The sequence below is a fragment of the Macrotis lagotis genome, chromosome 8, assembly GCF_037893015.1.
Source record: "Macrotis lagotis isolate mMagLag1 chromosome 8, bilby.v1.9.chrom.fasta, whole genome shotgun sequence".
Lineage (NCBI taxonomy): Eukaryota > Metazoa > Chordata > Mammalia > Peramelemorphia > Peramelidae > Macrotis > Macrotis lagotis.
The window spans coordinates 28,024,644-28,292,127 of record NC_133665.1 but is presented as its reverse complement, the minus strand read 5'-3'; the positions used below and the strand labels follow the sequence as shown (position 1 = coordinate 28,292,127).

At 36.3% G+C, this 267,484-nt stretch overlaps 2 protein-coding genes and 2 pseudogenes across 5 annotated transcripts; 2 read left to right on the top strand and 2 right to left on the bottom strand.

The window, feature by feature from the left end:
- Nucleotides 1-54,930: 54,930 nt before the first annotated feature.
- NAA35 (N-alpha-acetyltransferase 35, NatC auxiliary subunit) lies at nt 54,931-128,620 on the top strand. Of its 4 annotated transcripts, none has more exons than XM_074196608.1 (23): nt 54,931-55,009; nt 56,273-56,407; nt 70,713-70,746; nt 72,249-72,363; nt 73,169-73,243; nt 78,853-79,020; nt 88,309-88,375; nt 88,465-88,508; nt 90,387-90,437; nt 91,133-91,216; nt 94,598-94,712; nt 105,687-105,865; nt 106,812-106,871; nt 107,429-107,535; nt 109,508-109,574; nt 112,156-112,254; nt 112,893-113,071; nt 115,204-115,340; nt 116,498-116,565; nt 120,109-120,249; nt 121,865-121,987; nt 126,737-126,817; nt 128,217-128,620. In XM_074196608.1, the coding sequence occupies exons 2-23, from the start codon at nt 56,278-56,280 to the stop codon at nt 128,274-128,276; spliced, it is 2,184 nt and encodes a 727-aa protein (XP_074052709.1). In that variant the 5' UTR covers nt 54,931-55,009; nt 56,273-56,277; the 3' UTR covers nt 128,277-128,620. The 4 variants fall into 4 exon arrangements, with proteins under 4 accessions (XP_074052709.1, XP_074052710.1, XP_074052707.1 ...); XM_074196609.1 differs by lacking the exon at nt 54,931-55,009 and adding an exon at nt 55,102-55,152; XM_074196606.1 differs by lacking the exon at nt 54,931-55,009 and adding an exon at nt 55,247-55,350.
- A 5,015-nt stretch (nt 128,621-133,635) lies between these two features.
- GOLM1 (golgi membrane protein 1) lies at nt 133,636-257,808 on the bottom strand. The gene is made up of 10 exons (XM_074196610.1): nt 257,611-257,808; nt 216,132-216,282; nt 208,993-209,172; nt 160,641-160,695; nt 158,141-158,243; nt 151,949-152,078; nt 149,352-149,502; nt 147,796-148,044; nt 142,001-142,111; nt 133,636-136,600 (listed from the first exon to the last, which is right to left on the bottom strand). The coding sequence occupies exons 2-10, from the start codon at nt 216,258-216,260 to the stop codon at nt 136,533-136,535; spliced, it is 1,176 nt and encodes a 391-aa protein (XP_074052711.1). The 5' UTR covers nt 216,261-216,282; nt 257,611-257,808; the 3' UTR covers nt 133,636-136,532.
- On the bottom strand, nt 185,672-208,044 carry LOC141495375 (mitochondrial carrier homolog 2-like; annotated as a pseudogene).
- Nucleotides 203,372-203,999, top strand: LOC141495376 (large ribosomal subunit protein eL20 pseudogene; annotated as a pseudogene).
- Nucleotides 257,809-267,484: the final 9,676 nt, after the last annotated feature.

Genomic DNA, 267,484 nt, shown 5'->3' with positions numbered 1-267,484 from the left:
CTGCAAAACCTATTGTGTAAACTTGCTATTCCTTGTAAATATATAATAAAGTTGTCATGTAATTTTTTTCTTTTTTTTCCTGTTTTTCTTCCTTTCCCCTATCCCACATTAGAGATAGCTACAATTAGACACAAATAGATGATGTGTGTGTGTGTGTGTGTGTGTGTGTGTGTGTGTATAAGATTATTCTATATATACTTCTATTTATCAGTCATTTTTCTGGATGCATATAGCATCTTTCTTCATATTTCTTTTATAGTTAATTTGGGAATGTATATAATAGCCAAAATGACTTATTTGCTTAAAGTCATTTTGTTTTTAAAGTCATTCTTAAAATAATATTATTGTTACTATATATAACATGTTCTCCTGGTTTTTATCATTTCACTCTTCATTATTCATGCAAGTCTTTCTATGTTTTTCTAAAGTCAACCTGCTCATCGTTTTTTATGGCACAGTAGCATTCCATCACAATCATATGCTACACATTCAGCCATTCCTTAACTGATGGGTATCCCTACAATTTCCAGTCCTTTGGCATTACAAAGAGAGTTGCCATAAGCACTCTAGAACACATAGGTTCTTTGACTTTTTCCCTAATCATTTTTGGAAACAGATCTAGCTGGTATTGCTGAGTCAAAGGCTTTAGGCAGTTTAATAACTTTGGGGGCATAATTCCAGACTGTTCTCCAAAATGACTTCATCAGTTTTTTCCACATTCCCTTTAACATTTTTTACTTTCCCCCTCAATCAAGTTAACCAATCTGCTATGTATAAAATGATATCCCAAGGTTGTTTTAATTTGCACTTCTCCAATCAATAATGATCTAAATATATGGATGCCATATTTTTTCAGGACTCTGGTCAAGCTCCAGGGGAGAAACCAAGAACAGCAAGTTCAAGAGAAAATAGTATTAGTCATTTAGTTCTGAATTAGATTGTATCATCATTATGGATATATAACTGCAAATTGAAAGAGCAGTTTTATAATGAGGAAGAGAACGTACTACTTTGAAGACTTAGAGTAGCTTTGATTGTTCTTAGAAAGAAATTTCAGACTCATGAGAACATCCACATCTATAATATGGCTATAGTCCCAGGATTCCTTGGAATTTTCCCCTGATATGGGTGTGTCTCCCAGCGGTGTTCTCTCTCATCCTTGGGAAGGCAATCAGGGGAACCATTTGTGTGTTTTCCCACCCTCCACTCTCCATGTTTGGTGTGCTCTGAATATACTTTATATTTTTTTAGTTGGCTGGGAAAAAGTCTTAGACAGCAAAGACTTCTCATCTGCAATAGGAATTTCCTGAGGCAACCGACAAAGGAAAGGAAAATTTTTTTTTTTTTTAAAATAAGCCTAGTTTTCAAGGAGCTTCCATTCTAATTCTTTGTGTCACATTTTATCGCATCCATTCGTTTTTTCCCCTTTGAAGGCTTTCTTCTATTCTTTCAAGGAATATTTAATTCTGCTTTATAACTTGGACACTAGAGAAGCATTTTTCCCTTCCTTTTATCTTCACTTCTAGGAAAGAAGTTAATCTGTATTTGTGCACAGTCAGTTATAGCAGATACAAAATATAGCATAATTTCTTCAGGTCACTGGAAATTTTCTCCTTATTTTTTAGACTTGGCACAGCGAACTGAGCCAGGAGTCAGGTCTCAGACCCTCACTAGCTGTGTGATCCTGGCAAGTCATTTAACTTTTTTGTTTCAGTTTCCTCGTGTTTAAAAAGAGGATAAAATAGCACATACTTCCCAGGACTGTTCTAAGGATCAAATGAGATAGTTGTAAAATATTTAGCACAATTCTGACTCATATGTTATCATTGTTATTACTTTTATTGTTGGCTTAGATGCTTAATTCTCTCTTTTCTTCTTGTTAGTTCTTATGACTATGTAACTTGGCAAATTTCTATTCACTGCAGCTTTTTGCCATACCAGGTCCTAAGTCTCTGGGGACTTCTAAGCCAGACTTTCTGTATAGCAGGATTTCCTTTCTTTCTCTAGGGCTTTAATGGCCTCTTATGTCTTTTCAGGTGCTTTTGATCCATAATTAGTAGATTCTTGCCAAAGCTTAGGTCTTATATAGAAATTCAGTTAAGCAAGGTCTTAAATAGAAATTCAATTTCCATGGAGAAATGTGGGGAAGTCAGGTCCAAATAAATATGGCAATACTACCTAAATTAATTATACTAAGATTACCTTATAGAGTTAGAAAAATAATGATACAATTCATCTGGAGGAACAAAATATCAGGAATCTCAAGGCAAATAATGAAAACAAATGGGAAGTCCAGAGGACCTAGCAGTACCAGACATCAAACTATAATAAAAAAAGTAATGATCACGAAAACAATTTGATATTGGATTAAAAATAGAGAAATCAGGTAGGAAAAACAGATTATCAACTAACAAAGATTGGAGGGAGCAGAACCAGAAAAATAGTTTGTACAATAATAAGATACTGTAAAGACAAACTCTAAAAAACTCAAGAACTATGATCAGTCTAATCATCTGTGATTCTAAAGGATTGATGACGAAACCTACTTCAGGGAAATATGGATGGGGAGATGTTGGTCTTAGAGTGAAAAATGAGACATATTTTTGGACAGTCATAAAGGAATTGGTTTTGCTTTAACTAATCATGTTTGTCAAAAGGATTTTTGAATTTTCATTTTTTCAGGTTTGGAAGGAATAGATGAAAGGGAAAGAAAAATAGTTTTTTTTGTTCTTTGAAACAATTTTGGAAAAATTGTTTTGGAAAAATTAACTTAATTTTAAAAATGAAACTTCAAAAAAGTCAACTTCTATCCATTTCATGCATATTTCTTTCTTTTTTCTTCTTCCTCTACTATTCAGACCTTAGACACCAACTATATATATCTTATATTATTACTATTATTGCTTTATATCCAAAACCAAACTTCTCTTATCCCTAAAATCTTTTTCTCTTTATTGCTTCATCATCTGTGCCAACAGTACTGCTCAGTGTTCCTGTTTACAACTTGGTATTATTTTGGACACTTTCTTTCCCCTTATCTTCCATATCCAATCCATTGCCAAATTCTCACTTTAATTTTAATTTTGTATTTGTTTATGCACAAATCACTATTCATGGGGTTTCAGCAATATCTCTCCCACCTGTCCTGTCCTCTCATTCTGAATTCTACTCCCCTAGCATAGACCAGAGATATCAGACACACCTGTCCTTCCTCTCCTTTTCCAATTAAAGGTAACAGACACCCTACTCATGTAACCCAACACCTGTATGCTGCAGGAACCAAATTAAAATGTAATCAAGAAATATTTAAGAATGGGGGAGTTGGGTGATAGCTAGGTGCCGCAGTGGATAGAGACCAGCCCTGAAGTCAGGAGGATCGGAGTTCAAATTTGACCTCAGACATTTAATAATTACCTAGCTGTGTGACCTCGGGCAAGTCACTTAACCCCATTGCCTTGAAAAAAACAAAAAAATATTTAACTAAATAAAAATGCAATTAAATATAGAAAATATTACATTTCAAAACTAAACCAATATGTGGCCTGCAGGGACCCTTATATATGATTTACTAGCCCAACTTTTTGCATTTGACACCACTGGTAGAGAAGATCATTATCCATCACCAAGTACCCTCACTATTGCAATCATCTTCCAACTAGTCCACTTTTACTTTTTCTTTTTCAACTTATTCTTCTAAGTGAATCTTCATAATAAACTTATCTAGTTATGTCACTTATTCATTCAAAACCTGCCAATGCCTTCTTCTCATCTTTGAAATAAAGTAAAAACTTTAGTTTTGCTTTTAAAATCCTCCTCAGTATGGTTCCACTAGACCTTTGTAGCCTTCTCTTTTGCTACTCTTCTCCATGTGCATTATACTAAGGATGTGCTTTCATAGCTACTACTTGCCATGTGCACACATCTGGAGGCTTTCCATTTCAGTACCCTTCCTCATTGTTTTCCCTATACTTGGAAAACTATGCTCTCTATCCTTCAAATATTAAAATGCTTATTCTTTAAAACCCAGTTTAAATGTCAACTCCTTCATGCAATATTCCCTCAGTGCCCAAAATGGCAGTGATGTTTTTTTCCCTTGGCAAGCATATCTCTCATGCACGTTAAAAAAAATTTTTTTACAAGACAATGGAGTGAAATGACTTGCCCGAGGTCACACAGCTAGGTTTTATTAAGTGTCTGAGTTCAGATTTGAACTCAGGTCCTCCTGACTCCAGGGCTGGTACTCTATCCACTGTTACACCTAACTGTCCCTCTCTCGTGCATTTTTAATGTATTATTGTGAATTATAGTTACATAGTATATATGTCAACCTGGCAAACATTTATTAAGTACCCGTTTTGTATAAGCACAACTAGGGCTAGAGATGCAAAGGGTAAAATGGAAAAAAAACCTCTGCCCTAAAGGAGCTTTCTCTCAGATCCTCCTACTAAGCTAAAAGTTTCACAAGATTAGGAATTGTGCATTGCCTAGAGTAAGTATTTAATAAATATTTGTTGAATTAAATATCATGTAGAAATAATAATAATAAAATTGCTGATTTGAGGAGACTTTGATTGGAAATCCACATGCTTTTTTATTTTTCCAATTCATTTTTTATATTAAAATTTATACTTTACTTTCTCTAAGTTATTCAAATCATGTATCATTTTCCAAGATCAACCAAATATTTCTGGGTATTTTTAACATGCTAACTGGCAAAAGGAAATCAAACTTCATTATTCATAAAATTATAAAAATAATGAATGTAGGTCTGTTGCTCTAACAACCAAACTTCTGATCCAAGGAGATTTAACCACAAATGTGAAATATTGATTTTTTAATGTAGAAGTAAAAAATGTGGAACACTTTTATTTATAGTCAGATAACAGCTGCTACTTGATTGGAGCTAACTTTAAAATAATTTAGAATATTAAAATCAATGTAATCTCCAAAGTCTTTTCCATCAATTATTTCTTAAATATAAAACTGAAAAAATTATAGTAGAGGAGATTATAACTTTAATAGAGCTCTGAAGAATGAAGGAAGGAAGGAATAAAAAAGAATTTATTAAGCAGTTTCATGTGTCAGACTGTTAATTTGTGCTCCAAATAAAAGCAGGACAGTCTTTGCCCTCAATGAGTTTAGATTCTAATGGAAGAAGACAACAAATATATATGCTTTCATTTATAAAACATAGGTAACTCATGGGGGGCAAGTTCTTCAAAGTCAGAACTAAAGAGATTATTAAACTTAATTATTATTCTATAACAAATCATAGGTTTAGCTTCTGTCCTTAAGTGAAAAATTGGAATGCAGCCAATGACTTTTTTCTTCTTATTAATAATTATAGCAAAGTTTTTTCTTATAGAGATATTGTACTGCTTATCCACATTATTTTAATCACTTCCTTCACTTGAATGACCTCTTAGAAAGATTCCTTTTTTCTTTTCTTCTTTTTTTAAAGAAAGATTTTATTTATTTTGAGTTTTACAATTTTCTCCCCTATTCTTGCTTCCCTCCCCCCCACCCCCCCACCCCACAGAAGGCTGTCTGTTAGTCTTTACATTGTTTCTATGGTATACAGTGATCTAAGTTGAATGTAATGAGAGAGAAATCAGATCCTTAAAGAAGAAAAATAAAGTATAAAAGATATCAAAATGACATAATAAGATAACTTTTCTCTTCTAAATTGAAGGTAATAGTCTTTGGTCTTTGTTCAAACTCCACAATTCTTTCTCCAGATACAAATGGTATTCTCCATTGCAGATACCCCAAAATTGTCCCTGATTGTTGCACTGATGGAATGAGCAATGTTGATCATCACCCCCATGTTGCTGTTAGGGTGTACAATGTTTTTCTGATTCTGCTCATCTCACTCAGCATCAGTTCATGCAAATCCTTCCATGCTTCCCTGAATTCTCATCCCTCCTGGTTTCTAGAAAGATTCCTTTTTTAAAGGAAATCATCTCCAAATATAGAGAGGAAATCAAGAAAGTGATATGTCAATAGAAGAAAAAAGAAGTTCCAGAAAAATATATCATTATAATAAGAAAGAGAGACTGGAGAGTGAGAAAGAAGTAATAGAAATCCTTGGGCAAGGATGGAATTTATTTTTTACACAACAAGGTCATTACCATTTTGTGCAAAGAATAAAATAAGACATAGTAATGTTACAAATATTACTATTATAATCGTACAATTCAATTCAATGAACATTTATTAAGGGCAGGGCACTGTGCTAGCCACTGAAGACATTGTCAAAAATGAAAAGTCCCTGCCCTCAAGGAGCTTATGTTCTGCTGGGATAAATGATGAGTATTCAGAAAAGGGCATTCTGTATAATTTGAGGATTGTAAATACCAACAATGAAACATTCAGAAAACTCTTCCCATGGAAACTGGCACCTGAACTGAACCTTGAAGGAAAACTAAGAATTCTAAGAGGTGGTGATAAGGAAAAAGGACTGTATCTGAAATGGAATGTTTGGGAAGGCAAGTGTTCTCTCAGTTGTTCTAGAAACCCAAAACTCTCAGTGCACTTTAAACAAAATAGACACAATTCAATTCAATTCAGTTCAACAAACATTTTATACTATTTACTTTGTGACAAATTGCATTAGACACCAGGAAAAATATGCATTCTGTGGAGCTTAGGAGGAAATATATAGAGAAACATATATAAAAATAACTATAATAGAATATGATACACATGTGACATTGATTTAATGTTCCTCCAATGTCATAGTTCTGGAAGCTTGCTTAGCCAGCAAGTCTGTGAGTTAGATCACAGCATTTCCCAGGTTTTTGTGGTCTTGTTCTGACAGTTAATGGCCTTCTTAGAAGCCAAGAAGACATTAGCAGAGAAGACAAATAAGCAAGGCTGATAGAAATGATAATTAAAATTGGAAGTAAGTAGATAGGAGCTGAGAATGGGGCTAGACCCAAGTTACTTAACAGACAGATGTTGGAAAGAGTAAGATACTAAATAACCTATAGGATCTGGAACCAACTGAAAACATGTTCCCCCCTCCCTTTTTTATGAACCAGATCTAAGAAGAATTAGAGGCAAGACAAGAAATTAAGGAAGGTCCTAGTGTAGTTGTGCACTTTTGCTAGTCTACTCCTTAGGAAGAAAGATAATTATCTCAAATGGCAGACTACAAATTAGAGTAAAGTTCAGGATTGGAGTTATAGATTTGGAAGTTATCTGCATATGATGTTGATGATCAAAACCCTGAGAATGATTTCAGTGGCAAAGGGAAGGGGAAGAAAGAGAAATGATAGGAGAGAAGAGGGGAGAAGAGAAAAAGATAGGGGAGGGAGGCTTCAGAGGAGATGGAATCTTAAAGAACACCTACATTAAGGGGTTAGAAAATGGACCAGTAACCAGAAAAAAGGACCAAAGTGTTCACTGAAATAGGAGGAAAGCCTGACAAGTGTGTGTGAGATCTCTGAAGCTAAGAAAGGAGAGAAGTATTCAGTAGGAGGTCAACAGTATCAAATTTGAGTAACCAAGAAGATGAAGACTAAAGATATCATTGTAGTTGGAAATTAGCAGGGCCTTGGTGACAATGAATGAATGAATGAATGAATAAATGAATAATTTATTAATAATTTATCATTAATAAATTCAGGGTTTTGCCATAAACATTAAGGATAACAAAAGCAAAAACAGTTTGCACTCTCAAGAACCTTATATTCTAATGGGGTAAGAACCATACAAGAGGAGTAGTGACCAGGAAGATGAGAAAAACCATAAACATGTAGCCTGACATAACGCATCCAAGTATAGCAGCAGAACCAAGACAACAGTTTCAATACAATGGTGGGCACAATAGCCATATTACAAAAGTTAACCCTGTTTGCCTCAATTTCCTCATCTATAAAATGATCAGGAGAAGGAAATAGCAAACCATTCCAGTATCTTTGAGAAGAAAACCCCAAATGGTGTCATGAAGAATCGAATTATGACCAAACAACAATTATCTGTGAGCTCAGATATTTCCCTTTCCTTCCTTCTCACCCAAGAGCAAGCTGATTTAAAATCACAATCAGCTTGAGGAAGTAAATATTTTAGCTGCTGCTAAGACATAGCCCCCATTACTATGATTTGAATAGGACCAGCCTAGTAAGTGTCTTGAGGCCAGTTTGAACTCAGGAAGATGAGTCTTCCTGACTCCAGACCTGGCCCTCTATGAACCACATCACTTAGCCTATTACCACAGCAGTTAGCAGTTATATTCGTAAGGGGCAGAAAAAAGGAAATAAGTGAAGATGGGTTAATTCAGATAAATAGAGTTAACGAATCTGAGCAGAGCTCTCATCAGCAGCCACAGAGAATGAGTCTATGGTTTCTTAACTTGGAAATTAGAAAAGCTGATTTTGGAAAACAAAATAACTATTACAATATAATTGACTTTCTTTATAATCCTATTATTTACATATATATTTAATTTTTAATTATTTATTTAATTAATTGATTGGTCTAATTAAAAACCTTATTCTGAATCATTTTGGAAAGGATTTTGTAATTATTCAAAAAAATAATTAAAATATGCATGCTCTTTGTGTGTAAGTGTCCCCCAAAATGCGGAGGTGTCGTCACTGAGTTTTGGCCTGTGGCAATAAATAAGTGTTAACCTTCTCGGAGTTTGTCCTAGTCAAGGACAAATATTACCAGAAGTCTTGACCTTAAAAAGAGCAAAACAGAATTAGTTTGATATTCACATATATTAATATTTCTCTAGTTGATAATTAGACAGGAGTGCATGGGTGGGGGGAGCAGTCTAGCTACAGAGGCAAAACCCAAAATGGAGGCCTATTGTCAACTTTAATTTATCTTTTTTTTTAAGGTTTTTGCAAGGCAGTAGGGTTAAGTGGCTTGCCCAAGGCCACACAGCTAGGTAATTATTAAGTGTCTGAGGTCGGATTTGAACTCAGGTACTCCTGACTCCAGGGCTGGTGCTCTATCTACTGCTCCACCTAGCCACCCCAACTTTAATTCATCTTGACCATCAGAAGGTATGATCTGAAATATCACCTCCAGTTTGTCCAGTCAAAAAAGGAACCATATTCTCCTAATCCAGGACAGGATGGAGGTGGGGAAGGGGGAAGGACTCAGGAAGGTAGGAAACTCCAGTTGAGGTGGGAGAAACTGACATCAAAATATTTTAGTAAAAGGAGTGCCTTATTCTAAAAGACCTTCAAAGCATGGAGATAGCCATGGGATTAAGAAGGCAAGCCTTTACTCTGTTTACAATTTAGGGAGTTCTCTCTAAGAACCTTTTAAATTGAATTTACCCAACTCTGCTCTTAAAAACCCAGAATAATAATTCAAATATATAGATACAGGCAAAATTGATTTCTTTGACCTAGTCATATATACCAAGGAGGTCACTGACAAAAAGAAAGATTCCTTTTATTACCAAGATATTTAAAGCAGCATTTTTTTTGTGGTGGCGGAGAACTGGAAACAAAATTGATATACATTAATTAGGAAATGACTAAATAGATTATAGCAGACAAATGTAGTGGAATGTTATTAATGTGATCTAAGAAATGACATTAAGCATGACTGCCAGCCAGGTCATTCCAGGACCAGCATTGACATACAGTGGTAATGAAACCTGCTTACAATTCTGTGAAGGGGAACACATCTTAAAACCTATTCTAAAGGTTCTTCCTCTCTACACAATAGAGAATCCCCACCTAAGGGAGTGAGCAGCATCTTACCATCAGGGGTGCTTACTCAGGACTTGGCCAAGATTTGGTGGAGGGGGATTGCTGTTAAGGAGCAATAAGAGATAGGATATTTCTTTCTGTGGAGGTAACACAGTCTTTGCTCCTATAAAATTCTCCATGTAAGCAAAGATTGATGGTGTTCACTTCATTTGTCCAACAGCTGGGTTAAGTATAAGAAATGGCCCAATGCAGCACAGCACTATTAAAGTGATGATCTCTACAAGATCATCATGGGTCAGAACAGTTTAAAGATTTCTATTCTAACTTCCAAAATCCACAGGGAAAGTTATCTTGAGTATTTACTAAATAGGCTTTGCTTCAACCTGCATTTTTTTAAACCCTTCTAAAAAGGATCAGAATCTGCAAGTCATTCCCCAATTGATAAATGGTCAAATGATATGAACAGGCAATTTTCAAATGAAGAAATTAAAACTATATATAATCATATGAAAAAATGCTCTAAATCATTAGTGATTAGAGAAATGCAAAGTAAAACAACTATGAGGTACCACTTCACAACTATCAGATTGGCTAAGATGACAAAAAGGGAAAACAATCAATGTTGGAGAGGATGTGGGAAAATTGGGACATTAATGCATTTTTGGTGGAGTTGTGAACTGATCCAACCATTCTAGACAGCAACATGGAACTATGCCCCAAGAGCAATAAAACTGATCATACCCTTTGACCAGCAACTCCAACACTAAGCCTATATCCAGAAATAATCATAAAAAAATGGGAAAAGTCCCCAATGTTCCAAAATATGCATAGCAATTCTTTTCGTAGTGGCAAAAAAAACTGGAAATTGAGGAGATGTTCATCAATTAGGGAATGACTGAATAAGTTATGATATATGAATGTTATGGAGTACTAGAAATATGGGACAAATTACAAAAATTGAGCAAAGGGAGCAGAACCAACACAACATTGTACAAATTTACAACAACATTGTGGATTTCAGTTCATTCAGAGAGCTAGGCCAACCCTGGGAAACCTGTTATGGACATTACTATCTACATCCAGATGAGGAAAAATAAAAACAAAAACAAACAAACAAACAAAAACAACAGAATATGAATAAACATTATGTTCACATTTTTTAAATTTCTTTTATGTTTTTCCTTCCTAATCTCATGGTTTTCTTTCTTTTCCCTTAGTCCTAATTATTCATACAAAAAAAATGACTAATCTGAAAGCATGTTGACCATACTGTTTGTGACTGAGGAGAGGGGACCGGAAAGGGAAGGTGGAAGGAAATTATGTAACTTAAAAATATGCATATGCATGTGAATGCTGAAAAACTTTCATAACATGTAATTGGAAAAATAAAATATTAATTTAAAAAAAAAGGATCAGAGTCATGTGGGAACACTTTTCCTAGAAGCACTTTCAATCTCTTGGAATCAGAGTAAAGCTTCTGGTCTGGGCCAGAGTATGTTCATTAGACTTATATTCCCAGTAACGAGATGTTGCAGGAGTTTGGGGATGGGGGCCAGATGTGTTTCATTAACTGGTGAGCTCCTAGGGAGCATGGAATATTTTTACCTTGCTTTGTCTCTCTCTCTCTAGAGCTTAGAATAGTATCTGATCCATAGTGTGTACTTAAATAAATGTTTGTTTTTTATTGTTGTTGCTGCTATTGCTTATAGCCAACATGCAACATGAATATGAAGTAATATAAAATCTGCTTCTAGATCTGTTTTGCAAATATGGATAATGCTACTTTGAAAAGCTTTGAACAGATAGATTTTTAAAGGGACTCTTTTTTGAGAATACTTTCAGCATATATATATTTTTTTAATTTTAATTTATTTTTTTAATTTTACAATTTTTCCCCTAATCTTGTTTCCCTCCCCCCACCCCCCACAGAAGGCAGTCTGTTAGTCTTTACATGGTTTCCATGCTATACATTGATCTAAATTGAATGTGTTGAGAGAGAGAAATCATATCTTTATGAAAAAATAAAATATACGAGATAGCAAAATTACATAATAAGATAATTTTTTTTAAATTACAGGCAATAGTCTTTGGTCTTTGGTCAAACTCCACAATTCTTTCTCCAGATTTTTTTTTAATTAAAGGCAATAGTCTTTGGTCTTTGTTCAAACTCCACAATTCTTTCTCCAGATACAGATGGTATTCTCCATTGCAGATACCCCAAAATTGTTCCTGATCGTTGCACTGATGGAATGAGCAAGTTCATTAAGATTGATCATCAACTGCATGTTGCTTTTATGGTGTACAATGTTCTTCTGATTCTGCTCATCTTGCTCAGCATCTTCATGCAAATCCTTCCGGGTTTCTCTGAAATCCCATCCCTCCTGGTTTCTAATAGAACAATAGTATTCCATAATGTTCATATACCACAATTTGTTCAGCCATTACCCAACTGATGGATTTCCAATTCTTTGCCACCACAGAGCAGCTATGAATATTTTTGCACAAGTGATGTTTTTATCATTTTTCATGATCTCCTCAGGGTCTAGACTCAGTAGTGGTATTGCTGGATCAAAGGCTATGCACATTTTTTGCCCTTTGGATGTTATTCCAAATTGCTGTCTAGAAATGTTGGATGAGTTCACAGCTCCACCAACAAAGTATGTACACCTTTCTTTGTATTTCTAATGCTAAGACATGTTACATAATAGATGCTTATTAGATGTTTACTGGTGGGTATATTCCCAACAATAGCATTACTGAGTCAATTGTACTTAGTATTTGGCAAAGCATTATTTTTGTAATGGCAAGTTTTGATGAAGACTTAATTACACCATTTTAAAGTTACAAATAAAAAAATGAAAAAATGGGGAAAGTCAAATGATTTAAATGAGGTCAAGACTAAGTTAATGGTAGCTCCAAAAGAAAGACTCCAAATCTAGGTCTCCAATCCCCTATTCAGCCACTGAATGCTATCCCCCAATACAACATTTAACTTTTTACTTTGTATATATGTTATTCATAATATAGATCATTCAGTATATATAAAGAGATAAAGATCAAAATGATAATATTCACATTTACTATTGAATGACTCTATATCCAGACTCTCCTTTCAATTCAATCAATCATTTATTAAATACCTGCTATGGTAAGTACTGGAAATACAAAAAAAAAAAGGCTAAAGCACCTCTGCCTTGAGGATCTCATAGACTAATGGCGAAGACAATTCACCAACAACTATATAAACTAAAAATAGGATAAATAAGAAGTAATCAATAAAGGGAAAAGCCCTAGAATTCAGAGGAATTGAGAAAGAATTCCTATAGAAGGTGGAATTTTAACTGGGACTTGAAGGAGGTCAGGAAAGGTAGAGATAGAGTCAAGGATGGAGAACATTCTAGGTAGGGATATAGTCATTGAAAATAGGTGGAGCTGGGGTAGTTAGGTGTCACAGCAGATAGAGCACCAACCCTGGAATCAGGAGTACCTGAGTTCAAATCTGATCCAGTCATTTGCAAATTACGTAGCTGTGTGACCTTGGGCAAGTCATTTAACCCATTGCTTTGCAAAAAAAAAAAATACCTAGAGTTGGAAAATGGAGAGTCTTGTTTGAGCACTAGCAAATAGACTAGTTTCACTGGATTAAAGAAATGTAAGGTATAAAAAGACTGGAAAGATATAGAGGGCATGACAGGGAAGGAGGTAGATTATGTTTGTTTGTTTTTGGTAGGCAATGGGATTAAGCATCTTGCCCAAGGTCGCACAGCTAGGTAATTATTAAGCATCTGAGGCTGGATTTGAATTTAGGTCCTCCTGATTCCAGGGTTTTTGCTATATGCACCTAGCTGCCCCAAGGAGATAGATTATGAAGGGTTTCAAACTCCAAATAGAAGATTTTGTGTTTGATCCTGGAAGTAATAAGGAACCATTGGACTTTATTAAGTAGGTGAATGACTTGGTTAGACCTGTGTTTTAAGAAGGTCATTTGGTAGCTAAATAGAGAATGAACTAGAGTGGGCAGAGATCAGTGAAAAAGAGATCAAGGGAGCTCTCAAGAAGGATTGCAGGGGTGGCTAGGTGGTACAGTGGATAGAGCACTGGTCCTAGAGTCAGGAGGACCTGAATTCAAATCTGACCTCAGATACTTAATAATTACCTAGTATGTGGCCTTGGTCAAGTCACTTAACCCCATGCCTTGCAAAAACCTAAAAAGAGAGAGAGAGAGAGAGAGAGAGAGAGAGAGAGAGAGAGAGAGTGAGAGAGAGAGAGAGATCGCAATAGTCTAGGAATGAGGAGATGAGAACCTATACCACATTAATGGTTGAGTAAAAGGAGAAAAGAGGACATATTTGAGAGATGTAAAGGAAAACTTTTTCTTTCTAGTTGCTACATTAAAAAGTCTTCATTTATCTCAGGGGAGTTATGGCTGCAAAAAAATGTAAAATGCAGAATAAAAAAAGCTATTTTGTATTTAGTATTTCAAAATTTGAAATTGTCATTTATTCTAAGAATCTACTTCCAGTATCTGAAATTAGTAGTGTGTCTGAGGGTTAACACAGAAAAAAGGACCAGCAAATCTTATTTCAAATTTTTATTTATTTATTTTTATACTTTATTTTCAAACTTTTACTTATTTATTTATTTTTCACTTCTAATGATAAATTTATATCATCATTAATTCTCTTAACACCTCAATTTTTTCATGTGTTAATTTATAGTGGGCAACAGTATCTGACAAATGCTGAAAACTTACTGTTTAATTATCTGAAGGCAACTGAATAGAAAAAATTCTAAAAAGTTATTCTAAATCTATAATAGGAATGACTAAAAAACATGTCCAGAAACTTCTACATAGAAAAATAAAGGTTTTTGATGTCTGAATGTCATCTCATCCTTCACTGTCACCTGTACATTTATATTGTGGGTATCTACATCGATTCCATTGGGGAAAAAATAACCTGGTTGATCTGAAGTATTCTTTTCCTAAAATTGAATCATCAGGCAATATAAGACCAGGTTCTGAAATCCCTAATGAGTTAACTTCATGGTTGATCTCCAAATCTGAGAGTTGCTGACCAGTGACTTTTTTTCACATGGGTTGACAAAAACAGAGCAGGAGGTTAGTAGATATCCTAATCATCTCTTCACAGCTCATGAAAACATTCCAGATGGCAAAGAAAACAACTTGCTGAGCAATTATCTCACTATGTCAAACTTGCTCAAGTCCCAGATGCCTGGAAACTAATCTGTATTTTACTGCATCTTCCCATTGACCTAATATAATAATTATTAAACAGGCAGAGGCATTTTTGACTGTATTGTGTTTGGTTACTTTTGAAAATGAGTAGGGAAAAAAGTCAATCATTCTTTTACAAAAAAACTATTATGTAGTTTAAGTCAGATTTATAGTTACTTTGAATGCAAAACAAAATAGAATTATTTATGAATCAATAAATATACTTATCAGCATTGAACATTTCCCTACTATTCTAAGTTAAAACAAATGCACTATAACAGATATATTCTCATCAAGTTTCCAAGAATCTACCCTGTCTCAACAAGAATGTGCCCATGAGGTTCTTAATTGCCAAATCTTAGTGTAGTATTTACCAAGTAAGCCCAAGAAAAAGTAAGAAGACACTTAAGAGACAGACAGTAGCAAGGAAAAATGTACTTTCTGTCAAAATAACATATAGAGACATAAATAAACTTTCCAAATTTTCCTAAAGTGTTACAGAATTAAAAAAACTAGAGGATTTAGATCTTCCAAAGATGATCTAAAGCATTAACCTTTTTTAAAAAGCCTTTATTTTTCCCTGAGAAATTTAGGGGGAAAACTACCATGATATAACAATGTGTCAATTTTTAGGTTTCTTGTCATGTAAGTTGCAAATAATATTTTATAAACTTATTGGTGCTTAAAAAAAGACCTTGTTCATTTCCCATACAACCTTCCCCCCTTGTACAAATGAAATATAGATGAATGAAACAAACCAAACTATTGACCATGTCTGATAATTTCAGCTTGTTCTTATATTCCACCTCCTTCCCACCAAAAGGAAAGAGGACTGATTCACCATCTGTCCTCTGAAACCAAAATCAATTATCGTGTTTATCAACATTCTAATGTCTCGTAATATTGCTTCCCTTCATATTATTATAGTTCAATAATTAAGATTCCTAGAGATAAAATCTTTTAATTATGAATATTTTAAATTGAAAGTTGTTAAGATCACTATAATCAAGTTGGATTTATACCAGGGATGCAAGGATGGTTGAACATAAGGAAAGCGATTAATATAATGAATCATTTTTAAAAAGAAACACTCAAAAACCACATGGTTATCTCAATAGAAAAGGTATGTTAATGCTTTGATAAAGTTTAACAAATTTGTGCTAAAAGTTTCCTACAAAACATAGATATAGAAGGACTTTTTTTAATAAGATAAAAAAACTAACACCAAAAATTCATTTTTATATGCATTGGGGAAACATTAAAAGATTTCCCAATAAATACAGGGGTAAAGCAGGAATTTCCCCTTTTCTCACTATTATTTGTCATAGTTGTAAAAATTCTAGCAATAACAAAGAGAGGAGAAAAAGAAATTAAAGACACAAAGATAGGCAAAGAAAACACAAAATTATCCTAGCTTGCTGAATAATCAAGAAAAAAATAATTAAAAGTTACAACCATGTTCATATTGCCTAAATTAATTTATAGATTTAGTGTAGATCCATCAAACTATCAGGGTATATTTTATATAATTTAGACAAAATAAGAGCACCTATATGAAAGAACAACAAAATCTAGACCATCAAGGGAAACAATGGGGGAAAAAGTAGAAATGAAATAGGAATAGAATTTAAAAGATTTAACCTTTATTAACAAGCATTAATCACCAAAAATTTTGGCATTGATTAAAATGTATAAAACTAGGGGCAGCTAGGTGGTGCAGTGGATAGAGCGCTGGCCCTGCAGTCAGGAGTACCTGAGTTCAAATCCAGCCTCAGACACTTAATAATTACCTAGCTGTGTGGCCTTGGGCAAGCCACTTAACCCCATTTGCCTTGCAAAAAAAAACAAACTAAAAAAATGTATAAAACTAGATCAATGAAAAAGAGTGGACAAGGAACAAGTGCTAATAGTCAAATTCAATAATTTTCTATATGGGGGCAGGGGATAGGGCACCGGCCCTGGAGTCAGAAGTACCTGAGTTCAAATCCGGCCTCAGACATTTAATAATTACCTAGCTGTGTGGCTTTGGGCAAGCCACTTAACCCCATTTGTCTTGCAAAAACCTAAAAAAAATAATTCTCTATATGAGAAAATTGCTGAGACCAGAAATTGGGTTTACATGGCTTATACCATATACCACAGTGATCTCCCAATGTATATCTAAACTGAATATTAAAAGTAATATCAGTAAAACATTAGAAGGGGACCTGATCTTGTATGAGTTACAGATATGGCTAGTTGGTGATGAAAGAAGAACAAGAACAAGAATAAGAATGAGAAGAATAAGAAGAATAAGAACCAGAAGAAGAAGAGGAAGAAAAGAAAGGAGCAGGAGCAGGAAGGAAGAAGATTGAAGGAAGAAGAAAAAAGGAGAAAGAAGAAGGAAGAAGAAGAAGAAGAAAGAAGGAGGCCTAGGGACAATTACAAATAATAAAATAGCTCATTTTGAATACTTGGAATTGAAAAGGTTTTACACAAATAAAATAAATGCAACTAGGACATGAAGGGAAGCAACCAAATGGGAAACAATATTTGTCTTAATTATATTTGAAAAAGGTCTATCTTCTTAGATATATAGGCAACTAAAAGAAATAAAGCCATTTCCAAAAGATATGAGGAAGCAGCTTTACAAACTACCAACAACCATATGAAAGAATGCTCCAAATCACCAGTAATAAGAAAACCCTAAATCAAAAAAAAAAAAAAAGTAAAGTTTCACCTCACACACAGAAAATTAGTAAAATACATTGGAATAATCACTATAAAAGGGCCTGAAAAAATATAGGCATATTAATATGTTGCTGGAGTTTGAATTGACCTAACTACTCTAGATAAAGTTTGGAATTAGGCAAAGAAAGTGATCAAAATAACCATACCTTTTGACCTAGATATTCTACTCCTTGCTAATGCTCCAAGGTAATGAAAGTTAGGAAGGAAGGAAGGAAGGAAGGAAGGAAGGAAGGAAGGAAGGAAGGAAGGAAGGAAGGAAGGAAGGAAGGAAGAGAGGGAGGAGGGAAGGAAGGAGGAAATATTTATTTTAGTGGTAGAAAGGAACTAAATACAAAGGAGATAATTTTCCATAGGGAAATGGTTTAACAAATTGGAATATTGCTGTGCTGTAAGAAATAATGAATAGAATTAATGCAGAAAAGCATGGAAAGATATATAAATTGATGCAAAGTTAAATAAGAAAGAACCAGAAAGAAAATATATATGTGACTACAACATTGTAAAAAGAAAGAACAACAACAACAACAAAACAGTTGAAATTGAATGCTCTGAAATTATAATAACCAAGGTTGGCCCCAAAAAAAGAGATATAAAAAGGTGACCCTTTTCCTTCTTTGAAGTACACAGGTCTGGAACAGTATAGCTATCAGACCTTTTTTTTATATTTGGAAAATTTTGCTGAATCAATTTTTAAAACTTTTTTATTCTTTCTTATAAGTAATGGCTCTCCAGGAGTGGAGGGAGAGAAAAGGAAAGAAGAAGAAGAAATTTGGGAAATTTAGGTGATCTAAAAACAAAAGCAATCAATAAAATTATTTTATAAAAAAGAAAAAAGTTCTCTAAATATCCACAATACTATATTTATTTCCTAGGCACTTTTCATTCTAGAAAGTAGTTCTAGGTTGCATTTTCAGAAATCCAAATAATATTGTATTTTCTATTTCTAGCATATAGCACTTACAGTTTCTGTTCCATAATTTAGCATTTAATTATTTTCTCTCTTCTGTTGTTTTTGCCCCAATTGTTTTATTTGTATTGCTCCTATTTCTTTGGGTCAGGGACTACATGTATCATTCTCTTTTGTTCTTTAAAGCCTGTAACACATTGCAAATACAGTTCAGGTGCTTAACTGTCATTTATCTATTGTTTGAAGTCAAATATATAGAGTCAAAAAGGCTTCCTTTTGAACAGTGTATAATTGTTACATTTCTCATACTCTATAATACTTTTTGTACGTTCCAGTTTTATGTAGAATCAGAAAATACAAATTTGACAAATGTTTTTGTTTCAACTCTCATGCTTTCATGTATCTTTTTGTATATTATCGTATGCAATTTCTTTGCCAAAATGGCACATGAAGTGCTTTTTTAGATCTTAGCAAACACCTTTTGAAGAAATTGTTTATATCAAGTCTATATCCAAGCTTCCTCTGAAAAAATTATAGTGTTGAACACAGGATAGTAAGACCTAAAATAAATAATTAGCATCATTTAAAACTATTATTTTAGTTAGCAAATCAGAATTCTTTTTTGTTTGATTTTGCAAGGCAATGAGGTTGTGTCTTGCCCAAGATCACATAGCTAAGTATTAAGTGTCTAAGTCTGGATTTGGATTCTAGTCTTCCTGACTCCAGGGCTGGTACCCTATCTATTGTACCACCTAGCCTCCAGCAAATCAAAATTCTGAAAATTGTATAATAAAGGAGGAGAACGTTTTGAGAAATAAAGGAAAAAGTGAGGACTATGATGAAATATTTAAATCCTTAGATCTGGGTTGTATGCCTTATATTAAAATATAAAATGGGCTCTCAAAAATCCTAACATTATGACTGACTGACAAATAATTATGACAAATGATGGGAGTCAGTGAAAAGAGGTGGAGTTAGAGATAAAGAGAAAAGAAAGAGAAACTTGATGATCTAAAGGACTTTCAGTGTGTCACCAAGAATGAATAATTCATAGATTATTAGAATTGTACAGGACCTGATAGCTCATCTTTGTATATGAAGCATATACCTTCATTTAGATATAACCAGTAGTTCTAAATGGTTATACAAAACCATCAATAAGATCTAAGAATATGTGGTTGTCATTCTCCCACTGAAGAGACAATGGGATTAATTCTTTCCCTTTCACCAGTCTGCCCTTTGTGTTCTCTCTAGGATCCTAGAACATTCCTTCCTATCTGGTTAGATTTCTCCCATCAATTGGGTCTTAAAACCTGTAACTCTATGACAACCTGAGATTGGCAAAGAATCAATCAGAGGATCAGTTTGAAAAGAAGCACATGCCAATTTCTGCCCTATCACCCATAATAAAAGTAACCCTAATTTTGTCTGTAGGTAGCATAGAGCACTGGACTTGGAGTCAAAATAGAGCAGAGATTGAATTCTGTCTCAGACACTTACTAATTGTATGATCCTAAGTCCCTTAATGTCTGTCTGCTTCAGATTCTTAATCTATAAAATGGAAATAAGAATAGTGCCTACCTCCAAAGGTTGTTAAGAAGATCAATAATATAACATATCTAAAGTACCCTGCAAACCTTTAAACATTATTTAAATGTTTATTATTTTCTGCTCCTATCCTCCTCTTCCCTCCCTTGCTCCTTTTGGTAACAAACTCCCCTTCATCCAGATTTCTCTTTCATCTTCCAGTACTTACTGAACACTGACTTGCTCCTGAAAGCCACTTCTCTTGAGTCTTCTCCAAGGTTGAATTCTCATTCCACAGGCTTAAGAAAGGAATTGACATGTTCTTTGGTTCCCAATGTTACCTTTAGAAAATTCTTCTGTAATTTAATAAGAAATTCTCCCTTTAAAGTTCACTCTTTTCAATCCAAAATCTTGCTACTGCTATCTGTGGACCCCCACCCCGGTCTTTCCTCCCTCCAGTTTTTAACTCAAAGTCATCTTCATCTAAAAGTTACCCTCCTTCAAACACCCTGACCTTGAAGTTCATTCTCATTTCCTGTGACCTGTTTCCATTCTGCCTCAACCATACACAAGGGTGAAGGTATCCTTCTTTCCCACTCTTCTCCCTCCATTTCAAATTAAATTTCTCTCTGGGTGCTGGTTTTCCTAACTCTGATTTTGCCTTCAAATAGGGGATACTCTGAATTGGTTTTATAATTAAGAGATTCGGAGAAGCATTTGGGAGCAGCCATTATTTTGAAGAGAAAGGTTGTCACTCCTGTCCTCATACTGACTAGAGAGACAAACACAAGTCAGTTTATCCCTGTTGTAATAAATTCTCTTATTCCTGCTACAACCCAGATGACTAGAGGTGAAGGGAATATAGGTTTAGGATTATAAGCATCGGTGCTTTTTCTACAAACAGTGACACTTCAGAAACAGAAGCAATATGAAATTTGTTGATTATCAAAAACTGGGTGAAAATCTTTTTTCCTCTACTTTCCTCCTCCCAAAGATGTATGGAGATCAAGTATAAGGAAGGACAAGTTTTTTTTTAAGTTTCTTTTGTTTGATGAGGAAGGGAGAAATGGACCTATGATTTTATTGGGGTTGCTCCTTTCAAAGAAGTCACCATGAGAGATTATACCTTCCTTAAAATGAAGCTGTTATCATACTAAATATTTTGAAACTTCTCACAGATTTTTAAGAACCAAAGTCACAAAAGATAATTAGTTTCATTCCTTTTTATTTGTGCCTTCCTTGAGACCAAAATTAGTCCTACCAGCTTGACTTACCAGACTTATCTCTGAATGACTACAGGCTTTTTCCAAAATCATATCCATTTTTCAAAAGAAGTGCCACCAAGAAAGAATTATGGCTAAAGATCCTGAAGGCAATGTCATTGACTTTAAAGGAAAATATGGTTCATGGCACTTGGTGGGAATGGAACATGGCAGCAAAGGATAATGCAGCCCAGAAGTCATTGGACTTCCTGGAATTTTTATTATGAATTCCAGTTAGTCCCCAAATAATTTCCAGACATTGCAGTTTCTGCTAACACTTAAATGCTTTAAATGACTTGATATAGCTGCAACAGTGTTAATTCTTAAAATAAATGTTTCTTAATTTTTCAAAAAAGAAAAAAACTAAAGCATTGGGAAAAGAACTAATAATAGTTTGTAGCAGGTGATCCCTTTTTCCCACACACATACACAGACACACACAAAACCACTTGCTGGTATATTTTACTTGGCCTCCTTTTGTGTACATATATATTTATTTATATTTTTTTAGCAAGAGATGGTTTTGTTTTGGGAATTTTTTGTTTCTACTTTTGAATAAATCAAATTCTTCTCCTTAATTTCTCATCACAGGTTCCCATTTAATATCACCAATGGGAGATGAAACTATTTGTTCCTGTTTATTGAATATATTTTAAGAATATTTGGCAAAGAAAGATGGAAAGTACCTGTCTATAAATAGCAAAATTCTCTAAATAATTTCTGCTTTTCCCTTTGAGTTGTCTCACCTTATTTAGCTTTGAAAGGTTCTCCTAGACTTCAGATGACACAGAATTATGAAAATGTAGAATAACATCTGATTTTTTTGGCTGTTTGCTAAAAGGTACATTTCATTATTTATAACTCTTAAAAATTGTCTAAAAGGCAAAGATAAAACTTTATATGGTCCTTTTTAAGAAAGACTACATGTTTTAGTTCATTTCACTTTATATTATTGGATAAAAATTTCAAGGCTAAAATTCAAAGTTTAGGAGTAGCAAGCACCTGAGAGATTACTTTTACTCATCATCATTTATCTCTCATTTACTCTAAATACAAAACAAGAGGACAGATCTTATCTGTGTTGCTACATGGTGAGGGGAGTAGTAATATTAAATTATAATGGAAAAGAACTCTTTTAATAAAAGATATTGAATAGATTTTTAGAAGATTGAAGTATACATAACAAATAAAAGAATTCATCCTGCAAAAAGCTCTAATAATAACCATTTAAATAAGACTTTAACTTCCTTTTAAGGGAATTTCTGGAATTTAATTTTTAGACTTTACATAAATAGCCTCCAAGTTGGAATAGTAAAATAATCCTGCTAAAATAGAAAATTGATCAGGATTTTGATGAATTCTATAAAAGACAGACTAACTGGTACTAATTTTAATGGCAATAGATAGACACACACACACAAACATATATATATATATATACATATAATTACACATACATATATTTCTTTATTATTATACAGATATTTGTGGATGAACACATATAAATAAGGAAAACATTCAGGGAATATATATCATTTGTCACTCCACTGATTTTCTGGATTTCATTTTCTTCAGATGATGAACTTATCATTTTGCAAAATGAATCAGCTTAGAAAATTTGCACTACCTCAGATCATTTCTCATCCTTGCTACATGACTTCATCATGGCCCCTGGACTGGATAATCTCCATTGTCCACTTTTCAGCTTTTTTTTATATTATCTCCCCTTAACTTTTGATCTCCTTAAAATCAGGGACTGTCTTAGGCCTTTCTTTCCATCCCCAGTGCTTAATACAACTTCTGGACCGTAGTAGGTGTTTAAGAAATGTTCTCCAACTTTTTTATATATTGCCTATATAGGCATAGAATCTTAGATTTAGAGTTGGAAGTTATCTTAAAAACCATTGTACTCGCATATACACCCCAATTAGCAAATGAAGAAACTCATGCATGTAGAGGTTCAATAATTTCCCTGGAGTTATCCAAGCCAGTAATTGCATGAAATCTCTCTCCCATTAGAATATGCATTCTTTGATAACAGAGACTAAATAAAAATAATAATAAATAAAAATGAAAATTCTTATTTTCCTCTATTTGTGTTTGCCCAATGAAATCTCGCCTATCCCACTCTAAGAGAGACTTTGATTCCTGCTTCAAAAGAAATTAGAAATGGGGCTAAATGACTGGCTACTTTGTTTTCTTCGGACAGTAAATTCCAGATCTGAATTATATCTATTTACTTCTCAAAAATTGCTAGTCTTGGGGAAATGATTACTTCTTAGGTTCAAATTGCTTTCCTGGTTACTATACCTTAAACTAGAAGGGGTACCTCAAGACTATAGCTAAAAGATTATTTCCTTCCATCAAATGTTTAGTTCCTTCCCACCAAAGATCATCACAAATAATGAAAAATGAGTTAATTCATTAATCTAAGTAGATAGCAAGCCAAAATCAGAGAATTATACAGATGAGAATATCCTAGAAAATATATAGAGGGGCATACCCTTTGACCCAACAATACCACTACTGGGTCTATATCCTGAAGAGATGATGAAAAAGGATAAAAAAACATTACTTGTACAAAAACATTTGTAGCAGCCCTGTTTGTGGTGGCAAAGAATTGGAAATCAAGTAAATGTCCTTCAATTGGGGAATGGCTTAGCAAACTGTGGTATATGTATGTCATGGAATACTATTGTTCTTTTAGAAACCAGGAGGGATGGGATTTCAGGGAAGCCTGGAGGGATTTGCATGAACTGATGCTGAGTGAGATGAGCAGAACCAGAAAAACACTGTATACCGTAACAGCAACATGGGAGTGATGATCAACCTTGAAGGACTCGCTCATCCCATCAATGCAACAATCAGGAGCAATTTGGGTCTGTCTGCAAAGGAGAATACCATCTGTATCCAGATAAACAGCTGTGGAGTTTGAACAAAGTTCAAGGACTATTCCCTTTAATTTAGAAAAATACAGATATTTTATTGTCTGATCTTGTTACCTCTTAGACTTCTTGTCTCTTCTCTAAGGATATGATTTCTCTCTCATCACACCCAATTTGGATCAAGGTACAATATGGAAACAAAGTAAAGACTGACAGATTGCTTTCTGTGGGGGGTGGGGGGGAGGAAAGTAAGATGGGGGAATTGTAAAACTCAAATAACATCTTTAATAAAAATTAATTTAAAAAATATAGAGAGGGGCAGCTAGGTGGCGCAGTGGATAAAGCTCCGACCCTGGAGTCAGGAGTCAGGGTTCAAATCCAGTCTCAGACACTTAATAATTACCTAGCTGTGCGGCTTTGGGCAAGCCACTTAACCCAATTTACCTTGCAAAAACCTAAATATATATATATATATGGAGAGAGAGAGAGAGAGAGAGAGAGAGAGAGAGAGAGAGAGAGAGTAAATAAACTCTTCTAGGAGAAATTCCTCAAAGTCTCTAAAGAAGCACACTGGAAAATAAGGTTATACTCAAGTGTCACATTCTTTAAATTCTTGCCACTTCCCAAACTCTTTTCTTTTTCTCTCTCTCTCTGTTTTTCCCTAAAAAGGGTCTAGAATGTCCTCTCCAGAAGTAGTACTGAAGAAAATCCCTCCCAAAAGTCCATGCCAACTTCCACCTTTTGTGTAAGGTAGAAGACATATTTGAGTCTTCATTCTCTCCAGCAATGAAGAAAGTCTTGGCAAATGCTCCAGGATTGAACATTCATAGTTCAGTCTCAAGGGATCGTTCACAAAAAAAAAAAAAAAGAAAGGCTCCATATACACCAAAATATTACTAGTAATGCTTTTGTGTTAACAAAGAACTAGAAACAGAGTAGATGCTCCTTGATTGAAAGACTGAAGAACAGTAAAATAAATTTTGTAAATTAATATTTTAGCATTTTAGTAATTTTGTAAATTTAATATTTTAGTAAATTTAGTAATTTAGTAAAACAATTATAGAAAACAATTTGGAATTCTGTAAATAAAGTGGCTAAAATGGTAACACTTTTTGGCTTAAAGATTCCACAACTAGGTAGATATTTTTAAGGAGGTCATTGACAAAAAAAGAACATCAAAAATATTTATAGCAGCATTTTTAGTACTAGTAAAGAAAGTGGGAGGAAACAGTTGTCCATTGGTTGGAGAATGGCTAAACAAATTGTGGTACACAAATGTAATGGAATGTTACTTGTGCTATAAAAAAACAAGAGAAGCATGAAAACGAACTGATGACAAGTGAAGTAGGATATCAATTTTTTTTTCAAATAGCTCCAGTGGAAATAAGAACTAAAACGATTTCATAAATTATAAATCAGTGTTGGAAATCAATCATACCCTTAAACTAGAGAAGGCTTAGGAAAGACACTAGGAAGTAAAAGACCAGGAAGGATAGGGAGTATAGGAGGTATAGTCCTGAGTAATGATTTTTTTCTTTTAATTTTAGAAAGGTTTTATTTTGAGTTTTACAATTTTTCCCCCAATCTTGCTTCCCTTCCCCCACCCCCCACAGAAGGCAGTTTTCTAGTCTTTACATCATTCCCATAGTATGCATTGATCTAAGTTGAATGTGATGAGAGAGAAATCATATCCTTAAGGAAGAAATATATATAGTATGAGATATAGCAAGATTACATAATAAAGGTCCTTGGTCTTTGTTCAAACTCCACAATTCTTTCTCAGGATACAGATGACATTCTCCATCAGATACCCCAAAATTGTGCCTGATTGTTGCCCTGTTGGTATGAGCAAGTCCATTAAGGTTGATCATCACTCCCATGTTGCTGTTAGGCTGTACCATGTTCTTCTGGTTCTGCTCATCTCACTCAGCATCAGTTCATGCAAATCCTTCCAGGCTTCCCTGAATTCCCATCCATCCTGGGTTCTAATATAACAATAGTATTCCATGACATACATATACCACATTTTTGTTAAGCCATTCCCAATTGATGGACATTCCCTCAATTTCCATTTCTTTGTCACCACAAACAGAGCTGCTATGAACATTTTGTATAAGTAATGTTTTTACCCTTTTTCATAATCTCTTCAGGGTGTAGACTCAGTAGTGGTCAGAGGGTACGCACATTTTTGTTGTCCTTTGGGCTTAATTCCAAATTGCTCTCCAGTAAGTTTGGATGGGTTCACAGCTCCACCAACAATGTATTAGTCTCCCAGATTTCTCACATCCCTTCCAACATTGATCATTGTCCTTTCTGGTCATATTGGCCAGTCTGAGATGTGTGAGGTGGTATCTCAGAGAAGCTTTAATTTGCATTTCTTTATTAATTAATGATTTAGAGCAATTTTTTCATATGATTATGGATTGCTTTGGTTTCCACATCTGTAAATTGCCTTTGCATATCCTTTGATCATTTGTCAATTGGGGAATGGCTTGTCTTTTTTTTTTTTAAGATTTTTCTTTTTCAAGGCAATAGGGTTAAGTGGCTTGCCCAAGGCCACACGGCTAGGTAATTATTAAGTATTTGAGGTCAGATTTGAACCCAGGTACTCCTGACTCCAAGGCCGGTGCTCTATTCACTGTGCCACCTAGCCGCCCCTAGCTTGTCTTTTTTAAAAAAAAATTTGACTCAGTTCTCTGTATATTTTAGAGATGAGTCCTTTGTCAGAAACACTAGTCATAAAAATTGTTTCCCAATTTACTTCATTTCTTTTGATCTTGTTTACAGTGGTTTTGTCTGTGCAAAAGCTTTTACACTTAATGTAATAAAAATTATTGAGTTTGTTTTTAATGATGTTCTCCATCTCTTCCTTGGTCATAAACTGCTTCCCTTTCCACAGATCTGACAGGTAAACTACTCTTTGATCTTCTAGTTTGCTTATAATATTTTTTTATGTCTAGATCCTGTATCCATTTTGACCTTATCTTGGTATAGGATGTAAAGTGCTGGTTTAACCCAAGTTTCTTCCATAATATTAAGTGGATTTGAAGAATAAGGAGTGGGGATAATGGCTCAGTGGATAGAGCACTAACCTTGGAGTCAGGAGGACAGGAGTTTGAATCCAGTATCATATATTTGATACTAGCTGTGTGGCCTTGGACAAGTCACTTAACCCTGATTGCCCCACATCCAGGGCCATCTCCAGTCATCCTGATTCATATCTGGCCACTGGACTGGGATGGTTCTGGGGAAGAAAGTGAGACCGATGACAGCACAATTCCCCCTCACTCAAATCCAATTCACTTGCTTGTCATGGCATCACCTCCCTGATGTCATAGTCCTCTTTGAGAAAGAAGGACAAAAAAAATTCATCATCATTAAGTATACCAATGCACAGTTGTATGAGAAGGTAACTCCGGGTTTATAGTGCCACCTTGTGGCTTTTACAGATATTGCATCTGAGCAGCTCCAGCCTCTTCTGTCCCACTTCCAACACTCCCCATTCCCCACACCTCCACCACATTAGAGCTGATGTAGAAAATCTGTAGCCTCTGTGTGTGCGCTTATGTCCTTTTACTAAAAAACTATTTGGAGCAATTAACAACTTCAGCAAAATAGGATATAAAATAAACTCAAGAAAATCATTAGCATTTCAATATATGAACAACAAAGCCCAAGGGCAAGAGATAGAAAGGAAAATTCCATTTAAAGTAACTGTAGATAACATAAGATACTAAGGAATCTACCACCCAAAATATACCCAGAAAGTGTATGAACAAGATTACAAAATCTTTTTAAACACATAAAATCAGATCTAGACAACTGGAAAAGCATCAATTACTCTTGGTTTGGCTAAGCTAATAAAATAAAAATGGCAATTCTACCTAAATTAAATTAATTATTCAGTACCATACCAATCAAACTGACAAAAACCAATTTTTTTTTAGTTTTTGCAATGAGGTTAAGTGACTTGCCCAAGGTCACACAGCTAGGTAATTATTAAGTGTCTGAGGCCAGATTTGAATTCAGATCCTTCTGACTCCAGGGTCAGTGCTCTATCCACTGTACCACATAGCTGCCCCAAAAAACCTATTTTACAGAATTAGAAAAAAATTGAGAAAATTCATCTGGAGCAACAAAAGATCAAGAATATCAAGGGAATTGATGGGGGGGGGGAATGAAAAGGAAGGTGGCCTTGCTCTATCAGATCTAGAACTCTACTATAAGGTAGCAGTCATCAAAATTGCCTGGTACTGGTTAAGAAATAGAGTAATGGACCAGTGGATTAGGAAAGGAACTGCAGTAAATGACTATAGGAATCTTTTGTTTTGCAAACCCAAAGACATTAGCTACTGGGAAAAGAACTCACTATTTGACAAAAACTTCTGAAATAACTTGGAAAACAGTATGGCAAAAACCAAGCATAGACCCATATCTCACATCCTATACCAAAATAAGGTCAAAATCAGTACAGGATTTAGACATAAGGGGTAATACTATATACTAATTAAGAGATCAGGAAATTATCTGTCAGATCTATGGAAAGGGGAGAAATTTATGATCAAACAAAAAACAGAGTCCATTAAAAATTGCAAAATGGATAATTTTGACTATATTAAATTGAAAAGTTTTTGCACCAATAAAACTAATGCAGTCAAGATTAGATGGGAAATAATTTTCACAGCTAGATTATGATAAGGTCTCATTTCTAAAATTTACAGAGATTTGAATCAAACTTATAAAGTTATAAATCAGTCCTCAATTGAAAAATGGTCAAAAGACATGAACAGATAGTTTTCAAAGGAAGAAATTAAAGTTATATATAATCAAATGAAAAAAAATTTCAAATCATTACTGATTGGAAAAATGCAAATTAAAACAAAAAATCAATGTTGGAGAGGCTGTAGGAAAATTGGAATATTAATGCACTGTTGGTGGAGTTGTGAACTAATTCAATCATTCTAGAGAGCAATATGGAACTATGCCCAAGAAGCAATAAAACTGATCATATCCTTTGACCCAGCAATACCAATATTAGGTCTATAAAAAAAAGAAATCATAAAAAATTGGAAAAAGTCCCACATGTTCAAAAATAATTATGGCAGCTCTTTTTTTTGTAGTGGCAAAGAATTGGAAATTGAGGGTTTGCTCTTTGATTGGGGAATAGATGAACAAGTTAATGGAATACTATTATTGTTCTATAACAAACTACATATAGTCAGACTTTAGAGAAGTATAGAAAGAATTATACGAACTGATTGATGCTGAAGAAAAGGAGCAGAACCAAGAGAACATTGTACACATTAACAACAGCACTGAATTGATCAACTATAATGGATGCAACTCCTCTCAGCAATTCAGAGATCTAGGAAAAACCTGGGAGATGCTATGGACAACACCATCCACATGCAGAGGAAAACAAAAGGAAAAAAACTTCAAAATTTGAATCTGAATGGATGCTATATTCATTTTTTAAAAACTTCTCTTATGTTTTGTCTTCCTCTTTTGTGGTTTTCTTTCTTTTCCCTTAGTCTGAACCTCTCATTAAGAAAATGACTAATATGTAAATACGTTAAGCACAAATGAACATGTACAAGTTTCACTTGACTGTTGAGGGAAGGAGGATGAGAAGGAAGAGTGGTAGAAAAATGTGTAATATGAATATTTTCAACTTGATGAATGTTGAAAAACTTTAATAACATTTAACTGGTGGGGAGGCTAGGTGGTTCAGTGGATAAAGCACTGGCCCTGGAGTCAGGAGTACTGGGTTCAAATCCAGTCTCAGACACTTAATAATTACCTAGCTGTGTGGCCTTGGGCAAGCCACTTAACCCCATTTGCCTTGCAAAAAAAAAACCTAAAAAAAATAAAATAACATGAAACTGGAAAAATAAAATATTAATTAAAAATTTTAAAAATTACAAATGGGAGCTCCTTTGTTTCTTTAATTTTTTTTAAATTTATGAGCTTTTTTAGCTTAAAGTTGAATTTTGAACAAGGGAATTAACAGACATTAGTACTCCACCCCCAAAATTCACAATACTTCAAACTGTTCACTTGCAGCCAGTAGTTTTCAGTATTGCCCTTATGAAGTAAGTGTTGTTAGATTCCTCTGGCAGAGGAAAACAGATAGCTTTTATCTTTTGAACTGGATTTAACTTGACAAAGTGAGATTTCTGCAGAGCTTCTGTTAAAAGTGTGTTGCAAGCAGTTTCTCAACAAGTTATTCTCAACAACTTATTTGTGTCCAACAAATTTTGAGACTTAAGGATGTTTTTAGAATGTGGTGGCTTCTGTTACAAATTTGTAAAAAAAAACTGTGTTGTAATTCCTAAATTATTCATTGATTTCATTCAAAGATTTATTATTGATGTAGAAGGGCAAGAAAAGTCAAGTTCACCTAAATTCTTGGAAACTATTCAGACATTGTTGTTTAAGAAATATCAATAACCTTTCATCCCCTTGGTCAACTTCTTCATTGCATGGTGTCCATACAAGTCCCTTGTTCTACCTACTAATGTTAGACTAAAAGTTTTAGGAATTGTCCTATACAAAGACAAGTCCTAGTTATAGGTTTACTGACATTTGACTTTTAAGTGGGCAGATATCATTTCACAACTATGTGAATGTATAGGGAGCTAAATTTCAAGCATAGATAAATATTATTTTTTGACCAGATCAAAGCTGGACACTGACTGCCAGATGTGGATAATAGTACTAACTAATCTTGAGTATAGTATAAATTACTAGACAGGGAAGACCAATATATGACAATATCGGCTACGTCACAACAAAGTTTGGTGATTCCCCTAGGAGTGAAGGCTATTTGTGATTATCAAGGAAAGGGATTGCATCAAATGGAAGTATAGCTGAAAGTTTAGAAATTATATTCCTGCATGGGAAGATGATACTGATTATACTCATACCAACCTCATTTATTAAAGTAGTTAGAAAGAGCATATAGACAAGGCACAGGAGGGAGCTGAATTTGAAGGTATTGTAAAAATGGAATCAACAAGTGAAAAGGAAATGTACTGGGAGAAAGGGAAAGAAGAAGGAGAATAGGCTAAGATATTTCTTGCAAAAGAGTCAAGAAATAGCTTTTGCAATGGGATGTAGGTGGGGAAGGTGAGGGGGAATGAGGGAGCCTTCATTCTCATCAGAAATGGCTCAGACAAATGGTCAAAGGATATGCAAAGGTAATTTACAGATGAGGAGAACAAAGCAATCCATAACCATATGAAAAATTGCTCTAAATCATTACTTATTAGAGAAATGCAAATTAAATCATCTCTAAGGTTCCACCGCACACCCCTCAGACTGGCCGATATGACCAGAAAGGACAATGATCACTGATGGAAAGGTTGTAGGAAATCTGGGACACTATTACATTGTTGGTGGAGCTGTGAACTCATCCAACCTTTCTGGAGAGAAATTTGGAACTACACCCAAAGGGCAACCAAAATGTGCATGCCCTTTGATCCAGCAATACCACTACTGGGTCTATACCCTGAAGAGATGATGAAAAAGGGTAAAAACATCACTTGTGCAAAAATATTCACAGCAGCCCTGTTTGTGGTGGCAAAGAATTGGAAATCAAGTAAATGTCCTTCAATTGGGGAATGGTTTAACAAACTGTGGTATATGTATGCCATGGAACACTATTGTTCTATTGGAAACCAGGAGGGATGGGAATCCAGGGAAGCCTGGAGGGATTTGCATGAACTGATGCTGAGTGAGATGAGCAGAACCAGAAAAAACACTGTACACCCTAACAGCAACATGGGAGTGATATTCAACCTTGAAGGACTTGCTCATCCCATCAGTGCAACAATCAGGAGCAATTTGGGGCTGCTGCAATGGAGAATACCATCTGTATCCGAAGAAAGAACTGTGGAGTTTGAACAAAGACCAAGGACTATTACCTTAAATTTAGAAAAGAAAAACCTGATATCTTATTGTCTAATCTTGCTATCTCTTATACTTTGTGTTTCTTCCTTAAGGACATGATTTCTCTCTCATCACACTCAATTTGAATCAATGTATACCATGGAAACAATGTAAAGACTGGCAAATTGCCTTTTGTGGGGGCTGGGGGGGAGGGAAGTAAGATCAGGGGAAAATTGTAAAATTCAAAATAAATAAAATCTTTAAGAAAAAAATGACTCGGAGAGGAAACAGTATGTTTGCTGTTAGGGTGTGGAAATCTAGAAGAAAAAGGAAAGGAGGGGGAATCATGGGAGAGGATAGTCAGATATAACACATTTTCTTTTTTTACTTTTTGCAAGGTGGTGGGATTGGGTGACCTGTCTGGGACCAAGGGGCTTGGTGGTTGCTGGGTCTCTGGGGTGGGATGTGGGCTTGAGGTCTCCTGGCCCCAGGGCCAGTGCTCTGTCTGCTGTGCCACTCAGCTGCCCCATAACACACATTTGAAGAGGGACAGAGTGAAAGGAAAGAGAAAATATAATAAATGGTAGTGGGGAGGAATGAATGGATGGAATTAAAATCAGCAACAAGCAACTGTGGAAAAATATGGAAGTAACTTCTCTGATACCTTTATAAGAAAGAATGTGATCCACTCCAGAAACAAAGCTGATGGTATTGGAACACAGACTGAAGCACATTTTTTTTTCTCTTTCTTTCACTTTGTTTCTCGTGAGGATTTTTAATTTTGTGGGGGGAAGGGCGATTATATTTACTCTCACAAGACTGTTTTAGTAATGTGTAAATAAATAAAAATGTAAATTAAAAAGAAAATTTCAAATGCATTAGATAAATCCATTGTGTATGCCTGTTCATTGTCTTAATTATTGTGAAGTAGAGAGATAGCTGCTTATTCCAAAAGTATTTCTGTAATATTGTCATGTGCTCTGAGAATGTCAATTCTCTTCCTCCTTTTAGACAAGGAAGTGGTTTTTCCTTTAGCTACTCTGAGGTGAAGAACCTTATTTTTTTTTTAATATTATTTGGGTGGCTCTTTTGTTTTGTTTTGTTTTTTGTTTTTGCAAGGCAATGAGGTTAAGTGACTTGCCCAAGTCACACAGCTAGATAATTATTAAGTGTCACATTTGAATTTGGATGGTCCTGACTCTAGGGCTGATGCTCTATTCACTGCGCCACCTAGCTGCCCCATATATGGCGCTTTGATAGAATACTTTCCAAAACTATTGTATTTAATTGAATTAAAATTCAAAAATTATTTTGACTTCAGGGTGACACTAATTCTCTTAACTTATATGATGCTTTCATGTAAGAAAGATGATATCAGACTTATCCTTAAGTGGAGATTGACTCATAAAGGGTTTGATTAATAATTCATAATACCATCATTTTCTTTACTGTAACTGTTCTGTGATTCATTACATCATATTAATGGTATACAAGCATTCACTCCACATATCTAATCTGTTGCCAAATCTCATCATTTCTATATTCGTAATATCTCTCGAATATGTCCCCCTTCTCTCCACTCAGAGCCACCACTCTGGGTATAGGCTCTTATCACTTCATACAGTCTATTGCTTTATCCTGCTGGATGATTGCCCAGCCTGGGGTTTCTCCCTATTCCCATCCATCCATCATTCTATTGCCAAAGTGATATAAACTTAAAAGTGTAAGCCTGACTATGTTACCCTCTACTCAGTAAACTCAAGTGGCTTCCCATTTTTACGATCAGTTATAAAATCCCCTGCTTAGCTTTTAAAGATTTTCCTACCTTTCTGCTCTTCTTATCCTTTATCCCCTTCCATGTACTGTAAATTCCAGTGAGATTAAACCTTCTTGCTAGTTCTCACACAAGACTTCTGTCTCTGTGTCTTTCCATTGACTACCTACCCCTTAGACCTGGAACACTAGCCCTCTTCACCTTTGCCTTCTCACTTTCTTCAAGACTCATTTCAATTGCCACCTTCTACAAGAAGTTTGTTCTTTTTCTACCTTCATCCCCTCCCCAAGTGCACACTACAAGGGTTTCCTCTCTGGAAATCTTGTAAGTAGATAATGGTTTGAATGTTGTATTCCCCATTAAAATGTGAACTCCTTAAGGGAAAAGCTATGTTTTTTGTGTTTCTTTGTATCCCCATATTTAGCACAAGGGCTAGCATAGAATAGATACTTATTAAATGCTTGTTGATTGATTGATTGATCCATTATTGGATTTCTTGAAACTATGAACAATGAATAATTTTGTATATCCTCCTTTTGGGGAGGATTCTCTCCTGCCTCTTAATTCTTTTCTTCTCAGATCTCTCTGATAAAGTTTTTTGTTGCTGAATTGTTCATTTTGTCCTTTGAACTGATTTGATTCCTTTTATCAATTTAACCTTTTACCTTTTTCTTTCAATTGTGAAGTACCATTTATCTAGAATTCCTGATGAGGTTTGTCTTCTGGATTCCTTTCCATATGTTTCTCTCTTTTTTTGTCATTAATTGGGTAAACTGCCATTCAAGCTGTCTACTGAATGTCCCAGATAAATATTGATGAAATATTCTAATGCCTTTCCCCAGAACTTTCATAGCTTTCCCAAGTCACTTTTGCCATATAGCTTCTCCTTCCCTCCTATGGGTTTCACCAAGAAAATGGCTGCCATATTTACTGATTTGCACCAGTCCTTAAATGTTTTTACACTTTCTGCTGAGAGAACCCATTCATTTGTGGTGGTTATAGAAAATACCAGATTTTTTCATTGTTTTGTTTTGGTATAATTGATTTGCTAATTGGAATTATGTCAAACTCAACAAAGATCTCAAACTCAAACAAAAATCAAACTCAAAAAAGGTCTTTTCAGGATTCCAGTCTAAATATCTTCTTTTCAAAATTATTTGGGATAGCTAGTGATGCTGGTTTTTGTTATACAATCCATTAAGTACCAGTATTATCAACTTTTTACTCTTTTTTTAAAATAGCTTCTAGATTTCATCCCTTTTGACATCTAATCTTCCCTTCCCTTCCTTAAATCTAGAATTAGGGATAAGGTTATTGGGCTTTTTTAAAAACAATTACTGTGTATTAATCAGCAAAGGATACCATTAATAAAAAACAGTATGAAGTCTTTGCAAATAACTGGTGAGATACTTTTAATTTTGTAATGAAATAGCACTAGAATATAAGAAAAGTATTCATTTCTTCAGTCCATTTTATGTTCACTTGAAGGATTTGTTAACTTTAATCATCAATTCCATATTTATCAAATTTTCAATAAATGGGATAATGGTATTTCTAGTTTATTCCTTATGTATATTAGTTTTTTATAGTACCAAAGCATGGGGGAGTATCACTCATTCCACAGTTCTCTGTGACAAGTTGATCATTACTGATGGCTTTTGGTATGGCCAACTTACAACTGTATGTCACTGATTTTTTCTTGAATTCATAGAAGCAATTTTGACATACCAGCCAAAATGAGTAGCAGCAGAGCTCAATTTGCCAGTATATCATAGCTAAAGAAGCAGTTTCAGGACACATATAGTTTCCCCTCCTTTATATCAACTTGACTGCCATTCTCCTATTTGCCATTGCCTTCCCTTCATTACATGGATGACTGGTGGGGTTTGGGGGCGAGGAATGGGGAGGTCTGTTATTCTGTTATTTAGTTACAAATTATATGGTATTTTGAGGTTTGTAAAGCATTCTACATGTGTTATCTCATTTGATCCTCACAATAATCCTGGGAGATAGGTGCTACTATTATCACCATTTAATAGATAAGGACAAGGATCCGAGTCTGAGATTCATTAATTGACTTGCCCAGAGTCAACTAGGAAGTGCCTTAGGTAAGATTTAACATCAAGTCTACTTGACTTGAAGTCCACTCTCCCTACTATGTCACCTAACTACCTGATTATGCATTCATGTGTGAGTTGGTATAGCCCAGTGAGGTTTCCTTCCTAGTATTTGAATCCAGCATTCAAATTTGAACCCAAGGTAGTCCTAAGTGTGTATATTTGGGAATATGTAGCTCAAAGGTGGAAGGTCTGAGAGGAAAGGTCAAATTGAAGATTAGTCCATTAAGACACAAGATAGGATTTACAGAGTTGACTCATTCTGTCACCATGCTTGTACTTGCCAAGTGTTGATGATGTTCCATGGTATCTCACTGATACAGGAGGAAGTGAAAGCATTTTAAGGCCAAGAGACTCCCACAGCAGCCAGATCATCTCCAATAATCCTATTTCCTATCAATCAGACCATGGGATGGAACAATTCTGGTAAAGGCAAGTGAAAAGGATGCCTTGCACAGTACACTCCCATTATAATAACACAACTCATGTCACTAATCACTTGGTTGGTCAGTGTGATCCTTTTTGATGCTGAAGGACTAATAGTATATATTTGGGGAAATAGAAAGATTGAGTCAAAGTCCTGTTCTGTCTTCTCTGTTTTTGCATTGTAGGAGGAAGATACAATTATGAACTGTCTTTCTCAGATTAAAAGGGGGGACATTTAGCCAATCTGCCAGTTGGACACAATAAATGTTCTTGGATGCTCATTTCCCTCTATATTCTTTATCAATTAGGAATTCTCTGCAAAGATATAAATCATAACCCACCTATGACTGCCCATCTTATGTGACTTGCCTATATCATTCCAAATTTTCCCATAGGAGTTCCACTCAGCTTGCTAAGGACCTTTCTCTGACATTGTGAGATGATCGATGGAGCATTCTGATTATACACAGTGAGGTTAGGCAGCTAGGTGATATAATGAATACAGTATTAGACTTGTGTAATCAGAAAAACCCAAATTCAAATCCTGACTCGGAAACTTATTAGGACTGTGATCCTGAGCAAGTCATTTAACTTCTATCTGCCTCAGTTTCTTATCTGTAAAATAGAGATAAGGGTAATACCTACCTCACAGAGTTGTTGCAAAATCAAATTAATTTACATATATAAACCCTTTTGAAACCCTTAAAGCACTATATAATTCTAGCTATTATTTCTATCATACCTGTCATCTTTTATTCTTCCCATGACCAGTTAATATTCTCTTCCTATCATACTGTTCCTTGAGGACAATCTTTTCTCTTTTTCTTCTTTGGAGTTTCTCATTGGTCAGATGTTGTAGCCTACTCACACACACATTTTCATTGCCTTCTGTGTGATACTTGTGGCTTGCTGCCAATTAGAAACTAGGAAAACAAGTAAAAATATTACCATTGAAATGATAAACTTTCAGTACTTTAAAGCTTTGGAAAAGCAAAAGAGCTGCGCAATTTTCCCAATGCAATGCAACCTGTTCTCCTCTTTTCAACTCTATTCCAAGATATTCATGATATTGACCATCCAAATGAACACTGAAGTGTCGACAAAGGATATTCTTTATCCACTTGGTCTATTTTATGTGAATGGAAAGCACTATTGCCTCTAAGTGATCATTGATCTTTTTCAGAAGGCTCTGCAATGTTCCAGGCCTTGATACAAACACTACAATGCCATCCACAACAGGAACATTTGGATAACTTCACAATCTAGAGGAAGTCCTTTATTGCCCTGGACTCTATGCTGGATCCCCTCCATTTTGGTGATCAATAACTTTGGCAAGCAATATCTTCCTGTTTTATATCTTATTTGATATTCATGATTGGAGGTTTGTTGAGCAGGCTTATTTGTATTGTGATATCTTCTAAGGAATCCTGAATGACCTTGCTATAAAAGATCCTAAAAGGTAGCCTTTTGATCAATTAAATCACAAGAGTTTGTTTTTTTCCTTTTTATAATCAACAAACATTAAGTACAATATGATCTTATACTCACTAAGTCATTCAGCTAATTGTGAGATTATAAAGATAAGGTCCATTGCTGAATATTATGTATGAAAACCTGCTTGTTCCCTGCTAATACCTTCATTGAGGTTGCCCTTGATTTATTATGGAATACTCTGACAAAGATTTCAGATAAATGGGAGTGTAGGGCCTTAGGTCAGGAGTTACTGATGTTTTCTGAGTCATCTTCTTTTAATATATTATTAAGCTCCCCAATTTTTTTCTCCTTGCATTTAATATTTTCTTCTACTTTAAATACCCTATAAACTAGTCATTCAGTTTTTTTTCACAAATGGATCACCAACAGTAGGAATGTCATATATATATAAATATATATATATATATATATATATATTTAATCCAATCCAAATGATACCCCCATCTTTGTTATCTCATAGAAAATAACATTATTTCTGTTTCTTCTGTAAGTACTTCAGGAATTATGATGTCAGGGTACAAGAATGACAGTCCCCACTATCTATGGTGGACAAGTCTGAAATATTTCTTTTCATTGCAATAACAAAAAATATCAAGTCAAATAGGTGGTCCATAACAAATAAGCATTTTAATAGAGTAAAAATAATTAAACAGAGTTGAATGCAAGGACTTCTGGCCAAGATGGCAGAGAGAAGCTAGGTCTGTCCCAAGAGCCCTTGGCTTTCCCTCAGAACTAATATGAATCAAGCCTCTTAAGAGAATTTAGATTCACAAACCCTGGAGAAGAATAAAGGAGAAGAATATCTACCAACAAGGTCTGTCTCAGGGGAGTGTGGGTGAGCCAGGGGCAGAGAGTGGAGAGCCAGTGCAGGGCTGGCAAACTGAGGCCTGGGGAGTAACCTGAGAATATCTTCAGAAACTTTGTGTGAGCTGTGAGATAGCAGAGTTCCAGTGAGGCTGGAGGGAGAGATACAGAGCAGCCAGTGAGAAAGCTCCAGCACTGTGACTAGACATCAATCGGGTCAGCTCAGATGGTCTGGAAGACCAGGGCCATGACCCCCTGTGAGTCCCCTCCCCCCCATCCCTGTGGAAGAAAGTAACTTTTCTCAGAACAAACATTGTAACAGCGCTCCCCCCAGCCATACCCACCCAGGCTCAGATGTGGGCAGCAGCTCTCCCTCAGTGTTGAGTAAGGATTAAAGACCCAAAATACATTGTTCAAGGATAATCAGATCCTACTGTTCCTCCCCCCAGACTTAGGGACTGGGCCCCAAATCAAGGTCACAACCCCCCCCCCCAGAGCAAGTGTCCTCCACTGGCTAGTCCACTTGGAGTTACTAAACCCAGTGAACAAAGCCTCTAGGGATTTCAACACCAAAGGTCTATGAACCAGCCCCTCCCTCAGCACATGATCCTAGGAAAATGAAGAAAAGCCAGCAGAAAGTGTGTGTGTGTGTGTGTGTGTGTGTGTGTGTGTGTGTGTGTGTGTGTGTGTAGGGGGTTCATTGAAAGCTAACTTGAAAGGAAAGATCCTAACTCAGAGAGATCTAGAACTTCTGAGGAGAATCTGAATGGGTCTTCAGTCCAGAAAAACTTCTCAGAAGATATCAGGAAGAAGTTTAGAAATCAATTGGAAAAATTGGGGAAAGAAATTCAAGAGAAAATTAATACTTTGCAAGAGAAAAATAACACCTTGCAACAAGAAAACAAATTCTTCAAAAATACAATTGGACAAATGCAAAAAAGAAAATAATTCTCTCAAAACCACAATTGGGCAAATGGAAAACTCCTTCAAAAAATAGAATTGATCAATTAGAAAAGAAGTTGCAAAAGGTAAATGAAGAAAATTCTTCTCTAAAAAAAAGACTGGAATCAATGAAAACTAATAACTTCATGAGACAACAAGAATCTGCTAAACAAAACCAAAAAATCTGAAAAATAGAAGAAAATATAATTATCAGCAAAACAACCAACCTAGAGAATAGATCCAGAAAAGACAACTTAAAAATCACTGGGCTTCCTGAAAACAATGAGGATTAAAAAAAAAGCCTGGAGTGATACTTCAGGAAATAGTGAAGGAAAATTGACCTGACATCATGGAACCAAAGGGCAAAATAGTTATTGAAAGAATAAACAAATCCCCTGCTGAAAAGGATCCCAAAATGAAAACATTAAGGAATATTGTGGCCAAATTCCAGAACTATCAGATAAAAGAGAAAACCCTGCAAGCAGCCAGAAAGAAATAATTTAAATACCAAAGAGTCATAGTCAGGATTACACAGTACCTAGTTGCATCAACATTAAGAGATCAAAGGGCCTATGATATTCCAAAGAGCAAGGGAGCTTGAAATGCAGCCAAGAATTCACAAAATGGCAAAACTAAGACTTCTCTTCCAGGGGAAAAGATGGACATTTAACAAAATAGGAGACTTCCAAATTTTCCTAATGAAAAGACCAGAGCTAAAGAGAAAATTTGGGCTTCAAACAGGAGACTCAAGAGAGACACAAAAAGGGAAAAAGAAAAAAAAAACTGTTATCTAATAAGATGAAACTGCTATATCCCCACCTGGGAGAAAGATTCTTATAACTCTTGAGAATTGTAACTCTATTAGAATATATTTAACCAGAAATAATGTATACTCATGACTTGTCTGTAACTCTGCTAGAATGATTTGAAAACAATATTTCCTTAAAAAGGTGGGGGGGGGGGACAGTAAAGAGTCAAGAGGATGGAGGAGACTGAATGGAATAAATTACATTACATGAAGAGGTACAAAGGACCAGGGGAAGAGGAAAGGTGGTGAGAACCACCTGAATCTTACTTTCATCAGATTTGGCTCAAAGAAGGATGAACATATAGACTCAGAAGAACAAACAGAAGGAAAGGAAGGAAGAAGAAGGGGCAAAGGGAAAGAGGAAGGAAAGGGTAGGGGGTCAGATATAAGGGGGGCAAACACACTGAGGGAGTTGGTATTCAGAAGCAAAATTCTGGGGAATTTAGAAAAGGTCAAAAAAGGGAGAAAATACCAATAGAGGGAAGATAGCAGGGAGGGCAATAAAGAGTTAGTAATTATAACTTCGAATTTGAATAAAATGTAAGTAAATAGCAAAGTAGATTGAAAACCAGAATCCTACAAAATTTTGCTTACAAGAAACTCATTTGAAGCAGAGAGATGCATATAGATTTAAGATAAAGGTTGGAACAGAACATATTATGCTTCAGACAAAGCAGCTGCAAAAATAGATCTCATTAAAAGAAATAAGGAAACTATATCCTCCTAAAAGGTACCATAGACAATGAAGTAATCTCAATACTAAATATATATGCACCAAGTAGTATAGCATCTGAATTCTTAGAGGAGAAGCTGAATGAATTACAGGAAGACATAGACATCAAAACTCTACTGGTGGGAGACCTCAACCTCCCTCTCTCAGAATTAGATAAATCTAACCATAAAATAAACAATAAGGAGGTTAAGGAGGTAAATAAAATGTTAGAAAACCTAGACATGATAGACCTTTGGAGAAAATAGAATGGGAATAGAAAGGAATATACTTTTTTTCCTCTGCAGTTCATGGCACTTACACAAAAACTGACCATGTACTAGGGCATAAAAACCTCATAATCAAATGCAGAAAAGCAGAAATAGTGAATACTCCCTTCTCAGATCATAAGGCAATAAAAATCACATGCAATAACGAGCCATGGAGAGATAGACCTAAAACTAATTGGAAAGTAAACAACCTCATTTTAAAGAATGAGTGGATCAAACAATAATTTATAGATAGAATTAATGATTTCATCCTAGACAATGACAATAATCAGACAACATATCAAAATTAATGGGATACACTCAAGGAAGATATTAGGGAATATATTATCTCCTTAATTTTTACAAGGCAGTGGGGACTTGTCCAAGGTCACGCAGCTAGGTAATTATTATGTGTCTAAGACAGGATTTGAATTCAGGTTCTCCTGACTGCAGGACTGGTGCTCTATCCACAGCACCAACTAGCTACCCCCTATATTATCTCTTTAAATGCTTACATGAATAAAATAGAAAAAAGAGGAAATCAATGAATTAAGCAAGCAACTAAAAAAATTAGAGAAAGAACAAATCCAAAACTCCAAAATAAATACCAAATTAGAAATTCTAAAAATTAAAGGAGAAATTAATAAAATTGAAATCAAGAAAACTATTGAACTAATAAATAAAACCAAGAGTTGGTTTTATGGAAAAAAACAATAAAATTATAAACCTTTGGTTAATTTGATTAAAAAAAGAAAGAAGAAAATCATATTACTAGTATCATAAATGAAAAAATTGAACTCACCATCAATGAAGAAGAAATTAAAGTAATAATTTGGAACTAGTTTACCCAACTATATGCCAACAAATTTGATAATCTAAGTGAAATGGATGAATATTTACAAAAATATAAGTTGCCCAGAGTTAAATGAAGAAGAAATTAAATACCAAAATAACCATATCTCAGAAAAAGAAATTCAACAAGTCATTATTGAACTCCCTAAGAAAAAACCTCCAGGGACAGATGGATTCACAGTTGAATTCTTTTTTTTTTTTAGGTTTTTGCAAGGCAAATGGGGTTAAGTGGCTTGCCCAAGGCCACACAGCTAGGTAATTATTAAGTGTCTGAGACCGGATTTGAACCCAGGTACTCCTGACTCCAAGGCCGGTGCTTTATCCACTGTGCCACCTAGCCGTCCCCCACAGTTGAATTCTATCAAACATTTAAGGAACAATTGATTCCAATTCTATATAAACTCTTTGGAAAAACAGATCAAGATGGAACTCTGTCTCACTCTTTCTATGACACCAATATGGTGCTGACACCTAAACCAGGAAGTCAAAACAGAGAAAGAAAATTATAGACCAATTTCCGTAATGGATATGGTTACAAAAATCTTAAATAAAATCTTAGCAAAATGATTACCACAAGTTATCATTAGGATAATACACTATGACCAAGCAGGATTTATCCCAGGAATGTAGGGTTAGTTCAATATTAGGAAAAAACTATCAGTATAATTGACTATGTCAATAACAGACCTAACAGAAATCAAATTATTATTTTAACAGATGCTGAAAAAGTCTTTCACAAAATATAACATCCATTCCTACTAATATCACTAGAAGCAGAGTAATTAATGGATTGTTCCTTAGAATGATAAGCAGTATCTATCTGAAAACATCAACAAGCATTATATGCAATGGGGATAAGCATTCCCAATAAGATCAGGGGTGGAACAATGATGTCCATTATCACCACTGTTATTCAATATTGCATTCATCTGGAGGTATTTGCATGAACTGATGCTGAGTGAAATGAGCAGAACCAGAAAAACACTGTACATGCTAACAGTAACATGGGGGTGATGATCAACCTTGATGTACTTGCTCATTCCATCAGTGTAACAATCAGGGACAATTTTGGGCTTTCTACAATGGAGAATACCATCTGTATCCAGATAAAGAACTGTGGAGTTTGAACAAAGTTCAAGGACTATTCCCTTTAATTTAGGGGGAAAAAAAACTGATAGCTTGTTGTCTGATCTTGCTATCTCTTATACTTTATGTTTCTTCCTTAGAGATATGATTTCTCTCTTATCACATTCAATTTGGATCAATGTATACCATGGAAACAAGGTAAAGACTGACAAATTGGGGTGGCTAGGTAGTGCAGTGGGGGACGGCTAGGTGGCACAGTGGATAAAGCACCGGTCCTGGAGTCAGGAGTACCTGGGTTCAAATCCGGTCTCAGACATTTAATAATTACCTAGCTGTGTGGCCTTGGGCAAGCCACTTAACCCCATTTGCCTTGCAAAAACCTAAAAAAAAAAAGACTAACAAATTGCCTTCTGTGCAGGATGGGGGGGAGGGAAGTAAGATTGGGGGGGTATTGAAAAACTCAAAATAAATAAAATCTTTAATTAAAAAAATAGAAATGTTAGCTTTGGAAACAAGAAAAGAAAAAGAAATTGAAGGAATTAGAATTGGGAAGGAAGTAACAAGACCTCACTCTTTGCAGATGACATGATGGTATACCTAGAGAACTGCACAAAAAAATCATCTAAAAAACTATTAGAAACAATTAACAACTTTTACAAAGCCACAGGTTATAAAATAAACTCTCACAAATCCTCAGCTTTTCTATATATTACTAGCAAGATAAAGTAGCAAGAGCTAGAAGAGGAATACCATTTAAAATAACTTCAGTCAATATAAAATACATGAGAGTCTACCTGCCAAGGCAGATTCAGATGCTCTATGAAAACAACTATGAAACACTTTTCACACAAGTAAAATCAAATTTAAGTAACTGGGCAAATATCAACTGCTCATGGATAGGTCAAGCTAACATAATAAAAATGACAATTCTACCTAAATTAAATTATTTATTTAGTGCTTTACCAATCAAACTTCAAAAAAATACTTTAATGGGCTAGAAAAAAAATGTAACTAAATTCATATGGAGAAACAAAAAAGGATATCAAGGTATTTAATGAAAATAAAGTGCAAAAGAAGGTGACTTAGTCTTACCAGATCTAAAATTATATCATAAAGCATCATTCATCAAAGCTGTCTAGTACTGTCTAAGAAATGGAGTGGTGGATCAGTGGAATAGACTAGGTACAAAAAAGACAACAGGAAATCATTACAGTAATCTGCTGTTTGAAAAGAGCCTAGCTTCTCTGGGATGAGAACTTTCTCTTCAATAAACTGTTGGGAAAATTAGAAATTAGTATGACAGAAACTTGCACTAGAACAACATCTCACACCCTTTACCAAGTTAAGATCAAAATGGGTGCATGATTTAGACATAAAAGACAATATTATAAGCAAACCAGGAGAATAAGGACTAGTTTACCTGTCAGATCTATGGAAAGTGAAGCAGTTTATGACCAAAGAAAAGATGGAGAACATCATTAAAAACAAACTGGAATAATTTTTATTACATTAAATTAATAAGCTTTTGCACAAACAAATCCACTGTAACTAAGATCAAAAGAAATGTAGTAAATTGGGAAACAATTTTTACAATGAGTGTTTCTGACAAAGGACTCATTTCTAAAATATAGAGAACTGAGTCAAATTTATAAAAAAACAAGCCATTCCCCAATTGACAAATGGTCAAAGGATATGCAAAGGCAATTTACAGATGAGGAAATCCAAGGTATCCATAGCCATATGAAAAATTGCTCTAAATAAATACTAATTAGAGAAATACAAATTAAAGCATCTCTGAGGTACCATCACCATCGCCCACCTCTCAGATTGGTCCAGAAAGGACAATGATCAATACTGAAAGGCATGTAGGGAATCTGGGACACTAATGCCTTGTTGGTGGATCTGTGAATTGATCCAACCTCGCTGGAGAACAATTTGGAATTCTGCCCAAAGGGAAATAAAAATTTGCATACTTTTTGATCCAGCAGTATCTCTACTGGGTCTATACCCTGAAGAGATCATGAAAAGAGTAAAAATATCATTTGTACAAAAATATTCATAGCAGCTCTATTTGTGGTGGTAAAGTATTGGAAATCAAAGGGATGTTCATCAATTGGGAAATGACTGAACAAATTGTGGTTTATGTATGTTGTGGAACATTATTGTTCTATTAGAAACCAGGAGAGATGGGATTTCAGAGAAGACTGGAAAAACTTGCATGAATTGATGCTGAGTGAGATGAGCAGAACCAGAACATTATACACACCAACAACAACATGGGGGTGATGGTTAACCTTAATGGGCTTACTCATTTCATCAGTGCAATAATCAGAGACAATTTTAGGGTATTTGTGATGGAAAATACCATCTGTATCCAGAGAAAGAACTGTGGAGTTTAAACAAAGCTCAAAGACTATTACCTTCAATTTTTAAGAAAAAAGTTCTTATATACTACATAATTTTGCTATCTCTAATATTTTATTTTTTCCTCAAGGATATGTTTCTCTCTCTCAACACATTCAGTTTTGACCACTGCAAAAGAAAGGAGGAGGGGAAAAGTGCAAAATTCAAAACCTTACCAAAAAATGATAGATAGAAACTATTATTGTATCTAATTGGAAAACAAATAAAAAATTATTTAATTTTAAAAAAAAATTGAGTTGGGGTGGCTAGGTGGCGTAGCAGATAAAGCACTGGCTTTGGAGTCAGGAGTACCTGGGTTCAAATCTGGTCTCAGACACTTACTAATTACCTAGTTGTGTGGCCTTGGGCAAACCACTTAACCCCATTTGCCTTGCAAAAACCTAAAAAAAAAAGAATTCAGTCCAGTTCAGCTGGAATGAGAGGTTCATGTTGGGAAGTAAAAGGAAATAAGTCCAGTTTTTTATAAGTATGTGCAATGTTTCACAGACACAATTTCCCAGGTGGAAAATTAAGTCAATAGTGTATAACCTGAGCCCTTATCAGTATGGGACTTTTTTCTCATTAGTAGGTCCCACAGCAACAGGAGAAGCTGATGAGAATAAGAAAGATGAAAGACCTTGATTTCTTCTAGCTTCCTGCTTCAAGAGAGAAGATATATTTTTTGGGTCACCGAAGTGAAAGATTCTAGGAAGAAGCTAGTATGAAAAAGGGATAGCCGTCTCTATCATGTCCCTATCCTGAGTTACACCAGTTACATCAGAGACTTCAGGGAATTTTTCCTTTGGGAGAGATCTAGTAGTCTCTCTTCGATGAGCTGAATTTATTTCACTCCTAGTAGCAGTGCTCCTTCATTCTGTATTGTTTGGTAGATGTTCTCTTGTGTATACTTCTTCTACTTTCTATTATGCTATTAACTTGGATAATTGGATTACTTTGCTATTTGTTTGCTCTGTGTGTTCAGTGAAGAACTGACATTTGTTGGGAAAGGATTTAAAACTTTCCTTCCAATTAAGGAAAAATGATCAGTTTAGCATGAATCTAGAACTCACATTCCTTAAAAATATTTAGCCCAAGGGGGCAACTAAGTAGCACAGCAGATAGAGCACCAGCATTGGTGTCAGGAGGACCTGCATTCAAATCCAACCTCAGATACTTAATAATTACCTGGCTGTGTGACCTTGGACAAATCACCTAATCCCCATTGCCTTGCAAAAAACAAACAAAAAATATTTAGCCCAGTACCCCTTTTCTCTGAATGGACAGAGTGGTCTGCCTCTGGTCCCAAACTCTTGTTTCCCTTTTTGCAGAAATCAAAGCATCCCTTGGAAATGAGTGGGAATGCTAGAAATGTCTGTTCTTATCTCCTTTCAAGTCACTTTATAGATGTGAAAGAAAAAGAGAACCTAAACCTCAGGGTTATGACTAGAACTCAGAGTGGTCTGGCTCTAAGAGAGTAGCCCCAAAAGTACTTGCTAGAAAAATTTGGGATATTATAATTATAATATTATTATAGAGGTATTTCTTTTTTAAAAAAATCATATTCCAAAATAAAATGTAATGTAGGGGTTCTATATTACTTGCTTAGAGATTAAAGATGCCATCATTCTCCTCTGCAGAAACATAGTAGCAAATATAATCTGGATCTAAATAGATTATGTAACTTGGATCAATCTAAATGCAAAAACATATCTTTAACCTAGGACTACTTTGCAATGTTGTGACCCTAACATCATTATCTTTCTGTGAAGATGAAATTATTATTATTATCATTATTCATGTTGCCTGCATAAAGAGGATAATAATATGTTTCTTGTTAAAATCACAAGGGTATCATTAGTATTAAGAAATTAGCAGTTACATATAGTACACAATATTCTTCTTAAAATAGCTAAGGCATATTAATCTATGCCTTGGAATTAAGTTCCTTGAATTAAGAAAAATATACACGTGTGTGTGTCTCTAACTAGGGAAAATATCCTTAGCTATATTTCCCTCCAAAGAAAAGATGTCAGTTCTCAGCACTTGGGATATGGTAAGCTTTTGTTTGTTTCCAATATAGTCTTTGCCACCAAGGGACAAAATTTTTTTTGAAATACAGTATAGTCAGCTAGCTAAGTCATGCCTGCATGTACCCTCTGAGCCATTTTTGCATTCTTACCATGGGTAAGATCTCTGTTCTAAGCATTATCTAACTCAGAATTAGAGAGTTCTTGTATGTTTGATTTGATTCCCTTACCTATAAGGGATCCTGAATCACCAGACTATTTATTATACAAGCAACATGTCTGACAAAAAAAGGCCCACAAGAGTTTTGTGAATGTGAAGAATCTTAATTTCCCTTCAATCCAAATATCTTTGGTTCTATTGCACATAAAAGGAGGGAAAAAGGCAAGGAACAAAAACCTATCACTTTTCACCTAAACCTTTTATTCCAAATCACTGCCTAAATTATATACAATCTATCCCTTTTCTGAATAACCCTACACATCAATTTTTTTCTTTAATGAAATAATATTTGGGGGCAGCTGGATAGTGCAGTGGATAGAGGACCAGTCCTGGAGTCAGGAGGACCTGAGTTCAAATGTGACCTCAGACACTTAATTCTAATCTAATGGTATGACCTTGGGCAGGTCACTTAACCCCATTGCCTTACAAAAATAAAAAAAAATAAACCTGCAACTTTAGGAGCAATTACGTGACTTGGTGGAAAGAGCATAGGCTCTTGAGTCAAGAGGACCTGTGTTCACATCCAACCTTAGACACTTAATAATTTCCTAGCTGTGTGACCTTGGGCAAGTCACTTAACCCCCATTATCTTGCAAACATCATCATCATAATAATAATATTTGGATCTTCTCATTAATTTATGTGCTTTTGAGATTCTCATAAACAAAAAAAATGCAGAACACCCTTTTAGGACAGATATAGATACTTCATTGTGCCAACTCTGTAACAAGGAACCCACCAGAACTACTTTTATATAAATCTCCTGTTCTATACCAATTGCTCTATATGCCCATAAACCTAGATCCTAGATTTTGTTACTTCTAGTCAGTGTCAGAGGATCTGTTCAGTTCCTATTCAAGATAACAGGAGTTGAAGATAAAAAGAGAATATTCCAGGCATGGAGAATAGCTAGTTAAAGTGCACTGTCAAGATATAGAATGTCTTGTTCTAAGAAGAGCAATGAGACCTGAATCACCTAGTTCAAGGAACTGGGAATGTAAGATATAAGAAGACTAGAATGACTGGCAAGGGGGACCAAGTTATGATAAGCTTTGAACTCCAAACAGAAGATTTTGTATTTGATCCTGGAGATGATAGGGAACCAATGAGGTTTGTTGAGTAAGGGAGATAGCACAGTCAGATTTGGTTTCAGAAGATTATTTTGACAGCTGAGACTGGTGAGACTGGAGTGTGTCATCTTCCTATGACCAGTTACAAATGTCCTTCCTCATCACAAAACATATGGTTTTTCACCTGGGGACTGGAATAACCTACTTTTTCAGATAGTTCAGACCTACCATACTAAGGAAAAAACTATGTGACCTCAACTTTCTAGAAATCCTTTGGAAAAAAACACAAATTGCACAATTTAATCCAAGCTATTCATTTTATAACTGTTTCTATGTCTCTGTGTCAAATGTCCTATAAACAATATTCATCATCACTTTGTATGCTGAAAAAAAGATTAAAAGAGATAGAAAGAAGTAAAATGAAAGAAATATTTAAAGGGAAGGGCATTAAAATTAAGAGAGTTAAGAAAGTCTTCCTGTAAAAGATGGGATTTTAGTTAGGATTTAAAGAAAGCCAGGAAGGTCAGTGTCAGAAGCATGAATTGCCCTCTACATGTATATCCTGACCATACATATTTCTTATGTATATACACCCCCTGGATATAATTGAATCCACTCTTTCTACTGATGGCATTTATATTTGTAGAAAAATATGCCAGGTTTGTAGAAAATGTGTTCTTAGTCTTCTCTCCTTACTATGCTACTTTTAAAAAAATATATATTTACTAATATTATTTGTTTTTACACCAACTTCATCTTTAAATAAGCTTCCTCACTCTCTTCCTCAAAGAACCATCTTTTATGGCAAAGAATTTAAAAAAGAGGAAATCATATTAAAATTAATCAATGTATCAACCAAGAATGTGTAATGTTCCACATTCATATCCATCACCTATGCAAAAAAATTTAAGAATATAAATTTTTCCTATATTCTCTGGGGTCAACTTGATCACAATAATTATATAGTTCATTTGTTGTTCTATTTACATTGTTATAATCATTGCATATATCTTTTTTCTGGTTTTGATTACTTCACTTCATATTAGTTCATATAAACCTCCCTATTTTTCTCTTGTCTTCTAATTCTTCATATTATTTCATACTGAATAATAATATTCCCTTATATTCATGTAAGGTTTTATTTGGCCATTCCTATCTATGGCCTATTCCTATTTCTATCTTACATTCCTGAGAGTAAATGTCTAGCAACAGGATCAAGAGGTATAGTCATTTTAGTCAGCTTCTTAATATACATCTAAATTTTTTTCCACAATGACTGAACCAATTCAAAGCTTTATCAATGGTATATCAGAGAGCCTGCCTTTCTACAATTTCTCCAATATTGATTATTTTCACATATAAAAACCAGTGAAGGTTGCATTGGAATCTGCTTGAACTGACTTCAGAGAGCTAATTGTTTAATTTTCAATGGGGCATTCTTTCCTTGGAAATTGATAAATGCTACAAATTGCTAGATTTGTTGTTTCATTAATATTCTAAATTTTATCTAGAAAGTGATGGAGAAAAATGTTAATAATGCAGATTAAACTTAAAATAAAGTATTGCTCAAATAATACAACAATTATAAAATCCTTAGTATAGTGTACATAGTAAGCACTATATAAATATTAGTTGTTGCTATTGCTGTGGTTTTAAGTGTGCAGTGCATATCCTTTTTTTCCTGAAGAGTTAGTTGTTAAATATTTACCAGCACATTCTTGAATGTAACTTGTAGAGATATTGGGCTCCTTATCCCTATTGCTATTCTCACACGGATTTCTTGGGTCTTTTAGACAAAGGTTACATTACCCTTTTAAAAGTCCAAAGGTTCTGGGGGGTGGGGGAATATGATGAATCTTTTCTAAAATTATCAGCTTGAGCCCCCTTTCTTGTGTGTTCTTTTCCAATATTTATTATTACAGTTCATAGCTCCTTTAATGGCCTGTAGAGACTAACATTCTAGAATCATTTAACCAATTGACATCATTTAGGTTTTACAAATGGATCTTGCTGCAAAGATATAACAGAAAGAAAAGTTACAAAATGTTTCCTTCCTGAACTAAGGAAGGTTCATCTCAGTCACTGGGAAAGTGAGTTCATACTTAAAACATTTGTTACAATACATCTGTCTCCACCATGTTTACTTCCAAGTGTGGCATGATTGAGAGATAAATTGCTGCCACATCCTATCCCTGGTCTGGTTAAACAAGTTGCTCTTCAAAGTTTCAACTACTGCCTCACCCATTGCCCAGCCTCCAACAAATTCTGACATGGACTCATCTTACAGACTTTTAGAACTTAGATTAGTTCAAAGCTCAAAAGATTATACTTCTCATATCACTCAAACTCCACTTAAAATCAGAAAAGAATAAAGAGTAGAAGCCTTTATTCAAAGGTTACATGGGACAATGGGTGGGGGAGACTTAAAGCCTCTTTCCATCCAGAAGCTTACAACAAGTCTTTCTCACTGGAATGCAGCCAAACAAGAGAAACACTTTGATGGGGTAGTGTCATTTTAATTCTTTCCGTTCCAGTTCAGTAGCCAATCAAAAGGCTTTTCTTCATGTGGTAAGCAGACCAAAAACAATATCTAAACATTCTCAAGTACATGTGAATATTATGTTAGCAAAGCATAATAATGCACATGCTAATGAAGGCCAGACTGTCACAGGTTATATTGCTGTAAGAGAGAAAGCTAGGCCCTATCAATCCATCTCCCTTTTCCCCCCTACTAGGGTGTAGTATAGGTGAATTGTTAATGTTTTTATGAGATGTTAAGTGGGATCTGGTTTGCATAGTGGGGATTCTATTCCCAGGTAGTAGGATATAGTCTGTGGGACTCCACTGGTGTTAATAATCATGCCAGCAGACAGTTTATTGCAAACTAACAATAGTAATATAGCTTTAGTAAAAATTACATTCTCCATTAGTCTGGGGGTGGGGGCATACTCTCCCATAAATACATTTAGCTTCCATACAAATAATGGACAAAGATTTAGAGTACAATGAAAATAAAACACTCGTAGAAAATCCAAGCTATGAACAACTCATGTCTCTGGAACTGCAGGACCTCAATATCCCTTCTCTCCTCATGGAGTCCTCATGAAGGTCCCCCCTGAGTACAGCATTTCAATTAGGTTGAATTTTTCTCAGGCCATCTCTGATGCTCTACCTTCAATTGGTAGGGCTAGCTCTCTTTTGAATCCTTAGCTAGATTTCTTCTTTCCTGCTGGAAGTCCTGTTCCTTGAAGCTGCTTGAACATTGTCTCTTTTGATCTGTGTCTTTCTAGAGAATAACATCTCCTAGTGGATGAGCATTTATACTTCAAAATGGCATAGGTAATGGGAGGAAAGGATAGTTAATCTCCCTTCATCCTCTGATATAAGTACAAGGGTCTCTTCCACAAAGCTACTTCTAGCCTGGATGGCCTCTTAGAGTTGTATGAGCTTCCACTTTTATAGGTCTTCAGGAACACAGTCAATTTCTAACCCTTCAGACACAATCTGAAATGTATTCACACCTTGTTAAGACATTAACACCTCATCATCTGTGATTACATCCTAGTAAGAAAAAGCAGTTGGTTAAAACTAACTACTTTTCTCACTCCATGCTTTATCTTTGTGGATTTGCTGAATGTGAGGTTAAATCTCAGACTTTCATTTGCATTCTTCTTACTACTAATAATTTATAGCTATCTTTTGAATGGTGATTTATAGTTTGTAATTCTTTGTAACAAAGAGCCATGTAACAAAATACTAGATAGACAGCATGTAGTAAGGATATATAGATGAATATGGTGATGCTCCATCCTCTTCTCCCCAAAATCTGAATTTTTACCTTTAGAGGTAGTAAGTGTGTTAGTAAGCCTAGGCTCTTAGTCTCTCATTGTTCTATTTTTTTTGAGATAGATATTGGATCAAAATTGTATCTATTACATCTCAGATATTTGAAGGGGTATTATTTGGGGGGGGCTTAGGATAAAAGCTACTTCCAATGGTCATTCCTAGGGGGAATACTTTTGCCCCAGACCTGGAAGGTGATATTTATTTTGAACAAGCTTAGTTTCCTTTCCCACCAAACACTTATTCCATCAAAATTAATAATGGATAACAAGTAGACATGTTTATCAAAGCATGCAATTAAAAAAAGTAATAAGGAAAGGTAAACAGATTAATTTAGGTCAAGGGATTACAAACTACAAATCACATTCTGTCTTTACTCTGTTTTTGTAGAGCCAAATAAGAATGGTTTTTACTTTTTAAAATAGTTTATTTTACTTATAAATTTAAGAACCATTCAACTTAAGGGTAGTGCAAAAATAGTCAGCTTGTCAGACTTGGCTATTGAGCCATAAATTGCCATAGTTTGTTAACTCTTGGATTATCCATAGAATAATACATAAAAGTTAGGGGGAATCTGTGTTCTGGAAGCAACCCTATCAGGAAAAGAATTATCTTTTCCCATGAGTTCATTTTTAGTAGTCTCTGAAAGTACAGACTATGAAAATCAAATATGCTGAGGTTTTTTTCCCCCATATGTCTTTGATGTTGTGTATCAACTAATTACCTTTCAAAGTCCATGCCTTGTTTCTTTTTTCCTCCCAAGTCCTTCAATCAAAAATAAAGTTACATTGATTTTGTTCATGGAAAAGCTTTACAATTTCATGAAATCAAAACTATCTGTTTTATTATTTCATAATCCCTTCTATTCCCACTATGGTAGTTCATCAAATGCCTATTCTTTGAACTAATTTTTTATAATACCTGATTAATAAAATCATATTCATTTTAGAGATCAGGGAAGTTGTGTAACAACCCTAGTTCTGCTATCATTTAAGTGTGATTTTAAACAATGCATTTTTAACCTACCTGGGTTTGCTTCATCATATCTAAAATAAAATGGTTGCATTAGATGATCTCAATAACTCAATGAAACTGATTTCTTTTGTAATCTTATGTATTTTATTTTATACATTTAGAAACATCATCTACTAAGAAGGGATTCAGACACTTTACCATATTGCCACACGAAAGTCAGTATCACCACACATACCCACATGCACATACAGAATTATTTGTTGAATTATTTGCAAGTTTTAAGATATAATGAATGTGTAAAATAGCAAAATATGTAAAACAACACACACACATATGTGTATATATATATATATATACATATATATGGATTTTCTTGGGAAAGCTACTAAAATGGCTTGCCATTTCCTTCTACAGTTCATTTGACAGATATGGAAACTGAGGCAAACATATGGAATTTGAATTCAGATCTTCCTGACTCCAAGCCAGGACTTGCTCCTAGCTACCCCCAATAACAGCACATCATATAAGATAATAAAGTTTTAAAACAATAAGGATTGGACAGCCAAGTATCTAATTTTAATTATGTGGGAGAATATTTTTTCCTTCCTATAGAGACTTTAGAATGTCTAGAGAAGGAAGTGGTTAAATTTTTAATCCACAAGCTTTATTAAGCGCCTATTATGAGTCATCTACTGTGCTAGGCCGCCCGTTCTGTCTTAGAAGCGCCTTTGTTCAAAGACGCCGCACTTGAACCATGACCCAGAGAACTCCTGGGGACGGGGCTGGGGCCGGGGACAAGGGCGAGCTAGGCCGGGCCTGCCCCGGGGCTGGGGGGAGGGGAGAGCCAGGCCGGGAGGAAGCCCAGGCTGAAGCGCCTCAGCACGTGCACCCGGGCTGAAGGAGTGACAGGACCCACGAGCGCAGCGGCGCACGAGCCAGGGCCCCGCCCCGCCCGCAGTCACGTGAGCGCCACGCCCACTCCCCTGACCCCGCCCACTCCACACCTCCCGACTGGGAAGGGAGAGGGAGCCCAGGGAGGCCTGAGAAGGAAAAGAAACAGCTATCGCGAGATCCTCGTTAGTACGCGAGAATTGAAGTCTCCCTTGCCAAGACTAAGGGGGGGAGTTGGGTGGAGGAGGGTCGCGCGCGCGCGTGTGCGTGTATCTAGTAGGTGCACGTCCATGTGTGAGCGTGTGCCTATGTGCGTGCGTCCGGCGCGGTGAGCCGGCCCCCGGGAGTCGGAGGGGGCGGGGCCGCGGGAGCCGGCGCACGCATGCGCGCATGCGCGCACGCGGCCGGGCCGGGCCGGGCTGGGCTGCTCGGGGAGGGGGCGGCCGTGGCGGCGACGTTATTTCTGAGGTCGGCGGCGGCGGCGGCGGTGCGGTGCGCGGCTGCGGGGGCGCCGCCGGAGGAGTCGGTAGGGACGGCTGCGGGGCAGCCCCGGAAGTCCTTAGCTCCGCCCTTCCCGGCGGCGCGGTCGCGGCGCGGGGGACCCTCGGCGCCCGCGGGGCACCCCGCGGCCCCCGGCCCGCCTCGCCCCAGGTGGGGGCCCCGGGGCGGCCGGGCCCCGCCCTCCCGGTGTCCCCCGTGCTGCGGCCGGAGCCGGGGGCCGGCGGCCGGCGGCCGGGCCCGCCCCGCGCTGCCCCCGAGGCGGCCAGCCTGGGCGCGGGGAGCCGGGCAGCGGCGCCGCAGGTGCCCCTCGGGCCGCCTGGCCGGGCGGCGGGCCGGGGGCAGCAGGAGCAGGCGGCCGCCGGCCCTCCGAGTCCCGAGCGCTCCAGCTGTGCCCGGGCGGCCTCCGGCCTTTTTGTTGTCCCCGGCGTGCCTTGGCCTCGGGCCCCCGGAGGCTGCCTCTGCGGGCGAGTCCGGAACGACCCGTCCAGTGTGCCCGAGCCTGGCTCCCAGGCGTGACCTTGGCCCTGCATCTCCAGCTGGAAGTGCGTGCCCAGCCTTCCAGCTCTCCCAGTTCCAGGGCACGGGGGGCTGGTGCAGAGTCGGAGAATGGGGCTGGAGGGGAGCACACTTTGCAGAGTTACACTTGGGTGACCAGACCTGGCCAATCACAGATTCCTGTGGGCACCTCTTTGGCTTCGGGTTGTCATTCTTCCGGCTATCCCCAGTATTCTGTTACATTAAAGGATGAGTCTGAATCATAAAATGTTACGGTTGAATGGAAGGGAACTTAGTGATCATTAGCTCCGTATACAAAAGAAGTGAGGGGAAATAATGTGTCCAGAATTACACTGGATTTTCTGAGAACGATAGCCCTTTCCTCTAGTAATTGAACATGAGTTTTGGAACATACTGAAAGCTATTAATTTTCATTTTGACATGTTTTACAGGTAAAATGGTTATGAAAGCTTCTGTAGAAGATGATGATTCAGGATGGGAGCTCAGTATACCTGAAAAGATGGAAAAGAACAGTACAAGCACAAATTGGGTAGACATAACTCAAGATTTTGAAGAAGCTTGTCGAGGTGAGTGGTAACTTGTGAGTCAGAAGTGCTACTGATTAAAGAAAAGAGTTGAATTTTAATTCGAAATTGTCAGGTTGTATTAAAAATCGCATTCATAATATGCTTCTACTTGCATCAAATTTAAATACATATGAAAACCAAAATATACCTTGTAAATATGAAGTATTATGGATAGGTGCAGGTTAAAAAAATTGTAAGCAAAAATAAATGTTTAGAGAGTACTTGCAGTCAAAGATTTCTGCTTGTGCTACAACAAGTAAAATTATTTAGTGGTCTTTTGTAGATGAGAAGAGGGAATGCTTTAAAAGTTTTCTTTCCAAGAATACAATGAGATTACCTGCAATTGCAATTTGGTTTCAGTTTCTTTTTACTTCATCATTCCTTTGTTTGACTGATTTCTAGTCTGTAGGCAGTGAGAAGATTAAAGCCTAAAATATTAAGCCACCCATAGATTTCTTTTCAGTTGCTTTTTTATTCACCAAGAATGGTTATTCAGAAAAGAATTCCATTATTGACCTACTGTCCCCTTAGAACTTCAGTGAGTCACAGGGATACTTGACTGATTTAGAGTTAAGAAATGGTAAGTATTCTGATGAAAATAGCTGGTTGTATTTATACAAAGCAGAGTTATACTATACCTGTCTATGAGGTTCTCTCATATTCAGAGAATCTATTGCAATACAGTAGCAATAGCAGAAGACTTTCGTACTTACCTTTGCAAACCTGGATTTTTCATATACTATTTATGGTAATATTAATTGAACAAAAGCTATGTACACTTTGTCACAATTATCTGACAATTGTTAGATGTTTAGCTCTTTTAAAAGTTAAGTATTGGGGGCGGCTAGGTGGCCTAGTGGATAAAGCACCGGCCCTGGAGTCAGGAGTACCTGGGTTCAAATCCAGTCTCAGACATTTAATAATTACCTAGCTGTGTGGCCTTGGGCAAGCCACTTAACTCTGTTTGCCTTGCAAAAACCTAAAAAAAAAAAATTAAGTATTTATTGAGCACGTTAGATTTTAAAAATTGTATAAAGCATATATTACTCTATATGTAGCAGTAATAAGTGATGCTCTAAGGCTTATAAATAAGTATTCCCATTTGGTCTTAACCTTTGAAGTAGGTAATAAGATTATTACCATTTTACAGATGGAGTAACTGAGACTGAGAGAGAAGCTATTATTTGTCCAAGGTTATACTCGTAGAGTTGGGAATCAAACCTAGGTCTTCAGCCTCTACATCTAATACTTACTTTACTGAACCACAGTTGCCTTCCTATCTTGGATATTGTGGTTAATACATATGAAATAAAAATATTTTTTGCTTGTAAAAAAAAGATATCTCATAAACAGTTGAGGACAATTAAAGGTTGCAAAGGCTTCTGATAGCAATTTCTAGAAATTAAATGTAGTTAGATAATTGTGTTAATAAAACAATATTTTATATATTATATTGGTTGGGCCCATATGCATTGAAGGATTGATTGAATACAGTACCACTTTCACTTTCTAATGAGTTGCATCAACTTGTTCATTGGACAAAGGGATACCTGTAAGGGCCCATGCTACTTCTGTCCTATAGTCTTCCTCTGGTCCCAGGACTCCTGAATTGTACATTAGACAGCATCATCGATGCTTGTGCCAACTCAAGAGATGCCTCAGTATCTGTCCTCAGTAGTTGAGATGACCCGGTGTGGAAATTTTTGATAGTATGAGTAGAATGAATGGCGTAAATTTATCAGTTGGTTCACACCACGGAGGAATGACCAGTGAGGGATTAAGCATTTCAGCATAGGTGACCATTATCCTTAAAAGGGGAATTGAATCATGCAACATCTGAGCTATGCCAACATGGCAGTTTCAGGGATACTAACTAAATGGAGCAAAACACAATATAGCTCATTGTTTCTGTCTAAAATAGCTCAAGAGGACTTTGCTAAGTCAACCCTAGTCATAGCACTCTGCTAGCCTCTTGGAACCATGAATTTTAAAGCTGGGATGACTTCTTGGAGATATCCAGAGAAGTTTTTATTAATTTCTTTTGTGACTTGTGATCCTTTTGGTAATCTGGCAAAGGCTATGGACACCTCAGAAAAATGTTTTTAGGTAACTGATGGGATATGCCAAATTTCATTTTAGATGTGAGTGAAGCTAGAGGTAATTTTTTTCCTATCCATGTTAGAACTCCTGATTAGAGCTTCTTTTCATAGATAAGGAAGCTGTCGCTACCAGTGAGGTAAATTCTATCCAGGAGGATTTTGTAAATTCAGTTAGGTAAATCAAATAGATGTGATTAATTAAATAAGAATTACAAGCAACATGATTTAAGTTAAAAGAATACTAGCTGGAATGATTGAGGGAAGTTTCATTTTGAAAGTGGATTATGAGCTATTCCTTAAATAATAGTTGGCCTTCATAGTGGAGTGGATACTAGATTTAGAATTAGGTAGTCCTAGTTTGAGTTCTTCTTTGTGACCCTAGTAAATCACTTAATCTCTGAATCTTAATTTCCTAATTTTGAAAATAGGGATGATAATAGCATCTACTTCACAGTGTTGTTTTAGGATCTGGTGAAGCACGGATTAAGCACCTTCTGTATGCTAGGCACTTTAAACGTTAGAATGCTAAGAAGCAAAAAAAAAAGGTTTAAGAGTAGGCCCTGCCTTATAAATGGTGGTGGTATTAGTTTTATTATAATACTTATTACAATACTTTTAAGGGTTCCAAAATATTTTATACACATCCTTTGAGAGTGCAGTTGAAATAGTGCTATTATTATCATCTCCATTTTAAAGATAAGGAAATCAAAGCTCAGAGAAGTTAAGTGACTTGGCCCTAATCATTTATACAACCTGTTAAGTATTAAAAGATGGATAGCATTTGGAAAAACAGAAGAGAAGAAAGGTTATTCTGGTTGTGGAAGAAGGGGAAGGAAATCAGTATGATCACAGGTACACATTCAGTAAACAGTGAATAGACAACCTGGCACTCTGTACATGTGGTCATATAAAATAAGGTAAGTTGTATTGCTAGACTAAAGACTTTCAACTGTATTTGCTGTACTGAACTATTTAAAAGTATTGAACAAGTTAACACTATGATAAAAGTATAAAAGCAATCTTAAATTAATTTGACAACTGTGTACAGAATGGACTAGCACAAGAAAGACCAGGTGGGTGGTTCTTACTTGGTATTTACTATGGTTTTTTGGTATTTAATTTTGTTTATATGCTTCCCCATGTAGACCATAAGTTCTTGAGGACTGGGATTGTTTTAATTTCGTATTTATATCTCCATTACCTAGCACAGTGTCTGGCAGAATATAAGTGCTTAATAAATATTTGTTGATTGATTATTGTAGCGTGAAAGCACAAAAGGAAAGACATATGAGAAATATTATAAAGAAAGAATGAATAGGAGTTAATTGACTGGATAGATGTTAGATACAAAAGAAGCTGAAACTGAGAGAGAGAGTGTCTTACAGCAGGGAGCTAAAGACTTCCCTTGGGAAGGTCCATGATTTAGAAGTCAAAAAAAGATGAAAGAAGAAATCAGCTAGAAAGAAAAGCAAAGTAGTGTAGTGTCATAGGAGAGTTACAACTAAAAGAGACTGGACTGTGGCAAGAAATACTGCTGAGAGGCTAAGAACTAGAAACTGATAAAGACCATTTATTGAAGTTGCTCTTCCATGATCTTTGTGCAAATGATGTTCTGCATTTGACTTTAAACTACAAGTGTTCATTTGACTCTGGTTGATCTTTTCAGTTGCCATTTGGAATAAAGCTCTATATAGGCAGAATTTAGACAATGTCCTGACCAGAAAACCATCTCTATATTCTAAGTAACCAGTTTTGGTCTGGACAGCTGGATTATGGGGATTGGTCCTGGAGCCTGAGAAGATAGTAAAGAAACACTAAAAGCAAATCCCTCACCTGAGATAGCATATGTAAAGTGCTCTGCAACCCTTTAACCACTACATAAATGCTGTTGCTGCTATTACTATTACCACTGCTGCTATTTTTTGTTGTTATTTAGTTCACTTGTATCTAACTCTTTGTGATCCCATTTGGAGCTTTCTTGGCAAAAATTGGTTTGCTGTTTCCTTCTCCAGGTCATTTTTACAGATGAGAAAACTTAGGCAAATAGGATTAAGCTATTTACCCAAAGTCTCACAGCTATTAAGTGTCTGAGGCTGGATTTGACCTCAGGGAGATGAGTCTTTCTGTCTCCAGACTTGGTACTCTATCCATTGCACCACCTGACTACTACTATTACAACTACTGCTGCTGCCTCTTCTTTATTTCCCTCTGGGTTTATCAGGAAGTCCAAGAAATAGAATTCTGGCAATGGAAAGATCATTTTTGTTTTGGCTAGCTGAAGAAGCTAATTTGTGGAGTAATCTTGAGTAGAAGGCATAGATTTATCCCTGTCATAGTATGTATTCTGATAGAATAACAGTTCCTTCACAGTCATTCTGTGTATACTTCTAGGTCCTAGGAATAGTGATATAACTGGTATAGCATACCTCTTGGAACTGCCAATCCTACCAGAGTTCTGAAGATATCTTATGATTTAGGATTAGGACCTATTTGATTCTTGCTATTTTCACAAGAAATGGATCCTCTGTAAGAAATTTACTCATTTTCTTTTTTCTGTTATTTAAATTTATTTTTTATTCTCATTTTGTACAAATGTTTTTTTACATTAATAAAATATTCTTGTTTACAAGTAAACAAAATACCCCGGGAAACTTGCTTGGGTGAAAAAAGTAAAGTGGAGAGAAAAAAAAATTAAAATAAAAAAAAATAGTAATAATTGTAAGTATGGCCAGGTGGCGCAATGGACGAAGCACCAGCCCTGGAGCCATGAGCACCCGAGCCCACATCCAGCCCCGTAGACCCAACAATCACCCAGCCGTGTGGAAATGCAAGCCACCTGATCCTCACTGCCCTGCAAAAACCAAAAAGAAGTAAAAAAAAAAAAAGACCCAAAATAAAATAAAATAGTAATAATTAGTAGGGGTGGTTGGGTGGCAGACAGAGCATTGGCCCATGAGCCAGGAGCACCTGGGTCCAAATCTGGCCCCAGACACCCAAAGATCCCCCTGCTATGTGGCCCCAGGCAGGCCACCCAGCCCCACTTGCCCTGCACCCTCCCCCAAATAATAATAATAAAAAATGTGCTTCCAACACCAACAACTCTGTCACGGGTGGATCACATTCTTTATGATAAGTCCATCACAAAAGTTACTTCCATATTTTTCAACTCCTTTCTTATTTCTCCACTACCATGTACTATATTTTCTCCTTTCACTCTGACTCTACTGTAGGGTTGCTGAGTGGCGCAGCAGACAGATCCCTGGTCCTGGGGCCAAGAAGCCCTGCCCCCCCCCCCCCCCTTAGGCCCAGAATCCACCTGGCCCTATGGTCCTGGGCAGGCCTTCCTTCCAATCCCAACCCCTTGCAAGAAGTAAAAAAGAAAATGTGTTATATCTGACCACTCTGCCACCATGGTCCATCCTCTCCTCCTTTATTGACATCCCCCACCCCTTCCCCCTGCTCCCCCCTCCTTCTTACTCCAGATGTCTATACCCCATTGAGTATATTTGCTGTTTCCTCTCCTAGCCATGTCTGATGAGAGCAAAGGTTCCCTCATTCCCCCTTGCCTCCCCACTTCCATATCATTGCAATAGCTCATTGTAATAAAAAAAATCTTATGTGAAATATCTTGGACTATTCCCCCTCTCCTTTTTCTTTCTCCCATTCCATTTCCCTTTTTTTTCTGTTGACTCCATTTTTACATCATATTTTATCTTCGAATTCAGCTTTCTCCTGTGCTTCAACTATAAAAGCTCCCTCTACCTGCTCTATTAACTGAGAAGGTTCATATGAGTATTATCAGTGTCATTTTTCTATGCAGGAATACATGCAGTTCATCCTCATTAAGTCCCTCATATTTTCCCCCCTCTCCTCCAATCTCCATGCTTCACCTGAGTCCTGTATCTGAAGATCAAACCTTCTGTTCAGCTCTGGCCATTCCAAAAGGAACATTTGAAATTCCCCTGGTTCATTGAAAGGCCATCTTTTTCTCTGGAAGAGGACATTTAGCCTTGCTGGGTAGTTCATTTTTGGCTGCATTCTAAGCTCTTTTGCCTTCTGGTATATTGTATTCCAAGCCCTATGAGCTTCCAGTGTAGTTGCTGCTAAGTCCTGTGTGATCCTGACTGCAGCTCCATGATATTTGAACTGTGTCCTTCTGGCTGCTTGTAATATTTTCTCTTTGGCTTGGGAGTTCTGGAACTTGGCTATAATATTCCTAGGGGTTAATTTTTTGGGATCTCTTTCTTGGGGGGATTGGTGGATTCTCTCCATTTCTATTTTGCCCTCTGCTTCTAGAATATCAGGGCAATTTTCCTGTAGTAATTTTTTGAAAATGATGTCAAGGTTCTTTTGCTGATCATGACTTTCAGGTATTCCAATAATTTTTAAATTATCTTTCCTAAGTCTGTTTTCCATATCAGTTGTTTTTTCAATGAGATATTTCACATTTTCTTCTAATTTTTTCATTTTTTTGGTTTTGAAGTATTGATTCCTGATTTCTGGTAAATTCATCACAATCTCCCTGAATTCTATTCTTTCTCTGAAGGATTTGTTCTCCTCAGAGAGTTTTCTTATCTCTTTTTCCATCTGGCCAATTTTGCTTTTTAAAGCATTCTTCTCCTCAATAACTTTTTGAGCTGTTTTATCCATTTGACCTAAGCTGGTTTTTAGCATGCTATTTTCTTCAGCATTTTTTTGGATTTCCTTGACTAAGCTTCTGACTTCATTTTCATGTTTTTCCTGCATCTCTCTCCTTTCTTTTCCCAGTTTTTCTTCCAACTCCCTCATTTGATTTTCAAAGTCTTTTTTGAGCTCTGTCATAGCCTGAGCCCAATTTCTGTTTTTCATGGAGTCTTTAGATGCAGGAGCTTGTGCTTCCTCATCTTCAGACTGAGTATTTTGATCCTTCTTGGGCTCATTTGCAAAATATTTCTCAGTAGTCTTCCTTTTGTTTCTCTGCTTGCTCATTTTCCCAGCCTGGGCCTGTTTTTGGGGTGCTTCCTGAGCTTTTGGGACACTCCCACAAAGGTCTCAGTGTGTGAGGCTCTGTCCTCCCTCCTGGTCTGTGAATGACCATAAGCGCCCCACTCTGCCACGGGGCCAAGGTGGGGGGGGGTGCCACTGCTGTTCTATGGGAGGGCCTAGACTGGGATCAGGATCTGAATGGTCAGAGCCCCAGAGTCCTGTCCCAGAGGCAGAGGACAGAAGAGCTCTGCAGTCTCTCTTCACTCCCCTCCCTCAGCTCAATGGGCTCATGCCCTGGGGGCTCCTGCTTACTGGCTCCACCTGCTTCTGTTTCCAGGTCTGGGCTGGGGAAAGACCAAGCTGCTGGCTGTGTGCCCTGAGGGCTGGGCTCCACGTGCTCTGGCAGAGGTCCTCCACTGTTCCCCCACTTTGTGCCTGGTGCTCCCCGGGTTGCAGCTCAGGAGACTCTTGAAAGTTTAATTAGAGTCCTTAGCTTATGAGTTTTATCAGAAAGCTCCTAAGACTGGATCCCTTCTTGTCTCCATCTTGGCTCCGCCCCTCAATATCTTCTAATTTGCTCATTTTCTAGATGAGAATTAAAGCATATTCCTAGCTCTGGAATTAATGACTTTGAGAATTTGGTTTTCCTTCTTTTCATAGTATATCATTATTTCATTATTTCTAAGGCTGTTTCCAGTTATATTAAGACAGGTCATGAAACTCAAATAAAATTAATTTTAATTGATGGAATTTGTCTTTACATCTTGATCATTTCTGGAGAGAACATTGTATTCCACCCCACTCCTTTGTGACAAAGAATAATTAAGCAAAAAAACATCTAATATAGTGACTGAATTTGTATTCCAACTCTGCTATGAAAACAGTGTTTCATTGTTGGTTTTCTGGGCTCTTAATTGGAGCCCAGAATTGAAGTTCACCTTCCTTTTTAGTGATCTTTTAATTCACATTTTTTAATTATGTATTTTATTTTTGGTTGTCCTTATTTTCCACTACATCATTTTTTGCAAATCTTTTCATGTTTCTCTATGTTTCTTGTGATTTCATTTACTGTAGTTTTTTTCCTATTCTCCAAGTGATGACCATGCATGACTAAGTGAGGGCAGATTGAAGAAGTGAGTTTATTGAAAAATAAGACAACTATAAAAAATAAGTATTACAATATAGTGTCTTTGATTCTGAGACTTTATTCTCATTCCATTTTCTTAGTGCAAAATTAAAGTACTTTGAGTTGGCCTTAATTAAATGCAAAATTAAAAGCAATAACACTCTATTTTGTAATCTCTATGATATTATAGAAGATGCTTCCCCAATTCCTTCCCTTGATGTCTTATCATATGGAGAAGGCCTTGGATTCTAAAAGGCTATGGCATAGAATTCACATTCTGGCAGCTTTCACTATGGTAGACAGGTTTCAGTTATGATGCTGGCAACAGGTTATATCTTTTCCTACAGTCAGCCTTGCTAACTTTTGAGGGCTCATTACCAATAAGCTTTCTATTGGACAACAAATTCTTTGACTATTGAAACACATGATATTAAGAACATTTTTAAAGGGTTAGCAATCATGTACTATCCCCTTCTGCTTGCTTTTTTTTTTCTTTTTTTTTTTTAGGTTTTTGCTAGGCAATGGGGTTAAGTGGCTTGCCCAAGGCCACACAGCTAGGTAATTATTAAGTGTCTGAGACTGGATTTGAACCCAGGTACTCCTGGCTCCAGGGCTGGTGCTTTATCCACTACGCCACCTAGCCTCCCCCCCTTCTGCTTTTACAGTGTTGATAATGGAATATTGGGAAATGGAACAGAGGATGCTAAGGTCTTTAGATCATCCATGAGCATTAACTTAGTGGTTCATGATCGAAATGTGAAACCCTTGTTAAGTGAATGAATAGTTATAATTTTGGAAGACTAGAATCATAGCAACCTCTTGGAAGTCAAAACAAAAAGAAAAGGTATAGCTAAATATATAGGTTTCTTTTTTTAAAGATCTAAAGTTTTCCTTGGTGAAGAAAATTAAAGAGTTTATCAAGTTAGGGGAGTTTTTTTATGTATCTGAAAGGAACAAGAAACATTTCATGGGGCAATTAATTAATTTTTTTGGTCAATGATAAACATTTGCAAAAAAAAGTTACTATGAAAAGTTAAAGAAATTCTATGCAAAACCCAATACAATATCCCAAATGAAATTATCACGTCCTCACGAATATCCACTAACTTCAAAGCAAAGGTGGACATAGGAAAGAATGGTGAAAGTTATATAAGGGAAGACATGATTCAGGAAAAGAAAAAAGAAATATCAAAGGTGTAGTTTATACAGAAGTCTCTTGACTTCGTGTATATCATGACTATCATGATTTCTTCAAGAAATGATTCTCAAAAAAAAAAATGGGGGCGGCTAGGTGGTGTAGTGGATAAAGCACTCATCTTGGGCAAGCCACTTAACCCCATTTGCCTTGCAAAAAAACCTAAAAAAAAAAAGAAATGATTCTCAGGCCATTAAATATGGCATGCCCCAGATTTCACCCCCAAAATGAATTTGATTATATTTTAACAGACATGAAACAACTAGTTAGGGATCTGAAAATTTTTTCTGACGTTCTGTCTTTATAGAGAGAGATTAACTACTTGTTACAGCAAAGATCAAATTCAGTACCAAATTTAGAAGGGAGGTTAAGGATGAGTTGTAAAAGATAGGACATTCAATTAAGACATCGTCAGATTGTTATATTTAAGTATGATTGATATTAGAAAATAGAAATGATAGAAGAGACACAAATAGAGACCATCACCATTTCCTAAGAAAGTTTTACCAGAATGAATCAACTGCCATAAGGAGACTATCTGAAGAGCCTTAAAAAGCACTTTTCTTCTTGCTAAGCAAATTAAGGTGGCAATCAAAGGAAATGGCAATTTAGAATGTACACTTTAAAAAGCCTTATCAACAAAGGTGGTTGAAGATCAAGAGCAGCATTATCTCATAAGAAAGCAAAAAATTATGATGTGTCAAGGAACCTTGGCAGGTCATTGCAACAGCATTTAAAAATGAAACTGAAGAGAGTTGAGTGAGCAGAAAGATTTTAGAGATTTCTATAATGAAATTTTTTGTTAATGACGGGGAGCCACCACCATTAAATCACAATATTATAGCCACATAAAGAAGTAAAAAATAGTATTAGAGGGGAAAAAAGATCAGGAGTAGACCCAAGTGTTTACAGAAGAGGTCTGTTTTGGAGAAATGATTTTGGGGGGTGTTGAGGGATCAGTTTTTTAAAGCTAACTGAAGGAAAGTTCAATAGGGATACCAAAAGAATACCCACAGAAAACATACATGAACTGTTGCAGAGTGAAGTGAGCAAAACTGGGAGAAAGATTTACACAGTATCAACAATGTTTAAAAATGAGCAACTATCAAAGACTTAATAATTCTAATTAATGTGATGACTGCCAAGATTCCAGAGGACTAGTGATGAAGATACTACCCACCTCTTAACAGAGAGAAGATGAGTTCCTTATGCAGAATGAGACATAGAGTCTCGGACCTAGACAACATGAGAAGCTATTTCGTCTGACTATGCATAGTTGTTATAAGGGTTTTGCTTTTCTTTTTTTTCCTTCTTTGTTAGGGAAAGGGTGATAGGAAATGGAAAAACTATGTCCTTAATTGAAAAACAAAATCTAATTTTTGAAAAGATGATTTAGAATTTTTTTTTTTTTTTTAGGTTTTTGCAAGGCAAATGGGGTTAAGTGGCTTTCCCAAGGCCACACAGCTAGGTAATTATTAAGTGTATGAGGCCAGATTTGAACTCAGGTACTCCTGACTCCAGGGCCGGTGCTCTATCCACTACACCACCTAGATGCCTGATTTACAATATTTCAATAACTATTAACCATTAAGCCTACTTTACAATTTCTTAGGAAATTTTTGAGAAAAACTTAACACCTTTTCAGAGCATTTTTTTTAAAAATACAAATGTTTTATTATTGCCTTTTACCTTTCATATCTCAGTCATTTTGATACCTTCCCTTATTGAATCCTCCCTCAGGGAAAGAAAGACAATTAAGCAAAAATATAAGATACTTCAGCCACCTCTGACAATGTATACAAACAAATTCTGTTCCAATATTCCTCTGCCCTTATGCTGTGAAGAGAAAGTTGTTTTATTATTTGTTCTCTGGGACTTTCTTTGGTTTTTCAGTTTGCATAGCTATAGTTATTATTTTTGGTTCCACTTAACTTTATTTTGCATCAGTTCTTACCTTCCATTGTTTCAGGAAAACAAAACGTGACCTTAATGACTATCCTTCAGTTATCTCCCTTGCAAATATAAAAATTACATGGGATTTCTTAGAAGTTATAACTCCTTTGACTTACTATCAAACAATGTATGCTTACTAAAAGTTTATGCCATTATCTTGCTGACTTCTAATGAATCCCTACTGGTCTACCCCTTCTAGAAAGCAATCTGAAATTATGCTAAGAAAGTGAACAAAATGTTTGAACCTTTTAATGCAAAGATTCTATTGCTAAGATTATACCCCAAGGTGATCAAGACAGAAGGGAAAGTCCTATATACAGCTCAAATGTTCAAAAGCAAATGGCAACAAAGAACTAAATAAAAGTTGATTTCTTAAGTAGAAGAGGCTTTTCTCCAGATGCTCCTGCTTGACTGTGACATTTATGTATCAAGTACAGAATACTGCAGAAACTTCTAAATGATATTAAGAATCTGTTTGGCTGTACATTTAAGAAAGTAGATAAAAATGTTTATTGTCCAAACGGTTAGATTAGCAATCCCTATTATTATTATTCTGTCAGTATAAATTTCTAGAACTAAGCAATGGTCATACAGAAGAAACAGGAAAAAGCAGTCATGAAAATCCATTGGGGAGAAGAGAATAGATGTTATGCAGTGTCATGCCACAGAAAGATTGGGAAAGATAGGAACTGAAGATTGGCTAATTTTTTTTTTAGGTTTTTTTTTTTTTGCAAGGCAGTGGGGTGGCTTGCTCAAGGCCACACAGCTAGATGATTATTAAGTATGTGAGGCGGGCTTTGAACTCAGATACTCCTGACTCCAGGGCCGGTGCTCTAAGCACTGCGCTACCTAGCTGCCCCCTTCTAATTGATTTTTTGATGAGATTATCAGGAACTTTGGAGAGCATTTTCATTTTTATGTGGTGAGGTTAGAAGCCAGGTTACAAGAGGTTGAGAAATGGATAATTCACCAATCAGAAAAGCAAGCATAATGAATCATAAAAAATGATGAAACATATTATTAAAGTTTTAAGATTGATATCTTTTGTTTTTACATCACTTTTATTTCAGAATAGATCTCTCCCCAGCAAGTCATCCTTTATACATCAAAAAAGGAGGGTTAAAAAGCAGCCCAACCAAAAAAAAAAATAAACAATAAATAAGGTCCAATGTTTTATGTAATATTCCATATCCATAACTGTACCCACTTCCCCACCCCAGCTTCACCCCACCTCTGAAAGAAATTCTCCTCTAAGGCCAAGCTTTGCCATTATAATTATTTGCAGTTTTGTATCTTTTGTTTACATTGTTGCTATCATGTATTATTTTCCTAATTCCTATTTCCCTTGTATCAGGTCATATAAATCTTAATCCATATAAATCACCTCTGCATTCATATTCAGTGTCTCTTATGAGCACAGTAATATTCTAATACATTTATATAGCACAAGTTGTTGAGCTCTTCCTACAGTGTGTAGCTAAATTTAAGGTATCAACTTTTATTTTCAGTTCTTTACTACCATAAAAAATTCTGATTTTGAACATTTGGTCTTCATAGATCTTTTCCTTCTGTTTTAACTACTTGGTATGTAATCCTGGCAATAGGATCCTTGTGTTAAAACATGTTAGACATTTTATACTTTCTAGAAAGGGTGGATCAGTGGGGAGCTGTCTCATGTTTACCTTTGTTTTTTCAGTGACCTCTCCAAAACTGATTCTTTCCATTTTATGTCATTTGGTTAATTTCCTAGGCATGAGGTAAAATCTTTCTAGCATGATTGGCCCTTTATATGATTTTTAATAATTAGAAATTCTTGAAAGCTATCTGTTGCTATACTGTGACCTAATATTCATTAGAGAATATATACTTCTGTGCTGTTAATTCCTTTCATATCTTATCAGTTTTTCCCCTTAAATTAACATCATTACTTTTGTCCTAGCCATATTAATTTTGGTTAGATGCTTTTCAGATTTATGTAACTGAAATTATCTTTTTTTTGTGATTATAGCTTTTTTTTGGCTAAGAATTCTACTCCTAACCCTAATTGTGGAAGATACCCAATTTCATCATCCCCCCCCCTTCTCTCTCAGACAATGTAACCCTTATTCTTTTAGGTCATATCCCCATTTCAGGTTTTGAGGGGGATTTATGTAAACTGTAAGATGTTAGTCTAAACTCTGTTTCTGCTAAACTCCTTTTTAGTTTCCCCTCAGTTCCTATCAAATAGGAAGCTTTCCCCTAAGTAATTTATAGTCTTAGATTTAGTGAACACTCAATTATTGAGTTTTATCATTTCTCCTGTATTTAGTTTGCTCACTGATATACTTTCCTGTTTCCGTGTCTACTTCTTTAACATGTAATTTTAGGTTTTGCAAATATTTTTCTCCTATAATTTCCTATTTAAAAAAATATACTTTAGAAACCTTTATATTAAAGAATAAGCTGTGTCTTGTTTAAATTTCAGTACTACTTTTATTTCTTTAAGAAAGAGGCAATATTAAAACTAATTTTTTTAACCATTATATTTATTAATGATTTTTATCCTTTTTTTATATTTGGAAAAAAAGATGTTAGATTCAAGTACATTTAAAGAAAAAGATTACTTTTTGGCAGCAATGTTTCTAAAACAACTTTTTAAAGTAGCAGTTTCAGTTTGTTATAATAGATCAGTGTTCTTTTTTTAAGTAGTAATGATTTGATTAAGTTGGGATTCAAGATGAACCATAATTAATCTTAGAATGATTTGTTTCATAGTTGTGTTGTATGGTTTGGTCAATATATGAACATCTACTTTCTGTAAGACATAAGCCTAGACATAAAATTAATGCTCTTTTATGAGGTTGGTTAAAATGTGCAGGTTTCATTTTATGATACCACTTCTTAAATAAATGTTATACCTTAGAATTAAAAGTACTATATAAATACATTTTTGTTATTCAAAAGAGCAATTTTTTACTTTGTTTTTAGAATTGAAGTTGGGAGAACTGCTTCATGACAAGCTGTGAGTATATTATTGAAGTTGTCTTTGAAATAAGATGATTTAATATTTGTTTTAGAAAATGTGTAGATAATTTGAACTTTTAAAGAATAGTATTCTCATGGATAATGAGTTATCTAATACTCTTTAGAAATTTAAACAATGACTAATAATAAACATTTATACAACCTGGTGAACTGTTTTGTTGGCACCAGGCACCTTCATAGTTATAGAATTATTTGTTTGAATTTCATGAGGCCATTTTTGGCTTGCCTAACATTTCTTCACTATAGGATTCCCTATGACACTTTAATTGTCTTTGCTCCCTTGAAAGAAAGTAGAGTCTGTACAAAGAAGTGTTAATAATGTAAGTGATTTTCTTTCTTTTTCCCAAGGACCAGGTGATGCAATATTAATTTAAGCAATGGAAAGTGTCTGGTTTTATGATGTTTCCACTATACAACTGAACAACAACAAAGCGTCTATGCCCAATTCTTCTCTTGTCTGAAATTTTGTGGTTTACAATGTGAAATTCCAAATTAACTAATGCTCTTTAACCAGTGGTAACTGGTGTTTAATATATATGTCTTCCCTGAGACACTGGCAAAAAAAAATTTTCATTTTTTCAGCATACAATAAAGTTTCTCCTAGGTATGCAATCCTTTGTCATTATTGTAGGAAAGAAGAGATTATCTATAGTAATTCTGACTTAGTTCACAAAATGTTATGCAATACTTTTTATTGTTAACAATTAGAGGAAGTAGCATTTGAATTGGACTTTAAATGATGGTTAAGTTTTTAATAGATAAGAAAGAATATATAAGCTATAATGAACAGCATAAGGAAAGGCCTGAAAGTAGGAAATTTAGGTATGCTTAGGGAATAGGGGTTTGGGATGTGCATTGAGTGCAGAGGAAAAAAATGATATAAACTAAGTCTAGAAAAGTTGGGTAGAGTTAGATTGTGTGAAATCAAGGGGAAGAGTGAAAAGGGCAACAAACAGAACCTTGTGAACAACAATATTTTGTTATTGGCATCTGGACAAGGAGATTGAAAAGGAACAGCTGAGTATGTATTGGGAAGCAAAGGAGGAAAAAGAAAGAAAGGTGGTCACCAGCATTTTTACCAGTTCTTACTTGAATAATTCAGCAAACCCCATTGTACCATTGATATGTCAATATATTTGCCATTGTTATATTGTTAAATATATGTAAAATTTTTGAAATTGCCTCCTGGAAAGCTGTTTTTCCTCTTTTATGTTTTTACATAGCCATTTAATTATCCTAGATAGAGTGCGTTTGTGTATAATTTTTGCATAACTAAGTGAATTTAGTTGAAATGCAAGTTTCAGATATTAAAGAAACCCTTTACCAAAAAAACTATATATCTACATTTATGTTTCTATATAGGCATATGTAATATTTCTATAAAGAGTGATAGATGTAGATATATATGTATATGTTGACTGTAGCATCTAGGCACACTAATGATTGAAGAACTGTAATTTGTATGGTTTTTCCCTGCAGCTTTGGTCTTTTTGAAGCTATGTCTGCCATTGAAATGATGGATCCCAAGATGGATGCTGGCATGATTGGAAACCAAGTTAATCGGAAAGTTCTCAATTTTGAGCAAGCTATCAAGGTGTGTCATTACCATTATACTCTTATTTTTATAATTTCAAAATGAAGTCACAAATAATTAGACACAACTGAACAACAACAAATTAGATTGCTAAGATTTCAAAACATTTTTTTTTCACAATAACTGTGGAGTATTGGAAATGTTATCATGCCCATTTTATAGATGACAAAACCGACTAAAAGAATTTGTGACTTGTTCCTGGTCACACAGCTAAGTCAGAATTAAAGAGAGGATGTAGTCCATTACACCAGAAGAATTAGGTCTTAGATTTATTGTTTTGAACAGAAGCAGTAAGCATAATCTTTCCATTCAGATACTTAGAACTAATTACAGATTAGTCTTATCTTTTAAGAAGTAAGGCTTTGGAGTTACTCAGTATTCAAGAAAGTAAAGTAACTGCATTTCTTTTCTTTTTAAATTTGTTATATATTTCACTATTTTTTTGCCTCTCTCCCCAGCTTTTTATGAAGTTAAGAATTTTTCTGTCATTCACTCATGTTCTGGAGAGCCTAGATCATGAATTAACTTATTCTTTCTGGTCTTCAGATTCTGGATGATTTAAGTTGGCATTTTCTTAGAATAGCTATTTTAAGAAATTTAAATTGATTTTCAAATAAAATGACTTATTTGTGGTTGCCATAGATGTGAAAATGTCATTGTAAGTATTGTGCTTCAGGGCTCTCATCTTGTGCTAATTTACCTAGATGTTTCCTGAAAATCACTTAATTTTGTGAATAATGTTTTTTTAAAGATTTATAAATTTTTGCTTATTGTTTATACAACTAATTTTTTTTTTCCTTTTCAGGATGGCACCATAAAAATTAAAGACCTAACTTTACCTGAGTTGATAGGGATTATGGATACATGTTTTTGTTGCTTGGTAAGAATTGATTGCAATTTCCTGGTTGTTTTATCTTTCAAAGCAAGGGCTTACTTTTTAAAATTCAATTTCCAAAAATATGTCTTTGTGTGTGTGTGTGTGTGTGTGTGTGTGTGTGTGTGTGTGTATTTTGGTAATAAAATGTCTAATATTGGACCTACAGTAAGACATGGGTAAAATTAGTAGAGTATGTAATAACTCTGGATACTGTTAAATCCTGTCTCTTACTACATGATCAGAGTAGTTTTGTTGCCATGATTCCTTGGGTTAAAAGTGAGGAGGGAGGGCAAGGAAGAAGGGAAATGGCTTTTGTTTTTTTCCTTCAAATGATGACCAAACCCCTGAGTTTCAACCTTACATTCTCTGGCTTCTCCAGCACTATATTCTTCCTCTCCATTTTTTCTAATGTAGTATAGCACCTAAAACAATTTAAATATATTAATGCCAAACCTTTTTACCATGAAAAGTTCTTTGACTACGATATGCAGTTATGTCACAGGTTGAGTTCATGCTTATTATTTTATTAGCTTCATGCAGATTTAAAGCATATATTCTTATTATTGTTACTAACAGTGGCCCTAAGTGCCTTCCAGGTTCATAATTCTCTTTTAACTAATTCTGAATCCACATCTTTATTGTAATAAGCAGACTACATGCTAGTCCTTGAACAAACAATGATCTTTTAGCCTCCATCTAGTCCTAATAAGAATAAGATTGTTTCTTCTTTTCTCACCTCTTTCCTGCTCTGTGACTTAGACCTTATTTTCTCCAGTGAAACAGTCTGAATATTGTCTTGTTCTTCCTTGAGAATATTCTTGGAGACATTTAACTGCTGTCACTGCACTTGGGATCCACCACTGGATCCTTTATTCCATCTTTCCTCTGTCTCAGCTTTTTTTTAATCAGGTTCTGTACAACTGTCTCCTGGGCACCATCCACTCAACTGGCCTAGCTGGAGGCTTCCTTTTACCTCCCCTCCATAAGATATTATAATTACTCCTGGCAATATCCCATTCATGTTTTCACATTATATATTTTAAAGGTAGTGTGTATTGAATTTTACACTTCTAAAATAATTATTATAGACACCTTTGTTCCCCTTCCTGTCTCACAAGATTATTGTTAGGAACATAATCAACAAACCTTTAAAAGCTTTCAAAGTGTGATTAGTTATTAATCCTGTCTCCATTCCCCTCATAAAATTTGGTTTAGTCCTTTTCATTTTCTTCCTTTTTTGTGTATTCTAGGACTATATCAGACTAGGCTTCAAGGTAACTATTCCATGTTATGATGGAGTCACAATCATACACACAGTTCAGTTCTCTACTTTGTAGTTGTAGAAGCTGAATTTTAACAATTCACCATTATCAGATCCTAGAGCAGTGATTCATTCCATCAAATTCACAAAGGACTGATTTATAAAGCAAAATGCCAATTTGCAATTAGGATTATACCATTTCAGTATCCATAATGTTTGTGTCCACTATTCACAGTACCTTCTTCCTGATATCTTAAACTATAAAATATAGGGTTTTTGGTGAGCATGGAATTAGAGGGAACAAATTGGGCTTGGGAAAATTCTTAAGATAATAATCATCAGATTTCTCTCTGCTCCATTATAAATTATACCTGACCACATAGTTTTGTGTCTATTTTATAGCATTTTTTATCTCTTATACAATGTTGGATAAATAAAAAATTCCTGTTCTTTTTCTCTACTTCTGGTTTATTCTTCTGTTTGAACAGCTCATTCATTATTCTCCATTTCAACATAATTTTATTATAATTATGTAAAATAAGAGAATTGAAATAGATGACATCTAAAACCACTTTATGATGACTTGTAAATTGTCAGGTTTACAGATTACTTTTAAGTAATCACATCATGGATTGGTTTCTTTCTGGGGGTATATCTAAGGAGACATTAATTACATAATAATAATATCACCAAATAGCATTGAAAATAGCTTACTCTGTTCAAGCTACTGTGCTAGTTACTTGGAGGGATACAAAAAAAGGAAAAGACACTATTTCAGCTCTTGGGAGCTTAGAATCCAGTAAGAGAGATAAAATATATACACAAAAATAACTACAAGATAAGATATGAAAATGCTTGCTATAAAAAAAGGGCTGTGGGAGTTCAAAAGAGCAAGATAATACTCTGGTGAGGGGAAATGGGAATTTTAGGAAAATTTATGGAGAAAAGGTGAACCTTGAAAATGATGGTTAGGAAAAGAACACAGAGGAAACAGCATGAATAAAGGCATGGAGGTGGGAAAGGGCTGCATCTAGAAATGATAAATTGTCAGGTGTGATTGGAGTATGTGGTAAAAGAAGGGGCTTAATAAGAAGTAGACCACACCCATTTTTGGAAACTTGGATTTCAAACTAATGATTTTGAAATTTATTATCTCTAGTATACTGAATAGACAATTTCTCAATTCCAGAAACATCTGAGTTTGAGTTATTCCTTTGACACTTACTAAATGTGTGATCTTCAATGGGTTACCTATAGTCAGTTCTCTGGGCAGCTCTTTTAAAACTTTTAAGGTTTTTTGCAAGGTAGTGGAGTTAAATGGCTTGCCCAAGGCCACACAGCTAGGTAATTATTAAGTGTCTGAGGCCGATTTGAACTCAGGTACTCCTGATTCCAGGGCCGGCGCTCTATCCACTGTGCAACCTAGCCTCCCCTTAAAAGTAGTTTAGTGTTAATGAGAATGAAGAAAGAGAGTTTGTACATAGGATCAAACTGGATGTAGGAAGGAATCAGATGATATTGAAATTTCAAGCCTGAGTAAAAGAAAGGAGGAGGTTGCTATTAATGGTAAAGAAGTAAGAAAAGCCAAGTGTAAGGAAAAGATTATTTTTGAATTTGAAATATTGAATTGAGATGGTATTAAATGCAGGTAAAAATGTCAGTGAAGCTACTACTTGCTGGGGGAAGGGTTAGAGATCTAGATTTGCACATCATCTACATAGAGATTATTATTTAAATCTGAGAATGATTGATTATAAAGAAAAGAGTAATGTGAACAGAGAATCCAAGGAGTTAAAGGGTGAGGAGTGCAGGAAGACAAAGACAGAAGATGCTGCTAGATACATAGGGGGAAACAAGGCAATTGCATTGTTATAAAAGCTAAGGGATGACAGTGACAAGAAGGCATATATGGAACTATTTGAATGTTGCCAAGAAGTCAGGAAAAGTCTGTTGGGGGTGGGGGCGTGTTGGGATTACTGATAGACTTGGAAAATGCAGTGTTGGTACAGTGGTAAAAGGGGAACTCAAATCATAAGAGTTTGAAGACTGTTGAAGTTATTATAGGCCATTCTTTTGAGAAGTTGGAAGGAAAGGAAAAAAGAGAAGTAGAGTTTAGGGAAGATCTTTTTTATACAGTATTTTGGTGGCCAAAATATGTATTTAGTAGAAGGGAAAGAGAGGGAGTAAGGGTAAGAGGTGAGAAGAAGAGGGATGTGGGTTGAAAGGAAATTTGAGAGGTTAGCCTTGGCATAGGCCTTGTAAAAAGCATATTTGCTCTAAAACATGAGGGAAGATAAAATTATTAAAATATTTTGAAGTGGAGTTAAAGGAAATTGAATATATGTGGAATAGTCTTGATTAAAGTTAGATGCTCCTTCTTTTGCTGAATTGGGTTAGAAAATAGAGATTGGAAATGTTTAGGAAGAAACAATGGGAAATGCAGTGCTTAAAATATCACTAGCCTTATATTTAATGACTTTTCAGCTTGATAAGACATACCAACAGATGTATTCTATTTGCACAGCCTTTGAGAATCTGATTTTATTAGAAATTTTGTACTGTTAGTCACTTACAGGTAATACTGTGTTTCCCTATGTATAAGATGCACCCTTTTTCGAAAAATTTGGGGTCTAAAAACTAGGAACATCATATACGGTGGTTGTAGATTTTTTTTATTTGCATTTCCCGCTTTTTCACCCTTGTTGTCTTTGCGCTCACTGTTTCACATTTGTTACCAGTAATTAGGTTATATTTTGCCACATTCTGTCCAAAAATGAACTCAGAAAAGATTTTCATACAGTCCTGAATTCAAGTTCAAAATGATCCAGTTTGCAAAAGTGAATGGAAATTGTGCTGCTGAACATCAGTTTGGGCCTCCTCCAACTGAGAAAACAATCCAAAACTGGCTACGGGAAGAAGAAACCTCCTGAAAATGACACTCACAAGAAGCCATGAGGGGCAAGTCAGCAAAATAGCCTGATTTAGAGAGATTCCCTGAAGAGATGGATGGAAGAACAAAGGGCAGTTGGAATTCCTGTATTCACAAAGGTTCAGCAAGAGGCAAGAAGAATTGCTGATGAAAAATAAGTGACTGATTTCAAAGGAGAACACAAGTGGTGCATCAGGTTCATGAAATGGAATGGACTAAATATGCATTCACATAACAGACTTGCCGAGGGAGTGCTTGTGGTTGTCAACCACAGACCAGAGCACATGCAGGAGAGCAGTCAGAGCCTCTCCTGAGACAGTGATTCCTTATCAAACACAGATGAGGACTAGCTAATGAATGGGAGTTTTGACAGTGATGAGGAGTTGTATGAATTTTATGATGAATAAAACTTGAGTTCAATAACTTTATGTAATAACTTTTTTTTTCAAATTTTGGGCCCCAAAATAAGGTGCATCTTATACATGGAGAAATATGGTATATTTAGAGCTACTTTGGTTAACTGGTCTGGGTGGATCTTGGCTACTAAGGTTAGGAATAATTTAGGAGGAGAAAGCCTGGACAATATGCATTGTTGGACAGGTTAAGACCAGAAAGAATCTGAATAAGATTAACCAGATGAATAGAGTGGATTAGGAAAGTTCATAGTAATAATAGGTGCCTATACATATGCTATCTCTCTCTCTCTCTCTCTCTCTCTATACATATATATATATATACATGCATGTATATATATATATATTTATTTATTAAGGAAATGTGAGGTATGTTGAGGTTCAAAGTCAGTGGTAGACAGAAGTGAGGAACAGTAGATCTATCCAGAAGTGCAAGAGGCTACTCCAGCAAATAAAGGGTAGAACTCAGAGGATTTTGTTTTGGGTTTTTTTCCATTCAAAGACTAGATGACCCTTTGTTTGGTATGTTCTTATTTTGGTATTAATTGCATTTTTATCTATGTATCCCCAATACCTAGCATAGTGCTTGGTACATTGTAATCATTTAATAAATGTTTATTGATTAATTAACTATTTGGTCTCTTAGGTTTGTTCCTATCCTGAGATTCTGTGATTCTGATTTTCTAAAGATTCTAAAGATGAAAAAAAAGATTCTAAAGATGAAGATAGCCTGAATTTATAATCAAGGATGTTTGAATGTTTCCTTAATGACACTAATTTCATCATAGTATGTAGAACTCTCTTAAGTCTGAATCACAGAGGGCAATCAATGTTGAATGTATTGAACTTTTTTCACAACACTTTAGTGATTATCTTACATTTTGGAATCTATTGCTTTTTAAAGGAATAGCATTAAGAATGGTCTATCATTAACTACTGGAACAATTTAGATTTTATAGACTTATCACATAGGAATTAATATAAAATATAAACTTTTTTTTCTTTATAGATAACATGGTTAGAAGGTCATTCGTTGGCACAGACGGTATTTACTTGCCTTTACATCCATAATCCAGATTTCATAGAAGATCCTGCTATGAAAGCTTTTGCTCTGGGTATCCTGAAAATCTGTGATATTGCAAGGGAAAAAGTAAATAAAGCTGCTGTTTTTGAAGAGGTAAGTTTTCTGGGGTGTTTTCTTACCTTTGTATTTATAAACATATACATAAACACATACAAATACATGTGTGTTTGTGTGTGTGTGTGTGTTTATTTTGTAGGTACTTATTAGCATAGAAATTCAAGAATTCATTTTAGGATCACTATAAATTATGCATATTTTTTCAAATGCTTCTGGTTTTTTTAGGTTTTTTTTTTTGTAAGGCAAACGGGGTTAAGTGGCTTGCCCAAGGCCACACAGCTAGGTAGTTATTAATTGATTTGAACCCAGGTACTCCTGACTCCAGGGCTGGTGCTTTATCCACTATGCCACCTAATTGCCCCTTCAAATGCTTCTGTAGCAAAAGAGATTGGCCTTTGCATACCTGAAATGAGAAACACTTGAAGTTTCCAGGCTGGCGTTCTGCAGGGAAGAGTCTTGTTACATTCATTGAGACTTAGAATTGTCAAACAAGTGGCCACAGATCTTGGAGGATAGCAAATGGGAAATAAGGATTATCTTGCAGGGCTTGGGAAATGTGATCTAGGAGATTTCCAAGACCAGCAGGCAACCATATTCACATCCTCTTTGTAGTGCAAGAGGAGTAATGAGGAGGCCCTGATACCAAGGGCAGGAGTGAAAGGGGAAATGAATGTTGTCTCAGTAGACTTTTCTGTCAAGAAAATCCATAGAAAAGAAAAGTTACAAACCCTACCACTCCCAAGAGCTCTCAAAACTCTCATTAACTTCTTTGACAAGAACATTTTTGCAAAATACTTTATTATTATTGCCACCTTGACCCAAATCAGATTTTTTAAGGTTTTTTGCAAAGCAGTGGGTTAAGTGACTTGCCTAAGGTCACACAGCTAGGTAATTATTAAGTGTCTGAGGCTCCTAACTCCAGCGTCTGTGCTCTATTCACTGCGCTACCTAGCTGCCCCCAAATCAGATTCTTAGAGTAGGGGAGGGGACCTTACTATTTTGATAAGCAAAAATAAAAGGACCATATGTTTTTAAACATTTTATGATAATCATGTCAAATATGCAAAAGTGGTAGATAAAATACTTTTTATGGGATAGATTTTGTTGCCATTGGTTATTAAACTAATATTCAGGGTTTTTGTTATTCTCATCTGTTCATTCTAGCACCTGGCATGTAGTAGGTGCTTAATAAATGTTTTTTGACCAATTAAGATGAAAATGTCTAGGGAATATATTTTTTAGTTCTTGCTTATTAAAGAGCACTAGCTAATTTGAAATTTTTCCTCTTAATAGGTAAGAGTAATGATAATTGAGGTAATCACTAAAGAGATATAGTAAAACTGAATTTTTTTTTCTTGCTGTTATATAGAAGACTACCACTGCTCTAATATTGTCATTCTTCTACTAATAAAATAATTTTTGCCTTCCAGGCTCTTGTAACTTGGCATCCAGAAATGTTCTATCACCATGTTTATATAGGAGAGAACTAATGAAAGCAAATGTCTAAAGGGGACTATTTGTGTTTTATCAGAAATGATGAATTGTTTGTTTTGTTTTTAGAGTTGTTACTGAATTTGTCTCCTAAGATGGTAATGTAGAAGTCTAGTTATATGAAAATGTCATTTCTCCTTACCTAAATAAGATACCAGACATATAAAAAAATTCTTTTTTTTTTGGCATCTTTATAAGTGATCATACTGTCTTCCTTAGCTTGTTACTCTCAAATTTCTTACTAAAGCTATTTTTAGTATAAAATGATGAATGTGTTCTATCCCATTGTCAACTTCAGGTTAATGGTGTTAAAAGTTCCCTAACTTAATACATAATTACAAGTGAAAAATTCATAAAGAAGAAAATCTTGTAATTGTGTTCATTTTCTGACTTTGTTTTGACTGGTAGACTCCCAAGTATCTTATGTTGTGGGCAGTTGTTTTAATAGGAATTTCTCTTGGTGCTGGACTTCATTAGTAATATATAAAAATGCTGGTGATTTATATGACTTTTATTTTATGTCGACTTTTCTACATTTGTTAATTATTTCCACGTGTTTTTTAGTTGATTCTCTAGGATTCTTTAAGTTTTGTTTCTTCACTACCTATTCTAATTCTTTAATTTCTTTTTATATTACGATATATGATATTTTTATATTACGATAGTTAACATTCTAATTCAGTATTGAATAGCTTTATCCTTGATCTTTTTATATTATGATATACGATATTTTTATATTACGATAGTTAACATTCTAATTCAGTATTGAATAGCTTTATCCTTGATCTTATTGGAAAATATTCTAGCTTATCCCCATTATATAAATGCTTCCTAATGGTTTGAAGATAGATAATACTTATCATTTTTAGGAATAGTCTATTTATTTTCATGCTGTCTAGTATTTTTAATATTGAACCATTTCTGCATTCCTGTTATTTATAAATCCCACCTGGTTATACTGTATGATCTTTGTAATGTATTGCTGTAATCTTTAAAATTTTTTGCTACAGTATTCATTTGGAAAATTGATGTATGTTTTTTCCTCTGATTTTCCTCTTGGTTTAGATGTCAGCAACATATTTTGTAAAAGGAATTTGGAAGGATTCCTTCTTTTTCTATTTTTCCAAATAGCATATATAGTATTGGAATTAATTTTTTTTTTTAATTTTTGGTAGAATTCACTTGTAAAATCCATTTGGCTTGAGATTTTTTTTTCCCCTCCCTTCAGGAAGTCATTTATAGTTTGTTTAATTTTTTTTTCTAAGATAGGGTTAAGTTTTTTATTTCCTCTTCTGTTAATCTGGGCAATTTGTATTTTTTTTTAAATAGTCATTCTTTGCATTTAAATTCTTAGATTTATTGGCATATATAATTGGGTAAAAATAGCCTAATAGTTACTTTAATTTCATTTTCATTAGTGGTAAATTCATCCTTTTCATTTTTTTTTAGATTTTTTTTTTTTTTTTGCAAGGCAAATGGGGTTAAGTGGCTTGCCCAAGGCCACACAGCTAGGTAATTATTAAGTGTCTGAGACCAGATTTGAACCCAGGTACTCCTGACTCCAGGGCCAGTGCTTTATCCACTGCGCCACCTAGCTGCCCTGTATTTTAATTTCTTTGAATGTCAATTTTTTCTCCTGAAGAATTATCCTCAGTTTCCTGGGTAAGTTATTGTTGGTTGGGGTCGTAGCTCCTTTGCTTTCCAGAATATCATATTCTGAGCCCTCTGATCCTTTAATGTAGAAGCTCCTGAATTTTGTGTGATCTTGACCATGGTTCCTTGACACTTAAATTGTTTCTTTCTGACTGCTTACATTATTTTCCCCTTGATCTGGGGACTCTGGAATTTGGCTAGAGTAATCCTATGTGTTTTCATTTAGGGATTTCTTTCGATTTGTCTTACTTTATGGTTCTAGGACGTCAGGACAATTTTCCTCAATTTTTTTTAATTGTGGCTTTCAGATATTTTAAAATTATTTAAAAATTATCTCTCCTCAATCTATTTTCCTGGTCAGTTATTTTTCCAATGAGATATTTCACATTTTCTTCTATTTTTCCATTATTTCAATTTTACTTTATTGTTTCTGAATGTCTCATGGGGTCATTAATTTTCACTTGCCAGATTCTCATTTTTAAGTAATTATTTCTTCATTGAGCTTTTATACCTCTCCTTTCCTATTTGTCCAATTCTCCTTTTAAGAGTTATTTTCTGTATTTTCAAAGTATCTTTTACAAGCTGTTCATTCTCTTTTTTAAAAAAATTAACATTTTATTTATTTTCCAATTATATACAATAGCAGTATCTACCTATCATTTTTTGTAAGGTTTTGAATTTTACAATTTCTCCTCCCCCCCACAGAAGACTGTCTGATAGTCTTTACATTTTTCCCTGCTGTAAAATGAATGTGTTATAAGAGTAAACATAAACCCCCCCTCCTCCCCCCAAGAAGGTTAGAAACCTCAAGAATAGAAAGAGAAGGAAAAAAAAACGTACTTCAGTCTGTGTACAGATTCAAATGGCTCTATCTCTGGGGTGAGTTGCTTTCTTTATCATAAGTCCACCAGAGAAGTGGCTTCAATATTTTTCCCACAGTTGCTATTACTAGCTGTACCTCTACTCTATTCCTTCCCACTCTCATTTATTCTATTCTCTCTCTCCTTTCATCACCTGTCCAAAAGTGTGTTATATCTGAGTACCCTCTTCCTCGATCTTTCCTCTCTTCTATCACCTATTCCCCCCTTCCCTCCCCTCATTCCCCCTGATCCCATCCCTTTCTTCCCATTTTTCTCTAGGGTAGGATAGATTTCCTCACCCTATTAAGTGTGTATGTTTTTTCCTCTCTGAGCCATTTATGATGAGAATGAAGGCTCACTTATTCCCCCTTGCCTTCCCCCTTTTCCACTCCATTGAAAAAGCTTTTTCTTGACTCTTATGTGAAATTTCTTAGCTTTTTCATCTCCTTTCCCTTCCTCCTAGGACTTTCTTTTATCACCCATTGACTCCATCTTTTTACTATATTATAGCATTATATTCCTCTCCTTCCTATGTCATATATATATATATATATATATATATATATATATGTATTCCTTCTAACAGCTCTTATAAATGAGAAAGTTCATATGAGTTATCAATATCTTCTTCCCATGCAGGAATACAAACAGTTCAATATCATTAAGTTCCTCATAGTCAGTCCTTCTCTTCCACCTCCTCTATGGTTCACTAGAGTCCTGTACTTGGAGATCATACTTTCTGTTCAGCTCTGGTTGTTTCAGTAGGAAAGTTTGAAAGTCCCCTGTTTCATTGAAAGTCCATCTTTTTCCCTGAAAGAGGATGTTCAGTTTTGCTGGGTTGCTCAGTTGTAAACCAAGACCTTTTGCCTTCTATCATATTCCAATCCCTATGAGCCCTTAATATAGATGCTGCCAGATCCTGGGTAATCCTGACTATTGAACCTCAGTAGTTGAATTGTTTGTTTCTGGCAACTTTTAGAATTTTCTCCTTGATTTAGAAGTTTTGGAAGTTGGCTATAATATTCCTGGAAGTTTTTCTTTTGGGATCTCTTTCAGGAAGTGACCAGTGAATTCCCTCAATTCTGCTTCTAGGATCTCAGGGCAATTTTGCTGTATTATTTCTTGAAAAATGAAGTCAAGGCTCTTTTCCTGATTGTGGTTTTCAGATAGCCCAATAATTTTCAAATTATTTCTTCTGGTTCTGTTTTCAAGGTTGGTTGTTTTTCCAGTGAAATATTTCACATTTTCTTCTAATTTCTGGCTTTTTTGGAAGAGTTCTATTTCTTTCTGATTTCTTGCAAAGTCATCAGCTTCCTTTAGTTCCATTCTGCATTTGAAGGAATTATTTTCTTCAGAGAGCTTTTTTTATCTCCTTTTCCAGCTGGCCAGTTCTGCTTTTTAAGGCATTCTTCTCCTCATTTGCCTTTTGTTTTGCTTTTTCCATTAGGCCTAAACTGGTTTTTAAAATATTATTTTCAGTATTTTTTGTATATCTTTCCACCAAGCTTTTGATTTGGTTTTCATAATTTTTCTGCATCGCTCTCATTTTGACTCCATCTTTCTTAATTGCTTTTCAAAATCTTATTTGAGGTCATCCATAGTCTGAGCCTGTTTTCTATTTCTCTCAGAGGTTTTGGATACAGAAGCTTCAATTTTGTCATCTGAGTATGTGTTTTGATCTTCCATGGGACTAAAGTAATTCTCTATAATCAGATTCTTCCTTTTGTTCACTCATTTCCTCAGCCCAAGACAGCACTTCCAAGGCTTTGGGGTTTTGGGGGGGGGCACCCCACTGGGACCTTTATTCCAACAAGCTCTTATGCTCTCTCCTGTGTGCTTTGATATGTAGATGACCACCTCACTTACCTCTGCCCTGGAGCTGTAAGGAGGGATCCTACTTGACTACTTAGTATGAAAGCCCAAACTGCAACATTGATTTGAGTGTAGGCAAACAGCCGAGTCCTACCCTGAGGGAGAGCAGAGAAATTTATTTTTTTTCTTTTATTGAAGATTTTGAGTTTTACAATTTGAGTGTGATGAGAGAAAAATAATATCCTTAAGGAAGAAACAAAAAGTATAAGAGATAGCAAGATCAGACAATAAGATATCTGGGTTTTTTTTTTCTCCCTAAATTAAAGGGAATAGTCCTTGAATTTTGTTCAAACTCCACAGCTCTTTATCTGGATACAGATGGTATTCTCCATTGCAGACAGCCCAGAATTGTCCCTGATTGTTACACTGATAGAATGACCAAGTCCTTCAAGGTTGAACATCACTCCCATGTTGCTGTTAGGGTGTACAGTGTTTTTCTGGTTCTGCTCATCTCACTCAGCATCAGTTCATGCAAATCCCTCCAGGCTTCCCTGAATTCCTGTCCCTCCTGGTTTCTAATAGAACAATAGTGTTCTGTGACATACATATACCACAGTTTGCTAAGCCATTCTCCAATTGAAAGATATTTACTTGATTTCCAGTTCTTTGCCACCACAAACAGGGCTGCTATGGATATTTTTGTACAAGTGATGTTTTTACCCTTTTTTATCATCTCTTCAGGGTATAGACCCAGTAGTGGTATTGCTGGATCAAAGGGTATGCTCATTTTTGTTGCCCTTTGGGCATAGTTCCAAATTTCTCTCCAGAAAGGTTGGATGAGTTCACAGCTCCACCAACAATGTAATAGTGTCCCAGATTTCCCACAACCCTTCCAATGATGATCATACTCCTTTCTGGTCATATTGGCCAGTCTGAGAAGTGTGAGGTGGTACCTCAGAGAAACTTTAATTTGCATTTCTCTAATAAGTAATGATTTAGAGCAATTTTTCATATGACTGGATTGCTTTGATCTCCTCATCTGTAAATTACATTTGCATATCCTTTGACCATTTGTCATTTGGGGAATGTTTTTTTTTTTAAATGACCCAGTTCTCTGTATATTTTAGAAATGAGTCCTTTGTCAGTATCATTAGTTGTAAAGATTATTTCCCAATTTCCTATGTTTCTTTTGATCTTGGTTACAGTAGTTTTATCTGTGCAAAAGCTTTTTAATTTAATGTAATTGAAATCATCTAGTTTGTTTTTGGTGGTGTTCTCCATCTCTTCCTTAGTCATAAACTACTCCCCTTTCCATAGATCTTACAGTTAAACTAGTCCTTGATCTTCTAATTTCCTTCTGGTATTGTTTTTTATGTCTAAATTCTGTAACCATTTGGATCTTGTCTTGGTAAAGGGTGTGAGGTGTTGGTCTAATCTAATTTTCTTCCATACCAACTTCCAATTTTCCCAGCAGTTTTTATCAGAGAGAGAGTTTTTATCTCAGTTGCTAGATGCTTTGGGTTTATCAAACAGCAGATTACTATAATCATTTCCTACTATTGCACCTAGTCTATTCCACTGATCCACCACTCTATTTCTTAGCCAGTACCAGACAGTTTTGATGACTGATGCTTTATAATATAATTTTAGATCTGGTAGGGCTAAGCCCCCTTGTTTTGTACTTTTTTCATGAAATTCCTGGAAATTCTTGACTTTTTATTTCTCCATATGATTTTACTTACAACTTTTTCTAACTCATTAAAGTAATTTTTTGGAACTTTGATTGGTAGGGCACTAAACAGGTAGTTTAGTTTTGGTTGAATTGTCGTTTTTATTATATTAGCTCGACCTATCCATGAACAGTTGATATTTGCCCAGTTATTTAAATCTGATTTAATTTGTGTGAGATGTGTTTTATAATTGTTTTCAAAGTTTCTGAGTATGTCTTGGCAAATAGACTCCCAGGTATTTTATATTGTCTGAGATTACTTTGAATGGGATTTCTCTTTCTAACTCTTCCAGGCAGAGAAATTTCTGCAGTCTTCCCTGACCCCCTTACAGTCTCTGGGAGTGCAGGCTGCTTTCTCCAGATTCTCACTGCAGATTCTGTAACCCGTGCTCCTCACTCCACACCAGATTGTAGCAGAGTTCCCTCACCACCCCTTCAAACTGTTACTGGTAATCTCTTGGCTGGGCTGGATTGGGCTGTGCTGCAGCCCCGGCTTTTTTCCAATTCCCAGTCTTGGTGAAACACACCTTTCCCATGGAACTTCTAAGTTGTCTTGGACTGGGAAAATGAATCACTCAGTCTTTCTTTGGGTTCTGCCCTTCTAAATTTTGGCTAGAGTCATAATTTGTTGGCTTTTGGAATTTTGGGGGAAAGGAGTTCCCAGGAAATGCTGCCTTCACGCCACCATCTTTGCTCCGCTATTTATTCTCTTTTGATAATTTTCTTGCATCTTATTTCTTTTCTCAGTTTTTCCTCCCTCTCTTGTTGATTTTTATAATCCTTTTTTGAGCTCTCACCTGGAATTCTTGTTGGGCTTGTATCCAATTCACTTTTTTTTTTAATTTTCCTTTTAGTTGTTTTGACATTGTTTTCTTCAGAGCTTGTCTTGAGCTTCCCCATTTCTTGACTTTTAACTTTGTGTTAAAATTGGGCTCTCTTCCTGGGGTGGAGTGGGTATTTTCCTATGCTTCATGTTTTCTGTGTTGTTATTTTCAAAGCTAGGTCTGAGGATCTGTAGGTTTTCATTGCTTCCAAGACTGTGATCTAGGGAGAGGTGTAGTCACTATTCTCCCTTCCTATGCTCTACTCTTTATCTATAATGGGACCTTGTATCCCTGTAGCTACAGAGGTTAGCACTCTTGTTGGTCCTAGAACTATGTAGGACCAAATCCCTTACTCTTCTGAAGTTGTAATGGCTAGTACTCCTTCCTACCTTAGATCTGAGACAAGAGTCTCTGCTTCCCTGTGAGCAACCACAAACAGTCTTCTCTGGAAATGGAATTTCTCTTCCCCAGGGCCTTATGACCAGGGCCCTGATTCCCTGTAGCCACAAATGCTAGTACTTCTCTCCGCCCTGGAAGTGCTTATCAGCAGTGCAAATAGAGTCCTGAACCCACACTAGCAGAGGGTCCTCTGTACCCTCTTGTTGACCAGTTGTCTGTCACCCTCACTGTATGTGGACTGAGAGCTCCCAAAGCTGCTGTTGCTGGTATGGTTGCTTCCAGTGTGCTTTACTTAACAAATGAAACTGTTAAATTGTAGGCATTTTTATCTTGCCTAAGGAATAACAGTTTAGGGACAGACATATTATTGATATTCATTATTTCAAGTATGTTCCTAGGGAGAACATTTAGGTATTTATATATTTAGACAAACAGCATGAGACTCTTCCTGCTGTGTTCCACTTCTTCACAAAGAAAAAAACAACTATATAAGAAAGATATAATGACTTAACATTCAATCTTTGAGTCTTAACATTAGTATTCCTTTTCTCTTTAGGAAGATTTTCAGTCAATGACCTATGGATTTAAAATGGCGAATAGTGTGACAGATCTTCGAGTTACCGGTGAGACTTTATAAAGAAGCTTTATATTTTGATATGTATCCTTCATGAAATTAATATGCTACCTTTTAACCATAATATATCTATCTTAGGCATGCTAAAAGATGTAGAAGATGACATGCAAAGAAGAGTAAAGGTATGCATTTTTTTCCTTGTTTTTCTTCACCATCATTGTGAAAGAGAAACTTCTTGCAAGTCAAGGTTACAATTGAGGAGATACTACTTTGAGACCCAGGCATCACTCAGCATGAATATCTTTGCATTTGTCCTGCCCCTATGCCTTTTTTCTCCATCTTGCTCTTGCTCTGGGGTTAGTAGTTATATAATACTGCCATTTTTCCTAGAAAGGTATAAATCTACTGCTCCATTTACTACTACTACTACTACTACTACTACTACTACTACTACTACTACTACTACTACTTTCACAACTCCTCTCTCAGGCTTATATGAAAACTCCCTTACCTAGGTGCTGTGGTTTATATTTATGCTTCCTTACTTTAGAGTACAACTCTCACTTTTTTGTTATACAGCTCTAACACCTAGCCCAGTGCTTGGAACTTAGTGGATATTGATTCCTTCAAAGTCTTGCTGTGGTCTGACTTTTAGTATTCATCAGGATATTAATATCAAATTGAATTGAATTCATGGGACATTTGTTAAATATTCCTCTAGAAAAGGCACTGTACAAAGTGCTGAGGGACAACAAAAAAATTGCTGGTTATCTGAATTACTCTGATTATTTGAAACTAAAATTGAGGATTTAATATTTATTTTAACTAATAAAAATCTAATCTCATAGATTTAGTATCTTAGCAAAAATTGTATATTTAAGAAGTGTCATGTTTTTTTCTGTAACTCCAATAAAAATGATGTCCCAGATATTAGGAAAGTAAATGTCTGGCCTGTCCTAACCAAGCTTAGAACTCCATTTATTATTTAATTAAAACACACAAACAGAAGAATTTTTATGGTCATCTATCATGAAATTGCTGGTATCAGTATATAATTAATCATGATACTATTCATGAATTTAAACAGTATTTTTTTGTTCATTTTACAAGATTTATTTAGCACTTTAGTACCTCCTTCTATACACTTGGTCCTATGCCAAGTGTCAGATGAAAAATGACATTGTTCTTTCTTCAACAAATTCATTCTAATAATGGGTATGTGAGGAAAGAAGAATAAGACGTATACACAAAGTAATGTGATAGAATATAGATTATAAATGCAGAAAATAATTCTAAAAAGAAAATATGAGTGATAAAGATCATTTTCAGCTGGGGTAATCAGGTAAGATTTTATGAACTGAGATTTGAGCTGAATCTTGAAGAAATACAAGGATTTCAAGAGGTGGAGCTATGTAGGATATGGCATTCTGAGTATATCATGTATCATGTTACTCGATCACCACAGTAGCCCTTTGAAGTACACAAGATAATATACCTGTTCTATACATGAGAAAACTGATGCATAAAACTTAGATTTTATAATTTTCCTCAGCTAGTAGAAAAACAGAACCTACTAGAGTGTGGCACAACTCATATCTGCTCCACAGTGTAAGTGCCCTTTCAGTGATTCTATAGTGCCATATATTGAGAAAGTTCCTACTCTGCCCAGATAAATGAGAGCCTGACTTAAGCAGAGTCTGTATTTGGCAAGATCTCTTGGGTTTTGAATAGCTATAGGAATATTTAACTTGATATTTGTTTTCTACCCATGAAATTTGTGAAATTTACTGTTTATGATGTTTGACTTTTAACTTAGTTATGTGACTCATTTTAATTGTCTAATTTATATTAGGTAACTTTTGGTAGCTTTCTTCCTGATATGTGCTTTTTTTATATATATAGAATTAATATGAAGAAAATCTCTTACTTTTATTTTTAAATACTGATTTATGCTAACTAGAATTTAATTTAGAGTTGATTATAATATCTTATTGACTTATTTCTTCTTTTTTTCTAATTGATGCAGTTTGGGGTTTTAATTCAAACTTTTTAAATTTTAGAGCACTCGAAGTCGACAAGGAGAAGAAAGAGATCCAGACGTTGAACTTGAAGTAATTGAACTTATTTTCTGGTAGATAATATCAGAGAAGTCTACCTCTTAATGTTATAGTTTTATGAACTACGTTGTAATATATGGAAGCTCTTTTTAAGGTATTTCTTCAAAAAATTGGACCTTGCAAGGGCTTTTATTTCCCTTGTGTTTATTTTGATACAGTAATAATCTGTTGGGTTATCTAGCATTTTCCTCCAAAGCCTCCCAAAACACTTTCAAATATATTGTTTCAAATATCCAGAAAGAAGTTTTATGTTTATTTTCCAAACAGTGAAACTAAGATGTAGAGGATCCTAAGAACTTGTACAAGGTCACAGAATTAATGTCAAAAGTTAAGGCAAGAATCTAAAATTTTGGCTCTCTGCCCAATATTGTTTTTAATTGCCTTTTTAATGTGAATGAATTAAATTTTTGTAAAAATTAGTACTTTGAAGTCACATGGGAACAGTTAACTTTGTACATTGGAAGCTTATCTTTTCTGTGGATTCATATCAGAATGTAGGTTTAGAGTTTGCTGTATTGTTAGGAATTCAAAGAAATTTAAAGTAGCATACATAAATGTCTTAACAAAATAGTTTTTTTACAATAGAAAAAAGACTTTCTATTTTTAATAATTAAAGGAATATTTAATATTTTAAAATAAATTAGCTTTGAAAATCAACTCCTAACTATTAGGCATTTCTTTTGTTTTAGCATCAACAATGTTTAGCTGTTTTTAGTAGAGTAAAATTTACTCGAGTGTTACTGACTGTTCTCATCGCTTTTACTAAAAAAGAGGTAAGAACACTTTCTTTCATTTTGTCATTTGTTTCTGATGTAATATCTTCATGTACTAGAAATATTATAACTTAAAATATAAGCTAAACTGTGTTCCTTGATCAGTTAATGATAATAACAAGACCCAGCTGAAATAGCCATGACCAAAAAGTGAACCTTGGGTGGCTTTTTTCCTTCCCACTTGCTTGGTGTGGCATTAGCCATTGGCTCCATGAGAAAAAATTTTTTAAAATAATCAATTTATCTATATTGTAGGAATGGAAGAACCAACCCTTTCCCATCCACCAAACTGTTCTAGTCTTGGCTCTCCAAATCTTTTCATGAAGTCATATACCTTATCCAGTTTTCTTATACTGTTGTCCACCCTAATTTAGAGATATCACAACTTCAATCTGCTAATTTCCTACAGATTAATGTGTTAAAAATTTATGGAGGTATATCTGGGAAACCCAGGAGCATTTTATATTAGATTTTGTAAATAATTAGATCCTAAAGGAACAGCTAGGTGGTGACATGGATCGAGTACTGGCCCTAGAGTCAGGAGGCCCTGAGTTCAAATCTGTCATCAGATACTTTATAATTACCTAGCTATGTGACCTTGGGCAAGTCACTTAAGCCACTGCCTTGCAAAAACCAAAAATAAAATGAAATAATTATATGCTCAAGATGAAAATAAACATTTGGTTCCTTATTTAGCTGGAGTTGGATAGTTCTATATTAAATCATTAGTTTATAAAAACCAAAGATGTTACCAAAGCTTTTGGTAACTGAATGACTGAATCGATGTACAACTCCACCAGCACAGTACTAATTATCCTGTTTTTCTACACTTTGTTCCAATCTTGTGCCAGTTTGATGAATTTGAAGTAAAATCTCAGAATCGTTTTAATTTATGTTATCTTAGGAATAGTAATTTTTGTTGAGGGTATCATACTTATTTGTATTTCTTCTGAAAACTTGTTTATACCCTTTGATTCCTTAACATTTGGGAAATGGTTCTTAGTCTTATATGTTTGTGCATATTCACTCTGTATTTTGGTCAAACTTTTATTAGCAATGCTTGATACAAAGTTTTTTCTTAGAATCAATAGCTAGTTGTATTCTAGTTGTATTCATTTTGAAAATTTTTCAGTTCTATGTGGTTGAAATTGACTGTTTTGTCTTTTGCCATCACTACCTCTGTGCTTTGCCATCACTACCTCTTCTCATTTTTTTTGTACTTAAAGATTTTATTTTGAGTTTTACAATTTTTTCCCTCAATCTTACTTCCCTCCCCCCACCCCCCACAGAATTTGTCAGTCTTTACATTGTTTCCATGGTATACATTGATCCAAATTTAATGTGATGAGAGAGAAATCATATCCTTAAGGAAGAAACATAAAGTATAAGAGATAACAAGATCAGACAATAAGATAACAGTTTTTTTTTTTCTAAATAAAAGATCATAATCCTTGGTCTTTGTTCAAACGCCACAGTTCTTTCTCTGGATACAGATAATATTCTCCATTGCAGATAGCTCCAGATTGTCCCTGATTGTTGCACTGATGGAATGAGTGAATCCATCAAGGTTGATTATTGACCTCATGTTGCTGTTAAAGGTGTACAGTGTTTTTCTGGTTCTGCTCATCTCACTTAGCATCAGTTCATTCAAATCCCTCCAGGCTTCCCTAAATTCCCATCCCTCCTGGTTTCTAATTAATAATAGTGTTCCATGACATACATATACCACAGTTTGCTAATCCATTCCCCAATTGAAGGACATTTACTTGATTTCCAATTCTTTGCCACCACAAACAGGGCTGCTGTGAATATTTTTGTTCAAGTGATGTTTTTACCCTTTTTCATAATCTCTTCAGGGTATAGACCTAGTAGTGGTATTGCTGGATCAAAGGGTATGCACATTTTTGTTGCCCTTTGGGCGTAGTTCTAAATTGCTCTCCAGAAAGGTTGGATGAGTTCACAGCTCCACCAACAATGTTATTAGTGTCCCAAATTTCCCACAACCCTTCTAACAGTGATCATTATCCTTTCTGGTCATATTGGCTTGGCCAATCTGCTCTTCTCAATTTTTAAATTATATGATGATAAATTTTAGATTTAAGTATTCATTTGCAATTTGTTGTGGCATATGGTATAGATATTGATCTGCCTTCTTTTCTTCCAAATTACTTTCCCGTTTTCTTCTAAATTCTTGTTGAATAGAGGAGTCAATCTGTATTCATTTTTGTCAGGGTCTTGCTTATGTTTCTTTCCACTGACCTTTTTATTGTTTTGAATTGAATTTTGATGATTTTTGCTTTTTAAAATAATTTGAGGTCATCTAATACTGTGCATCCTTCATTTATATTTTAAAATTTATTTCCTGTGAAATTTTTGACCTTTTTATTCCTCCAAATGAAAAAATTAGTTTTGTATAATACTAAATATGTAGAATAACAGCATTATTTTTATTATATTTATGCAGTTCAGTTTTGTACATTATCTGTATCTTCCTTTATTTCTGTAAATAGTTATTTTAAGGATATAGTTATATAAGTTCTATGTCTCATTTAGGTTATGTCCCACATATTTTATACATTTATTTTTAATTGAATGGAGTTTTTCTTTATTTCTTTTGCTTTTATTTTCCAGTATGTCAACAAGCATTTATTAAGTCTATTTGCTGCTATATTCTGTGCTATTCATGTAAATGTTGATACTTTGTGTCTTTATTTTGGGTGCTTTAGTCAAGCTAATAATCATCTTAACTAGTTTTCTCATTGATTTTATAGTATTTTTTAGTACATCATTATATGCTAATTCTCTTTAATTTACTTCTTGTCCTATTGTGTTAATATTTCTAGTACTAATCAAGTAATAGAGAAAAAAGAAAGCCTCCTTTTCCCCCTTGAACTCAGTAACACTTCCAGTGTTATTTTAATGCCTATAATGTTAGGTCTAGTACAGGCAAGTGGTGCAGTGAAGAGTTGTCTGTACCTGGGATTCAAGACAACTTGAGTTCAAATCAGGCCTCTCAGATACTTACCAGCTCTGTAACCCTGAGCAAGTCATACTGCCTCTTGTTGACCTTAGTTTTCTTTATTGTAAATTGGGATTGTGAGCATCAAATGAAATATTTCTTAAATTCCTGGAACATAGAAGACACTTGTTAAATGCTTGTTTCCCTCATTCTTGACTTTAGATAAATACTTCTAATCATATTAAACGACCTGTCCACCATGCCAAAACATTTCATTGTTTTTACATGAATAATTGGTATATTTTTGAAGGCTTTTTCTGTATCTGTTGACATAACTATGTGATCTTGTTACATACATGATTAATTATGCTAATAATTTCCTAATATTAAAACATTTTTTTCATTGCTGATTAATTTTTCAGACAAGTGCTGTTTCAGAAGCTCAGAAACTGATGATTCAAGCAGCAGATCTTCTATCTGCTATTCACAATTCATTACATCATGGAATCCAGGCACAGAATGATACTACAAAAGGAGGTAATCATCCTTTTTCTTCCCATTCTTTTTCAGGAACATAATGCCAGACAGTACTCATTTTACAAACAAACTTTGGAACACAGCGCATGTGTAAGTTCCTTGGATCTTGTGATGCTTTTTTTTTTGTAGAAACAAAGAAAAGGCCCTTAGGTGCCAAGTAAACTAGTAAAAACTTATTCTAATTATCATATAACTGAAGAATAGTAATGGCTCATACAGTGTTTTAAGACTTAATAATGTCCCTTCCTCAGAACAACCCTGAGATAGCCTGTGGATATATTTCCTTCATTGATGAGGAAACTGATGCAGAGAGCCTTAAGTGGCTTGCCCCTAATCACAGAGTTGGTGAGTGTCAGCAGGAATTTGAACTGGGACTCCTGACTCTGAGTGTTCTTTCCACTATACAAAAAAAATCTTACTTCAAAACACTATAAAAATATTTCTGTAGGGAAATGAATTCTGAGTTCCAGGAAGAGATGCCACAGACACATCTTTATTCCTGCAACCCTGACAATGGGAGTCCCCAGGCACTGGCTATGACTTATATAACCTAAGGCAAGAGCCTTGGTAGGCATTGAGGCTTGGGGGAACTAGGAAATTGTTAGAAAACATATTAATTCTCCTTTGAAGCAAGAGAAGTAGTGATTGAGGGCTTTGAATGGCAATAAATAATTTATTAACTTTATGGAATTGTCATGCCTTTGTCTTGTGCTAAGGCTAACTCTGCTGCCAACTATTGTTGGACAGTTGAAATTGGCGAGAGGAAGCTAGGATATGGGGTTGAGGAACAAAATTACTAGATTAAATTCATTGTCACCACAGATCCCACTATTTAGATTGAGACCCCAGAATTGGTACAGCATGAGAAGCTGAATGTATCAAATATTGATGGTTGTAGTAATGAAGAGTAAGGGTGCATGATGCTATGCCCTAACCAGAAAGCCTAGTTAGTAAGGGAGGAGGTGCATTTTGTACAATTTGGAAAAATATTTAGTATATGAATAGTATCATGGTTCTAAATGTAACAAGATTATTTTAAAGCTAGAATGTCACTGTATTGTACTCCTCAGATCTAGATTATTTGTTTGCATGTGCACATTTGATTGTCAACATACTGCACTGAGTAGAACTCCTTGAGATGCTTAAAAACATTAATGAAAGATCCTCATTGGGCCTTATGAAATGGATGATTTTAAAGTATAAAATATAATCTGACTTTGTTGTATATAATTTTATACTTTAGGTTATTTTAACCTATATTGGCGATTGTGTATTTAATCAGAGTATTTCACAGTATCCAAATGTGGTTATTGACCTTTTCACGTGATTATTTTATAATTTATTAAGGAGAAATTTCTGGCTGAAATCAAATAGGCAAGAACTGGCATGGTAATAAAGCCTTGGCAATCTCTTAACTCTTTTTCAAAATTCCTTTTAACTCATTTAGTTGAATGTATATGATAATTTTTTTAATTTAATTAGAGACCTAATTTTACAAATCATCTACAATGAATGTGGAGAAAATCTATTTCATAAGAGGATATTACTTAAAATTTGATCTTAAGGAATCAATTTCAAAGTTCTTGATTCTGACATCTGATTCTTTTTAATATTGTGACTTTCTGCTTAGTTATAAAGAGAATATTTTATTGCAGTTTGGTTTTTTAATCTAAGAAGCCGAAGCCTGTGTTATTTTCTACTAGAAATAAAGAACAACCTTCCAACTAGATGCTTATGAAAAAATACTTATGTCATTAATTTCTGAAAATCTCCTACTAGAATATGAAACTTCATCAGGCACTGTGCTATGAATACAAAGAAAGGCAAAAACATCACCTCTGCCCATAGGGAGCTCGCAGTCTAATGGGAGAGACCCTGTGCAAATAGTTATGTATATACGAGATATAAATAGTGTAAATGGAAGGCATAGATATTAGTAGGAAGGCACTAGGTGGGGCAGGAACTGGGAAAGGTTTCCTTCCTGCAGAAGCTGGGATTTAAGCTAAAGGATTCTGAAGGAATGTAAAGAAGCTGGGAGGCAGAGCATTTTAGACTTGGGGGACAGTCAGGGAAATGGCAGAGAAAAGGAGAAGTCAGGAAATAGAAAGTCATCCTGTGCAAGAAATAGTATATAGGCCAGTTTAGCTGGATCTTTGTGTCCATGGAGGGGAATAAGTATAAGAAGACTGGAAAGGTAGAGCAGAGCTGGGTTGTCATAATAAAAGCCTACCACATGCCATAATAAAAGGGAAAAAAACAACCCCTGTTTTCAGCTTATGTAGTCTAATGGGGAGAGAATGTGCAAACAGATAGGCAGAGGATAAACTGGAGAAAGCCACCCAAAATAAGGAACTAGAATTAAGCAAGATCAGAAAAACCTTCCTGTAAAAGGTGGGGTTTTTAGGTTGGACTTGAAGGAAGCTAGGATAGTCAGGAGATAAATGAAGAGAGATAATTCCAAGCATAGGTTACAGTCAGTGAAAATGCTCTAAGTTGGAAGATGAGATTTCTTTTGAACATAACAGGAAAAAGGCTAGTGTCACTGGATTGCAGAATTATGTGGAAGAGTGTAAGATTAGAAGACCAGAAGGCTGGGAGGGGTAGAAAAGGGAGGGAGGACGATTGTTAAGGGTTTTAGTACCAAATAGGATTTTACTGTTCATTCAGGAGGTGATATGAAATTTATTGAATAGAGGACTTTAAGTGTCAAACAGCATTTTATCTTCGATCATGCTAGATATTATTGCATAGGATTATGACATCAGAAATTGCTTTGGCAGATGTATGGAGGACATATTGGAGAGGGGGGAGAGAGATATGTTAAGGAAAACATTTGTGAAGCTACTGTGAGATGATGAGGGCCTGAACTGTCTGATAACTGTTTGAGGGGAGGGGAGGACAAATGTGAAGTTTTGTAGAGGCAAAAAAAAGACAAGATTTTGCAATTGAGTGAAGTGAGAGGAGAATGAAGTCTAGGATGAAGCTGAAGTTACAAACCTGGAAAACTGGAGGATAGAGCAAACCCTTAACATGTATAGGAAAATTCACAATATGGGTAATTTAGGCAGAAGGTAGGGGAATTGTTTTGGATGTGCTTATAGGACATCTGGGGAGATGTCCAATTAAGCCATTGAAATTTTAGAACTGGAGCTCAGGTTGGATATATAGAACCAGGAATCATCTACAAAAAGATAATTAAAGCCATAACATCTAAGGAAGTCTCCCAAGTAAGAAAGTGAAGAGAACAGGAAAAAAAAAAGATCCAGGACAGAACCTTGGAGTATGCTTACAGTGTTGGGATATGATCTAACAATAGAGACTAAGTAGGAACTGTCAGACATGTACAAGAAGAGAACTACATCATGAATGATTTGCAGAATCTTGCTAGGAATAGCAAGGTATTCCTTGCAAAAGAAAAAGCCAAAATACCAGTGGATGGAATTTTTTTCTCTAGGTATTAGAAGGTTTCAAAGAAAAATGTAGACATCTGATACTTTCAGTCACAAAATGTGAAAGATGTAGTTTGAAAAGCTGCTTGACACATTTGAAGACAGTAATTCCTTGAGCACTCTGACGAGGATGATGTTAATTTTAATGGTATGTAAAAAAGAAAACCAAAGGTCCTAAGAATACTCATGGGTGTGAGGAATCAGACTTGTAATGTAGTGATGACAATAACTTTAGTGATTTGAATGAAGAAGAGCTTTCCTTGATGTTCATATGGATAAAGAATTGGAGGACATTGATGAAGCTGGAGGTATATTCATAGATGTGCTGGTTAAAGAAAATGAAAGTATTTCAGAACTAATGGATGAAGTCAGCACCAAAATCAGCATTTAAAAAAAAATGGAAATGGGAAAAAAACTAATGATGTTGCCTTTACTGGACAACTTTAAGGACCAGGACAGAAAAAGAAGCAATCCGTTAGTGATTACAGTTTATTTCTTTCTAGTGGATGAAAGCATTGGATACAAGTTTGATAATGTTGGGATGAATACTGTGACTAATGAAACTGATGCAAGTATCAAACACCTTAAGTGGGAGACAGAATAAAATGACTGGCTTAATAACAGGTGTCAGTGAGGAAGAAAAAATTTCAGAGAGTTCCTAAAAGCACTAAAAAAAGTCAAAGAAAAAATTATTATTTTTTTCTTTTAAAAATTTTTTTATTTATTTTGAATTATACAATTCCCCCCCCCATCTCGCTTCCCCCACACACACAGAAGGCAGTCTCTTAGTATTTACATTGTTTCTGTGGTATACATTGATCTAAGTTGAATGTGATGAGAGAGAAATCATATCCTTAAGGAAAATTAAAATAAAATATGAGATAACAAAATTACATAATAAGATAACTTTTTTTAAATTAAAGTTAATAGTCTTTGGTCTTTCTTCCAAATCCACAATTCTTTCTTTGGATACAGATGGTATTCTCCATTGCAGACAGCCCCAAATTGTCCCTGATTGTTGCACTGATGGAATGAGCAAGTCCATCAAGGATGATCATTGCCCCCATGTTGCTGTTAGGGTGTACAGTGTTTTTCTGGTTCTACTCATCTCACTCAGCATCAGTTCATGAAAAAATTATTTTTTTAAAAGCAGCAATTATTTATAACTTTGAAATTCAACTTCTAGTTTTTATTTTAACCATTTTTAGTTCAGTTTTATTTGGCTGCTTCCAGGCTATTGATTTGTAATAAATAGCAAATAACACCTTCAAAACATTTTTCATTTCACAGGTGAGAAAACACAGGGGACCAGAATGATTGAAAGACTTGGTTAAGGTCATATTCTTAGTGACAGAGTTAGAGCTAAAAAACTGTTATACTCTTCAATCATTAATCTTTTTTTTTTTAAGATTTTAGTTATTTTGGGGCAGCTAGGTGGAGCAGTGGATAGAGCACCAGCCCTGGAGTCAGGAGTACCTGAGTTCAAAACCGACCTCAGACACTTAACAGTTGTGTAGCTTTAGCCACTTAACCCCATTTGCCTTGCAAAATCCTAAAAAAAAAGATTTTATTTATTTTGAGTTTTACAATTTTTCCCCTAATCTTACTTCCCTCCCCTCACCCCCCACAGAAGGCAATTTGCCAGTCTTTACATTGTTTCCATGGTATATAATGATCCAAATTGAATGTGATGAGAGAGAAATCATATCCTTAAGGAAGGAACATAAAAGTATAAGGTAGCAAGATCAGACAATAAGATAACAGGTTTTTTTCCCTAAACTAAAGGTAATTGTCCTTGGTCTTTGTTCAAACTCCATAGTTCTTTCTCTGGATGAAGATGGTATTCTCTATTACAGACAGCCTCAAATTGTCCCTGATTGTTGCACTGATGGAATGAGCAAGTCCATCAAAGTTGATCATCACCCCGATGTTGCTGTTAGGAGGGTGTACATTGTTTTTCTGGTTCTGCTCATTTCACTCAGCATCAGTTCATGCAAATCCCTCCAGGCTTCCATGAATTCCCATCCCTCCTAGTTTCTAATAGAACAGTAGTGTTCCATGACATACATATACCACAGTTTGCTAAGCCATTCCCCAACTGAAGGATATTTACTTGTTAAATCATAAATCTTTCTTTTTTTTTTTTTTGGCAAGGCAAATGTGCTTAAGTAGCTTGCCCAAGGCCATACAGCTAGGTAATTATTAAGTGTCTGAGACCAGATTTGAACCCAGGTACTCCTCACTCCAGGGTCGGTGCTTTATCCACTACACCACCTAGCCGCCCCAAATCATAAATCTTAATACACCATGCTTCTGTTCCATTGGAGAAGCAATCTTGTGGAAAGTTTTATTAGAGTCAGGTACTTAGTTCTTGACAGCAGTGTCCCTTGCCCTTATTTTTATTTAACTCCTTGCACTTTAACTAGTTACTGGTAATTTCACTTTTGAATTATTTGTAACTTTATTTATTTAATGCCTATTATAAATATGTAGTGTCTCTTCAAGGTAATTTAATGAGGAGGAAAACTGTAGAAGACTTTACCTGTATCAAAGGTGCTTATAATTTAAATGCAATGGAGAACAAAAAGTTGGGTAGGGGTAAATTTTCAGGGTAAACCTGGATTGAAAGGTTAACAGTTGAACCACAGAAAGATATAAGAATAGTCTCTCTCACTTCGAGCTGCCTGTTTTAAATACTGCGCATTAATTTGTAGGTCACTGTATAATTAAAAACCCTTCACAGTTTCTTGTTAATCAGGGACAGGATATACACTCTTAACTGACTCAAAGACCTTATAACCTTCTGGATAGAAGTTTTTTTTTCCTTTACCCCCCTTTTTTTTTTTTTTTTAACATTTTCATGTGTCTCCTGAACCTCCTGTTTGATATCCAAATTTTCTATTTAGCTCTGGTCTTTTCATCAGGAATTCTTGGAATTCTTCCATTTCATTAAATGTCCATCTTTTCCCCTGAAAAAGAAGACTCGGGGTGGCTAGGTGGCGCAATGGATAGAGCACTGCCTTGGAGTCAGGAGCACCTGAGTTCAAATCCAGCCTCAGATACTTAATAATTACCTAGCTGTGTGGCCTTGGGCAAGCCACTTAACCCCATTGCCTTGCAAAAACTTTAAAAAAAAAAGATGATTCAGCTTTTCGGGATAGTGTATTCTTGGCTGCATTCCAAGCTCCCTGGCTCTTCAGAATATCTCATTTCAGGCCCTTCAATCCCTTAATGTTGATGCAGCCAGGTCCTGCATAATCCTTACTGTGGCTCCTTGGTATTTAAATTGTTTCCTTCTGGCTGCTTGCAGGATTTCCTCTTTTATCTGATAGTTCTGGAATTTGGCCACAACATTCCTTGGTGTTTTCATTTTAGGATCTCTTTCTGGAGGGGATTGATGTACTCTTTCAATAACAATTTTCCCTCTAGTTCCATGATATCAGGGTAGTTTTCCATCACTAAATCCTGTAATATTAAGTCCAGACTTTTTTCTCTTCAATGTTGTCAGGAATTCCAATAATTCTCAGGTTGCCCCTTCTCGATCTGTTCTCAAGGTCAGTGGTTTTGCTGATGAGGTATTTTACATTTTCTTCTATTTTTTCTATTTTTTGATTTTGTTTAACAGGCTCTTGCTGTCTCATAGAGTCATTAGGGTCTGCAGACTCCATTCTTTTTTTAGGGAGAAATTTTCTTCATTTACCTTTTTCAACTCCTTTTCCACTTGGTCAGTTCTACTTTTGAAAGAGCTTTCCATTTGACCAATTGAGGTTTTGAGAGAATTATTTTCTTTTTGTATTTTCCCAGTTTGAGGATCTGAGAGAATTATTCTCATTTTGTATTTGTCCATTTGTATTTTCCACTGTTTTGTTTTCTTGTTGCAAGGTGTTAATCTTCTCTTGGGTTTCTTTTTTCAAATTTTCCAATTGATTTTTAAACTCCTTATTTCTTCAAGGAAGTGTTTCTGTGCTGGAGACCAGATCATATTCTCCTCAGAAGTTCTAGGTTTCTCTGAATTAGGGTCTTTTTCCTTCCAAGAATTTTTCAATGGATCCACCTTTCTGCTGACCTTTCTTCATTTTGCTAAGACCTTGACTTGGGGAGGGGCTGGTTCACAGGTTTGGTGTTGGGATCCCTAGAGACTTTACTCACTGAGTGCAGTTTCTCTGGCTGGCTAGCAGGAGGTGCTGGTTGCTTTCTCTGGAGTGTCTGTGACCTTGATTGAGGCCCTCTTCCTTAGCCTGAAGGGAGCCAGTGAAGCTGTTAAATTCTTTTGCCTTCAATCAGTGGTGGGCTCTACCCTGGGGTGAAGTCATTCCTCTCCCTATTGTCAGCTGGGCTGGTTCTTCTGCTCACACATCTGTGCCTGGGGCTGAAATTGTGTTTGTTCTGGGAAGAGGCCTCAGCTGCAATGGAGGCATGGACTCAGAGATCCTTAGACCCGAGGAGCCCAGGGATGGTGGACACAGATCTTCTGCACCGGAACTCTCCCCCCCAGCCCTGTCAGCAAGCTCCAGAGGGTTAACACCAACACCAATGCCTCTGTTCCCTATTAGACCCAAGCACCCCTCCCTCCCAGCCCTGATGCTGATCAAGCAGGTCCTCAGGCACCCGGGGCTCCAATCCAGCCCCTAATCAGGCTGATCCACATCTGATTCACCCTCTGCACCCAGAATCACCCACGGATGTGGAAGATAAATCCTGAGGTAGATGTTCTTTCTCCTGGCTTTTTTTCTTTCTGGGTTTTGTGGGTCGGATTTCTGTTAAGAGGTTTGTTTCATAGCATAGATGGGGAAAGATCAGGAGACTTAAGAACTGTGCCTGTCTTCTCTCTGCCATCTTGCCTGGAAGTCCCTTATAAACCTTCTGAATACAACTTAATTAAACTTTCTTAAATTAAAACCTTCAAGTATTGTACTGCTTCATATTCTTTTTGGAACCAAGCAAGATATAATTTCTTCCTTATCTCTTTGTTAGACTCTAGTTTTCATTTCCTTTTCCAGTTTGGTGGTAATCTTGTGCGTTCGCTGAAGAACCTCATTAAACCCCTTGTTAGGATATTTTCAACAGATATTTAGACTTTGAATTTCTTGGTAGAATTTTTAATTAAGATTCAGAAACATTTGCATGAAAAAGTGACCAAAATGATTTAGTTTTAAGTAGGAAATCGATTAAGACTTAAAGAAACTTAAAAGGGTAATTAAACTTTTTTTTCCAAGAAATGTTAAAACAGTAAAAATTTTTATCCTTTTCCTAGTTGTCTATTGCTGGTTATATATATGGAATTGTTTTTGAGTACTAATGGAGACTTTTTTTTTTCCAACTGACCTAGGGTGAAATCAGATTTGTTTGAGTAGCATATAATTTATTTCTAATAGGGTAAAGTAGGACAGAGGATTTTATACTTTAAGAAATTAGTTTCAAATAAGGATACTAAATTGAATTGTGATGATATTTAAACATGAAAAAGTATTATGCAAACCATGTTCATAATATCCATTTCCCATTAATGTTTACTTGCTATGGCATTTCAATTTTCTTTGAGTTGCTGTTTATTACTTAATGTATTCCTTACATTTCAAAGCTGAAAAGTTGATATTAAGATGAAAAAGTAATTATGACTAATCATTTTAGATGTACATTTGATAATACTTTGAAAATGAAGATGTTTATCCCAAAGATGCAATTCAGTTCAGCTAGCAATTTAAAAGTGCTATTTTATATATGAGGAAGCTAGGTAGTACAATGGAGAGAGTACTGGACCTGGAGTTAGAAGGATACTTACTAATTATGTAACCCTGGGCACATCACTTAACCTTGTTTGCCTCAGTTTCAACATTTGTAAAGTAGGCTGAGAAGGAAATGAATAGGCACTCCCAGAAAAATCCCAAAAAGGCATCACAAAAGTCAGACATAACTAAAAACAGCTAGACAACAATTTAACAATATGAAAGAGGCTAGGGATAGGCCATAGGGATACAGAGACAAAATTTCCTGCTCTTAGCACACATTCTCTAGAGGAGATAAGATATATGCACTAATCAATAAGTATGATCTAATTTCATAATTTGAAGGACAACACCAATAGCTGTGAGGATGAACTTCAGGTAAAGTAGCACCTGATAAGTCTTGAAGGAAGCTAAGGAGTCTTAAGAGACACAGAGAGAGGAAATAATTGGAATTTAGAGACCAACTTATAAATTTATTTGACTGAAAAACAGAGTGCACAAGGGAGGCTAGGTGGCGCAGTTGGCTAAGCACCGGCCCTGGAGTCAGGAGTACCTGGGTTCAAATCCGGTCTCAGACCCTTAATAATTACCTAGCTGTGTGGCCTTGGGCAAGCCATTTAACCCTGTTTGCCTTGCAAAAACCTAAAAAAAAAACCCAAAAAACAGTGCACAAATGGGGATAATACGCAACAGTTCCGGAGAAGTAGGTGGGAGCTATGTTGAGAATGTCAGGTGGAGAAATTTGTATTTTAAAAGTACTAGGGAGCCAATGACTATTTCTAAGGGCAGTGTTGAATTTGGACTTTAAGTCTAAAAAATAGTAATTTGGCAACTGTGGGAAGGATATGTTAGAGAGATTGAGAGAGCAAAAGTAGAGGCTAATTAGGAGTTGGGAATCTGTCCTTTGGCCTGTAGAAAACAAATGTCAAGGTGACATGGTAGGGATTTAGGATAGCCTGCTTGAATATGTACTTTCAGATGTTTTAAAATACTGTAAAATAAAGGCAGAAATAGTATTTAGTATTGTATTTATCACAATAAACAGTCACTGGAAAACAGAGTAATGTAGTAGAAAGAACAATGGTAGATCTGGAATTAGAAGACCTGGTTTGAATTCTGTCTCTGCATGTGATCCAGCTGGGAAGTCCTTTGAAATCAAAATGCTTGATGATTTAGCTTATTTCAAGGAGAACTTCATTTCAATTTTAAGTCTGAGAGATGGGAATTAGGCTAGTGATTCATTTTTATCAACATAAAGCAATGCTTTTATATTAATTTAAATTATATTCGTGTGTGTGTATGCACACACACACACACACACACACACACACACAATAGTATTTGATAATTTGTAGAAGGGATTAAACCAGATCTTCCTTATTCATCTTCTTAACATAATTTGTCTTTAGTTGAAATAATGTGAATTCAAGAAACACCAGATACACATATAATCAGATTGAAGTACTTGAAGTACTGTGGATTATAACTACTTAAAGATAGTAGGGATCCTATTATATTCTCTTTTACATATATAATTTGCACCTCCAGAGGGGGCAGATGTAGGTCAAATGTGTTGAAGTTATTAAATCTAATAGTCTTATTTATTATACAAGTTCAAGAATAGAAAAATTGCCAAATATATGGGAAAAAATTATATATAGAGAGACTTGTTTGAGAAACTTTCAAGCTGGCATCTTGCTCTGCTTTACAGAGGTTCACTTAATACATTTAAAATTATTTAATGCAAAGGTTAAAATTAAAAGGAAAGATGAAGAAAAAAATCTTTTTTTTTCTTTTAGATCATCCTATTATGATGGGTTTTGAGCCTCTTGTTAACCAGAGATTGCTTCCTCCTACCTTCCCTCGATATGCAAAAATAATCAAAAGGGAAGAAATGGTCAACTATTTTGCAAAACTTATAGATAGAATAAAAACTGTCTGTGAAGTTGTCAATCTAACAAATTTACACTGTATCCTGGTAAGTAGAGAAATTTTTGGTGTGGAAAAGAACTTCACTTTAGTTAATATGAATGAATTTTTGATATTAGGGATTGAGTACTAAAAAGCCATTGGCTTTGCCACGAAGGAACTTAGTGGTCACCTTAAGAGTTATTTCATTACAGAAGTGGGAGCAGAACTCAGACTATAGAAAAGTTGTTATATATAAAGTAAAGGTAGCACTCATTGATGAACAAGAGGTTCAAGGAATTGTCAGAGAGATGGGAAAAGGTGGAAGTAAGCCCAAGCAGATTTTTTTTTAATTGAAAATTGAGATACCCAAGAATCATTAAAGGAATGAGGCACCTGATGGTTTGATAGGAGTCATTTGTCCCTTAATATAGTTATCTTTTTCAGCAAGAAAAGTAACTAAAAATTTTATACATAATTCACCCTCTTTCTGCCTACCAATGATGATATGCCAAGCATCCATTATTAGTAAATTAGCAACAAAAACCCAAATATATTTTTTCCAGCTCTTATAAACCTGAAGATTTTTTTTACTGACATACACTTAGAATGATGTAATAAAATGTGTGAATATTTTTAAAGTCTTACTGTAGTTAGCAACTTCAGTGATATTTCCAGTGCTTTTGTTTCCTGAAATAAGCAGGCATTTGGCAATCACTATTTTATATATTAATGTTTATGCTTTGTACAAATTAAAACTAACTTTTGGAATCTATGTCATTGTGGTAAATTTGGCTAATTTTATAAAAGAAGAGACTTAGAATTGTCCATTATGTCTATAAGTAAAATTTGGTAGTTCTTACAAAATGGACAGATTTGTCATCTTGATATATTTATGTTTGTTGTGGCCTTGAAAAAGTATTAGCTACATCCATGTCATTAATTTTTACATGTAAACTTTGTGATCTTTTGAATTTTTATTAATACTGTAAATTTTTTCCCTGAATATGTATTAGGATTTTTTCTGTGAATTTAGTGAGCAATCACCCTGTGTCCTTTCAAGATCCTTGCTACAAGTAAGTTAATTAGTTTGGAATTGTCTCTCTGTACACTGAATTTTTTTATTGTTAGTATTTTTAAAAAAAAACAAAGTTGATATTTAAAGAAATTCATATTTTTTAATTTAGATTTTTTTAAATGTAAATATCAGTAAATCATTGATATGCTAAATATTTTAAAAATCCATGAAAAATGTTATTGGTTGCTCAAAATTTACTTTTACATACTTAAGAAAGTTACTTTAATATACTGCTTTCTTTTTGTTTCCTGTTTTGCTATGTACTTAAGCACCACTATATTATATTGAAATATATTTGTAAATACATTGCATATATCATACAGCTTCTTATTGGGTTACAAATAAGATCATTTCCATGCACAAAGAACAGAAAACTTTACAAATAAAATCATGAACTCTCTCTTACATATGCAAAACTGTTTTCAATATGATGTTACTATTACTAGATTTAATAACTAAACATTATAGAAGGTATTTTACTATCACAATAATGGCAGCTGTATAATATGTGACAATCATGGAACTTAATTCAAATGAATTAACATTTCCTTTAAGACTACTTTTCTAGTGGATAACAAAAAGGTCTTTGGGACTCATCTCATGCAAGACATGGTGAAAGATGCACTTCGGTCATTTGTTAGTCCTCCGGTGCTTTCCTCTAAGTAAGTATCTTTATTTTTGTTTGGTTTTTTTAGTCCTTAAGTATCTTAAGAAATTTTAAGTAATATCCCTTTCTTACACTGTGAAGCAGCATTTATTTAAAGCAAATGACTCAGCTATTCAACATTATGTATCTTTATTAGGCAGAAAGATAATATTTTCCACATTAGACTTGTGATAATAAAATACAGAGAAAAGAACATCTGTTTTTACCTGGAAAAAGAAACAATTTTTTTATGAAATTTTCTTTAATTATTACTAACCCTTGCCTTCAAAGTGATCACTTGAATGAATATAAGTAACAAGTTTGAACAAAGTTATAAAAGACTAGCAAAGCAGGCTTGGGACTCTCATTTGTTGGGATACTTGATCTCATTTGTTCCAGCTCTAGTGTTCAATTTTCTACCGAGTTTAAAACAGGAGTAGAAACACCATTATATTATATTGAGATGTATTTGTAAATACATTGCACCAGCCCTGGAGTCAGGAGGACCTGAGTTCAAATTTGGCCTCTGACACTTAATAAGTGCCTAGCTGTGTGACCTTGGACAAGTTACTTAACCCCATTGCCTTAAATATATAAATTTTTTTTAAAAAGAAGTCAGGAGGACCTGAGTTCAAAACCAACCTCAGACCCTTATTAGCTATGTGTCACTTAACCCCACTGCCTCACACACAAAAAAAAATATACAAAAGAAGATATTGGGCATGTCTGTATTACATCACAAAAAATTGATTGATTCTGTCTTTAAACATAACTAGGAACTGATCTGGGAGATATCCCCAAATCATCCCCTTGCATACTGCCAGACTATCAAATCATTGGAGCAAATATCAAAATTAGCAATAAAGTAGAAAAATGATAAATAGAAGAGGAAGATATGGTATGCTGTGTAAGCTATTTAAACAAGATTTTAATGCTTAAAAAAGAAAAAGAAAGAAAATGGAAAATGGTTAAAGAAACAGGTATCTACATGTACTTTTACCATTTGCTATGATAGTGTACTCAATGTAAATTAATGACCATAAACTTAAAAGTATTTATGTAACATCTTAGCCAGCAAATTCTTTCCCATGCAGAGAAATATGGCAACCAAGCATAAACCTCATAAACCAGTAGAGGAGCATTGGAAGGAAAAAGAGTTTGTAGAAATCTTAGGTTAAGAACCAGGTAAACCATTTTACCACAAGAGCATTTTAGACTAAATTAGAAGAAGGATAATGAACAGAAAAAGAAAAAAAATCTCAGGATTTGATAATGGACTATTTTTTCCATTGTTGACAGTGGATTGACCATATTTGGATTCTATTCTAACATACTACTGTGTGTTAAACTAGAATTAGTAAAATATTGAAGCCCAGAAGAAGGCTTCAAAATTGAATCACTTGGGCATGATGGTAACAGGACAAGAAGACATGTATGGGTTGTGATCTGAATTGGAGAGAGATTTATTGGTGAGATTTGAGATTCCTTAAAACATTAAAGTAAATGAACATCAAATTGATGGAATTTCATTTGTTTTGAAAAATCTAGCTTGTATGAGGTGTATTTTGGATTCTCGGATTATCTTGTATAGTTTGGCATCATTTTGTGAAAGTTTAGCTTACCTGGTTAGCTACCCTAAGCATCAGATACACACACACACACACACACACACCCTTTTATTTTAAATTTAATCTCTCAAATTCTCTTTAAGTCTTAAGTTTCTTTCTCATTATAGCACTTATGATAGAGTGAACTATTTTTTTTTTTTGAGGGGGACGGGGCATGGTTCCACATAACAATATGTAAGGTATCATTTGTTGGCATTTTCCCACTCCCTACTGTTTTTTTCTTTCTCGTCTGTTTTAGATTTGCTAGAGGGCACCAACAGGCATGGAGTCCAGTCGGTGCTACTTAGATTTGAGGAAATAGTTGATAGTTGTCTCAAACCAAATATAGTTTAATTTAATTTCCTGACAATTGTCTTATAGGTGCTGTCTATATAATAATCACCAGGCTAAGGACTGTATTGACTCCTTTGTTACTCACTGTGTTCGGGTAAGAATTCACTTAATATATACAGCACATAGACTAGCAGGTCACTATAATGTAGGTAAAATACAATTTGACATAATCTCAGTATTATATTTTATAGTGTGTATTATTTAATCTGTTTAACCACCCAGTTGCATCAACAGTTAATAAATTTCTGTCATCTCCTGCTTGATGAACATTAGTAGATGATCTATGACTTAAAATAACCATATTTTCCAAATAAGGGCAAAAATATGCCAGTTGTCAGTCTTCTTTCTATTTCAAAATTCTGTTAAAAGCCATATTTTATTTAACTTAAAATTTTCTCCCAGACCTGAAACTTATAATTGCTGTATTCCTATCAACATTTAAATGTCTCTATGGGGATGACTCACTCTCATTAGCTTATAACATTCTAAAGCTAAACTACAATTTAGGAATAATTTGAGAAATAATAGATTATTTCTTTTGCAAAAACTTTTATATATGTGAAATTTTGCTTATTTCTTTTTGGTACCACTATTGTGCCATTTCTGTTAAATTTATAACTGCCCACTGCTTCCTAATTATTTATATAATACCTCCAGATAAATGGTTTTACTAAGCAAATTAATAGTGCAGATAAGATTGTTTTAAAGAAAAAAAGGTTGAAATTCAGGTGCTCAGTAGGTTATTTTCAAACCATAAACTCTTTGAAAAACATATTTAAGTATTTTTAAAGTACTTTCAATTGATACATTCAGTGGACATTTAAATTTAAGTGCCTCCTGTGTAGCATGTGTAGCTTTCTTTGTAAGTGCTTTCTAGTAGATGCTTTAAAAAGTTTAAAGAGGACAGTCGGCCTCCTGGAACTGAACATATTTATTGTTCTTTATTAACTTCTGTCTATTAAATAAATTCCTATGAAGCACTTTACTAGATGGCTCTTTGCTCTTATTCCAGTTCCCTTATTATATGCAAATACAGATTCATAGTCTTGATCATTTTTATTTCTGATCATGCAACAAATTTTTTGTTTCTTTTTAAAAAATCCTCTCTGCCATTTCCCAGTAGCATTCTCCAAAGAGATATAGAAAGTAGGTATGTTTCTTCAGTCCTCTGAAGTCAAGATTAGGCCCTCCACTTGATCTGAGTTCTCAAAAGTTGTTTTCTTTTGTTTTACTATGATCATTGTATATGTTGTTCTTTTGTTCCTTCTCACTGTTCTGTGTAAATTTGTATAAATCTACACAAGTTTTTCTGAATGCTTTGTATTCATTGCTTATTATGGAATAGTACTATTCCAGTGCCACAATTTGCTTAGCTGTTCTTCATTCAATTGGACTCACTTTGTTTCTACTTTTTTTGATATCACAGAGTACTGATATGAATATTTTGCAACATATAGAATGTTCTTTCTGTCATTGAATCTTTTTTGTTGTTAGTAAATCATTGGGTCAAAGGGTATGAACCACTAATCTCTTTATTTACATTCACGTGTGCCAGTTTGCAGTTTCACCAAAACTATATTAACGTCCTGTCTTCCTTTAGAACTTCTTCATTGAGTATTTCTGTTCTTAGTCATCTGTGCTAAATTGATGAGTATGAAGTGAAACCTCAGAGTTTTAAACTTTGAGTGATTTAGAGCACTTTTTATAGAAGCTTAATGGTCATTTTCATTTTTTCTTCTGAAAACTGTATCCTTTGACTTCTTGTACTTATGGAATGACTCTTTAAATTTTTGTCTCAATCCTTTGTATATCATGGTTGTCAAACTTTTATCCTTAATATTCCATGCAGAGATCTTCCTAATTAACACAGTTTTCCTGTATCCTAACTCCATTGATTTTGTTCATGAAAAAGATTTTTAAATTTTTACATAATTAAAATTATCATTTATGATTTCATCTTACTCATTTAATAGTTTTCTCCAATTTCTTTAAAAAGTACATCCTTCCATTCTCATTTTTAAAAATATGACCATTTCTATTTGTCTTATAATACATTTGAACTTATCGTGGTTTTTGCTGTAAGATGGCTTAAGTATAGTTTATAGAACACTTAAAGTCAAGAAATGGATTCATTCCATCCTTGCTACTGACTCTCACTACCACTGGGGCAAATCATTTAGCTTATATTGCCAAAATGAGAATAATTATATTATAGAGTTGCTGTGTGAATCAGATGAGATAATTTCTGTGAATGTTTTTAAAGATACAAATTTAAAGTTATAGGCTATTTCAGAAAGTATTATTCTTTCTCTTCCCTGCTTCCCTATTCCTCTCTCCTAAAAAATTGTGTAATCTAAATATGATGAAGTTTTAGAGTTTAAATGTATACAAAAATATTATGGAATAGGAATAAAAGGACTAATATTCAAGTCTCTTGAATGTTAGACAAAGCATTTAGCACAGACTGACTTGAAATAATCAGGAAAGGAACTCTATCTTCAGTACACACAGCTCTTCAGAATAGCTATAGTTTTAATTTTTTTTGATAGAGGCAGAACACATGCATTTTATCCTGTTGCTAGATGTTTAAAAATCCTGTAAATGTCAATTTTTTATAAGATGAATTTTGTAGATTGCATTTCACATTAATGATTAACATATGATATGTATTTCAGCCATTCTGTAGTCTTATTCAGATCCATGGGCATAACAGGGCTCGTCAGAGAGATAAACTGGGTCATATTCTTGAGGAATTTGCTACCTTGCAGGATGAGGTAAGTAAAAGCTAAAAAGTTTTTACACTAGAAAAGAATACTTTACAAAATGAATTTTTGTCAGCAAAATAAATGTATTCTTAAAAGCATTACAGATCTGAATCATCGTTTTTATTTTAATTTATCTCTTCTTAGACTGTGTTTAAACAGCATATATAAAATATTTTATTGTGAAAGTAGTTTGATTTTTTTAAAAAAAAGTAATGTTTTCAATGAAATAACTTGCAAGATGGTATTAAAAAGTAAAGTTTTTTTCTTACATTAAAAAAGGAGGCAGTTAGGCATTACCAAATTTACTTATACTCAGAGATCTAAATTTTATAGGTAAATTTATGAATAGAGCATTATCTAGTGTATGAGTACAGAGTTGATGAAAATTACCTATTTTTGGTTTTTAAACTTGTACAATAAAATGGAGAGGATTACAGCAAAAGCATTTAGGAGAATTAATCACCTTTTATTTATTAAGTGAAGTTTTGGGTAGAAACCTAACCCAAAAAGCCCATTAGAAAATATTATTTTTATGGGAAGGTGGAATTATAGTTTCTATTCTGTTACTTTATTGTCTTACTTTTTTTAAGTTTCTTCACTGTCAAAACTATTTTATGACAATGTTTTAAAATACTTTATTCTAATAGGCAGAGAAAGTGGATGCGGCACTTCACAGTATGTTATTGAAACAGGAACCCCAAAGACAGCATTTGGCCTGTTTAGGTACCTGGGTCCTTTATCATAACCTTCGAATTATGATACAGTATCTTCTAAGTGGCTTTGAATTGGAACTATACAGTATGCATGAATACTACTACATATATTGGTAAGGGAACACTGTTTAAAGTTGTATGTTAAGAAGGTGGAAAGAAGAGAACATAGCAAAATAGTTTTTCAAGCTACTTTTCCATTGAATAAATAACTCTTACTTAGAATCTTGAAAAATAGATCAGTTTGTTACACTTACTGGATTTAGATCAGGGTTAAGTCATTGAACTTCTGCCCATCTCTTGTTTGTCTTTTAGAAAATGGAGTCAGTACTTACACTAGGTATTTCACAGGTTTGTTGAAAAGAAAAAAACTTAGAAAACTTTAAAATTCTATGTTGATGTAAAGTTGTTATTGATGCTGATAAAATTGTGGTTGTATCCTTTTAAAATTTTGATCCATTTGTATATTATAGTCAGTAATAAAAAGAACCAAAAGCTCAATCTTAAACTTGCCCGTCTTTCTTCTAGCTCTGATTTTACAGTGTCATTATTAAGGTATAAGATTCAGGTAACCTGGTGATTGTTCAGGTTTTTAAAATTAGTAGTGTTTTTAAAAAACTCAATAAGAAAGTATAGTTGCACATTCATATGAAACTGCAACTATTTAGAATAAAAGATTATTGATACATTTTAAAGTTAGCTTTGTGAGGGGCAGCTAGGTGGTGCAATGGATAGAGCACCAGCCCTGGAGTCAGGAGTCCCTGAGTTTGGATTTTGCCTCACATACTTTTTTTAGGTTTTTTTTTGTTTTTTTTTTTTTTTTCTTGCAAGGCAATGTGGTTAAGTAGCTTGCCCAAGGCCACACAGCTAGGTAATTAAGTGTCTGAGGTCACATTTGAACTCAGGGACTCCTGACTCCAGGACGGTGCTCTATCCACTGCACCTAGCCTCACACACTTAATAATTACCTAGCTGTGTGGCCTTCGGCAAGCCACTTTAACCCCATTTGCCTTGCAAAAAAAACCAAAACCTAAAGTTAGCTTTGTGAAAGAGTAAGAAAATAACACATTTCTTTTGATAAATGAGAGATGTAGCAAGCCTTGTAAATGTTGTTGCAAAGTTTGGGATATAGAAGTTGAGTATTGGAGAAAATTAGCTGTCAGAGTTGATGCAGGCTTTTAAAACTCATTTCCTTGGTTATATTTAACAAAATAGAAAAATTACTAGTAATACTGCCATCGTGTGGCAATTGATTAAAATTTCTAAAAATTTAATTTACTTCTAGAATTTCTCAGTTTTTTTCATGCATTGGTTAACACAGCAATGAACTTTATCACAATCTTCTTTGTAAAAGCTAAAGTATGTGTTCTTATCATGGCTAGGAATAGTTTCTGCACTGGCAGCCCCATGGTTGCCAAACCATGAAAACACTGTTGAATTAGCAATTTATACAAAGTTCAGTAGAAAAAATTTAAAGTGTATTTGGATAAAATGTCTTTAGGAACCTAGAGTTTAGACTGTTTTAATGCAGCAAAATATGGTGATGCAGGAAAATATAGCTTATAATACCAGAAAATCAAAAAAGATAAAATATACTTATTTAGTACTCCAGTGAAATGAATAAACTAATATTTCTCTTTTCTTTTATGTTGAAATACTTCAAATAATAGAACATATTTAACATGAAAGATCTATAGATAATCATAAGCATTTTATTGTCTTAATGAATTGGATTCAACTCTGTTAAATAAACAAAAAGCATTGCATTAATATGTTTGAAGTGAAGAAACCTCATGAAATGTCAATTTGTGAAGTTTGGTTGAAATTGAAAATTTTTATAATGGCACAGAGTTGCTATGAAAATTAGAAATGGAAGTAATTATCCTTAAGATCACCCTTTTCAGGGGGCGGCTAGGTGGTACAGTGGATAAAGCACCGGCCCTGGAGTCAGTAGTACCTGGGTTCAAATCCAGTCTCATACACTTAATAATTGCCTAGCTGTGTGGCCTTGGGCAAGCCACTTAACCCCATTGCCTTGCAACGAAAACCTAAAAAAGAAAAAATCACCCTTTTTAGAGTACTTATTAAATTAAATTAGTATTAAAATAAGAACCAAATAAGATATTTTTATTATATTATAATTTAATATTTTCTAATAGATTATAGCTAAATAGTATCTATGAAACAATGGTTATAAAATTGTCTAGCAGTTAATCATTTAGCCATAACCAAGTTTATCTGATTTTAGGTATCTATCTGAATTTCTTTATGCCTGGTTGATGTCAACATTGAGTCGTGCTGATAGCTCACAAATGGCAGAGGAAAGAATAATGGAAGAGCAACAAAAAGGTCGTAGTAGTAAAAAAACAAAGAAAAAGAAGAAAGGTACTATGAAGTATTTTTAAAATTTTAGAACTAGTGAAGATTTATGACATGAGATTTAAATATAAGATTGTTTGGAGCAGATAATAGACACTTAATAGACAAGTATCCCTTCCCTCCCTGTTATAGACCTAATCCCACTTCTCATCAGCAGAGAAGCTTTGACCTTCTCTCTTCCCTCTCCAGGCTATCAACCCCCCACCCCCACCCCATAGTCTGGTGGTTTTTTCCCATGTGCTTAGCTTAGTGTGGACACTCAAATCACCTTTAGAACTCCCAGTGTCAAGTGATTCAGAAGCTTCAGTCTCTCCACTAACAAGAATTACAAGAATGTACCACCACACAGAAAAAGGTTGACTTCCCTGGTCCATCTTCCCTCACCATGGGTTAGACTGACAATATGGGAGGGAGTTGTATACTACAGAGATGTTCTGGACATTTTATGACTTTAAGAGAGTTTGGGGGCAGCTAGGTAGTGCAGTGAGAGAATAGAGCACCAGTCCTGGAGTCAGAAAGACCTGAGTTCAAATGCAGCCTCAGACACTTAATAATTACTTAGCTGTGTGACCTTGGGCAAGCCACGTAACCCCATTGCCTTGCAAAAACCAGAGAGGGAGGGAGACAGACAGAGTGTTTGCCTAGGAAGTAGAAAGAGCTTTCAGAAGTCTATAGTTTGTGATCCATGAAGATTCAGGGTAGGAGGCTCCATGTTTTTGCTTTTCTTTAAGATTTAGCCACCCTAGGTGTTAGGAAATTGATTGGTTATTTTTTGTGTTTTAAATGTCCAAATGGGACTGACTGCTTTACATAGCTGTGAATAGATTAATTTGTAAGCCAAAAAATATATATTTTTTCAATTCAGTAAATATTTCTCAAGCAGCTACTGTGCACACAAAGCAGACACACATAGACACCCATGGTTACAAGCTGAAAGGAAGCAATCTTTGCCCTCCAGTAATCCATATGTGTGAGTTAGTCAAATCATCTTATACTAGGATGTTCTTATACTGAATAGAGAACAGGGATCAATAACTTCCCAAATTCTTGACCAACTTAAACACAGATTCTTGTTATGAAGTGAAATTTAACCTTAAATAAACTTTCTTTTTATAGTAACAAACAAGGTATTTGTTCACTTGAGAATTTTTTCTGTATTACAGTTCGCCCGTTAAGCCGAGAAATCACAATGAGTCAAGCCTATCAGAACATGTGTGCTGGGATGTATAAGGTAAAGAGCAATTGGGTGAATGCTGCTTTTCACTTGTTGTGTATATCTAGCAGTTGTTATAGGATAACTGTACACATGATTCTTTGCACTTTGCTTGTTCTTCTGTTCTCTTGGAATATTTTTTCAAGCCCTTCTCTTTTTCGTGAGTTGAGAGGGAAGTCAGCCATTAATTGTATTCATTGCTCAACAGATGTTTGCAAATGTCTTTATATTAACAAGGTAAAAAAATACAAAAGATAGAGACTCTATTTTAGTCCAGTTAGGGAAATAAGGTGTATATGTTGTAATTCATATGCCAGATAAATTTCCTATGTGTTATAGGGCTATGTGCATGAGTTAATTCAAAAGCAAAAAGATTTTTAGCTGAGATGATTAAGGAGTAATTCTTGTAAGAGTCTGGACTTTATTTGTATCTTGAAGGATGCATGGATACAGCTGTTCCCCAGAATTTCAGGTATAAGGTAGGGAAAATCACATTGTCAAAATGGGTGTCAAAAGGGCAAGAAGTGTTTGGGGAATAGAAAAAATGCCAATTGGGCCAGAGTCCAGGGTATTTGTGGGGGAATAATAGTAGATAAAGTTGAAAAAAGATAGTTTGAAACTTCAGTTCTGTACCTTGAACCAGGGAGTTTTTATCCTGGAAAAAATTTGGAGAAATGTGATAGATTTTTCCTTTCTTTAAGAATTTGAAGGGCAGTCTCATGTGGAAAAGGAATTACATTTGTTTTACTTGGCTCCAGAGGGCAGAACTAGGAGTCGTAAGTTGAAATTGCCAAGAATCAAATTTAGAATTGAGTGGACTTGTAGGTTCCCTCTTGCACCAGAAGTCTTCAAGGAAAGACTGAATAACACATTTGGGGATGGTGCAAAGTAAAAAAAGTATAGGAGTCAGAGGATCTGGATTCAGATCTTCCTTCTAAGCTTGGATAACTTTTTACAAGTTGCTTAACATATCTGAGCCTCAGTTCTTTGTTTATAAAACAGAAGAGTTAGACTCCATAGCCTTGAACTCCCTTTCAGATTGAAATATATAAAGTTTGGGACCTTGATCCAGTAGTCAAAAGGGAAGCATTTAAAACTTTTGAGCAGTGGAAAAGAATATCAATATATTTTTAGGAATGTTAATCTGATGGCAAGTATAGAAGATAGATTAAAGAGGGTAAAGACTGAAGTCAGGGAAATGTCAGGATACTTTCTTCTAGCCATAAAGTACTACTCAAGTAATACAGTGGGAATGGAAAGAAGGAAATGACCTCAAGGTATTGGAAAGGAAAATTTGAAAGAATTTGGTGATCGGTTGAGGCATATGAAGTATAACCGTCAGAAATTTTTGAGGTCTTTCTTAAAGCCCCAGTGACTAATGATGCACTAGTAAGGAAGGTGTTATAAGAAACTGATTCAATAGCAAAATTCAGATCCATTTTTAGTAGGTCAGTTTAATTTGACAGTAGGACAGCATGTAGAAATGTTTGGTAACCTGAATGTAGGGCTAAAACATTAAAAAAAAAAAAAGACAACCACTCACCATTTAGTTGATACATCACTGCCTATTGGTGCTTAGATGGTGTTTGAGAATAGCTGTGGCTTTGGCTGAAAACCCCCTTGCCACTTTGATGATGAACCTCTTTAAACTTAGGCTGGTCCTCAGGGGAGGGTCAGTCTCTCTCCCTGAGCCCCTACTTCAGTTCAACCAATAGAGCCCTTGAGTGGCCAAGGTATCACCTTCAGAGATACACTGAGAATCATAATCAAACTTTAATGGAGGCTGTATTGTAACTTTGAAGAATGGAGTAAAGGGAAAAGAAAAGTTGAATTCTATAAAAATATTGAGTTACAGAGTGCAAACATCTTAATCTAAATTGTTCTTAATCTGACCATAGTAGGTCCTGTCGCTAATTTTATACACTTAGCCTGGAAGTCAGGCCCCTGTGATCCACATGATGTAATCTACAGAAAGGGTGGAATTATGGTCATCAACACCTAACTCATCAACTCTTGCAAATGTGACACCACTTTGCTGTTATTACCCACCAAATTGCAGGATGCCTCTGTGCTTGACTTGGGTTCGTCCCTTTTTTGTAAAGGTCAAGGTCAAAGCAATATAATATTTATTTAATAGTATTTTTTCCAATTACATTTAAAGATAGTTTTCAACATTCATTTTTGTAAGATTTTGAATTAGAAATTTTTCTCTCTCCCCCCTCCCCCCAAACCAGCAAATGATCTAATAGGTTATACATGTTCAATCATGTTAAACATATTTCTATATTAGTCATGGAATGAAAAATCAGAACAAAGGGGAAAAAACATGAGAAAGAAAAATTTTTAAATATGAAAATAATATGCTTTAATCTGCAATTAGGCTCCATAGTTCTGGTTGTGGAAGACATTTTCTATCACAGATCTTTTGGAATTGTCTTTGATTACTGTATTGCTGAGAAGAGCCAAGTTTATTGTAGTTGATCATCACACAATGAACAATATTTTGAATCTAATTAAGCATTTCATACTGGTCCCACCTAGCTTCTTGTCCTGTTCACAAATGATTGAGTTAATTGCCTTTGGAGAAATACCTCTCTGAATTCTTGTATACATTACATATGCAATAAAAGCAAATATAATTTCCATCAAATATAAGGGATCCTTCCATTTTAGTTCTTGAAACAAAAGACTTGAGAGCCCCCAACTTTAGCCAAATCTGTTCTTGAGGAATGTGTATACAACATTTGTAGCTCTGTGTAAGACAACTGAACTTGAAATCAGAAGATGTGGGTTCAAATCCCTGGTAGGTAGATGAAATCAAAGGGAAGATTGTAGTGGCATAGCCATGGATCCAGAAATTGGGAGATCTGGCTCCTAATCCCAGATCTTCTTTGTGATTTTAGGCAAGTGGCTTAGGTCAGTTTCCTTGTGTGTGGATTATAGTCTCCAAAGTCTCTATCAACATCTAAAATCTTGCTGCACATATAAGCTGAAATTGTTATCATGTAAAAAATGAGCATAAATACAGTCTGTAGGTGTAAAAGCAAACCTCAAAGGCATTCCTCATTGTCCTGCCGGTTTAAGTTAGATTTGGTTTGTTTTGTATAGAGGTCCATCTATATTCTTGGAAAATGTAACTCATCTAACAGAAATTTCCAGTTGTGGTTTCCCTAATAAGGAAAACAATAGCTGTTCTCTGCTGTAGTTTACTTGCAAGAAACCAAGAAACTTTCATTTGACTATCTTATTGCTAGAACTAAAAAGTATAAGCTTTGAATCAATAATGTCTGTATGGTGGGGGGGGGGTGTTAACTTCTGTAGAGCATAAATAGTACATTAAATAAACATGAAACCCTGCTTGGAAAATGGTGGGGGTTGGGGGAAGAAGGGAGAGAGGAAAAAAACTATTATTGCACACAAAGTTAATAATGATCAGAATCCACATTGCTTTTTCCTTTTTTGTATTACAGGTAATGAGTTACATTTATCATGTTGCTATTTTTTCCTACAATCAGTATTTTTATATTAATATTACTTTTGTCACCCACTTTTTCCTTTTAGACCATGATAGCTTTTGACATGGATGGTAAAGTAAGAAAACCCAAATTTGAGTTGGATAGCGAACAGGTTCGATATGAACACAGATTTGCTCCATTCAACAGTGTTATCACACCACCCCCAGTTCACTATTTGCAATTCAAGGTAAATTTTTTTTTTGTATATGAATGGCAATCTTGATTCTGTATACCTGTCAGTTTGATGTAGTGGAAAGACAATTAGCCTTAGAGCTAAATAATCTGTGATCCAGTCTCAGCCCCAGTACTAGGTTAGACTCTTGGCAAATTACTTATCCTTTGAACATCAGTTTTTTTGTAGGTAAAATAAGAGTAATAATTGTTCCTTGAAATTGCTGTGCCCAAAATACTGTGTAATTCTCAAAGCAGTATATCAGTATGATCTGTTATCATAAAATCCTTAGACTTGCTTTTTAGATTTTTTTTAAACACATATATAGGTGTAACTGTAGATGATATTTGTAACTTCAGTTAGCATCATCAGTTACCTTGAACAGTGATTCTACAATCTCCATATGGAATTTTGTTAATATTAAGGCAAGATTTTAAATAGCCTGAAAATTATTTGGCTTTAATTTGGTCTTTCAGCAGCATTTATTATATCTTAAAGAATTCATTAGGGGGAAGCTAGGTAGCTTAGTGGATAGTGCACTTGTCTCTATCCTGAGGAGGATCTGAGTTCAAAATTGGCATCAGATGCTAAAAAATGACCTAGCTGAGTGACCTTGAACAAGTCACTTAATCCCATTGCCTTGCCAGAAAAAAAGAGTTCATTGAGAACAGCTAGCCAGGGGGTAGCTAGGTGGCTCAGTGGATAGAGCACAGACCCTGGAGTCAGGAGTACCTAAGTTCAAATCCAGCCTCGGACACTTAATAATTACCTAGCTGTGTGGCCTTGGGCAAGTCACTTAACCCCCATTTGCCTTGCAAGAACCTAAAAAAAAAAAGACAAGAGAACAGCTAGTCAGGTGGCTGGCTAGAATCTAATCAAATCATGAAGACTTATCTAACTTAGTTCAATTCTATCTTCAGGCACTTAATAGCTGTATGACCCTGAGCAAATCACTTAATCCTCTTTGCCTCAGTTTCCTCATCTGTAAAATGAGTGAATGAAGGAAATAGCTTCTTTGCCAAGAAAACCCCAAAATTGAGTCACAAAGAGTTGGACATGACTGAAAAAGACTGAACTACAAAAGAATTTGTGAATATATGAACAAACTCTGCTTTTTTAACTTATTACATGAGCTTGAGGGAGAAATTTGAGGTACAGAATACTTAAGCTACTTGTCTGAGATCAGAGAATAAGCAATTAGAAGTACAATTTGAGCCCAGATATTCTTTTTTTTTTTTTTTTTAAGCAAGGCAAATAGGGTTAAGTGGCTTGCCCAAGGCCACAGTTAGGTAATTGTTAATTGTCTGAGGTCGGATTTGAACTCGGGTACTCCTGACTCCAAGGCCGGTGCTCTATTCACTGCCACCTAGACACCCCAAGCCCAGATATTCTTACTGAAGTTCTAACACATGACCACACTGCTTCTGTTTAAAAGATTTTTAATTTAAATTATAATGGCCTACTTTATATTATTTGATAAAGGTGGGAAATGATGGAACATTGTAATTTTTTTTATTTAATGATCCATAAGAATATAAAGTCAATAAATATAGAAGACTTTGATAAAGACTATTTTAAGGTTTTGTATATTATACATGTTCTTGACAGTGTGTTCTTTTTTTCTATTTAGGAAATGTCTGACCTTAACAAATATAGTCCACCTCCTCAGTCTGCTGACCTATATATGGCAGCTAGTAAACATTTTCAACAGGCAAAAATGATACTGGAGAATATACCAAATCCAGACCATGAGGTAAGATCAAAGGAAATAGTGATACTAGAAATAACTCAATTTTGTACTTTTCCCCCCTGTTTCTTGATGAAAACTATTATTAAAATTAACATTAAAGATTATTTTTTTTCTTCTGAACTTTTCAGATAATACTGCAATCATTAGGTTATTTTTATGACATAATCATAACTGACCATTTTATAAATGGTAAAACTGGTACACATTGAAGTTAGGTGACATTCTTATATGCAAAAATAAATCCTATAAGTTTTTCAGCCAAAACCAGTTAGCATTGGTTCATTAATACAGCAGTGTTACTGGCAAGAACTCAAAGATTTTGGTTGTTCTCTTGTGAAGTTGACTTGCAATTTAACCAAAATTACAGCTTGAATGAGTCTTGTCAAAGATGTAGACTGAACTTAAAACAATGAGAAAGGCAGTAAGAAGGTTGAAACAGTTCCTGATACCCACAACTTTTTAAGCTAAAGTTTCATGCTTTCTTGTTTTAGCCATAATTTATTAAATGCAAAAACTTACACATTTAAATTTGAAATAGGATGACGTAAAAGAGTGATCTCTCACACACACTCCCTTGTCTGTCTCCCTTTTCTCACTCTCCTACTCCCACCCTTCATATATTCTTTAACACTACCATTTTAAAATATAATTGTACTGTTTCTGGCTTTGTATAGTTATCTTTAGTTCAGGAAGGAAATGCCTTCTACTCAAGTTATAGAAAATGTTTTGTTTAAGGATTTTGGAAATTCTATAGGCTGAAAATTTTATTCAGATTACTTTAACACAAGAGGTACCATAGCCTGAATACTAATATTGTAAAAAAAAAGTTGGTTATTAAACATTATTTAATATTGTCATTATTCTTCATATATTTATATGAAAGTTTAAGAATATACAAATGCAAATGTTTTACACATTTTAGCAAGGTTTCACTCTATTAATAATTATAGCAAACTTTTACTATATATGCACATTAAGTAAAATTTATTTTCATGAATTCACTGAAATTTGCACACACATATGTTAACATATATATATATTAATAATGGATTTGCCTAGGTATAAGGTAAAAAGTTTGCTGTAATGTATGTTCAAAAATCCAGGTAAATTTTGGAAATGTTTTTGCTTCATCCTCAGTAAGAAATTATATTTTTACTGAATTTACAGTCAATTCATCATTTTTTACTTTGTATAGTGCTTGTTTAGATAAGACATTAGTCTGGAGGATGATGCATTAAAAACAGTGTTCAAATGGTATATGACAAAATGTTGTATGAAATCCAAGCACATTCAGTTGTTAGCAGAGCAAGCTTCAAAGAAAACTTGGGGCTATACATATGAGTTAGGTTAGAAAGATGATTAGGAATTCATCAGGTAAAAAAAAAAGTGATGGGGCTGCTAGGTGGAGCAGTGGATAGATCACCAGCCCTGGAGTCTGGAGCACCCGAGTTCAAATCCGGCCTCAGGAAGTTAATAATTACCTGGCTGTGTGGCCTTGGGCAAACCACTTTAACCCCATTTGCCTTGCAAAAACTTTAAAAAAAAAAAAGGTGAGTGGGAAGAAGGGCATTCTGAGTGTGGTGTAAACAGTGGCATCAGCAAGAAACTAATTGTATATTGGAGGGTCAAAGTGAAGACTCAAATATGTGGATGCAAGCAGTGAACCTGAAAGTGTAGAGCTATCCCATATTGTAGGGGGTTTTAATATCAGCAGAAGAATGAACTTTACTAGTGCAAAATATGGAGCCATTGAAGATTTGAGCATGACAAAATGTCTACGTATATATGCCTAAGAAAGATTAGTGTGGCAATGGTATGGAGGATGGGTAGAAAGGAAAGATCACAACAGCAGAAAGAACAAAAGAACTCAGAACAGAACACTGGGAATGCTTGAGACCAGAAAAGGAATAGAGAGATGGTTGAATGCTAAGAGAAGGAGGAGGATACCCCAGGAGGGTACAGCCCCTCAGGAATGTCAGATGCTACAGAGGACTGAGGACTGAGCAGTGGCCTGTTGATTGAGACAAAATACTGAAGGACTTTACCTGAGAAAAACAGTTCAATCCAGTAGGATGATACCAAACCATTTACTTTAAGAATAGATGGGTAGAAGTTTGAGGGGAGAAGAAAAATTTGAATTAGTTGCTATGGCAAATGAAAGAAAATCAGAGAAATTTTTTATGAGTAGTAAGGCATAGTTATTTATGCCCATGAAATAGACAATGAAAATCATTATGATTTTATGACTTTCTCTAGTGATTTTTGTTTGACAAATAAAAATGGAGAAATTACCTGTTAGTATTTTTAAAGCATAAAATTTGATATGAAATAGTAGAAAATCCAAGGAGCAAAGACAGGATTTTAAATATTGTGGCTAGCCAGCATATTAAAATCACAGATCTACAGAGTTAAAGCAATGTAGTGAAGTAAGTCAAGTCAAAGTAGAGGAAACATCCTGGGATAAAAGATGTGGATTGAGGTACCAAAACCCACTGTTTTGGTGAAGAATTGATTTAGTGTCCAGCAAAAAGAGTGAATTGTGGGGTGGGGATTAAATTTAATTAAATTGAAGAATTTTATCATCCTGGGTCTTGGAATGGCACAGTTCTTTTCCAAGAAAAAGGGATGTCTATACTTCTGACTTCATTATTCATCTACAAACTTCTTAATTGTCTTTTCTCAATCCTCATTTCTTGACCTCTAGACTTCAATAGCCCCTTCTTTGATCTCACATCTCTCTCCAAATCTAACCTATTCTCTTTTTGCTAAAGTGATTTTCCTAAAACAAAAGTCTGTCACATTCTCTACTTTCCCAAATTCCATTGATTTCTTACTACCTCTAAAGTCCTCTTTGTGATACTTTAAAACTCTTCCTAGCTTTTCATGTTCTTATATTTTCTTCCCCTACACACACACACTTACACACACACATACACATACTCTCCATGATCCTCATAATATATTACCTCCCTTCTCCTGCCTGGGACGTCCTTCATCCACATCTACCTCTTAGCTTCCTTGGCTTCCTGGGAAGTTTCCTAGCCATCCAAGCACAAATTAAGCTCTGATGCCTTTCCTAATTCCCTTAGCTTCCCATGCCTTCTTTCCACCTGAGATTACTTTCCCTATACTTTGTATAAATATTTTATATACCTAGTTATTTGTGTGTTGTTTCCCTTAGTAGAATGTTAATTCGTGAGGCCAGGGACTGATTTTTGCCTTTCTTTCTATCCCTAGCACTGTGGCTGACGCATGGCAAGTACTTCCTAAATGCTTGTTAACTATGTATTGTTGATTGAGCTGAAATAGAGGAGTTCATATAAGTGGATGAGATCAAATTTTGTGGTTTATTAGAGAAGTTGTTAACATGAAGTACCTGTGCATGAGCCGTTGGGATGGTGGAAACCATGAGCCAAGTTCTAAAAGCTTATGAAAGTGATGTGGAATACTCTAGATAAATAAGATAGAATGTTTTAAATGGTTCCAGAAGGGAGAAGTTATTAATGAGTAATAATAGAGAAATGGAAGAGGGGAACAAGAAATATACAAATTTCCTGACTCCTACGAATCAAGGAATAGAAAGAGTGGTTTCTACTGTAGTGGGATATCTTTATGAGAAGCCAAATTTATATTTAAATAGAAAGTAAAAGAAATGTGGGAAGGTAGAAATATAGAAATACCAAGAAAGTAACAAAGGAAAAATGTACAGAAGTAACAACAGGAACTGAACAAGAAATTTCTTAAGATACTTTAGTGGGGGGGGGAACTAATAAAGTTCAGGAAAAAATAAGGAACCTATGGCCTTTAGAACTGCAGATTGAATCATGTCAAGATCAGTAGAACTGATGAAAGGAGGATTATTTTACAGTAATACAAAGCGGTAGAAACAAAAAAAACTTAAAGAGTTTGTTGAGAATTTAATTGGGGAAAATATTGGAATGGCAAACTAGGTTTTAAATGGATCTGGAAAGAATTAAAGCTAAGAAAGCCTCCCAAGTAGGGGCCCTAAAGAGGTGTAGAATCTGAACTTTTAATTCCACCAGAGAGCAGGCAGACATCTATCAATCTTATCACATACTTGAGGTGCAATGAATTTCTTTATAAAGAACCTTCATATGGAGTTTTGAGTCTGACAGCCTCACATGACTGAACTGCTTGTTTACAGTAGAGGCTGAAAGATTGAATGACTTCAGGATGAGGAAACCAGTATGAGGTAAATTGGTGCCGTGGGCCAAAAGAATCTGATGAGTAAAGAGCTGGATGAGTTAATCTTTCCCAGAGTTGAAAATAAAATTTGAACCTTTGGTGTTTTGTATTGAGAATACATCACATGAACTGTTGCTTTATCTAATCTGTGTCTTGTGATGCTGGCATCAGAAAGAACAGGAGAAATTGAACTTGTCCTTCACAAAAATCTCATCTTAAGTGTAATGGAATACTCTGTAGTTGCCTTTGTTGTTCATGCTTTGTATACTTTTGTATTGTTATACTTTTTTCCTATTCTTATTAATTAAAGGAACATCGTTTGTGTCTTAAAGCTATAGAATTACTTTTTTTATATTAAATTAGAATTAAGGAAGTGAGTGCTTCTGGGACCTATTGCTAACAAAAGTACTAATTCTTAATACTAATATTCATAATTTGTCCTGCCCTTTTTTCATGAAAAATTAGTGATGTCACACTTCAAATATTTTGATTAGTGTCTTGACCATAACTTTTGTGTTGTGATAGTGTGTATTGCTTATTGCTTAGGTTAATCGGATTCTGAAAGTTGCCAAACCTAACATTGTGGTCATGAAGTTGTTGGCAGGAGGGCACAAGAAGGAATCTAAGGTAAGTACATTATGGAAAATTGAAATGTCCTTATCTCTTAACTATTAAAATGTGTTTTTAAGTAATCATTACACATTGGTGCACTAAATTTCTTGTCAGAAATGTGTAACACTAAAAAGTATCTATCCATAAAGAGTGAATTAATTTAACATTTATAGAGTATGTCATAAAAGCAAAAAGGAACCAAATGGAAAGAAATCTGGATTTAGAATCCAGGAAGATGAAAATTGAATCCCACCTCTGAACCTTTTTTTTTTTTATCAACCTGAGCCATCTTTCTTACCTCTTAACTGAGACACAGATTCCTAAAAGTTCCATTAATATCAGCCATTAACATTTATGGTAGACATTTTCCTTTGAGGGTTATAAATTTAGTTGAATAAAATTATTAGTTTAGGGGGTTTTATATTATAGGAAAATAAAAATTCATAGAAATATTGATGGAAAGGGACATTTTTTTGTGTTAGGTTTTTGCAAGGCAGTGGGGTTAAGTGGCTTGCCCAAGGCCACACAGCTAGGTAATTAAGTGTCTGAGGTTGGATTTGAACTCAGGTACTCCTGACTCCAGGGCTGGTGCTTTATCTGCTGGGCTACTTAGCCGCCTGAAAGGGACATTTTTTAAAATATCTTCTTTTGCCTCCAGGCAAGAGAGTATCTCTAAAAAGTAGTTATCTGTCATTTTCTCAAGTGAGATCTTCTTCAGACTTAATTACCCTTACAGGGAGTTCTACCTCAGTGGTAAAAATCACTTAGGTAGTTTTAACATGTCATTACAATAACAGCTGAATGAATGAATGATAGTTCTGTACACTCCATGTGCCGTTTTCTTTCCTCATCTTCCTTTCCTCTTTCATTCTGTGTTTGTCCTCTCCCAGTTTTCATTTTTCCTTCCTGTAGTGCATCAAAAAAAAAAAATGCCCGTTGACATTGCTGGACCCTCCTCAAGGTTTTCAGAGATAAATTACTAAACCAAATTTCAATCCATTTCCTCTTGTTCAAATACTGAGATGAAAAGCAGCTAGCCTGGTTTACATTCCTTAATAATGCTTCCTAGGGGTAGCTAGGTGGCGCAGCGGATAAAGCACCAGCCTTGGAGTCAGGAGTACCTGGGTTCAAATAGGGTCTCAGACACTTAATAATTACCTAGCTGTGTGGCCTCGGGCAAGCCACTTAACCCCATTTGCCTTGCAAAAAAAATACCTTAAAAAAAAGAATCACTTAATAATGCTTTCTTGTAACTTTTTTCCCCCCTGCAACACCTATTTCTCATCCCTTAGTTATTGTGTCATGCTTCTAACTATACAGACATTAAATCTAGACAACCTACTGATAAAAAGCCCTTGTGTGATATAGTACATATTTGTGAAAGGATGAATTGGCTTTCTGGTTTTCCTTTCAGGTTCCCCCTGAATTTGACTTCACTGCTCACAAATACTTTCCAGTTGTGAAACTTGTTTGAAAGGGATTTTAAAAACTGACCCTAAAGAGGTGTAGAATCTGAACTTTTAATTCCACCAGAGAGCAGACAGACATCTATCAATCTTATCACATACTTGAGGTGAAATTTCAGAATTTCTTTATAAAGAACCTTCATATGGAGTTTTGAGTCTGACAGCCTCACATGACTGAACGAAAACTGCTGTTTTAAAGTGGTTTGTTGTTATGTTCCATGGATGAAACTGATCTTATTGATGAACAACATTGTATGGTTTTGTTACAGATTTAATCATAAATCATTTTTTATGAATGAATTGAGTGAAATGGTGTTTGTAAAGGTTAATAAAATTCTTGACTGAAAATGCACTGCCTGAGAGAAAATACAATAGCACTTTGTTGATATACAGTTGAGTGATGTGTTTTTGATCTTTAATATGGTTATTCTATTTTTATTATAAAGTTAAACGTTTGATCTTACAAAGTATGTAGCTTTTGTTGTTACATGTATATAAGCCTATTCAAACTTTAAGTTGAATTTAGTTCATTTCTTTAAATCTCAGCATTCAGGCTTCTTTGAACTATAAGAACACAATGAAACATGATTTTAAGCAATAAACTTAAATCTTAGATTTAGTGAAGATGAAAACAAATGATTTAATTCTAAAGCCAAATAATAATAATAATCTCTGAAAATTTCAAAATTTCCCAAATTAATAGCATTTTTCAAAAAAGGAAAACATTTGGGAACTGGTAATATACATTACTATATATATTGGACCTTTTTTCTTCCCCATCCTCTGGTTACGGTTTAGTGCATGATTTTCTTGTGCATGATGCCCATTCTTTGTTTATGTGTACTATCTCTACCATATGACTTATAAATCACCAGTTCATATAAAGAGCTGCTTTTTCTCCCCTTCCCCCTTATGAGCCTCCTCTACCAACCCAACCCCTAGTAATGTCTCTTTTGCATATGGGATATAACTCCCTTCTTTGAATCATAAATTGTTTCCCTAAAAAAAATGTGGAGAGGCTGATTCTTGGGCCTGTTATTTGCCAGCATTGTCATTTCACTTCTTAGATTTTTGTTGATCCCCTTGGTTTCCATAATATTTAGTACTCAAAAGTCATAAATGATCCAAATGATGGACTATTTATAGTATTTGGTCATTTGGATTTGTTTTTAAAGGGTAGTCTTAGTTGTTTGGTGGGGAGTAATTTACCCAGAGTTACAACCATCATGTGTCAGAAGTAAAGTTACAACTTATTCAGCAAACTTGAACATGGGATTTTGAAAGGGATTTAAAAAACTGGCCCTAAAAAGGTAGAATATAAACTGCTTACCTAAAATGCTTGGGAACATGCTTCCAAAAATCAGTGGGTATTGTGGACCGGAACACTAGTAGAACTACAAAGGCTTGAGCTTTCACAACAGCTGTGGTTATTATAAGTCAATATTGTTAGAGCAAATCTGAGGCAGTTTGAGTTAACTTTGCTCTAGATGAGTCTTGGGATGCAGCAAAGAGTCCTTTGGACAATGGAGTATATACAGTTAAGGGGGTTTTGGTGAAAGATCACCTGAGATCCCAGGGAACCTCCTTATTAGTGATTTTTATTGACTTTTACTTTCCTGGACTGCTTCTTACTTTGTAGATTGACTGACTGCCTTTTATGGGGGGGGGGGGCGGTTGTTCATTTTATTAAAGGCATAACTCATCTGAACCCTTAGACTCTTAAGTGATCCACTGCACCATTCATCAAAACAATACCCAGAGGGAGCTACTACATCTTTAAAACCATAAATCCACTGAAGTATAGTTAGAACATAATCCACAACATAGTAGAGTATAATAGGAGATTATAGAAAGCTATTGGTAGGTGCTAAATATAGCAAGCATTTTTAAAATGAAATTAACTGTAGTTCAACTAAAGTTTGCAGGGGGGGGGTCATTGCTGAATCAACTAGCTGGTCAGACCCCTGACTCAGCAGAATATAGATCAACATTAGTAAATAGCTAAAAGAAAAATGAGAAAAGCATAGCATAAAATTAAAATCTTGAACTATTTTTAAATATATATAACCCTGGCTAAGTCAAGTGTTAACTTTTAGACTCTTTGGAAGCACTCTATGATCCTAAAATCCTCATTATGGCAAATAATTTAGATTTATCCATTATGCATTTTTCATTATCATAGGATGATATATCTAGAGCTGGAAGAGATCTTAGAGACAAACCCACAAATTTTACAGATAAATAATAGATTCATATCACCCAGGAAGTAAGTGAGAGAGCTCATTTGGCTCTATTTGAAAAAAATATACATTTGACAAAAATAAGTAGTTCTCTTCAACATTCTACATATTCTTTGAAAGATCAGGCAAAGAATAAAACAAGGAAACATGACATATGCCCAGGATTTTTGCCACAAAACTGTTATGGAAAAGATATAGCCTAAGATTCAGAGTTGCAGAGTTTTGCTGTGAATGACTTGATGACTTCTATCTTAGGGCTGTCCAAAATGTGGCCCTTAAAGCCGAGATACCAAAGAATTCTCGCTAAAATGGCAAATCAAAATATATTGTCTATTGTTTCAATAAACATTTAAAAGTAAGGGTGGACAGCTCTGTTCTAGTTAATTCAAAATACATATGACTTGGTGCTGGTGGAACAATGCAAAGACTGCAAAGGGCGAGATTTGTAATCAAAAGGATTTATCTTACAGGAAAGTAGATTAAGGATGAATGTGACCCAGATTATGATGAGAAGTTGAATCAACACAATCTGTAGCAACTTGTCCATCAATACATAGAACCCCAGATAGAGTGAGACCTAGAATTAAAGAAAGAAGATGGACTTGAATTGTCTTCAGGAAATTGCAGAGCCCCATTAATGAACCCAAGTTTTACCAGGAAGCTGCCATCTTGTCAGTATTGCTATTTATCCTGTACTATGCCTGTGAGATATGGAACACTTAAGACTGAAAAGTTAAAATGAAAGTACAAAAAGAACAATGGAGAGGAGCAAATTGGGTATAAACAGGCAGCCAGAAAGAAACAATTCAAATATTGTGGAGCCAAAATCAAGGTAACACAAGCAGCTTCCGCATTAAAGGATCAGAGCCAATTAGAACATTCGACTTTCAAATACAAGACTCTAGAGAAGCTTAAAAAGGTAAATAGGAAAGAAAATAAGGTCAAACTATCCATTCCTAAAGAGAGGATAATACTTAAAAGTCCTAAGACCTTTATCATAATTAGGGCAATTAGAAGGAGTATAGATTGATAGGGCATGGTTTTGACTTAACTATAATGAGAGAATATCTAAAGATAAAATTAAGGGGACTGAGACTAGGGAGAATGGGGATGAGGGGCAGTGAACCTTACTCAAAAGAATTGGCTCAAAGAGGGACTAACACTCAGTTGAGTACAGAAATCTGTCTTTACAGGAAGTAGAAGAGAAGAGAATAAAAGAAGATGGAGAATGGACAGGGGTAGTTGGGAGCAAAACACTTGAAGGTGAAAGATTGCGAGAAAGATAACTGGAACAATAGGATGGAAGCATAACTGAAAGAATTTTTACAGCAAATTTCTGTTAAAAGTCTCAGTTCTTAAATGTTGAGAACTGAGTCAAATTTTTAAGATTTTCATTCCTGAGTTGATAAATGGTAAAAAAAATATGAATACCAGTTTTTGAGGTCTTCAAAACTGACTATAGTCATAAAAAACTTATTGAACAGGGAAAGGCAAATTAAAACAAACAATTCTGAAGTACTACCTCATATCTATCAGATTGGCTAAATGACAGAAAAGGGAAATGGCAAATGAGGAGGGGATTTGACAGTTGTGCACTGTGAGAAGTTTTGAACTGATCCAAACATTTTGGAGAGCCAGGGCTATAAAACTGCAAACTCTAACCTAGCAATACTACTATTAGGTCTGCATCCCAAAGAGATCACAAACAAAATAGGAAAGGACTTTCATGTGCAGAAAATTATAACCCCCAAAAAATTATAACCACTGTTTTTGTGGTGGCAAATCAGAAATTGAAGGGATGACCATCTACTGAAGAATAGCTATAAGAAAAGAGAATCCTGGGTAGTAGAAACTGAAGTGGTAAAGTGAACAGAACCAGAACAATTTCTATAGTTATACTGTAAAGAAAAACTTTGGAAGTCTTAATGCTGTCCAATGCAGTGGCCAGTCACATCTCTAGAAAATCTCAGATAAAGCATGTTAACCTCCTAACAGAGGTGATGGACTCAAGGTGCAGAAAGAGATAAACATTTTGGGACATGGTCCCTGTGTAGATTTGTTCTGTTTGACTATGCTTATTTGTTATGAAGTGGTTTTGAGGAGTTGACCTCCCCTTAATTCTCTATGCAGGAGCATGTTGTGTTGGAAAAATACATTTTTAAGGCTTTCTTTTTTTTTAGGTTTTTACAAGGCAATGGGGTTAAGTGGCTTGCCCAAGGCCAGACAGCTAGGTAATTGTTAAGTGTCTGAGGTCGGATTTGAACTCAGGTGCTCCTGACTCTAGGGCCGGTGCTCTATGCACTGCGCCACCTAGCCACCTCAAAATACATGTTTTCTGCAAGTCTTATTTATCATTTAGTTGTTTTAAGTTCATTTATAGGGAAATTAGGAAGAAACTAGCATAAACTGCACTTAGAATTGATCCCTTTTGAAACTTGTATTTTGGTACAAAATATATATAGCATAGGAATAAAATAAAAAAAATTTTGGCACCAAAAGTTAATTGAAGGGTAAGGAATTAGCAATAATGATGCCGCAGAAAAAAAGAGAGCCATTTAAATTTTATTGTTTTTATGCCCTAAAGAGAACAGAAAGAAGCAGATACAATAGTTTTGAAATTTAACAAGAAGATCAAGTATGATAGTACATGTGTGTGTAATGCCTATTGCTAAAATGGTCAGTGGATTACCTGAACTTGGAACTTTTGATTTCCAGTAAGCTGATTCAATCAGTTGTCTATACTAAGTTGAAGACCAATATGAGGAGGGGTTCCACCAGGATTGGGGGGGGGTGGGGAAGAGGGGGAAAAAGGTCTTGAGGTTAACCAGCACAGGTAGGAAACAGCAGGTAAAGCTACCATACTAATCAACTGGTGTAAGGTCCATTAGTGGCCACTGCACTTCAAGCCTGGGCAAAATAGAAAGATCAACTTAGTGTTTAATAATTCCTCAAAAATAATTTTTTAAAAAGTTGTTAAATGTTTTAAATCTAAATATCCTGTTTCAGATGAGTGACCATGTCATACCAAAATGAATATATCAAAGATACTAATGCTCTGTAACTATTGAGCAGAGTAAAATAATGCAATAAGTCATGAAGATAATTCATTTTTATTTTAAAGTATTAAATATTTTCTAAAGTTAAACAATTTCAAAGCAAACAATTGAAACAAAAATGTTAGACAAGTTTTTCCAAGTTCAGTAAACATTATACCCCTTCATTATTTCATAATATAAACTAATCTAAACCAAATACAAAGCTATAGAAATGGATCTAATCTACCCTAAATGACCCATGATTTTAAAACAGTTCTTCACAGTTTAATTCCACCATTCCAGGTTTTGCTAACAAGCAAGCAGATGTTTTTAACAATCAGCGATTACACAAGTTGTAAGAATAACCATTACCAAAAAACCCATAACACTAAAACTATTCTTTCTTCAAAATGTGTAAGTGGTAAGCTGGTGATTTACTTTAATGGGTTAATCCTATTGCCCACCCTACTCTCTTCCTTACAGAAAGGTACAGTTAATGTACCTAACACAATAAAACTATTCATGGTATCTCTGGAAAAGAAATTGCTTTACTCAGAGCATATAACTGAAATAAGAGAAAAATACCCTAAGATTCTCTTTTGTGAAAAGGCAACCCTAAAGTTGACTACATTCTTAATGCCTTTTAGGTTAATTTGACTGGTGCTATTAAAACTAAAATCATAAATTAGGTGCCTGTTTGGCCTATATATGTGTACACACACACACACACACACACACACACACAAAAGGGAATTCTTCAGTAGCCAGGTTTCTTGCTGTCTCATCCATAAGTGCCAATGGCCACAGGAGGGCGCAGAATTCAACGTGGATGACAGCCCAAACCGCTGCCACCAAGGGGAAAAATATGAGCAATGTACTGTGGGTCAGATTCTTTCCTGGGCTACCAAAATGATTGTAATGGATGAATTGACAATGGTTGATTTTAGTTTTCAACCCCTGAATGTATCACTGTATGAGTATGAGCAGGATGAGACTTTGTGCTCAAAGACAGGGGAGGTTTTGTGTGTCATTTCTATCAACAAGTTACCAAAAGTTCAGAGGAGAACTTTAGGCAAGGCCTTATAAGTCCATTTTGTTACCCTCTTTGACATCTGTCTACAGATTATTTTTTTTGTAATGACAAGGTAAACTTGGGTTCTCAAAAGCTAAGCCTGTATAGTAAAAGTTCTATACTATGCCTTAAAATAGGGAGCCAGCCAGTTTGTCATTCTCTAGGGATGGTCCAAAGATATGCTTCACCCCAAGGCTGGCTACCAAGTGATTAATGTCCTTTTGTCAAAACTCCTCTATTACAGTCGCAATATGTAGAACTGTGGAATGGTGAAGTGCTTTCTAACAAGTTCCTGATTTATAAGAAAGATTCTGTAACAAGAAAAGTCAAAAAGTTCTTCACCTTTCCATAACATTAATCTTCACCAATGTAGTGTGTAGTGTAATGAAAAAGAATATTGGATCACAATTTGTGAGTTTTTGTCTAAGTTCTGTGTGACTTTAAAATGACTAACCTCAATGGGCTTCTATTCTTTTTTTTTAAATTAGGGAGATGGATGAAATTATCCCTAAGGCTCCCTTCCAATTCTAAAACTATGTTTTTAACTACATCTTAAAAGGAAATTCTATTTTCTCTTTTCTTAATTTATTAAATGTCATATAATATTTCAGAGATTTCTTAGTTTATGGGAATTTGCACTCAGAAGTAATTTCATAGATGGTTTTTTTCCCTCTTTCCCGTAAATATTCAGCATAGAAATCAAATCTATTACTTGTATTCACAGTCTATTATAACATTTAAAGTAGTCATTTTTAACAGCAAAAGAAGGTGAATTCATTTCCAGAATAAACATTATCTAACTAAATTATTCAGATCAGAAAAAATGTTGTTACATACATAGATGATTTTTTTACCCTTACAAGCTAATGTAGAAAATGCAGGACAAAGAAAACCCTAATTTTTTCCAAACCTTCCCAAAACCAGAGCATATTAATTTTATTAACTTTATTTTAATCGAAGTATGGATTCACTTCAAGACCAAAGTAACTTTAGTAACAATTCTACATTTCCATCTTTTTGTCCTCTGCTGCAAAAATGGCCGTGTAACATTAAATGCTCAGATTTCAGTTGTGTGTATAGGTTGATCATGGTCCTTTGTTCATAATACTGACTTACTAAAGAAGTCCCTAATTGGAAAGGAAATACACATACTCAGTTAAGTTACAATCATTTTAAAATAGTGTCATATAGTGAATTTAAAAAAAAAGAGAATGCACACAGCATATAAAACAAGAGCTTTGCACTTATTCTTCCTTAAAAGTGTTGCTAGTAATGTTTTGTGTGATAACAGTCAGTATTTAAAGGTTATTCTGATTATCAGAATTACCAAGAAGTACATCTGTCTCAAAGCAGGAGAACCAGCTATCCAAGTCCTCAATATGAATGTTGCTCACCTTAAAGACAGATGTAAGAATGACCTACTGAGCAGCAAAAGGAGAAATGGACTGCAAGGCAGAAAAAAAGGGAAGACAAAGCTCTGAGAATCCTTTATAGAAGAATATTAATTGTCAGAACTTAGACTCAAAATTTTTTAATAACAAATATAAGAATAATTAGAGCCATGTTGCAACATTAAGAATTATGCTTGAAGTATAACTCCTGGGCAGTCTTTTCAAGGACAGTCTTTTCATGAATTATTCATTTTTCCAATAATAATAATAAAAAAGTGGTCAATTTTTCCTTCCTAAAAGTCTCTGTCCATTTAGAAACCTTGAACTGATTCCAGGGGGGAAAAAACAAACAAACCCAATCTTGTCTGAACATTTGACATTCTTATTTTCCCCCTTATTGGCATCGTGTACATATTAAAATTTCCCAACACTGATCTCCCAGTGCACACATCAGATTGCTTCATATTTATAAATGTTCCATTGTCATGGGGATCATCTGTTGTGAGCTCTCCCTTTAAACTTGGATTCACTTCTCATGGTCTTTCTTTTCACCCTCTTCGACTAAGTTATCATTGATGACTTCAGGATCTGGTTCTAAGAAGAAAAGTAATTTCCTATATTAACATTTTTAGAAACCAGCATACACAACATCCATTTCCTACTGCGATGGATGAGTACAGTACAAAAATTATTATTAAATGAATACTACAGTTAGAGCCAACAAGTCATAACAGCTATCATGAAATAACTATAAACTTCTATAAGTATTAAAAACAAGCATATTCTATATTACACAAATGACTATCAAATGTAGCAATAGCCTGAGGAAATTATTGACAAGATACAGAGAATGCACAAGAGGACACCCAAGATTGTTAAAGACATAAAAGACATGTATCTACATTTCTAATGCATCATGAATTTGAGCTCAAACTAGTGGGCCAGCTCTATCAAAAATGAATCAAACATTTATACTCACCACTAAAAGGAATTTGTACAAGTCTCTAAAAGTTAAAGTCTAAATTTAAGACTTTTTTTCCTCACCATTCCTATAAAACATTTCTACAGCGCTTAAGACTTAAAAATACTTTTTTTCACCCATATCTTATGTAATTATACTTTATTTTTCTTCCTTTAAGGATATGATTTCTCTCTCATCGCATTCAACTTAGATCAGTGTATACCATGGAAACAGTGTAAAGATTAACAGACTAACTTCTGTGGGGAGTGGGGGGAGGGAAGCAAGATTAGGGGGGAAATTGTAAAACTCAAAATAAATAAAATTTCTTTTAGCTAAAAAAAATACTTGTTTTTCAAAATATCCCTATGAGTAGGCACCAAAATATTCCTATTTTGTAGATAGGGAAATAGAAGTGGCTTGCTCACTCATAGCCAGCTTCTTACTATATCTAAATCACAATCCAGATATCAGGCCCAGCATGAGCTCTCTATTGCATTGTACAGTTGTTGAAAATCCTTCTGCTGCCTCAAAATATAGTGGAGAATCAAATAAAACTCTACTTGATGATTATGGTATTTCTCCTACCAAGTAATATCTCTCAAAGGACTTGTGTTTTTTCATATGCCTCCTCAGTTTATTATACTTAATCTCAGACTAAATAAAGATCACCAGCACACCTAAGTGGCAGCTTTCAGAAGAAGGTTTCAGAGCCCTTCTGAAGGAAGCTATGAAAGTAACTGCAAGTACAAAGCATCAGAATTTGATGGACATAGCATAGAATTCAAACTCCAGGAGCAATTCTTTCTTGTGTTCTAGCAAACCATTCTAGAGAATAAAGCTGTATGTGTGTTAATTAGCAGTAAATGTGAGACTTCCCTATCTATTCTGGGCCAAGGAAAGGTGGGAACTGCTTAGATTTCAAATTCCTAAACTTCATGGAGTAGAAGCAGTTTAGCTATATACTTTGAAAGCTTATTGCTGTAAGGAACAGATTTACAAAAGTATAGTTTGGTTAAGAAAGCATCTTCTGTTGTGGTTATTTTATAAACTATAAAATAGCAATCACCAGAATATCAAGGTATAAAATATCAGAATAGGGAAGGGTCATCTATTTATAGTAACAAGATTTAAATCTCAATTTATAGATGGAGGAAATTGAGACTCAAGCAAGGTCAAGCAAGGGTTAAAAAAAGTCAAGTATCAGAAGAATTTTAATACAGGATCTCAGATTCCCACCTTTTTCCTTTAAACTTTCATCTACAATATCCTTAACATGTGGTCAATTTGGCTCTACTTGAAGATTCCTAGTGAGGAAGAACCCACATTCTCCTGAGGCAGCCAATTTTGGCTGGAAGTCTTTCTTCACATCAAGTCTATTTCTTTCTCTTTGCATCTTCTACTCAATGCTCCTGTTTTGCCCTGGAATGTGTTTAATTCCCCTTCCACACAGCAGTCCTTCAAATTCTTGAAGATAACTACCATATATTTATTTAAGAATTTTTTATCTCTCAGCTAAAACATCTCTAACTCCTTCTGTCAATTCATATAAAGCATAAACTCCAAAGTCTTTCACAGTCTTGGGTATCCTCTTCTGTATTCTCTGTTGCTTACCAATGTTCTCCTAAAATTTAACCCAGCACCAAACACCAGATTCCATATATGGTCGAAGGTGAAATACAGTGAGACAATCACCTCATCCCTCAATGCAATGCCTTTTAATGAAGTTTTATACTTTACCTGCATACTTTAGACATCACCCATTAGTCATATTGAATTTGTAATCCACCAAAATCTCAACATCTATTTCAGAAGAACTGTCTAGTTACACCTTTCCTACTTTATTTGTGAAACTAATTTGATTGCCTTTTGTTTCTATAAAAAAAAAAATTTATCCCTATAAAATGTTTTATCCTTTTAAATTTGATTTTGCTAATATAGATCAATGACAAGAACTGGTAATGGTTGTAGGTACTGAGTCCTATACATTTACAGGTTAAGAGATACTGTTATCAGGGAAGAAAAGAATTCCAGCTCTGTTGCCATCTGGGCAAACTTGAATAAGCTCTAGCTCCACTAGGATTATTTTGAACATCTCAATTGTTCAAAATTCAACATTTGCCTGTGTGTGTAAGTATTTTAGCTATTATAAGACAGCACCAGCCACATTGTCAAGAAAACCTGGATTCAACTCCCACTTTACTAAACCTCATAGTGGCCCAGACAAATTTCAATGATTATTAGTTGCAGACCAGGTGCTATTCAGCACTGGAAAAGAATTTCTTCATTTAGAGTCCTCTAGACCAGTGAAACCTGATGCCTGGCTTTTTGTTTATTTGTTTAAGGCTTTATTGTAATTGAATCTTCTAATTTCACAAACGAAAAAACAGGCTAATAGAGGTGATGATGATGCTTACAAAGTTAGTATGAAGTAAAAGAGCTAGATTTAGAATTTACTATCAAACTTCTGACTACAAATCTGATCTTTGTGTTGTGGTAGGTACCATACAGGTGATAATATTTGGTAGAAAATTTTTTATCATGTCAGTATATTTTTTAATGCTAGATTTTCTCAGAAAAAAACTGCCATAGAAAGAAATTACTGACATCTACAAAAGAAATGCTGTTAGTATGTGGATTATCTCAGAGCATTCCAACAGTCTTGCTATATCCCTGATTTCATAGGGCACAGGTTCTGAGATGGCAGGTAGACAATAAACATTTATCATGGATTTATTATGAGTCAGACACTGTGCTAAACTTGAGGATAAAAAAAGAGGCAAAAGGTGGTCCCTGTCCTCAAGGAGCTTACAATTTAATGGAGACAACAAGAAAACAAATATGTGCAAACTAGCTAGAAGCAAGATAAATAGGAAATGACAGAAATAAAGAGGGCTTCGGAAGGAGAGATTTTATTTAGGAATTGAAGGAAGTCAAGAAGGTCAATAGGCAACATTAAAGAGAGAGAGCATTTGAGGCAAGGAGGACAGTCAGAGAAAATACCCTGAGCCAGAAGACCAGTGTCACTGGATGGAAGAGTATATGGAGGGGAATAAGATATAAGAACGGAAAGGGATTTGGGGGACTTGGAGGGGGGGACAGAGGATGACAGACAGAGGAGTTTATATTTTGATCCTTGAGTTGACAGGGAACCACTGGAGTTTCTGAATATGAGGAAGTCTACTAGACATCCAGTATGAGATTTCTGAAAGTTAATTAGAAGCATAAGACTAGAAGTCAGGTAAGGGCCAGGTAGATTTGGGAATTATCAAATTAGAGATAATTCTTAAATCCAAAAAAAGTTCATTGGTCACCAAGTGAAGTATAGAGAAAAAGGTCTCATTTTTAAATTAAAAAGAGAATTGCATCAAATTTATAAGATCACAAGTCATTCCCCCAATTGATAAATGGTCAAAGGATATGAAGTTTTCAAATGAAAAAATTAAAGCATATATAATTATATGAAAAAATGCTCCAAATCACTATTGATTAGAGAAAGGCAAATTAAAACAACTCTAAGGTTATCACCTCACACCTATCAGATTGGCTAAGATGACAAAAAAGGGAAAACAATCAATGTTGGAGAGGTTGTGGGAGGATTGGGGTATTAATGCATTGCTGGTGAAGTTGTGAACCGATCCAACCATTTTGTACAGCAATATGGAGCTATGTCCAAAGAGCAAAACTGATCACTCCTTGACTCAGCAATTCCAACACTAGGCCTAAAACCAGAAGAAATCATAAAAAATGGGGTCCCACATGTTTAAAAATATTCATAGTAGCTTTCTGTAGTGGCAAAGAATTAAAAATTGAAGAAATGCCCACCAATTGGGGTATGGTTGAACAAGTTAAGGTTTATGAATGTTATGGAATACTATTCTATAAGAGACCATAAATGTTCAGACTCTAGAAGAGCATAGAATGAATTACAGGATTTGATGCTGAGCGAAGGGAGCAGAACCAAGAGAACATTCTACACATTAACAACAACATTGTGATTAACAGTGATAGGTGCAGCTCCTCTCAGCAGTTCAGAGAGCTAGGACAACCCTAGGAGACTGGCTATGAACAGTGTTATCCCCATCCAGGAGAATAAAAACCAAACCAAACAAAAAAACCCAAACCCATCAGAATCTGATGAACACTATGCATTCACTTCTTAAAAAATTTCTCGCATGTATTTCTTTTCCTTAATCATAATTCCCTATACCAAAAATGACTAATCTGTCAACATGTTTAACACAAATATGCATGTATGATATTCACCTAACTGTTCACCAATCAGGGGAGGGAGGAAGGAAATTATATAACTTTAAAATATGCATATGCATATGGATGAAAATTGAAAAACTTTCATAACATATATCCAGAAAAATAAATTTTAAAAAATTATTTTTAATTTAAAAAATAGAAAAGAAGAAGGCTCAGGACAAAACTATAGGGAACCCTTTTCCTGATCTGAGCAACATTTATCATATTTTTAGCAAAATAAATACGTTGAATGAAACCATCAATTATGACTAAACAACTCTAAAGAGAAGAGACCTTAGCACAGTAATCTCCATAAAAGTCTTTGACATGAAACTTGGTTCTGAATGTTAACCCCCCCTTCCATACTTTTTTTAAAAAATGTAGTCAGTTCAACAGCATAAAGAAAAAAAAAAGAAACTACCAGACAATCGAAAATGACCATTGTAAAATTATAAAAAAACAAGGTTATTTAATCCCCAAAGAAGAGACTTCCCTCCCTGCTCCTTCCTAGAAGTCAGGATCCATATGTAAGGAAAAACCTTTTCATTATAAAGCATGACTCTCTAGGAGAGGAAAGAGGAGGAATCTAGGCAATATGAAAACAATAACAATATAAATCTATTTTTTAAAAATATGATTGGCCTTTGCAAAAACCTTCTGAAGTAGAGAAGTTACTCCCAAAAAATGTAAACTTGACAAAATAATAATTTGGATTATGATAGTCATTCATACCTGATAGAAGGAGAGATAAAATGAGAAAGGACCAGACCCCAAACAACACCTACCATTTAGATTATCATTGCCTGTGAGAGCTGCCTGCTTGTCTCTTTCAGACTCAGCTTCATTTTCATCATTGTTGTAGTCTTCATTTGTTCCCGGATTGGGCTGATTTACTCCTGTAAATTTATTATAACAATCATCAAGAACAAGCATGTTTCAATGGAGAGAGTTCTGAATTTTCCTGCTGAATTTGGAATCATGGGGCCAGAATTCAGATCCAAGTTCTTCTATGTACTACTGGCACCACCACCTTGAACAAATCACTTAGCTTTGCTTTTCTTTTTTTTAAATTTTATTTATTTATGGCAATGGGGTTGTGACTTGCCCACGGTCACACAAGTAGGCAATTATTAAGTGTCTGAGACTGGATTTGAACTCAAATCCTCCTGAATCCAGGGCTCATGCTCTTATCCTCTGCACCAACTGGCTGGCCCCTAATCACTTAGCTTTTCTAATACCCTGTTTCCTCTTATGTAAAAAAGAAGGGATTTGATGAGAAGGTATTCTGAAGAACTTTCTAAGCACTGATCTGTGAGTCTATGTGCATTTAAAAGAATATTTGAAAAAAAATATTGGGGGAGTGGATGGGGAGTATACTAAAACAGAGGGACAAGTAAAGGCCTCCATGTAGAAAATGGCCCGTGAAGCTAAGCTTTCAAGAAAATTAGGGATTCTAAGAGAGTTGAGGAAGGAGTACATAACTGGAGAAAAACGATGTAGAGTCATGTGTTACAGCAGGAAAATGAAATCAACCACAGAGTGTATTTACGGCAACTAATGTGGAATACAGTTAGAAAGTTGGGTTGGGGCCAGGTTGTGAAGGACTGAAATACTAAGAGCTTGTGTTTGATCCTGGAGGTAAGAGGCGGCCAAAACTGGAGTTTATTCCCTACTGGCTCTGCTTCTGTCTCTAAGAACTTTGTCTCCATGGTTCAGCTACCTTCTCACTCTAGAGCTTCCCTCAACATCCCGGGCTTGCTGGAAGATCCTGTAATATCTACCATGCCAATGCCCTTCTCCTACTGGTGAATTCCATTTCATGGGCAAATCCAGGCAGTCCATACTTTGTTCTCCTCTTGGCTAGGCATCTGACTAGGGATTTTGCCACATGCATCATGGTACCCTCCCTCTGAGCTCCATCACTGCTACACTCTTTTTCAGCTCCCTTTTCTGTGCTGCCTTCTCCTTCTTAAAATGTTTCTTGAGAACAGGGTCTTTCTTTTTCCCTTGTATTTGGGGGATCAGGAGGAAAAAGAAGTTTGATGAGAAGGTATGCTGAAGAACTTTTCTAGGCTCTAATTTGTGAATCTATGTGCATATAAAATTATATTTTAAAAAGATATTGGGGGCGGCAGCTAAGTGGTGCAATGGATAGAGCACCGGCCCTGGAGTCAGGAGTACCTGAGTTCAAATTTGACCTCAGACACTTAATAATTACCTAGCTGTGTGATCTTGGGCATGCCACTTAAACCCATTGCCTTGCAAAAAACCTAAAAAAAAAGGTATTGGTGACAGGTAGGTGGTATACTAAAAATGGTGGAACACATTGCCATTTTAAAACCATGGTGCTCCCTTTCCCTTCAGCCACTAAAGGAAAATATGCATCCAGCTCTGACTTCAGTAGGCTGGCCTTCACTGGCCAGCTTTGTTTCATTCAGGACTCTTATTTGGATGCAGTAATTTCTGAGTTCTCTCTTAAAAAGAGCTATTCATCTTTTATTCATCTGGTCTGTTGTTTTTTGTATTATCTACTATTTGTTCTTTGTTTCTGAAGAAGACCCTAACAAGTATGTGAACTAGATTGGGGTGGGGGGCGCTATGCTAAGTCACCAGCCTTGTTTTCTCCTCCAGAGCTAGCTGGGCCCATTGGCCAGATATGAATCAGGAGAACTGGAGATGGCTCTGGATGTGAAGCAATGAAGGTTAAGTGACTTGCCCAAGATCACACAGGTAGTGAAGTGCCTGAGGCTGAATTTGAACTCCTGTCCTGATTCCAAGGCCAGTGCTCTCCCCACTGCACAACCTAGCTGCTCTAAAAGTGTTCACACATTCGATGTACTAATAATAGTGAATGGAATCGGGGTGGCTAGGTGGTGCAGTGGATAAAGTACCGGCCCTGGAGTCAGGAGTACCAGGGTTCAAATCCGGTCTCAGACACTTAATAATTATCTAGCTATGGGGCAGCTAGGTGGCATAGCAGATAAAGCACTGGCCCTGGAGTCAGGAGTACCTGAGTTCAAATCTGATCTCAGACACTTAATAATGACCTAGCTGTGTGGCCTTGGGCAAGCCACTTAACTCCATTTGCCTTGCAAAAAACCTAAAAACAAAATTGGGTAATAATTACCTAGCTGTGTGGCCTTGGGCAAGCCACTTAACCCCATTTGCCTTGCAAAAACCTAAAAAAAAAAATAGTGAATGGAATCTTCTTTGCATAAGTTTTTGTATTTTTTGTTTTTTGACCACAGGGAGGAATCCCCAATGTGCAGCAATCAGGCCAAGATTGGGTAAACAGACAATATTTAGGGCACATTACTCCCAAGCAGGAGCAGTGTGATCTTTACAAGGCTGCTCAGATGCCCAGGAAGCTGCCGAATCCCACTGCTGCTTCCAATGAGAAGACTCTCTGGCCTGGGCTACCTGTGTGTGGAGCTGTTCCCAGTGTATGTGCTTTTTCACTTGCCTGTCACCACAGAACTTTGAGATAAGTAAAATTGGTAAAATGGCATGGATGATGTCTGTGATTATCTGTGCATAAACTGGATTTAAGTGAGGCAGAGTTGCACAAAGTTGGCGGCTTATAATCTCTCTTCTAGAGTCATCACAGTCCAATAGTAGGACAGAGTCAAGACAACTGGTGATGGCTCAAGATGCAGTGGATGAACTCCCCATCTTTGATGTTTAATCAATCTCTGAGCACTCCATGGCAATTGCCTCAGATGCCTTCATGACTGATGGAACAAATTGTTCTCAACTGCCCATTTCACCAAGGGAAATCGTCATGTACTTGTAGTAGCCACCCCCCAAATTATTAATAGATGTGAAACCCCTGGGTTACCCTCCACCTGATTTAGCCATTTGCCCAAATGGCTTACTGGAGGATTGTTAATGTGCATGCCACACTTTCTTAAAGTCACAGAGAGAAATTCCATTTAGACTAGTGATAGAATATCTACAATATTTGGGACTCTACCTACCTCAACAAAACAAAACAAAAAAGAACTATATAACTGTTGCAAAATGGCATGTAAATGAACATTTGCTTAAGTATAAGGCTAAATAGCTTGATCATTACTTAAGGAATAGTTGTAGCTCCTGTATTGAAACATCTGCTCTGTGGAAGACAGTGAACTACTTTCCCCAGTTCATTCATAAGTCACAGGAGTTCCTACAAGTTCAATTAATCTTATTTAATACTATCACTAGATAGTAACTGCAATGGTGAAAGATACAATCAAATTTTACAAGTAAAAATGAGACTTTCATCAATTCAATTTAATTTAAAAGGCATACCTAGTCAAATGGGATGAGAACTGGATTTTATGTCCAAGGATTTAGATTCAAATCCCATCTCATTACTCCCTGTGAGACTATAAACAAGTCTCTTCTTCTCTCTGGTATTCATTTTCTCCTTGAAAAAGAGTAATTTAAAACTAGAAGGGCAGCTAAGTGATGCAGTGGACAGAGCCTCAGCCTTGGAGTCATGAGGACCTGAGTTCAAATCCAAACTTAGACACTTAAGAATTGCCTAGCTGTGTGACCTTGGGCAAGTCACTTAACTCCATTGCTTTGCCAAAAAACAAGCAAACTAGATACTGGATCAAAGATCTAGAGGAAAAGGGGATTTTAGAGGTTATCAAATCCAATAGTGCCAAACTCAAATAGAAAGATCTACTAAAACAAAATGCATAAAGATCCCCTATGGGCATCATAGTGACTTAGAAAAAAATATTAAAATTAAACTTTTTTAAAAAATTTAAAAATGTTACTATTATCTATGTTTTATTATATACTTATTTATTATGTTAAAAACTCTCCCATGTCTGAAAGATGTGCTCACAAGTATAGTGGGACATGGCCTTGTGTTTGACAATTCTGATCTAATCCATGGTTCTTATCAAATCCTCATGATTCAGATAAGGAAGGTGAGGGACAAGGAGTACAGTGACCTTAAAGTCTCTCTTCCTAATCAAAATCTGTATCCTGGGATCCAGATTATTTCAGTTCAAAAACCATGTATTAATTACAAAAGACAAGGTATCTATATCCTAGGAGATCAAAGAAGAAAACTGATACAGTCCCATCCCTCAACTAGGGGAATATCATTACATAAAAAAAGGCAGAAGATGTCCAGAAAGAATAATGTAAGAAAATCTGAAGAGGCAGAGATCACTTCTTATCCCAGGAGGGTAGGAGGAAAAAGAAGGGGGAAGGAAAAAAAAATAAGGAAACTTCTTGGAAGGAGAAGAATGGTACCTTTATTATTAGGAAAGGTCTTGAAGAAAGAGTGGTTGAGAAGCATCTTAGTATAATGTAAAGAATGCTGGTCCTTTCTTCAAGAGAATATGAGTGTAAATGCTACTTTAATGACTTACTGGTATGTTGAGTATATCGTATAACCTCTATGAGCCTTAGTTTCCACATCTATAAAATAAGAGGTTAGACTCATCTTCTTGAGTTCAAATCTAGCCTCAGACACTTACTAGCTATCTGACCTTTGGCAATTCACTTTAACCTTGTTTGCCTCAGTTCTTCATCCATCAGATGATTTGGAGAAGTAAATGCAAACCACCCAGTATGTTTGCCAAGAAAACCCTAAAATGGAATCACAAAGAGTTGAACACAACTGAAACAACCCAACAAAATTCATCCCTGAGGTCTCTCTTCTTTCAATTTTAAATCTGCGATTCTCTGAAATATGTGAAAAGTTAAGGAAGAAGTATATTCTTGGCATGGGGTACATATAGCCTATGCAACTACAAAGCAGTGGGAAGGACTAGATTGAGAACAGCAAATCAGCTTGGCCTGAATATACCGAATGTAGGAAGGAGGAGCAAGGTGAAATAAGGCTGGAAATGTAGGTAAAAATCCATTAGTTCTTTTCATTTTATCCTATAGGCAATAGGGAGTTTATAAGGTTTTTGAGTAAGAGTGATAGAGTAAAACTATTGAATTTTTAAGTGAAAATTGGATTAAAATATAATAAATCAAAATTTCAAAACTAAGAACATACTTCCTAACATAGCAGGCTTATGTCATAGCACTCACAAGGTTGAATTAATACTTAGAGAACCTAGCAAGTGTTACCAGAGTAAAGTTCATCATATCACTTATGATTTATTTTAAATAACCACTACTGCCACTACCATAAGAATTATATTTGTATTGCATGAAGTGACCCAAATCTCTTCCCCTCTGTGCTGGCCCATTTACTACCTCATCTTATGGTGTACTATGCTGAAATTTTCTAAGCATTCTCTCCCCTCCTATACATCCCCCACTTCCAAGCCCATCCTTGTTTGTTTTTCAACTCCTTTTTCCACCTCTTCTTCCCCAGCTCCTGGAGGGCTGAGGATGTCTGTCCATTTGGTTTCAATCTGTATCCCTCTATTCAGGATCTGACACATAGTCAACACTCAAGAAGTGCTGCCCTATTGGTTTGCTTGCCTCCTTCCTTCCTAGAGGACCACGGAAACGTGAACACAGACTCCACAAAATTGACAGAATCCATTTCCATATAAAGAAGAGCCTATTCCTGGGTGAAGAGATGCTACCAACCTATAAAAGTGTCCTTACTTACCATCCTGTTCACCCTGTTGTTCATCTTCCCTAATGATGAGCTCTTCCCTCTCTGGCTCATCAGCTTCATGATTTTCCTGACTGATCAAAAGGCCACCTGGCCCCTTCTGGGTCTGGACAGATTCTCTGAGTTCAGTGTTCTCTTTTTCTTTGACGTTTTCATTAGAGTTCTGCTCTCTGCCTGGCTCACCTCCCTGATTCTCCCTCTGAGCCTCCTCTTCGCTAGGAGTCAAGATGTCATTGGTCTTCACTGCAGGAGGAACACAATTTGCTTAAAAGACAAATTATCACAAATGTTCAACAAACAAATCTTACCTCCTTCAATCTGCACAGACCTCCCCATGAGCTCAGAGTGGGGAAAAGTGAAGTTCGGCCTTTCCACATGGATAGAGGAAGAGGAAAAGGGAGATATATCACACCCTTTCTGGATCTGGGATTTTAATTTTGGAGAACTGTTTGTTCTCCACTACTCACAAATTGCCCACAGATAAGGTCAGGGATGAACATCTTAACCAGTTTTGTGTTTTGTTCTTTTTTTTTTCCCAATCATCTGTGACTGAGCAAAGACATTTGGGAACTACCTAAGAGTGAGTGACCACCTAAAAATCAGTCAATTCTAGGAAACAGATTGGCCACATTAATTTTTTTCTAATGACCCCATTAATCTTTTCAAACATCGTAAAAATTTTTATTGATACCTTTTTTAATAATCCTTATTTCTTTTTTTTTCTTTAGATTTTTGCAAGGCAAACAGGGTTAAGTGGTTTGCCCAAGGCCACAAAGCTAGGTAATTATTAAGTGTCTGAAGCTGGATTTGAACTCAGGTACTCCTGACTACAGGGATGGTGCTCTATCCACTGAGCCACCTAGCCACCCCTAATCACCCTCATTTCTGAAGGTATTCCTCTTTCCTCTCCTACACAACCAAGTCATCCTTTGAAACAAACAATAAAAATGACTGGAGTGGGGAGGGAGCACGCATTCTGGCAAAACGAACCTATATACATAAATGGAATCTGAGAATATGTACATAATGTTCTATATCCATAGTCCCCTAAGTCTACAAAAAAAGTTAAGAAGTGCATTTTCTCATCTCTTCTCTCTAGTCACATTTGGTGATCACAGTTCCATCATGTGTGGTCTTTATGTTCACTACATACTTGGTTCTGCTTACTTTACTCTGGGCCAATTAATGTAAGAATTCTTCATATCTAATGCTTTTGTCAGTGTCATACTCTTCTGTGATAGTCATGGACCCAATCAGTGTGACCTCATTAATCTTTGAAACTCTAACTGGAACTCATCCATCTTCTAAGAATATTTAAACCCAAGATTATCTTCATTTATGTTTGTGACCTGACAAAAGATACACCCTGCTCCTAATCTATCTAAGGCAACTATTCCAAGAATAAGAAGTGATAAAAGAAAGCTACCTTGTAAGCCATGGAGAAAGGAGCCTGCACACAGAATGTTTCTTTCCATCTAGTTATTGAGGACTTTTGTTTGTTTTTAACTGATCAGAGTTAGGAGATACCTAGTAGTTTAGATCCAATTTACCTCCTTTTTCTTCTTGTCTCATCGCATTTGGGGTCTTCTCAGAAGCAGAGATGGGTCCTTCAGGAACCATATCTCCTTTCTTTTGCTGCAGTCCTTCCTTCTTCGGTTCTGATTCATGCTGTGTGAACTCTGGCTGATTGATGGCAGCTTCCTAAAATACCCAGTCACATAAATTACACTTATTAAACCACCACAGTGTGCCAGATACTATGTCTGAGGGGCTAAAGGATGAAAAGACAGAATTAAACAATCCCTGCCAAAAGGGATATACAAACTAATGGGGAAAACCACATGAATACACATAAATAATAAAAGATACAGAAAGTAAACATAATACACTTTTGATGGAGAAGATTCAGCAGTTAATCCTCTATCCTCTGAATTTTCAAGAAAACTAGAAAAACTTCATGCTTTTGGGAAGAGTTAGATTAAATAACATGTAAAATCACTTTCAATCCTAGTTTCTCAGGTTCTATCACGTGTGAAATTAATATAAAACCATATAGAAATCATAATAGGAGTTATTAAGAATTAGAAACAAAAAGTCCTTCCGAAATAGAAAGACTAGCCTAAATTCTGAACCCCAAAGAGCTGAATGGTTTTTGATTTGGACAGCTTTTAAACCAACTATCTTAATAAATATAATTTATATAACAAAAACACCTCTTCCAATGAAAAAATAAGTCCACGTATTTCAAAAGCTATTCAGCACAACAAAAATTCCATAAGCAAAAAAGAACTATAGTAACTAGGACTATTATAGGATTTGATCTGTATCAGAATTGACCATCACACCTGGTCTTTTAGTTCTTGTTTTTAAAGATCAATTGGCCTTCCTACAAGATGAAAAATAAGTTAAGCAAGAAATATTTTCTAATCTTACTCTGAATAAGATGAGACATCTCAGAATATGTGCTGGAGTCAGAAATATGGAGAGAATAATAACAATCACCACATCTGCATGCTGGGTGGGAGGAATTCTTAATTCTAGATTTAGAGGACACAGGTTCCAGTTATCACCTCTGACTCTCACTAAGGGCAAATCACTTCACTTCCCTGGAGCTGTTTCCTCAGCTATAAAGTGAAGAGCACTTCCAGCTCTAGTTCTAGGAATCTACAAAATCACAGTAGAAGGAAAATATAATTATACTAGGAAACTTAGAAACATACTGTGTCAGATAAAACTCATGACCTCCAGATTTAGGTTTGATGGCACTTGGATTTGGAAGGATTACTTAATGTAATATTTTTTTGAAGCTTTAGAGATGATTCTAATTTTTATTAAATACCATCCATCACCTTCTTGCAACCTGATGACGGCCATCATCCTCCCAGTCTTCTAAACAATGCATCATCCTTGACTCTCCATTCTCTATATCCAATCTGTTGACAAAGCTTGATAACTTTACTTTCACAACATCTCTGTCATAGGTTCTCTTCTGTGACACTGGCACCACCTTGGTACAGTTTTTCATCATCGTAATACCTTGACAAGAGGTGACTAGGTGGTGCAGTGGATAGAGCACAGGCCCTGGAGTCAGGAAGTACCTGAGTTCAAATCTGGTCTCAGTCACTTAATAATTATCTAGCTGTGTGGCCTTGGGCAAGCCACTTAACTCCATTTGCCTTGCAAAATAAATAAATCAAATAAACAAATAAACAAATAAATAAATAAATAAATAAATAAATAATGCCTTGGCTAATACAATGGCCTTCTTGGTTGGTCTGCCTGCTTCCAGTTTCCATTCTACCTGTTACTCAGCAGTCAAAGTGATCTTCCCAAAGTGCAGGTATGACTATGTCATTCTTCCTTTCAGTAAATCAGAGTGGTTCCTCATAAGCTCCAGGACCAAATATTAAATTCTGTTCAGTATTCAAAGACCTTCATAACCTATTTCTCCTCTCTACTAAATTTCCACTCTTCCTTCACTTTAAATCCTACTATGTAATCTGCAATCTAGTGATACTGGCCTCCTTTCTTTTCCTTGAACACTCCATCCCTGCTCCCATGATACAACTGCTCTCCCTCCTGCCCTACTGGACTTCCTTCAAGTTCCAACTAAAATTCTACTTCCAAAGAAAACATTTCCTGATCCTCCTTAATGTTAGTGCCTTCCTACTGTTCGATTATCCCTGATTTATCCCCTATGTATGTTCTTGGTTATTTAAATCCCCTCCCCCCCAGACTATGAGCTCCTTCAAGAGCAAGAGTCACTCACTGTCTTTTGCCTTTCTATGCATTCCCAATGCTTGGCACAGCAATGACTGGGACAGTCAAGTCACAGAGCTAGTAAACAGTCAACTGGGAGTTGAACCTAAGTCTTCTGATTCCAAATCCAGAGCTCCTTCCACCTCACCATACCACAAACAAAATAATGCATCTCTCAAATGACAAAAACTAGAAAAGGGCTGAGCTCCTTTGATCTAGTGCCCAGAGATAGCAAGCTAGTTAACCAGAACCAGGATGGACCTAGTTTGAGATCTGCTAATAATTCAGGAAAGGGAGGGACAGGGAAGCAGAGAACTGAAAGAAAAAAGGAAGAAAATACCAAGAGGAAATATTGATCAAAATCATGGGAGATGAAGTCCTGATTCACCTGATTGTTCAGATCATTTTTTTCACTGAGGTTTCTGGATGCTATAGCTTCATTTCCTTTCTTAGTGACTTCTTCTATCCTCTCTTCACACTGTTCCTTCAACTCTTTCATCTGGTTGATGCATTGGCTCCTTTAGAGGGAAACAGAATAAAAGAAAAGTATAAAAAATAAACAAAAAAACTTTATGATAATATTAGATGAGCTTAGGTACTACTATTATTATTTTTTATTATTATGCACTATTATAATTATGAAATACACCTCAAAAGCATACCAGTGATACAAGATAGCATGTTGGCAAGCTGGGAGAGGTTTTTGGAACACATACACACACACACACACAAACCACACATCACACACACAAGAAAAAAAACACAAAAAAAGGTTCACCAAAACAATTTAAAATGCTACAGAACAACTAATTAAACTAAAGCACTAAAAGCAACAAAGATAGAAAAAGGTACCATGTAAGATATGCTAAGATATGTCCTCAAATGGATAGGCAATATACTCAAAGAAGCTGAGTAATATCTGGCACAAGAAAATTCTTAGTCCAGTAAGAGATAAATGGTAAGGCCAATAAAAATCACAGGAAGAAATCTAGTTAGAATTAAATAATGCCAAAAAATAGAGAGTGAGGGGCAAGGGAGGACAATGAAAAAAATTACTATATAGAATTTCATATAATACAAAACAGGTAGATATAGGGAAGGCCTCAAATTACCACTGAATTACCCAAATCTTTGGAAAACATGTGGACCCAAGTCACAAAACTGGATCGCAATGCAGTAATTTCAGAATTACTCTCATTTCAGAAATTTTAGAAAAACATAATAAGATCCTGCGCATTCTATTATAGGAACAAATAAAATGTCACAAAAGTAGCTAAACAACCACCTAGTTTAGTATAACTAAAAATAACAGGATCCAGAAAATGAAGAATTCAAGATTTATTATCTAGATACTTAATAGCAGCATAACTGCAGAAAGATAGAGCAATTTGAATGATGCTATAGGAGCATGAGAACAAAGATCTTCAGCTCCACTTCACTAATTCAATATTGTTAAGTAAAGTAGTAAAATAATCTGCTCAGCCCTTGCACTAGCTGCTAAGAACATGATGAAAGTGGAAAGGACTCATCCAAATTTAAATATCTGGTAAGCCTGGAAGAGTTCCAGATAGGTAGAAAAAGAAGGAAGGAAAGAAAAATGAAGGAAGAAAGAGAAAGCTGATTTAACTGGAGAGACTCTTGCTAGAAGCAGCTAAGATTGATTCATAAAAAAGTTGAAGTAGCTCTAAGACTGGCTTAACCTAACGCTAGGTAATAAAAGAGCTATAAAAGACTCCTTGAAGGGAAGAAGCTACCTTATATAGTTCTGAGAAGAAGCAGCAAATACCAATAGCAATTGAGCAGAGAAATAATTATTACCAACAAACGGTAGGAATAGGAGAGAAAGCAGCCCAGCTTCCTTTGTAGGGAAGTATTAAGCGGTCGTTTTGAAATCAAGGCAATATGTCAAAAAAACAACCCATGGAACACAAGTCATTCAAGACTATGGGTATTATCTCTTCTATTAGCAGCATGGGAATCTATGGGTAGAATGTGTCCTTATGTGAATGAAGGAATTTTTCCTTGTCATTTATCTTAGTATTCTGTCTTACTAAAAATCTTTTACTGATTTTACATGCCAAATCTTATTTAGTATATGAGAAAATACACAGGATGGAAGCTGAAGCTACGTAGAACCTAGTTGTAACTTCTGTGAGTTTAGAATTATATAACAGTAAGAAGGTAAAAAAAATGCAAGCTTCAAGAATAAGTATATAAATTCACTTACTAAGAAAAATAAAAATCACAGTAAATTACTCAAGACAAGATAATCTCAAAAATTGCAATAAAGGTTCCAAAACTAATAAGCATAAGTCTTGAACCCAGAGTTATCTAGCTATTAAAATTTAGTATGGGGCAGCTAGGTGATACAGTGGATAGAGCACCGATCCTGGAGTCAGGAGTACCTAAGTTCAAATCTGGCCTCAGACACTTAATAATTATCTAATATGTTCCTGGGCTAATCACTTAACCACACTGTCCACAAAAAAAAAAATCAGTATGTTGTAATGAAGGCAGAAGAATTGAGAACTGAGAAAGGGGGGAAGGGAAAGAAACAGAATAGAAAACAAAAGTTTAAAATTTTGGCTATATCTGAAGAGGTTCAGGGCAAAAAAAGGGGTTTTTTTTGTTAATACACTTGGTTTTTTATTTTTTTTATATTGTATGTTTACAAAATTATTTGTCTTTGTTCATTTATAATAAATTTTCTTTGAAACAAGTTGCTTTTTTCTCTTGCCTGTCGGCACCTTTATATGAAGATAACACATAAGAAGAGTCAGTAAATGTGTTTGAAACTATTAAATGATATTATTACATGTGTAACTTTTTAATTGTCTTCTAAAATAAGTCAAGTCTAATTACCTAGAAATTCAAGTTTTTAGAACAGAGAATTGGTTCTGTCAGAGTAATTGATTAGTCATTGATATGAACTTGGGAAATCATTTGTCTGTGTCTGTTTGCTATATTGTATTAATTTAAATACCTTCATTTACCAAATCACAGACAATTCAGGTCATCTGGCTTCTCTCAACTTCTCAGTCTTATAATCAATCATTTAACTGAAACATTTTCTAAGCTACTTCAATATACATGGAATTGCTTTAAGAACTTTAGAAATTCCTAAATACCTCCCTCAGATATTGTTCATTATATCGAACTCTTAGTGACCCCATTTACAGTTTTCTTGGGATTGATTTTTTTATATTTCCTACCGATCAAACCTTCCAGGGTTGTTGTGAGCATGTAGTGAACACATATTTATAAAACCCTTTATAAACTTTAAAGTATTTTAAAAGTACTAGCTATTATTAATTGGTCTGCAGTGTTTCTACAGAATTTGTCACATTACTTCCTTTAAAAAAAAAAAAGCAGGCCCCAACAAAGGAAACCTACCCTCTAAATAACAGTGAGGCTATTTTCAGAGCTCCATTTAGGAACTTTTCAAGATTCCTCATCAATTTCCATTTAGAGTACAGAAAATTAGCAGCCCACATAACCAGTTTCAGTCAAGTCATTTGGGTCTTCTTGAATCCAAGCCCAGCACTTGAATCCAAGCCCAGCACTTATTCATTGGGCCAGCTATCTACCTCTAAAATCATTAGCTACTGGGACTATTCTATTCCATGATCAGTATATACTCTGAAAAAGTATAATAAATGATCAGTAGAAAATATAAAAAAAAAAATCAATTCTTAGTCAAGAATATTTACCACTATTTAGCAACACATCACAGAATAAACATACCAGTAACATCACTCTGCTGATAGTCGAAGTCCCAGCTACTGAGGAATCTAAGGGTGGTGGACCTTGAGCTCAGGAATTCTGAATTCTGAGCACTAAACAGATTAGGTTTTGGGACTAAGTTCAATATCATTTTGGCTAGAGTCCTAGGAGTAGAACCTATTAAAGTCAGCAGTTAACTAGATGGGAAGTCCATTAGGTACATAAGTTCCTAAAAGAACACAAGTAGGTATGATGGAAGGAAAAGTAAGAGATCATTTGGAAAATAATGTAGCATTTTCAATAGTGCCACTAGCTCCAACTATAAAAATCCATCCTTTTTTAAACATGAAGCTTCTTAGTGTTTATATACAACAAGCACATTTTTTGATCATTGATTCATAACTATAAAGTTATTTGTGCCTGTGTTTTGAAACAGTATAAATCCAAAGAATGAAGGGGGGGGGTTAAAAAGAGAAGGAAGCAGAGAGAGAATCTGCAAAATCAAAGACCACTGTATACGACTCCTTGAGCTAAATATGATTACTCAGGAAAAATGTAGGTGCCTCATTGATTAAATTCAAACTGAAGAGTTCACTGGAAAAAAGAGTTACCTTTATCAATATGAAGAGAGCAACTACATTACTTGTCTGCTGCTCAGTAAGTTTTCACCAATCCATTGATGGATTAAGTTCTGCTGTCCTCAAAATGGTTGGGATGTATTTTTGTAATTAAGAGTTGTAGCTTCAAGCACTGAAAGACAGTGTGTCTTAGTAGCAAAAGCACTTATTTTAACTTATTTGATTCTCACAACAACCTAGGATGTAAGTACTATTATCTCCATTTTACAGGTGAGAAAATGGGGCTGAGAAAGGTTAAGTTATTCACCAATACCATGACAATAATGGACCCTGTAAGTACTGAATAAGAAGATCAATTGTGTATCCTACAGTGCCTACAATAAGGGTTCTTAAGCTTTTCTGTGTCAGACTCTTATATAACTCTAATGAAGCCTATTCTCAAAATAAAAACATTCTCAGAATGTTTTTAAAAACACAAAATAAAGTAAAAGACACTGATTTCCAGTCACTGTATTTTTTAAAATTTTTATTTATTTATTTAAGGCAATGGGGTTAAGTGACTTGCCCAAGGTCATATAGCTAAGCAATTATTAAGAATCTGAGGCTGGATTGATCCAAGGCCAGTGCTCTATCCACTGCACCACCTGACTACCCCCTTCCAGTCATTTTAAAAAGCAATTTGAGGGATAAAGCACCGGCCTTGGAGTCAGGAGTACCTGGGTTCAAATCCGGTTTCAGACACTTAATAATTACCTAGCTGTGTATGTAGCCTTGGGCAAGCCGCTGAACCCCATTTGCCTTGCAAAAACCTAAAAAAAAAAAAAGCAATTTGAGGGGCGACTGGGTGGCACAGTAGATAGGGTGGCTAGGTGGCGCAGTGGATAGAGCACAGGCCCTGGAGTTAGGACTACCTGAGTTCAAATCTCACTTCAGACACTTAATAATTACCTAGCTGTGTGACCTTGGGCAAGCCTCTTAACCCCATTTGCCTTGCAAAAACCTAAAAAAAACATTTTTTTTTAAAAAGCCATTTGGAACTACGCCCAGAGGGTCATAAAACTATGCAAACCCTTTGACCCAGAAAAACTGCTTCTATCTAAATTTCACCTAAGAGAACAAAAAAAGAGGCAAAGGACCTTTTGTGGTGGCAGAGAATTAGAAATCAGTGTCCATCGATTGAGGAATGGCTAAACAAATAATGGTTAATGAATGTAATGGATTAATAAATTGCATTCTAAGAAATGAAGATGTTTTCTGGCAAAATTTGTATGAACTAATGCAAAGGAAGGTGAATAAAACTAGGAGAATATTTAAACACAACAACATTATAAAGATAAACAAGTCTGAAAGATGTAAGAACTCTGATCAACACAATGATCAGCTGAAACTTTAGGAAACTCATGGTGAAATCCGCTGTGACCTCCTAATAGAGGTAAGAGACTCAAGGTACAAAATGAGACATACTCTGCTGGACATGGTCAATATATGAATTGATTATGCACATAGGTTTTGTTTTGCTTTCTTTTTCAGTTTGGGTAAAAGGAAGTGGGGGGGGAGTGAATTTTTGTTCACTGAAAAAATTTTAAAAAAAAGCTAAGCCAAAATACAGTTACTAAGAGGGGCAACTAGGTGGCACAGTGGATAGATTTCTGGGCTCAGAATCAGGAAGATCTGACCTCAAACACTTTACTAGCTCTGTGACCCTGGGCAAGTAACTTGACCCTGGTCCTCAGTTTCCTCCATATGCGAAAATGAGCTGGAGCTGCAAACTACTTTAGTAGTAGCTCTGCCAAGAAAACTCTAAAAAATTGGGTCACAAAGGGTCAGATACAACTGAAATGACTGAACAACAGTTAGAGAAATATTTTTAAAACAAGTTCATGAACCTCAGGTTAAGACTCCCCTGGACAAGAGTTTTCCTAGCACCTCCAAAATCAATACTATTCCTGTCCTTTTAAACCAATTTAGTAAACTTTTACAAAGGCCTGTGCTAGACAGTAGTGATACTAAGAAAAAAAAAATTAAATGCCTTGCTCAAGGAGGGCAAGTGACCTGAACAGTAAAGAAACTTTTTAATATAAATATGTCCTGAGACGTATCCTTATCCTTCCCCTCTGCCAAAACAAAAAATACATTATCTGCCTGTAGTCTAGTTATGTTATAATCAAACAGGTTGATAAGACTATGCTGGCTGTTTCTCCCTCTGTCCTGTAACTTTTCAATAAATGCTTTTGAAGTTCCAACAACTGTGCTTGCAACAGTGTGATAAACACGCTTACAGATCGTAGGAGAATTTCCTCTCCAGGTTGGTCTGGTTCTTCTGAAACTGAAGTATGTCCTGCTGGAGCTTGCCATAGTTCTTCTGCAAGTCGTTCAAATGTTCTGGATCAAAAATTGAGAACAGTGATGAATAGAAAAGATCAAGGGTCCCAGACAAAAACACACAAAGGCACAAGGGAAGGAAAAACAGCAATATTCCAACAGAAAGGTACAAGTGTGGGAGATGAAGAGGAGGGAAAAATAGAGTAATAAAGATAACAAACAAAAGAAGTCAAGGCAGATGATGGCTACACTTCCTGTTCACTTCAGCCATCTCTAGTTGTCCCACTTAATCACTGAATTCCTAAGTTGCTTTTGGAGGATGAAATCTGGCACTTACTTTTTATTTAGGCCATCTTTCAAAAAGATTCAAGTTTCTCTCTGAATACCTTTGCCTACCCCCTTCTTTTCCTGCCAAATCTAAAGCACATGAGAAAACTTCATAAGTAAAGCAGCTACATAGGATGGAGAAAATGAGATTGTACCTAAGAATCTGGATCCTACATTCCTTCCTCATCCCAGGCTGAACTTCTCTATGTATTCTTTAAATGTATTTGGGGCAACTAGGCTAGGTAAGGTAAAACACTGGACCTAGAATTAGGAAGAACCACAAGTCACTAAACTTCTTTGTCTATTTCTAAATCTACACAATGGGGATGTCAACATAAAGATAATATAAGAAAATCTTTGCAAACCTTCAAAATTTATAGGAATGACAGCAATTATTTTTGCTCTCATCTTATTATTGTTGTACTAAATAATCTCCACAGAGATCATAACCATCAGTTATTGGCCTATACTCCATTAGTTATTCTCCTTCTGCTTATTTAAACATTTAAATATTCTTAATTAAACTATTCAAATTTATATATTTAAATGTTATTTACTTAAATATGTACATATTTCTTTATTATGTTTAGAAATTTATGTTTAAATAACATAGTGATGTCACTTTTGGTCCTCTTAGAGAATGAAAGATTAACAACCAACCAATTTATTTAATCCAAGCTTTTCTCTGGTCCTGAGTTGACAATCATTCACCCAACAATCTTAACTAGAAGTTTAAAGAAGTTGATCATTTCATCCATTCTGTCTGGAGGCTTTGCTTGGAACGACAGCTCTGCTCTATGGGAAAAAATAGGAGGGGCAATATACCAGCATAAGGAGAACCATAGGAGAGGCAGTGGGGTGGTTAGAGACTGGACTTGGAGTCAGGAAGATCTGAATTGTGCCAAGTCATCTGATTCTTCTAGCCTCAATTTCTTCATTCATAAAGAAGGAGCATTATGACTCCTTTTCAGCTCTAGATTTATGATCCTATCTACCTTTTAAATGCTTCCTGTACTCTGATGGTCTTAGGGACTACAAAGGGAAATTAAAGAATGCTATGATATTGTAGATTCCTGCACTCCAAACTAAAGAGCTGGTACACTGAAAAATACTGTTATAGCTAGAGGAGACTCTTGACATCAACTGGTCCTTAATTTATAGATGAGGGAACTAAACCTAGAGTGATGAAGTGACATGTCCCAAGGCTGACAAAAATTCCCTACAATGTGCTTTCCACCATACTACTTAACTACCCAATCTTGCAATTTCCCCCTGACTTTTCCACTATAAGTTTTTAGACTTCTTTGAAGTGTGCCCTAAGCAGATCTCTGCAACTCTGATCTCTCAGTTTTTTCTTTTACAAAATGGAGACTTTAGATTACTTAATCTAGAAGGAAAGAACCAAGGGTCCTATCCTATCTTTGATGCTTTCTACCTCCATGACCTTGGACAAGTCTCTTGTCTCAGTTTTTTCATCTATAAAATGTGAGACTTAAAACTAGATGGCCTATTGGGCCCCTTTTAGTTCCAGAATCATGTTCCCCAAATCTTGAAGGTCCCTTCCAAGCTCTCCATTTCTAAGGTCTAATGAAGAATACAGTTAGTGACTGAAAGGAAAAGCATGTTATTTTCTATCAATAATTCATAAAAATAAATAACTCATTCAGTGACCACATTTTCCAAATCTAAAATCAAGTTACTCAACCAATAAACTTTTATCTTACATTTTCATTGCAATGCTGACTGGAATTATCTAAGTTTCTAATAGCTAAAATACTAGGACTGCTAATGCATCCAAATGATTTCTAGAAACAAAGAAATGGAACTACTTTTAAAATTTTTAATTATGAACTTATATATCAAATACAATGGGCATTTCCACATAACATAATAGAACAGAAAAAAGGATATGTGATACTACGTATCTCTTTAATGGACAGGTTTGCTTTTTCTTTTAAGTATATATCAGGTTCACCTGAGACAATATTTAAATAAATATTGCCCCCCCCCAAAAAAATACCAAGCATTGTGGCAAGTACTAGTATTCCAAAAAATCACAAGAGGAAAGTCTAGTCTTTATTGAAAAAGGCCTTGATTCTGGCACTAGACAGCAGTAGAAGAAATAAATACCTTTCAGGTTTCTGATGAGTTTCTCACTTTCAGTGATGTTATTTAATAAAAGTGCCTGAAAAAGAAGATAAAACCAGCATGAAAATTCTCTCCCAGAGCAGCTGTAAGGAAAATAACACATTGAAGGAAAAAGAAGACATTCATTTCGACCAGTAATTCCAAAATCATACACAAGGCAGCTGTCACCAATACTAGGCTCACATTCAAGTAGGGACTTAATTAAAATGAATGCAGTATCTGCAAAAAAGGAGGGGGGGGGGGAGAAAAAGGCATTTCAGAAACTACTTTCCACCTGTCATTCTTGTAACCTGAGAAAATAGAGCTTCTTCTATATCATTCAATCTCAAAGCACCCACATGTAAATGCATGCGTGCGAGCACACACACACACACACACACACACACACACACACACACTCTCATAATAAAAGCAGAAGTTACATTCATTCACTATGATCTTATAACCTTGGCAGCTGGTATACAGACTAGCCAGGATTACTCAATATATATACCACAAAGAAGAAAATTCCAATACTTCTAACTTCAATATTCTAAGAAATTGTGAGTTTATCAGCATTAGGTGATTTCTCCATGCCATAAGGATGATTTAATAAATTGGGTGACATCATCACCTTGCTGACAAAGGTTCATATAGTCAAAGCTAATGGTTTTTCTAGGAATAATGTATGGCTATGAGAGTTTGACCTTAAAAAAAAAGCTGAGCACTGCAAAACTAATGTTTTCAAATTGTGGTGTTGTAGAAAATTTCAGTGCCTCAGAGAGCAAGGAGGTCAAAACAGCTAATACTTACAGAAATTAATTAATCACTGAAAGGTCAAATACTGAAGCAGGAGCTTAAATGCTTTGGGTCACAGAATGAAAACACAGGACTTAGATGGAAAGAATCTGATGCTGGAGAAGATTAAAGGTAAAAGGAAAAAAAGGAGATGGTAGAGGATGTGATGGATAGATATATGCAAACAGTGAATATGAATTTGGATGGACTTTGATAGACAATGGAGCAAGTTAGAACCTGTCCTGCTCTGGGCCATGGGATCATAAAGAGTTGGACAAGACTAAATGACTAAACAGCAACATTATTTTGGGGATCAGTTTACTGCATATTCCTTTCCCTTCCAAGGACAGTTTTTCAACTCTCCATCTTTTGTCTATGCTTTCCCTCCATAAAATGTAAACTTCCAGAGGGCAGGAATTTATGTCTTTGTATCCTTGACACCTAGCAGAATGCCTAAGCACTTTGTGCTGGAGCCAGCTCCAACAAGTTAATTGTTTAAATTACAGCAAAATATTTAAATTAGCAAATGCTACAAATCAGGACTAAATTTATTGTTTCTCTTGACTCTAATTGTCTTTCCATTGTCGTTTATTTTTGTTTGCTGGTTGAGACTCAAGAAGGTGATAGAAAAATATTTATTAATGCAAATTAAATTTGAAAGCATGGGCGGCTAGGTGGCACAGTGGATAGAGCACCGGCCTTGGAGTCAGGAGTACCTGGGTTCAAATCTGATCTCAGACACTTAATAATTACCTAGTTGTGTGGCCTTGGGGTAAGCCACTTAACCCCATTGCCTTGCAAAAACCTAAAAAAAAGTATGTCCAGGGTACCCACCCCCTACACTTGTTACCCTTCACCATCTCTACCACCCCCATCTGAAAGTTTGTTACTTATCATCACACCCCTGTCTAAATGTGATCTTGGAGGTCACCTAGTCCAGCTATCCCATTATACATATAAGCATACTGAGGTCAGAAGTGAAATGACTTGCCAAATGTCACACAATTAGTGTGTTTGAGGCCAGATTTGACCTTCAGTCTTCTTGCCTCCATATCCAGCACTCTAGCCACTATCTCACTACTAATGGTGTAAGCATCTTGAACAAGAACTTCTCCTATTTTCTTTGCATCCTTAACACTTAGAATCATGCCTGGTACCATACGTGGCCTTAATAAAACTTTGTTGATAGATGGATTTTCTACCTCCATGTAATATTGGGAGGATACCTAAAAACTTTGTTGCTTCACTTGCAGAATGAATTCAAACCCAGGTTCTCTGACCACAAATTCAGTGAACTCCATCCACTGAACCGGGTACTCTCCATTGCTTCACAGCTGACTGGTGTACTGGAAAGAGGACTCAGGCCAACTATCTATTTACTTAAAACCCTCTTATTCTCAGTTCCCTTTTCTGGAAAATGACTATAATAATGAAAGTACTACTTACTCTCACAGGGGTACTGCAAAAATCAATTGAGATAATGTATTTAAAATGCATTGCAAATCATGAAGTACTTTTAGACATATTTTTAATTTTGTTTTTAAATAGGTGAGTAGGAGGTGGGAGAACAGAAGTGGGTTGGTTTCAAAAGAACCCAAAAGAATGACAAAGTTGGTTTTCAGAGAACAAGTGAGGCTGCCCTTCAAACTCCCTGCATTCCCATAAAAACATAAGGAATTTCAAGTCAAAGACAGTGAGGCAAATAAAGGGAAGTCAGAAATGAAAAGCAATGAAAAGGACTTCTCATGCAATGAATGGATACATATTACACCAAGACAACTTAAGTCTACAAGCATTATCTAAGCACCCACTATACACAAGCACTACATGGACCACAAAGACAAAAAAAATGGGAGGAAAAAAGTCCCACTACCCAGAAGTTTATAGTAGGATCAGGTCACTTCTAGGTCCTCTATCACCTTCATTAAACATATTATTTATTGAGTACAAATCTGTGATCTCAGCAATTTGAATAAAACTTCACAACACAGATTGAAACTCATCTTTACCTATCCATTCTGTGCAATACTTGATCCAAGTCCTCATAGAAAATTCATCACATTTAGGACCACTCGGTGATTCAGATACTCTCTGAATTCTTTTGATCTAACAAGAACAACAGTGAATCACAAAAGTTGTTGTGGTCCACCCTAGATCAAAACAACTACTATGTACCAAGTCCTGGGGTTTATGAAAGTAAGATATTTCCTGATCTTGAGGAGCTTACGTTATTTTCATGAGACACAATATATATACAGATATGGAAAACACAAGATATATACAAAAGTGCTTTGTAAGAGCAACATGGTGGTGATGATCAACCATGATGGACTTGCTTATTCCATCAGTGCAACAATCAGGGAAAATTTGGGGCTATCTGCAATGGAGAATACCATCTGTATCCAGAGAAAGAATTGTGGAGTTTGAACAAAGACCAAAGACTATTACCTTAAGACTTAACCTTACCATTATCTTATTATGTAATTTTGCTATCTATTATACTTCACTTTTCTTCCTTAAGGGTATAATTTTTCTCTCTCATCACATTCAACTGAGATCAATGTATACCATGGAAACAAGGTAAAGACTAACAGAATACCTTTTGTGGGGGGGTGGGGGAAGGAAGCAAGAATGGGAGGAAAATTGTAAAACTCAAATAAAATTTTTCTAAAAAATGGATGGGTGAATTCAGGTGTTCATTTCAGCAGTGTTTTTTTTTTTAAATAAAATGTCAGAACTTAAATATAAAAAAAAAAGTGCTTTGTAAGGAGAGGCAAGCAGACAGAAAGCACTGAAGGCATGTTGGGCAGCCTGTGCTTAAGGTTGTGGAATGTTATGTCCAGGGAGCAATAAACACCCCAGTTTGGTTGAAATACCGTTCTTGACAGAAAATAATATTTAATCAGTCTAGAAAAAGAAGCTGGAACAAGACAGTGAATAACTTAAAAGTCAAATAGATTTCAAATTTATACTAAAGGCAGTGGGAGTCACTAAATCTTCTTGAGCCTGGGAGTGACATGGCCAGATGTGTGCTTAAGAAATGTCCTTTTGGAAGCTGTGGAGGCTAGATTAAAAAAGGGGTGAGAATAAATATAGATTAATTTGGTTGGTATTTGATTTAATAGTCCAGGTGAAAATTAATGAAGGCTTGAATTAGGATGCTCATGATTTAAATAAAAAGAAGGGAATGAATGTTCTGTAAGACTTCACAAGTACTAAAAAAAAAGACTTCACAAGTGAGTGGATATGGAATCTGAGTGACAGTCAATAGTCAAAAGATAACCTCTACAGGAAAGAATTAGAAATCAAGTGAATGTCCATCAATTGGGGAATGGCTTAACAAATGGTGGTATATGTACATTATGGAACACTATTGTTCTATTAGAAACCAGGAGTGATGGGATTTCAGATAAGCCTGGAAAGACTTGCATGAACTGATGCTGAGTGAGATGAGCAGAACCAGAAAAACATTGTACACCCTAACAACAACATGGGGGGTGATGATGAACCTTAATGGACTTGCTCCTTCCATCAGTGCAATAATCAGGGACAATTTTAGGGTATCTGCAATGGAGAATACCATCTGTACCCAGAAAAAGAACTGTGGAATTTAAACAGACCTAAGACTATTCATTTTTTTTTCTGGATGGATGTTTTGATTTTGATTTTTTATTATTTCAAAAAATATTTTAAAATTTTTTCCAATTACATACAATAGTAGTTTCTACCTATCATTTTTTGTAAGGTTTGGAATTTAACAATTTCCCCCCCCCTTCCCTTTCTTTACCCCACCCTCACCAACAAAAGGCAGTCTGATAATCTTTACATTGTTTCCACGCTATACATTGATTAAAATTGAATGTGTTGAGAGATAATCATATCCTTGAGGAAAAAATAAAATATTAGAGATAGCAAAATTATGTAGTACATAAGACAACTTTTTTTTTTAACTGAAGGTAGCAGTCTGTGGTCTTTGTTTAACCTCCACAATTCTTTCCTCTAGATAAAGATGGCATTCTCCATTGCAGATACCCTAAAATTGTCCATGATCATTACACTGATGGAAGGAACAAGTCCATTAAGTTTCATCTTCTAGTTCTGCTCATCTCACCCATCATCAGTTCATCCAAGTCTTTCCATCTTCTCTGAATTCCCATACCACAGTTTGTTCAGCCATTTCCCAATTGATGGACATTCACTTGATTTTCAATTCTTTGCCACCACAGAATTGCTATTGCTGGATCAAAGGGTATGCTCATTTTTATTGCCCTTTGTGCATAATTCCACAATTTTAAAAAATATTTATTTAAGGCAATAGGGTTAAGTGACTTGCCCACGGTCACACAGCTAGGCAATTAAGAATCTAAGGTTGGATTTGTACTCAGATCCTCCTGATTCCAAGGTCAGTGCTACATCTACTTCGCCACCTAACTGCCCCATGGTCAATTAAAAAAAAGCTGTCTTCTTTTAATGCTCCCTCTCGGCAGAGCTAGATCCCTCTGCCTCTCTCCTCTGAATCCCGCAGGGCCAGCCCCATCTAGAAATTCAACATGTCGATTTTGAAGATCTTTGCAAGAGAGATCTTTGATTCTCATGGAAACCCCACTGTTGAAGTTGATCTCTACACTTCAAAAGGTCTCTTGAGAGCTGCTGTGCCCAGTGGAGCTTCTACTGGCATCCATGAAGCCCTGGAGCTCCGAGACAATGATAAGACCCACTATATGGAGAAGGGTGTCTCAAAAGTGGTTAGCATATCAATAAAACTATTACCCCAGCCCTGATTAGCAAGAAACTGAATGTTGTGGAGCAGAAGATTGACAAATTGATAGTAGAGATGGATGGTTCTGAAAATAAATCTAAATTTGGAGCAAATGCCATATTGGGAGTGTCTCTGGCTGTTTGTAAGCCTGGGGCTGCTGAGAAAGGTGTCTCCTTGTTCCACCAAATTGCTGATCTTGCAGGCAATGAAGAAGTCATCCTGCCAGTTCCAGCCTTCAATGTGATCAATGGTGACTTTCATGCTGGTAACAAGCTAGCAATGCAAGAGTTCATGATCCTTCCTGTTCCCTGTTGGAGCATCAAACTTCAAGGAGGCCATGTGCATTGGAGCTGAGGTCTACCACAACCTGAAGAATGTGATTAAGAAGAAATATGGACAGGATGCCACCAATGTAGGAGATGAAGGTGGCTTTGCTCTTAACATCCTGGAGAATAAAGAAGCTCTGGAGCTGCTGAAGGAAGCGATTGGCAAGGCTGGCCATATTGGCAAGGTTGTAATTGGCATTGATGTTGCTGCCTCTGAGTTCTTCCAGTAGGGAAATATGACTTGGACTTCAAGTCTCCAGATGGTCCCAGCAGATACATCTCACCTGCTGAGCTTGGGGACCTTTACAAGAGCTTCATCAGGGACTATCCAGTGGGGTCTACTGAAGATCCCTTTGACTAGGATGATTGGCAGCTTGGAAGAATTTTACTGAAACTGCAGGTATTCAGGTTGCAGGGGATGATCTCACAGTGACCAATCCCAAGTGCATTGAAAAGGCTGTGAATGAGAAAGCTTGCGATTGCCTCCTGCTCAAAGTGAACCAGATTGGCTTCGTGACTGAATCTCTCTAATCTCTTTAATCTTTTTTTTGGGGGGGGGGGGAGAGTAGAAAGGAATGGCTAATGCATACATTTGGTTTGAATGATTATAAATATTTGCAATAGGTTTTGTTTTTCTTGCCTTCTCAATGAGTAGGAAAGAGGGTGGGAAGAAGGAGAGAATTTGAAAATAAAAAAAATAGTTTAAAAAGGTTCTATCTTTTAAAGAAAGAAAATAATTTAGGGTTAAGGTTTGGAAAGCAATGAACAGAAAAACAAGAGTAAAAGAAGATTCAAGGGCAAAAGTCAATGTAAAGATGATCTGATTATTTAAGATCAAAGTTTTAATGAAGCAGGAAGAGAAGGGAATGGAGTTTGTGATAAAGATAGGGAGCAGGTTCCTCAATGAGAGGTTAATGATTTGCTTAGGGATGGACAAAGCCAGGAACATTGCAGGTTTTACCACCTTCCAGCAAAGTCAATCAAATCTGTTTTTGACTAGCAAAGCCATATGTCCATGGGTACTAGAACCATTTTTTCCTTCCGTGGATTAATGCAAAGATAGAAAATCCTTTTTTAATATAAACTTGGGAGGATCATGAGATTTAGGGGTAGAAGGGACCTTTAAAGATCATCCAATCTACTCTCATTTTATGATAGGGAAGGGAAAGGAATGTGTTTATGAAATAATTACTAGGTGTTGGGCACATTGCTAAGTGATTAACAAACATTATTTCATCTAATCTAGGTTTCATTATTATCCCTATTTTCATTCCTATCATTCAATTGTTTTTCAGACATCCACAGGCATCTGTGACCCCATTTGGGTTTTCTTGGCAAAGATACTAGAGTGGTTTGCCATTTTCTTCTCCAACTCATTTTAGAGATGAGGAAACTGAGGCAAACAAGGTAAAGTGACTTGCCTAGGATCAAGCAGACATATATTTCCGAGGCCAAATTTAATTTCAGAAGATGAGTCTTCCTTATTCCAGGTTCAGCACTCTATCTGCCATGTATCTGTCCCACCCCTATTTACAGTTGAGGAAACTGAGGCAGACAGCAGCTAAATGACTTGCTCAAGGTCACTCAGAAAGTATTTGAGGCAGGATTTGAATCAGGCGAGGATCATTTGCTTTAAATGGTGGTTTAGTTGGGAACTTGAAGACAAGAGATTAGATTTGGAACGTCCTGTGAAGGAACGAGAATAGGAATCAATAATGTAATACATCTATTGAGTGGCTGGGTGGGTCCAGTTGAGATTATGTGCTTTAAATCTATAGAAGGTGAAATCAGCTCAATTTCATGATTTTCTTGTCTAATAAGCAAACAGGAGAGCAGGGAAAGAGAACTTAGATGTTAAGTTACCAAGGACTGAGATTTAGCAGGTCTGCTACAGTCTGGGACAGAGAGGTAACAGTTCCTATCCTCCCAAAAGGTTGAATAAGGTAATTTAGCTGAGGCTGTGCAAATAGGCAGTGACAAATATGTTGGGAAAACCATGGTCTTCATTCAGTCCTGTGCTCCATTCAATATTACCTGATGGAGCCAGTCATCAAGACCTTATTAAATATAGAGGCACTTGGGATCCTAGGATCTTGGATCTAGGGCTGGCAAGGATCAAAGGCCCTTGACAGTCCACTTAGTCTGAGTCCTTCATTTTACAGATAAAGAAATTGAAGACTAGAGAAGTCTGATCATTTATCTGAAATGACACTGGTACAGGAAGGAAGGAAAGGAAGTAAACTGGGCCCTCAAGAACACACCCAGGCACACCCTCACTGGATCCCACTTTACAGTCTTCCTAAAGGGTACAAATGAAGGGACTTTTGAAGTTGCACCCCAATGAATCTCCATTTCTTCAAAATAGCAGGACAGAGTAGAAAATTTATAAAGTTCCTTGCTGGGCTAACGTCCTATCATTTTAATTCAGAAGTGAAGTGATTAGGTCTCTGACAGAGTATCTCACAACATAAGTATTCTTGTTTGTTAAAAGCAATGTTAACTTCATAGTCAAAATGTTCTGTGACTCTAGCCTTATCACTTCATCATATTTCAGCTACTCTATGAAGCAGTTTATTTGCTTGGTATAATTGATTGTAAAATGAAACTGTACCAATGGCATATTAGACTGAGGTCAAACTGTTAATTAGTGTGAACACAGGAAATGAAGGTGAGAAGATTCAGCAACCACTAGTTTTGAAAAACAGGATCATTTATAGCAAGGATTTTTTTTTCACTACCACATTCTGAAAGGAAAAGCTTAAGTGTTTCAGAATACTAACACTTAGAGGAGAAACACAGAAATAAAAAATGAACCACATTAATATGGATATCTGAAGATATTAAAGGGTAAACAATGTTTGTTATTTTCCTCTTTTATTAACACATACACAGAGACATACATGCCTGTGTGTTTTCTCAACCATAAATAAAAAAAGAAGAAGAAATCAAGCAAAGGAATATGGTTTAACAGGCAGGGTGCTGGATATGGAATCTAGAACACCTAGTTCATATTCTGCCTCTGACACTTGCTAGCTACATTAACCTCATCAATATATTCTTATATATAAAAAGGAAACAAAAAAGAGCAAGATTACCTGCCCTGTTTGATTGCTATGGGGTTCAAATAGATTTTTAAAGGTACTTTACCAACTTTAAAACATTATATAATTATCAATTATTGTTAATAAAAAATAAAAATACCATTATCAAGTCACTTTTAAACATCCCAAGTAACTTCTTAAATGCACAGCTGAGATTACAATCCATGTCTTTTGACTCCAAATACATTGCTCTTTCCGTTTTACCAAGTAGTTTTCTGTTGATAATTTTTTTCCCATTTTTCTTCTCTTTGTTGTCTTCCCTCCAAACTTATCCCTATACACTCCCAGAAAGAGCTGGCTGAATCAGTCCTCAAGATTTCTGTAAGTTCATTCCTCTATATCATTTTGGGGTCACAAATACTGTACAACATATTCAAAACGGGAGTGTAGGGAAGGGGGGATAGAATGTAACTCTGAAGTAAAGAAACTATGTTCAAACTTACATCTGGCACACACTAACTACCTGAGTGACTTTAGACAAGACACCTTAGCTTACTAGGACTCTTTTTCCTCATCTATAAAAATAAAGGAATTGGACAAGGTGGCATATGAGCTCCCTTCCAGCTCTATCTAGATCTAGATATTCTCAAGCAAATATCTGCAGTATTTGCAAATGAGTTTATATTCTAAACTCCTGCAGCTCTTTGTTCAGTCATATTCAGTCATGTCTGAATCTTTGTGACTCTCAAAGACTTTCTGTAAGAATAAGCTCAACTTTCACAAAAATTTGCTTGGGCAGAATATGTTCATGGAGTACCAGCAAACAACAGTTAAAGACAAAAGTGTGAATCAGGTCACCCACCACCTTTGTAATTCAGATAAGATAGACAACTACAGAATAGAGCAGATTCTGGTAATTCCATTTTGCCCTAAAGAGAAAATCAGAAAATACACACCTTGCAAATATTGGAGAATATATTAGTTCTGCCTAATTCTTAGGCATGTTAATTAAAGATTGTATGATCCAAGTTTTATTTAAATTAATTTTGTTTGTTTATTTTGTGACCTTGATCAAACCACTTAACCTCTCTGGTCTTTAACCTCCTCATCTTGACTTAATATGACTTGACATAAAAAATTGATTGGTTCAGAAATATAACTTTTAGGGGCGGCTAGGTGGCACAATGGATAAAACACAGGCCCTGGAGTCAGGAGTACCTGGGTTCAAATCCGGTCTCAAATCCGGTACCACTTAATAATTACCTAGCTGTGTGGCCTTGGGCAAGTCACTTAACCTAATTTGCCTTGCAAAAACCTAAAAAAAGAAAAAAGGAAAAAAAAGAAATGTAACTTTTGCTCACTCATGTCAGTAACCATAGGAACTATATAAAAATCTTGACATCCAGGGTGACCATCCCTCTTATCTTGGATAACAGGTCCTACCTTGGGTATCAAGGCTAGAAAACAGAGCTCCACAGGTGTCAAAATGGGAAAGAGGTCATGCTGAACTGATTGTTCATCTCTTTTCTCTCTCTGTGCGTGTGTGTGTGTGTGTGTGTGTGTGTGTGTGTGTGTGTGTGTCTCAAGTAGAATTAAGTGATTTGCTCCAAGACACACTGCTAATATGTTTTTGAAGCTGCATTTGAAATCAGGGACCTGTGTGCTATCCAACTTAAATACTTTAAAAAGATAACTAAAATGTACAATTTGAATCCAATAAGATAACTCTTGAGATTGGGAGGGACAGGAACCTATGATTTCATGAATTCAGAAAATTCCAGGAGGGGGGATTCTTTCTATCAATATGGGTCAGCACCTTCTTCTCAATTTATATTGTCTTAGAAAACTGTCTAGCATCTAAGCAGAACCAGAACACCTTAGTGATGATCAACCTTGATGGACTTGTTCACTCCATCAGTGTAGTGATCAGGGACAATTTTAGAGAATCCATAATAGAGAATACCATCTGAAGGAAATATGGAGTTTAAAGGAAGACCAAAGATTATTATCTTCAATTTTTGAAAAGTTGTGTTATATATTACATAATTTGGCTATCTCTAATATTTTCTTTCTTCCTTAAGATTATGTTTTTTCAGGGCAGCTAGGTGGCACAGTGTATAGAGCACCAGCCCTGGAGTCAGGAGTACCTGAGTTCAAATTTGGCCTCAGACTATGTGGCCTTGGGCAAGCCACTTAACCCCATTTCCTTGCAAAAAAAAAAAGAATATGCTTTTTCTCTCAACACATTTAATTTTGATCTGTGCATATCATGGAAATAAAGACTATATCAGATTGCCTTCTGTTGAAGAGAGGGGGAGGAAAGAAAAATGTAAAATTCAAAATCTTGCAAAAAATGATTGGTAGAAACTACTATTGTATATATTTGGAAAGCAAATAAAATATTTCTATAATTAAAAATATTTTTGAAATCTCACCTTTTTTTTTAGGTTTTTTTTTTTTTGCAAGGCAAATGGGGTTAAGTGGCTTGCCCAAGGCCACACAGCTAGGTAATTATTAAGTGTCTGAGACCAGATTTGAACCCAGGTACTCCTGACTCCAGGGCCGGTGCTCTATCCACTGCGCCACCTAGCGGCCCCCAATCTCACTTTTTTTAACAAGGAAAAAATTATCTAGAATCTTGAGAAGATAAGTGTCACCCACTGAGCATGTGTCACAAGTGGGACTTTCTGACTCTGCAACCAGTTTCCTAAACTGGTCCCCCACCAAAACCTATTGTGCGCATACACACATACATATGTGCACGCACACGCGCACACACACACACACACACACACACACACACACACACTCACCACCCACCCACCCTACCACCAATGTTTTCCTCCTCTAAGGCCCAACAATGGTATGGACATAACTAATGATAATAATTACTAGCCTTTATGTATGACTTTTAAGGTTTACAAAGCATATTTACATTATATTATCTCATTCAATCCTCACAACAACCCCCTAAGATAGATGTTAATATCCCACAGTTTACAGATGAGAAAACAGACTGAGGTTAAGTGACTTGCAATTTATGTCTCAGGTGAGATATGAATTCAGGTCTTTCAATGCAAAATGCTTATGCTCCCAAGTTAAAGCACTAATGAGCAACTAGGTGATGTAGTGGATAGAATGTCAGGCTTGGACTTAAGAGGACCTGAGTTCAAATCTGGATTCAGACACCTACTAGCTGTATGACCTTAGGTAAATCCTTTAATCTTGTTTTCCTAGTTCTTCATCTGTAAAATGAGCTGGGGGCAGCTAGGCGGCACAGTGGATAGAGCACTGGCCCTGGAGTCAGAAAGATCTGAGTTCAATTCTGGCCTCAGACACTTAATAATTACCTAGCTGTGTGACTTTGGGCAAGTCACTTAACCCTATTGCTTTGAAGGGAAAACAAACAAACCAAAATGGGCTGGAAAAGGAAATAGCAGGCCATTCCAGTATCTTGGCCAAGAAAACCCCAAATGGGATCACAGAGAGGCGTACATGTCTAAAACAATTCAACAATAACAAAAGCATTGGCAGGTGCTATTAAATCAGAGAAATAAGAAAAATGATCAGCACTGGAGAGCTGGAAAAGTTGAAAACGTCCTAGGTAAAGAAATCAGACTTAACACTATGTGATTACATCAATAAAGTAAGAGTGAAGCTTAGAGAGATGCAGGACTTTTGGCTCAGTAAGAAAGCAGATAAAATTCAATTTTAGGTGAATAGTAACAATCCAAAGTGCTTTTATGATGAGCTGAAGGCTATTTATGGACCAAAGACATATGGTGCATCTCAACTACCCAGTCCTAATGGAACCACATTGATTATTGATAGGCATAAAATCCTAGAGAGATGTGCTGAACACTTCCATTATGTTCTTAAGAGACCATCATCAATCAATGCAGAAGTCACTGATCAGTCAGTCCCTAGCTGAAGTTCCAGCTAAAGAGAGGTTTTGAATGTCATTAGGCTCATTTCATGTGGCAAAGCACCTGGTGCTGATTCTATTCTATTCTAGTTGGGGAATACAAGATTGGAGGGGGGGTAGTCATTGTTTATCCAAAAAGTGACTAAAAATTTTTCAGGTTTTATGGTATGAAGAGGTTATTCCTCAGGAATTAAAGGATACCTTCATCTCCATAAAGGTAAAGGCAACAGACTGTCCTGAGCCTTTATCTGGAAGATGGTCCTCTCACTGAGAGCAAGTGTGGCTTCAGAAAGGGTTGAGAAACAGTCAATATGGCATTTGTTGCCTGACAATTCAAGGACAAATGACAAAGGACAAGGACAAAGCAGAACACAGGTTCTTTTGTAGATCTAACATTTGTAGATCTCATCTTTGATTCCATCATTTGTGAGGGCTTATGGGAAATTATGTCAAAATTTGGTTGCCTAGAGAATTTCATCAGTATTGTACATTAGTTCTATGATGGCATATATGCCCGGGTTCTGGAGAGTGGATCATGCTCTCAAGATTTCTCAGTCATCAGGGGAGGAGCCAAGATGGCGACAAGAACGGATCTTGTCTTAGGCCCTCTCATAAAACTCATAAGCTAAGGACTCTAACTAAATTTTCAAGAGACAGAACCCACAGAGGGATCCAGTGAGGCAGTTCTCCTACTCAAGGTAAACTGGAAAAGAGCAGAAAGGCTCCGCTCCCAGGGGTTGGAGGGATGGCACTCCAGAGCGAAAGAACTTCAGCCTCCCGGAGGCAGCTCAGGGCGCTGGGAGCCCCGGCTCACAGCAGTGGGGGAGTTTCCTGAGCTACACCCCCGGGAGCACTGAGCACAAATTGGGGGAACAGCCGGGGGACCTCTGCCAGAGTGAGCATGTGAAGCCCAGCCCTCAGGGCACAAGCCAGCAACATGGCCACCACAGCCCAGATCCAGGAACAGAAGCAGGAGGAGCCAGTAAGCAGGAGCCCCCAGGGCATGAGCCCATTGAACCTAGGGAGGGGAGTGAAGAGAGAAACTGCCCAGCTCTGTCCTCTGCCCCTAGAACAGGACTCTGGGGATCTGACCACATTCAGATCCTGATCCCAGTCTAGGCCCCCCCCAGAACAACAGGGCCCCCCACCTCGGCCCCATGGCAGAGGGGGGGCACTTATGGTCATTCACAGACCAGGAGGAAGGACAGAGCCTCACACTCGGAGATGCTTGTGGGAGTGTCCCAAAAGCTCAGGAAGCACCCCCAAAACAGGCTTAGGCTGGGAAAATGAGCAAGCAGAGAAATAAGAGGAACACCATTGAGAAATATTTTGCATATGAGCCCAAGAAGGATCAAAACACTCAGTCTGAAGATGAAGAAGCACAAGCTCCTGCATCTAAAGACTCCAAGAAAAACAGAAATTGGGCTCAGGCTATGACAGAGCTCAAAAAAGACTTTGAAAATCAAATGAGGGAGTTGGAAGAAAAACTGGGAAAAGAAAGGAGAGAGATGCAGGAAAAACATGAAAATGAAGTCAGAAGCTTAGTCAAGGAAATCCAAAAAAATGCTGAAGAAAATAGCATGCTAAAAAACAGCTTAAGTCAAATGGAGAAGAATGCTTTAAAAAGCAAAATTGGCCAGATGGAAAAAAAGAAAACTCTCTGAGGAGAACAAATCTTTCAGACAAATAGAATTCAGGGAGATTGATGAATTTACCAGAAATCAGGAATCAAGACTTCAAAACTAAAAAAATGAAAAATTAGAAGAAAATGTGAAATATCTCATTGAAAAAACAACTGATATGGAAAACAGACTTAGGAAAGATAATTTAAAAATTATTGGAATATCTGAAAGTCATGATCAGGAAAAGAGCCCTGACATCATTTTCAAAGAATTACTACAGGAAAATTGCCCTGATAGTCTAGAAGCAGAGGGCAAAATAGAAATGGAGAGAATCCACCGATCCCCCCGAGAAAGAGATCCCAAAAAACCAACCCCTAGGAATATTATAGCCAAATTCCAGAACTCCCAAGTCAAAGAGAAAATGTTACAAGCAGCCAGAAGGACACAGTTCAAATATCATGGAGCTGCAGTCAGGATCACACAGGACTTAGCAGCAACTACATTGGAAGCTGGTAGGGCTTGGAATACAATATACCGGAAGGCAAAAGAGCTTAGAATGCAGCCAAGAATGAACTACCCAGCAAGGCTGAATGTCCTCTTCCAGGGAAAAAGATGGACTTTCAATGAACCAGAGGAATTTCAAATGTTCCTTTTGGAATGGCCAGAACTGAACAGAAGGTTTGATCTTCAGATACAGGACTCAGGTGAAGCATAGAGATTGGAGGAGAAGGGGAAAATATAAGGGACTTGATGACAAACTACATGTATTCCTGCATAGAAAAATGACACTGATAATACTCATATGAAACCTTCTCAGTTAATGGAGCAGGTAGAGGGAGCTTTTATAGTTGAAGCACAGGAGAAAGCTGAATTCAAAGATAAAATATGGTGTAAAAATGTAGTCAATAGAAAAAAGGGAAATGTAATGGGAGAAAGAAAAAGGAGAGGGGGAATAAGCCAAGATATTTCATATAATAAGATTTTTCTTTATTACAATGAGCTATTGCAATGATATGGAAGGAGGGGCAAGGAAGAATGAGAGAATCTTTGCTCTCATCAGAAGTGTCTAGGAGAGGAAACAGCATATATACTCAATGGAGTATAGACATCTGGAGTAAGAAGGGGGGGCGGGGAAAGGGGTGGGGATGTGAATGAAGGAGTAGAGGATGGACCATGGGGGTAAAGTGGTCAGATAAAATGCATTTTCTTTTTTACTTCTTGCAAGGGGCTGGGATTAGAAGGCCTGCCCAGGACCATAGGGCCAGGTGGATGCTGGGCCTAAGGGGTGGTATGGGGGCTCAGGATCTCTTGGCCCCAGAGCCGGGGATCTGTCTGCTATGCCACTCAACTACCCTACAGCAGAGTCAGAATGAAAGGAGAGAGAAAATATAGTACAGGGTAGTGGAGAAATACAAAAGGAGGGAGCTGCAATCAGCAATGGCAATGGTGGAAAAATATGGAAGTAATTTTTGCCATGAACTTATCATAAAGAATGTAATCCACCCGCGACAGAGTTGTTGGTGTTGGAACAAAGACTCAAGCACATTTTTTTATTATTATTATTATTATTATTTTGGGGGGGGTGCAGGGCAAATGGGGCTGGGTGGCCTGCCTGGGGCCGCATAGCAGGGTAATCCTTGGGTTTCTGAGGCTGGATTTGGACCCGGGTGCTCCTGGCTCAAGGGCCAATGCTCAGTCCGCCACCGAGCCACCCCTACTATTATTACTATTTTATTTTATTTTGGGTCTTTTCTTCCTTTTTTATGGTTTTTGAAGGACAGTGGGGTTGGGGTGGCTTGCATGTCACACAGCTAGGTGATTGTAGGGTATATGGGGCCAGATGTGGGCTCGGGTGCTCATGGCTCCAGGGCTGATGCTCCATCCATGGTGCCACCTGGCCATACCTACAATTATTACTATTATTTTTTTTAATTTAATTGTTTTTTTCCTCTCCCCTTTACTTTAATGCTCAAGCAAGTCTATATTTATGGGGGGAGGGGGTATTTCATTTACTCTTAAACAAGAATATTTTATTAATGTAAAAAATTATTTGTACAAAATGAGAATAAATATTAAATAAAAAAAATTTAAAAAAAAGATTTCTCAGTCACCAATGGAGTGAAACAAGGATGTATCCTTGCTCCCATGCTTTTTAAGATGATACTCTCAGCCATGTTATCAAATGCCTTCACTGAGGATGAACACAACATCAAGGTCAGCTACTTCATTGATGTTAAATTCTTCAACTTGAAAAGGCTACAAGCCAAGACCAAAGTGAAAGAGTGTTGGTGCACGATCTTCTGTTTGCAGCTGATTGTTTTCTCAATGCAGCCTCTGAAGCTGACAGGAAACAAAACATGGATCCATTCTCTACTGCTTGTGCTAATTTTAACTTAACTATTAACACTAAGAAAACACAGGTGCTCCATCAGCCAGCACCACCATCCATGTGGATCCATTGATTACAGCAATCAGAAAAGTTTTGAGTGGTGTGGACAAGTTCACTTACCTCAGCAGTGTACTCTCCAGGGAGGTGTACATTGATAACAAGGTTGACAAACACATTGCCAGAACTAGCTCAATATTTGGGAAGCTCCAAAAGAAAGTGTGGGAGAAAAGAGGTATTAGACTGACCACCAAACTGAAGGTCTACAGAGCTGTTGTGCTAACCTCATTGCCATATTCCTGTGAAACCTGAAGAATCTACCAGAACCATGTCAGGAAACTGAATTGCTGCTATTTAAATTGTCTTAGGAAGATTCTGAAGTTCACCTGGCAGGAGAAGATATGAGACACTGAGGTCCTTCTCGAGCTAAACTGCCTAGCATTTCAATATTACTATAGAGGGTGCAACTATGGTTGGCTGGACATGTTGTTGAACGTGTTTATCTATATGAAAAGTGGACAATGATTAGAATAGTTGTATTGCGGCTTGAAGGCACCACACAGAGTGCTGTGTTTCTTAGAATCACACTTGTATTTTCTAGAATATCATACTCAGAAACCCAACGATTCAAAGTATTCATACAACTCTCTGTATAAGATGATATCCTAGAGAAGTGTGACATGGTAGATCATGGCAAACATTAAGGAATCCTGTTTCTGTTAAACAAATACTATTGTGTTCCAATTGAAGAAAGAAATGTAAGCTAATTTGGTTAATTCATCAACCAAACCTGCCAGACACACGCTTGCCAAAAATACTTTTATGAAGAACTCACACAGGACAAGCGCTCACAGAAGAAAAGAAAACTGGACACTCTGAAAGTATCTCTTAAGGAATTTAGAATTGATTGTACAGCATGGGAGACACTGGCACAGGATTGTGAGGGTGCTGTACTCAATGAGAAGGGCAGAATTGAAACAGCTCAAAGGAAACATGAAATGCATAAGATTAGAATACCCACCCCAGGGGTTCACATGGACCATTTCTGCCCAATGTGTGGTAAAGCATTCCAAGCTCATATTGGTCTAATAGTCATAGTTGGAGACACTGTAATTTGTCTCTAACATCAAGATGTCATTTTGGTCTTTGATAACAAAGAACAAGAACTAACTATGTGATAGTTACCTCACTTAACCTACCTGGGCCTCAGTTTCCTCATCTGTTTGGAGTAGCTTGCCCCTAAGGTCCCTTCTGACTCAAAATCTATGATCCATATGACCTATCATCCTGGGATCATCGGATTGGTTTTGTTTTGATTTTTTGTCTATAGCAACTCACAAAGACTAAATATCTATTCAACAGTGAAACAAATGCCTACCCTTATGAAATCACAGATCTTAGAAGGATACATTTGAATACTAGCCACAATGACTAATGAGTGGCACTGATTTTATAAATTAAAAATCCCAGAAAATTACAGACCTACTTCCTTTGACTAGGTCCAGGACTCTTTGCCTATAGGACTTTTCCCACCCCTATCTGAACACACTTAAAAGTCTATTTCTTAAATTGAAACAAAAAAAAATTAAAGACTAATTGCTTCCTTTATACAAATAAATACACATGAATAAATAACTGGAAAATGCTAGGTCAAAATCTTTCTGCCTGTCTCCCCACCAAAACCCATCAAACAACACTTGTAAAATTGTATTGGGGGTCCTCACAAGAGTATTTCCAACACTATTTCAAATGAATTCAACCCAGAATGACAATGATTTAGAATAAGTTTTCTCACTATGAAACAGGAAAGCACCTCACATTTCTATAGACATTATGTCACAAATTCTGAGGTAGGCAGGGAGTAAAACACTGTTCTCATTTGACAGATGAGAAAACTGAGGCTGAGAGAAATAAAATAACTTGCTTACAGTCACATGCACCAAGTATCAAAAGCAGGGATTGATCTTAAGTCTCTACTGTTCAACTCTAGTATCTAGTGCCTCTCTAGTCTAATGCATTTAGTCCTCAATTATCTGTTATGAGAAGGATTCTGGCAGACAATTCATTCAAGTGATTTGAGGTGTGGGTAAGTGCTTTTGTCTAAATATACTCTGCATAATGTTCTGAGAATTCACTTCAGAGGAAAGTAAAAAGTCATTGTGTGAAGACCTGACTTTTGTGAACAGCGGGGAGGCAAGGCAATTAGAGTGGAGTAACTTGCCCAGGGCAACCCAACTAGTAAGTATCAAGTGTCCAGTTGGATTTGAACTGGGGTCCTCCTGATTCATGGGCCGGTGCTCTATCCACTGTGTCATTTAGCTGCCCTTAGAACTGACTTTTAAAAAAGTCAAAAGTTTTAGCTTTCTCACTTATCTACTACTCTTCACTAGGGATAGAGTATCAAGGACTGATGACAAACATCCACCTAAGTAAAGTTAGAATCAGGCTCACTTTAACCTTGCTCTTTTTGAATGTGAACATTTCCTGGGACAGAGAAATCAATGAATTAGTTTGATTTAAAGCAGAAGTGTGGACCTGTGCAGTCCAATACTCCAGTGCCACTAAAACATACAAATGTAACTGGAAAATATTTAACAAAATCAATAAAAATACAATAAAACATAGATATTGTTCATTGGTGGTGGTGATCCTTATGTACAGTTTGATGGCTCCCATTTCTATTGCTGTTTGAAAACCAATGATTTAAAGGACTTTCCTCCAAGTTCCTTTTAAATTATTGGTTCTATGAAGAGTCCTTGAGGCAGCTAGGTGGCACAGTGGATAGAGCACCAGCCCTGGAGTCAGGAGTACCTGAGTTCAAATTCAGCCTCAGACACTTAATAATTACCTAACTGTGTGGCCTTGGGCAAGCTACTTAACCCAATTTTCCTTGCAAAACCTAAAAAACAAAAAAAAAAGTCCTTTGGGGAACATCATCTTATTGGTGACTGTCTTTCTTCCATTACAACAAATCCCATTCTTCTGCAAATTTTTCATCCTGGACAACTGTTGCCCCTATATTTCCATAGAGTTTCCAGTAGAAATAGGAGTGAAAAACATAAACCATTTACTCTCAAAAGGCAGTTTAATTCAAGTGAAAAGTCATGCCAGTGGGTCCTATCAGAATATTGTATATACTTTCAGGCTTTTGTGTTTTGTCCTGAACTGTCTTCTGTTCTTTTTCCTTTTTTATTCTTTACTATAAGGGATGCCTTTCTTAGTAGGGGAGAGTGGAGAGATATATTTTGAAATGAAGGTGATATAAAAACAAAAATATCAGTAAAAAAATTTTAATGAAAGAAAATTTGGAAAATACAGGGAATGTTATTTTATAACAAATATAGCTCATATACAGGAAACTGAAAAGTGCTGCAACTTCATTTTCTCCCCTAAAAAGGATCCTATTTACCTTCCATTTTGAAGTCCACAGCTATGACCTTACTTAGGAGGATTTAATTCTGAAAGACTTCCAAGCATGTGAACCCTTCTCAAATATACAACTGATGATTTTAAGATTAAAAATAAATGACAGCACATGGCTATTTTTAGCAACTCCCCACCTACATGGAAGCAGTAGGAAAAGGGTCAGAAAGAAAAAAACAAAGAAAAATGCAACTTGGGCCTGGGGTATTTGTGGCCCATATCTCTTTTTCCTGATTTTTTAATTATACACCTTCCTGCCAAGTACTATGTCTCCTTCACAAGGAGTAAGCAGAGATGTTCAATAAACATTAGCTGATACCACTAATGAGGAACCTTGGCAAACAAGTTCATTTGTTTTGCCAGAATCTTCCATGGAGGTAAAGGAAAGTTTTAGAAGGCACAGTGACTTCATCTCATGCTTTAATGTGACTAGACTCAAATGTGGGATGTTCTTTTTTTATTCCTTCTCGGTTTAATGCAATAACACTAATGTTAGAGTCATCTTAGAAGTAGTTATCTTAGTCATCTTTTTATTTAGAGGCTGTTGCCATGTCAGCCAAATAGATGATTCCTGAAGACTAGCAAGTAAATGTGAATGTGCTGGCACATAGGTGCCCAATTTATAATACCAAAAACTCCCAAGTGTGAACCAGATTAAAATATAATGGGGGTGGGAATAGGGTACTAGATGACATAATACAACTGCCCTCAAAGTCAGGAAGATCTGAGTTCAAATTTAGACTCAGAAATATTGTAACTGAAAATTGTTTAGCAACACAAAGAAAAATACAGCATAGATAATGTTAATTTGTAATTTTCTAAGTCAATTTGGGGTGGCAAGGATCTGTTTCTATTTTGAGTTTGTCACCACGATATTGTAGAAAAGGTTGTTTAAGGCATAAAGAAAGACCTTTATAAGAAAACCAGTTTTAGGACACTAATACATTGTTGTTGGAGCTGTGAACTCATTCATCCTTTCTGGAGAGAAACTTAGAACTAAGCCCAAAGGGCAACAAATATATGCATACCCTTTGATCCAGCAATACCATTAACTGGGTCTATACCCTGAAGAGATGATAAAAAAATGGTAAAAACATAACTTGTACAAAAATATTCATAGCAGCCCTGTTTGTGGTGGCAAAGAATTAGAAATTAAGTGAATGTCTTTCAATTGGGGAATGGCTTAACAAACTGTGTTATATGTATGTCATGGAACACTATTGTTCTATTAGAAACCAAAAGGGATGAGAATTCAGGGAAGCCTGGAGGGATTTGCATGAACTGAAGCTGAGCAAGATAAGCAGAACCAAAAACACATTGTACACCCTAATAGCAACATGGGGGCGATGATCAACTTTGATGGACTCACTCATTCCATTATTTCAACAACCAGGGACAATTTTGGACTATCTGTAATGGAGAATATCATCTGTATCCAGAGAAAGAAATGTGGAGTTTGAACAAAGACCAAAAACTATTACCTTCAATGTTGGAAAAACAAAAACCAACCCATTATTTCATTATGTAGTTTTGCTATTTCTTATACTTTATTTTTTTTTCTTTAAGGATATAATTTCTATCTCAATCACATTCAACTTAGATCAATGTATACCACTGAAACAATGTAGACTAACAGACTACCTTCTATGGGGAGGGGGAGGAGCAAGAATAGGGGAAAAATTGTAAAACTCAAAAAACTCAAAATAAATGTTTATTGGTTAAAGAAAAAGAAAACCAGTTTTATATCACTGAGATGAAGTCCAAGAACAAGGGATTATTACATAGGGTTCATTAAATCCCACAACAGAGCAGTAAGGATTAGTGCAGGTAATATAGGAATGCATTGTTTGCTCACCAACTAATCATGCATTTGTTGGGTTATAAGTGAATTTCTCAGGGTAGTCTAGTAGTAATTTATATTATCCATTAATTGGAAGGAAGTTTTCAAGTAAAATCAGGCTTTTAACCAGGTGGGAAACTTTTGATATGTGTTTTCCTTTCTTTTTATTCAGGTCTCATTGACTCTCAGTATGAGAACAAAGAGACCCTAAGAGACTAGAGAGAGCATGAAAAGGCATGACTCTGTGGTTCAAGGAGAAAGGAAGAAAGTCTACACTTGTGACCCCTACTCAAATGACACTTAAGTTAGGGAAGTAGTAAGGAACACCAATTTCACATACTTTTCTATTCTTGCCAGAAAGGAAGACAAGTGAGTGATGTATTTACTTAATTGTAGTCTCTAATAATATATACTTCAAAAAGAGATGTAACAAAACCTCACAATGTCTTATACAATGCTCTTTTTCTGTTCTTTTTAAAAGGAAATATATTCATTTTCCCTGAAGTTTGTACAGTTAAAAATTTTTAAAGAGAATTATCTTTAAAAATAATAATTATAGTCTCTTCAGAGCACAAAATTTGAAGTCAGAAGACCCAAATTTGAATACTGACTCCAGGTTCTACTAAGTAAGTGGTCTAATCACTCCAACTCTTGGAGCCTCTGTTTTCTCATCTATAAAATAAAAATTCTTATGATCCTAAACAATCTTAGGATGCAAAACTGCCTAATTTAAATCCTAAATTCATTACCAAAATCAAGAAACTAAAATTAAACAAATATTTATTAAATATTGATCTTATGCCAGGTTCTGTGCTTGGTGCTAGAGATAGAAAATCATTTTACTTACATTCTGCTGAGGTGGGACAGAGGGAACAATACCAGAAAAGGTATTGGGATGAGAAGAGTTTTTACAAATGTGGGAACTAGGTACGAACTTTTGTAAGGGTGGTGCTTGAAGTGAATTTTAAGGAGAGGTAAGGAAATCTGAAATTTGGTAATGAAGAAGGTCATCCTAAGCAGGAGAGCCTCTTAAAAGGTGTACAACCAAGAAGAGAACTGTTAATCATTTTTGTAGCATTTTAAGGTTGAGTCTGGAAGACCTAAGTTCAAATCTTCACTAGCTGTGTGACCCTGGGCAACAAAAATAATAATAATAGCAATTAGGGCAGCTAGGTGGCATAGTGGATAAAGCACCGGCCCTGGAGTCAAGAGTGCCTGAGTTCAAATCTGACCTCAGACACTTAATAATTGCCTAGCTCTGTGACCTTGGGCAAGTCACTTAACCCCATTGCCTAGCAAAATAATAATAATAGCAATTCGTATTTATATAGCTCTTTAAAACTTATAATGGGTTTTCTTTTGTTACCCCATTTGGTCCTCTCAACAATACTATGAGACAGTACTATTTTTAATCGGATGAGGAAACTTGAGGTTGAGAAAGGTTTCCTCAGAGTGTTATTATGTCCAATGTGGAATTACTAGAGGCCCAGAATGCCCAAGTTCAGAATGATCAGATGGGCTGATTCAAGATGAAAAGAGTAGTAGAAGTGCCATTCTTAAAGAGCCATTAGGTTCACCAAGGTCCAGAGTGATTGAATGAATAAATAAGAAAAAAAAAATGGATAAATGCGGGCAGTTAGGTGGCACAGTGGATAAAGCACCAGCCCTGGAGTCAGGAGTACCTGAGTTCAAATCTGGCCTCAGACACTTAATAATTGCCTAGCTCTGTGACCTTGGGTAAGCTACTTAAGCCCATTGCCTAGCAAAACCCTAAAAAAAATGGATAAATGAACAGATATATAATTAAAAGAAATATCATATAAACTGGGAACCAAAAAGTTTGAAACTGTAAAAATTAAGTTAAATGAACCCAACACAAGAGATAAAGTCAGGAGAGATCATCTAGTATATTCCAGAAGACAGCTGTTGAAACAAATATAATGATCACAAGAGACCTAAAAAGTATTGTTAAGGCTTATGTTAAGTCCAGTTCAGTTCAATTCTGGGCGAAAAACTAAATGTCATAGGGCACATGTAGAATTTTCATCTTTACTGGTGAATGAAGTCAAGGACTTCAAAAGACAAAAGCAGATGAGACATGAAGACCTAGCAAAAATGATATCTGAGAATAAGTTTTGTATTTCTGCATCAAAGCTTCAAACAGAGGTTTTAAACCTGAGGACGAGACTCCAGGAGTCATGTATGGACATCAGGGGTTAATTTTGGTTGGGAAAAAATCCATCTTTATTTTCATTACCTCTAAATAATATTTAGCATTTTCTTCAACTAAGAATTTTTAAAAATTTTAAAAATACAAATTTTTTTTTTTTAATTTATGCTGGGAGTGGCTAGGTGGCACTGGCCCTGGAGTCAGGAGTACCTGGGTTCAAATCCGGTCTCAGACACTTAATAATTACCTAGCTGTGTGGCCTTGGGCAAGCCACTTAACCCCGTCTGCCTTGCAAAAACCTAAAAAAAAGAAATTTATGCTGACAAGTTCTGTCTGTAAGCTTCTCACCAAAGTTCAGGACACATATCCGAAAGTTAAGAATCCTGGGTAGAATATAGGAATATTATTATATTAAACAGAAATATTAAACATTATTAAGGGCTGCTAAAAAAATTTGCCCATAGCCTTAAGGAGATGTGGGGGAGGGGGAGGACAGCTAGGTGGTTTAGTGGGTAAGTGCTGTATCAGAAGTCAGGAAGACTTATCTTCCTGAGTTCAAACTGAATCTCAGATACTTATTGAACGTTGAGTGACCTAAGTGACAGAACTGAACAACAAAATTATTATTAACCTTAAGGGCTTTAAAATGCAAAAAAAAGGTGGGGGGGAGGTAAATTCCTTATAATATATATATATATATATATATATATATATATATATATATATGTATAAAGTAAGCTAGGAAATAGAACATCTGCATTGGTGCTATTCAGGATCTCTAGGATATATATACCAAATCTCTAATTTTATTCATGAGGAAACAGAATAGCTAAATGACATATATAAGGTCACACAACTAATTATTACTAGGGTTGAGATTTGAAGCCATGTCTTCCAATTATAAACCTCTTTCCCCAGTATTGTGTGTGGTGCACAGAAGTCACAACACTTTAGAGTATTGTGACCTCTGAAGTAATAATAACAATAATTAGCATTAATATTGCATTTTAAGGTTTTCAAAGCAGTTTGCAAATATCTCATTTGATCCTCACAATAACCTGAGGATGATGATTACTATTATTATACCCATTTCTATAGATGAGGAAACTGAAATTCAAAGGAATTAAATATCACAGTCACATAAGCTATAGTTTAAACTCAGTTTTTCTTGAGCTCTTTCCACTGAGCTACCTAGCTACCTGTCACTGGAAAAGAGATCAAGACTAAAGAGATGAGGCAGCTAGGTGGCACAGTAGATAGAGCACCAGCCCTGGAGTCAGGAGTACCTGAGTTCAAATCCCGCTTCAGTCACTTAATAATTACTTAACTGTGTGACCTTGGGCAAGTCATTTAATCCAATTGCCTTGCAACTCACCCCCCCCCAAAAAAAAAGGACTAGAGAGAAAAATTTCTGTATAAAAGTTGTAGGAGGGAGAATGTGAAAGGACAAGACAGAGAGGTCAGGCAGGCAAAGAGGACCAAAAACTAACCCCCTGAAGACAATCAAATTATATGCTTGAGAAGAGAATGAGGAACCAGTCAAGAAACTATGAAAGAAGCAAGCATTTTGGGAACTAGGAAAGAAATTAGGAGAATGTGTTTTGTCTGTGAAAGCCATTATCCAGTAGCAGAACATTTCAAATAATGCAGAACCTGGAGGCAGGAATTAACTGGGTTTATAATCCCTTCTAATATCTACTAACAATATAACTGTGGGCAAGTCATTTGCCTGTTTGTACCTAATTTTCTCATCTAGAATCTACCTCTGGGAATTATAACAAAAGAAAATGCTTTATAAGACATAAAATAATATAGATAAAAAGCTATTGTTATTAAGAGGTAATATTTAATGTAACCAAAAACTACAAAGAGACAAGAATTGAAAAATAGGCTACAATGTGGAAGTGCCATAGAAAGGTCAACAGGAGAGGTTGCTTTCCCAAAGAAAACAGTAGTATTTGAATGTGAAAGTACAATAAGAGTTCCGTGATAAAAGAGAAAGATGGAGAAAAATCACTTTTCATTGACATGGAGAAAATGTCAGAGAAGATGGTATTTTCACTGAGGCCTGAAAAATGGCCAATAAACTAGATGAGTAAAGTTGATGGGGAAGGACATTTCCAACAAGATCTCCAGACTGTCATTGGACAAAGGCTATAGAACACAATTTCAGTTAAAAACAAAGGTGTGGTCAATCTGGAATACGCAACTTTTCAGGCTGTATACTTTAAATAACATATCAATGACATACCCCATTCAGGTCAAAGATAGGGAATGGCAAGAGTAGCCCAAGGGGTTATTGAGTAACCTTCAGAAAATCCATAAATGTTTACAATCTGATAAAATATCCTACTCTGAAACAAATTTCAGAAGCTACTACAATAATTTATTACATTCTAATTCAATTTCTTTAAAAAGAAATATATTTGCACTGAAGGGAATTTCTATTTATAGAGCCATAAAATGTGATACTGAAAAAGGGAAGAAAAATGATCCACAGTGGCTAGTCAAATAATGAGTCAAGGAATTGTATCCCCATTACAAATATAGTTACACTCATGCTTCTCTCTCTACATAGTTACTGTATGTATTATATTATAGCTTTTCAAAAGGAAATGCAAAGCCTGAAAATTAAATCACATATACTGCAACAAGAAAGAAGCCAATCTGGTTGAATTTCACAAACTAGAAAGCAGAATAGGAAATGATTTCCACCCCCAGCCACTTCCCCAAATGCTGGCAAACAAAACTTAATAGAACAGCAGGAATTAGTCATGGTTCTCTTAGCAAAATAAGTCTGCTGGGGAGAGCAAGATTTCCTAGTCTCTCCCCAAATACTATCTTCTATGATATATTCAATGCTATACCTCTTTCTTTGCATGCACTTTGCTGTTTTTCAGTGACTAGTCTATAAGGCACTTAAAATTTCATTACATTTTTCAGCCTCCTGATTCAAAGATAATACAAGGGAAAATAGAAAAAAAAGTTATATTCAGGTTCTAACCATAAGTATGCATATTCAATGTATTCTAAAGAATTTAGAAATTAAAATATAGCAAGTTTCTCACCCTAACTTTAGATTCTGTCTCCCACTAACAGAATTTTCTCTGTTCTCTTCATATCACATCTCTCTTATTCAAAAGAGCAATTATCTTGAAATCTGATACAAGTGAACTGAACATCACTTATCTGAATGTCACAGCCTTATCAGAATGTCAGAGCTGAAAAGGACCTCCTACAGACATTTGGTGCAATTTGTATTAAAGCAAGAACCCTTTCTAGGGAGAGAAGGAGAAGGTTAATAGAGTGGGAATATGCATAAATACTGCACTTACTATGGGACAGGCACTGTGCTAAGCATGTTAAATATTATTTAGTTAATTATCAGTTAAATATTAAATATTATTTTATTTGATGCTTGTAAAAACTCTACAAGATATGTGCTGTTATAGGGGCGGCTAGGTGGCGCAGTGGATAAAGCACCGGCCCTGGAGTCAGGAGTACCTGGGTTCAAATCCGGTCTCAGACACTTAATTACCTAGCTGTGTGGCCTTGGACAAGCCACTTAACCCCGTTTGCCTTGCAAAAACCTAAAAAAAAAATGATATGTGCTGTTATTCCCATTTTATAGTTCAAGAAACTGAGTCAAATAGTCAATCGATAAACATTTATTAGGTGCCTACCATATAGCAGGCACTAGGTTAAACTGAGTTAAATGGTCAATGATTTGCCCATAGTCATGCATGTTATTTCCCTATTCTTAATAAAGTGTCTGAATCTGGATTTGAACTCAGGTTTTTCTGACTCCAGACCTGGTGTTCTATTTACTATGCCACCCAGTTATCTCCTTTCTGCAACAATACCTAACAATCAATCATTCAAATTTTGCTTAACTGCTTCCAGGGAGAAGTAATCCACTATTTCCCAAGTCTGCCCTTGGTCAATTGTCATTGTTATTAGGAACCTTTTCCTTACATTACATCCAACCTATATCTTCCACCACTGTTCATTTCAACCTATTCCTTCTCATTTTGCACTCTGGAAACAAGAACAAATTAGATCTCTTTTTCATCTGAGCCTTTCAAATACTTTAAAAAAAAAAGTATCATTTCCATGGGACACAATCTAAATTTTCTCTCCTCTAAGCTAAACAAACCTAGTTTTTTCAACTCATCTTCATAGAACACAATTACAAGGACTTTCAACATCCTGAACATCCTGCCATTTTTGGACCATTGCTAACTTATTGATTGATGTTCTTCCTAAAATATGGCACATTCAGAACTGAACATTCCTGCAGGAGGCCTGAGCAACATCACTGCAAGACTATTACCTCCCTATCCCTAGACAGTAAGTCTCTCTTAATGCATTCTAGAATTTCTTCCTGTTCTCCTCCTCATGCTAATCAATCTTTCATTCCAGACTTATCTTCATTATGGGTAAATCTGATTATGTCACTTCTCTGATTAAAAAGCTTCATTTTCTCCCTCCCTATTGCCTACTGAGTCAAATTCAATTTCTTTCTCTGCTAATGTAGGTCCTTCAAAATCTGGCATTTCTGTTTCTTCCCTGGTTTAACACATTTTACTCTCCTCTGTACTCATTCTCCAGGCAAAGCATTTCCCAAATACACCCTTTGCTTTCCCATCTCCCTTATTCTATTTTTCTGCATAGTATATAAGATATATATATTATGATAATGTAACATAATACAGTAATGTAAGTTATATATTTTCTTATTCCATACTATTTCTCATGTCTGAAATGTTTCCCATCCCCATCTTTGCCTATTCAATTTCCACATCCTTTAAAGTCTAATCCAAGAATCATCTCCTCCAGAAAGCCTTCTCTGATATTCCATCACTAATAATATTAATTTGCATCTGTCTAATTCACTTATGCATTAATTTATATTGGCTTTTGTCTGCCTTTTTGCCCTGTTAGACTATATGTTCTATGAACACAGGAGTCATATCTAAATTTTGCATCTTTACCAGGCCCTAACACAGTAATCTGCAAACAAGAGGAATATAATAAATTTTCCTTGAACTTGTTTTATTCTGATATGATAAACCAAGAGTTTTTTCCCCTTAATTAGATAATGTATGACAATCATGAAGCCTACTGAAAAAAATTCTACCCACCAGAATGAACAAATACTATAAACATCTACTAAACTTAAAACCTGAAGATTATTTAGGGAAACATGACTACAATGATGTAAACAGAAAGAACAATAACAAACTAAATGTAGTACAATAATATTGACTGGGGCAGCTAGGTATAGTGGATAAAGCACCAGCCCTGGAGTCAAGAGTACCTGGGTTCAAATCCAGTCTCAGACACTTAATAATTACCTACCTGTGTGACCTTGAGCAAGCCACTTAACCCCGTTTGCCTTGCAAAAACCTAAAAAAAAATAATAAAATTGACCAAGCTTGGCCCTTGAAAAGAAGTGAGAAAATAATCTCTTTCCTTTCATGAAAGGGAAGGGAAATAAGTGTGTCAAATGTTACAAATATTGACCAGTATATTTGATGTGCTGGTTAGTTTTATGGAACTATTTTTAAATTTTTTTTCTCTGTTATAAGGGAAGGTTAACAGAATGGGGGTATATTTAGAATATCCTGGAGTGAATGTGATATTAAAAGTAAAAATATCAGTAGATTCTTTTTAAAGAAAGTTACTTGGGTCAATTTCATTTATAAGAAGTTGTTTATGATGAAAAGCAGTAAGCCAAAAAAGCTGGCTTGTGGGTTAAGCTCTAGACTTCTATTTTCATACAGACACCCATAATTCCTCTTTCTGATGGAATGGAATACCACTAAGGATTACCTATGACTCATAATTCAAAAATCATTTTTATTTGACTTTTTTCATTTATGCAGAAATAATTGTATTTGATGATTTAAGAATTCATGATGCTTCAAACAAAATTTTAAAATCATGATGTTTCAAATTAAAATAAAAAGTCACACCATAAAATTCTACTTCATAGCTAGCATAATGCCTGACACACAAGTTCTTAATAAAAGTTTTTTGTTTGATTGGCTATTTAAAGAAGGATAAGAAAGCTATCCAGCTTCCTCAAACATAATTTTCCCCTGCTCAGAAATATTCTCCAACCATCACCCTCTTCATTGCTGGGAATAGATATTACTCAGTCAAAGGATCATAGATTAGAATTCATCTAGCCAAATGCCCTCATTTTGGAGATGAGGAAATTTGGCCCTAGAAAGGATATATGAGGTGCTCAAGGTCAAATTGGCAGTAACTTACAGGGCAAAGATTGAAATTCAGATTAAATCTAGAACTCTTTTTCACCAAACCTTCAAGGACATTTTAAAAAGTAGCTGTATGTCAAAGGGCCAGTCTCCTTTTTGGCTCTTAGTGATAGCAGAGAAAGCAACTCTTAAAATAGTTATCCCCATCACCAAGACATTGAACCTTTATTCTTCCACTCATAATAACTGGAGGATAATTACCTTAAGAGTTACTTTTTCTACTGCCAAATATCAAGAGTCAGTAAATTAGTGACAATCAAGAGAAGAGGACAATGTAAAAGAATAGCTACAGACTTAAAATTTTAAAAGGAAAAAAATGTAGTCTGTACAAAGGTGATAGGAGCAGCTAGGTAACGCAAGGAACAGAGCACCAGTCCTGGAGTCAGGAGGACCTGAGTTCAAATCTGTTCTCAGACACTTAATAATTACCTAGTGGTATGATTTTGGGCAAGTCACTTAACCACATTGCCTTGCCAAAAAAAAAACCTTTAAAAAAAGTGTATATAGAAACATGCAAATAGGGATGTGACTCAAGACTGTAGTTTAGAGATCAGAAAATAGGTTTTAGAAGGGAAGAGGCAGAAGGGAAAAGTTAGGGTCAGACAGAAGTATATATAAGAGAAATTGAGTGCTGCAGAATCCAGTTTTGAGCTGTGGTATTGGAGAAGACATGGGAGTGTCCCTGTGACAGCAAGGTATCAAATTAGACAATACTAAAAGAAATTAATTCAGGCTATTCACTGGAAAGTCAAATCCTGAAATTCAAGCTTAAATACTCTGGTCACATAATGAGAATATGGGACTCACTGTAAAAGATCCTGATGCCAGGAAAGACTGGAGGCAAAAGGAAAGGGGTATATATAAAAGGATGAGATAGATATAGTGTCATAGAAACAACTAACATGAACTTGGACAGACTTTGAAACACAGTGGAGCACAGAAGGTTCTACGAAGTCTGGAGCGAAGTCTGGAGGATCACAGACATGATAACAAGAGGTATTCCAGAGCTATGGATTATGGAGTGAAATATTTGTAGATAAGAATGAGGTTAAAGATTCCTGTGAGTGACTGAAGCAGATTGAAGGTGCAGGTTCTAGCTACTGAGATGGGTGATAAAATGAAAAACAAAGCTATTTAAGAGGATATCCACATATAAACCTATGACCCCAAAAGTAAAGGCAAGGATGGAAATAGAATTAAGCCTCAGCAAAAGATTCTAAACTTCTTGAGAAAGGAGAAAGAATAGGCATTCAGGATCTAGAAAGGTCGATTCATATGTATGAGGGAAGTTGCTGAGTAATGACTGAAGACAAAGGGTCTAGAAGTTTAAGCCAGAAACAAAAAAAAATGGAGTATGCCCTCTTGATACATTTGTCAAAGGACATGAGAGAAAGTACATCCAGCACTGGAGAGAGAAGCTAGTGATACAGAATTAATAGGGTGGGGGTAGAGGAGAAAACACAGGAGAATGGGACATGTTTTCATTAATGCTAGAAGATGGAAGCAGGGTGACAGGAAACGCAATTTGTTAACAACAGAGGGTTTCCATAGGGCACAAAAGTAAAGAGTAGTAATGGGATGAGGACAAGGAAGGGAAAAGGCTTCCATGGATGGTTAACAAGGCAGCAGAAGATACTAGCAGAGGCTTCTGCCTCTGACTGAATCAGTAGAATCTCAGTAGAAAAGAAAGTCTGCTGTTCATAAGACAGCATTGTCATGTTCTCATCTTTCAAGTCCCAACTAAAATCCTGTGTTTTATAGGACACTTTCTACAGTTTAATTCTATTGTTGTTCATATCAGTTGTTGCTGTTGTGTCTGACTCCTCCTGACCACATGTGAGGTTTCCTTGACAAAAACACTGGTGGTTTTGCCATTTCCTTCTCCAGCTCATTTAACAGGTGAGAAAACTGAGGCCAAAAAGGTTAACTGACTTTCCCAGGATCACAGAGGGACTAAGTGTCTGAGGCTATATTTGAACCCAGGTCTTCCTGATCCTAGGCCTAGTACTATAAGCATTTATCACCTAGCTGCTCAATAGTGGTAGTGCCTGTCCTTCCTATTTTCCTATATATAGTTTGTACATATTAGTTTCTTGTCTTCCCCACTGGATTTTAAGTTCCTTGAGAGTGTCATTTGCTTCTTTTTGTATATCCCTAGAGCTTGGAATGGTGTCTGGCACATAATAGACAATTAATAAATGTTCTTTATTGATTTACTTATAGTAGCAATGGGGGTTAAGCTTCATTTCTATGCTCAGAGCTGAGTATGGTACATGGAAAGAGTGCTCCATTGGAAGTCTGGGGACCCAGATTCAATGCCCAAGTCTGCCACTTAATCTAGGACACTTCCCCTTCTATTCTATAAGTCTCAGTTTTCAATTTATATGAAATAAAAAAGTTGGACCAGGTGACCTCTGAAGGCATTTCTAGTTCTAAATTTGTAACGTAATCAGCATTGCACTCAGAAATATGCTCAGTCTAGTGAAAAGACTTCCCATGGTTATTGATTCTCAAACTATGTATCTGAGAAAAAGAAAATCAATAAAGCAGTTTTCCAAAAATTATTTGGTGGCAAGAACTGCTTTATATCCAGACACTATATTAAATCTCAGTTGGTTAGAAGCACATTGCTCATGAGGTCTGGTTCCAATCTCCAGATAGAGAAGTCAACTTTATTCATAGCTAACAATGACACCAACAACCAACATTTACCATTTGACAAATGAATATCCCTGGAATTCTTTTGACAAACATCCACTTAATTCCATGAACTAGAAAATTATATAACAGAGTTTGAAAAACAAATCAAGTGATTATCCTCTTTATGGCGAGTCATCTGAATATTATTAACCTATTTGTCATCTTCCCCCTAACTTCATAGACCCTTCCTACCTTCAAAGTATATGTAATTGCCCTGGTTGAAATTCTTGTTACATTCCTTCTGGGTCTGTGTGACCTTGGGCAAGACACACCAAACTTCAGTTTTCTTTTTTTTTTTAAAGGGAAAAGGCAAAAGAAAAAAAAAAAGAATCTTGCTTTCAGATCTAAATCTTTTAGTCTTTTTATTATTAATACTTATTATCTTATTTACTGAGTACCTATTATGGATGTTTAATTAAATAAGCATTTTAAGTGCTTCCAGTTTTCAAGAAAGGCAACTAAGTGGCCCCGTGGATAAAGAACTGGGCTTAGAATCAGGAAGACTCATCTCCACGAGTTCAAATTCAGTCTGTACTTGTTTTCACTCCTCATCAAGCTGGAGAAGAAATGGCAAAACACTCCAGTTGCTTTGCCATAAAAACCTCAAATGCGGTCAAGAAGAGACAAAACATGAATGAAATGACTTAGCAGCAATGAAAAAAATACACTGTGCTAGGCACTGGAGGGACACAAAGACAAAATGAAAATTGCTTTTTGGTTTCTTTGTGTCAAAGGGCGATTGTGTACTCCTAAATCATCTAAATAATGGCTAGCTCTCTAAGAAAAATTATAAATCTGGAATAAGTTATACTGATCTAATAATTAAAATAAGTAAGAAGCACTGTGAACTCACCAAACCTTTCTGGAGAGCTATTTGGAACTACACCCAAAGGACAACAAAAATGTGCATACCCTTTGACCCAACAATAGCACTACTGGGTCTATACCCTGAAGAGATGATGAAAAAGGGTAAAAACATCACTTGTACAAAAATATTTATAGCAGCCCTGTTTGTGGTGGCAAAGAATTGGAAATCAAGTAAATGTCCTTGAATTGGGGAATGGCTTAGCAAACTGTGGTATATGTTTGTCATGGAACACTATAGTTCTATTAGAAACCAGGAGGGATGGGAATTCAGGGAAGCCTGGAGGGATTTGCATGAACTGATGCTGAGTGAGATGAGCAGAACCAGAAAAACACTGTATACCCTAACAGCAACATGGGAGTGATGTTCAACCTTGAAGGACTCGCTCATTCCATCAGTGCAACAATCGGGAACAATTTTGGTCTGTCTGCAAAGAAGAGTGCCATCTGTATCCAGATTGAGAGCCATGGATTTGAACAAAGTTCAAGGACTATTCCCTTTAATATAGGAAAAAAACCCAGATATCTTATTGTCTGATCTTGTTACCTCTTAAGACTTCTTGCCTGTTCCTTAAGGATATGAATTCTCTCTCATCACACTCAATTTGGATCAAGGTACAACATGGAAACAAAGTAAAGACAAATTGCTTTCCATGGGGGGATGGGGGGAGGGAAGTAAGATTGGGGGGAAAAATTGTAAAACTCAAATAATATCTTTAATAAAAAAAAATTAAAAAATAAAGAGTTGGGAAAAAAGAAGCACTGGATTTCACACATACACACACATACACACACACACACACACACACACACACACACACACACACACACTGAACTGACCTTAGATCTCTAGGACACAAATTATAGCATAGTGATCTCATGAATCATATGATCAAAATCTGAAAGCTAGAAGGTCCTCTAGAAGGAACCTAGTCTAATCTTTTCTTTTTATCGGTGAGAAATTTGAGGTACAAGAGAGGTCAAATAACTTCCTCAGAAACAATTAAAAAAGCATAAGCTACTGGGTTCAGGGATGAACTAACAGGGTCAAGACTCATTCAATATAGTATGTATATTCTCAGTTTCACAAAACATGATGGAATAGGAAATCATTTGGTTGCTACAAAAAAACAAAACACTGTCCCAACCACCACTCTAGTGCCAATCAAGATAACCATAGAATCTTAAGTCAACTACTGGTAGTTTCAGTTTTTCTATACATTTTCTTCAAGAAAGTATCAAATAGATCAGAAATTATCAATGGCGATATGAAATACTACTGCAAATCAACAATAGTATGAGAAAAGCAATTCCAAAATAACTGCAATTTTTACTTCTGTTCAGAGAAGTAACTTGCAAGTATAGTAAGGAAGTGCCTAAAAGGTCCTTACCCTTTAAACCAGCTAGACACATACTTTATTTGTTTGGTTTTTTGGTAAGGCAATGTGGTTAAGTGACTTGCCCAAGGCCACACAGCTAGATAATTACTAAGTGTCTGAGGTCAAATTTGAACTCAGGTCCTCCTTACTCCAGGGCCTATGGTCTATCCACTACGCCACTCAGCTGCCCTAGACATATACTTTAAAAAGGTTACTACCAAAAATAAAGGCTCCACATACACCAAAATAGTTATAGCAGCAGTTTCTGTGGTAGGAAAAGGCTGGAAGTAGTTACCATCAATTGAGGAATGGTGCTACAAGATATCATAAATTTCCAATGAGGTAAATTGTGGTACATGAATGTAATGGAATATACGCTGTAAGGAGTAATAAAAATGAAAAATTTAAAGGATCAAACAAAGACAATTGGTACAAAATGAAGCAGAACCATGAAAACAATTATATACACTGACTACAACCATGTAAATATCCTTTTGCAAAATAAATTATTTTCACCCTGTGGTCTTTGGTCCACTGAGAACAAAGCAACCCAAAGAGAGGTCTTGTCTAGCTTATTAAAAAGGTTTTGATAGATTACAAACATCTAGATGCCAAACAGATAATCAGCATATAGGTACAACTGAGCCTCCAAGTGAGGATAATTAGAGACACATGAGTAGAAAAGAGGCCAATGGGGCCAGGCAGTCTCTGACATAAGGCACTCTTTTTCATTTCCCTCCCTTGGCAGGAAAGTAAAAACATTCTAATGTGATCGATAAAAGCAACAACTAAATGATCCTTTCCCAATCTTATGTAAAGAATAGCATGATGCTCTGGGCTAGAATATGATTTCTACTATTTTATAAATAGAAAGGATGCTAAAAAAAAGGTCTCAGGAGATTCTAGGACTAGAACCAGGAAATTTTATCCCATAGCTCAAAAATGAAAATGAAAATAACAACAGGAAACAAAGCACAAAAATCCAATGTTGGTTTAAAAGAGATGCAGGCTCCCCAAACTAGTTTCTTTCATTTGTAAGCTAATCTAAGAATTTTTCCTCTCTATTTTTTCTAATCAATCTATTTAAATCTAGATAGAGAAATGTATCCATAAATTTACATATATGCACATATGTACATATACATGCCTTTATGTAGATGCTTATATACACATACAAGAGTATATACATACACATGCATATATTTTTGCTGTTCTATTGTGTCCCATTCTTCATAACCCCATTTGGGGAGTTTCTTGGCAAAGTACTGGAGTGGCTTGCCATTTCCTTTTCTAGAACATTTTGCAGAAAAGGAAACTAAGGCAACCAGGTTCAAGTGATTTGCCCAGGATTACACAAATAGTGGCTGAGGCCAGATTTCATCTCAACAAGATGAGCCTCCAGGCCCTACATTCTATCCACTGCACCACCTACTGCCCATATACCACACACACACACACACATATATAGGCTTATAATCCTGCATAAAATATCCTCTGACCTTCCAGATCAGATTCACCTTTCCCTTTCCTGAACTCCTAGCAGTTTCTTTTTAACTGAGTTCTAATAGTTTCCCATGCTTCTACACATCTACCAGAGCAGAAAAGTCCATGGGGGGAAGCATCGGCATCTTATCCTTCCTTGGGATGTCCCTTCTAGTGTGACTCCTAACAGTGTTCGCTCTGCCCAGCATCATCATGATGATGACAATTTATGCAGCATTTTAAAGTTGGCAAAGTATTTTATATACATGTAGCTCATTTGTGAGAGGCATGTGCTGCAAAAGAAATGATACTGAGGGAGATTAAGTGATTTGCCTAGAGCCACACAGTCTGAGGGAGGATTCAAACCAACTTCCTTCTAGTTCTAATTCCTGTATATTGATTGACTGCAAGGATCCCCAGTCAAAGAGATGGATCAGGTTCTCTGTCCTCCACAAGAACTTTTCTGATCCCCTGCTAGTGTTTTCCCTCCCAAATACCCTGAAATTACTTTGTTTCTATTTTCTTTTTTGTGTACATGTTGTTTACATGATCCTTGAGGGCATGGATTGGTCCATTTTTGTCTTTGTACTCCATTATCCAGAACATGGGTGGCACAATGGACAGAGTATCAGGCATAGAGTCAGGGTCAAGATTCATCTTCCTGAGTTTGACTCTGACCCCAGACAAATCACTTAAGCCAAATTGCCTCAGTTTTCTCATCTATAATATGAGCTGGAGAAGAAAATGACAAAGCACTCCAGTATCTTTGCCAAGAAAAACCCAAATGGCATCAGAGTCTAACAGGACTGAAATGCCTGAACAACACAACATAGAACACAAAAGTCTACCACACAGAAGATATTTAAATGCTTGTGGAATAGACTTAAAGATGAGGAAGGACATTATCAGGTATACTAAAATAAAAACAAAATCTACAGGCAGGCAGGGTGGGAAGCTGGGCATTCAAAAGAATGTATCCTGGTACCCTTTGTATGTCCTTCATCCCTGCCGCTCCCTGAGATTAACCTGGAAAATTCAGTTAGGTATCAAAAGTACACAGAGAAACTTGTCTGGCAATTTTAACATGTTTCTCTGATCAATGATTAAGCTAAAGTAACTATGGTTGAGACAGGGATTCCCTATCACACTTTTGTCTAAGCATTTGTTCTATAGTTTCTGTTTCAAAAAATACAAACAACATACACACCCACACCCACACATGCATATATAGTTATTTGGTAGTTTGGGAGGAAGGGAAAAGCATTTGTGATATCCTTCTTTGTGGGTATTAAATTTTTTTAATTTTTAAATGAAGAGGAAGGTAAAGGGTGAGAAAAGGCACCAATTCAGAAAATGTTACCTAAACTTCTTCTTAAAGCCAAGAAGGAACATTGAACCCAGCAACAACAATAATCTTAACAATAATCAACTATGAAGGGTAGTGAGGTTGCACAGTGGAAAGAGCACTGACCCTGAAGTCAGGAGGACCTGAGTTCAAATCCGAATTCAAGACACTTAAAAATTACCTTAGATGTGTGACCTTGGGTAAGTCACTTAATCCAGTTGCCTTGCAAAAAAAGTAATAATAAGCAACTGTGAGAGAAAACTACTCTGATCAAGATAATGATCCAAGACCATTCCAAAAGACTTGTGAAAATTGCTATCCACATCTGAAACAGCAATGGAGGAATTCTGAATGTAATATGAAATGTGCTTTTTTCTCCCCACTTACTTTATTTTTTCTTGCTTTTTTCTTTTGCAACATAGCTAATATGGAAATGTATATTATATGACTTCACACATATAACTGATTATCATTTGTTGCTTTTTCAGTCACTTTCATCTGACTTTGTGATCCCTTGTCAAGTTTTCTTGGCAAAGATACTGAAGTGGTCTGTCCTTTCCTTCTCCAGCTCATTTTTACAGAAGAGGAAACTGAGAACAGGGTAAAGTGACTTCCCAAGGTCACACTAGTAGGTATCTGATACTGGATTTGAGCTCAGGTTTTCCTAACTATAAAAATAAATGGTAAGAGGGATTTTGACACACAGGTAAAAAGGGAATGAAATCCAGCCCTAGAAGAAAAGATAGTACAAAAAATGAGATAGTGTTGTAACTGAGGAACAAACAGAAGGCCAATTCAGATGGATCACAGAGTCCAGGAGTATAACAAATGTACAAAGAGGTTTGGAAATGCTGGCTGAGGCCAGGTCATGAAAGCTTTTAAAAGCTAAATGGAGGGGCAGTTAGGTGGCACAGTGGATAGAGCACAGGCCCTGGAGCCAGGAGGATCTGAGTTCAAATGAGACTTCAGACACTTAATAACTGCCTAGCTGTGTGACCTTAACCCCATTGCCTTAAATAAGTAAAATTGAAGAAAAAAAAAGTTTAAAAAAGAGAAGTTTCTAGTTTATTTTGGAAAAACTTGGAAGTTACTGGATTTGAGTAACCAAGTCATGTCAAATCAATTCAGGGTGAAGAATAGAAGTGAGGAGACACATGAGGGTAGGAAAACCAATGTGGAGTCTGTTGTAATAATCTAATGCCAACCTGTATAAACATTGTAGTTCTATGAGTAGAAAGAAAGGGATGCATTTGAGAGATGTTGTAAAGGTAGAAAGATCAAGATCCAGCAATTGATTGTTTAAGTAGAATGAGCGAACATATACTAGAACTGAGGATAATGCCATCTATAAGTATAAGGTGCTGAAAGGGGGGTAGGTACTTTGAAGAGATGAGCAAATAATCTATACTTAAAATTGAACATATCTAGGTTTATCATCTTGAAATAAAATTGCTATGATTAGATTTTCAAATTAGTCTTCTCTTTAGTAATTTTAAATTAAATCCTATTTAATTTAGAACTTGGGTAGAAGATTTTTAAAAATCTCATTAGAATAAACACATAATCCATCAATTATTTTTCTTTTTATCTTTTTCTTTTAGTTTGTTTACCTTCTCATGGTTTTTCCCCATTTTGTTCTGATTCTTCTTTCACAACATGGAAATATGTTTAACATAGTTGTACATATATAACCTGTATAAGACTACTCTTGTCATTAGAGCATTATTTTTTCCTAAATTTTAATATCATTTCACTTTTACTTTATTGCACTTAGAATGTCCTACATCTCAAAATATTTTATTTAAAAGGGCAAGTTCTTCAGAACCAGAAGAGCATAGTATACATTTAACAACAACATTGTGTGATGATTAACTATGATAAGACTCTTCTCAGCAGTACAATAATTAAAGACAATTTGGGGGGGGTGCAAAACAATGGGGTTAAGTGATTTGCCCAAGGTCATATAGCTGAGTAAGTATTATGTCTCTTAGGTTAGATTTAAACTCAGGTCCTACTGACTCCAGGGTCAGTGTTTCATCCACTGTATCACCAAGCTGCCCTGCTTGAAGACAATTCTAAAAGACTTGATATGGAAAATGCCATTTCATATCCAGAAAAAAACTTACAGAGTCTGAATGAAGACAAAACATATTATTCCCACTTTTTAAAATTTGTTTTTTTCTTTTTTAAAATTTGTTTTGTTTTTTTCCTTCTCATGATCCCCCCCATTTTGTTCTGATTCTTCTTTCACAACATGACTAATAAAATATGTTTAATATAGTTGTATATATATAATCTGTATAAGACAACTCACTGTCTGGGGGGAAGGCAGAGAGGAAGGGAGGAAAATGTAGAATTCAGTCTTTCAAAAGATGTTGAAAACTATATTTACATATAATTGAAAAAATGAAAAATAAAATAATAAAAAGGGCAAGTTCTTAAAACTATTCTTTGGTTTTATTTAAAATAATAAAGTTATCTAGTTTAATTTTCAATTTTTAAAATGTTTTATTGATCATCCTTTCATAGCTTTTTCCCTTTTCCAATTCTTCTTTCACAACATGATTAATATGGAAGTATGTTTAATGTAGTTATATTTATATAACCTATGTTAGATTATTTTCTGTCAAAAGGGAGGAAGGAAGAAAAATGTTAAAGTCAAAACTTTACAAAAAATAATTGTTAAAAACTATCTTTACATGCAGTTGGAAAATCAATGAATATTTTTTAAAAAACAAAAAATGTATTTGTTTAATTTCTAAAAGTGAGAAAGAAAACTCAAATATAAAAGAAACTTATCATAATGAACAAAAGAAAATAAATTATTCTGGCATTATGAGATCTTAATTAAATGGAAGATGTATATAAAATATACAAACTACACAATGGAAAAAAGAGAACTTAAACTCATCTCAGAAGATTGAGCATACAGATCATTAATGGACTTTGATTTAAAAAAATGTCCTCATCACTAATACATTGTTGGTGGAGCTGTAGACTGATCCAATTTTTCTGGAGAGCAATTTGGAATTATACCCAAGGGCAATAAAAATGTGCATAGCTTTTGAACCAGCCATACCACTACTGGATCTTTACCCTGAAGACAGGGATCATGAAAAAGGCTAGAAACATCATTTGTACAAAAATATTCACAGCAGCTCTGTTTGTGGTGGCAAAGAATTGGAAATCGAATGAATGTCCCTCAATTGGGGAATGGCTGAACAAATTGTGGTATATGTATGTGATGGAACATTATTGTTCTATTAGAAACCAGGAGGGATGGGAATTCAGAGAAGCCTGGGAGTATTTGCATGAATTGATGCTGAGCAAGATGAGCAGAACCAGAAGAACATTGTACACCCTAACAGCAACATGGGGGTGGTGATTAACCTTAATAAACTTGCTCATTTCATCAATGCAATAATCAGGGACAACTTTAGGGTATCTGCATTGGAGAATACCATTTGTATCCAAAGAAAGAATTGTGGACGTTAAACAAAGACCAAAGACTATTACCTTCAATTAAAAATACAAAGATATCTTATTTATTATGCAAATTTTCTATCTTTTATATTTTATTTTTTTCCTTGAGGATATGATTTTTCTCTTAACACATTCAATTTTCTAATGTAAAGACTATCAGACTACCTTCTGTGGGGGCGGGGGGGGTGAGGGGAGGGAAGCGAGGTTGGGGGGGGAAATTGTAAAATTCAAAACAATACAAAAAATGTTAAGAACCTACTGTTGTATATAATTGGAAAGAAAATAAAATATTTATATTAAAGAGAAAAAAATGTCATCAGGATCTATCTTCTCAGTACTACCTGCTCCTGGGCTCCTTGTCTCCCTCTGATTGAAGAAGCTAGACAGAGAGATTTTCTCAAATCCTCCATCAAATTAAAAACTAGGCCATCCCATCATTTTCAGTCTGAGAGGCCTCCTATGGACTTTGTCTATACCTATCCTCTTATAGCTTCTTCCTCTGGGTTATATAAATTAGGAAAAATGAGAATAACCTGGTAAAAATAAGCTGAAATGCACCTCTCACACTATATATTGCAATAAATTTAAAGTGGATCAATGTAAAAAAGAAAGATAAACAATTTGAAAAGGCAACATGGATCTCAATTATGAAGAATATTTTTTTTGCAAGGGGGGGCTAATAAATAGATTACTGAATACCAAAGAGATGCATTTGATTACATAAAAATGAAGGCAGCAGCTAGATAAAGTGATGGCGCAGTAGATAGAGCAGGTCCTTCAATCAGGAGAACCTGAGTTCAAAGTTGACCATACTTATTAGCTGTGTAACCCTGGGCAAGTCACCTAACCCTTACTGCCTTCAAAATAAACAAAAGAAGGCAAATGACCTTTTGCGGGTTGGCGGAGAGTGAGGTGGCAGCACCATGAAGGCCTCGGGCACCCTAAGAGAGTACAAGGTAGTTGGAAGATGCCTGTCTACTCCCAAGAGTCCAGTGCCGCCTCTTTATCGCATGAGGATCTTTGCTCCTAACCATGTCGTAGCAAAGTCCCGATTCTGGTACTTTGTGTACCAGCTAAAAAAGATGAAGAAGTCTTCTGGAGAGATCCTATACTGCAGACAGGTCTTTGAAAAGTCCCTTCTTAAGGTGAAAAATTTTGGTATCTGGCTGCGTTACGATTCCAGGAGCGGAACCCACTACATGTACAGGGAGTACAGAGACCTGACCACTGCTGGTGGTGTCACTCAGTGCTACCAAGATATGGGGGCCTGTCATTGTGCCCGAGCCTACTCCATCCAGATCATGAAAGTGGAAGAAATTCCTGCCAGCAAGTGCCACTGACCGGCAGTCAAGCAGTTTCATGACTCCAAAATAAAGTTCCCTCTGCCCCACAGAGTTCTGTGTTGCCAGCACAAACCACGCTTTACTACCAAGAGGCCCAACACATTCTTCTAAGTGCAGAGGCAAGGAGGCACAAGTTTTATTTGATCTGTTTAAATAAATTTCCTATTTGGAAACCCAAGGGAAAAAAAAGAAGGCAAATGGAGGCAGGGGAATTCGTGTCTGATAAAAGTAGTCAATATAAACAACATAAAAGAAAATATATAAAGGAAATTCTTTGCAATAATCATGGTTAAAAAAAAAATCTGACACAAGGAGTTGATAGAAATTTTACAAGATTATTATACAATTCCCAACAGGTATATGGTCACAGGAAACTATTTAAGAGAAAAAAACAAACAATTGATACTAATTACTCAAAAAAATGTAAAAACTAAAGCAAGTAAATTATAACAGCTATGAGGATGTGCTTCTTGAGCCACAATGTGTTTTAATGAAAAGGATTCTGGTTCTGAATTCAGAAGAGAGTTTGGTTTTAGTCCAACATCTTAATAAATCAAATCCAGGTCTCTTGTCAAAATGTTGCCCTCTCTTTTGGAGAGCAATCTGATAAGAGGCTCCTAGTTCCTTATCCCCAAGAAGATTTCCAAGGACTGATCCAAATCAAATTCTGAAATCACAGGTTTACAATAGATCATTGTTCCCATTAACTATAACATTATGAGAGAATCAACTATGATGGATGCAGCGCCTCTCAGCAGTTCAATGATCAAGGACAATTTTTAGAGAACTGTTAAGGAAAATGACACCACATTCAGAAAAAGAAACCCTATGGATTCTGAATGCAGAGCAAAGCATACTATGTTCACTTGTCTAAAACTTTTTTTGTCTTTTCTTTTTTAGTTATAATTTCTATTTTATAACATGACTAATATGTAAATAAGTTAAACACAATTATACATGTACAACTTTTATCAAATTATTTCCTGCTATAGGGAGTGGGGAAGAAGGATGGTAGAATAATGTGGAACTCAAACTTGTAAATGGATGAAGGTTGAAAACTAACTTTGTATGCAATTAGAAAAATTAAATGAAATTTTCAATGGAAAAAAGTGCTTTGTAAATTAACAAAAGAAAATGTTAATAATGCTATCATTTGTGATTTATTCTTGTCTGAGAAAAATAAAAAAATTAGTCTAAAAAGTAAAAAAATAAAATCATGGTTTAAATAAAAATTTATTTTAGATGATATAGTGTAGTGATGTAAGATATTTTGTTAACTAAATAAAAAGAAGTTAATGTCCTATGTTTTACTTAAATAACCAATCTGACAAAGAGACTTAAGAAATTTGCCATATAAATGTTTCTACAAATTCACATAATCAACAAGGAAAAGTTTTCACCCAAGGCAAACCAAGAAGTAATTGCTTCATCAACATCCTCAACCTTGAAGCTCAGCAACACGTTTCCTTCAATAGGGGGACATACTAAAAACTTTTAAAAATAGACTTGAGGTTTTTTCCAAAAGCTCTATATTTGATAAAGGGCTAGTCTGACTATGAAAAGGCACAAGAATAATCGCACATTTCTGATATTAAGATTATTCATGAGTTCTTCCAAATATTTGAAAGAGGGTCACATACTTAATCCAGGAGAAAAAAAAAACACCTTGGTTACAAAAAGTCTACAAAATCCCTCTAGAGCCAACAGGAGATATATTCTGCAAAACAAAATTGCATCTGCATGACAAAGGATGGCTCTTTTATCAACAGTGCTTTGTTGATCGACTTGTGACAGATTCTTTGTGCCAAATAATTCTGGACAACTAATCCTTCTGTTCTTCCTGCCCATATGTTCAAGTCATTCACAAGAAGTACCATACACTATTTGCATGGAAAAGGGAAGAGAGACATAAAATTCTCTGAGCCTGCAAAGGAATATTAGACAGAGAGTGATTTCTAAATCCTGGCAGTGGTGCTATCTGTGTAACTTTGGGCAAGACATTTAATCTTTCTGGGTCTCACTTTTCCTCATTTATAAATTAATCAAAGGTTAAAGGTACAGAGTAGATAGGATGACTTCTAAAAGTCCTGTTGGCTGTGAATCTATGAATTAGGAACTTAAAGTTGGAGTAAGGTTTGTCCTAACACCCACATTCAACAATACCACAAACAGGTTTATATCCCAAAGAGATTAAAGAAAAGAGGAAATGGACCCAAAGCTACAAAAATCTTTATTTTTTTTAAGGTTTTTAGAATTTTATTTTTCCATTTCCTTCTAAAATGTTCTTTGTTCTGTAAATCTCTGTAACACATTTAGTCATAGGTCACATTGTGCCAGGCTATTGATGCTCTGGCTAAGAAAATCTTGGTAGTGGAGAATGAAATCTACATTATCAGACCCAGCATTACAAAAATCCTATTTTAGAGTGTCATTAGAAATTAAAACTAAATGACTCCCACCCTCCTTTAAACAAAATGGGGGAAGGGGAGAGGAGAAGAAAAATAAAAACATCACGTACAATTAAAATCATATTATAATGCCCTGTTGGGTATGGCAAGAACTCAGCTCATAGAGAGGACCAAAGACAGTGACATAATATTTTTCTAATATTGTTTTCTACTTTACAAGGTTTGTTGTGGAGCTTATAGGGAAGGAGGGTTGAAGTCATTACCAAGTCAGCTTTTTTTGTACTTCATTTTGGTTAAAGGAATTTAAAAATAATCTTTGCGATTATTTGCTCTTAAAACTCATTCTACTTCCACTGAATTGTGCAAAATGCGGGATGGGGTCAGAGAAACTTAGTTATTTTCAAAGCCTTATATCAGGAAGTAGGCTCTGTGGGGATCCTACTATCTCCTTAGAGTCCACAAGAGGAGGATAATTATTTATCTCCTAGAAAGTTGCTTTAGCAATTTTTTCTGACATTTCACAAGTTGTTTCTATTCCTGTTTGGAATTTTATGATTCTTTATTCTTAAAAAGTTTAAAACTGAAGCCTTAACTCCATAATAACCTGCCCATTCCTCCAGAAAAGTGCAATTTTGCTTTATAGAAATCATATCTAAACCCAAAGCAAAAACTGCCCATTTCAGGAAAAAGAATCATTGGGGAATCTCAGCAGTAAAGCAGTTTGCATTGGGAAATGAACAAAAAAGGCAGACACCAAACACCTCCATTTTCCCAAGATTAAAATGATTATTAAAAAAAAGCACACCACACTGTATAGAAATCAACATTCTTTCCCATAATTCTGTGCATCTGGGACTACAGAAATGTCACTGTCCCCGCCCCATATCTTCAAATTAACATCCTCAGGTCACAACAGTAAGTCTTCTCAAAGGGGACCTTCCGAAAAAACAAGCTATTTCCACGGCTCATGTTTCCCTCTTTGTGTAGCATGCACCAACAGTCTAACCAGGAAGAATAAACTGGGGCATAAGGAGGGCATCCACCAGCAAGCCCACAGTTGTTGATAGCCATCAGGTTGGAGATTAGTACAAAGGGATAGGTCAGCATACTGGCAAAGAATCCAGTGACAGCCTGGGAATAACTCTTCATTTCATTCATAGTGGAAACCCCACTCTCCAGTGCATAGGTATTGACGAGGTAGGCCAATGAATTACAAAGCTACAAGGAAATGATATCCCCCAGGAGACGAGGAATAAGACCCGCAAAGAATCCTAGGAAGCCCTCCTCTTGATAAATGGTTACTATGGAGTCACATAGTCCACAATATTTGGTCTCTCTGCCAATGAAATGTACCATAGACCTCAGAGTGATCACATGGAAGGGATGCGTGACAAGGGAAGCAGCAGAATGAGCCAACATCTCCCGAGTAGTCTCCTTGACAACCTTGTCAAAACTGGATGGACCATCTTTTTGTGAAGGTTCAAGTCCTTGTTTTAACTCCTCAGCCTTGTCCTAATCCTGGTATCGCTGCAAAACTTTACTATGGACCACAGTTCCAATGGCTCCAGAACACAGTCTGGGAGTTAAGCCCTTAAAAAGTCTGCTTTTTCCATCAATACTCATAATATGTTGAGCATAACAAAAAAGGCCAGGGAGTTGATAGACTTGCCGTCCAAAAATATTTCTTCCCATAGTTGGAGGAAGAGGTTCATATCCCACCTGCACGAGCACCTTCACATACATGAGCGGCTGCGAGAGGATGGTGAGGCCCGAGCCCAGCAGCACCTGACTGGCCGCCTCCGCCATGATGGCACCCACAGAAGGACGGGCGGGCGGGCGGGCCTAGCCACTGACTGACCCGGGCCCGGATCATGTGCCCAGGCCAGCGGCTTCGCAACCTGCGGCGCTACAAAAATCTTTAAAGCAATTCTTATTGAAGAAAAATGAAAACTGGGGAAAGTATCTATCAATTAGGGATTAGCTGAATGAAGTATGGAATATATAGAATCAGAAATGACAAAAAGGAACCATTTCAGAAAATCCTTATAAGACATATAAACTGGGGGGCAGCTAGGTGATGCAGTGGATAAAGTACTGGCCCTGGAGTCAGGAGGACCTGAGTTCAAACACCTAATTGCCTAGCAGTATGACCTTGGGTAAATCACTCTTAACCCCATTGCCTTAAATAAAGAGTTACATGAACTGAATCAGAGGAAAACAAGAAAAATCACCGGAATCATTTATACAAAAAGTACATGAACAACTTTGAAAGACTTTAGAGTTCTGATCAATGTAAGGACCCTCTATATTTCTAGAGTACAAATGATGAAGCATGCTACCCACCTCCTAACTATCATCTACCAGAAGTGATGGATTCAAAATGTTAAATGAGACATGCATTTTTGGACATGCACAATATGGTAATTTGTTTTGCTTGTTACAAAGGTTTGGGGTTATTTTTCCCTGCTAATGGAATAAGGAGGAGTGGAAAAAAATAACATATGTCCTTCTTGAGCAATTATTAAATGTCATATCTTCTACTTGAAATATTATTCTTTTTCCAAAGAAATTTATAGTGTGAACATGCTAACAGAGGGGAAAAAATAATACCATTATATTACTGCTAAAAAACTACATGGAGGCAAGAAGCTTATTTAAGTATGCAAATGCTGCTGTATACTACCACAATTTATAGAATATTGGAACACAAAGTGGGTAGGACTGGAAAGGAGGAAGGAAGCTTCACTAAAAAGGAATGGAAGCAGAATAGGCCTTACCTTTTCATCCTGGTACATCTTATTGAAATTCTCCATCTGAAAGTTGTGTCTGGACTGGATTTTGTCCAGTTGTTCTCTTTGTTTTTCTAATTCTCCTTGGAACTCATTCTTTTTTAACTCTACAGCACCTCTCTCTGCAGCTGCTCTTCGGACTCGTCCTTCCAACTCCAAGATCTGAGTCTAAATGAAAAATAAAACTTAATGGACAATCACTCATAATTAGTCACCATTGTAGATCAGGATAACTCAGACATACTGGCAAGATAAGAAAAATAAAATTTACCAATCTATTTAATGGAAATAGTCAAAGAAGCAATAGAAACAGGTTCTTCCTTATAAATGAATTCTAAAAGTTCATTCATAGGTCTATAATCTAAAGCTCAAAATTCATTTTTCTATAGAAAAAAATGGTTAGAGTCCTAGGCCATCTCATAAATGTAACTGATGTGTAAATATTCCAAATTACCATTTATAATGGTTTTTCTCTAAGACAATGCATTCTGAGATATCAAAAATTCCACCTACCCTAAGGTTTCCTCCATCTGACAAAGAGCTTCTAGGAAAAGGTACAGTTAGCTTGGCAGATAAAATTGGGAATTCATACAGTAAAGTTCACATTTATAGTAACTAGTATATTGTTAACTCAGGATATGGGCACAGAAAGAAAGGGATATTCATTGGTAAATGATTGCAATATAAAAGGCAACCTAACAATATAGTAGTCATTTAAATGTCATTTAAAGTAACAAATGTAAATATTAAAAATATAAAATTCTATAAAAGAATTAAAATGGCATGCACATATATTACATATACCATATATATAAATGCACATAAATACATGTATATATGATATATCTATATCTATCTATATATGGATGGATAAATGGATGGATGGATGGATGGATGGATGGATGGATGGATGGATGGGATGTGTATATATATCACCTTAATATTTGCAAGATATTTCACATTTTTATCTCACTTGACTTCATTTGAAAAGAAAGCTCTGCTTTGATCCAGCAATATCGCTACTGGGTCTATACCCTGAAGAGATTATGAAAAAGGGTAAAAACATCACTTGTACAAAAATATTCATAGCAGCTCTATTTGTGGTGGCAAAGAATTGGAAATTGAGTTCATTAATTGGGGAATGGCTTAACAAACTGTGGTATATGTATGTGATAGAACACTATTGTTCTGTTAGAAACCAGGAGGGATAGGAATTCAGGAAAACCTAGAAAGATTTGCATTAACTGATGCTAAGCAAGATGAGCAGAACCAGAAGAACATTGTACACCCTAACAGCAACAAGGGGGTGATAATCAACTTTGATGGACTTGCTCATTCCATCAGTGCAACAATCACGGACAATTTTGGGCTGTGTTGGAGAATGCCATCTGGATCCAGAGAAAGAATTGTGGAGTTTGAACAAAGACCAAATACTATTACCTTTAATTTAGAGGGAAAAAACCATTATCTTATTATGTAATTTTGCTATCTCTTATACTTGGATATGATTTCTCTCTCATCAAATTTAACTTAGATCAATGTATACCATGGAAACAATGTAAAGACTAACAGACTGGGGGCGGAGCCAAGATGGCTACATGAAGGGATCCAGTCTTAGGAGCTCTCTGATAAAAACTCAAACTAAGGACTCTAACTAAACTTTCAAGAGACAGAACCCACAAAGGGACCCAGTGAGGCAGTTCTCCTACTCAAGGTAACCTGGAAAAGAGCAGAAAGGCTCTGCTCCCCGGGGCTGGAGGGCAGCCTGCCAGAGGGGTGGCCCGCCAGAGCGAAAGAACTTCAGCCTCCCAGAGGCAGCCCCAGGGCGCTGGGAGCTGAGGATCACAGCAGCGGGGTAGTCTCCAGAGCTGCACCCCGGGGAGCACCGGCACAAAGTGGGGGAACAGCCAGGGACCTCTGCCAGAGCAAGCACGAGGAGCCCAGCCCTCAGGGCACACAGCTAGCAGCTTGGTCTTTCGGCAGCCCAGGCCCTGAAACAGAAGCAGGCGGAGCCAGTAAGCAGGAGCCTCCAGGGCATGAGCCCATTGAGCTGAGGGAGGGGAGTGAAGAGAAACTGCAGAGCTCTGTCCTCTGCCTCTGGAACAGGACTCTGGGGTTCTGACCACATTCATATCCTGATCCCAGTCTAGGCCCCCCATAGAACAGTAGGGCCACCCCCCATCTCAGCCCCATGGCAGAGGGGGGCGCTTATGGTCATTCACAGACCAGGAGGAAGGACAGAACCTCACACACTGAGACCCTTGTGGGAGTGTCCCAAAAGCTCAGGAAGCATCCCAAAAAACAGGCTTAGGCTGGGAAAATGAACAAGCAAAGAAACAAGAGGAAGACCATTGAGAAATATTTTGCAAATGAGCCCAAGAAGGATCGAAATACTCAGTCTGAAGATGAGGAAGCACAAGCTCCTGCATCTAAAGACTCCAAGAAAAACAGAAATTGGGCTCAGGCTAGGATAGAGCTCAAAAAAGACTTTGAAAATCAAATGAGGGAGTTGGAAGAAAAATTGGGAAAAGAAAGGACAGAGATGCAGGAAAAACATGAAAATGAAGTCAGCAGCTTAGTCAAGGAAATCCAAAAAAATGCTGAAGAAAATAGCATGCTAAAAACCAGCTTAGGTCAAATGGATAAAACAGTTCAAAAAGTTATTGAGGAGAAGAAAGCCTTAAAAAGCAAAATTGGCCAAATGGAAAAAGAGATAAGAAAACTCTCTGAGGAGAACAAATCCTTCAGACAAAGAATAGAATTCAGGGAGATTGATGAATTTACCAGAAATCAGGAATCAATATTTCAAAACCAAAAAAAATGAAAAATTAGAAGAAAATGTGAAATATCTCATTGAAAAAACAACTGATATGGAAAACAGACTTAGGAAAGATAATTTAAAAATTATTGGAATATCTGAAAGTCATGATCAGGAAAAGAGCTCTGACATCATTTTCAAAGAATTACTACAGGAAAATTGCCCTGATAGTCTAGAAGCAGAGGGCAAAATAGAAATGGAGAGAATCCATCGATCCCCCCAAGAAAGAGATCCCAAAAAACCAACCCCCAGGAATATTATAGCCAAGTTCCAGAACTCCCAAGTCAAAGAGAAAATATTACAAGCAGCCAGAAGGACACAGTTCAAATATCATGGAGCTGCAGTCAGGATCACACAGGACTTAGCAGCAGCTACATTGGAAGCTGGTAGGGCTTGGAATACAATATACTGGAAGGCAAAAGAGCTTAGAATGCAGCCAAGAATGAACTACCCAGCAAGGCTGAATGTCCTCTTCCAGGGAAAAAAGATGGACTTTCAATGAACCAGGGGAATTTCAAAGGTTCCTTTTGGAATGGCCAGAGCTGAACAGAAGGTTTGATCTTCACATACAGGACTCAGGTGAAGCATGGAGATTGGAGGAGAAGGGGAAAATATGAGGGACTTGATGAGGATGAACTGCATGTATAGAAAAATGATACTGATAATATTCATATGAACCATCTCAGTTAATAGAGCAGGTAGAGGGAGCTTTTATAGTTGAAGCACAGGAGAAAGCTGAATTCAAAGATAAAATATGGTGTAAAAATGGAGTCAATAGAAAAAAAAAGGGAAATGTAATGGGAGAAAGAAAAAGGAGAGGGGGAATAGTCCAAGATATTTCACATAATAAGATTTTTTTAATTATAATGAGCTATTGCAATGATATGGAAGGGGGGAGGCAAGGGGCAATGAGGGAAACTTTGCTCTCATCAGAGATGGCTAGGAGAGGAAACAGCAAATATACTCAATGGGGTATAGACATCTGGAGTAAGAAGGAGGGGGAGCAGGGGGAAGGGGTGGGGATGTGAATTGGACCATGGGGGGACAGTGGTCAGATATAAAACATTTTCGTTTTTACTTCTTGTAAGGGGCTGGGATTGGAAGGCCTGCCCAGGACCATAGGGCCAGATGGATTCTGGGCCTAAGGGGTGGTATGGGGGCTCAGGGCTTCTTGGCCCCAGGACCAGGGATCTGTCTGCTGTGCCACTCAGTTACCCTACAGCGAGTCAGAGTGAAAGGAGAGAGAAAATATAGTACATGCTAGTGGAGAAATAAGAAAGGAGGGAGTTGTGATCAGCAATGGCAACGTTGGAAAAATATGGAAGTAACTTTTGTGATGGACTTATCATAAAGAATGAGATCCACCCATGACAGAGTTGTTGGTGTTGGAACAAAGACTGAAGCACATTTTTTGTTATTATTATTTGGGGGAGGGTGCAGGGCAAGTGGGGCTGGGTGGCCTGCCTGGGGCCACATAGCAGGGTGATCTTTGGGTGTCTGGGGCTAGATTTGGACCCAGGTGCTCCTGGCTCAAGGGCCAATGCTCTGTCTGCCACCCAGCCACCCCTACTATTATTACTATTTTATTTTATTTTGGGTCTTTTTTTTCCTCTTCTTTTTGGTTTTTGCAGGGCAGTGGGGATCTGGTGGCTTGCATGTCACATGACTGGGGGATTATTGGGTTTACGAGGCTGGATATGGACTCGGGTGCTCGTGGCTCCAGGGCTGGTGCTTCGTCCATTGCGCCACCTGGCCATACCTACAATTATTACTATTTTTTTTTATTTTAATTTTTTTCTCTCCCCTTTACTTTTTTCGCCCAAGCAAGTCTATGTATATTCATGGGAGGAGCAGTATTTTGTTTACTTGTAAACAAGAATATTTTATTAATGTAAAAAAAAATTTGTACAAAATGAGAATAAAAAATAAAAAAATAAATTTAAAAGAAAAAAAAAGACTAACAAACTACCTTTTGTGGGGGTGGGGGGAGGGAAGCAAGATTAGGGGAAAAATTGTAAAACTCAAATAAAAATCTTCCTTTAAAAAATAAATAAATAAATTGGGGGGCAAAAAAGAAAACTCTGCTTTGATCCTGCAATACCACTACTGGGTCTATACCCTGAAGAGATGATGAAAAAGGGTAAAAACATCATTTGTACAAAAATATTCATAGTAGCCCTGTTTGTGGTGGCAAAGAATTGGAAACTGAGTGAATGTCAATCATTTGGGGAATGGCTGAACAAATTGTGGTATATGTATGTCTTGGAACACTATTGTTCTACTAGAAACCAGGACGGATGGTAATTTAGGGAAACCTGGAGGGATTTACATGAATTGTTGCTGAGTGAGATGAGCAGAACCAGAAAAATACTGTACACCCTAACAGCAACATGGAGATGATAATCAACTTTGATGGACTTGCTCATTCCATCACTGTAACAATCAGGGACAATTTTGGGCCATCTGTGTTGGAGAATGCCATCTGTATCCAGAGAAAGAATTGTGGAGTTGAACAAAGACCAAAGAAGATTACCTTTAATTTTTTTAAAAAAAAGTTATCTTATTATGTAAGTATGTCTTTATTTTTTTCCTTAAGGATATGATTTCTCTATCATCACATTCAACTTAGATCAATGTATATCATGGAAAAAATGTAAATACTAACAGATTGCTTTCTGTGGGAGGGGAGGGAAACAAGATGGGGGGAAATTGTAAAATTCAAACAAAATAAATTTTTAAAAAAAGAAAAGAAAGAAAGCTCTGAAGGTCAAGAGGAGGAGTGATAGGTCTGATATCCATCTTAACACCAACTGGCTATGTGACTCTAGGTCAGGCAATCTCTCAGGACCCCCTGGTAACCCTCTAAGATTATAAATTTCATTAGAATTGCTGACTCACAATAATGAAATCAAAAGTTCGCATTCTCCCCCAACATTCCCCTAAAAGTAGGAGGAAGAAAAAGTTAAACTAATTGTGACACGCTAATGAAAATGGATATCATTATGTGATTAAGAATATCAGATATAAGGAATACAAAAAAAATATCTTTAATGAAATGGTGTAATCTAGGCAGCAAGGTAGTACAATGCATAGAGTGCTAGTCCTGGAATCAGGAAGACCTGAATACAAATCCATCCTCAAGATATTTACCAGTTGTATGAACCTGGTCAAGTCATTTAACTTGTCTACTTCAGTTTTCTCAACTGTAAAAAGGGGATTATGATCATAGCACCTCAAATGAGATGATATTTTTAAAATGCTTAGCACAGTGTCTAGCATATAATAAGCATTATATAAATGATAGCTACTAGTTAATATCATTTTTTTTTAGGTTTTTCCAAGGCAGTGGGGTTAAATGGCTTGCCCAAGGCCACATGGCTAGGTAATTATTAAGTGTCTGAGACCGGATTTGAACCCAGGTACTCCTGACTCCAGGGCCGGTGCTTTATCCACTACACCACCTAGCCACCCCTTAATATCATATTTTTTTAAATAAAATAGAAATAAACAAAGAATTTTAATGAGAACTTGGAGGGAAAGATTAGAAAAGGGGCTAGGAGATTTTGTACATTTAAATTAATTTACATGCAAACAATTACCATACAACTTTGGTTGTTTGGATTGATAGTTCAACAGCTTCCAATAAGCATCTAAATATGTATTTATGTGTATATTCATGTTTATGTTATATAGAAATATATTAAATGTTTTGTGTACCAAAGTAACATATATTTACACATGTTGTTCTAAGTAATTCCAAAATCACTCCCCAATTTAAATTTAGCTTTAAAAGTTGAAGACTGATTTAAAGCTAGGAAAAGATGCAAAGTTGGGACTGGTTTATATTCCAAAGAGCTTGGCAATTGTTCCTGGCAATATCTACTTAACATGGCTCTCTTAAGAACTGCCAAGCAGTGGGAAAGGGTGGCAATGAAAAAAAAAAACTGGGGAAGATCTCTTGAGAAGACTCGCAGTGGGTTGAGCCGATTGGACAAAACATATGCTTCTCCTGGAAAAGTGCTCAGGGTGGATTGGCTTGAAAGCAAGTGTGGCACAAACCGTGTGTTAACAGAGGAGAAGGGAGAGGTCTAGGCAGTCAGAGCCAAGATGAACCCAATGGGGGCCAAGGGAAGGAGGGTTTGGCACTGCAGCAGAATATTCTACAGGCCACTACAGCTTTCTCCTAAACTGACAAAAAGCCAGAGCTTGGTGAATGATACCTGTTAAATATATCAAGACAAGAAACTGGCTAGTCTTTTACAACTGTAAGATTTTTAATGACCTCTGAAGAAAAGTCCAAGAATCCTACCTGGAGGGTCACACTACGGGAACTTGCAATCCAATAATTGAAACCCAGGACGATAACACAGGCTAATAAAGCTGCTACCAGAAGAGGTGGTGACTTCATCCCCCGACGCCCATTTCCTAGTCCCATCATCTCAAAAACCAGGTGCAGGAATCTAAGGAATCAAAAATAAATATCATTATCATCAGGGAATTATATTACACCCTAGGTACCACTAATATTTTAAATGTCATCCAGTTAAACAGGAATCTTTGCTCTTCAATGTTTGTACAAGATAGAGAAGCTTTACCTCGGTAAGCCTGCTCTCTATTTCCTCTTTTTGAAGTTTGACATTTTCTCTGAGAAATTCATAAGGTTTCAAAGGATTCAAAAGATTTGGGAAAGCAGGGAGGCAGAGGGGGATTGTAAACACAGCATTAAGGATGCTCAGGATGAGATCACATTCAGTATCTGGCTATTCCAGCATATCAATTAAAACCCTGGAAGGAAGAAAATTCTCACTACTCCCCAGTGAAATATTTATGATTTGGTTCTTTATAAGCACAAGACAGAGAATATCCACTAACAAGCTCCACTTATTAATGACACTTGCTTAAAGCATTTCTCAAGGCAACAGAAGAAACCATACTGTTCAAATGCAACAAAGGAGTCTCAAATGACTGTTACTCTTGCTTAGCAAGGCTTTTTTCATCAGTCAATCTCAAACAACTTTGTAAGGAACAAGTCTCTCAGCAACAGTTCTGTCATTCAGAAGGCATAATTGTGGAAGGGAAAAGTATGTGACTTAGCTGAGGTCATAGGAAAAATGTTTTGCATAAGGAGAAGGAGAGAATCAAGGCATTCTGGCTCTGATTGTGCCCTGTAACCACTAGCCTGTATTCAGACCCTGCCAAGCTAAATGGAATAGTTGACATTCATGTCTCTCCCTGTAGAAGACTGTACTTGTGTGCTGTGAATAGTATGGTATGCCTTAATTAGAGTGTATAACAGACTTTGAGGGAGAATCAAACCATACTGCAATGGTCACTTCAGAAAGAAAAAAAAAGAAAGCAAAGGAGGCGATGGGATGGGATGGGAAAGAAAGGAAAGGAGAGAGAGAGAGAGAGAAAGAGAGAGAGAGAGAGAGAGAGGGAAAGGAGGAAAGGACAGAAAGGAAAGGAAGGAAAAAGGGGGCAAGGAATGTTGGTTTTAAACGAATGTCAAGATATTTTTAAAAATCTGAGAATCAGTTGGCATGAAAATCCAATTCAAAAAAAATTTGTTAAGTTTGAGGTACTGTCCTAGAGATTAAAAAAAAATTCACACCCTCAAGAAGTTCACCCTCTGGGGCGGCTAGGTGGCACAGTGGATAGAGCACCAGCCTTGGAGTCAGGAGTATCTGAGTTCAAATCCAGCCTCAGACACTTAATAATTACCTAGCTGTGTGGCCTTGGGCAAGCCACTTAACCCCATGGCCTCACAAAAAAAAAACCCTAAAAAAAAAGTTCACCCTCTATTTCAGGAGACAATATATGCAGACATACATAAATGAATGAATAGACAGACAGACAGATAGACAGATAGATAAATGAATGAATAAATAAATAAATGGATGGATGAATAAATAAATAAATAAATAAAAAGGCAGTTAAAAATATAAATAAAAGATAAGGCAATTTTAAAACACATGATCAGAGAGGGCCTCAAGAATTAGTGAATATACCAACAGATTTGCAGTTTGAACACAATGGTAGAACCAGTATGGACCTCAGCTGTTTATTCTGTAAAGTTAGGCTAGATGATCTCAAAGGTCCCTTCCAAAATTAATAAGCTATGGCTGGTTGATATTTTGAAGTGTTTACAGTCATTTTAAAGGAAGTTGTGAAATTCTTAAAGAAAATTTCAAAATAAAAAGCATTTCAAATGAATTTAATTAATAACAACAATGATAAAAACTACTTGCAATGTGGACCAGCTTAAAGAAGATGTGAAGGGAGAAGGGTAGGTAGAGGAAGGGTTGCAAAACTGAACAAGCAATGACAGCAACTCCTCACTCTTTACAAGACAAGAATATTTCTTTTTTCTCTTCTTTATGGGACTAAGTTCGGGATGGAGTTTTAGGAAGGTGAGGAATAGTCATATCACCTATGCCCTTGTGTTCTAGCAACTCTAAGACTAGCAGTTATAAAGAAGGCTAATTGAAGGAGTTTCTTCTACCTGCAGGTACCTATACCATTAAATAAAAGGTTCAGTTCTAACCCTTATCCTGTCTTTCAGCTAGTTATCCTAAGCCAAATTATCATTGAGTACCCTTCTCCAGAACTTCTTAAAACAGGCCAAATTATCTGACAAAGACCTTGAGAATCAAAGACAAGATTTATTAATAGACGCTAGAGGGAGGGGCAAAAAAAAAAAATCAAAGCAACTTTTTGGCCTCTATTTTTCACACCTTCCTGCTGTCCCAGGGCTATTGCTTCAGTATAATGTTGCTCAGGGCAAATCTGATTCACTCAGAGAATGCAAATATAAAGTGTAAGAAAAAGCAACCTTAACCTTCTCTACCTTTCTTTTGGGAATCATTTTCATAACAATTTCCCTTTCTCTCTTATTATCCTCTGGAAATTTAAAGTGTTTTTAAAAAATATATTGCATGTCTTTTTCAACAAAGAAAATGATCTTCACCTAAGTCCAGGTTTGAAATAGATTTTTTTCTCCCACAATAGCTACAAATGCCCTGATATTCTTATAGTCTGGCCTCACATTTATAGTAATGGTCCTGGGTCTTTGAGAACTTAGGGGTCATAGGGTTGCAACCTATGTAAACTATTGCCACATTTAGAGCTAGATGGGTTCTTATAGTTCATCTGGTTCAGGTTGCTCAAACTCAAAAAGAAACAATGGTCATTAAAGCAAACATAAGCATCACTAATAGCTTAGTCACTAAGAAAAGCACATATTGATATTATCTCCATCTTACTGTATTTTTGTTCAATTTGTCAAATACTTTCCAATTATGTTTTAATTTAGTTTGGGCCATACTCAGGAGTATTGTATTTTTAACATCTATAATCTAATTCAGCCTCTTCATTTTATAAGTCCAGAGAGTTTAAGCAAGTTATCAAAAATCACACAGATAAAATGATAAATTATAGAAATGGGAATTGAACTTAGGTTCTGGGTCTACATTCAGCATTCTTTTTTTCTTCAATACTCTTTCCTCTTTCTGTTTTTCCTCTTTTCTCTTTCTCTCCTAATCTTTCCTCTTACATTAATACTTCAAAAAAAAATCCATGAGATAATTAATGTGGATACTCCTTTCCATGAACACAGATGAAGATTCCTATGTCTTTCAGTAGATTACCTTCCAGAGTAACTATTGTCAGGAAAAAAAAATTGAAATAAAAAAAAAACCACATGGTCAACTTTCTGGTAGTGAATATCTTGGCAATTTAGCTGGGGCTTGTCCGCAGAGGTGAGTCCAACCCTGTGGCCTATACCTTAAGGATTTCCAACTCAAACATTTCCCCAAACAAGCTTGCTATCTTTTTATCTAAATCTGCTCCTCCTCCTGACTTGACTATTTTCACCTTGGTTCTCAGGTAAATAATTAGCATTATCTTCCTCATATTCAATTGATCACCAAATCCTGTCCAGGACACCTATTGCATCTATTCCCTCCTTTTTATCTCTACTACCATTATCCTAGTAATATTTGTCCTTCATTTTTTAAGAAGACCATGACATTTGGGAGGTGATGCCATGACATGGACATGAACTGGATTTGAGTGATGGGATGCTGTGCTAAGTCACCAGTCTCACTTTCTCCTCCAGAGCCTCTGGGTCCAGTGGCCAGCTATGAATCAAGATGACTAAAGACAGCCCTATAGTTTTCTTCATTGTCAAGATATTTGAAATGTTGTAAGGAAGACCAAAGAGATCTAGGCACTAATCATCACCAATCAATATGTCATACTGCAAGGAGGACACCTGGTAGTCTGTTGCTGCCTAGCTGGGCAATTTGTCAATCTGGCTCCCATGTCAGCCCATCTGCAATGTGTGGTCCTTTGTAATTGTTCCAGCTTCCCTCATCAAGTACATTAAGCAAACATTCAGGACCAGGCTCAAAAACCTCAAGGCCCAAAACTTATTCCATTACAATGAGCTTATCCATCAGAATATGGGGGCATTGAGCTGGCTACCAATGGCAAGAGCATAATGGTAGTGCTGAACTAAAGGACAGATCAAAAGAAACCTGTCACTTCTTATGTGGTGACATGATCAATGAAAATACTCAGGGTCTAGTACATCATTTGCAGTAATAAATGCCAGATTTGAGAGAATCACTGATCCATTTTATTAGTAACATGCTAGCATATTAATAGTGATTTATTATCCAAAACAAATAATAAATACCAGAAAGATATCTGCAAGGCCATTTTTCACCAGACCAGTGCCATCCTGAGGAGTCAGAAGGCAGTGGTGATGAAGAAGCCCACTAAGGAGCACCTAAGGTGCCAGGTCTCCCCATAGCTAATAAAGTCAAACTGCTCACTTCCCCCTAAAAAGAGACAGGGAATTGAGGACTAGAGAGGTTAAGTGATTTCCCCAAGAGCACACAGATAATTAAGTTTCAGAATAAGTCTTGTGACTTCAAATCCATAACTATTTTCACTAAACCTACAGTAATATAAGTCTTGAGAGTAGCCTAAGGCCCTCAGAATAACTGCCCATGAACAATGCAGTTAGAATGTATCAGTGAGCTTTAAATTCAGGTCCTTCTAGTTTTCAAATTCTATTGTTTCTCCAGTTATCATGCTGAATCATTTTAAAATAAAAAGTTAACATCTATGCAATGTTTCAACAATAATTTGACCCTGGTTAGATTCTAGTAAGATGTAAGCTCTGCTCCCTAGAGAGTAGAACAGAATCATTTTTAAATTTTATATCCCAGTCATCTAATAGTGTTTGACAAATAGCAGGTTTATGGATGAACTGGATAAAACTTCTGCTTAATAAGGGTATCTCAAAGATCATATATGGAAAAGATTTTTAACTCCTGAGAATTTAAAAATGGAATCAGAGAGTTTGAACAATTATATGCCAAAAATGGAACCTACCACATGAACTATATTTTATTTAAATTAAGTTACAATGAAGCCTTATTGACATACAGTTAAAATCTCCATTAATAAATCTCAGAATAAACTAACTGGAAGAATTCTAACCTTCTGGACAGTAAGCACCAGCAGGGCATGGGGCAAGACAGGGAGGATTGCTCACCTAAGGTCTGCCCAAATTAGTCACTTGATAGTGGCAAAGATACTACTAGGCTAGGGTCATGTGTACATAACTCACTGGAATGGTCACCATCCTGAAGAAAGAGAAAGTGTTCACTCCTTTCTACTTCCTAAGCACAGAAGTTCAGGGAATTTTAGGCAGAACCTGAGGGGTCTGGGGAGGGAAACCACATCTTGGAATATGTCCATTCTTAGGACTCGTTTGTTATTTCTACCTTTGATAATAAAGTTTCTAGAGACAAAGTAGCATTAAAGCCATTCTCTTCATTAATAAAAGTAGGATTATAATAATAAGGTTGAAATGAATGAAAATAAATGCCATTCTAACTGGGTCATCTTATTTTCCTCCCCTCCAAAAAGAAAATGACTAGGTCCAGAGCTCTTGTGTAACTCCAATTAAAATTTATGGAGACCTTTTATAAAAATTCAATTATCAAAGCAGAATATATACTAAAGGGGATAATGCTCAAAGACATTTTAGTATACTAAATGTACTAGAAAGAGAACACTCAAGTACTTAGAACACATTAATCAATCAACAAATATATTAAGCACCATGTGTCAAAGTGGAGCTAGGGATATAAAAACATATATGAACCTGTTCTGTCACTCAAGGAATATATTCAGTCAATGAAGACAGGCAATATGTGTGTACATATATGTTTCAATTTCTATTCTTTCTCCAGTGTCATGCTGAATCATTTTATTTACATATACGTTTACAAGCATGTGTGTGTTATGTGATTCCTGTGTATATATACACACACTTACCCCAAATACAAAACAGATGCAAAATATCCTTAAATGGGAAAGTTCTAGAAGCTAAAGGGAGCAGGAAAGGACTACTAGAGAAAGTGGTACTTGAGCTGAATCTTGCTTTCAATTTTTAAAATTTCTTTTCTGATACTCCTTGTGCAGGGAAGTTCATCTTTTAATAAAATCACTGGCAGCCAAGTTAAATAGAAATTGGAGATGGGAAAGACTAGAGTCTAATTAATAGGCTAATACAATAGTTATGATGAGAGAGTTGACAAGGGAGCTTATGTTATGAAACAAAAGAGTAGGAAGGGAGAAATGTAGAAGGGGAAGAAATTTCATAAGTTCTTCTGTCTCATTTCCTCTCCTTTTTTCATGTTTTTCTTCACCACCTTGGACCTTTGATCCTAGATTTAGTTCACTGTTCTTCCATGCAGGCCCCTGGATCTCAAGTTTTCATGAATTTCTGACTCTGACCTCAGAATTACTTACCCATTACTGACCTGAATTTCAGTTTGTACCATATCCGTTCCATAATCCCAAGATTGTGAATCCCCAATATTTTCACAACTCCATGTGTACTATCTTTCTGATTTCTTCAAATCTGACCATCATACTGCTTATGCATGATTAATAATGATTAAAATGCTGAGAAAAAATTCTGGAGCAACATCCTGGGGAATGTTCTCTGATGCTAGCAATCAACCAATTCAGTTAACTGAACTAAGGATCTATCCCATATCTCTCCATCTTGTCCATAAGGATAGAGCAAACAAATTGCCAAATTCTTCACTAAAATCCTAGTAAACCCAGGACAAAACTTTTTCAAAAGTTTCTAGTCATATGATCAGAAATTAAAGGGTTCAGGCTAAAAGAACCTTTTCATCATGGGGTAAAATAAAGCTTTCTATTCAAAAACAGATTTTTAACCACACTAAAAAAGCAGCCAAAAACAAGTTAAAAGGGGTGGCTAGGTGGAGTAGTGGATAAAGCACATGCCTTGGAGTCAGGAGTACCTGGGTTCAAATCTGGTCTCAGACAGGTCTCAGACACTTAATAATTACCTAGTTGTGTGGCCTTGGGCAAGCCACTTAACCCCATTTGCCTTGCAAAAAAAAAAAGTATTTTGTTTGCAAAAACACAGTTTTATCTTTATCCTAGTCACTGGTTATTCTGTATTATTAAGTCAATGAAAATAGAGGCATTTAAGCAAACAGAGTTCTAATGGGTGTATTCAGTTCCACCACATCTCCATTCTAAGTTACAACATTGATAGTGGTTCTCAGTTTCAGTTAAAACAGTTTCATGAAAGGGAATAAACTAAACTTAGAATGCTCTTTGGGAGTTGTCCACAAAGCCAGAAATATCTAGTGTCTAGGCCATATTGGCCTGTTGTTAAGTAAGCTAATTAATGAAGCAAAACCTTTTTAATTTTTTTTGCTAAAAATTCTCCTGTGAGCCAGACTCCAAGGGTAAATAAGATCTCAGGTAGTCCAGAGATCACTTAAGAGATATAATCAGTATACATTCTTACCTACAAGCTTAATGACCCCATCAAAAAGGAAATTGGTTTATTCTAGTATGACCTATTCTCTTTTCTCTTCCTGTTTTACTAATGCTCATTTCCTTTTTTTAAATATCACTATCATTTCCAATGACTTTTTCACCCTGTTGGATAGAGTCAAGGAAAACAAACCACCAGATTAGCCATGTGTGGAAATGTTTATCTCATTCTATACCTACAAACCACAATCACTCTGCCAAGTGGTGGAAAGCTGGCTTTACCAACAGTCTTCAGAAGTCACAAATGGTCATTACACTAAACAGTGACAAAACATGACGTGTTCTTGGTGAGAGCAGCTAGGTGGCACAATAGATAGAGCACTGGTCTTGGAGTCAAGAGGCCAGGAGTTCAAATCCAACCTTTTCTCTTACTATGTGACCTTAGGCAAGTCACTTAACCCTGACTGCCCCACATCCAGAACCATCTCCAGCCATCCTGATTCACATCTGGTCACTGAATCTAGATGGCTCTGGAGGAGAAAGTGAAGCTGGTGACTTAACACAGCTCTCCCCACTCATATTCAATTTACTTGCTTGTCACAGCATCACCTCCTACTCAAGGTAACCTGGAAAAGAGCAGACAGGCTCTGCTCCCTGGGGTCGGAGGGGCTCCCCGCCAGAGGGGTGGCCCGCCAAAGCCAAAGAACTTAAGCCTCCTGGAGGCAGCCCCAGGACGCTGGGAGCCATGGCTCACAGCAGCAGGGGAGTCTCCTGAGCTGCACCCCAGGGAGCACCAGGCACAAAGTGGGGGAACAGCAGGGAACCTCTGCCAGAGCAAGCACCTGGAGCCCAGCCCTCAGGGCACACAGCAAGCAGCCTAGACCCCAAAACAGAAGCAGGTGGAGCCGGTAAGCAGGAGCCCCCAGGGCATGAGCCCATTGAGCTGAGGGAGGGGAGTGAAGAGAGACTGCAGAGCTCTGTCCTCTGCCTCTGGAACAGAACTCTGGGGCTCTGACCACATTCAGATCCTGATCCCAGTCTAGGCCCCCACCATAGAACAACAGGGCCCCCCCACCTCGGCCCCGTGGTAGAGGGGGGTGCTTATGGTCATTCACAGACCAGGAGGGAGGACAGAACCTCACACACTGAGACCCTTGTGGGAGTGTCCCAAAAGCTCAGGAAGCACCCCCAAAAAACAGGCTTAGGCTGGGAAAATGAACAAGCAAAGAAACAAGAGGAAGACCATTGAGAAATATTTTGCAAATGAGCCCAAGAAGGATCAAAACACTCAGTCTGAAGATGAGGAAGCACAAGCTCCTGCATCTAAAGACTCCAAGAAAAACAGAAATTGGGCTCAGGCTATGATAGAGCTCAAAAAAGACTTTGAAAATCAAATGAGGGAGTTGGAAGAAAAATTGGGAAAAGAAAGGACAGAGATGCAGGAAAAACATGAAAATGAAGTCAACAGCTTAGTCAAGGAAATCCAAAAAAATGCTGAAGAAAATAGCATGCTAAAAACCAGCTTAGGTCAAATGGATAAAACAGTTCAAAAAGTTATTGAGGAGAAGAATGCTTTAAAAAACAAAATTGGCCAGATGGAAAAAGAGATAAGAAAACTCTCTGAGGAGAGCAAATCCTTCAGAGAAAGAATAGAATTCAGGGAGAGTGATGAATTTACCAGAAATCAGGAATCAATACTTCAAAACCAAAAAAATGAAAAATTAGAAGAAAATGTGAAATATCTCATTGAAAAAACAACTGATATGGAAAACAGACTTAGGAAAGATAATTTGAAAATTATTGGAATACCTGAAAGTCATGATCAGGAAAAGAGCCTTGACATCGTTTTCAAAGAATTACTACAGGAAAATTGCCCTGATATTCTAGAAGCAGAGGGCAAAATAGAAATGGAGAGAATCCACCGATCCCCCTGAGAAAGAGATCCCAAAAAACCAACCCCCATAGCCAAGTTCCAGAACTCCCAAGTCAAAGAGAAAATATTACAAGCAGCCAGAAGGACACAGTTCAAATATTGTGGAGCTGCAGTCAGGATCACACAGGACTTAGCAGCAACTACATTGGAAGCTCATAGGGCTTGGAATACAATATACCGGAAGGCAAAAGAGCTTAGAATGCAGCCAAGAATTAACTACCCAACAAGGCTGAATGTCCTCTTCCAGGGAAAAAGATGGACTTTCAATGAACCAGGGGAATTTCAAAGGTTCCTTTTGGAATCGCCAGAGCTAAACAGAAGGTTTGATCTTCAGATACAGGACTCAGGTGAAGCATGGAGATTGGAGGAGGAGGGGAAATATGAGGGACTTAATGAGGATGAACTGCATGTATAGAAAAATGATACCGATAATATTCATATGAACCATCTCAGTTAACAGAGCAGGTAGAGGGAGCTTTTATAGTTGAAGCACAGCAGAAAGCTGAATTCGAAGATAAAATACAGTGTAAAAATGGAGTCAATAGGAAAAAAAAGGGAAATGTAATGGGAGAAAGAAAAAGGAGAGGGGGAATAGTCCAAGCTATTTCACATAATAAGATTTATTTTATTACAATGAGCTATTGCAATGATATGGAAGGGGGGAGGCAAGGGGGAATGAGGAAACCTTTGCTCTCATCAGAGATGGCTAGGAGAGGAAACAGCAAATATACTCAATGGGGTATAGACAACTGGAGTAAGAAGGAGGGGGAGCAGGGGGAAGGGGTGGGGATGTGAATAAAGGAGGAGAGGATGGACCATGGGGGGACAGTGGTCAGATATAACACATTTTCTTTTTTACTTCTTGCAAGGGGCTGGGATTGGATGGCCTGCCCAGGACCATAGAGCCAGGTGGATTCTGGGCCTAAGGGGTGGTATGGGGGCTCAGGGTTTCTTGGCCCCAGGACCAGGGATCTGTCTGCTGCGCCACTCAGTGACCCTACAGCAGAGTCAGAGTGAAAGGAGAGAGAAAATATAGTACATGGTAGTGGAGAAATAAGAAAGGAGGGAGTTGTGATCAGCAATGGCAACGTTGGAAAAATATGGAAGTAACTTTTGTGATGGACTTATCATAAAGAATGTGATCCACTCAAAAAAAAAAAAAAAAGAAAATGAAGAACAAGGGGCATAGCCAAAATGGCAGTGTGAGGGCAGGAATTCCCAGAAACTAGTCCCCCAAAAAGTTCCAAAAGTCATAAAATTATGACTCCATTTACAATTTAAAGGGAGCAGAATCCACAGAAAGACTTGAGTGATACAATTTCCCAGTCCAAGACAAATTAGAATATCCACAGGAAAGGTCTGTTCCACCAGGACCAGGTACTGGAAAGAGTCTCAGCACAGCCAGGCCTCAGTGCAGCTGACAGGCTGCAAAAACAGCCAAGCCAAGCCAGAGAAAACCAGCCCCGGCCTTCCAGGAATAGTCCATGAAGTACCTGGGTGCCTGAGCAGGCCTGGGTCCATACAGGGGTGGTTTCCAGACCACCCACGGCGGGGGGGGGGGGGGGGGTGGGGGGGTGAGTGAAAGAACTTTGCAACACCAGAGTGAGGAAAGAGTCTGGGCCAACTCCAGCCTTGGAGCAGTCCTGCAGAGAGAACCTGCAGCAGGAACCTGCAGAGTCATCCAGCACTTTCTTTCTTTTTTTTTAAGGCTTTTGCAAGGCATTGGGGTTAAGTGGCTTGCCCAAGGCCACACAGCTATAATTATTAAGTGTCTGAAGGTGGATTTTAACTCAGGTACTCCTGACTCCAGGGCCGGTGTTCTATCCACTGAGCCACCTAGCTACCCCCACCCAGCACTTTCAAAGCACTCAGAACAGAAATGGTAAGGGGATGGGGGAGATGCTGCTTTCCCTGGGGCAGGACTCTGCTGGCTTGCCCACACAGATCCAGGTTGCTGTCTGGGCTCCCATACTATCATAGAGAAGCAGAGACTCTCCTCACAGTTCAAGGGCAGGGGGAGGGTTCGTGGTCATCCACATACCAAAGCAGAGTCAAGAGAGCAGCCAGAGTCTCTCATAAGACCTTGGAGGAATTAAGGTCCCTGTGGGGTGTCCCAAAAGCCTCCCAAAGCTTTGGAAGTGCAAAAAATCAGTCTTGGGCTGAGGAAATGAGCAAACAACAGAAAAAAAAGAACCTGACCATAGAAAATTACTTTGGTCCCATGGAGGATCAAAATACACACTCAGAAGATGTCTAAGTTGGGGCAGTTAGGTGGCACAGAGGATAGAACACCAGCCCTGGAGTCAGGAGTACTTGAGTTCAAATTCAGCCTCAGACACAATAATTTCCTAGATGTATGGCCTTGGGCAAGCCACCTCACCCCATTTGCCTTGCAAAAACCTAAAAAAAAAAAAGGGAGATGACAAAGTCAAAGCTTCTGTATCCAAAGCTTCCAAGAGAAATAGAAAATGGGCTCAGGGTATGGATGAACTCAAAAAAGACTTTGAAAAGAAAGTAAGGGTGATGGAGGAAAAATTAGGAAGAGAAATGAGAATGATGCAGATAAATCATGAAAGCCAAGTCAGCAGCTTGGTGAAAAAGATCCAAAAAAATGCCTAAGAAAATATTATGTTAAAAATCAGTTTAAGTCAAATGAAAAAAGCAACACAAAAGGCAAATGAAGAGAAGAATGCCTTAAAAAGCAGAATTTACCTTTTGGAAAAGGAGATAAAAAAATTCTATGGAGAGAATAACACCTTCAAATACAGGATGGAGCTAAAGGAAGCTGATAACATTGCAAGAAATCAAGAAACAATAAACAGAGCCCCCAAAAAAGAAAAACTAGAAGAGAATGTGAAAAAACAAGGGACCTGGAAAATAGATCCAGAAGAGAGAATTTTAAAAGTATTGGGCTACCTGAAAGTCATGACCAAGAAAAGACCCCGGACTTCATTTTTCAAGAAATAATCCAGGGCCGGCTAGATGGCACAGTGGATAAAGCACTGGCCCTAGAGTCAGGAGTACCTGGGTTCAAATCTGGTCTCAGACACTTAATAATTACCTAGCTGTGTGGCCTTGGGCAAGGCACTTAAACCCCATTTGCCTTGTAAAAACCTTAAAAAAAAATGAAAGAAAGAATCCAGCAAAATTGCCCTGAGATCCTACAAGCAGAGAGTAAAATAGAAATTAAGAGAATCCACTGATCCCTCCTGAAAGAGATCCCTTCCCCCCCAGTAAAAAAAAAAAACTCCCAGGAATATTATAGCCAAGTTTCAGAACTCCCAAATCAATGAGAAAATACTACAAACCACCAGAAAGAAATAATTTGACTACCATGGCACTACAGTCAGGATTACACAGGATCTGGCAGCATGGTATACATACATACAATACAATACATACAATACAATATTCTGGTAGGCAAAAGAACTTAGTTTACAACTGAGAATCAACTACCCAGCAAAATTGAATATCCTTTCAGGGGACAAGAACAACTGGTAAATGAACAGTCATCATTTTCACCAAGACCAGTTTTTTGTTTTTGTTTTTTGTCCCTCATTTTCTTTTTTTACAATTATCAGAATTTTTAATGTTTTATTTATTTATTTTCATATTATTACAATAATCTTGTTGTGAAGTAAACATAATCCCCCCTCCCCTCAAGAAGATAGAGAAATCTCAAGAAAATGAAGTGAGAGAAGGAGGGGGAAAAAGTGTACTTCAGTCTGTGTTCAGATTCCATCTGTTTAAATGAAACAGGGGATTTTCAAACTTTCCTGTTGAAACAACCAGAGCTGAACAGAAAGTTTGATCTCCAAGTACAGGAGTCAGGTGCAGCATAGAGAAAGTGAATGGGAAGGATGAATTAAGAGGAATTTAATGATGTTGAACTGCATGTATTCCTGAATGGGAAGAAGATACTGATAACTCATGAACTTTCTCATAAGAGCAGTTAAATGGAACATATAAAGACAAGGCACAGGAGGGAGTTGAATATAACAGTAAAATACAGTATAAAGATGGAGTCAATGGGTGATAAAGGAAACTAATGGGAGAAAAGGAAAGGAAAGGTAGAATGGACTAAGATATTTCACATAAAAGAGTCAAGAAAAAGCTTTTACAATGAAGTGGAATAGGGGAAGGCAAGGGGGAATGAATGAGCCTTCATTCTCATCAGAAATGGCTCAATGAAGACTCAATAGGGTATAGAAATAAACATACACACTCAATAGGGTATAGAAAGAAATCTTACTCTAGAGAAAAATTAGAGGAAAGGGATAGATGAAAGGGGGGGGGGATAGGCAAGAGAGATCATGGGAGAGGGGACTCAGATCCAACACACATCTGCAGAGGGACAGGGTAAAAAGAGAGAGAATAGAATAAATGGGAATGGGGAGGAATAGAATGGAGGGAAATAAAGTTAACAATAGCAACTGTGGGAAAAGATATTGAAGCAACTTCTCTGATGGACTTATGATAAAGAAAGCCACTCATCCCAGAGACAGATCTGATGGAATCCGAATACAGTCTAAAGTACACTTTTTTCTCTTTCTCTCACTTCATTTCTCTTGAGATTTCTTTATCTTTTTGAGGGAAGGGGAGTGTATGGTTATTTCACAAAAAGATTATTGTATTAATATGAAAATAAATAAACCATAAAAATTCTGATAATTGCAAGAAAAAAAAGAAAATGAGGGACAAAAATAAACAAAACCAAAAAACTGGTCTTCGTGAAAATGATGACTGTTCATTTCCCAACTGATGAATGGTCAAAGGATATGATAGACAGTTTTCAAATGAGGAAATTAAAGCTATATATAATTATATGAAAAAATGCTCCAAATCATTTGATTAGAGAAATACAAATGAAAATAACTCTGAGGTATCACTTCATACCTATCACATTAGCTAAGATGACAAAAAGGGAAAATGATCAATGTTGGTAAGGTTGTGGGAAGATTAGGACTTTAATGCATTGCTGGTAGAGTTGTGAACTGATCCAACCATTCTGTAGAGCAATATGGAATAAAGAGCAATAAAATTGTTTATAGCCTTTGACTCAGCAATTTCAATTCTAGGCTAGATCTAGAAGAAATCATAAAAAATGGGAAAAATCTCACATGTTCCAAAATATTCATAGCATTTTTTTATAGTGGCAAAGTTTTAGAAATTGAGGAAATGTTCATCAACTAGGGAATCGTTAAACTATGGTAGATGAATAGTATGGAACCCTATTGTTCTATAAAAAAACCCATAAATGCTCGGACTCTAAAAAAGCATGGAATGAATTACAGGATCTGATGCTGAGCAAAGGGAGCAGAATCAAGAAAACATTGTACACATTAACAACATTATGAGATGATCAACCCAGATGGATACAGCTGCTCTCAGCAGTTGAGAGAGCTAGTACAACCCTATTAGACCAGTTATGGATAATGCTATCCCCATCCAGAGGAAGAAAAACAAAACAAAACAAAACAAAAACCCTTCAGAATCTGATGAACACTACATTCATTTTTAAAAAAATCTCTTATGTATTTCTTTCCCTTAATCCTAATTCCTCATCCTGAAAATGACTAATCTGTAAACATGTAAACAAAAATGTATGTACAATATTAACCTGACTGTTTGCCACTGAGGGGAAGAGGGTGGAAAGGGAAGGTGGAAGGAAACTTTGTAACTTAAAAACATACATAGACATATGGATGAATGTTAAAAAAAATTCATAATAATTATATGGAAAAATAAATTTTTCTGAGATATTTGGTTCGTAGTTTGAAGGCTCCATCTTCTTCCCCTTTAAAAAAAAAAAGGCACATTAGCCCATCTCTCCCTACTCTATTCTGCGCAATTTTTCAAAGACCAGCAGTTACACTTAAAAAGTTTTTTCATTTCTCTTAAAGGTAATTCTTCCAGACTTACTGACTTGAAATCCCTGGAGTGAAAGCCTTAGCCACCTGAAACCTCAAAAAAAAATTTATCGTTTTGTTGCTGTTCTTGTCACAAATAAGCATTCAATGGGTAGGAATAGGACTAGAGAAAATAACTGTGTTATAAAACAAAGGGCAGTAATAAAACTACTTTAATGTAACTTTAATTTTAGTTCATTTTTTTGCTAATTTTTTAAGCTTTAAACCTTCTGACCTGAAACTTCACTCAAAAATTCATGATTTTTTTCTGATAATTGTTCTCAGATCTTAATTTATTTATTCCTAAATAGAGATCAATACAAAGACAAAAGGTAAATAAAACATAAAATTTTGTAACAAAATTAAAAGGAAATTTACAATCAAAATACTACAATATTCTAGAACTCATATTTGAATAACAAACAATATTTAACTTTGTAGTTCCAATTAAATGCAAAAACGGCTCTTGTGCATTGTCCACCTCCTTATTAGATAGCTCAAACTGGATATTCCAAAGACATTTTAAATTCAGTTTAAGGCATGATGGGTTTATCTTTCCCTCAAAGTTTTCTCTACTTCTTCCTTCTGTCTTATTACTATAGAAAAGAACCATCATTTCTCCCAGTCACCCAAGTTAACAATTTGGGTGTCTTGCTGAACTCCTCTCCACTCCCCCCCATAACCAGTCTGTTGCCAAAACCTACTGATTTCTTCAACATGCCCTCTGTTAGCTCCTCTAACATTGCTACCACTTTAATGCAGAACTCCCATCACTTCATGCCTGCACTATTGCTTTAGTCTGTTGGTAGATCTGTCTGTCTCTAATCTCTCTCCATTCTAATCCATCCTCCACTTATTTGTCTAATTGATCTTAAAATGCATCTCTGACCATGTCACCCTCCTATTCACTAAATTCCAGTGATTCCCTATTATCTCTAGGATAAAATACAAAATCCTCCATTTGGCTGTTAAAAACCTTCATAAGGCCCTTTCCTTTCTTTCCAGCCTTTCTGCAGCTTATTTCCCCTCCAATCCTCTTAGCAATCATTTAAAATATCATCCTTCTTACCCACTATATTTCATCTTCAGACTCTATCCATTTTCCTGGCTGTCCTCTCTGCCTAGAATTCCCTCACTTCCCTCTCTGCCTTCCAGATTTCCTGATTCCCTTCAAGTCACAGCTAAAATCTAAGATGCTACATAAAAGGCACTTAATAAATGCTGATTGATTTGATCACAGGAAAGTCTTTCAAACTCTCAAAGCCCCCAAGCAGCTCTCAGACTATTAATTAAAAATGAATTGCTTAGTCACTTCAGGGAGGCAGTTTCCCCATCAATTTTCTATATATTCTACTATAAATCCTGAGCACCCACACCCACACACTCCCTTTCTTATGTACAAATTGAACTTTTTTATATCTGGAACATATCTAAGACATACTCCTTAAGCAAACAAAATTTGCCTATATTTGCATGAAAAGAATAAATACTTTTTAAACTGTATACAAAAAAGGCAACTCTTGAGGTTCATCTAACACCATTTTAATTAAGACAAACACCTCATCAGATAAAAACAGAACTGACAAGAATTATACCTGTGATATGGTTCGAACTTCAAAAAAAACAAGCAATACATTGAAACTGGATTTTTAGCTAACAAAATAATGCTTTTAGAGAGCATGACTAAGAATAAATGCTCCACTCAGAGAATATGCAGAGTCTGAAAGCACAGGAAAGTTTTAGAAAATCTTTACTAATTGGGGACTTCAGTAAACTAACACTATATGAATTCACCTATTTTCCTCCTGGAATATTCTTGGAATTCTTAAAATTCTCTGCCCAATTTTGAGGAAAAAAAATATTTACTTAAAAAAACATACCATAGTCTTTAGTGAATATGTTAGAATTAAGAGATACTTGTTCTCTGTGGCATAGATGAAGCATCTGTGAATACACCATAGACTCCTGGTTGGGAATTCCCTCCAGTTAAGTCCTAGAGAGTTACTTATCTGAAGCACAAAAAGATTAAGTGATTTGCCCAGGGCTACTCAAATTGAAGGTAAGCTCATCCATCCTGCTATTTCTCTTCAATCATGTAAAATCATAACCTAATACTACCTTGACTATTCTGGGTGACTCTAGTCTATGTCCTCCCATCATTTCACTGTAGAGCCTGCCTAGTGTGCTAGACTCCTTCCTCTCCTCCTAACATCACAAGGATACCAGTAAAGCATTCTGGTTGTCCTCTTGTCAATCCTTGCCTTTCCCACAGATTGGCCATGATCAAGGTCACACAGCTGCTAATTATCAGAGATGGATTTGAACCCAAGCCTTCCTGATTCCAAGTCCTCCATGGAAAAAAGAACCACATTTGGAGGGAGTAAAGATGAATCTCTTCAAAGATGACAAATGAAGTAGTAAAAGTCATTCAATATCTTATTAAGTCCCACAATGAACAAAGTGAGTATATATTACATCACACTCAGCAGTCATAGTACAATTAAAGGTCAAAATATAATTGTCTACCTAAATAAAGCTTTTAAGACCTGGAATCAATTCCATCACTTGCCCAGAAAATACAGAAGGAAGAAATAAGTATTAGAAACTTTGGGATACAATTAACTTTGACTTTAATTCTGGAGCTCATCTTGAGAAATAGAGATGAGAAACTGATAGGAAATGTCCAAGTTTCATGAAGACTCTTGGCAGTACACCCAAAACCATTATTTCTCAGCTATCAGATTCTTAGATAATTCTCCCCATTCTTCACATTTTAGTTTTAAAATGCTATACATTCTCTCACAAAGAGGGGAAATCAAATATCATTTATTTGGGACTTGAGAACACCTTTTGCTCCTTATATTTGAACAGGCAACTGACATCTAACAATCGGCACATTAGTCAATTGAAGCACCAGTAGAAACTGATTCACTGTGGTTTATAGCTTCCCTGAAATGAAAACACTTAAGTGTTTTTGTTGAAAGTTCTCTTGTTACAGAAAAAGGAAAAGGACCCATATGGACAAAAATATTTTTCAACATCTCTCTTTGCAGTGGTAAAGGTCTGGAAATGGAGGGGATGACCATCAATTGAGGAAAGAATGAAAAAATTGTGGTAAATGATTGTAGTGGGATACTATTATGCTTTAAAAAGTGACAAGCAGGATGGTTTGAGAAAAATTTGGAAAGACTTATATGAACTCATGCAATCAGGATTTGTAATATTGTAACAATGACCAGTTGAGAATGACTTAGCCAATCTGATCAATAAAATTCTGAATGACTCGTGATGAAAACCATCAACCTCCTCCAGACAGAGAACTTGTAAACTATGAAAGCAGATAAAGCTTAATTTTTTATTTTGTTTTTCTTGCTTTTTTTCAAAACAACATGGCTAAAATTAAATTTTACTTTGCATGATTATCATGTTACTTGCCTCCTGAATGGTTGAGGAAGGGGCAGGAGGGAATTACCAACTCAAAAATATTTTTAATTGAATGTCAAAATTATTAAATAATTTTTTAAAAGTTCTCATTGAGTTATATATTTTATAGGTAAATTTTAAAAATGACATCAGAATATGAATTCTAACAAGAGCTCATAATGCTAAATTATGTTTATAAAACTATTTAAACTGCCAGTGATAATGGACTGTTGACAACAATTAGGAAACATATGAAGAGTCTTTTGAATTTAAAAAAAGGAAATGATGATGTTTGTCCTTTATTCTGGAAGAGGAAGAGGACTATGACATTAGGGAGGTGATGTCATTGACAAGCATGTGAACTGAATCTAAGTGAGAAGGTACTGGTGCTAAGCCTCACTTTCTCTTCCAGAATCTAGACAGATATGAATCAGGATAAATGGATATGGCCCTGGTTGAAAGGCAATCAGGATTAAGTGACTTGTCCTAAGAAGTGTCAAGTGTCTGAGGTTGGATTCAAACTCCTGTTCTCCGGACTTCAAAGTTAGTGCTCTATCCACTGTGCCACCTATTTCTACTGAACTACTAAGATTTTTTTTTTCTGAGTTACAAAACTCAATAAACTTAAACATTAATAAGCGTGAACATTGCATTTTACAAAGAAAAGTGGACTGTATATGAACTGTGAATTTCTATTTAACAATGTGTAAAACATACTAAATTTAACAAGAGTAATAAAACTTCCTTGATTGCATCCCCTTCTGGATCTACTTTTGTTCTCATTTTTTTAATATTTCACTGATGTCCTTTTATTATTTTGTACCATTATTATTACCTACTCACTCCCCATCCACATCCTTCCTAAAAAATAAAAAATTTTCCCACTGCAACACATATTGGTCATGTCTGAAAAAGTGTATCATTCTGTACCTCTGATTCATCATCTCTTTGCCAGGAGGTGGAAAATATGATTCATCATCAGTCTTCTGAAGTCCTGATTGGTCACTTCATCAACCAGTCTTTCTAAATTGCTTTCATATTTTATACTATTGAAGTCTTTGCACAAGTTATTTTCCTGATTCCACTCATTTCATTTTGCATTACTTCAGAGGAGTCTTCAAAGCAAAATTTCTCTTAATATTCCATTTTTATCAAACACCATATTTAACTTGGGCATTTCCCTACTGATGGGCATGTACTTTGTTTCTAATTCTTTGTATATTTGGGATGTATACTTAGTACTTCTATCAGATCAAAAGGTATTCAGAGTTTAGTGATTTGCAAGGTATGGTTCCAAATGGCTGGGAGTACAGGTCCAGAATGGTGAATCATCTTTTCCAATGGTACATTAAGTGTGCTTGCTCTTCCACAACTTCTCTAACAATTATCATTTTTCTATTTTATACTTTTTGTCAATTATATAATTTAAAAATAGAACTTCAGGGCAGCTAATGGCACAGTGAATAGAGCACCAGCCCTGGAGTCAGGAGTACCTGAGTTCAAATCCAGCCTCAGACACTTAATAATTACCTAGCTGTGTGGCCTTGGGCAAGCCACTTAACCCCATTTGCCTTGCAAAAAAAAAACAAACCTAAAAAAATAGGACTTCAGAGTTTTATTAATTTATATTTCTACAACTCAAATTTATTTCAAATCCATAGTGATTTGAAAAAATCTTTTATGTTGTCAAATAGCTTATTTCCCTTGAGAATGTCCTGTTCATATTCTTTAACCATTTATGTATTAGGGAATGGCTCTTATTCCTATGTATTTTTTATCAATTTCCCTATGTTACTTGAATATCAGATGTTATAAGAATAAATACAGTCAAGATTTTGCCCCATTAACTGTTTTACTGTTTTACTTTTAATTATCTCTAAATTAATTTTGTTTGTACAGAAGGTTTTCATTCTTAGGCAACCTTGTATCTTTTATATCTTGTAACCATTCCTTAATTTGTCAAAACCATTTCCCCATTCACGGCTGTGAAAGTGTCTCTTTTCTTCTTTAATCTTTTTATATGATCTTTTTTTTAATTTAAATCATATGATTATTATATACAATGTGCTTTTCATGGTATGTGGCATGAAATGTTGATTTCCTCTAAACCAAGTTTGTTATATCTCTTCCCATTTTTTTTTCTAATAGTGAGTCCTTACTCCAATATAGTCATTAAAATGTAAGACTTGGAAAGGGATTAAATATAAATTGTCTTATCTGAAATAGTTTTATAAACCATTACAATTTTTCCAGTCATAAACAATTACTAAGTTTATACAGTATGCTAGACCCGGTGCTATGCTAGGGATACAAAGACATTTCTTTCCCTCCAGACTGATGAATCTTGGAGCACCAACCTAGAACCTTCATCACTTATGTCCAAAGGCCCCTCCACTCTGTGGGTCTTTCCCTTTCATTTCAAGTCTGTGAGTTCTTCTGTTAGACAACTAAGAATCTGAGCATGTGCAGAAAGAAGGGAAAAAGTAGCCCTATTAAGCTCAGAAAAAGGAAGAGACAGCTAGGTAATTATTAAGTGTCTGAGACAGGATTTGAACCCAGGTACTCCTGCCTCCAAGGCCGGTGCTTTATCCACTACATCACCTAGCCGCCCCTCATTACTCATTTTTTTTCAAATTTTTTTGATTATCAATTTTTTCCTCCTCATGGAAAAAGAAAGAGAAAAAAATTCTTAAAACAATTAAGCAAACAAATTCCTATACTGGATACACCCTAATGTGGGGGGCTTACCTTCTTAAGCTGTTTCACTGACTTAGTCTTTGTATTTGAATCTCTAATATAGTGGCTGACACAGCAGGCATTTAATAACAATTGCTTTTATTTTGATGTTGAGATTGTGCTATCTGTTCAGTTGCTTCTCAATCATTATTTTGCAAATGTTTAAACTTTATTTTGCTTTTTGAAAAAATTTTAACTATATACCTCTTTGTTTCTTTTAAAGCAATACTCTTCTCTTTATTTTAATTTCAATTTATATCACTTTTGCCTGTTCTACACTGTAGATTTTAAAAAACCATATACACTCAAGCAAATAGTTCAAAGACTTTGATCACCCTCATTTGACAACAGATAATCATTAAAGAAATAATCATGTCTCACCAGAGAACCATGGGAACAATGAAAACTAAAACATTAGGCAACTTTTCAAGGCCATCAGAGAATGAATTACTTCCCAACAAAACTGGCTCATTTCTGAGAGCAATAAAACTCTAGCTAATTAAAAAGGGAGTGACAAAAGTTACATCAGCCAAGGAGAAATGGATGTCAACTTTTTAGAAAGGATTTAATGTGCCCTATTTAAATAGGTCCTATCCCAAACATTTATAACCTACTGAATTTAAATGGTCTACTCCTTGAGGGTTTGTGAAACTCTTCTTATTCATGTACTGTTTTATATCTCTGGCACAGTACACACATATATTCTCAAATACTTCAAGGCTCATATTTTTTACTGGTATGGTTTTTTTATTGGTTCCTCTACACCTCAATAAAATTTTTTCTTGCTTTATTATGGCTGCAAAAATTCATTCCCTAATGGCCAGACTTCTGGTGATGAGCCACTCCAAACTTGACTAGGTTGGTCCTGGGATAATACTTATACTTTTTATTTAAAATTCTGAATTCCCTAATCTATCTTCCCTTTCCCACCCGTCCCCTCCCTCCCAGAGACAAAATAAATTATTAATAGGCAGATATGTTTATCATGTGTAATTATGTAAAACATTTCCATATGTTATATTGTACAAGAAGACTCAAATAACAGGAAAAATAAAAGAAAAAAACCCAGCATGGTTCAGTCTGTATTCAGACAACATAAGTTCTTTCTCTGGAGGGGAATGGTATGCTTTATCATACCTATTTGGTATTAATTATAGCAGAACAATATTTATTACAATCATATACCCCAAATTATTTAGCCATTTCCAATTGATTTCCAATTACTGGCCATCTCAAAAAGAGGTGTTATAAATATTTTTGTATGAATAGGTCCTTTCTCCCCTTTTACGGATATCTTTGGGATATATATACCAAGAAAATATCAAACAACCTTGATAGAAGCAGCTTCTCTCAGCAGTCTGGGGGGCTAGGTCAACTGTATTTGACTGGCTATGGAGTACATTATCTCCATCCAGAGGAAGAAAAACAAAACAAAATACACAAGAAAAGAACTCTTTAGAATCTTGTGAATACTTTATAAAAAAATATCTCTTATGTTACTCTTTCCTTTAATCCTAATTCTTCATAAGGAAAATTATGAATCTAGAAACATATTTGTCGAAATATGTATGTACAGTACTAACCTGAATGTTTACCACTGGGGGGGGTAGAAAGGGAGGCTAGAAGTAAATTTTGTACCTTAAAAATACACATGTTGGTGAGGCTAGGCGGCGCAGTGGATAAAGCACTGGCCCTGGAGTCAGGAGTACCTGGGTTCAAATCCGGTTTCGGACACTTAATAATTACCTAGCTGTGTGGCCTTGGGCAAGCCACTTAACCCTATTTGCCTTAAATTGAACCTAAAAAAAATAGACATGTGCATATGGATGAAAAAAATGAATAAATATTGTTTAAAAGAATATCATTACATCTTGATCCCAGTCCACTTCTCAAAGCCATTCCAGGTTGAAAGACCTGCCAAAGCTTGACTTACTTGAAGCAGCCAAGGAGGATTCAGGATTTACCAGGAGAGAACATCACTGATGACTATACATATATATATATATATATATATATATATATATATATATGTATATATATATATATATATATATAAAATGAAGCTTAATAAAGGTGTGCTAAATTGAATCACTGAAATCTAATCTAGTACTATGTTTAATGTTATAGGTCTGTTACTTTTTAATCATAAACTAATCCTTTTTCCCACCCCAAACACAAATAAAATTTCTTTATTTTTCTTTTAACATTTTATTTGTTTTCCAGTTATATACAATAGTAATATGTACCCATCAATTTTTGCAAGGTTCTGAATTCTACAATTGTTCTCCCACCCTCCCTTCCCTCACCCCCCCAAAGGTTATCTGATAGTCTCTATATTGTTTCCATGCGATACACTGATGTAAACTGGATGTGTTATAAGAGTAAACATAAGAGTAAACATAACCCCCCCCCAAGAAGATGAGAAACCTCAAGAATAGAGAAAGAGGAAAAAAAATTGTACTTCAGTCTGTGTTTATATTTCAATGACTCTGTCTCTGACTTGAGTTGCTTTCTTTATCATAAGTCCACCAGAGTTGCTTCAATAATTTTCCCACAGTTGTTTTACTGGCTGTACCTCCATTCTATTTCTCCCCACTCTCATTTATTCTGTTCTCTACTTTCATCCTGGCCCTGTCCAAAAGTGTGTTGAATCTGAGTACCCTCTCCCTCCATCTTCCCTCTTCTATCACCTATTTTCCCCCCTTCCCATCCCCATTTTCCCTTATCCCGTCCCTTTGTTCTTATTTTTCTCTAGGGTAAGATTTCCTCACCCTATTAAGTGTGTATGTTATTTCCTCTCTGAGCCATTTCTGATAAGAATGAAGGCTCACTCATTTCCCCCTTGCCTTCCCCCTTTCCACTCCATTGAAAAAGCTTTTTCTTGACTCTTATGTGAAAGAAATTTCTTAACTTCTTCATCTCCTTTTCCTTCTTCCCAATACTTTCCTTTATCATCCATTGACTCCATCTTGTTACTATATTATACCATTATATTCCACTCCTTCCTGTACTTGTCTATATATGCTCCTTCTAACAGCTCTTATAAATGAGAAAGGTCATGAGTAATCAATGTCTTCTTCCCATTCAGGAATACAAACAGTTCAATATCATTAAGTTCCTCATAGTTAATCCTTCTCTTCCATTCCCTCTATGGTTCTCCAGAGTCCTGTACTTGGAGATCAAACTTTCTATTCAGCTCTAGTTGTTTCAAAAGGAAAGTTTGAAAGTCCCCTGTTTCATTGAAAGTCCATCTTTTCCCCTGAAAGAGGACGTTCAGTTTTGCTGGGTAATTGATTCTCAGTTGTAAACAAAGATCTTTTGCCTTCCAGAATATCATATTACTATCCCTATGAGCCCTTAATGTAGATGCTGCCAGATCCTGTATAATCCTGACTATGGAGCCTTGGTAGTTGAATTGTTTGTTTTTGGCAGTTTTTAGAATTTTCTCTTTGATTTGGGAGTTTTAGAATTTAGCTATAATATTCCTGAAACTTTTTCTTTTGGGATCCTTTGGTGAATTCTCTTGATTTCTATTTTACTCTATGCTTCTAGGATCTCAGGGCAATTTTGCTGTATTATTTCTTGAAAAAATGAAGTCTAGGCTCTTCACCTGGTCATGGCTTTCAGATAGCCCAATAATTTTTAAATTATTTCTTCTGAGGGCATGGCTAGGTGGTGCAGTGGATAGAGCACCAGGAGTACCTGAGTTCAAATCTGACCTCAGGCACTTAATTACCTAGCTGTGTAGCCTTGGGCAAGCCACTTAAACCCATTGCCTTGCAAAAATCTAAAAAAAAAAAGTATTTCTTCTGGATCTGTTTTCTAGGTCAGTTGTTTTTCCAAAGAGATATTTCACATTTTCTTCTAATTTTTGGCTTTTATGGAAGAGTTTTATTTCTTTCTGATTTCTTGCAAAGTCATCAGCTTCCTTTAGCTCCATTCTGCATTTGAAGGAGTTATTTTCTTCAGAGAGCTTTTTTATCTCCTTTTCCAGCTAGCCAATTCTGCTTTTTAAGGCATTCTTCTCCTCATTTTTGTTTTGCTTTTTCCATTAGGCCTAAACTGGTTTTTAACATATTATTTTCTTCAGTATTTTTTGTATATCTTTCACCAAGCTTTTGATTTGATTTTCATGATTTTTCTACATCACTCATTTCTCCTCTTAACTTTTCTCCCATCTCCCTTAATTGCTTTTCAAATTCTTTTTTGAGCTCATTCATAGTTTGAGCCCATTTTTTATTTCTCTTGGAGGTTTTGGATAGAGAAGCTTCGATTTTGTCATCATCTGAGTATATGGTTTGATCTTCCATGGGACTAAAGTAATTCTCTATGGTCAGAGTCTTCTTTTTCTGTTGTTTAATCATTTCCTCTGCCCAAGACTAATTTAAAGCACTTCCAAGGCTTTGGGGTTTTTTGGGGGGGAGGGGACAACCCACTGGGACCTTTATTCCTCCAAGGTATTATGCACTCTTGCCTGTGCTTTGAAATGTAGATGTCTCCCCCATACTTCCCTCTGCCCTGGGGATGTAAGGAGGGATCCTGCTATCTTAGTATGGAAGCCCAAACTGCAATATGTGAGTATAGGCAAACAGTAGAGTACTACCCCAGGGAGAGCAGAGAAATTTCTGCAGATTTCCCTTACTGTCTCTGGGGGTGCTGGCTGCTTTCTCCAGATTCTTGCTGCAGGTTCTGTGGCTGGTGCTCCTTACTCCACATTCATTCTGGTGGAGCAGAGTTCTCTCCTCACCCCTTCAAGCTGTTGGTGATCTCTGGGCTGGACTGGGCTGGGTTGCACTGCAGCCTCGGCTTTTTTCCAACCCCTGGTCTTAGTGAAACATACCTTTCCCACGGAACTTCTAAGTTATCTTGGAATGGGAAAATATATCACTCAGTCTTTCTGTGGGTTCTGCCTCACTAAATTTTGGCTAGAGCCATCATTTGTTTGTTTTTTTGGAGTTTGGGGGAAGGAGTTCCCTGAAAATGCTGCCTTCATGCTGCCATCTTGGCTCCGCCCCCCCAAACACAAATAAAATTTCAGATATCACATTCAGAGATAACAAAGTTTAGTTGAAAGAATTCAAGATGGAAGAATTGTCTTCTTTTTTCCAGAATTTATTCAAAGAAAATTGTGCCAAATAGATCCAAAGACTAGAATAGTTCAAAGTTTGCTCCCAAATGCACTGTAGTAATAAAAGGTAGGGAAATGATCTTCATGCTGCTCCATGGTCATCTTCTCATTCTTCCTAACAGCCTGGTTTTCCAATAATCTCTTGCTTTAAAAAATCCAGATGTTTTAATCATTTTATCTCTGGAACTTGGGCCCTAGGTGGTAAGGGCAAGTGTTAACCACCAGCACCACCAGTGGCACCAACACCACTACCATCTTTCTCATTAAATCTGACTTTCCTGGTTCACTATTTCAGGAAGATTCTAGTTGTACTTTATTATACTCACTATTCTCTTTTTTAAAAATTTTATTTATTTAAGGTAATGGGGTTAAGTGACTTAACAAAGGTCACACAGCTAGGTAATTAAGTGTCTGAGGTCACATTTGAACTCAGGTCCTCCTGACTCCTAGACTGGTGCTCTATCCACTGTGCCACCTAGCTGCCTCTACTCACTACTCTCTACTTCTGTCCTAACTCCCTCCCTCTCCTCCAGTTCTGAAACCATGATCAAATCAGCTCAACCAATGTTCCTGGGAAAGATATAGCAATCTACTCCCTATGGTCCAAATGATCATCTCCTTAATTTTTCTGGTGAAATGGAAACATATTTGGACATTTGCTACTAAAAGATAGGAGGAAGGGAGAGAGAGACAGAAGAGTGGAAGGGAGAGCTGTTACTTTCAGATTTGTGAAGGTTTTTAATTTTTGAGAAATATTATTATTGTTGCTATTGTTTGTTAATTATTATAGTTATTAAAATGTTATTAATGTTATTAATTATGTTAATGATCATAATGATATGATGATAGGTCTCCCAATCTCATTCAGATTGAAGTACAGGGTACTCCCAAGCTCATTCCTACTTCAAAAAAGCAGTGATTCTCCCTTTCTGAAGTGGATCCTGTTCACCCCTTCTTAAGTTACCTGGTTCCATAAGTGTACAAATTATTAAAAGAACTAAGGAAGATTCAGTCAGAATGCTCCAGACAAATATTTTCAGTTAGAGGAGTGAAGTAAGAAAGCTCCCTGAAAGAAGTCCTTAATTCTCTTCGATATCAAAAGCACTTACAGGGTACCAACCAGTAAAAAGGTGGTGAAGAGGTAGATAACAATAAAATGAATTCTTATTATATATAACTCTTAAATGATCATTTTAGGGCTTTCCTCCAGGTAATTTAACATTCAGTAAGGGTGTGGAGCTTCAGACAAGCAACATAGAATGGAAGTTATTCATTAAAAGAAAGAGTTTTAATAGGTCCCTCCTGACTAAAATATGTAGGATAGTATCAAGTGTCAGTGGTCCAGATTTAAAATGACATGAGTAATCAATTTCAGGTCAAGGTTTAAAAACTCCAATGATACTGAGAGATAACTAACTTTTAAAAGTTTTTTATTCTAACAAGTCATTATAATTCTGTCCCATTAAGGAAGTCACCAAGGTATTGCTGACTTTCACATGGTTTTATAAGCTTATATTATCAAAAGACTTGGTACAGGACTGGTTCAAAACTTGCCTTTGATGTTTACTACCTGTATAATCTTGGACCAGACATAACTTCTCTGGACCTCAATTTTCTCTAAAAATGGGGAAGGCTGTAATAAGAATTAAAGTGCTTAACCTAGAGTCCATGAACTTAAGTTTTGATCATTGTATTTCATTAAAATTGATTTCCGGGGCCCTGGAGTCAGGAGTACCTGGGTTCAAATCCAGTCTCAGACATGTAATAATTACCTAGCTGTGTGGCCTTGGGCAAGCCACTTAACCCCATTTGCCTTGCAAAACCCTAAAAAAAAATTGATTTCCTCTAGAATCGTATGTATTTTATGCATTTAAGATTCTTTTGAGGTCTGTAGGCTCCACCAGATTGCCAACTCACAAAAAAGTTAAGAACTCCAATCTAGAGCAACTCTGAAGTTCCTTTGAAGTATAGATAGATGGATGGTCTAATGAAACACTGTAACTATATAGCAATCCTTTGAAGAAGGTAGTAGCAATAAACTTGACCCCATTCAAAAATAAAAATAGTTCTTAAATATTAGAAGATTGAGTCCAACCCAAGATTTCCTCTCTAAATCCAAGTTCCCTCTTCACCACTGAACCATTATCACAAACACTTATAAAACAATACATGTTTCTTCCTAAAAACCATCACAGAAGATAGTCTCTTTATGACTCAAAACAAATCAAAAACTACTTGATGACATATTTAGTTAATAGCTCTGAATTGCTCTTTTAAAAAAAACACTAATTTAAGATGGCGGAGAGAAGACAGGCATAGTTCTAAAGTCTCCTGATCTTCCCTTATAAATAATATGAAACAAACTTCTTTAACAGTAATCCAATTGACAAAACCCGGAAAGAAAAGCGAAGAGAAGAACATCCACCTCAGGATTTGTCTTTCACAATGGGTGAGTCTAGGCACAGAGGGTAGACTCTGCTAGGAGCACAGACTAGTGAGGGCCTGGGAGCCTGGATTAGCAGTGGATTAACCTGATTAGTAGCCCCAGGAGCCTGAGGGCCCGAGAACCAGACCTGCTTGATCAGCAGCAGGGCTAGAGCCTGATCGACCATGGGGCTTGGGTCAACTAGGGAGCTGAGGCATTGGTTGTGGCAATGAACTCTATCAAAGAGAATAAACTTAGCCAGAAATGATAGACACTCATAATTTATCCATGAGACTGCTAGCCAGTGGGATGAAACTGGCTATATCCTTACTTGAAAGAAAGACTCTAATAACTCTCAAGAATTTTAACTCTAGGGGGCGGCTAGGTAGCGAAGTGGATAAAGCACTGGCCTTGGAGGCAGGAGTACCTGGGTTCAAATCTGATCTCAGACTCTTAATAATTACCTAGCTGTGTGGCCTTGGGCAAGCCACTTAACCATATTTTGCCTTGCAAAAACCTAAAAAGAAAAAAAAGAATTGTAACTCTATTAGAGAGAATATACTTAGCCAGAAGTGATGGATACTCAGGATTTTCTATGACTAACAATGGTTTAAAAACACTTCCTCCTTAAAAGGGGGGAGAGAAAGGAGACAGGAGGAGGAGATTGAATGAAGTAAATATCATTACATTAAGAGGTGGGGGGGGGGCAGAGCCTAGATGGGGACAAGAGAGGAAAGTCTCTTAGGCGCTCTCTCATAAAACTTCGAAACTAAGGACTTTAACTTTCAAAAGACAGAACCTACAGAGGGTCCCAGGGAGGCAGTTCGTCTACTCAAGTTAACCTGGAAAAGAGTAGAAAGACTCTGCTCCCCAGGGTTGGAGGGACTGCCGGCCAGAGGGTAGGCCCACCAGGGGGAAAGAACTTCAGCCTCCTGGAAGCAGCCCCAGGGCACTGGGAGCCTCTATGGGGAAGTTTCCTGAGTTATGCCCCAGGAGCACCAGGCACAAATTGGGGGAAGGGGGGGACCTCTGCCAGAGTGAGCATGGGAAGCCCAGCCCTCAGGGCATACAGCAAACAGCTAGCAAGGCAGACCAGGAAACAAGCAGGCAGAGCTAGTAAGCAGGATCCATCAGGGCATAAGCCCATTGAAGCTAGGGAGGGGAGTGAAGAGAGAGACTGCAGAGCTCTGTCCTCTCTCCCTGGAACAGGACTCTGGGGCTCTGACCACATTCATATCCTGATCGCAGTCTAGGCCCCCTCATAGAACAGCAGGGGTCCCCCCACCTCAGCCCCGTGGCAGGGGGGGCACATATGGTCATTCACAGACCAGGAGGGAGGCCAGAGCCTCACACACTGAGACCCTTCTGGGAGTGTCCCAAAAGCTCAGGAAGCACCCCCAAAACAGGCTTAGGCTGGGAAAATGAGCAAGCAGAGAAAAAAGAGGAACACCATTGAGAAATATTTCGCATATGAGCCCAAGAAGGATGAAAATACTCAGTCTGAAGATGAGGAAGCACAAGCTCCTGCATCTAAAGACTCCAAGAAAAACAGAAATTGGGCTCAGGCTATGACAGAGCTCAAAAAAGACTTTGAAAATCAAATGAGGGAGTTAGAAGAAAAACTGGGAAAAGAAATGAGAGAGATGCAGGAAAAACAGGAAAATGAAGTTGGCAGCCTAGTCAAGGAAATCCAAAAAAATGCTGAAGAAAATAACATGCTAAAAACCAGCTTGGGTCAAATGGATAAAACAGTTCAAAAAGTTATTGAGGAGAAGAATGCTTTAAAAAGTAAAATTGGCCAGATGGAAAAAGAGATAAGAAAGCTCTCTGAGGAAAACAAATCCTTCAGACAAAGAATAGAACTCAAGGAGATTGATGAATTTAACAGAAATCAGGAATCAATACTTCAAAACCAAAAAAATGAAAAATTAGAAGAAAATGTGAAACATTTCACTGAAAAAACAACTGATCATCCAGCCACCGCTACTATTATTACTATTTTATTCTATTTTGGATCTTTTTTTGTTTGTTTTTTGCAGGGCAGTGGGGTTGGGGTGGCTTGCATGTCACATGGCCGGGTGATTGTTAGGTGTATGGGACCAGATGTGGGCTCGGGAGATCATGGCTCCAGGGCTGGTGCTCCGTCCATTGCGCCACCTGGCCATACCTACAATTATTAGTATTATTTTTTTAATTTTAATTTTTTTCTCTCCCGTTTACTTTATCCCTCAAGTGAATCTATATTTTTGGTGGGAGGGCATATTTTGTTTACTCTTAAATGAGAATATTGTATTAATGTATAAAAATACATTATTTGTACAAAATGAGAATAAAGATTAAATTAAAAAACTCTAATAGGAAAATACATGTAAAGTATTTTCAAATTATAAGTCATTAATAATAAAATAAATAACGAATATATAAATATACATAAATATATAAATATATTTAAATAAATATATATAAATAAATAAAAATGAAAAGTCAAAAAAAAAAAGAGGTACAAAAGACATATGGTAAGAGAGGGGAAGGGGGGGGAGATGAGATACACCTGAATCTTCCTCTCATCAGACTTGGCTTAAAGTTAACACACACACTCAGTTAACTTAAAAAACATCTTACCTTTCAAGTATTAAAAGGGGAAAAGGGGAGGGGGGATGGAGACAGGGAGAGGGAGGAAAAGGGGAACTAACAGAAGGAAGGAAAGGGGAAAGAAAGGGGAGGGAATGGACATAGGAGGGCAAACACACTGAAGGGGGTGGTATTCAGAAACAAAATACTGGGGAATATGGATAAAGGGGGGAAGGGGAAAAATACAAACAGAGGGAAGATAGCATGGAGGGCAATAAAGAATTAGTAATCATAACTTTGAATATGAATGGGATGAACTCTCCCTTAAAACGTTAAGTAAATAGCAGAGTGGATTAAAAACCAGAATCCTACAATATGCTGCTTACAAGAAACTCATCTGAAGCAGAGAAATACATATACAGCAAAGGTAAAAGGTTGGAGCAAAATATATTTTGCTTCAGCTGAAGTGAAAAAAGCAGGGATAACAATCCTTATCTCAGACAAAGCAGCTGCAAAAATAGATAGCCTTAAAAGATGAGGAAGGAAACTGTATCCTCCTAAAAGGTACCATAGACAATAAAGTGATTTCAATATGGAATATTTATGCACCCAATGGGATAGCATCCAAATTCTTAGAGAAGCTAAAAGAACTAAAGGAAGACATAGACAGCAAAACTCTACTAGTGAAGGAGCGGCTAGGTGGTGCAGTAGACAGAGCACCAGCCCTGGAGTCAGGAGTACCTGAGTTCAAATCAGGCCTCAGACATTTAATAATTACCTAGCTGTGTGGCCTTGGGCAAGCCACTTAACCCCATTGCTTGCAAAAACTCAAACAAAAAACAAACAAACAAAAAAAAAACCTCTACTAGTGGGAGAGCTCAACCTCCTGTTTTCGGATTTAGAGAAATCACATCATAAAATAACCAAGAAAGAAGTTAAGGAGGTAAATAGATTGTTAGAAAACCTAGATATGACAAGACTTATGGAGGAAATTGAATGGGGATGGAAAAGACTATACCTTTTTCTCTGCAGTACATGGCACTTACACAAAAACTGACCATGTACTAGGGCATAAAAACCTAATAATAAATTGCGAAAAGGCAGAAATAGTGAATACATCTTTCTCACATCATAATGCAATAAAAATCATATGCAATATTAAGTCAGGGAGATATAGACCCAGAACTAATTGGAAACTGATTAACTTCAATTTGAAAAATGAGTGGATCAAACAACATAGTATGGAAAGAATTAAATATTTTATCCTACATAATGACAATAATGAGTCTAGCTATTGAGATAAAAACTCTCTCTTCAAAAAAAACTCGATGGGAAAATTGGAAGTTAATATGGAAAAAACTAGATTAGAACAACACCTCACACTCTATACCAAGATAAGATCAAAATTGATACAGGATTTAGACATAAAAGCAGTATTATAAACAAACTAGAAGATCAAGGAGTAGTTACCTGTCAGATCTATGAAAAGGGAAGCAGTTTATGACTAAGGAAAAGATGAAGAATATCACTAAAAACAAACTGGATGATTTTGATTACATTAAATTAAAAAGCTTTTGCACAGGCAAAACCACTGTAACCAAGATCAAAAGAAATGTAGTAAACTAGGAAACAATCTTTACAATAGTGTTTCTGACAAAGGACTCAGTTCTAAAATATACAGAGAACTGAGTCAAATTTAAAAAAAAAAAAGCCATTCCCCAATTGACAAATAGTCAAAGGACATGCAAAGGCATTTTATAGATGAGGAGATCAAGGTGATCCATAGTCATATGAAAAATTGCTCTAATCATTACTTATTAGAGAAATGCAAATTAAAGCTTCTCTGTGGTACCACCACATACCTCCCAGACCGGTTAATATGACTAGAAAGGACAATGATCATTGTTGGAAGGGTTGTGGGAAATCTAAGACAACAATACATTGTTGGTAGAGCTGTGAACTCATCCAACCTTTCTGGAGAGCAGTCTGGAACTATGCCCAAAGGGCAACAAAAATGTGCATACCCTTTGATCCAGCAATAACACTACTGGGTCTATACCCTGAAGAGATGATGAAAAAGGGTAAAAACATCATTTGTACAAAAATATTCATAGCAGCCCTGTTTATGGTGGCAAAGAATTGGAAATCAAGTAATTGGTTTAGCAAACTGTGGTATATGTATGTCATGGAACACTATTGTTTTATTAGAAACCAGGAGGGATGAGAATTCAGGGAAACCTGGAGGAATTTCCATGAACTCATGCTGAGTGAGATGAGCAGAACCAAAAAACACTGTACACCCTAACAGCAACATGGGAGTGATGATCAACCTTGATGGACTTGCTCATTCCATCAGTGCAACAATCAGGTACAATACCATCTGTACTGGGAGAACGAACTGTGGAGTTCTAACAAAGACCAAGGAGTATTACCTTAAATTTAGGGAAAAAAACTGATATCTTATTGTCTGATCTTGCTATCTCTTATATTTTGTTTTTCCTTAAGGATATGATTTCTCTCTCATCACAATTTGGATCGGTATATACCATGGAAACAATATAAAGACTGGCAAATCGCCTTCTGTGGGTTGTGGGGGGAGGGAAGTAAGATTAGGGGAAAAATTATAAAACTCAAAATAAATAAATAAAATCTTTATTAAAAAAGGCAGTAACTTGGGGTGGCTAGGTGGCACAGTGGATAGAGCACCAGCCTTGGAGTCAGGAGTACCTGGGTTCAAATCCGACCTCAGACACTTAATAATTACCTAGCCATGTGGCCTTGGGCAAGCCACTTAACCCCATTGCCTTGCAAAATCTAAAAAAAAAAAAAAAAAAAAGCAGTAACTTGTTTTAAAATGTGTCCTACTTATTTCAAATTCCTTTTATAATAACTAAATTTGGACACGCCAATAAGATTTAGATGTTTTTATTCTAAAAAGTAGATAAGACTTATTTGCAGAAAATCAGGAGAATTTCAGGAAATAATGAGGAAGCAGAGTTCAGCAAGGTTTGTGAGCATTAAGAAAACTTTTTTGAGGGAAGGCTAGGTGGCGTAGTGGATAAAGCACCTGCCTTGGAGTCAGGAGTTACCTGGGTTCAAATCCGACCTCAGACACTTAATAATTACCTAGCTGTGTGGCTTTGGGCAAGCCACTTAACCCAGCTTGCCTTGCAAAAACCTTAAAAAGAAAAGAAAACTTTTCTGGATTTCCAGAAAAAAATAAAACAGACCTTTCTGATTATTATTGTCCTGATTTCAATACTCCCTTCTTATCCCTATACCTTATATAACAAGGAGAAAATGAAGCACAACTGAATAAATGTGAAGAAAAATACTAGCCTTCTTACTTCATTCAATTCATTAAGCATTTAAGATTCCCTAAAAAAAAAAAAGAAAAGAAAAATAATCCATCCTCAAAGTGCTTGTGTTCTACCAGGATAAGACAACATATAGAAAAGTAAATAAATAAGAAATCATTTTAAGAGACAATAAGGTGTACTGACAAGTGGGAATGGCATGGACAGATCAGGAGAGACTTTATACAGGAAATGAATGATGCTCAGAGTATTTACAGAGATCCATGCACCACAGTTTGAGAAATACCAAGTAAATACAAATCCTCTCCTTTTATAGATGAGGCACAGAAAGGGGGAAATCACTTGTCTATATTCAAAAGGGGAAGGAGGGAGAAAATTTGAATCTCAAAACTTTATTAAAAATGGATGTTAGCAGGGCGGCTAGGTGGCACAGTGGATTAAGCACTGTCCCTGGAGTCAGGAGTACCTGGGTTCAAATCTGGTCTCAGACACTTAATAATTACCTAGCCGTGTGGCCTTGGGCAAGCCACTTAACCCCATTTGCCTTGCAAAAAGCCTAAAAAAGAATAAAAAAAATGGATGTTAAAAATAGTCTTATAATTGGAAAACAATAAAACACTTTAAAGAAAGTTATAAAGGTGTCCAACACAAGCAGATTACAAGACTGTCAGCTCAATTAGGAAAGAACTACGATAACAATGAAAGAAATGGGTATCCCAAGGAAATTCAACAATGGAACTGAATCTGAGAATTGGAATCATAAAAACTTAAATTCAAATCCTACCTCAAATACTTACTGATTGAGTAACCAGGGTTACCTGAACAAGTCATTTAAATGCTTTCTGTCTCAGTTTCCTCAACTATAAAATGAGAATACAAAAGCATCTAATCCAGTTGCTGTGAGGATCAAGTGAATTAACATATGTAAAGGGCTTTACAAACCTTAAGGAACTCAATAATGCTAATTATATATAGAAAATCTGACTTGAAAGTGAAATTATAGTCAACATAGAAGTCATTTGAAATTGCTTTTTTAAAGTATTAGAGAGGAGGTGTGGCATACTGGAGAGCACTGTTCTTGGAAAATTTAAGACTAGTTTAAATCCTACCCATGACACTTAACCAAGGGCAAGTAATTCAATTCAACATAGATTTATTAAGCTTCAACTGAGGTTTGCTTCAGATCAGGGATACAAAAACAAAAATACAAAAATCTCTGGGTTCTAGGAGCTTACATTCTATTTAACCTCTCAAGCCTATTTCTCATATGTAAAAAGGGGATAATACTGATACCTTACAGGATTTGCCTAAGGATAATGATATTATCGTTAACCAAAAGACATCCCAATAAAATTCATCCAACAATATGTGAAAGAAGCTGGCAACAAGCTGTCCTGCAGATTTTTTAATAAAACAGAGGGATTATATGATATTACAAATGGTTTACAGACATATTTCAGACAGGTTAATCTTAAGGAGTCCAGAGTTACTGAATAATGCACATTATACACATAGCTGAAAGGACAACACAGTGCTGTAGACTGCAATATTTAGCATTTAAGAACTAATTCCATAGCATTGCCTAAGGAGTATCCAAGAAGATAAAGATGTCCAAGGGCCCTCTCCTTAATCCCTGGAGTGTTGCACAAACTCTGGGACTACTCTAATGGACAAGCTAACACCTATCATTCTAAGGGATTCCAAGAAAAGATGGAGAGAAGAAGGAGCACATAGGAGCCATCTGGCAAATATAGGGAGGTGAGAGAAAGGGGTGTCAGTATTCCACAATCTCAGTTATGTAACTGAAGAAAAGTATATTTCTTTATCTTTTAAATCTTCAATTTTGACAAATTCTGTAAATTACAGTTATCCCTTCCACATCAAGGGGATAAGGGGAGCAAACAGTGCCCCTGTGGTGTGGAAAATCCAGTTAAAATTTTTTGACCCTCCCTTCATATCAGAGAAGAAGAAATTATTTTACGTATGATATTAAAAGATAAAATATGCTGACATTATATAATACTATACATATATTTTATGCATTTCTGAGGTTCTAAACTTCCACTGTGTCATCTGTTAGCCTTCATGTGTCTGTTTTTTTTATTTTATTCTATTTTATTTATTTTTTATTTTATTTATGTCAATCTGAATGTGGAAGGAATAACTACTCATTTTGTTATGTAGTTGTCATTCAAATATACAATAGGGAAAGAAACCCTTGAGAAGAGAGAGAATTCTAAAACTTCCCCCTTTTGCTAAAACACTATCTTTTGCTAGAAACTCAAAAGTATAGAGTTATAATTCATTTTTACAATGTCCTAAGCTAGAAAGAATACTCAAACTAGTTCCCTCAGACTGGCACTGAGCCTGGGCCACAGATATCTTTGTTTGAGAGGAAATCTTTTTCCTAAAGGGAATGGGATCAGAGGAGTGGCTTCAAGGGAAATTAAGAGTAAAGAATAGGGGTGGATAGGTGGCACAGTGAATAAAGCACCCACCCTGTAGTCAGGAGGACCTGAGTTCAAATGCGACCTAGCTGTGTGGCCTTGGGCACTTAATCACTTAACCCCTTGCCTTGCAATAGCTAAAAAAAAAGTAAAGAATATCCTAGCCCAAAGACAGAATGAGCAAGAGTGACTGTCAATCCTGTCACCAGTACATTAAAGCATCACTCAATAGTCACTACAATAGTCACTACACCTAGCAATATGACTTTGTGGCTGCCAACTTGCATCAGAAGCTGGTTTTCTTTCTTTGACTCCCAGGTCCAGTGCTCTGTACACTGTAACAAGCCATATTACAACCACAGACCTCAAAAATAATCTTGAAAATTCAATAACTAACCTCTACTGGAACCAGACCATGGTTATGAACAGAATTGTTGGCCATAGTCACCTAGACAAAATAGTGATATAAACACATTTAAGAATAGATAGCAATAATTAATAAATAATAATTATAATCTCCAAACTATAGAACAAAAACTTTTCAAAGTACAGACAGTAGAAAAAGTCAAATTCTCATAAAAAATAGAATCTTAAAGGTAAACATCATTCTTGTCACACTGTCTACTCCTGAATTTGTCCCAATTTTGTTTTCAGTGAGCCTTCAAAAGCTCATGTTCTAATATTTCCATTCAATTAAAAAAAGCCCTTATTTTATCCATCTGCGCAGTCTTATACCATTAATTACAAAATAATAAGTCAAGATATAACCCAGAACCATTTTTATCTGAACTCGATCAAAGAATGAGACAAATAAAAACTAGAAACTCATACTCCCTTGTAAATCAACAAATGACAAAATCTCAAAAGATTCTTGAGAATTCAAGACAAACTATATCAGAAGCAAAGCATCATCACTGAAATAACTTTCCCTTCATCAAATGAGCATAACAGTGATCCAAAAAAAAAAAATCTAAAAATATTTTAATATATATTGCCATAAAGGACTATTTATAACCTCCAGACTAGGTAGAGTGAAAAAATGTTGATGAAGCATGCAGCATACTACCTTACTGAAAGATGATGGACAGAGATGTGCATTTTCAGACAGCATCAATATAGAGGTTTGTTTTGCTCATTAGTCCTATTTTCTTTTACAAGAACTTTGTTTTTCTTTTTTCCTTTCCAGAAAGGGAGACAGTGAGGAAAGAAGGGAGGAAGGGAAGAGGACTAAAGCATTTATTTTTAAATGCACAGAGCAGAAGATCAGGGAGAATCAGACACAAAGGACAGCTTTGAAAGTTACATATTGAATTCATTGAGTTTTGGGTTTTTTTTTAGTTTTTGCAAGGCAATGGGGTTAAATGACTTGCCCAAGGCCACATGGCTAGGTAATTATTAAGTGTCTGAGGCTGCATTTGAACTAGGTACTCCTGACTCCAAGGCCGGTGCTCTATCCACTGCACCACCTAGCCACCCCTGAATTGATTGAGTTTTGAAGAAAAAGTTGTTCATTACAGAGATATAGTTTCATGTATATATAAACATTTTCTTCTTTTATACTATGTGTATATAGAAATGCCCAATTTATATGGAGTTTAAGTATGGAATTTTTAAGATAAAAATTTTTGAAAAATGTGGAATGAAAAGACCTCAAATTATAGAGGCTCAATGGAAAAAAAATCAAAACCTTATGTGCACAAGTTGAAGTATTATTTCATCCCCATCATCCTGTCTGCTATTGGAGTTGCCCCAAAGATATTTTCAGTAAAGCTAAAAAAGATGAACTTATATGCCAACAATTTCATTCAGTTACAAAAAGCAATCATCATATCCAACAATCACACAAATGGTAAACAAAAAAAAAGAAGCCTATAGAAAAGTGACTCATTCTAGGTTCATTTCCATCTGAATTCCACTTCATATGAAAATGAGAAAAATAATAAAAATCACAGCATGTTTTAAGGCTAACAAAGCCCATCTTATCTGATCCTCACACTAAGCTCAAGGGGATACTGCTATTTTTATCTCAATATTACAAATATAGAAACCAAGGAGGGGTGAAATGAAAATGTATATAAAGCATTTGCTTTGCAAAATTTAAATTTCTATATTCTTTATAATATTATTGTGTCAATTATCCCCCACTACTTTTTTTTTTTACCTGAACAATCTCTTTGATTCTTGTAAGTAATATTTGGTCAATCAAGTAAGGACCTGATACTCTTGGCAGAAATCAAAAAATGTTTTAATACTCCAGTTTCTACGTTTTAATCATGCTATCCCATCATTCAATTTTCCTTAACAAATGAATAGTTAGAATCTAGAAATAAACTATTCTCCTCTTAAAAGGAATTACCTTATATATAAAAGTCACATAAAAAAGAGGAGGAGCATCAATGGTTATTCTGTGAAGGAATTAAAAGAATAGCCATTACAAAGGTATATCAGCAATGACAAGAAATCTGTAAATATTCAGAAACATAGTTAATCTTGAGTCATGTCCATGACCCCATTAAGGGATTTCCTTGGCAAGGATACTGCAGCAATTTGCCATTTCCTTCTCCAATTCATTTGACCGATGAGGAAACTGATGAAAACAAGTTAAGTGACTTGTCCAGAGTCACTCAGCTAAGTGTTCGAGAGTGGATCTGATCGTACAAAGATGAATCTTCCTCACTTAGGGTCCAGGGCTATTAAAATCTAAATTTGTACCCACCTGATACCCTTATACTAAGTAATAATACAACTCAAGTGGCAACTGCTAAATATTCCACAGGATAAAATAAACCTTTCAGAGATTCACCTCTTCAATTTTCCTTGGGTAGACTTCAACTTAGAGCTGGAAGTCCTCGTGTCCCCTCCCCTCGTGTCTCTCCCCCACCCAGCCAACAGAGGAATTTTCCAAGGGTAAAATCATCATTAGTTGCGTTCCCAAATTGAAAAGGTTATGAAGTCTTGTAAAAAGTAGGTTGTTTTTAGCTTCCTAAAATCACAAAGGCAATTCTATCAGTAATGTAAAAAAGCCAATAAAATTCACTGATTTTTAAAGCCCTTGGTTCTATCACATGTTGGCTATTAAGTCAACTATAACACTGGTACTTTCAGACATTTTGCGGGGGGGGGGGGGGGGGGGCGGGGAAGTGCTGTTAAGGAAAGGTTCCACTTCGGCAGCGCTAGAGTTTTGCTTCACCCCAACACAATGATGCACTACAGATAGCGTAAAGCATCCTGTTTCCTCTCCCTTTTGAGAAACACTCCTTCATGTTTCACGAAATTAGTTCAAGTGAGACCTTTCAGGCAGAGGGGACATGGATGCAGACCAGGTGCCTGCAGACAGCAGGAAACGCAGGTTCATCTTCCCCGCCCCGGGACACCTCCTCCCCCCAAATGCACCTGTCCCAGAAGATAACTAGAAAACAAAAAGAAGAGAGCAAGCCTAAGGGATGATGATACAAGAAAAGGTGAAGAACTCATTCTTCTCCCAGTCTCTTATATTGACTGAGCAATTGGAACAACTTTATTTTCCGGAAGGGGATCTATTTTGTTTTACTTTTTTTGATATTAACATTCATGATAGAAACCAAGAAATCGGTTAACCGCAAGCATGCTAATGAGGAACATGGGCGGGGGGGGGAGGGGGGGAAGAAAAGCATCTTCATTGGAGCAAAGAATCTTTGCAAAGAATGCCAGGGGAGAAGAAAGGGAACTGGATGCCGAAGAGCGGGGGGGGGGTGGGGGTGGGGGGGGGTGGGGGTGGGGGGCAGCAAGCGACCCTCCCTCCAGCAGGATGGAACGGATGCCCCCTCCACGTAGAGGGGTCCCCCCGCCCGCAAAACCCAGGAACCGATGCCCTAACTCAACTGAAAATAAAACAAAGCAGAAAAGCAACAGAAATACAAGGGGGAAGGGGGTGGTCCCCAAAGGAAAGCAGCGTGGTGCGCTCCCTAAGGTCCAAGTTACTCCGGCAGAGGAAAGGGAAAGGAGGAGAAGGAAAGATGGGGCTGGGGGGCAGGACAGAGGGCGCCCGGGCACCGGACTGCACAACTCCTCGGACTCACCTTCTCCTCCCCGGATCGCGGCTCCCCGGGCCCTCGCGCTCCACAGCTGGGGCTCTGCGGGCCTTCTCAGTCGGACCTTCCCGGCCCCCAGCAGCCTTCCTCCTCCTCCTCTAGGCTCTCCCGCGATTCCGGAGGGGACTGGGCCACCCCCTCCACAGTCCGTCCGTCCAGCCGGAGGGAGCCTGCGCCCTTGGACTACAACCCCAGCCCGGGCGCCGCCGCCAGAAGCCAAATCCCCGCCCTCTGGGGCCGAACCGCGCAGCTGGCCGGAGAGGGAAAGGTGGAGCGTGGGGAGAGGGGCTGCAAGCTGGGCCAGAGCCGCTCTTCTGGCTGGGCTGGGCTGGGCTGGGCTGGGCTGGGCTGGGCCGGGCTGGGCAAGGCGGAGGGGGAGGGGGGCTGTCACTGAGGGGGCCCGCGCTGGGGGCGGGGAGGGGAGCACCCGACCACCGCGGGGACTGATGCTGCTGCCCCCCCTTCTCCTAGGTCGGTCGCCCCTCTTCCGGAAAAACAAGTTTCTCACCCACCCATCCTGTGCCAAGCGAGTCCCTCCCTCCTTCCCTTCCTTCCCCTCTTCCCCTCTCCCCACCGCCCCACCTCCACCTCTTGATCCAGCAGAATCTGATTTCACCTAGTCCTTAGGAATTTGATTGCATCACCACTAGGGCAGCAATATTTGGATAAAAAAAAGGGGAATAAGGGAGAGTAGAACTATGGTCTGAGTGACCTTGACCCTGCAGAAGGGGCCCCCTAAATTATAGACTACCCCCAAACCCTCCCTTCCATTGCATTTCCTCCTTAGGACCTTTATTCTACCTTCAGTCACCTTAGGAAAAGGGAAAAAGTCCTGAGGGAATGGGGGGAGGGGAGTGTTGCAGATTGGAGCATTCTTACACTTATCTAGACATTTCCAGTTGGTGTTAATTTTGCGCTGTTTTCTCTCAAGCTGGTAGGATAAGCTGTATTTACTGGAAATGGCACACTGCCATGCAAACAGTCTTTGCGTTTCATGGTTCTTACAAATTTAAGAGATGCCCATAGTCTCCAAAAGCTTGACTAGGACTTTTGTGCCCTATTTAGTTAGAATTTCAAAAACTGCTGTTGGAGAAAATAAAAATAGCCTCCACTACCTGCTTCCTGATACCCAACATTCTTTTAACTCTGTTCAAAATCTTGTTCCAAATCTCGAGATAAGGCTTAACACACAAATGCCCCAAAGAAAAGAAAATCAAATTATTCAGGCCCAATGAAATCATCAGATAAGTCCGGGAGAACAGGTTTTAATGGGAGGATGCCTCAAAATGGAAAGAAAAGGGAACTGCAAAGATGAACTTTTACTATTCATAAATTTGCCTGGGACTCACCCCTGATGTTTTCCTATCTAGCATATCACAATCTTTGATTTAAAACAATTTACATTATAAAAATCCTGAATGATAGCACTTGGTTTAAGTTGATTCTTTTAAAAATATTTAAATCCTAGAGCAATGAAATTTCAGAACTGAAAGAGATAATAAAGGTCACAATCTATCCTGAATCATGAATCACCACCCACCTCAGTTTCTGGCTGATGGATTCACTTTGGCAAAACTGGGAGTATCTCAATTCACCTTAAAATCTGTTCCTATGGCCCTGGAGTCTATCTGTTTTAAGGATGTAAAAACTTTTGGAGCAAGCAGCCAGAATGGTTTGGCCAGTCTTTTTTTTTTTAATCTTTTTAAAAAACATTGGAGAATCAGACAAGGATAATTTGCATAATTTAGCCCAGGTACTCTAAAAGAAGATGGGAAATGGAAAGAAACTAAGAAAGTAGATTACTCTCCTTAATCGCTAAAGTCAATTAGTGCTAACCTCCAAATTCAATGGAAGGGGCTTGTGCAGTCAGGAATCATAGTAGGCCACTACTAGAATGGAGTTATCATGAGTCAAACCACAAGTGGAAAACATTCATTTAAATTGTTCCTAAAACCATCCAAATAGACCTTTTTATGTGAAGAGTGAAGCTGTGGAACTCAGGTGTGAGTTTATATGCATACATATGCATGTATGTATTTGGTATAAATTGATGAAGGTTTCAAAAGACTGGAGGGAATGTGGCCTGTAAGCATGAAAGGACTAACTCTTTGAGAATTAGGACCTTGGAGATAAAATAATGAGCACCATCTGCTGGAGAGACCTAAGTTGGGGAAAAGGTAAAGGCCAGAAGAGAGAAATGTGTTACCAAAGGACTTTAGAAAACAGTATGGTAAAAGAAATAACCAGTAGCCTTACCCCTCTCCCTCCAGTTGGGACCCCATCCAGAGTAATACTGTAAGTCATAGAGAATATATACAGATTTCTGGGGAATGTGAGGGAGCACTGACTCAATAGACTCAGATGGGAGTCTTTTCTCTCTATATTTTCTTAAAACCATTGTATAAGTTAAAACCTTGTGATTGAGAGTGCTTATAAAAACTGGTTAAATACCCCTGGTAAAATTCCAGATAGATACTATTAGATCCCACATTATACTTGAGTGGGAGCAAAATGCCAAGGAAGTGAAAAGTATAATTGGACTCTTTCTAGGAGGAAGTGATTTGGAGCATTTTTACATATGATTGGGAATACTAGGAAGTTCTTTTGAGAATTATTTATTCATATCCTTTGATCATGTATCTATTATCTAATAATATATTATTAGATATAAAATACATATGTATCTAATATTATGTTTATATTATATAATATATATTATACATGTATATTTATTGTATGCTTGAAATCAAACCCTTATCAGAGAGATTTGATACAAAATTTTTTCCCATTTTACCATTTCCTTTCTCATCCTAGATGTTGTCTGTGCTGAAGTTTTTCAGTTTCAAATTCCCGCTTCTGCAATAAACACAATATTATATTCTTTTATTACCATATTTCCCCATGTATAAGATACACTCTTTTTCTAAACATTTGGGGTCTAAAAACTGGAAGCATCTTACACAGTGATTGTAGATTTTTTTACTTGCATTTCCCACTTTTTTGCACTTGTCTTTGTACTCATCGTTTCACATTTGTTACCATTATATTAGGTTACATTTTGCCACATTCTGCCCAGAAATGGCTCAGAAAAGATTTTAGTACAGTGCTAAATTTGAGTTCAAAGTAATCCAGTTTACAAAAGTGAATGGAAATCATGTTCCTGAACTTTAGTTTGGTCCTCCTTCAACTGAGAAAACAATCCAAGACTGACTACAGGGAAGAAGAAAGCCTACTGAAAACGCCCAGCAGAAAAAGACCATGAGAGGCAAGTCAGCAAATGGCCTGATATTGAGAGGGAATTGAAGAGCAAAGGGCAATTGGAATTCTTGTGTCTACAAAGATGGTTCAACAGGAGGCAAGAATTACTAATGAAAAAGAAGTTACTGGTTTCAAAGGAGACACAGTTGGTGTTTCAGGTTCATGAAACAGAAAGGACTAAGCTGCATCCACACACCAGACTAGCCCAAAAGATGCCTGAAAGTTATGAGCAGAAGGTCTTTGAATTTCATGATGAATAAAATTTTTGAGTTCCATAACTTTATGTAATACATTTTTTTTCAAATTTCGGGCCCCAAAATTAGGGAGCATCTTAAACATGGAGAAATATGGTACTTTTATCTTTTTTTTTTTTTTAAGTAATTCAGTTCTCACAGGCTCATTTCCCTTCTCTCTTTATCCCCTATTCTTAATTAATACCCCTTTCTATTTTTCAGGGATTTGTTTATTAATTCTATTTTCTCTCCTGCTTTTTTTTTTCTGGTTTTATATTTCTTATTTTTTTTCCTCTCAGTTAATCAAATAGATTCCCTCTTCTCTCCTTCAGCTAGCCCCTTCCCTTAGGGGGCAGCTAGGTGGTGCAATGGATAAAACCCTGACCTTGGAGTCAGGAGGACAGGAGTTCATCCCAACCTCTGACACTTGACACTTAATAGCTGTGTGACCCTGATTGCCTGGCATCTAGGGCTATCTTCAGCTGTCCTGATTTATATCTGGCCACTGGCTCCAGATGATTCTGGAGGAGAAAGTGAGGTTGGTGACTTGGCATAGTATCCCCTCACTCAAAATCTAATTCATGTGCTTGTCATGGCATCATCTCCCTGATGTCCTGGTTTTTTAAAACGTCATCATCATCTTCTTCCTTAGTTTTAAAATTTTATGCTTTTTTGCACCACTTTTCAAAAAAATTATTCTTGCTCTCTTTATTATTCATCCTTTTTTTCCTGTTTACTCTAGATCTTCATTCTCTGATTCATGACTGAAAATTATCTGGTCTGTCTCTTTTCTTTGTATTCTTCATGTAATAAAAACTTTCAAGCTATTCATTCTTGGTTCTCCCCCTCTGTGGGCTTTCTGTCATTGCCTTATAGGCATGAATTTCCCTCTTCCATTGTGCCATTCATCATTAGGTCTCTAATAATGTAACTCACCAATTATCTAGGTCCTCTTTGGTTGACCGTTTTTTCCACATTTGCCTAGAAATCTCCCGGTGTCCAAGTTCTCTCACTCTTGGAGGTGCCAGCTGCCACTCCCCTAGAGATTTCAACTCTCCCAGAACAAGAAATGCAAAATTACCCAGACCTCATCCAATGTTAAATCCTCATATCCCTTCACCAACCACCTCTTCATCCATTAGTGAATTCATCAGTGGATCATTCATCAGTGGAACACCCTCCCACCTCCAAAATAAGGCCTTCTATCCTTTCTCTCCTTTTTCATTTTTCTCTTCTCTTCACCTACTCCCTTTTAACCCTCTTTCTGAGTTCATAGAGACCCTCTTCCCCTCATTGCTAGCCTTTGATTTGACCTTTGCCAATCACTCACTCCTCTATATCCTTTCCCTCCTCTTGCATGTACCCTCTCATGTTGTAATGTAGACCCTCAAAAGAAGCAAGGGTATCTCTCCATACTACCCTCTGTCACCTCTTCATTGTTAAGTCTTCTTACAATCATCTTCAAAACACTTGGGAAAGAAGGCTCTTTCGATCTCTGCTGTTACTGTTGCTGTCTTTGCCAGCCTCATTTACTCACTCCTGTATTTCTGTTGTATTTTCAAGAGACAAATAACCTCTTCAATTACGGTTTTCTTATTAAAAGTATTTCAAATTTTTCCTTATTATTGAATACAGATCTTTTGTTCTGCTTTCTGGAAGCTATTTAATACCAGGCCCACCATGATATAAGATAGGTGTCAAATATGCCTTACCTCTTTGCAGCTAGCAACACTCCCATTTGTCAAAGAAGCAGGTTAAAATGGAATTGGGAAATATTTACACAATAAATAAAAAATACAATGAATCATAGATAACATTACATATTAAAACTAAGTCAATATGCCACCTGTAGAGATCCTTATTTACAGATCCTTATGTACAAACCACGTTTCTATTTCCTGATCTAAGGCAAAAATGACTGCCTTCCTAGGTCTGGTATTAATATTCTGCCTTCATCATAAGTTCCATTATTTATAAAAATAAATTTAGTGGAGAACTTACGGTTCTTTTTGGTTCTTAAGGAAACCAATAAGCAGCTTTTGCTCATTGACTCATTCTCTTTTAGCTTCTGCTATGGGAAAATGCTATCAGATGTTCTGAGAAATGAGAATTGAAAGGCAAACCAACATCATCTTTTGCAATAGTTGGAAATCAGAGATAATTTTCTAGGCCTGGGGGAGATAAGGAGGTTCTGAGGGGCTTTGATGCAAGCATCTAAAGACCAATTATTTGAAGGAAAATTTGGTTCCATATTCAGAAAAGTAGAGTGAGAATAGTAAGAGTGAGTTATAAAAGCAAAGTTTAATCAGTTTTATGTATGCACTAGCATTACGATTGGTGCTAAGGGACCAGGTCTGTTTGTTGACTTTCTTTGTGTCTTCAATGCTTAGTAAAGATGTTGTCAAAAGTAATATTTAATGTTTAATGATTGACTGACTGATCAAAAGATTAATAGGAATAGTACAAAATTGTTGCTAGGTAATTATTTCTTTATAAGCAGTTGTAAATTATTATTGTTAAGGTACTTAATGTTGAATTTTTTAATTTTTTTGAGGGATTGATGATTTAATTGATTCAAGGAACTGCTGGTGAGGGAACTCCTTCCACCAATGCAATCTATACCTAATTTATAACAGATAGTCTTAAGCAAAGTAGAAAATACCTACTTAAAAATCTGTTGAATGGAGTTTGTGAAGACTTAAGCAAAAATTACACCCCCCATCTGAGTTTCCTACAAAACATGTCAAACTATATGACCAAGAAAAACATTTACCAGTACTTGATTCCAGTAAACTCTAAATAGAGGAAAGATATAAAATATTTAGGGCAGCTAGGATGGAGCGCTAGACTTGGAATCAGGAAGACTCATCTTCCTGAGTTCAAATCTGGTCTCAGATTACTTACTAGTTGTGTGACCCTGGACAAGTCATAGTTTGCTTTAGGTTTCTCATTTGTCAAATAAACTAAAGAAGGAAATGGCAAACTATTTCAGTATCTTTGCCATAATAATAGGGTCATTAAGAGTTGGATACAACTGAGTAACAGCTAAAATAGAATATTGTATTTTTTTAAGCCTGAAACTACCAAAATATATACTTATAAAATGATAAGCAAACACCATAATTTTAATAGTTTTTTCCGGGTATTTAAAAGTAATAGTTTTAGTACCTGATGGTTAATAACAGAATTGAAATTAGTTATTCTGGAAAATCCTGGCAGGAAAAACCTACCTCTATGGAAGATTTCATGATTCTAACACTATTGTAATATTCCTTAGCCCTCAAGTGACCAGTATTCAGGAGATTTGAAAAGAACAGTAAACCTCCTCTCTTAATTCATGTTGTCTAGTTAAGTTTTGCATTTGCAGACTGATGGACCATAACATGCATCTAATTTGCCTGTAGGTATAACTCCATTAGTATCTCTCATTTATCAGCGTCCAATTAGTAGTTAAGAGAGTAATTCTTAAATACCATATATGAAAGGTTACTGTTCCAGCTCCTATAGAGAGGAAATTGGTAAACTACTTCTTTCTTTCTTTCTTTTTATTTTTTAATTTATTTAAGGCAATGGGGTTAAGTGGCTTGTCGAAGATCACATAGCTTAGGTAATTATTGTCTGAGGCTGAATTTGAACTCAGATCCTCCTGACCAGGGCCAGTGATCTATCCACTGCACCACCTAGCTGCCCCCTAAACCACTTCTTTCTTGATGAAAAAATCTTTCCTTTCTTGGTAAAAGTCTTAAGATATGACCAAATTTGGAATTTCTATGACTAGCCCATAGTTATTATCATTATGGATTTACATAAATTAAGAACTCAAGAAGAATATCACAAATTTAGGGGATATTGTGGTAGAGGGAACATAGGAACTTGATGAGGCAAGGGTACTGATCTAGTTGTCAGAAGATTCAGATAGTTCTGGAGAAGCCAAATACTAGCTGTGTGACATTAGGCATATAACTTAGCCTCTCTGAATTCCAGAGGACCTCCTGCCATGATGTCTTTACCACTGCTATATCCTGGAACTTTCCTTAGTGCTTGAGGTTTGCTCACCCTGGAACAACCAATTATCCCTGAAACCTTCTCAATTTGTAATATCCTTCCATAATACCTGCTTCTTTCTTCCACAGTGAATTCCACAGTGAACTGCCATTTTGTGGAGGAACCAAAGCCAGACTTCATTTCTCCTCCTGGTCCTGTTCTTGACCTTCTGAATTCCAAGCCATGACATCAACTGGGTATCTGGCTTCTAAGCCACACCATTGCTTTCCAGTTCCCTTTTGTGTGTTGTCTTCCTCCATTAAAATAAAAGGTTTTTGAGGACAGACTCTTTTTTTTCTTTAGTTTCTCAAGGCAATGGGGTTAAGTGGCTTGCCCAAGGCCACACAGCTACGTGATTATTATGTGTCTGAGGCTGGATTTGAACTCAGGTACTCCTGACTCCAGGGCCAGTGCTCTATCCACTGCGCCACCTAGCCGCCCCCCAGACTCTTTCGTTTTGCTTGTATTTTTATCCAAATACAGTGCTTTAACTAAGTGCCTAACATAGTAAACATTGATGAATTCTTCCTTCCTATCTTTCTCCCATCCTGTCTTCCTTCCTTCCTATCTTCCTTCTTTCCTGTTTTCCTTCCTTCCTTCCATCTTTCTTCAGTTTCCTCATTTGTAAAATGCTAATGACTATACTTGCTCTTCCTACCTCATAGAAATTTCAAATGAAATAGGGGCATCTAGGTGATGCAATGGATAGAGTGCTAGGCCTAGAGTCAGAAAGACTTATCTTTGTGAGTTCAAATCCGGCCTCAGACACTTTCTAACTATGTGACTCTGGGCAAGTCACTTAACCTGTTTGTCTTAATCTACTGGAGAAGGAAATAGCAAACCACTCAGTATCTTCAAGAAAATCCCAAATGGAGTCATGAAGGACTAAATGACAATGGATGTGAAGGTGCTTTGAAAACTGTCTATAAAAATTATAGAGCTTTAAAAACTCTATAAAATACATAAACACAGAGATTGAAGTACACTTTTTTTCATACTTTATTTTTCTTGAAGTTTCTCTATCTTTGTTGGGGAGGGGGGATCATGATTAATTTTACAACCAGATTGTAGTAATATGAAAATATTTTAAATATTTAAATATTTAAATATTTTTAAATAAATCTAAAATGCATAAATGATTTTTTTTCTTTCATCAGACTATTTAATCTTCTCTCCAATTTCCAAAGAGGAACTAAAGAAGCGGGGTTGAGAAGGGCTGGGAGAGATATTTCAATTTGTCCTAGATTTATTATATTGTTGAGGTAGTGACTCCCTTCACCATTCTGGGTCACAATTTGATAAATGGTCTTTGAGAATTGTTCCAGAAGACAAATTTTTCATCCTGACACAAACTTGGGGTAAATCTCTCAGAAGTCAAGCTAGACTGATGCTCAAACAATAACTATTTGGTCTCCTGGGTCTGTGCCTGGAGCTATATCAGACCAGTGGGACCTGTTAGAGCTTGTTCCCCAATTAACTAACCTTTGAAAACTCAGGGTCAATCCTAAACCAGAAGGCATCTGGTGAAGAAATTAGGGAATAAAATACATTGTCCTCTTCAGGCTTACAGTAAAAAGTCTCTGAGCTTAGACCTCTTTTTTCCCGGGTAAATTGTCCATAGCACTATGACCTCCTAAAGTCTTTAAGGGTGATGATTTCAGCACTATGACTGGAACTGTTGGTCAAGGTGACTCAGAAAAACAACCTTTTCAAAAGATAAATCAGTGCTGCACAGGAGGTAAAGGACCTGGAAAGAAGAGACATAGAAGTAAAGGTTGGGATACACAAATTTGGCCTCAGACACCTATTAACTATGTGACCCTGGGCAAGTCACTACACCTACGCTTCAATTTTTTTCATCTGTAAAATGAGGATTGTTGAGAGGATCAAATGAGATAATTGTAAAGTGCTTAGCATAGTGTCTGGCATCTATATAAGTGTTATATTCAGGTTAGCTATTTTATTACTGGTTTTGTTGTCAGATCTGAATTCCCACCATTAAGAATTTATGACTTTCAATTTCCCTTACCTGTGGTGCTCTTTTGAAATGTTCTCTGAACCACTGATTAAGCCATTAACATTTCTTTGAGAATTAGTCTGATCATATTTCTTCAGTTTCTATAGAATGAGAGCAGGAGGCAGAAGGGAACATTGAAATAATTAGGAAGAGTGGCCAACACTGAAAACCTACCAACTTCACAAACTTACCTAACACTGGTATTGTGCTTTTTCTTCAGAGTTGTAACTGGCAATTTTGACTCTTAGGGCAGGGTGGTTAGGGTGGGAATGAGGAACAACAGATTAGATAAATGATAGACTCATAGATT

Excerpts from the sequence above, each read along its gene's own strand:
- GOLM1 (XM_074196610.1), bottom strand. The coding sequence starts at position 216,260 with ATGATGGGACTAGGAAATGGGCGTCGGGGGATGAAGTCACCACCTCTT. Across the intron at positions 148,045-149,351 it reads GAGACAAGAAGAAAAAGGAG|TGAAGACCAATGACATCTTG; the intron begins GTAAATTGGATC and ends TTCCTCCTGCAG. Across the intron at positions 136,601-142,000 it reads AGGCAATGATAATCTAAATG|AACCAGATCCTGAAGTCATC; the intron begins GTAGGTGTTGTT and ends TTTTCTTCTTAG.
- NAA35 (XM_074196608.1), top strand. The coding sequence starts at position 56,278 with ATGGTTATGAAAGCTTCTGTAGAAGATGATGATTCAGGATGGGAGCTC. Across the intron at positions 112,255-112,892 it reads TTGCTACCTTGCAGGATGAG|GCAGAGAAAGTGGATGCGGC; the intron begins GTAAGTAAAAGC and ends TTATTCTAATAG. Across the intron at positions 120,250-121,864 it reads TTCACTATTTGCAATTCAAG|GAAATGTCTGACCTTAACAA; the intron begins GTAAATTTTTTT and ends TTTTCTATTTAG.